Source organism: Crinia signifera, chromosome 8, assembly GCF_055691185.1.
Source record: "Crinia signifera chromosome 8, ASM5569118v1, whole genome shotgun sequence".
NCBI lineage: Eukaryota > Metazoa > Chordata > Amphibia > Anura > Myobatrachidae > Crinia > Crinia signifera.
The window spans coordinates 154,492,099-154,771,863 of NC_139224.1; the positions used below are offsets into that span (position 1 = coordinate 154,492,099).

Genomic DNA, 279,765 nt, shown 5'->3' on the forward strand with positions numbered 1-279,765 from the left:
GAGGAGAAAAGAGCTATGATACAGCGCTGGGTTTTTCTGAAAAGAATTTAATACAATGTCAAGTAGATATTTAATAAATTAAAAAATGAATAAAAGTATCACACATAATACAGTATATATGAGAATTCTCAAATGAATATAAAATAAATATTGTTAAAAAATGATGATTAAGATTTTTCCAGCTAGCATTTAGTATTTTGGAGAATTGTTTTTTGTGTCCAAATCAACACCAGTATATATTTACCATATGGTATGAATATCCTTGTTTGAAGCTAATTGGTGAAGTCCCGGAAAAATGCCCAGTAAAGGATTCCCAAATGTCACTAAAGTGATGGAATGAGGCCGTTCTTAAGGTATGGCAATACCTGGCTTGGTGGCTGCAGTGTGGCTCAATAGGGGATCCAAGATGGTGAAATGAAGACTGGTCCGGATTAAATTAAATGTGGATTTCCAAGGATTGGTGGCTGGAACTGGTGTGAGATGGGATACTCTCCAATACTAAACTGGAATCAGACTGCTGTTGGCTCAACGCGTTTCGGCGTGTTCACACGCCTTCATCACACGCCTAATGGTGGTTTTTACTATTTTTTTTTACATGGCATCTAGAAACCATGTAGCACATGCATTTGTATGGAAATAACATCCCAGTGTCTCTAAACTACATAAAATTGGGATTGTTCTAATTTAGGGACAGATGTATCCAGCTTCAAATAGTGATAAACAACCAACCAATCAGCTCCTTTCTGACGTTTTTCAAACCCAGCCTTTAGCATGTCAGTTAGGAGCTGATTGGCTGGCTGTTTATCACTCTCCATTTTATCACTTTTTGAAGTTTGATACATCTTTCCTTATGGAGAGTGGATTCCTGATTTGCGTTACAACTTACCGAAAGTCATCACCAATTTATCCTGTTTAAGGGTTGAGAACACCATTATCTCGAAGATTCTCAGGCGCCTATGTAATGATCACAAACTCACCAAGCTCACTACAAAGGGACAGTGCTTTTGGAACCACTCATTTATAGTTTTTGCCATGGTGTATAGGAATTGTACCATTAAACTTTTGTCCACAACCTCACCATAATAGCAGGCTGGCTGTTCCTCACCGAGTTTTAAGAACCTACACATCTGTTTCTGTTTCAGTTAATGACTGCCTTATAACCTACATATAAAAATCATGATCATTATCACCTGTCTGGTATTATTGGTTAATCATACACCTGACTATAATCCTCCAAAATCCTTGACTGTGCAAATGTACCTAGAAGAACTCATTTGATTTAGATTTCTCTTCTGTTCATTCACTTTGCATTTTGTCCATTGAAAACGTTTGCAGAGTATTGTATATATAAATATTACATGAACTGTGGTAGGGACAGCATCTTTTCACATCAAAGTAATGTGGAAGATCCATTCCAGGTTTTAGAGCTACAGCAGCAAGAAAATCTAATGTGATCCAACTTGGGCTGATTAAGTAGCACCTGTGGCTTCCTAACTAAAGTGTTTCAAGGACAGAGGTTCATTGCTCCGGATGGTGGAATATCTGCCCAGGTGATAGGCCGGGGGTGTAGGCTATGGGACGGACCACTGGAGCTTTCTGAAGAGTTTGTACTATGCTGTGACACCTGTATGCTGCAATGCTGTAACCATACCTGCTTATGCTTTGTACCTGGTATTCTGTGACCTGCTCCAAAGTAAAGACCAAGGCTTCATCTTGATCCGGTGTATGTGATTCCTTGTCACAGAACATTAAAGAATATTAATTCTCTATTTTGAGACCCTTTAATCCAAAGGAAATTGTGGTGCGGCAAAATAAAAATACACTAAAGCGGGACGCTGGGACGTTTTATAACTATCTGTAGCAATTTCAGTGACTTGCCTGTGACGACTTGTTTTGTCTGCATCCAGTGCACATAAATACACTAACTTCCTGGGAAGACGTGTTCTTGTACTGTAAGATTTCATGCTGATTCTATTTAATTTCCAAATACTGCTTTCCTGAGTAAATCTCCATTTCACATGACGATGAGAGAATACGCCCTGTATGGGGCCTGGCTCCGCACGTGGTGGCTGCACAGGACCTGTCATAGTTTGATAATTGTTTTGTGACTAATTGGAGGTGACGAATCTCCCCTCAGTTTGCCGCTCTGCTGTTCCGGGTTGCAGGCCTGCACAGTGGCGACATCTCAGACACTGTGTACATTTGCACATCATGTTCTGTGTGTTTCTGCCAAAACAGCCTGTTTGGGGAGGGTAAAGAAATACCTCAGACAGGTGTATTGCTTATCCTATGACTGACAGCAGTGACATAAACTTGTAATGTTTCTGGAGAGAGAGACAGAACTGGTTATATTAATGACTCACTGAAATAAGTGAGTGCCCACCTATTATAGACTAAGAGACTGACATTGAGATGGGCACGTGCCCATTTGAGTAGCAGAATATAAAAAATGCGGCAGACACTTACGCGCTTGCGAACTCGCTCTCATCTGTCACTCACGCATGTGGGCACAGTAATGGCAAGTTTGCAGAAATGCGAATCATAGCCGGTGCATATGGAGACATACACACGCCTATCAGCATCACTTTGCGGGTGCCTGAATACACACGATCACGACAACAGCCGATTCTGAAGCTGATATGGTGATTTTTTTTTTTTCATTTGTGGCCTTTTTTTTTTACGTTTTTTTCATCTTTCTTTTGTAAGTAAGGAAGAAAATGATGGGCCTTTGTCACAGCAGCGTGCAATCCGCAGGCACTGCTGAGGTTCAAGTCATTGAGCTATTTCTTTGCAACTGTGAATGCTCAAAAATTACAAAAAACTCCTGCAGCTCGTGTTTGCTCATAGGAAATGGCGGGAAGAGAGACTGGCTTCCTGGGCGGGAACTGGGAGGAGACCACTAGTGCAGATAGATAGATAGATAGATAGATAGATAGATAGATAGATAGTATTAAAACTGTGGCAAAGCAAAAATAAATTTAAATATTAAAATTGAGGTAAATTGAGGTAAATATTATATTCTACTGCATTGAGGTAAATGAGGTAATTTTTTTTTTATATTGTATTCACCAAATTGTGTTCACCTAAAGCTTCATCAAATCTCACCCAGTAATGTGGTGGTGAGGAAGACGGAGAATGCATTAGAATATATTCTTTGGCAGTGTCCTGCAAACCCACAGTGTAATCAGCTCCTTATACTCATAGGCACTGACCAAGCTATTTGTGACAACACCTCCCGTGACCAAGCTATTTGCGAAACGTACGTTGGGGTTACCGGATCACGTGGTGCACCGACGTGACCGGCTTCCAGCAGGCGAGAAAGACGCAGGAGCTACAGCGCATCCACACACAGACGGCTGGATCCATACTAATTACCAGGGTGCTCTACACACGCCGCTGAGGTAACCGCTGGACTTGCTCTCTGTATCATCCATACTAAATCCGCACTGTGTTTTCAGTCTGATGGCACCAGCTATCCTGACCATGGGGTGCCACTGACATTTCTGACATAACGCATTGTAGGACAGGACATAGCTTCCCAATTGTTCCTACTGCACAACTCCTTAATAGCACTATCATTACATAAACACTCCTGACTGGTAATATCCAGGGGCGGATTTAGGGAGGAGGGCGCCCCTAGGCACAACAATAATGTTTACTAAGTAGGACAGTTTATAGGGGCAGTATCTGCATGTCCTATCCATTTACACTCTATTTAAGATGGAATATAGTACAGTACAGTGGATATTTTGCAGTTATTGGTACATTTTGGGCTGACAGTACTATCACAGGCATCCAAGTGCCGCCCCCAAACATGTGCCGCCCCTAGGCCGGTGCCTCACGTGCCTAATGGGAAATTCGGCTCTGGTAATATGACAGTATAGACATCAACTTATACATTGCGACCTATGTATACTATTTTCTGATTTCTTGTAAATTACTGCCATCCATATTTACCTTCCAAACCTGCGTGGAGAGAAAAAGGTTCCCACATAGTACCAAGTGACCTATGATTTTACATAAACCAAAATTACCTATACATTGGTACAAAAACATAAATGAGGATCACTATCTGGGTACACTGAGGGAACATCATCTCCAAACATTACTTCATATATTTTTGCAAATAGCCTTTTAAGTTAACCATCTAAGCTGCTTGGATTCCATATATCTTTTTAATGCATATCTATTAAAAATTGTTCTTATATTCAGTATCAACCCATACACTATGGGTCTGTGATTGAAGAGTGCCCCCAAAAAGGGTTTTTCTTTTTCTCCCTTTACCTCTCTTGGTACCAGCAAATATTATTTGTTTAACCCAGGGGTGCACCACTGACAATCAATTCACCCGGCACACGATCCTCAAATCGGCAATGTGTGCCATATGATAAATATACCTCATATTGGAGGTTCATGTCAGTTGTCACAGACCTACACAATTAACTATTAACTATCACTAAGTGTTTTTTACCACCTACCAGTGCTCTCTCTCTCAAAAAAATCCACGTTCCCCCAATTCACCTTTGCTCAAAAACCCCTCACAGAATCGCAAGTGAAGTAATTAGCTCCACCTGTGGATCTTTTAAAATTGTCAGTCAGTAATGAGTGCACCTGTCGGGTGACCTGCAAAACTTGAACTGTGTGGGGTCCTGAGGACCGAGTTTGCGAACCACTGAATTTCAGCATAAACATCTTGTCTTATCGTCACAGGTAGGTAGAAACTGTGGAAAAGTGACCAAAGTGACGGGTGACCAAAGTGATGGGTGGAAAAGTGACCAAAGGATATTACTCTGAATTCAGCTTAGCTCAAAAAATGTACCCGTTTTCCTGTGATCTACAGCTTCATCAGAGGGTTGCCTGTAAAGGTTGCAATGTTGGATCCCAGCTTGCGACTATGGTTCCATTGCTAGGATCATAGGGAGTTTTTCAGACTTGATCGCTCGACTGCAAATGTGCCAGCCTGGCGATTATCAATAGGCAAGGGCGTAACTACCATAGGTGCAAGGGGTGCAGCTGCTATGGGGCCCAGAGTTGAAGGGGGCCCATTTTTAATGTCTAAGTAATATCTTTTACATACATTTATTACCATCAGTTGATAAATAGGGGGCCCTTACAAACTTTTGCTATGGGGCCTACAAATATCTAGTTACGCCTCTGTCAATAGGCCATTCTGCAATAAAATCCTGCTACTTTTTCATTGCTAACTGTACGCAAGTTGACCCAGGCTTTTTTAGGGAGGGTCTGTGACATCAGCTCCGCCACCGGACAGCCTGCCTCTATCGCAGCCACCGAGTAAGTCCTGGGCTACGCACAGGCTGCACACACTGGAAAAGTTGTGAATGGATTTGCATGCCAGGCAAGTGGTTAAGAAAAACATTGTTGGCTACAGGCCATGGGTAGTTTGGTGTAAGGGGCTCATTCTATGAACCAGCGCTGAAAGCCACACTTCTAAATGGACTTACAATTCCAGATCAATTAGATATTAGTCACTAAATTGACTGTAAACAGTGTGCACCATTGTCGGTGCATATTGATTGCCATTGTCAACACTTGTTGGACGCATCCCAAATATATTTTTTAGGAAGTGTACCTGGGAAAGCATCCGCTTGTAATTAAGGTGCAAGTACTTAAATATGAGCGTGTATGACTGTGATTTGCTCATGTTTGCCAACCCCTTTCCAGCCTTGTCCCCCCTGTGCAGGCGTAAGAGGGCTTGTGTAATTAATGCAATACCTACAGCTGTATGGTACACATGGTTAGTAAGCATGGACAGTACAGATAGAAATCGCTGTGCGTTCACTTTTAAGTGTCATGTTATTACTTAAGGTGTAATGAATATTAATTGTTAGTATATTAAATAATGACTTATACTTATAATTACAGATTAGGTTTAAAGAGACCTGCATGTGAATTACTGGGGGTTTAGCTTCCTATATCTGGGTGATATCGGTTTGTTTTGTCATATTGGAACAAAAGGTCATGCCTATCGTGCAGTGTGTATGTCAGGTAATGTCCAGTTGTCCTGCGGAGCTCACATATCTTCTGATTGGCCACACTGCACGGCCAATCAGAAGATATCATGTGTAATCTGGTGCAGTTAAATAATGGACAGAATAAGGTATAATTCTGTCGTCCAATGAATTTTAGTGTATACAGGAATTCTGGCTTGGTCCAGGATGAATAGAATTTGTTCTACCCATCGTCAGAATAGCCTGGCGTGCAGGCGTTCCAGGTGGTATGGTGGTATCCTGAATGTGACATTATTTTACAATACAGAATACTTCTCAGGGCACCACACAGTCAACTGTAGGTGTGATTCAGAGATGGGCATTGCTGCACCCCCTCTAGTGCCTGTTAGCAGAGTCACCTGGGCCATGCCAGTGTCAGCTGTCCCCTTGTGCAGTACCATGCACCGTAGAGTGGCAGCATTGAGATGCCCATACAGTCATGGATGCTGTTAAATGGATAATGCGCTCTGGGGTAGGGATGGGAATAGACAAGGATTCCTAAAATCAATAATAATAATGGGTAATGTCTATGCAGTTCCCCAAACCTGTAGGATGGGGGTGATGAATGCTGCGGTCTCTGCCTCCGGTATCCCTCTGTCCTAACACTGATGCATGTCCACCCTGTCACTTCCAATACAATAGATGTTCCCCACATCAGGTGGTAAGCAGACCAGTGTGAAGGATGCCTGTAGTAACTTACCCCAGGTTTTGGGAGCATCTGCGTCCTCCATTTCTGCTTGCTGTTATTCGCCCGGTCAGATCTCTAGGTGTGTAGTGCAAGCAGGTGGAGGTATGAGTATGGACAAAGGACTTTGTGACACTGTAGATAACTTTACAAAGTTTTATTGGCTCATGGTTAAAGGACACTGACCGTGCTAAAGGCCAAGCTAGCCTCCGTACAGCTGGAATGGTTAGTGGGTCAAAGTGGATGTGCCATACGCGTTTCGTCCTGTGCAGGACTTTTTCAATGGCAGTGTAGTACCTGGCTGCAAGTCTGTATGAAGGCAGCTGGCCGAGCCCAGGGTGATAGACACCCTGTGTGCGTATTGGGGCGGTGACCCAGAGATTTCTGGGAGTGCCCCAGAAAACGCAGGCGTTCACCGGCCTTTGGGTGGGAGGGCTGCTGATGTCATCAGCAACCACCTTCTCCCCATGGCCATTGCCCATACACTAGTAAGATTTATCTGCAGATCTGGCTGGTTGGAACAAAAACATGGTTATGGATTAGTGACAGTTTGTCAGTTTTCTAGCATTTCCAAGCAAACGCTCTCATCCATAACCATGTTTTTGTTCCAACCAGACAGATCTGAAGATAAATCTGCGTGTGTATGGCCACCTTAAGTCTAGACTTTCTCTGCGCTTGCAAGCAGGGGGGAAACCATTTGATGGTGGGTGATTTTCCCCCTGTGTGCATGGCTGTGTGCATGAATTCACAACCATGCACAGGGGCAGTGTTTACCTGCTTCCACTGACACACCCACAACACTCCCGTAACTTGCCCACATGGTGAATATCCTTTTACGCCCACTTCTGGCCACCACCCAAGAACGTCCATTGCGTGACTGCTCTATTTATGATACTAGTGATTCCAAAACATTTCACACATGCGCACGGGCAAACATTCCTTCACTGCGCCAACATCGGCATTGCGTTCAGTTAACGTCCCGAATCAGACCCTTTGTGTTGTACGCAGAGGCTCAGCAGCCGCAAGGTGTCTGACAGACGGCCTGGGAAAGCTGGAACCGTCTCCCCCTTTGAAACATGACAGGTCATTCATTGTGACATTATTACCTGCCATCCCCATTGTCCGGTCGTCCATTCTCATCCACAGGGAGCCCATTGTGCCTGCTCTGTGGGCCACCTCTATTTAGCCACTTATAGCAGTAAGAGGAGGGAAGCTATTGATGATCCCCAGCAGGTATAGAATCACAGGCCAGCCTTAGCCTTTGGCCTGCCTGGTCAGAGCATGCTAGGGAACAGCGGGGGGCTAAACACAGGGCCAGTGGGCTTCTCTGCAGGAGACATGGCCTTTATACTCTCCTCACCTGAGGATGGGACAGGTAGACCCGGCCACACCAAGCCCAAAACCTGTAATTTCTCTCCCATCCTGGGAGATTGACATTCCTGGCAATTTCACATTTGCTGCACTGGAATCCAATTTGGATACAATTTAATGGAGATTATTTATTGGGGGTATCGGTGTTGCCTGTCCGGATTCCGCGCACAACAAAGAATAATGAGACCATGAATCATTGTACAGAATGTTTCGTTTCTGCCTTTGAGAAAAGTCTTCCTAATATTTGGCTCATTATGCACAAATGATTGCGATGTGTTGTGTAACTGGTATCAGCCAGAGGGATATTTACTCCCTCCCTTGCAGGTGTGTGGAGCCCGGGGGGACGGAGAGAAGTGTCACTTATTCATTTACATTCTCTGGCTGGAAATAATTTCATTAGTTTCACTTGTTAAACACTTTAGATTTGCTCATTCCTATATGTGGGCTTCTAATTCTCTCTATATGAAAGTGGCCAATTTATAGAAGGGTGTGGTATGGTGCTCCGACAGGGGATATCCCGACGGTCAGTATCCCAATGTCGTAATCCCAACTGACGGTGCTCCGACAGGGGGGAAAGCCCAAAGTAGCCCCTTGTGGGCTCGCCACGGGTTCTATTCTCCCTCTATGGGGGTCATGGACCCCCACAAGGGAGAATAGCCCCTGTGAGTCGGGAATTCCCCTGTCGGCTATTTGCGAAGGCAGGAGAAATCATTCGATGGTCGGAACTATCGAATGGTTTCTCCTGCAGCTGAGGCATGCGAGGGGATGTGTTTTCGTTACACATCCCCTCGCATGTTACCGAGGGGAATCGGTGGCGGTGGGCAGTGTCTCTGGTGGGATGTTTGCAGCTTACCGGGCAAACCAGAAACAGGCCTTCTGAAGCTGACCACTAGAGGCCACTAGAGGGGCCAATTACTCCTTAACAGAAAGTGAAAGCAAAATGATCTGTTTCAAACTTGCTGACTATGGAGAGAGGGATCTGTGAAAACACAGATTGGAGGTAAGAGCAGTGGCAGAACTCTGGGAGGCAATGGAGTCATCTGCCGCCGGGCTCCGGCTCTCAAGGGGGGCACCTCTCCTCCCCTGCAAATTGAAATCCATTAATTGAAAGCCATTGAAATAGCATCTGTGACTGAGTTCTGAAATATATATGTGTTCTTTCTCTCTCCATATATAAATAGATATATATTTCATAAGATACATGTATGTGTGTGTGTGTATATATATATGGTTGTGTGTGTATGTGTGTGTGGATGTGTTCGGGGCACCAATATATATATCTTGCCTCCGGGCAACTGGGATGAACTTACGCTACTGGGTAGGAGCAGATAGGCCCTAACTAGTAATATTGAAATATTTCATTTGTAGGCAGTACTGATGTGTGTAGGAAACCGACCCATAATTTTATGAAACCCAGAGACAGTCTCATTGTCTATTTTACAATGTTCACTTGGATGTGCTTTGTCCAATATAGGGAAGGATATTAAAATGCACACATAAATCAAGTTAAAAAGATCACTATAATAACTGGGCACGGTAGATGGAACAGCTTTGATGACTCCCAACTGTCCCGATTTTTACTGGACCGCCCCGTTTTTATTTTTTCCGGTCCGTCCCGCCCCCCAGCTGTCGCAGTGTGTGTGGTGGGGGGGGGGGGGAGGGGGGATTTCTCCACTGCCACCAATGTTGGGAGGTATGCTGTATGCAGGTGGAAGATCACAAATCAAGCGCCTGTTAACTCTTCAGCTGCCAAATCCACAGAAAATAGTCCAATTTTTTATTTGGATTTTTAGTCCATTTATATTGTTTAAATAAAAATAAAAAGTTCCTGTTTTGGGATCTTTAAAGGAGACGTTTCAGTTTATTTGTGGATATATGAGACAATTGATACATTAGATAAAAGGTTATACCACCCTGTTATGGATATACACAAGTAATGAGACAATACCGCATAACATTGCGAGGATTTTGAATGTTTTACTTTGGACACTGGTATTAGAGCATCATTATTTTACTTCCTTTGATGACTTATTTAAGACATAAAGGAGGCTCAATAAATAGTTTAGTGGTAATTAAAACGGCTGAGTCCCTGGCTCCTTTGCTATTATTACCCCAGTGCTGTGTCTGTGTTCAGTTAAATGAGCAGTGGCCCAGGCTGCCGTATGGGCTAATGACAGGGGGATCCAAATTTCAAGGCCCTTATACACTTGTCCGACAGGTGAAAAGTAGCCAGCGCAGCATATTCCACTTTACAATTGGAGACAGTGATACAGCAAACTGGGTATTTACAGACAGTCAAAGGCATGAGGGCCCTGCTCGCAAGCTTACAATCTATAGGCAACTCGGCATTGATACACAAGGATAGATATTCTTTATTGCATTAATTCCACCAGAATGCAAAGGTTCCTGGTGTGCTGTAAGATATGGTGACCCAGCAGTTTGGCCCGGGGTCAGGAGGATGGAAAATGTGAAAAAGAAAGAGTGGATATGTATGAACTGTACAGTGGGGATTTGATTGGAAAGGATACACTAGGTATATGTTTATATATGTTATAGGTTAAGTGGCTGGATTTGGAAATCTGCCTGAAGAGGTGAGTTTTCAGGGAACGCTTTAAGGATTGGAGACTGGAGGAGAGTCTTATTGTGCGTGGGAGGGCATTCCACAGCACAAAGACCTGTAATTTTGCAGGACTTGTCCACTTTCCAGGGAACTTCTGGGAGGCCCTTAAAAATTGTACTCCTGGCCCCTAGATCCTCCTGCATCCCTCAGCTGACCACTTACCACCTTAGGGCCCCATGTACTATGCGATTTGAGCCCAATTTCAGACAATTCCAGCAGATTAGGAAGAGAAATTGGGTGAAATCGGCCCAAAAAACATGTGTATGACACATGATCCGACGCGGGGTCCCGTGCGCATCGGACCAGATTCTGAGGTCGGACATGCTGCACATTCGACCTCCGAATAGGGCCCCCTCTCGAGCAATCCCCCTGCATCTCCCACCAATGTGCCAAAAAAGGAATCAACCGCGCCTATAAACTGCATTTATGACAAATGCACAGAACAGGCATCTTCCTACTACTAACTGCAGTCTTATAAGTATCATACATGACAGAAGCACGAAGGATGCACCTTCCTACCACAAACTGCTGTCCTATGCGCATCTTACATGAATGACGTGTGCAAACTGCTGACCTATAAATGTCACACATGTGCCCTCATACACCTATCACACATACCGAGAACCCTGGGATTTTATTAGTGCATGGTAAAACTACCCGGGTGCGGCTTATGTCTGAAAGGATCCGTCGACACTCGACAGTCCCGAGTCTGTGCCCCTTCTATCTACTAGGGTTATTCCCAGGATTTATAACCTGAGTTAGCGCTCCAGCTCATGTCTGCAGTCAGAGAGGAAGACCAGCAACTTCCTGCCCGCTCTCTGCACCTCACCTGCCAACCCTCGCATTCCCCAGCACCACCTCGCGGGCACCAGTCACAAAGGGACTTTTGGATATCACTAATAGCTGCAGGTTTCAGTGGTGTTGGGTCCTGAGCTGTGCAGGGTGGATGGTTGTGTGATTGCTCTATGACTGTATATATGAGCAGACTGGCAGTCCTGTCTTGTAGATGTAGAATGACACGGCAGACCCAGCTAATGTCTGAAAGGGGTCTGAGGCTTAGCTTAAAAGGGGGTCTCAGAGCAATGACCCTGGGGTCCATTTACTATTAAATATTTGCATCTACTTCCCCCAAAACACCTAATTAGCCGCAAATATTAAGTAACCCCAAGTATCATGAAAGGACCGCAGCAGGAATCTCCGATCCACCACCAGCTGCTTACCCCGGGCATGGATCGTTGGGTTGACCCAAGAAAGGTCAACACCCCTTAGGTCGACACTGGAAGGTTGAAAGGCAGAAGGTCGACAGATACTGAAGGTCGACGCGGTTCTTAGTTTGATCGGCAGAAGGTCGACAATGCAGAAGGTCGAAACTTATTTTTTGATTTGTTTTTAAAGGCGTCTAGATCTAGACGTCTAGTTCTAGACACTGTCTAACAACCGCATCCCGCATCCCCCATAGGTTTCTATGGGGTATGCAATGCATGCCCGATGTATCAATTTCAGGCATCATAACAGTAGGTCACTGGACCTCCGCCATTCTGAGATTGTAGCCAGCTGGCATTGCGGTCAGCGAAGCAGACCGCAAGGACGGGCTACCCCTGTGTCTGCAGGGGTATTGCAATGCGATCCTGGGCGATAAATGCCCATTATTATTATTATTATCATATATATTATTTTCTTCCTTCATACTTAACCAAAATCCATAAATGAGGTGACATTTTAAAAATGAAGTCTCTGCTTCTGACGAATTGTATGTACATTATAATGTTTTTTAAAATTCGAAGTTAAAAAATGACTTTCCCTGGATCAGTGTTACTCGGCTACGCGAAATGCATGTCAAATTTTTCCACGGGCCAACTAGTTATAATTATTAATAACTGACCGTTAGACATTGTGGAGCACATTTTTTGTTGTCTGTAGAGACCCTGCACATTAGAGTCGGTGAACGTATGACTAACGTAATCTCGTTGAGCACTGAGCACAAAGTACTGAGTTCTGTGTACGAGCCCAGGCTGCACTCCTGATCACAGCGGCAGTAATTACACAGCACACACAGAGCAGATCTTTTTCACATAAGATTAGGCTCTGTGATGATACTGTGCAATAAGCCTGTTTTCTGCCTTCCTAACGAATCCTGTGCTTATTTTATTTCATTTTCATGCCTGTCATTGCACCCGGCAGGGGGTATGGAGCTACAGTTAGAGCTGTATGTGAAGATACCATTGGCAGCTGGGGGCTAAGGCTGGACAGTATAGTACCTGAGTTTCACCTGAGCACCTGCTCAGATCTCACAGCACACCTCCCAACAGGACCCATTCCAGGAGGGACAACATGATCTGTTCCTGGACTTCCTTGCCAGTAGCCTTTGCAGAGGTGGGAGTGCAGCACGGTTCTAATCTCAAACAGGGAGCCACATTCATTTCACTCTATCGGGGCATCAGCTGTAACTGAACGCTAGCCGTGCAAATTTGCGGCTGTGTGATCAGGTCTGAATTACCCCAATAATAACCACCTTACAACCTTTCGATATAGGAAAAGAGATACATATTTATTGAACATATACAAAAAATAAAATGTAAAGTGTCACAGTGCAACCTACGGGCTATTTCACACACTCCGGCTCCTGCCGGGCGGCGAAATCCCGCGCGGGCAGGAAGCCATGCCGTACACAGTAGGTTACAATGAAGGGGATGCCACAGCCCGGCAGCCGTCCCTTTCAGTGGTGGGATCTGGCTGCAACGGGGTGGCCGGGCTGTGGCCATCCCGTGTGAATGGACATATTTGTGTCCATTATTAACTGGTGTGTGCGGCACGGCTTCCTGGCCGCGTGGGGTTTCGCCGCCCGGCAGGAGCCGGAGCGTGTGAAATAGCCCTAAAGGTCCGTACACACGGGGAGATTTGGGGCTATTTTCTAAGCGATCTGACTAGATTGCTTAATAAGTAAGTTAGCCTGGATTGCTCCATGTGTACAGGGTATAGCGATGGCGATGCAAGGTCCCGCGCGTTGCCTTCACCCGCAGGGATAGACTTCAGCACTTCTCTAGGTTCCCTGCAACCGTTGCCCCGTGTGTACGGGGCTTAAGCTTTTGTGTCCCAAAGCAATGTCAGCGTCACCCCTTGCACCCTGTTGTTACACCCATGATTTCAGAACATTGGAAGGTGGGCACTAAGTAGTTAAGGTGCATACATACGGAATGATTTGAAGAACAATGGGTTCATTCCCGATCAATGGGAACGCCCAATCGTTCAAATCATTCCATGCATCGTTAAATGATGCGCGTACCCGCCGATGAACGTTAACGCAGGAAGATCATAGACCAATCTTTTGTGAAGTGTATCAAAACGTTCCGTGTGTACGCACGATGACCGATTTGATACACCCGTGAACAATGTCGGAACTCTTCAGGCATCGTTACGATTGTACGCACCTCTAGCAATCTGTGTTTCATGATCAGTCCTAAGAAATGTCTGTGTGTCGACCAACAAGCCGTAGAGCAGGCGGGCGTATGTTCTATGTTTTCTGTCTATTAAGGATTCCTCTCGGCAGAGACAGGGTTAAAGCACAGCGTTCTCAGTCCAGAGACGTCAATGTGCCTGGCAGTATAAAGCAGAAGGAAGAAGAGAGCAGGAACAATAAGTTTGAGGACAGGACACAATGAATGTGGCTTCCAATCAAACAACATGAGCGCATTGTGCAGACTGTATGTGGCCAATAGAATGGGAATAATGATGGAGGTTGGAGGTGTCATATCTCAGCTGCTTAAGTAGAGGATTCATTTTCTTCCGTCACTGATACAATGAATGGATGGGGAGCAGCTATTGCTGTGCGCTTGGATCCCTCCTTGTACTTTAGGATGAATGTCTGGGCTGCTGAAACCCAGCTAAGCTCAATGCTCTGGATTCTAGTGACAACAGTGATGTTACAGGATGAGCATTACTCACAGTGGTCCATGTGTATGGTCCTGTTATAGAGTGAGAATGTCTCCAGGTATCACTGCAGCGCAGCATCATTCTATGCACACATAGATGGATTTTGGTGCATTGACGAAACAGATTATATGATCCTTCTCCTGCGAAAAATGCCTCGGTACTTGTTTCCTAGCACGGCGCCCACGATATTCAGTCGTATGGCATCTTATGCATTGTATCGCATCGCATGCCATATACCCGCATGCAATGCGATTTTAAACTGTATAAGCACCCTAATGGGTCTTTTCAATGTTAAATGGCCCCCTATACGATTTTTAATTGTATAAGCACCCTAATGGGTGCTTACAATGTTAAATGCACCCCCACGCCACCCCCACTATCAACACCAACCCGAAGCGTGGCAAGCGCAGCGAGCCCGCGAGGGGCGGCGGTACGTGTCCTCCGACCTATTCATCCCCCCACTATCCACGTCGGCGTGGAGCTGATTTTATATAGTGTGGCGAGCGCACGCGTATTAATTTACATGTATTCCGTGTCCCCTCGCGGGGCTCGCTGAGCTCACCACACTATCTAAAATCAACTCCACGCCGACGGGGATATTGGGGGTGTGAAAAGGTCGGAGGACGCGTACCGCCGCCCCTCGCGGGCTCACTGTGCTTGCCACGCTTCGGGTTGGCGTTGATAGTGGGGCCATTTAACATTAAAAACACCCATTAGGGTGCTTATACAATTTTAAATCGTATACCATTGTATATGCCATACAATGGCATACAATGTGATGGTATACGATTTAAAATTGTATAACATCAGCTGCCATCGCGTAACATCGCATTGCATCGCATACCATTGGTATGCGATGCGATGGGCGCCGTGCTAGGAAACAAGTACCAATGCCTCCATAGACATAAAGCTGTATACACTATTGGCCTTATTCAGATCTGCTTGCTAGGCTGTGTATATTTGCATACCTCCCCCCGCTGACCGAATCCCCGCTCTAGCGTGTGAGGAGGAGAAATCATTTGACCGTTGCTCACCATCGGAAGGTGTGGAACGTCACGTGCACACATATGTAAGGTTGCTCTGAGGCAACTGAGGCAGCGTTAAGTGTGCATAACCCCTTTTTTTTTTCTTTTTCCAATTCTTGCAGCGGAAGTAAGCTGCACTTCAGTTTTTCATCATTTTAAAACAGCTTGATAAATAGGTCTCGCAGTTTCCAGAGAATCTGTTGCAGAATACATAGGTTGTCATTGTGCTGTTATGTTAGAGCTTCCCTCACATAAATTGCTTCTGCAGCTGCAGTAAATTAGTTTTAAAAAGTTGCAACTGTCGTTTCTGCGTATCCTTTTTTCTTTCTTTCTGCAGAGCCACCTGATTACTCCTTGCAGGGGTCTGTCTGTGTGGGGATTGTGGGTGATAGACGCTTTACACTTTTCCAACACTAGAGGGAGTAAATCAGCCAGGACATGTTAGATCACATTCTTGGCATGGTTGGTACGTTATTTTACATATGTCACTCGTATACTTAAAATATGTTATTCAATAAAACTATTTCTGCCCCGAGCTTATACGGCATTGATGGTAAAAGAGATTTCCTGTAAATGGCAGTAACCTGCTGCCAGGGCTGTTTCTATAGAAGTGCGAAGAAATAAAAAGGCCCCCCTCCCCCCATACATGTGGTAGTAAAGAAATTGGGTGTGGCTTAATATAAGGGGCATGGCCTAGCTATAATGGGTGTGGTCTAGCAGGAAAACAATTACCTCACACCTCACTTTTGCAAACTGCATGACCAGACATTGGTTACCGCAGGAATGGTCGTTGTCCTCCCACGCAATTCCTCGGTCCTCCCACAAATTTTTGTGTGGGTCCTCCCACGAAAAATGGACCCACGATCGGACGAAAAAGGCCCGTGAATTCGTCAAAAGGCGCAGATCAGAAGCAAATTTGCCGATCCAAGCGGTTTTTGCCTGTGCAGGATTTTTCCTCAAGGCGAATAATTGTCAAGGAGATTGAATAGGGCGGATTTAATTCGCCCTAAGAATGGGCAAAAAACTTTTTCTCCAAGCGAAATCAGGCACAGATTGAATACCCACACGGATGGCTACATGAAGATAACTGAGGTACTAAGTTAGACACCTGTGTTCAAGTATAACCATTTAAAAAACTAGACTGAGTACTGCAGAGCAAGTTCGCTTTACTTAGGACATGTCTCTGATCATCTCCCGTCTTCAGGCTTTGTGGAATAGGATCGTTTACCTACATCATTCGGAGACTACTGTTTCCACAAGATTATCAGAGAGAAATTAGGTTCTGAGAATGACATCTAACATACAGAACCACTCTGCATACAATCGGTGAAATAGAATGTGAATGAGTCCAATTTGAGAGGGATTCCCTGACCTACAACAATGTGTCAGAGGACAGGGAAAGACTCCAGCAGGTTTCTACGGTATTCCGATGAAACTTTAGAAGACTTTTCCTCTCACAACAAAACCCGACATAAAAGAGAGACTGAAGATTCTGTGTCCAACCTGACACAGAAAGTAAGAGCACGCGAGGAGAGAGCCAGCGACAGGGAAAACGACACTTACACCCCGACTCTCAGACCCAGACAAATTATTCTGCTCAAGGCCAGGTTTGTTTTCTGAGGTCAAAGTTTGGTTCTAACGAGTGACCTTCACCCTGATTGTATTAATTCCAAGAGAAAGGAGAAGACACCCGAGAGGGAAAAATGCTGGGGGTGGTCATCTATCAAGGTTCCAAGATTGACCCAGAGCCCTCGTGTATCAGTTGTCATAGACCCAACACATTATATTGTGTTTCTCCCCTCATGACACTGAGCGATGTCTCCAGTGTTCCCACAATTCTGACAATTTCTAGGAAGAAATGTGACGGAAAGAGGTAACACTTAACTCACATAGGGGCCTGTTTATCAAGAAGTATTTGCGGCTTTAGCCCCAGAAATACTTGTTTTGGTACCCCGATAATGTATGAAGGAGGGATCAGAGCAGATATCTCTGTCACAATCCCTCCCTTACCATTCAGCTGCATCCCTCATAGGTTTCTTCCCGATTTATCAATATGCAAAGCATTCCCGATATTGGTCCCAACTCATAAGGACTACAGATGGGGATGTAGTTCCGGCCATAGGCGCCGATTCTGTGGGTGCTCAAGGGCCTGAGCACCCACAAAAAACTATGAGCACCCACTGGTCTGCCACCTTCCAAGTCCCACTGCCAGGCCACATCCACCTGCCGATCCATGTCTGCTGAACCCACACCAACGAACCTGCCGCCTGGGACACGTGACTGGCATATGTGCACCAGCACACACAAGACGATGCCCGGCACCACCACAAAGCCGCCGCTCTGGCGAGCAAAACCCGCCTGGCAGATTGCAGTGTGCTCTCCTCGTACACACACTGCCCTCCACGTGCAGCATGTGTGCCCACAGTGGGAGGCAAGCACACCGCCATGTGCCATGTATACAGTGTGCAGCACTAGCCACCGCTCACCGTGTGCACATGGTGGCCCTGGACCGCTCAGGCCAGCACACTGCAGGCCCCTCCTCAAATTACAAACCCCCCCCTCACGAGGCCACACCTCTCTGAGCACCCCCTAGCAAAAACACGAATCGGCACCCCTGGTTCCGGCAGAGTATCTAAGGAACCCTCCGTTGAAAGTGGCCACTGTGCAGCGCGGTCTGGCTGACTACTAATGCGCAGCAGCGGCAGCACCCCCAACAGCCCTCACAGCACATCGCAGCACAGCACATACCATGTGATCACATATTGCAATGCGGTCCTGGTTGGTAAGAATACACCCAGATCGTATTGAATATGCTATCTATGCCGTTGGCATAAAGATCTGATTATATGTAGTTGATTGAGAATTGAAAAACTGCAACAAGTATTGCCCCATGTCTGTGTACGGTATGCGGTCGATGGATCTATGATGTCTATAAAGACACTTCTCTGGTGTTTTAGATCTGAGGCGTCCCTGTATGGGAAGAGGACGGGCAGCTGACAACCGGTGAAGTCAGCTGCCCGTCCTCGGCAACCGCATCACTGGCGCATTTCCATAGGAATGCCCAGCTATCCATGGCTGCCACCCCTCTGCCCACACCATACTTCCCAACACTCACGATTTCAGCGGAACAGTCCCGATTACCGGGTCCTGTCCCGCTGTCCCACCCGCGGCCGGAGGTGTCCCGCTGCGGGGGGGGCAGTTGGGAGCCCCCCCCCCAATTTAACAGAATAGACGCTGTGCGCATGCGCACAGCGTCTATTCCCGGCCGAAAACGGGGGCGCAGCTCATTTGCATAAGCCGCACCCCTCATTTTCATAAGCCACACCCCCTTTTTGGACGCTCGCAGCTACAAAGTTGGGAGGTATGCCACACTGCTAGGTGCGAACGGGCCGGCAAATAATCAATTTGCTGCGCTCGCTCGCACAAAGCGGCTGCACAAGAGCATAAAAGTTTATGTGCAGTTGCTAAACATTGCGAACGTGCAGGGGAGCGAAGCAATCAGAATCATGGCCATAATCAGCTCGTTATGTCCCCGGCTGCTATACAGTGTATACAGTGTATCACGTTTCCCACTTCCGGCAATCAGGGACTTTTGTCTAATGACACCAGGGTATTACACTTCCAATTCTATTGTTAGACATTTATTTATATGATAAAAATCATAGATTTAAGTATGTCTAATAATCCTTCACATCCAACATTCTAAGCCCCATTATCCATGTTTAGCTGATGTCATTAGTTAATCTACCATTCTCCCCTAATTAACTAACAGCGTCTCAATTAAAGACCTTTCAGCTAATTAAAATGAGTTAAGGAAAACCACTGAGAGAACAAACAGAGCGATCTGAGTGTTTGGGGCTGAGATAAAAGGGACTCAGCTCAGTCCTGAAACAATTACTGGAAAACATTTCTTTATGGCTACTTAGGGTAAGAAAGGTCTCCGAACCAGGCAGAGGAGCGTATCCAGTAATGTTGGGAAAGGTAAAGTTCTTCTGTGGGGTTTTATTGTGCGATGGGGTCATCTATAGAGTTCAGGAGCCCACACTGCTGTCCCCTATTAGAAATCTAGGTCTCGTGTCACCGTCATATCTGCTGGAATGTTCTCCAAAGTCACCTGTCCCAGTCATTGGATCCGCACCGGCTCACATCCATTGAAGGCGGATCGAGTTGCCGGCTTGCGCACACAAGACGCGAAGCCTACTGTCCCATGAGGCTTGGGTTATATAACCCCCCGATTTAATATCCTTAAATGACACAGACAAACAAAAGGCCAAGAGAGAGAAAACAGAAGCTCGGAGATGGGTTAGTTGAAGTTTAAACTAATTCACCCTCAGGGTGGAATTCAACCAGTTTAGAATATCTCTCACTTCAATATAGATCTTACTCTAGAATGAAAGAGGAGGAAACAGCGTGAGCAGCCACAGAGGATACATACGCACAGAGTGGAATAGTTTTGTAACAATAAATCACAAAAGCCGCGTTAGAATGATGGAAATCTGCGCACGGAAGAGGATAATGTTATTCTCCTGAAGCGACAATTCATGAGAAATAGATACAGAATACCCGCATATATTATTATGGAGCCCACACACACACCGACGTGCGTTGTGGGCTTAACTAGCACACATAGCATCGCATCGTATGCCTTGTGCATACGATGTGCATGCGATGCGATGCTGTGCTAGAAAAAGCTAGTACAAAAAGTATGTGCAGCACATACTTTTTGTACTGTACGATGGGGTGCCGCGGGAGCGCGCACCCCATCGTACAGCATCGCACCGCCCGCATCGGTGCGTGTGTGGGCTCCATAACTACTATTATTATTATCTTTACAGTGTGTACTTTATATAAAGAAAATTTCTTAAGGTGTGTACACATGGGCCCTTATTCAGATCTGATTGCAGTACAAATTTGTTCTCAAAATGGACAAAACCATGTGCACTGCAGGTGGGGCAGATGTAACATGTGCAGAGAGAGTTAGATTTGTGTGAGTTATTTTGTTTCTGTGCAGGGTAAATACCAGCTGCATTATTTTTACACTTCAATTTAGATTTCAGTTTCAACACACCCCACCCAAATTTAACTCTATCTGCACATGCCCCACCTGCAGTGCACATGGTATTGCCCATTTTGAGAACAAATTTGTACTGCGATCAGCTCTGAATAAGGGCCATAATCTGTTTGTGATACCTACCTCACGGGCCACGCATCAGTATCGCATGCAGGGTTAACATTGTGCAATTTTGTATAACTTACTATATGATTTTGAGAAGAGTGGGCTCAGCCATTTTCTAAGTGTCACTTTTCATTATAGCAGCAGGAGCCGGCGCCGGGAGAGACGGGACCGTGACGGCAGGCCAGGTACCGGCAGACAGCAGTGAATAACTATAGCCACGCAGACCCCCCGGTGCCCACACTTTCTCTGCGCCTCCCCGCCACCGCGGGTGCTGCGGAGCTATAGTTATGCCACTGATTCTGGAGATAATATATACATTACTCCCTAGAGTGGAACTTGGCAAAGCAGTCACCACAACTGTTTTTTGTTTCATTGTTGAAACAATGTTGCAGCTCTTTATCGCTTATATTCACCACAACCTGTAATATGTTCCTTATTTCTATGTTTGCTATGCAAAATGTAATGAGTGTTTCTTGGTAAGAGATCGTATTTTGAAAGGCAATCTCTTAAAAGTTAAAATTCCCCTCGCGGTTCCATCATTGATTCTGCCAGGAACCAGCTGAAGAAAATAGCGACTAGCGGAGAGCAAAAGGCATTATGTCCGTGATTTTCCTATAAACAAGCCTGTATGGTTTCACTCAGGATCATTTGTTGGTACCACCACTTTTAACGACACTGGTTGACCTACGAGCAGGCATAAGAACAACCATCACAGACATTGACCCCCACATGTGCATTGTGTCTACTTGCGTTACAAAAAGCTGAGTAAGAAATCAATGAAATTGGAAACATCCTTTTGTCTTGTCCTGTATATCTAGTATTACCAGATAGTGGCCTGAGATCAGGTTGGTGGCACTTAAACAGGCCCCGTGCTTGATATTATTCTGATTGGAATGGATAGGACCAGTATCGGACTCCATTCAGAACATCAGAGAACTAGGCCCGGTCGTCAGTGCTGTACAGATAAAGTGCTTCATTCAGGTTGGCTCGCTAAGCAGTATATTTTTCCTGCCTAACGAGCATGTAAACGCCGGACACCTGAATGCCCGCCCCCTGCCATGTGAGTCCCCGCATTTGCACTTACACATGCAGCCGCACAAGGGAAAAATCATGTGATGTCGTCTCTGAACTGACTTTTATCTGGCCCGGAGATGGCCAAAAAGGGGCGTTGACATCATGTGATGTCAGCCGCCCGCCCCAAGCAAGCATCGAACCGCATGCGTTCCCAGGAGAACGCCCAGAGGTTTCAGGGGATGCCCCAGCCTTCTCTCCGCCCCCTTCCCTCCCACTAATGTGGGAACGCCTGGCGAGCGGGATACTCTCCGAAGGGTCTGTAACATTGTTCACATTGGTCCCCGGGCCGAATTCGGCTTTTAGCAAGCAGACCTGAATCACCCCCATAAGTCCTACAGTTACGGAATGATTGTATTTTAGAAAGTGCGTAATGTCTGTCAGAAAGAAATAATAGCGGCCTAAGAACAAACAACTCCTCCTCTGTCTGACCCATTTGTATTTGGATATGGTTCTGATTGGGTGGTACAGATACCCAATGTCCTCGTGTCTCAGAGCATCGTTGGCCATGATTAATTTGGGAATTTACAGCTTTGTATGACCTGATTGGCTACTCAGTAGCTGGGAAAGGTCAATAATGAGGTCACCTGGTGATGAAAGCTTTGCTTAGCTCACAAGTCGGATCAATTTGTAAAAGTTCTTTATATTCATTAATGATACTTTATAGTTGCTGAGAGTTTGGGGAGAGCCTCAGACTAATGTCTCTTTCCCATGCAAGACAGCTCAGCAGGTCATTTACATGCAAAAGGGGCCAGTGTTGTCCAAACAGGTTCTGCTGATGTTCATTGTCATTTAGAAAAGCGGCTATTCTAGGGAGGTTTCAGGTGAGAACACTTTCTCCAGGTGAAGTCCGATGCTGGTGCTGATGTGAGACTGGCTCCTGACCCCTGCTAGGAAAGACAGGCCACTTTAGCACAGTTAATTACAGGCATTCTTCAAAGCAAGTGAGAGAGCCAGGTAAGTTTAATAGAGAACTGCTGGAAGGGAAGAGCCCGAAGCCTCACGTCACGTGCCACTTGTCATATCAGCATATCTGCATCTAGGGCTATAAAGGGGAATTCCCCGCAAAGAAATCGACGTCACCTATTGAAGTAGGTTACAGTCATACACACCGACTCGGCAAGCTGCGAAGCGCGCAGCTTATTGAGTCCCATGGTGCCCGCCTTGCTGCCCTGTCCAATCGCCTTCCCCCTTGCGCCCCCTCGAAAAAAACATCAACTCCCATGTGCCCGCTGCTGGAGAAATAATCCGATGGTCGGCGACCCATCGATTGATTTCTCAAGGGCTCCCAAATATAAGTCAGTGGAGACTGACCTATATTTGTGGGCCTAAGCCCGAAGACAGTGCGAGCAGCTGATGTCATGTGAACGCCCATCGCCGCAACCGCCCACATCGGTCCCCCGTGCGAACGAATGGACTAGAATCGGGCCCACAGTGTCTGGGTAAATAATATTTTATTTTATAGCTATAAAACATGAAAAGGATATTACACATATTCATTTTAAGAAAGGAAGTTTATGCACTCATTTGAAATCAGCGATACCCCTTTCCCGCTGCCGATATAAACCCTGGAGCGGCTCAGTATACAAGGGTTAACCTTGGTACAGTGGCCTGGGAATCCAACCCGGCTAGCTTGTAAGATTGATCCCAGGAAGGGCCCGGACCACGGTGCAGTGTGCATATATGTGACCCGGCACCTGTGTACAGCATAGGGAGAACCGGCACTAGGAGATTATCTAACCTCCAAATGCCGGGGCTGCACCTGTGCGCCATGACGTCACCGCTCCTGCAATAAGCCGGGTCCTGCTGCTGGTCTGAAAGCAGTTTGGATACATGTATTTTAATTTGAAAGGGTATTAGTTGGAAGGATCGGGCCAAGAAATTGGGTAAAAAGTGGCCAAATCACAGGTGTTTTACATGCTATTCGATGCACGGTCCTGTGCTCATCGGATTAGAGTTGGAGGTTGGACCTGCTGCACGTCCGACCTCCGACTCGGTTTCCCTCCCGGCAGCGGGGCATGTTTTTGCATGTGATACATCACATGACAAAGGACCGCATGCGATATATCGCAGCCAATCCTGCTCAGGGGGGATCGGCTGGCCATACAGTCGCAGCAGTGTATGGCTTTCCTAACACATAAATCTGGCCAATGAACGAGATTAAGATTGTGATCAGACATTATTCAGCTACCAGAACAAGTTCTGGGCAGTCAGCATCTAGCAGATAGGCAGCAGATCAATCTCTGTAATGAATAATGGGCTATCAGTTAATAGAGGAAGAAGTTCTGCTGCAAAATCATTGAACAGTTTCCAAATTGACCTATTTAACCCTTGGAGTGCCAACATCTCTGTGAGAGATGCGCGAAATATCCGCAAAAAAATAATAATGCCGGCGTCGCTCACATTTGTTATATAAATTCAAATAAAAAAATGTTGTGTAAAAAAAAAAAAAAAAAAGACGGTGAACATTACAGGACATTATGAATTCATGCCGTTATCCCCCTGCAGGTGCCAGCATCGTTATCGGAGGTCATTTGAAGGATTCATAGGGATAAATATACTAACGTTTTGAAAAAATTAAAATAGGTGCTGTTGCCCGTAGCAACCAGATTCTGTTTATCATTTCTCTGTTGCATCCTAAAAAATGATAGACAGAATCTGATTAGTTGCTAGGGGCAACATCAACTCTTGTAATCAACGGAATAAATGTCGCTAAACTATCAACTTCTTAGCTATAGAAGTCAGCTGACAGGGTCGACACTATGAACGTCCACATGCATTAGGTTGACCACTAAAGGTTGACAGGGCTTAGGTTGACACCTGAAATAGGTTGAAAGGGTCGGAAGGTCGATGCAAGCATTAGGTCGACAATGGGAAGGTTGAAAGGCAAAAGGTTGACATGAGTTTTTCAAATTTTTCGAGCCTTGTGCCGACAGGTGGTATTCCATACCCTACCATCCACTAGGGCTTGTGTCGACACTCCGATCCTGTCAACTTATTGCATGTGTCATCTTAAGCCATGTTGACCTTTAGTGATCGACCTAATTTGTTTGGATCTTCACAGTGTCGACAATATGACCCATACCGGCCGGCAGTGCCCCATACACACAATGGGGCAGATGTATTAAGCCTAGGGAAGAGATTAACTGGAGATAATGTGGAAGGAGATAAAGAACCAGCCAATCAGCTGTGTTTGAAATATGACAGTTGGGAGTTGATTGGCTGGTGCGTTATCTCCTTCCACTTTATCTCTTCTCCAGGCTTAATACATCTGCCCCAATGGACCTTATTCAGGTGTGTTCGCTGTGGCCACTAGTTCGCACAGAGACCGATGTTTGTTGTATGCGCATGCACATTTCCGCACATGTGTGTGGCCATGGTGAACAGATTGAACATCATTCGATGGTTGCAGACCATCGAATGATGGGGGCGGATACCACAAGGCTTCGAATGGATGTTACTGTATAGCCCTGCATGTGACTCTACCTTGCGAAGGGGCCACCATTCACTAGATAAGGATTGGTTGACTCACAAGGCTACGAATTTGCATCCGAACGGGTCATTCAGAATAACCCCCAATATTAGAGGCTGGTTTGGAAAAGTAGCAGATAACTGTTACCAGGGCCCTATCGCAGGGGGCCACCTTTTATTGTTAAATAGGACTAAAGGGCAGTTTGATCAATTTGCCTTTAATGTTTTCAAGACTTAAATTCGGTGGTTTAATATCACAGAGTCTCCGGCATTGTCTGATCTCTGTTACCGCAGGAAGAACACACGGACGTCCAACAGGCTCATCCCTAGCTACAGATTCCATGTAGGTGCCCATGATCATCGTCCATCAGGCAGCAGCCACTGCACTGATCACTATCAGGAAGACCAAAGAATTCCTCTGACATTGTCTTTCCTGGAATGTCGGCCCCTCATCAGCATGTACATAACCCAGGCCTTATCAGCGGAATAAATCTCTGTGAGTCTCCACCAAGGATTATATTGGGGGGGTTACAAAACATTATGACTTCATTATTTCAATTGAAGCTATTGTGTATTTTATTAACACTGAGCCCTTAGGAGCTAATTTGTGTTATTTCTTATTAAGGACAAGGTTTTTCCTTGGTATTTAGAGACTTATTGGGCAGGTTTGGGTGGTGATTTAGAGTTGGTCATAAAACGTGCACTTTGGGTATTTCCAGTTGGGGTCTGCATGGACACAGCTAGAGAAGGCCCATCCGGGGGTAACATGGTAGTTGGTTGCAAGGAACTTTCTTAGCACTTGTCTTGTGTAGGTGCGTTCTTTATGCTATGTGATACACCTTGCAGACCGCAAGTGCCGGGTCGCAATCGGGATCGGGACACAGGTCCGACCCGGGAGCAAACTGAACCTGGTCTGAAAGCTCCCACAGAGAACTGGCTTATTGCAGGGTCGTTGACATTACACGGGGGCAGGGCGGAGAGTTGGCTTGTCATCTGGGAGCGGCGGAGGAGGCAGCACTTTGTGATGCCTCCAAACACTGCTTTCTCCATAGACCCGGGTTGCTCAACCCGATTTACCCGTTCACACTGCACCTCGACCCAGTCAGAACCATGCTCAACCCTGGTTGTGTCCGTGATTGAAATGCTGGGTTGATCGACCTGGGAAATGGTGCTGTGGCGCTTTCAGACTGCATATCAAACCAGGTTAACACGGCAATAATCCGGATTGATTTGGGGCTTTACCAGTACAGCCAGACAATGGAGGCATTGGTACAGTGATCACTAGCAAAACAATGGAAGTCCGCAAACATCTCGATTGTCCTCAGCCATCGTTGATAGTGGATAGTGCATCAATTCAGAAGAATCGCCATTTGCATCATCACTGTTATTGTAATTGCCATTTGAATAAACAAGGACATATAATTGCCCGAAGCTCTCAGCTGCCTTATGAAGTGAGTTGGCAATGATACCCTGGTCTCTCACACCTTCTACTGCATCCTACTGTCTGTGTTATACAGCAGCCACAACTCTGTCACGTTTCCTAATCACGCATGTAAGGGACAGTTCTCCTGGTGCTGTAGATAAGCTGATACGTGCAGACAGCATTTCCAGCATAGGACAGCAGAAATAAGTAACAGACTGGGAATCGTTATTGTGAGAAGTGTTCACCTTCAATTGTGCCTGACAGCTTCTCTTATGTCATTGTACAAAGTTGTGTCCATCGCTATTCTGTTACCGATGAAGCTGCTGGTAGGTGCTCAATGGGATTTACATTACAATGGGCGGTACCTCACTCAGGTAGTCTCAACCCCAAACCTTCCAATTACTAATCTTTGTTACTATTGCAAGTTGCAGCAGATACTATAAAATGACAGCTTCACATGAGATAGTATATAGCAGGGGTGGTCAAGCCGGTTCTCAAGATCTACCAACATTTTCCATATCACCTAGCTGGTGCACAGCTGTAGTCATTACTAACTGACACATTCCCCAGATCACCTAGCTGGTCCACAGCTGTAGTCATTACTAACTGTCACATTCCCCAGATCACCTAGCTGGTGCACAGCTGTAGTCATTACCAACTGTCACATTCCCCAGATCACCTAGCTGGTGCACAGCTATAGTCATTACTAACTGTCACATTCCCCAGATCACCTAGCTGGTGTACATGTGTAGTCATTACTAACTGTCACATTTTCAAACCTGCTGCATTCATTCCTACTACAGATCCACAGGTGGCCTGAGAAACATGAACTGTTGGTAGATCTTGACAGGGTTGTAACATTGGGGGGGTCACCTTCCCATTGTCAACCTAATTCTTGTATCTACCTTCCGACCATAGCCATATCGACCTATGAGAGTATGAGAATGCAGCAACCCTACTACAGGCCTAGATCAGTGGCTTGCAGAAAGCGGATCAGAACAGTACACGGAGAGAGCCCACCTTTCCTGCATTAATGACAGAGGGCCAGATGTACTAAGCTTCAAAACTGGTAAAATGGAGAGTGATGATCCCACAGCCAATCAGCTCTTACCTGCCATGCCACAGGCTGTGTTTGAAATATGACAGGTAGGAGCTGATTGGTTGGTGGCTTATCACTCTCCATTTATCACTTTACAAGGCTTAGTACATCTCGCCCAGATTGTTTTCAGTTGCAAATTCCTCTGTTACTCTGAATGAAGCCCACAGAGGTTATTGTGTGATAATGTGCCATTAGAGAAAGGGTTAGAGCCTAGTTGTGAAAACTTACACCTGATTTACTTAAAGGTGCCAAGTGCTAATTACCAAAAATAAACCCTATTCATTCCAGCAGAAACTAATAGTAAGTCAAGCCTTCTAACACCCCTTTTCCACTGCCACTAAAACCTGGGTTATTGCAGTGATTACCTGGATCATTTATAGGGTTGATCCTGGGAAGGACCCGGATTAAAGGGCAGCGTAACCGAGTCCGTTTCGGATCCTGGTTAGAGCATCGAAAGTTCCACAGGAAGCTGTTTCCTGCATCCTGATCAGGGGATTGGGCTAATGATGTCAGGGGGTGGAGCTATGTGTCAGTTTGGAGCTATGTACCAAATTTTTGGTCAGACTCTGGACTTATAGAGGGTACCCATGGTGGGATTTCCACCATTTTCCTATTCAATTTTGCTTATAGAAGCAAAATCTATAGGAATCTCATAAAAAATAGAATGAACATCGAATGGTTTTTCCACATTCGATGCAGATTCGATCCCGATGCGCGCTCCCATGTAGTGTAAATCAAATAGAAAAATAGCCTTGGCAGGCAAGACTATATAGTGGAAATCTAATAGTAGATATAGACATTTAGTCAAATCTAGTGTGTACACTGCTGCATTAGATTCGATCACAATTTGATTCAAATCTCCTTTTTAGAATCTAGAATAGAATCTAAAACAAAATCATGCCCACTATAATGGTGTGCATCGATTTAATTTCTATTTGATTTTGATTCGATTTGCTCTCGATTTCCTCAATTTCACCCTCTTTCAATTTGGCCTTTGCTTTCATTCGATGTCACATTCGATATGCACTTTGCATTCAATATCGATTTCGATCTGCATTCAAGGCACAGAGTACACATTTGATTTAAGGTATGTACACACGCATCGATTTACTTTCGATTTCCCTATTCCACCCCCTTTCGATTTGACCTTTGCTTTCACATACAATTTCACATTTGATCTGCACCTTTGCATTCAATATCGATTTCGATATCGAATTCGATATTTCCTTGCCTACACAGTCTATTTTTCTTTTCGATATAGAGAAAACGGGAGTGCGCATCGAATCGAATGCGAATTGAAAGCGTCTTAAAACCATTAGATTTTAATTAGATTTTGCTTCTATAAGCAAAATCTAATCAAAAACCAGTCAAAAGCAAATCATGTGTGCACCCCTTTACTGGATCAAATTCGATATTTCCTGGCCTGTACAGTCTATTTTACTTTTAATCGAATAAAATGCGGATTTAAAGCGTCTTAAAACCAATCGATTTTGATTTGATTTTGATTGTTTTTTTCTTCTACTATAAGCTCAAATTGAAAACCTGTCAAAATTGGTAAAAAAATCTGTAAAAGACAAAAGTAAAAAAAAGTTAATTAAATAAAATCTTTCCAAAATAAGGGGTTTATTTATTAAGTTGGGGTTATAATATAGATTCATTGCCGCTGTTCTCCGCAGTTATAGAAAATCTGTTTTCACTGCAATTGATTGAAACAAACAAATAAACACATTCCCAGCTCCGTAGCGGTACTAGCGCTTGCCAGAGCCAGAATGGGAAGGCGCTTGAGCTGATATTACATGATGGAACAACATTGGCTTCCAGTTCCATTATTTTTTTTGTTGTTGCTTTTTTTTTGTGTTAAATACCTATATAAAAAGTTAACCATAGCAAAAAAAGATTAATGTAATGCCAGCACTAGGCATGGAATGGGTTAAACATCCCAGGCTGTGTGTGTGACCCTTGGGGAGCATGTGACTCGGGGATCCAATAAGGTGCTTGGGAATGGCAGAGTTAGCTGAATATTGGGTCAGGAAAGGGAGGAGTCTTCCTCTCTTTCCTGCTGAAATTTTCCCGCCCTCCCGTCCCTGTGATAATTGGTTTTAAATGGGGGGGTTTTCGGGGTGTTTTAATCGCGTTGGCCGATAGGCGGGAAAGAACGGCAGGTTAATAGTTTCTTAGCCTTCATTACCCGTTTATGCAACGTATATAGATTGTTTTCGGTGAACTCGCCTATTCATTGACTTAGGCCTTTCGCTCGATCTCCCGCTCGGGGGCAGCGAGACCACCTGGCTGGGTGGTAGTCAATGTAGTAGGTCGAGTGGATACCGCTTGGTAGGGTAGTTTGATTACGTATGCTGAGTTTGGGGGTGGAGTTTAGTTTAGTAGCCGTTCTTTCTTGGCCACCATTTATTTAAATTAGTTTAATCAAATCAAAAACTAGCTTAAATATTCAAATAATAAATCAGCTAACACTTTCTGCCAAACCTATGTCTCCGAGTCTTTATTTCAGGTTTTATGTTAAGATAAGTTAAGTTAAGGTTTAACATGCTAGAGGTACACACACATGAGGTGCTAGGATGTTTAAAGAAAAAAAATGAATTACTACAGTTTCAAAATAACAAACCAATGACATTTAATCTAAACAGCATTTTTTCGTGTGGCCCATTTCCAGGTGGCATTTCAATATTTTATAGTTCTAGGCTGAGCCTAGCTCATTTTATAATGGTAAGGCTACTTCTGTCATTATAAAACCAACGTTACCTCTTCTTCTGATCAATGTTTTGTAAACACCGACTAGGTCAGTATATAGGAAGAAGTAATTATCACAATTAACACTGAAACATACTGAACTGGATAATAGAAACTTGCTGAAGTGGTAAAAGTTTATTTTAAACAAATATGCCTTTTGTATAATGCCATATAAATCGAATCAGAAACAGATTTTTTGTTTTAATGAAACTGGCTTCATTAGGAATTAAACACTAAACATTGTTGTAGATTCTTTTTCTATTCTCATCTATGTATATTCTCTTTATTAAAGAACTTTGATCGATGTAATCCATTATTTATTGGAAAATATAATTACTATATTTATATTTTTCTTTCTATCTATCTATCTATCTATCTATATAATATTATTATATTTCTATATTATAATTCCTAAAAATAGTCTTTAAAAAAAGTATATACTTATTGTTGAGGGACAGTTGGGGCTGGGTAATGCTATACAATAAAAGGCTAACATTGCTCTTTGCCTCTATGGGGGAAATTCAAGTGCATTGTGTGCCAGCAGCCACTAGATGGCACCTTACAGAGCACAGGTCACATCACCACTGTTGGTATATGCGTTTCATTACTGACTGGCATTCCCATCTAAGTTACTGTGCGGAGTTTGTATATTCCCCCCTTGCTTGTGTGGGTTTACTCTGGGTACTCCGGTTTCCTGCCTAAATCCCCCAAAAATACTGGTAGGGAAACTGGCTACCAACAAATTAACCTTAGAATAAATGTGTGTACGTGTAGGGAAATTAGATTGTAAGCTCCACTGGGGCAGGGACTGATGTAAATGTTCAAATATTTTCTGTACATTGCTACAGAATATGTGTGTGTTATATAAATAACTGGTAATAATTTATCTAGATATATGACTAAATCCTCCTCACCTTTATGAACACTAGAGACCACTCGAGGGTGCCGGATGACTGCCCGACAGTCGGGATTCCGACCTCCAGTACTCCAACATCGGAATCCCCAATGTTTAAATGCCCGGCAGTTGGGATCCCGACTGACAGGGGCTGTTCTCCCTTATGGGGGTTCACGACCTCTATAAAGGGAGAACATAACCTGTGGCGAGCGAAGCGAGCCACCGAGCCCGCAGCAAGCCACCCTTTCGGAGTACCGGCAGTCGGGATTCTGATGTTGGGATACTGACCATCAGGATCCTGATGGTCAGACCGCCATATCGCACCCGCCACTCGACGGGCCAAATTACCCCTTAACAGAAATTGAAACCTAAATTATGTTTAAAACTTACTGGATTGGGAGAGAGGGAGCTGCAAAGTCATAGATTGAAGCAGATAGGAACTTATTTCGGTGGTCTTTTAACTAGTATTTAACACTTATTTAATATAACTAAACATGGCTTTCTAGAAAGATTCTGTTTGCGGTCAGTTACATTTTATGTATATCCATTATGTTTTTATTGTTACTAAATAACTTCCTATAATACCTGCATTTGTTCTAGTGCTATTTATGTTCCTATTAAGCTTCCAGCATATAACAATACAACAATGCGGTAAGTGCATTTATGTCACACTTTTATTTTTACTCTATGTTAATGTCACTTTAAATCGGTTTATTTGTTTGTAAACACAGAATTCCTGGCATGTCGGACTTTTTTGCGTTAGAGACCCATTTTACTGACCGCACTCAATGATTGATAAACATATAAATGAAAGGAGTTACATAGAGGATCTTCATGCAAAGCTTAATGTAAATATGCAATGTTTGGGTCATTAGCTTAAAAATGAAACGTGTGCTCACAGTTACCCCCAGGCTGTTGCCTGCATTACTAAGTATGTTTCTGTCTAAATACATTATGTTAAATACTTATACCAGCTCCCAGGAATCTCCCAGAGGGGGGCCTGCGACATAACCAAGTTAATGTACCTATAGATTTATAATCAAGCTTTGAAAGCTGGCATTGTGAGTGCAGGTTTGTGTGATGCTAACTGAATATGATCTTCTCTTTTTGGATAATCAAACAAAACAAAAAGTGCATTAGGCGCATCCACGGCTTGGTAGCATCTACATGACATTCATTCTGATGTTTGCATCCATCGAGCAAGCTTCTGTTCACCTGGAGACACAGCCTCTCTCCTTAAGACGTACAGGCTCATGGCTGCTGAATGGAAACCAATTATGTCAGCATTGTTTGTTTTCAATGAATAATCCCGGCTCTTCTCTCTGTCTCAGACGCGACTCCGCACAAGAAGAGAGGATTTCCAAGTGATTGGCGCTTTACTACTGGATGCACCATCCTTGGTCGGATAGATGTTACTGGGAAATACTCCTAATACTAATCCCAGGCGTTCTCCATAAAACTGTATCTTTGTGGTGCATTGTGAAATATTGATCATTTACCGTATATTAAAAACACAAGAGTCTTTTGGTTCCAGAGCGGAGTAGTTTCAAAAGTTATGCAATCTATAGAAGAAGTTGACATATCAATGGCAATTGATAACGGTTTCTGCCGCACATAAGTTTTTGTTTCATTAACTTTTTTTTTTTATATAAACATTTTTATTCAAGACTGAACAAATAATAACGGTACAAAAATCGTACACGTCCAAAAGAGCAGTTTCAAAAATGTACAATTAATCTGTCGCAATAATAGTGGAAAGAAGATCATACAATGTCCGATAAAGTATCTTCAAAAAATTCAATTGGTCTGTGATATTTATGGCGTGTGTGTACATTACAAAAATAAATAAAATTGAATAAATCTAGAATAGACATTTTAAGGCAAGGAAATTAAAATAACCCAGGGACGGGCATTGTCTGCATTACACAGAAATTATACCCTGGTAAATTAATTAGTGTGTCTCCCAATAGTAACCATGTCTCATACCACGGACGGTGTAATAGAAACATTACTGCTTCACAGCACTGAGGTCATGGGTTTGATTCCAAACATGGCCCTAACTGTGCTATTCTCCCAGTGCTTGCATGAGTTTCCTCCGGGTACTCCGGTTTCCTCCAATAATTTAAAAAATATACTGGTAGGTTATGTTATGATCCAGGGTGTGAACCCCACAACCGTGACCACTGTTTAGAATGGGTACGGCAAAACTCTACACTATCTCTATTGCGACTCCCTAGGGGCAACCTGATCCTGCAGTGCTAGGCTTTATCTATAACAGCCACGTTTGATGGAGCGAATTAGGTCTGCCCCAACTCCGGTAGCGCCAGGTCTTACGTGTTACAAGGATCTGGAATTCCCTAAGAGTATGCAAGAGGAGAACTAACTAAAATGGGTTTCCTACACAATGAGGAACTAAACATAAAGTGACCTCATTGGAAAACAGATTATACCACAACCTCTTCGCAAACAGAATACATTGCGACCTTGTCGCAAACAGACTAAATCCCGGTCTCATCGCAAACAGAATATACCGCGACCTTGTCGCAAACAGAATATACCATGACCTTGTCATAAACAGAATATATTGCAACCTCATCGCACACAAGATTGTGCTCAGGGGATATACTCTACAGTACACAAGTAATAAACACCACACCAAAATACTTAAACGCCACACAATACAACAATAACACCACACAATGAAAACGCGACTGCCCGTAAAATACAGGGAACTCACAGATCAACGAGAACGTAGGTAAATTAAGTCAAAAGCTGGTAGAAGAGCGATGAACCCTGGCGTTGGTGTGAAGATGATAAATCACTGGCATCTATCAGGCCTGACTGCCTTAGAAGGAAGTCCCTGACCAATGAGAAGGGGCCCCAGTGGACCATCCTCCACAGCCCTAATTGTCCAGCCAAAGGAACCTCCTGCTTCCGCTGCCGCATGCTGGATCCTGGGAACCCACCGCTGACCGTAGGTATAGTTCCCCGGATCCTAACAGGTTAATTGTCTCCCACAAAATTAACCCTAGAATGAATGTCTGTGCGAATACTTGTGGTAGGGAATATATATTGTAAGCTCCACTGGGGCAGGGACTGATGTGAATGTTCAAATATTCTCTGTAAAGCGCTGCGGAACATGTGTGCGCTATATAAATAACTGGTAATAAATAAATAATAATAAATACTATTGGGTGGAATGGAAACAGTTTTACTCACCCTACACATAATAGGGTTAATTCCGAAGGTAATAAGACTTATTTGCAGGAGGAACCCTTTATTATTTTACCCCTGAAATACCTGGTCTGTTATTGCCATCACAGTAGTTTAACCCTTTGAGTCCCAGCGTTGCTGTAAGAGATGTGTAAAATATCTGCTAAAAATGCAGCTAAATTGCATTATTTAGTCCCGTCCCCTCTGGTTACACCCGCGAATGCCGTTATTTTACAGGCAAAGTAAGAAGATGCTTGAGTCCGAACGTACTTGTCCTGTCTGGCCCGACTGGAGTGGTCCGGTATGTCCGGACTGGAAGGAAGGGGGCAAACATCAGCCGCTTCCTCCAGAAGGTACAGGTGCCGGAGCCGCTGCCTGTCATACAGCGTGACAGGCGAGGGAAGCGGCATCCGGGAAGTGGCGTGTATTCACCGGGACTTGGTAAGCTGCGAGCTTTACAGTTTACCGAGTCAACCAGAATGAGGGCCAATGTTTCAATCATAATGATATGTTGCCTGGTATATATATATTTTCATACAATCATAAATTCCTAAACTAAAATTTTTAGAACCTATAAAATCTTAAAACATGGACTGAAAAAACCCTAATTTTAGTTTTTAGATCCTACTAATCAGGAGCTTAGTAATTACTGACTGCCTGGTAATGTAAAACCAAGATGAAGCTTCTAACAGATGAACTATCCTGACTTGAAGCAGAAAAGCCACGCTTCAATAAAACCATAGACTTTTATAGCACAAGCAAACAGCAATGATCACCCACCCACCACAACAGAAGACCCTCTGATTACTGCATGCAGACCTATCACAATGCTATTTATTCCCAGCTTATGGCCGGGACATCCCAGGTGTGTTCAGCAGGCCTTAGGCCTTAGCTGGAACTGGCACTTACTTGGCCTGTTCAATTCAGTCTTATAATTAGGAGAGATAAGGGGAACAAATGAAAAGTGGCTTGTGAGAGAAAGGCTAAGCTTCTTTGTTCGCCGTGAAGACTCCGAATACTTAGCAAGATGGATGCGCGAGCGCGGCTGACATCAAATCAGCTGCACCAATGTGGCGGTGGTGGTGGTTAGGCACTAAGCAGGGAGGTATGGGTTCAGGCTGTAAGTGGGGCTAAAGGATTAAGGGTAGGCCCCTCTCATTAGCTCCACTGGTACGTCGAGGCATGGATAGCAAGTGTCTTCCGTGCAAGTGCGCCACTTTCACGCCGCAGCGTGCCACGCCAGGAGCCGCTAAGATGAGAGTGGCTCCATCGGTACACAGCTCTAATGCGGCACTTATATTGAAAATTGTACCGGCCTGGGGTGCTGATGCCACCCTGCTCCCCAGTGTGAGGAGCTTCAATTCCGCAGAGCCAGCAACAGTGGGCTGAGGGCAGCGTGACTGATTTATGGGGCCACACAGGCAGATATTAAAGATCCCATTGCACAAATCAGCGTATCTTGCGCTTGGGTGAAGTTCTCGGAGTATTGTGGTGACCTCATTGGTCAGCCAGACCAATGTGACCAAATTCACCTCATTTTAATTGGACAGATGAGTTTATGGGGGAAATTTAATAGGATGAGAGATTCAGAAGGTGAGAGATTTCTCACCAAATCTCTCACTTTCTGAATCTCTCATCCTATATTTATGGACCATTCGCTAATGGCCTGATTCAGACCTGTTTGCTAGGCATACGCATATTAACGCATGCCCAAATCCCAAACATAGGATGAATATGGTTAGCAGCGAGCGTGCCTGAATTGCCCCCTAAGTCATGTTGGGCCAAATTGAGCTGATATCTAACGGAGTGCGATCATGACTCACTGATTGACAGGATTAATAACCCATGAAAATGTTCTTACTTACCGACCCAAACCCCAAATCACCGATATGTTACTTAATTATTGATAGCGCAAATCACTGTTCACTTTGCTGCTGTGGGGGGGGGGATTGGGGAATCTGGGCGGGGGTGAATGTATTCTATTCTTTGCCAATATTTTATTTGACTTTTTTCTGCAGCAGAATAAAAGTGGTCCTAAGCAATCGCAAGCTGCGGGTTTGCAGGAACACCCCACGTTCACGTCAGTCACTTTGTGTCAGTACCCCCATAGTAGGTCCATCAGATCAGAGGCAGGAGTCTTCTGGCATGGGTAAAAACCGGACAAGAACCCAGAATGCCGGACTGGACACTACAAGCTCCGGAATGCAGAGTTTGAGGTCTGGCATTCCGGGGTCTTGTCCGGGTCCTGTTTTTACTTAGTCCCAGAGCCTTCAAAGCTCCATTTTTAAATTTACTGAGCAGAAGACATAAAAAAACCCACATGAATAAACATGGGAAAGAAACCCTAACGTATGTATTGCACACATAGAACCAGATAGGAAGAGATCACAGCCAGCAGTAACGGTTGTGATAAAGGTGGCATCTGCCGGGCCGGTTGGATGGGATAAGCACGAGTAGAAGTTCTGGTACGTACTGGGGTTTGTTTTGATGTACAGGAGCCAGCAAGCTGTGACTGGAGATGTCCCTGCAGCTCATCAGGCTGCTGAACGCGGTGATAAAAGCAGCATGTACTGCACTGATAGTGAGGGAGATGCAGACTCAGCACCCTTATCAGTTCCTATCCTGTCCTGTAACAGAATGCTGAATTGTGCCACTGTCTGAATGAACACACAGCATCCACAATAACTGTCCTTGTCATGGAGAGTTAACCTCTTCCTAGAGAGCAGGGTCCCCCTACCCCAAAATGCACAGCAACCAAAACAAACCTTGGTCATTCCGCCATTATGTCTTACTGCAGCGGCTGATGTTTGCTCTGTTTGGTATTTTCTGTCAGAATAAATTGAACACTTAGGGTGAATTTACTACAGTACATGGCGAGGGGCTAGAATAAGAAAATCCAATAAACTGTGGTATTGTCACTCCCTAGAGATCCTGATAGGTCAACACATACACAAGTTTTTAAATCCATTGCAAAAAAAAATAACTTTTTTCAAATTCGTGACAGTTAGGAATGCGTCTGATTGGTTGGAGCACCACATTTACCATACACAACGAGTTTTAAAGCTCATTGATAAATCAGCCCGTGTCTGATACCGGTATATTTATAGAGTAGATATTGGGCCAGATTCTCTAAGCTTAAAAAGTGATAAAATGGAGAGTGATAAACAGCCAGCCAATCAGCTCCTACCTGTCAGGCAGGAGCTGATTGGCTGGCTGTTTATCACTCTTCATTTTATCACTTTTGAAGCTTGCAGAATCTGGCCCATTGACTTAATGCATGACAGAGACTGTCAGAGCCCTGAAAGTAGTTTAGGGGTCATTTACTAACCTATAACATATACATGTGGAAAGTACCTGTGTGTGTGACAAGGAATCACATACATAGGCGAATCTAGAATTATGATAATGGATGATCCCAGATCCAGACACAACAGCAGGGGGACCTTTGCGCCGCGTAGCCGCGCAGCAAAAAGGGGGTGTGGCCTCGTGAGAAGGAGGCGTGGCATCACAAAAAGGGTGTGGTATTACACTTTAGACCATACACAGTAATGCCCATTGCACATTTTAGCAAACTCCGTAATACCCATTATACATAAAGCCACACGCCGTAATGCCAATTACACATAAGGCCACACACCATAATGCCCATTACACATTGTGCCACACATCATGATGCCCATTACATACTATATAACAAACCGTAATGTCCATTACATATTTGCCACATAAGTGCTGCTTACCTATGTGCTCATTGCTAGGGGGTTCTTGCTTGATGGCACCATAGTACCCATTACACATGATGCCACACACCATAGTACCCAGGGGCGGATTGGGGACCAAAAGTGGCCCTGGAAAATCTCAGGAAGCGGCCTCATGTGGGTGGCACCAAAACAAAATGGGCGGGGCCAGTACAGCAGTAGGCGGGGTTACTACATCAGTATGGCTGCCAAACTTGAAGCTGAATAATGCATGCTTTTCCAACTAGGCTTCATGGGGAAGGGGCGTGGCAACATAACAGTAACAATAACACCGTAATGCCCATTACACATTATGACACACAAGGTAATGCCACACAGTACTGCCTATTTCACATTATGACACACACCCCTGGACTGATACGGCACACTTAGCATCACCCCTGGACTAATACAGCACACTTGGCAGCACCCCATGAATTATATGGCAGACTTGCCTTATCCCAGGAATAATACGGCAAAGATGGTGGCACCCCTGACCTGATGATGATGACCTGGCACATATGGCGGAACCCGTGGACTGATACAGCACACATGTAATTATACAGCACACATGGGGACACTCCTGCAGTAAAAAGAAAAAAACTTTTATTATATTAATGAAAAATTGCAGCACCCCTAGATTGAAACGGCACACTTAGCAGCACCCCATGAATTATACAGCACACTTGGCTTACCCCTGGACTGATATGGCACACTTGGCAGCACCCCATGAATTATACGTCAGACTTGGCTCACCCCTGGAATTATACAACACACATGCAGGCACCCCTGGACTGATACGACACACTTAGCAGCACCCCATGAATTATACAACCAACTTGGCAGCAACCCATGAATTATATGACACACTTTGCTCACCCCAGGAATTATGCGTCACACATGCTAGCACTCCTGATCTGATAGAGCACACTTGGAATTATACGGCACAGATGGCGGCACCCCATGTCTGATAAGGCACACAAAGCAGCAGACATGGAATTATACGGCACACATGCAGGCACCCCAGGACTAATACGGGACACATGGGGGCACCCATGGAATTATATGTCACACATGTGGGTACCCCTGGACTGATACAGGACACGGCAGCACAGCTTGACTGATATGGGACACGTAACACCCCTTGCAGGTAATAAAAAAACACCTTTTTTATTTAAATATAAAAATGAGGGCAGCTCCATTGGACTCATACGGGACACTGGGCAGCACCCCTGGACTGATACGGGACACTGGGCAGCACAGCTGGACTGATATGGTAAACTGGGCAGCACAGCTGGACTGATATTGGACACTGGGCAGGACAGCTGGACTGATACCGGGCAGCCCTGCAGTAAAAATATATATATATTTTTTTTTTAGTTTGTTCCCCATTACAGTTACTTTGTCCCCCATAGTTTTACCCTCCTTGCAGACAGCACGGACACATCCGTTTTGTCTGACTTTCATATGCCGAATCAAGAATGGCGCTGCTGCCGGGACTTATACAGAGATCCGGATCTAGCGAGAATCCTGACTCCGGGTGATGACGTTTTGCCCGCGTGCCCAGATCCGAGGCAGGCGGTAAACTCTGAACGCCGCTCGGATCCCCAGCGTTCGTGCAGGCTCGGATCTGGGCTATCCGAGCCTGCACATCCCTACTTATATATAATGTCCACTGTTCCCCTTAGTAGTAGCACTAACTATACGTAACACCCACACCAGTTGCCAAAAGTCTTAGCGCTGACTATACATGCACCCACACCAGTTGCTGACAGTAATAGTGCTGCTTTTACCTAATGCCCACACCAGTTGCTGACAGTAGTAGCGCTGCCTATAAGTAATGTCCACACCAGTTGCTGACAGTAGTAGCGCTGCCTATACCTAATGCCCACACCAGTTGCCGACAGTAGTAGCGCTGCTTATACCAAATGTCCACACCAGTTGCTGACAGTAGTAGCGCTGCCTATACCTAATGCCCACACCAGTTGTTGACCGTAGTAGCGCTGCTTATACCTAATGCCCACACAAGTGAAAGAAGTATAGTAGCACTGCCTATACGTAATGCCGACAGTAGTAGCGCTGCCTATATGTTATGCCCACACCAGTTGCTAACAGTAGTAGCGCTGCCTATATGTTATGCCCACACCAGTTGCCGATAGAAGTAGTGATGCGTAACACCCACACCGAATGCATACAGTAGTAGCGCTTCTTATACCTAACTCCCACGCCAGTTGCAGACAGTAGTAGCGCTGACTATACGTAGTGCCCCCACACATGCTGCCGACAGTAGTAGTGCTGCATATACGTAGTGCCCACACCAGCTGCCGACAGTAGTAGTGCTGCCTATACGTAGTGCCCACACCAGTTGCCGACAGTAGTAGTGCTGCCTATATGTTATGCCCACAAAAGTTGATGACAGTAGTAGCGTCATTGTTGCTGCTGGTGCGCCAGATGCTCCAAAAAAGCAGGTGGCCCACCAGCATACATGGACATGCCAGCGTCTCGGACATTCGCATGTCCTTTGCCGGGAATGGGGCGGGCATTGGAGATGCACACATGTCAGAGTCCACAGCGCACCGAGGCGATTAGCACGGTGGGGACAGTTACAATGACAATGGCTCCTTCTGGACATAATGCCCACACCATTATGACAGTACACTCTCTCTCTCACAAACTTTTTTTTACCTTGTAATTTGTGTGGCAGGTAGCTCACCCTCTCCTTTCATCAGCCCTGCTGGTGTTCTCCCGTGTAGCTCCGCCCCCTCGTTGGTGTAGCCCCGCCCACTCGTGTCCCGTGTAGCTCCGCCCCCTGTCCAGTCTTTTCTCTGACTGTGACACTAATGTAGGTGAGGGGGGTTGGGAGGGCCTTGTGACTTGAGAGCTGGGAATTAGCTCGCAGCTCACTGCTCAGCCTCTGCCTCTGCTTGATGCTGCTGGCGTCGCTGCCTGTACTGTGACAGACAGCGGCAGCCACGGAGTGCAGCAGCAGCAGGGGGCAAGGCAAGGGGGTCCTGTGTGTCACGGGGGGAGGGGGGGCTCCTTTGATACTTTGCCCAATCCCCCTGTGGCATCCCCGCTGTCTTCCCAGCAGCAGCTCCACTACCTGATGAGCTGCTGCTGGTGTTCGTTCCGGCTGGCCTCCTCCTGCTCACGCTGTGCATATGCGTGAAGCAGGAAGAGGGGCAGTCACCTCACCTGCAGTACAGCTTTCGGCCTCAGGGGCGGCCGGCCTCCCGGGAAACCTCCCGGTGACTTCAATGGCCAATCCGCCCCTGATAGTACCCATTACACATGATGCCGTGCACAATAGTACCCATTACACATGATGCTGCACACCATAGTACCCATTACACATGATGCCACACACCATAGAACCCATTACACATGATACTGCACACCATAGTACCCATTACACATGATGCCGCACACCATAGTACCCATTACACATGATGCCGCACACCATAGTACCCATTACACATGATGCTACACACCATAGAACCCATTACACATGATGCCGCGCACCATAGTACCCATTACACATGATGCCGCGCACCATAGTACCCATTACACATGATGCTGCACACATAATGTCCCTTACACATGATGCTGCACACATAATGCCGCTTACACATGATGCTGCACACCGTAATGCCCCTTACACATTAAGCCACACATTATGCGTAATGCCCCCACATATCGCCACTTGTAGCATCCCTTAAGCAATGCCCCCAAAAGTGCCACTTACTGTAAATTTTTATATGAGCCTTCGCTGCTGCTGCAGGGAGAGATGGAGAGCGGTGCAGCTGCTTCCATGGGGAGAGGAGCAGAGCGCAGCGCAGAGAACGCTCCCACTCCCCTCCTGGTGTCCCCTCTAGCCGAGTGGACATTTTAAAATATTGTGCGCGCTGTTTTTTGTGCGTGACGTCGGGGGAGAAATCTGCCCTCAAAGAACATAAACATTCATGAAATAACATTTAAGAAAAAAAAAAAACGGTTTAACCTCAATATCCCTGGAACCAATTAACCCATATGGATCCAGCCTGGTATCAGATTGAAGGCCCAGCGATTTGGGTTAGACTGAGATCAACTTCGCGCTTCAGTGATGCCGAAGGGGGAACTGGCAGCCGTTGAACTGGGTGGGGGTCGGAATTAGCGGGTCCCATGTTATCCTATAGGGAAAATGTTCCAGCTTTGCCTGGCCGTATCTCCGGTTCCCAGGGGGCTAGAGACACGGGGCTGGGCTCGTTGGAAAGCCCCATCTCTCAGCTACAAAATGGGCTAATGGGTGGTCCTGTGCACCCCCGGACCACCCCCTAGATTCGCCTATGTTCACATACACTGAATATGATGAAGTCTTGGTCTTTATTTAGCAGCAGGTAAACAGCATACCAGGTAAACAGCACAGGCAAGGATGATTACAGCATTGCAGCATGCAGCATAATATAAACTCATCAGTATTTTCCAGTGGTCCCTACTGTAGCTCACACCCCCAGCCTATCACCTGGGTAGCTGTTCTACCATCAGGAGCAATGACCACTTGCCCTATAAATACAGGAAAATACAGGTGCTGCTAATCAGACCAACCCTGATGACATCAGTTTTCCTGCTGCTGCTGTAAAACCTGGACCGGATCCTCCACATTACCTTCATGTGGAAGTATTCTGTCCATGCCACAGTATAAAATTTCTGTCTAAATATAAAATATTACTCAGTAGAACCTCATGTATTTTTTGTGTTCTTGTGTGAGAGTAAGGGGACTACATGTGGCACATTTCTATACTTTGATCTATTAATACTTTTAGCAGGGATGGACAAAATGATCCTCGAGATCTACCAACAGTTCATGTTTTCCAAACCACCTGTGGATCTGTAGAATGTTTCAGTTAGGAATGAACTTGTTTGAAAATGTGACAGTTAGTAATGACGGCACTTGTGCACCAGCTGCTGCAGGGGTTGTCAGGAAAACATGAAAAGTTTGTAAATCTCAAGGTCCATGAGCCAATCCTGACTGAGATTTGTAATCACCACTTTTTCTTCACATATGCCCCTAAACTTTATTTGTGCTTCACATTCTGACTTACGTGCATCTATCGGCACAGCTCATCTGCAAGCTTTCTCCATACAAACCGGTGCGCTGGAATAAGCATGGCACGACTCAATATGGCCGCCGTGCTGACTTATGAGTTTTGAGTAGAGATGAGCTGTTAAGGGTTTTTACGGGCCTTCCCCTCAAAATCGGATCAATAAACGAGGGAAAACATTATCTTTCCGAGACAAAACGTCACCTTTCAAAAACATCTTTTCCAGAAATGTAATGTTTTTGACTCAAGTTCAATTCCAAGTTTGGCGGTAAAAAAAGAAAAAAAAAACAAGTTAAAACTGAACCTCTTATCTCTACTTAGAAGGAAAAACAAAACACAAATTCTGTTTTTGTGGCCCACTGTGTCCCTGTGTGATCCCGAAGAAAGAAGATGGCCTCCATCCCCCTGACAACAACTCTGTCGCCTGGGCCTCAGCTGGTTCCTTTCATGGATGTTGCTTGCTGTGAAGGAGCTCTTGCGTCCGGGGCTTTTGATTATATGTGATTTAAGTTCTATTTGTGCCCAACACAAATCCTTTATGTATTATATATGTTATTATTACCGGCGAGTGTTGGGATGCCAAGAAATGAAGCTTGTTTTCCCAATACTGATCCGTTTTATTGTGAAGACATTTCAAATGATCAGCAACTTGAGCAGCGGTTCAATACCGCAGCCTTTGTCGTCTTGTTTTCTTCATTAATAATGATTTTTAATAGAGATCTACTTGACCGACGCCCAGGTACCAATAACCCTCCTGGCTCCCAGTGTGCTGAGCCGCTAGTCTTTGTTCTTATACCTCGGCAATGTGAGCCGCAGCAAACTGTGGCTGCTGCGTCGGTGGGGAAGGATGCACATGCGCCCAGCTACAGATACTATTTATGTGCAGCTACTTCAGGGAACAATTACCTTGTACTTAACACGGCAGCCATCACTGCGCGGAGAGAGTAATTAATACACCGCCTGAGTGGTCCTTCAGGCAGTCATTTCACACCTGGGTCCTGTAAAGAAATGGATTTTCCAGCAAGTACAGTGTGCTGTGTCTAACCCTCTTCTTTTTATGGTTATATTTGGTAACTATGGGGGTGATTCTGATGAATGTTTTGCATATACCCTGTTGCAGGGTAGCGTACGGGGCCGAAAACATTTAACCCTGTCCGCAAATATAATTCAGTCTGACCTAGATTAGTGGCGACCGGGTCCGAGACCGGGGTACGTGGCTGATGTACTGTGACATTAGCCACGTGTCCCCGGAAGGCAGGTGTGCCCGCCTGTGTTCGCACAGGAACAGACTCCCAGCGTTTTCCTGGGCACACCCACCATTTTTGTGGCGCCAACCATTCACATGCAAACGCCCCCTGCTCACCTCCATTCCGCCCCCCCCCCCCCCCCCCCCCCCCGATTACAATCAGGCCCTATATGTAATGTGTAACTGCTTTTAAACTAGCAGGACACTCAATACTGTTATTCAAACATAATGAATAAAGAAATGATAATTAAAAAAAAATTGGTCCATGTTGGGTGCGTACTCAATTTTCTTTCAGTGATCATTTTTCCCGAGCCGCCACCTCAGGTACTCAAACTCGGTCCTCAGGACACAGGTCATGTTTTCCCGGTCACCTGTGGATTTTTAAAATATGTGCACGGCAGTGTCGTAAGTTCGTCCCAGTTGCCCGTAGGCAAGATAATTATTGGTGCCCCCCCTCTACCCACCTTATCTATATATGTATGTATGTATGCATGTGCGTATGTATGTATGTAAGTAAGGTATCTGCTTCTAGTGGAAAAGGTCACTGGTTCTATTACGTGGTGTGACCTCTATGCTCCTGCTAGGAGGAGGAGTCAGCCACAGAAGCGATATCGATGGCTTTTAAATAACTGATTCAAACTGGCAGGGAAGGGAGAGGTGCCCCCTTGGGAGCAGGAGCCCAGCGGCAGATGACTCCATTGTCTCCCAGAGTTACGCCTCTGGTGCACGGGAAGGATTGTTATACTACGTATAATGGACTTGCAGCGTTTATGCGTGACCATCGCTGAGTACAGGGAGAATGTGTTACTACATTCAGTTACGTGTGATTAGCATACACCATTGCAATAGTAATAAAGGGAATATTGCAGCTGTCCCAGAGATGGAAGAGCATCTGATAACACCGTCCCCTCATCCTTAGTACAAAGGGAAGAAACTCTTTGAAGGTCTGTGCTGACCAATCACAGCAGAGACGTTTGAGCAGTGAACACAATCAGCCCTATCTGAGCCAGATCCTTCTGTTCATCAGACTGATAACACAACTGATATGATATGCTAGTACCTGACGCTGCCCCACAGCCCTTCTCCCTCATTGTCCTGCTGCTGCAGCATAAACTACAGTGGAAGAGCGGACAGGTCCTCCAGGCTTATTTCTCCTGGGTCACTTAACATCTCCTGACGGGACACTGGTAATTAATGTGACTTCCCACCTGATGCATTGTCCATGCATCAGAGGCTATTTCATCATGTATGTAAAACCTGAGGTAGCCCTCAGTGACTCCGCCAGAGGGGCCGATAGCCAGGTGCGCCAATTTATTTGTACAGAAAGAGCCACTAGACTCACGGCGGGTCAGGCGGCACTGAGGTCCAGGAGAGAGGGGTTATCTCACGCTGCTATTCCCCTCTCTCCTGCAAGCCGGGAAAGGTGTCGCACGCATGTGTGTGCACATGCTCGACAAAGGTCATGCGCGTGTACAAATGCCAGGGCCGATTCGGTGGCCCAGGCTGCTACTGGCCCGGTGCACGGCATCTCTTCAGCGATCAACGCTGCTCTACACAATGCAGCGGTGACTCCCCCCAACTGGCCTTGTGCCCACAGAACATTGCCAGCCACAGGAAGGACAGCGCGACCAGCAGGACTGTCGGCTGTAATCAGGACAGTTGGGAAGTATGCTATAATTGATATGTGGCCCTATCATATATAGATGCTCTCAGCTCCTGGCTGTATCCTCCTGTGAGCTGTTTGCCAATGACTCGTACACTTTATCTCCAACAATGAATATGCTGATAGCAAACACGCGAACCATAAGACGGTAATAAGTAGCACTTCTACAATCTGTATTCATCTAATTGTTCGTGTTGCGATTTGTGGGCACAGCCACAGCCCAGCTCCTTGTATCTGTTGGCATTGGGCCGCCAACCGAAGTCAATGCCAAGTACCACTTATCTATCTCTACATTATCAGCAGAAGGAACTTTTCACCCGGTTCTGCCACCTACGTGATGTAATGAGCAATGCCGTGACACTGACAAATGTCTTACACTTTTCTGTAGCTGGCACGGATCACAAGTACTTGTGCAAACACTGCTTGGCACACAGCTCACACTTATATCTCCCAGCAGAGAGATAATGTATCTGGAGAAGAGATTACTACTAATGGGCAAATACCCCAGGGAGAGTCTGCTCCATACAGTCATGTCCAGCCTCCAGTGGTGGGCCCCAACTTACACCGGGCCCCTACCAGGGTGTGATTTCGAGAGCCCTACGTGTCAGGGGAAACAATAGCTTCACAGATGTAGTAAGCCTTAACAAATGATAAAGTGGAGGGTCATAAAGAGTGATAAAGTACTTACCAGTCAATCAGCTCCTAACTGACGCATTACAGGCTGGGGTTTAAAAATGGCAGTTGGGTGCTGATTGGCAGGTACTTTATCACCCTGCAATTTATCACTTGTTAAGGCTTACTACATGTAGCACATAGTACTTGCAATCAGGAAGACTGTGCTGTGTGACATTGTTACCCAGGGGTTGCAGTTCTATTCGGGGGTGAGTAACTCCTGAACTGCGGGTTCTCTGGCATAAAGCCCGAAAATTTAGTAAGGTTATAGGCGTCTTCTTATAAGATACCAGAATACTATATTTATATATATATATATATATATATATATGTGAGGTGGTGGAACGGGATGCGGTCATTTGGTCTACAGCATGATGGTCAACAGTCATTAGGTCAACACCATTAGGTCGACATGGGTCTAGGTTGACATGGTTCACGGTCGAAAGGTCATTAGTTTGACAGGTCGTTAGCTTGACAGGTCATTAGTTCTAGGTCAGCAGTCAAAAGGTTGACATGGGGTTTTTCACAGTTTTTTGAGCCGACATGTGCTGACAGGCGGTATTTCATGCCCTACCATCCACCAGAGCGTGGTGGGAGAATAAAATAGTGTGCACGAGCGTAGCGAGGCACCGTGCCCAAGGCATTGCGAGCGCACTTTAAACTGTGTCCATGACGACTGTGTTCACATTCAGGTAAAAAAAAACAGTGAAAAAACCCATGTCGATCTTTTGACTGTCGACCTAGACATTGTCGAAATAATGACCTGTCGAACTAACGACCTGTCTAACTAAAGACCTTTTGACCTTTTCCCATGTCGACCTAGACCCATGTCAACCTTTTCCCATGTCGACCATCATGCTGTAGACCAAATGATCCCAACCCGGTGGAACTACTTCCCCTGCCACCAACCACACCCCCCTCCCCCATTAGGGGTACCCCAGCCAGTGCCAGAGGTTTTGTGCTCTGTCTCCTATACTTTATAAAGGGCCTTATTCTAGTTCACTCTTTCTAACAAAATCCTTCTTAGATGGACAAAACCATGTGCACTGCAGGTGGGGCAGATGTTACTTGTGCAGAGAGAATTAGATGTGCGTGGGGTTTTACTTCAAAGTGAGATCTATTTTTCAGTGTAAAAATAAAGCAGCCAGTATTGACCCTGCACAGAAACAAAATAACTCACCCAAATCTAATTCTCTCTGCACATTTTACATTTGCCCCCCTGTAGTGCACATGGTTTTGTCCATCTAAGAAAGATTTTTGTCAGAAAGAGTGAACTAGAATAAGGCCCAAAGTGACAGTGGTCACACAATATTACCCTCAATTTACAGTAGCACAGTCTTATTCACATTACACCACATGAAGTGCCCTTAATGCCTATTACACCCATTACTCACTTTATGACACACAGCAGTGCCCCTTATTCACAATACGTCACTCAGTAGTACCTCTTATTCATGTTACGCTACAAAGTAGTACTCATGTAGTAGTAATACATGTGTGCAATACTAGTGTTGCTTATATACAATGCCCAAAGTAGTAGGGCCCCTTACATATAATGCCCACAGCAATAGTACTTTATGAAGGCTTTTGGGACAGTCTTTTCTGTTGGAATTACTGTGGTGGAGGTGAAACTATTTCCCCCTACCATTAGTGGTGGTGGAACTCAGTTCCACCCCATTCCCCTCAACATATTCCGCAGCGCTTTACAGAGAATATTTGACCATTCACATCAGTCCCTGCCCCAGTGGAGCTTACAATTAATTCTAGGGTCATTTTGTTGAGAGCCAATTTAACCTACCCGTATATTTTTGGAATGTGGGAGTAACCGGAGTACCCAGCGTAAACCCACGTAAGCACAGGGAGAATATTTATCTATATATCAATATATAGATATAGATAGATGGATAGATAGGCAAACAGATATATAGATATCTTTCTAGCATCTCCTCTACTTTCACTTTGAGGAATATATCCGCTAATTCCGGCACAGACAAGGCCAGATAGACATCTCCCTGCACAGATAATCACATCTAAACCTGTAATGCCATTGTAGACAAAAATGAGATTTTCTCAGAAACAGGAAACAATCTTTCGGTAAAACAACTGACTACTATTTATTTTTAATAGATAGGAAGGATTGTTGGAAATAAGTGTAATCATGTAGCTTTATCAATGATAATCTAAATTACCTACAGGATTAGAGGGTTTATAGTGATTAGTGAGGGAATAGCTGGGCTCTCTCAGTTAATTACAGCTACATTAGAACACAGGGAAACCCATAAACTTTAACCCCTTCATCGATGATAGCCACAGGTAGCAGAGGGCCCAATAATATAACAGCAGGCTGCGTGTAAGCTATATACTAATAAGGTCTTGATTCAGTTATATTCTCTGATGGTCGAGGCGATAAAATGCTGAGTTGAATTAACTACAATTATTTTAATTACACTTTTATTCCCGCCTTTCTTGCACTTAAAGATGCGTACACACTGGGCAATTATAATGATCGATATTGATAATTTTGGTCCTTCTGAGTGATCGCATTCATAATATCGCGCAGTGTGTATGTAATGCTCTAGGAACGTTGTGCACTCCTGTGACTCGTTAACAACCGGTGCCATCGTATGTACATCGTTAATGAGCGGGGTTGCCTATTTTCTGTCTGCCCTCTTCTTTAAGGCAGGGGGGTGGGGCCGCTGAAGGGAAGGGAAAGGGGTGGGGCGGAGCTACACAGAAATGTGACATTTTTGGGGTGTGGCCAGCATGATTGCCCCCTCATGACCATGCCCCCTGCCATGCAATGCCGGTATTTCAGGCATTGCACAGTGGTGGGAGGGGCTACAAGACACAATTTGTGTGATTTGGCCCACAGGCCACTCACAGAGGGGTATCATGGGAGATGGACATTAGCGGGAGGGTTGCACCCTTTTCTGGGGGGGAGGGGACCTGATTTCTGGGACCCTCCTGGTCATTTTGGGAGGGTAGGCAACGCTGTTAATAAGGCCCCATGTAAAACCCAACCTCATTCCCCCTGCAAGTATCGACATTGCTGCGCTCGCCATGCCATAAAACCCGACTTTATTCTCCCTCTATGCCCATGGGGATGGTAAAGTACGTAGAAGTCAGTTTTAAAATAATTACATGCTCATGTCAACCTCTTTTGATGTTGACCTTTTAACAATGTGGATCTTTTTCATGTGTCAACCTTTTGACTGTTGACCAAAAGCGTTCGACCTTTTGACTGTCAACCTAGGCCCTGTCGACTTAATGACCACATCCCCCTTCTTCATACATGTGTGGGATACTTAATATTTGCAGCTAATATACAATAATAGCCGCAAATGTACAATGATAAATCTGTTCTACTTCTACTGGTACAAAACTTTGATATTCTATTTCCTCCTCTCTATGAAGTTCCTTGAATGGAGTCGCTTTTGAATTGAATTCACAACCTACAGGTTTCTGATTGGTTCTCGAAGGTCACATGAGGTTGTAATGCTTAGTTCAGCCACATTTGTGCATGACAAAGGGCCTGCTTCAGATACCGAACCAGAATCGGTGCATGTGCATGCCGATGTTCCATATTTTGCTTCTCTGACATCGCTGCCTCTATGGCATCAGTCTCTCAGTGATTGGCAGTCTAATACAAAAATGGCGGCACGTTGCCACCATTGTTAGGGAGGGACTGTCCTGTGTGATGATAATTATATGTCCTGGTCCGCCCTGTGTACAGCCCCGTATCCAAAATGACCTTATTATGTAGATACACGGATGGATGTTTAACATACACAAAAAAAATTTTTGGTACTTATGTAATATCTGGGCTTCCGTTTTTCTTATGAGACCACGTCCCCTCGCGGGCTCGCTGCGCTCACCACGCTTCGGGCACGGTGGCTCGCTGCGCTCGCCACACTATATAAAATCAACTCCATGCGTAGTTGGATAGTAGAGGTATGAAAAAATAGGGTGCATTTAACATGGGAGTCCAGATAATACATAAGTACCAAATTTTTTTCTTTTTCTACATAATGGGACCTGTCCTACAAAGATGCATCTAATAAGTACAAAGAGGAAAAAAACATTATCTGTGGTGAAATCTGGTGATCAGTTCCTATCAGGTGCAAGACGGAAGGAGCGTGATAGTGATCTAGTTGTGAAAGTTGTGAGTAATCTGTAGTTGTGCACTTTTCACCCTCTCCGGAACATCTGTAGCTGACGAGAGAACATGTCCTGACCTTACATAATGAAGAGTTAACCTGGTACATAGCTATGGGGTATCCACCGGGTGTTAACCAGGTGACCAGAACAAGGCAACCTGGATGTAATCTGGATTTCTACAAACAGTTTGATGTCTCCAGGTAACACAGTGAGGGTCAGATGCACTAAGCTTCAAAAGTGATAAAATGGAGAGATATAAACATAACCAACCAATCAGCTCCTTTCTGACATTTTTCAAACACAGTCTGTGACATGACAGGCAGGAGCTGATTGGCTGGCTGTTGATCACTCTCCATTTTATCACTTTTGAGGCTTAGTGCATCTGGCCCTGACAGAGAGAATCATGGAACATATCTCAGCCCAATATCTCCATAATTAAATGTTCCAATTGATGGATTTTCACTCTCCTGACAATCGTGCATCAGGCACCACAATGGAAGTGACAGACGGGTACTGGTTAGTTACTTGCTGCTGGTATCAACTGGTCATTTTATGTTGCAGTAATGAATTGAGGTCCATGAACCTCCGTTGGTCATTGGCCAAACCCGAAACCCTTATGACCTCACAATGCACATAACGGATCTGATTCTCTGCTGCATGCAAGACTGATCGTAGCGGCATCTAGAGACTTCTGCATGTGTGCCGCAGCGATCGCACGCAACTTGTAGGTCCGAGCGATGGGGTGCATCTTGTGCATCTTTCCCCCAGTATGTAAGATAGGTATTAGTGGTTGGTAACTATTGGGTGTGTGTAAGAGAACCTTCTCCTGTTCATATCATCGGCTTGTAGCAAATTACACAATAGGCCTGATTCAGACCCGCCCCCTAGGCAGCGCCGCCTGCCACCTCGACGAACGCCCAACTCCAGCGCTTCTCGCATCCCCTCACTAGCATGAGAGGGGATGTGTACACGAACACAGCCCCCCGCATGCAGCCGAAGGGGACAGAAGTAATTTGATGGTTGCCGGTCATCGAATGATTTCTTTCCCGTTCGTAAAAAAAAGTCAATGAAAATCGACTTTTATTGCAGCCGGAGATGGCCGAGAAGGGGGCAGCCGCCCACCCCAAGCAGGCATCTGCCTGTCTGCGTCCCCGGGGGAACACCCAGCATTTTCATGGGGATGCCCATGGCCCTCACTTCATATTATGATACTCGCCGAAGGAAATTGCATTTGCGCATGTTCAACTTGGCGCCGCAGCGGTAGTACAGATTGCATGCTGCCGAGATGGCGCAGCAACTACTCGACTCTACTGAAGAAGCGGGCGGACTTGGAGGCGGAGACCAGGGCATCACGCAGGTAAGCATGTTATACATAAGGGCCTGATGCACTGCGTCAGTCCTTGTACACTACAGTACTGTAACACACACAGCCCGCACTGCACTGCGTCAGGTCCTTGTACACTACAGTACTGTAACACACACAACCCGCACTGCACTGTGTCAGGTCCTTGAACACTACAGTACTGTAACACACACAGCCCGCACTGCATTGCGTCAGGTCCTTGTACGCTACAGTACTGTAACACACACAGCCCGCACTGCACTGCGTCAGGCCCTTGTCCGCTACAGTACTGTAACACACACAGCCTGCACTGCACTGCGCCAGGTCCTTGTACACTACAGTACTGTAATGCACACACACAGCCTGCACTGCACTGCGTCAGGTCCTTGTACGCTACAGTACTGTAACACACACAGCCTGCACTGCACTGCGTCAGGTCCTTGTACACTACAGTACTGTAATGCACACAGCCCGCACTGCACCAGGTCCTTGTACACTACAGTACTGTAACGCGCACACACAGCCGGGCATGCATATAGAATCTACATATAGATTCTCTTTGCAATTAAATTAAATTCCTGGGGGGGTAATGGAGGGTTGTGCTGCCGAGATACAGCCGAGCATGCATATAGATTCATATGCATGCCCAGCTGCGGCTCGGCAGCGCGATCATCCATTACCCCCATGAATTAAATTTTTACCCAATTTGGGGTAATTTACCCCTGTTCTCTGACCACTGACATACAGTGACTGGTAACTCCTGTATATCACCTTTATACCTATACCTATAGCACTGTCCCGTATAGCTGCCACACTGCAATCGATTGTGACGCCTGTGTTCCGCAGCTTCTCTCCAGTTCTGAAAGCGCCCCTGGCTGATGAGATCAGTCATCCAGAGGTCGCATAATAACGGCCCATTGACTCTGTAGAGTTGAGACCCGAAACCACGGCAAGGAAAAAGCTATTTATACTGAATGCGGCTGCAGTGCTGCTTAGCATAGCGAATCCCAAATATTTGTTGAGCACTAATGAGTGGGGTCCATTTGTGTCATTTGTCATGGAGGGAATCTCCTGCATTACAAAGGCATATAGGACAGACAGACCGGGAGTAGGGGGGGTTCTGCTATTGTTATCGGGGGCACTTGTGCTGTCTGAAACCTGTTGTACCTGTGTCTGTTACTTACTTAAAGGCAAATACTGGTCCAGGCTGGTGTCTCCACTACGGCCAGGGGTGAACATAGACCTCTGGTCACAGGTCAAATCACAGCTATTCCTGGAACACTTTGTGAGGTTGGGAAATAATATTGTTATCTAAAGAGGATCCCTAATGGTCCCAAGGGCCGTCCTCTGCTAGTCCACTCTCACCACTACCCAAGTCACCGCTGTGCCTATAAACATATTAGTTTGCCTAGAAAATAATCCATGATGTGGATCACAAATCCTTAAAGTTTTCCATACAATTGGGATACAGCCAACTGTCCGTGAGCCTGTCAGTGGTCCTGCAGACAGCACATGTGTGGTGGCAATTGCCGTGGAGGATTCCCGGAGGAACTCCCTCACAGCTAACTATGGGGCTGATTCAGAACTGTTCATAAGGGGCCGAATTCATCCCTGTCCCCGATGGTGGGGCACTGCACATGTGCCTAGGCGCTAATCTGCAGCAAAATTTTAAGTCGCAAGGGCCTGATTGACAGGCAGGGGGCATTCCGGGGTGGGCACCTGGCGTTTCATGGGTGTGTCCACAAAAACGGTGGGCGTGCCCATAAAAACACTGGGCGGACCCCAGTGAAGACAGGCCTGCCCCTGCCTGACATCACATGACATCAGCGCTCGCTCACAGAAGTCCATTCATCTGACAAGTAAGTCCTGGATCACTTTCAGCTGCCAACAGAGGAAAAATCATTCAATGGCGAGCAACCATCAAATGATTTCTCCTCTGCGCGGGCTCATACGAGCGGATGTGGAAGTGTACACGTCCGCTTGCAGCATAGCGATGGGATCTGGCCCGCCGAGTGGGTGTGCGTTCGTTGGGGAGGCGTTAACCTGCTTGCTAGGTATGCGTAAATTCGGAGCAGGTCTGAATAAGGCCCTTTAAAGTATCAGAATTCTTGTGGAAACGTTATTGGTATAACTGGGAGGTGACTATAAATGAACACAAAAATGTGGGACTATTATGACAGTGTTAGACAATGACGTACAGCAGCAGGCAAAGGAGGCCATAGTAAGATGGAGAGACTGCACCTGTCATTGTTCTTATCTTACATCACATTAGTGCCCCTTACACCATATTATGCCCCACACAGTAATGCCCCTTACACCATATTATGCCCCACACAGTAATGCCCCTTACACCATATTATGCTCAACACAGTAATTCTCCTTGCACCATATTTATGCCACACACAGTTATTTCCTTTGCACCATATTATGCTGCACCATATTATGCTGCACACAGTAAAGCCCTTGGCCCTGACACCATATTATGCCCCAACAGTTATGCCATTTAACCATGCTATGCCCTACACAGTTATACTGCTTATTATTAATTATACTTCAATGCCACAGTACCTGCTTATTGTCAGGGGGCTTCTGCCGCTGCCGCCGGGATGCCTGCCTCCTCCTACCATTATTAAACTGCCCTCTCAAAATGGCCCTTGTCTCCTCTGAGCTGGTGGCCATTTTGGGAGGGATATTTTCAATAGTATTCCATACAGAATACCGGGGCAGATGTAATAAGGTGGGGACATTATCAAGTGGAAAGTGATAACGCAGATGCCACTAAGGGGTAGATTTATTAAGCTCGGTGAAGTGATAAAGTGTCTGGTTTTTATCACCGGCCAATCAGTTCCTACCTGTCATTTTTAAAACCAAACCTGTAACTTCACAGTTAGGAACTGATTGGCCGGTGATAAAAACCCAGACAGTTTATCACTTTACCGAGCTTAATAAATCCGCTCCTCAGTTCCTAACCCCTGAGGCTGGGTTTGAAAAATTACAGCAAGGAGCTGATTGGCTTGTGCATTATCACTTCCACTTTATCACTTCACCAGGCTTAATACATCTGCTCCAATACTTGCAGCACTGCTTATGGCCACGGGCGCCCTGTGCGATTGCATGACCTGTGTTGCCCTGCCCCCAAACATACATTTAAAGCCACCCACACAAGTCTCATGTTTCCATTTAATTTGTATTGACTTCCACAAATTGTGTTATCTTAATAGATTTAGAGCCCTATGTATTAATAATCGCAGGGATACCACAAAGAATTCCTTGTGCCGGTTCTAAACACCACTGAATGTGAAGACTGTTTCCTTATAGTGGGGCTGAGGTCTCTGAATCTGGCTGCAGTGAGATCACCTGTTTTACCGGAATATATGTTTGACGAGGCCTTATAGAGATTACGGGAGAGCCTTTATAATTGGAAGAGATTATTCCAGACATACTGCTGGTGACGGCGGGGGATCGTAGTCTAGAGGGATCAGAGAGGAGTCATGAAGTTCAAGGACATGTTTTGAAGAGGATAAAATATTCTGTGGGATTTGGACATTATTAGAGGGAAAAGAGGTGATGTTGCCCATATGAGCCAGTCAGATACTGTCTAACATTTTCTAGGGTGCAATAGAGAAATGATAGACAGAATCTCATTGGTTGTTATGGGTAACATCACTTTTCATTTTTAGAAGCTTTAGTAAATTTTGCCCGTGGTCTATATATTGGCCCTTATTCTGGTTGACTCACTCTTGCACGAATTCACACCATTGCGAGTTAACCAGAACACGCCCTGCAAATGGTGGTACGCCCGCCCCCCTTTGCACGCTGGGTTCGTTCACCCGGCATGCAAATGGATGTTTTACATAAACATCCATTCGCATGCCAGTGGGAGCCTCCCCCATCTTTTGATGGTCGACGAGCATTGAAAGATGGTGAAGGCGCATGCATATGTAAGGGTGGCCCAGACCACACGTACATATGCGTGTAGAAATCCAGAGAATTGGGCAGGCAGCTCACATCCGGTAATGTCAGCTGTCCGCCCCCCCCCCCGCACGTGCATCATAAATGCATTAGCATGTGTACGCCCAGCGGTTTCACGGAAACGCCCATGAAACGCTGGGTGTTCACATAAGCTAATGGGCCTGCCCGGCACCCCAAGCCCCTCTCCATCCCCCACTCGAAAGGCAGGGAGCGTGCACCCAGCAAACCAATTTTTCACCGAGTTCATACGTACCCACCATATACACATGTGCAGAAATGCTACTGCGTTATGCGTATACGCAAAACATCGGCCCCCTTGTGAATTCGCGCAAGAGCGACCAGAATAAGGGTCATTATGTTTGATATCTGGGTGCCATCTGTGACATAATGGAATATACAGCAGCATAGACCACAGTATAATTAGGGATATATAGACGTGAGAGTCCTTGTCAGCAGATTCTGAAATAATGGAGTCAGAAAGCCATATTATCAAAGAGCTAAGTGCCTGATTCAGATCTTTTCGTTAGGCTGCGTCTACTGAGCACTGTCTGATTTGTTGAGCACTTTCTTATTTTCTGAGCATTGTGTAGTCCGTTGAGTAATGGCTGATTTCCTGAGCACTGCCTGATCTGATGAGCAATGTTTGATTTTCTGAGCACTGTCTGATTTGCTGAGCGCTGTGTGATTTGCTGAGCACAGCCTGCCTGATTTGCTGAGTACTACCTAATTGCTGAGCACCGCCTTATTGGCTAAGCACTGTCTGACTGGCTGAACACTTTTTTGATTGGCTGAGTTTTGTCTGATTTGTTGAGTACTCTTTGATTTGCTGAGCCATGTCTGATTTGATGAGTACTCTTTGATTTGTTGAGCACTGTTTGATTTGTTGTGGTCTATAGGAGTGATTGATCTGCAGATAAGATGTTTCCTGAGACCTGGTGACTTTATTAAAGGTAGTCTTTTTGAGTAAAGGTTGACTCGATGATTATTGGTTGTTCTCTTGTGGACTAGTAGACTTGCTAAGGTTTGTTGACTCGCTGAGAACTGGTTGACTTGCTGACAAGTGATTGGTTTACTTGCTGAGAACTGGCTGCCTTGATGAAGACTGTCTGATCCATTGAGGGTCGGTCTTAATGAGGTCTTGTTGATTTCATGGGTATTGGTGATGATTGGTTGGTTATGGATACTGAAAGTTATAGTTCAGCACCCACTGGGAATTAAGCTGCCTTATTTATGACAGTTTGTGGTAAGTTCCATCTTCTGCTTAGCAAACCTTCCAAATCATGTAATAGCTGTTACAGAGAGATATTTGATGTCTTCCTGAAAACAGACTCATCTGTCAGATAACACGTAACTGTTCCGTTTGCCAAAATAAATGGGTCACAAAAGTATTTACTGCACATGTGGATGTGTCTGCTAAATAAACAACTACACCCAGCAGATTTTATGAAGAGCTAATCTCTTGGCACTCGCTTGGACTCCACCTGCTCCCGACTCTCATCCCCAGCACCTGGGATCATTTTGTGTGTGTGTGTGTGAGTGTAGCTAGTGATGTAGTTCAGGTGACACTGGGAGTCATGTGACTTTGTCCAACAACCAAATGATCACCCTTCTGCCAGTTCATCCCTGGCACTCGTAGATGAGTCCTAATATAGGTATGAATATGACTACTTGTACAATGGTTGTATATTTATTATAAATGGTAACAAAATGATTTCCTGATTGGTAGAATGTAGGTTTGCATTATGTACTGTTCCTCAAAGAAAACAAAGGTAGCGCTGTATCAGTATTTGAATTTTAAGACAATTTAATATGCATCTCAAGTTAAAACATGCAGGAAATATACATAAAAAAACTAAAATTATAATAAAATCAATAAATGGGACAAGGAGTGTATGTACATATGAGTTGCTCGTTCCTAGAATGCTCAGTACATCACACGTAATTAGGCCCCCATGTGAGGATGGGATTGTTCCTTAATAGTTCCGGTTGGTGGTAAAACCACTGAAGGATTTTGGATCTGTAGCTCCAACTGGAGCAAGCTTGGACCTCACAATGATGCAGGAGTTGAAAGCACCGGTCTGTATTTGGAGTTCTGGGTGGTATCCAGTGAGCAGGCAGACCAAAGTTGATAGTCGTTGGTGTGAAGGAGCTGGTTTGAGCAATGAATAAGGTTTGGTCCTCTGTGTGTCCCAATATATCACTGACGCGTTTCGTTGTACTAGGACAACTTTTTCAACACCTTGACGCAACAAAATTCCTGACCTCTATGTAGTATCAGTTTGAGCGCAGTAGTCGCAATCTGAGTGACAGGAAGCTGCCGCTTCTGGCTGAAAACCTGCCGCAATTTATGGTGTGTTTGGAAATATGCAGACATGCCCAGGCATTTTTAAGGATGGTCTGTAACAGCAATGACCGCTTCCACCCTATGTCAGTCACAGGTTAAAGAAAGCCTTGGAATTACTGACATTTGCACAGATGGGTAAAACGATGATTCAGAAGTTGCATATGGATTTGCGAATGGATTGTGTTTAGCGATTTTTTGCATTGCTCTCGCAATTTAGCAAGCGGCATCTTCTCTATCTGTCTGTTGCTGATAAGCGGCCAACTCTGAATGATGCCCTATATAGTGATCACCAGATTAAAACTCTGCCGCATACACTGGTCCCCAGAATGAGGGTGTATTATATTAGTATAGTATATTAGTGTATTATATACACTACCTGTCATAAGAATGGAGCTCAGCCTTATACACCGGTCACCAGAATGAAGGTCTGTTGGCCAGTATATAAGGGAGCAAAAAAAATTATTGTTTTTAGTCATTGTATTCAGCTCCTGCCCAGTGCCAGATTAAGGTCTAAATGGGCCTGGAGCTGAAAATTATCAAGGGCCTATTATGCGCAATAATAGGGGTCGTGGCCAGCACCTAATAATGTGGGGGGCATGACCATTGTTTAGGTCAGGGGTGGCCAAACCTGTCCTCAAGATCTACCAACTGTGCATGTTTTCCAGGCAACCTGTGGATCTATAGTAGGAATGAATAAAGCAGGTTTGAAAATGTGACCGTTAGTATTGACTACAGCTGTGCACCAGCTAGGTGATCTGGAAAACATGGACCGTTGGTAGATCTCGAGGACCGGTTTGGCCACTCCTGGTTTAGGTGGTCTGCTCATGGGTGTGTTTCTATTTGTGTAAATACTTTCAACTAATTATATCCTACCTCCAAGTCTGTCTGTTGTTACCCAGTTTGTCTTATCACTGTCTACTATTGTAAAGCGCAACGGAATCTGCTGCGCTATATAAGAAACTGTAAATAAATAAATAAATAAATATGCCTGGAAAAAGCAGGGGGCTGGCATTGGAAAAATGCAGGGAGATGTATTGGCGGGTGCCCTCCAAAGGTGCACCTGCAGGATGCCGATGTCCTAAGATACTTGCGGGGTGAGGCGGCACTCCAGTTATAAAAAAAATACTGAAAGCCAAAACTTGGTAGACAACAATTCAGCACCTTTTATGTGGTCACCTAAGTTTACCACACCATATACCCCTTATATTTATTTATTTATTTACAGATTCTTATATAGCGCAGCAGATTCCGTTGCGCTTTCCAATAGTAAATAGTGATAAAACAAACTGGGTAACAACCAGGGCCGGACTGGGACCAGAAATTGGCCCTGGCATTTTCAGCACACAGACCCACCCAAAGTAGGCGGGACCCTTGCGTGGCTTCGCCGCGCAGCAAAAAGGGGTGTGGCCTCATATAAAGGAGCCATTGGACATTGTGGAACACACCGTAATGCCCATTACACATTGACGCACACTGTATTGCCCATTACATATTATTTATAACACACACCGTAATGCCCATTACACATACACATATATATATATATATACATATATACATAAACACACATATACATACACACACACACACACACACACATATATATATATATATATATATATATACATATATACATACATACATACATACACACACACACAGTTCCCCCCACCACCGCAGCGGGCTCAGGAGTCAGGACGGCTGCAGTGCATCATAATGACGGGGGCGCACATCATAATGATGTGGGACGGCACCGCATGATGACGGGGGGTGGCGCCGCATCATGACGGGCAGCAGTGGGGCGGGGGCGGCGCGGCTGCAGAAATTTCTAAGAACCTCTAAGTTCTAAGAACTATCTGCACAAAATCGGCCCACAAGGCCATCAGCCCTTCTGGCATTTGCCAGAAGAGCCAGATGGCCAGTCCGGCCCTGGTAACAACAGACAGACTTGGAGGTAGGAGAGCCCTGCTGCAAGCTTACAAGCTCAAATCATGCAACACAATAGTAACCCTTATACCAGTGTTTTTCAACCAGCGTGCAGTGGCACACTAGCGTGCCTTGAGCTGTTCTCAAGTGTGCCCCCACATCTAGAGATGCCCAAACCCATTTACAGCCACCACCAGTTCAAATGTTATTTACTGGTCTCCAGTGGCGTAAGTTCGTCCCAGTTGCCCGGAGGCAAGATAAATATTGGAGCCCCCACAACACACACATACACACCACCTTATATAAATATATGTATGTATGTATGTTATGGATATTATGTTTAGAATAAAGAGAGTGTGGCATCTATGGTCCTGCTAGGAGGAGGAGACAGCCACAGAAGTGATATAAATGGTTTTCAATTAACTGGTTAAAACTCACAGTGGAGGAGAGGTGCCCCCTTGGGAGCAGGAGCCCGGCGGCAGATGACTCCATTGCCTCCCAGAGTTCTGCCTCTGCTGGTCTCTTCTTTTCATGTAAAGGGCCAATGTATTTTATTTTTGTTACCTGTGGGGATCAGTGTGATTGTTTTTAATGTGGGGGCCAATAGTTTTTTTTTTTTCCTGTGGTGGCCAATGTGTTTTGCACTGTGGGGATCTCATGGTGTGCTTTGGCAATTTTAAAGTCCTATTTAGTGTGCCACAAGGTAAAAAGGTTGAAAATCACTGCCTTATACTGTACTTGCCTCTTACACATTATGCCACATGAAATGAGCAAAAATTCACACCGACTGAGCAAACATTCACACTATGGCACACGGATTGAGTCAAAATGCACATTATGCCACATGGATTGAGTCAAAATTCACATTTTGCCACATGGATTGAGCCAAAATACACACTATACCAAACAGATTGAGCATAAACAGGGGCATTGCGCACCAAAGGCACGCAAAAAAAATTACACCATAATGCCCATACATATTAAGCCACACACCATAATGTCCATTACGTATTATGCCAAACACCATAATGCCTATTAAAAATGATGCTACATAAGTGCAGCTTACCTATATTCTTATTGCCAGGGGTTCCATGCTCATTGCCAGGGGTTCCATGCTCATTGCCATGTGGGATTGCATGCTCATTGCCAAGGGGGAATACATGCTTGCGGTAACTGGGGGACAGCCCCCGCCGGGCAGAAATGACAGCCATTGACAGCTGGGCAGAGAACAGGGGGCTGACCAGCTGTATTCAAAGCAATGCAGGTCCCGGCTATTTGAAATAATATCCCTTTCACATGAGAAAATGCAGGGACTTACCCGGGCTGGCCCCTTTTACACCAGCCTAGTCCCCACATTTTCTGGTATGAGGAGGAGAGAAAACTACCCCCCCCCCCCCCTTTTTTTAAACAACCAGCTATATCTTCGGAACCAACTGACCCATTTACATGTCGGCTTCGAATAATTTTCAAATGATTTTGGTCCTGTGAAACTGGGCCTTTTGGTTCCAGAGAAATCTGTCCTCAAACTACATGAACAGCTTTGAAATTACATTTCAGAAATGAAAAAATCGGTTTACCCCCAATATCTCTACAACCAATGAACCCATTTGGACCAGCCTTGGTATCAGATTGAAGGCCCAGCGATTTGGGTTAGACTGAGATCAACCTCCAGCTTCTGTGATGCCATTGGAACTGGGTGGGGGTCGGAATTAGCAGGTCCCGTGTTATCCTATGGGGAAAACGTTCCAGCTTTGCCTGGCGGTATGACCGGTTCCCGGGGGGCTAGCGACGCAGGGCCAGGCTCGTTGGAAAGCCCTGGCCCTCAGCTACAAAATGGTCCTATTTGAAGAGTGGGCCTGGAGCTGTAGCTCCATCAGGCCCATTGTTAATCCAGCCCTGCTCCTGCCTGACATTTTTCAAACACTGTCTGTGACATGGCAGGTAGGAGCTCATTGGCTGGCTGTTTATCACTCTCCATTTTGAAGCTTAGTGCATCAAACCTAAAATCTTCAGATACAAATCTTAGGTTGATAATGTAGACTGACTTTTTCATGTCTTCAATATTTCCAGACCTGGCCGTATCTGAACACTGACGCCGGAAACATACCTAGTACAGAACATACCCACTCAGCAACACAATGGTTAATGATAAATAAAGGAACATTACACCTGCTTGCTCATAAAGAGCCTAAGCCTATAATCCAGCCACCTACACCGGCATTACTAGACAAGCCTCACCCACAACAGCAGTAGAGCAAACCAAGAAAAAGTTTATGGACATGTCAAAAGTTTGACACTTATTTGGCGAGTTTCCTGTTATGACAAGCTCCCTGTCTGTAAGACGCATTAGCGATAAAACCCAGGATTTTAACTTTGTCTTTATCTGCTCTGTTCTGGGTCTACAAACAACTTCCTCTAAAACACAGATAAACCATCTAAAATTGCTATATATTAAAGGGATTTCTTTTCTCCCCAATAATAGACTTATTCTAAAGAAGTGACAGACACAAATTATCATTAAATGATCATTCCCATTATATCGGACCTTTCCTCTGTGACGGCTATCCATTAATGCTATTCCAGTTGTACTCCGGAAACCTTTTATTTTGTATTGAGTTGCCTTTGATCCAGTATATGGGAATTGTACAATGATGGGCTTCGCTTCTACACTCTCTCCCTTTATTGGCCGGCAGCGGCCCTGGTGATGTCACTCAAGTCTGCTGTATGTAATTGGGGAAAAGACAATCCTATATATATAGAATAGTCTGGACTATTCCAATAGTAAATTTTGAGATTAAAGGCCCATACACTCTGGGCGACTTTGAGCTGAAAGCCGGTCAAAACACCAAGTTTAAGCGGCTTTCAGCTGAAAGCCGCCCAGTGTGTATGCCCCAGCGATGAGCAGTGATGCGCGCCCCTGCGTATCTCCAGGAAAGCCGCTCATCTGCTGGTATTAACAGCAGATGAGCAGCTATGAGGATGGCTTTCCATAGTGCTGCTCTAGGCAAAGCCGTCCACTCTCCACTGACGGCGCAGGGCAGGGGGAAAGTCGCTCAGTGTCTATCCACTGAGCGAATTTACCCCAAGCGATGATAGGGATCATCGCTGTCCATACACGCTGGGCATAGTCGCCCAGTGTGTATGGACTTTGAGAAGAGAAAAATTCAAAGAGATTTGCGTGTTTGGATTTAATTGATTCTTAACACCAAATTAGCCCAAGTTCAAATTTATCTGAATATTTTTTATTGGCTGTCCAAAACACGTGACAGCCGACTAGCCAATAAGATTTTGTTTTAAGATCCAGTTACACCTCTGTGTATGAGAAGGGTTTAGGTGCTTTTTAAAGTAATGGGATGAAACAGGTACCAAACAGGGGGTAAATTTACTAAAGCCCATATCAACCAATCAGATTTTGTCTATCATCTTCTAGGATGCAATGATAGACACTATGATTGGTTGCTATGGGCAACATCACCTCTTTTCCTTTTTAGAAGCTTTACTAAATTTACTCCCGGCTCCCAGTGCTGGTGGTGTGCATTGTGGGATGGGCTGCGTATAGCAAGTAACGCTCCTGTAAACGCCGCGTCCAGCAGGTCAGTGGTTTTCAACCTCGGTCCTCAAGTACCCCAATGTTTCCCGGATTCCAGGTCAGCGAGCAGGTACATGGGTGCATTCATTACTCACTGGCACATTTTAAAAGATCCACAGAGGTGACGCTAATTATTTCACTTGTAATTCGGGGAGGAGACCTGGAAAACATGCACTGTTACGGGTACTTGGAAACCGAGTTTGGGAACCACTGCTCTACGCAGAACAACCTCCCCTATCTCGACGCAAAGGTAAACGCAAAGGATATGTAGATGTTCTACAAATACAAATGGTGCATTCATTGTGAATCTTGACAAATTAAGCCATGAGATCAAGAGATGTATATGAAGATGTCTACAAGAATTATACACTAGACAAAATATGGCATCTGTGTTGTAACTAAATGTGATGAAATCCCCAATTATTGCACGGGAAATCTGCCAGAGATAGCAGAGATCATTGTACAGACCAGAAATGTTCTCCGGGTCATCCAGAGATCACTTCAACCCTATGGACATTGCTAAATAGAAGTCAGTGAAAACTGACTTTTATTTTTCCTGCACCTGGACGAAGATAGGGCAGGTGGATGACATCCAGCATTGGGCATTCCCATGGGCGAGCCCCATTACCACCACCTGCCGCCCACTGCCCTCCCTCCCCGCAACGAACTGCCTGCCGATTGGGTAACTTGCCAAGGCCATTCCTTGCTGGGGTCTGCACATGCGGAACTGGGCCGAATTCACCCCGTTCTAAATGAATCTGAATTAGGCCCTATATGTAGACGTAGAAGGGTGACTCTTATGAGTAACATATTTCTATGATGGCGTTGCCTGAGCAGGGTACATCATATACCAAATGAAAGCCTTTGGTTAATCAATTTACAGAATTATATCGCCATTGTAGTTGGTTGCTTTTGTTTCCGAGTAATGTGGAAAAATGTTTCCCAGCCAATAACATTGCATCACCATTTTGACGGGTTTGATACGAAATCCCGGCGGTCAGAATCCCGGCGTTCAAAATCCCGACGCCTGAATCCCGACCAACAAAATCCTGACAAGGGGGGGACGTGGATCGCCCCCCCTTGCGGGCTCGCTGCGCTCGTTACGCTACGCTCGGCACACTAATTTTTTCTCCCTCTGTGGGTGTCGTGGACACCCACAGAGGGAGAAAGTGTCGGGATTTCAGCGGTTGGGATTCTGGCATTGGGATTTTGAACCCTGGGATTCCGACCGCGGGGATTATAACTGCATCCCATTGTGACAGTTGTAGTTGAACTCTCTCAGAGCATGTTACATCTGCCCCACCTGCAAGACGCATGGTTTTGTCCATTAAAGAAGGAGTTTGCTTTTGCAAACCAATCTGAATCAAATCCTCCCAAGTCACTTTGGTTTGGCAGAAGTTTGTGATTGCACCAATCACAGTTGCCCATCCTAAGCTAGAACCCATGAGGGTCTGGGGGATGTTTATAGCCAACTGCAGGAAAAGGATCTGCACAAGGACAGGAGGAGTGCAATCACCAGTCATTGCTGTAATTAGATTGTCAGTATAATGCTTCACCTTATGAAGTATTTGTGTCCTTTGCCAATTTTCCTTTTTGTAGGTTATATCGTATATAAAATAATGTCTACACATAGGAATGTGTATTAAATACTCTGCATGTGCAGACACTATTTCATTTTGGGGTGTATCTCATTATTCCTATATATATGAATTTTACTATTATCAGGAACTGGCAGGAACATAGACAGGCTCTAAGGCCTTTGATGAGAGCAGCCGGGAAAACTACTAAATAAAAAATAACATTAGCTCAAATCCCGATCCTGTAGCCCATTTAGGAGAGAAATCTGGGTCCGGAGCGGCCGGTTCTCTTTAAACATGTCAACCAGATTCTAGTTCAGACTCCTAATCGCTGCTCATCATTATCATCTTGAGTAGTGGTATTTTCATGGGCAATCACTGAATAGTCTTCCAGTGTCTGTGACAAGTGCCAACTAGGCTTGTTGCAACCTGCGGGCTGAGCCTTTCATCTGGATCGAGTACGTTGGAGGGTGCCAACAATTTGTGGTGTGAGATCAAAAGGCTTACGAGATGGCAGTCATGAAAAACAAGTACTCTGGGTCCTCCCACGTGTGTGTCGGAGCGCGTGTGTCACCTCTCCGATCTGAGCCTTCATTGGCTCCTGGATGGGAGAGGTCCCTGTCAGGCTGGGAGCCTTCGGTGCTGTCTATCACAAGGAGAAAGCAGAACCACAGCACGTGCTCCGCGCAGAGCGATTGAGTTGAGTGCTCTGATGCCTCGGGGACCAGTTATAGCTAAGCTTGTCTGTAGGGGCATCCAATATAAAAGTGTCACCTGTATCGTGAGTCAGGGGGGCCACACCCAGCAGGCAAGAGGTGGTCAGAGATCCGCGCCCTGTTTTTTCATCCTAGCAATAAGAAATGAAAACAGTGCGCTGATTTATGAGACGATCCTCACTCACCTTCCTGTCAAAATGAAAGAACCATAAGACGTATTAAAAACAGACTTAAAGCGCTGTGATGTAAAAAGGGGTGAATCAGATGCTTTGGAATCTTAATTTGTTATGAAGATGATGTAACAGAAAGGTACAAAATGAACTCGTTCTACTGGGTCTGTGGCTTGGTATGTTATTGCAGAGCTTGTAACTTCCATTGTCTTATATCCCTCCTCATCTGTACCATTATTTGTGTGTGTGGTTTATATTTAATAGAAGAGTGAGATCGTTTGCTTGTAAACCCATAGAACACGGCGCATGTGTAATGCCAGGTTCTTGGTCAGTGATCTGTTCTAAGGGCCTAATTCACATGGCTACGCAGCTGCCCTTTGACGGGCTGCAGACTTGCTAATCACTGCATGTGAAGCCGCCGTCTGCACAGGAATATGGATACCCACCGAAGCCTTAGCAACTGCGTACATATACGCAACATCGACGCAATAATGAGGAACACGGATACATCTACTGAGTTTATGGTCATGCAGACTGGCCGTGGTAGTAGCGATGCTGGTGCCATGTTGTTTCCATACATGATCGCAGCTGAAGGCAAGTACACGTCCTAAAAACAGCCGCGATGCGCCAGCAGATTTGCCGTCACTCCTTGGTAACTCCCCCAAACTGTTCCATCATGTCAATCACTTTGCAGTAAAAAATCTCACTGAACGCAGCATCGCAACGGTACCTTGGCACGGGCGCAGTGCAATTGCAGAGCATGCGCCGTCTGCTGATAATAGTAATTAAGTTTAATTTATATAGAGCACTTTCACCAACAGGACTCAAGGCGCTTTACAGACATTATAACAATGCACATAATACAAAGGATGTTGGTAGTACAGTAACAGACAAAGAAACCCTGGAGCCCACAGTAAGCATAATGCAGGAGTGGTGCAGCATTTTGGATAATAACTTCCATGGGTTCTGTACCCCACCCTGACAAAGTACCAGGTGCGGCAGCCATTTTAGACGCTCTGCGTAGGATTACCCTGGGTGGAATAGATTACCCATAAAATAAATGTATACTCAGGTCCATGTATTTTTCATCCCAACCACAAGTGCACCAGATGAGGCAGCCATGGTGGGCGCACTACGAAGGTTACACTGTGCGATCCATACAAGGGTCCAATGTATTTATTGGAAAGCAAATACTTGTGTAGTAGTATGATAAACCCTGCACAGAAACATCCACGTGACCCACATCCTGCCAGCAGAGATACCATCTGAGGCAACATCTGTGCACTGCATAGGTCAGTGATGGCAGGGTGAGCAATCTGCGGAGGTACACATTACAGGAATAGCACATGGTGGGGTAGCTAGTTGTACATCGAATATCGACATTGCGTACAGACATGAATTAGGCCAATGATGGATAGGTGTAATATTATCTCCATTCACATATTGGTTTATAGGTCTGGAATGATTCATACTTTATTATAACTGAGAAATGCTCCAGGATCCGGTGAGGCGTGTGCAGTGCCGAATTTCCCATTAGGCACATGCCTAGGGATGGCACATGTTTGGGGGGGGGGCACTTGGATGCTTGTGATAGTACTGTCAGCATGAAATGTACCACTTCCCACTACCGATACTACCATTAACACTGTACTGTACTATATTCTATCTTGAATAGAGTGTAAATGGATGGGACATGCAGATACTGCTCCTGTAAACTGTCCTACTTAGTAAATATGTATACATGATAGAAAAGGTGATAGTTAGTGGATTTTTAATTATTCTATTAAATTGGCTATTTTCAGATGGGGGCTTATAACTAATCAATAAAAATAATACATATAGGCTGGGGGGGGGGGGGCTGTTATTGTTGTGCCTATGGGTGCCCTCACCCCTAAATCCGCCCCTGGGCGAGTGTTATATGTTACAGCAATAGACATACAATTCTGCAGTGAGTTTGGACATAAACTAATTAGACCAGTTCCTCCAATGGTGATCTGCAGTGTAAAGGTGGCCATACATCTACAATACATACTGTAGCACTATGTTTTCATTCATGATTCATGCTCCGAATTATCCATCATATTTCCACCTTATAGTAATGCCCCTTACACATTATACCACACACCGTAATGCCCAGTACATATTATGCCACACACTGTAATGCCCATTACACATTATTCCACATACCATAATGCCCATTATACCACACACCGTAATGCCCACCCCTCATTTATTGCAGATGCCCAAGCAGCACCCCACCCCTCATTCATTAACAACTCCCCCCCTCCTAAAAAAAAAACACCCCTCAGAATTCCACCCATAAATATAAATACGTTGTCAGCGCAGGCGGGTTCTGTGTTCCCGGCTGTGACCGTGGTGGACCAGTGGAGGGCGCTGGAGAGCCAAAGGCAGAAGGTTTGATGTAGGACATACACGGGGAGATCAGGGCACAGCGAACCAGAGAGTTGACGGAGACCAGGAACAGGGGCGCGGAGTCTAACCTGCCAGCGGTATTCACCAGGGAGCCCCGCAAGGAACTTTGGACTTAGCTGCGTCTGACAGGCAGGTCGCGGCCCCCTGCCCTGGTCCTCTGGACGCAGGCAAGGGAGATGATACTGGAGGTAATAATGAAGAAGGGGCAATCTGGAAACTGCGGAGGATTGCACAGGATGTCGACAACTGAGGTAGACTGTGGTGCCGACAATGGTGCCGACGGCTGGTGGACGGCTCAGGTATATGCTGAAGCAATAGGACGTAGGTGGTAAAGTCTCTATAGAGCACAGCAGCTGAATGTCGACGCTGGTGTCGACGGAGCCAGTCGCTAGTTCAGGACAAGATGGAGAATGTCGCTGAAAGGCTTGGTAGCCAATGGTGGTAATGGCGAGGCACCTGTACTCGACTGCAGAGGTGGAAAGGCAGGAGTCTTCTGGAGATGGATAACCCAGGTAGGTATAGCGGGTGCAGATAACGCTGGAGAGAAACACAGGGGAGCCTGGAGATCTCGGAGTCTTGGGAACTTCTCTGTCACAAGAGAATACTGAGAGCAGGTAAGCAATTGTTCAAGACAAGGAAGGAAGGCCGCAGGCCGGCTTTATCCCCCTTGCTTGTCTGTGATTGGCTGCCAGCTGCAGCACCAATCAATGCTGGAAAAAGGAGCACACACCTTGATCCAGGTACAGGTGTGTGGGTCAGAGGTGACGTGGATGCGCAGCAGGGATTGGTCTGGGGAATCAGCTGACCTGAGAGTGTCATGGCGGCACCCATGCTGCCCGGGAACGGCGTGCGCTTGGCAGGGAACTATGGCAACGAGCCGTGGGGACACAGGGGACATCGCGCCACACATCAGAGACCATGCGGATGACAGGCCTCTCACGCAGCACGGACCATCGAGATGGTAAGGAGCGATGTTTCCGATGGTGGGATCTGCGGTTTGTGACATACGTGACATCACTGCATCCTATTACCAGTCAGCCATTGCGGAGGGGGGGGAGGTCACAAAAACACAGATTTATCTCCTATGCAGCGGTGCACAGCAGGTCAGCTCCCACTTCCAGCCATTCTCATCTGCTTGCTTTCCCTCTCCCGACCTGCAGGGTAGACACTGTTTCTACTTAAGGGAAAACCTGGGAAAGCAGGGCAGTGGGCATCTGAGGTGTGGGTTGGGGACCAGTGGATGGGCAGCGGGGACCGGTGAGTGGGCATCGGCGGGCAGCACACATCGGAGACCAGCAGGAGTCATCAGGGGCCAGCAGGTGGACTGCGGGGATTGGTGGGTGGGTAGGGGGGCTTGTCGACCAGTGGACATCAGCAGGCAGCCGGACACGGCTGCACAATGGCCGGCCTCCCCTTCCCGGGTCGTTACCTGGGGTTTACCTGCTAAAAACCATGCTTGATTCCCGGGATTTTTACCTTGTACGCGTTTCCACTGACAAAAATCCCGTAATAGTACTCGGTATAACACTACTCCCTCTAACAGTAATAGCACTCGGTATAACACTATTCCCTCTAACAGTAATAGTACTCGGTATAACACTACTCCTTCTAACAGTAATAGTACTCAGTATAACACTACTCCCTCTAACAGTAATAGCACTCGGTATAACACTACTCCCTCTAACAGTAATAGCACTCGGTATAACACTATTCCCTCTAAAAGTAATAGTACTCCCATTATAGGTATCCCCACGCTTTCTCTATTTGGAAGGGTGCAGACACTCAGATCTCAACCCTGCTCCACTCATTTGGTAGCTGGAGAGTTTCAACAGCGCCAAAATCCTCATCCCCACAGGGGCTAATTTGCATGGGTAAAACTAATGTTTGCAATGTGAATACAACGTGTGTAAATGAGCCTGGCAATAGAAACCTTTGTCTCTAACGCCACCATACCCATTCATGTTATTACTAGTGTTGATTTGCATTTGCAGTATTGCTTTTACAGCACCTCTTGTCCTATTCAATGCGATTGCTGCACTTGATGTGTGTTTTGAACACTTATGCCAGTGAGTTACTAAGGGGGTGATTCTGTTCACCACACTCCCCTGCGTGTTCGCACAGGGAAGCGATGGTGAGCTGCTTATTCACCATCCTGTTCGTACCAAGCAGTGCGGGACAGGGGTGTGGGGCTGCACCCATGGGAATTCCCAGTGTATAATGGGCATCCCCATGACAACGCTGGGTTTTGCCATGTAAATTCACCCGCAACGCAATGTCAGCTGCCCGCTTCCCGTACAGGGCGCCCGCCAGGGGCGTAGCTAAGGGTTCATGGGCCCTGGTGCGAAAGGTCAGCTTGGGGCCCCCCTACATACAACAAAATTGCGCACGCACACACACACACACACACACACACACACACATTAAGTGAAAGTCACAAATAAATGAAGAATTGCTGTGTTGTGGGAGCATTATACTGTCTCTCAGCCATGAGTACTGCTTGTATATATATGCACACACAATATGAATACTTGAAAAAAAAAATTATATATATATATAATTAATGATCAGGCAGGTCAGGCCAGGGGACGGGTAATCTTTTTTAAAACTCACGTTTTGTGCAGTGCCAGTGACTGAACTCTGCAAATGCTGCTGCTTGGCCTGAAGAGGTGATCCCACAGGACGATCTGTGTGCAGCCCTCCCACGGACATCTTGATTATTGGCAATGCTGCTGCTGCTGCAGCAGCAGCAAGTGGCAGATAAGGCATGTGGGGTGGCCACACAGTCGCACCTGTGAATGCGGTAGTAGTGGTCCAAGGTGGACAGACATCCAACCTCACCACCCGCACTTCCGCCAGTCCCGGCCTCAGATGTCAGTCAGGACAGCAGGAGGAGCCGGGAGCGCAGCACCGCAGCTCGGATCAGTAGAGATCCGATCTGTGCCATCTCAGACCTGCCGCTCCCTGCAGACTCGCTCCCCCAAGCCTGCGGACCCATTATTCCACCACCCCCACCCTGCGCGCGCCGTCGGGGGGGGTGGCCACATTCCGGGAGCAGCAGCAGCATCAGGCTCTGACCGCTGTATTGTATTGTGAGTGACAGCGGCGGCCATAATTGGGGGGATCAGCGGCATGCGTGCAATCGTGTGGGGGTGCCATTAGGAGGTGCCTGTGCACCTCTGGCACCCCCCGTGTGCACGCCTATGGTGGCGGGGGTTACAGTGGCGGGGGTTGGGCCCCCCTGGCTCAGGGGCCCGGTCGCAGGTGCGACCGCTGCGACCCCTGTAGCTACGCCACTGGCGCCCGCAGATGTAAGACACCAGAGAGGTGTCTTATATCAGCGAGTCTGCAAAATCATTTGCTGGTCGGCGATTTTGGGGCCACCGCTGATGTTGACCTTGTCCATACGCTATTGACATATTATCGTTGACCTAGGCACTATTGACCTATCGTCCGGATATCAGGCTTCTTAGGACTATGAGAATTGACTGAATTGCAATGGATACGTCCTTGTACGCAGCCGCTGGGAATTGTGAAGTCGCCAGTTAGTGTCTCAATATACAACAGGTCTTGCATATTTTTGTACAGCTGCTTCGAATGCATCTTTTGCTCCTCTCAGAGAATAACGCTGGGCTGTGGTATAATGGCGCCACACCACACTTCATGCTCATTAATAAGATGGAGAATTATATAACGCAGTGTTTTAGTCACCCCTAAAACCCAATGACCTAGTTGACCACCTTGGGTTGCATAGTGTCCTGGCACAGAGACATTCGAAGTGACTGTATACTGATGGGTGTGGCATTGCAGTAGGTGTGTGGTTATGCCTTTCCTACACTCCAGGGTCCCTACGGAGGCACCAATCCTCCTATAGGCTCTTCTGGCCGAGGGTACATACCCTAATAGTGTTTCCTTTGCTTTGAAGATCAAAATATTATTTGACAGTTGCTGACAGGAAATACAAAGGGGCCCATTTACTATTAAATATTTGCGGCTAATTCTCCGAAAACAACCCTTTACGGGAGTTAGCCACAAATATTAAGTACCCTCGCATGAATCATGGAGGCACCTAAGCAGGGATCGCAGTTCCCTCCTGCCTTGCCGTAAGTTGCATCCTGCATAGATGTCTATGGGGGATGCAATGCTGTCCGATGTATCAATATTGGACAGCATCGCAGTCCCCATTCTGAGATGGCAGTAGCCCACTGGCTGGTAAATGGACCTTATTCTGGTTGATATGCAGAGCTGCAAAGTTGGGCCTATGGGGAAAACACCCCCATCGATGGTCGCCAACCATTGAAGGATGTGGAAGGAACACGCTAAACTAAGACACTCTGACGTGTCTTAGCTTAGCGTGTATTCCTAAGGGGAAAATGGCGGGCAGCTGACATCCGGTGATGTCAGCCGCCCGCCCACGTCACTGGGTGATTACCATGGGAACGCCTAACGTTTTTATGGGAATGACAATAAAACGCTGTGTGTTCCCATGGGTGCAGCTACCCGCCACCTCCCCATTCCCACTCTGTTTGCCATGGCTGCTAGCACATGTACAGAAATGCGCATGCGCAGGTAAAAAAAACACCATGTTCGCATGCGAGTGTACAGACCGGAATAACCCCCAATGTTCGCTTAGACTGCATTCTATATGCGATCCTATATTAAACGGGCCCCATAGCCAGATAAAAACATAAAGCAATAGGAATATACACAGGGTTGGTGATTTACACAGATACTTGCACATTGCGGCAAACAAACAAAGAAAGGTATTTATACAATAACAACTATAGCATAATAAAGATATTAATGTGTATCATGAAAGAAAGGACAAATAACCAGCTTCAGAGTTCACAGGACGGATCCTTGTTATAGACGGCATTGAAGTCTAATTTTTTTTCTTTTTGTAACATCACATGAACTTAATCTTCAAATACCTGCAGGCAGAAAGTCCTATTAATTATCAGGAATATAAAAGGGGACGTGTGTTTGTCATTTTTTGTTACACACCTTTGAAGTTTGATGAACTCATGAACCTCTCAAATGCTCCTTTCATTTACTGTTAATTGCAAGGTCTGTACAAGCGGAGATACTTATCCGATGTGTTTGTTACATTGTAATATGATGGTGTGGGGGCGAGATGAGGCTCTGATACTTCAGTGTCCCTATTACTGACACAATGTGACAAGTCACCATTAGCCGGAACAGAGCGAAGATGCGGTCCATGAGAACCGGTTGTGAGCAGTAACTGCCCCATGTTCTCTAGGAGGATTACTAATAGGTGTTTATATAGTAACACTGAGTGTACACGAGTTTGTGTCATAAACCAATACCCAGGTTCTTATCCCTTGTTGGCTGGTGCCCAGACTCACTATGAGAGGTTTATTTATACCCCTTTTACACCATTGTAAAAACCCAGGGCGGACCCGGGTCAACGTCGGTGTAAAAGGGGTAGCTGAAAAAAAAGCCAGGTCCATTTCCCCGCGAATCCTACTCTGGTCAGGACTTCTCTTGCGGTCTCCCCATGAGGGAGAATATGTCGGAATTGTGGCGGCCAGTATGACGGCGCCTGTATTTCAACCGCCGGGATCTTGACCGCATCCCTTGCACAGTGATACCTAGAAAATAAATCAACCAAATTATCAATATTATTAGTAGTATTATTATTACTACCAGAAATATAGTATATCAGAGATCGTCATTGGACATGCAGTAATGTTGCCCATTATTTTTTTCAATGACGCTATAAATTGTTTATGAACAGGCATCCGGTGAAGAGCTTTGGGAGAACACTGAGATGCAGGAGGCTGGGACTAGCAGGACCTTGTGTTTGTCCTCACCGTGCACATTTTCAGCACCACTAACCCCCCCTCCTCCCTGCAATGACTATATCAGGGCAGTGCCCAAAGGATGAATATAGATGAGCGACTATATATCAGTGACAGATTAATAGACTTATTTGTGCACAACGTTTAGCTATTTACCATCCTGTTTTGCAACTTAATAATTTACATTACAGAGAGTTGGGGGGAGAGAGGGAATGAGAGAGTGAGAGCGTGTTACAGCATGTGGGCAACTGCACCTAAAGGAAAGTAACTGTGTATACTGTCATGCACGCTGCAGCGCTCTGATACAATCATTGCACATGTACTGAGACACTATGACCACCAGCAGGCTGCATTGCACCAGACACTGTGATCATCAGCAGGCTGCATTGCACCAGACACTATGACCACCAGCAGGCTGCATTGCACCAGACACTGTGATCATCAGCAGGCTGCATTGCACCAGACACTGTGACCACCAGCAGGCTGCATTGCACCAGATACTATGATTATCAGCAGGCTGCATTGCACCAGATACTCCAGGGTTGCCTAAAATTGGGTCCCCCTCCCGGCCCCCCGGAAAGGGGGGCAACCCTCCCGCATTGCTGTCCACATCCATTGCTTCCGTGGCTCTGCCCCCAAACCGCCCCCTTTTGCCTCCCATAGATGGCCACGCCCCCTACTTCACAGAGCTGGCTGCCCTCTCCTGGAGAGGGCAGCCTAAAAGTCGGCAACTATGAGATACTCTCTGCAATTTGCATTGCACCAGACACTATTGCTACCAGCAGGTTGCGTTGCACCAGACACTATTGCTACCAGCAGGTTGCGTTGCACCAGATGCTACCCTATGCTCCTCTCGTCACCCACACCCCTATAAATAAATTGGAGTAAGTAAATGCGACTAATTAAAGTTCATGCAGGAACAGCTGGCACATGACATGGAGATAGCACAGGGTGACCCTCTCACGTGGATCCACAGCTAGCAGACTTTATTTGGGTAAGAGAATTGTGGGTTTGTCTCTCTGACTAATGTCATTTTCTCCATAAGAAATTAAACATTGCTTCCTTCCCAATCTGGTCCAGTCACTTTCTAATCATAGAGCCTGGAAAAGTTACTCCCTTGGAGAGGTGCCCAGCAGTTCTGGAGATGGGATCTTCTGGTGTCACGTGTTGGGAGACCTTAGAGGATGCATCTAAAATATGACCTACTACACCCTCTCCAAACTCAGCACCCCCACATATACCTAGTCCTATGTGCCCAGCCACTGGCAGAGCATGGGGTGAGAGGCCACTGACACACCTTCACCTGTTACTCAAAATCTCAAAACATCAAGATGCACAACAACACATATGTGTACACATCAGTTGTATATGTTGTTACACTATTATTGGCACTATTATTTATGATACAAATCAGACTGCATGATAGCACATTGCACAAATGCTCAACTCAGATACAGGCTGCCGCATCCACAGTGGCGGGCTAGGCCGGGGGGGCAGTGTGCCATGTGCCCCTCGGGCCTCTGTATTGCTGATTTTTATCAACAGGGGCTACTTGGGCGGGGGCTAAGCGGGTGGCCGGGCCAGGCCCAGGCAGCATGTGCGGTTGTACATGGAATGGTTGCTGACGTGCTGTGTCAGCATCCATTCCGCCCGGGGACTGGTCTCCTCCAGTAGCCATAGCAATAGGCAGTCAGCCAATCATAAGGCTGCCTGTTACTGCTCTGCGACTCGGAGTCAGACTGAATGCAATTCCTGTCTGCTCTGAGGCTGAGCGCGAGGAGGAGCGGAGGAGCTGCCAGGTAAGTTAATTTAAGGGGAGGGGGTGCCGCTGACTGAAATATCCTAATATAAAGGGGTCTGGGAGCCACAGAATCACATTAAAATATAACAAGGGGGGGTGTGCAAAAATTTGAGGGGGCACAAAAATCAAATAAAAATTTAACGGGTCAAAAAGATTAAGGAAAAATATAAAAGGGGCACAAAATAATAAAAAATATAATATAATGGGCAAAAAAAATCAAATACAAATATAACAGTTTAGGGGCGGAACCATTGCCGGTGCAGCCCAAGGAGTTCATGGGGCCTGAAGCCGCTGCTGTCTGCACCGCTTTCTGCCATTGCAGTCATTTCCGTTTATAAATAAAGTACAATAAGGATGCGCTGTTACTTATGGGCCGGTGCCCTGGACTTGCCCACCAGCCAGCCCCTGAGCACCCGGTAACACACTTACCATGCACTACAGTGGTAAAGGCTGGTCTTGGTTTCGGCACAGTGTTTTATATATTGTATTCCGCTAAGAGCAGAGATAGGACTTGTGCAGGGGGAGCAATGACAGACTAGACTGGATTTGAGGGTGGTTTCAGACTACGCTATCTGTGGGGCAGACTACAAAAACCTTGTGCTAATTGTTAGCGGTTACTATGGGCCTGATTCAGAATTGCCAGCTGTGCTGCAAGTGTTTGGAGCCCAGCAAGCAGGTAACCGCCTCCACCTGCCCTGCTAAATCCTGCCTTACAAAGGGATTTGCAGGGCTGCGAACGGATGTGTACAGGAACACATCTGTTTGCCTGCGGCCATGCCCTTACTGTAGGCAAGCTATGGTTGCATGCACCATCCCTCCCCTGTTATGCTTCGCCAGTCATAAGGAGGTGCAAGTGCTTTGTCCCATATACAGTACATTCAATCTCTTTGCAATTCCCACTGTGCAAGCGGATGTAAGTTCCTCTCTGCATCAGTCTCTTGTGTACAGGACACTGATGCGGAGATGAACTGATCATACACCCATTTATATTGCTCCTTTTATGAGGGTTATTACTGCAATAAATGACTACACAGAAGTCTGTAGGAACAAAACTCTATCGAAGTCATAATATATATACAGTACACGGGGTGAGACAGACTCTGCTTACTACACTTCTAATGCTGGGTACATAGCTGACTGACAGATCGGCCAGTCCTAGCCACACAAGGTGGTCCCTCTCAGCTCTGGGCCCATAGCAGCCGCACCCCCTGCACCTATGGTAGCTACAACCCTGTATTTAAGACATGTAAGTGTGACAGGGAAGGTGGCCCCTCTCAGCTCTGGGCCCCATAGCAGCTGCACTCCCTGCACCTATGGTAGCTATGCCCTTGTATATAACACATGTAACTGTGACAGGGAAGGTGTCCCTCTCAGCTCTGGACCCATAGCAGCCGCACCCCCTGCACCTATGGTAGCTACACCCTGTATATAACACATGTAACGGTGACAGGGAAGGTGGCCCCTCTCAGCTCTGGGCCCCATAGAAGCTGCACTCCCTGCACCTATGGTGGCTACACCCCTGTATATAACACATGTAACTGTAACAGGGATGGTGGCACATCTCAGCTCTGGGCCCCATAGCAACTGAACTCCCTGCACCTATGGTAGCTACACCCTTGTATATAACACCTGTAACTGTGACAGGGAAGGTGGCCCCTCTCAGCTCTGGCTCCATAGCAGCTGCACCCCCTGCAACTATGGTAGCTACACCCCTGTATATAACACCTGTAACTGTGATAGGGAAGGTGGCCCCTCTCAGCTCTGGGCCCCATAGCAGCTGCACCCCCTGCACCTATGGTAGCTATACCCCTGTATATAACACATATAACTGTGACAGGGAAGGTGTCCCCCCTGATCTTTGGGCCCCATAGCAGCTGCACCCCCTGCACCTATGGTAGTTACTGTTCACCCTGTATATAACATATGTAACTGTGACAAGGAAGGTGGCCCCTGAGCTCTGGGCGTGGCCAGCGCTGTCGCGCCCTTGCGTCCATGCCCCCTGCCATGCAATGCTGGTATTTCATGGATTGCACGATGAGGGTGGGGCTACAATGACGCAATATGCATCATTTGGTCCCACCGACTCCCGCCGACAGGAAGGGGGGAGGGTCGCAGGAGAAGACCAGCATTCCGGGAGGCTGGCCGGGAGTGGGACCTGATTTCCTGGAATCCTGCAACCCTGGTATAGAAACGTGTTTCCTCATTGCAGAGATCCAAGCTAGTGGCAAACGCAGGATTTTTAGAGGGGGGTTCCAAATGTAATCCAAGATCTCCCACTCTGCAGCACATTGCGTTAAGTACAAGAGTCTGCGAGAGTGGTAACAGCACTGAAAATTGATCTTTTTGTACACTGGATAATGTATGGAATACAGTAGTAATATTAAATAGTACAGATGGTCTATAGTATAGTCTGTTTTAAACATTTAAATAAGATAAGATAAAAGGGGCAGACTAGATGGACCAAGTGGTTCTTATCTGCCGTCACATTCTATGTTTCTATACGTGGTCAGGAAAAGTTTAAACATAAATAAATACACAAACGTAATAGAACAGTACTGCACTTTCTAAGCTCACAATCTCCCACTTCATGGTAAGGCTCCTGTCTCTTCCTCCTGGCAGCTGCTCTCTGGTCCAGTGCGATGTTTGAGGGCTCAGATCCACACATACAGTAAATGTGGTAGAAGAAGCTGGTACACTGGGCATGTGCAGCAGCTCTGCTCTCACTGCATGATGTGGTGGCAGCTCTACTGATCATATTATATACCAGTGCTATTGCTGTTATAATTTAAAGCACTTGCCAAGAGGAGGGGGTTTCTGGGCAACCCGAAACCCCCTCTGCGTTTGCCTATGCAAGCTGGTGACTTATTCTTCTTGTGTAATGCAACATTAGTATGTGACGTTCCATTATTCCACAGGAAGCTAGGGCATTGCATCCGCCAGCTCGCTGCGACTCTGAAATCTGGGACATATTCTCACTTCCCTCAAACTGGAAGCAGCTGGAAGCAGATACCTTACACAGTAAAACTCATATTATTATCTTTTCATTATGTTCCATTCGGTAATCAGTTACGTCTCCTCTGTCAGATGCCATAACTGCTAATATTAAAAGCTGGTCTCACACTCCGACAAAATCCTGGACAACATCGCAGACACTTCTATGGTTGCAAATGGCCCTTCAGTGTTTTGTGGGGGGGCTTTATAATCATACTACCCCAGTCAAAAGGTCCGCATTATAGATAGTGGCAGTGATGCCCCCTCCAGTTATTATTCCTGTATAATGTGTTTGTTGTGAAAACACAGAGGCATGAAGCTGTTATTAGACCTGGTCTGGATCCATCTCTTGGTCACGTGTCACATCCAGGATCTCTCCCGGCCGTTCTCCTGAGTCTACATTTACTCCCTCAGGTCCTAGAAAGGACGTGAGTCACTCAGGGTTTGACCTGTAATGAAGGTGGAGTGTCATTGTGTTAATTGTTATAATTACTTTTCTCTGAACTTTCTATTTCTTGGTCAGTTAAACTGGAAATCAAAGTGTGTCTGACACAGGTGTCGCAGTCATATCTGCACCACGAGCTGGTTCAGGAAAACAGTGAAGTAACTGTGCTCCTGGACAAAGTATGCTCAAATGCAAGGGCTGCAAATACATTTCGTATTTTTGCATGCAGGGTAAATACTGGCTGCTTTTGCATGTAGCTCACAAGCTGAGTGGACAATCTCTCTCATCTGCTGCACTACATGGTTTTACTGAGGTGCAAAGTTACTAATTGTTTCACTTTGTGCCCAGCTCAGAATCAGCCTATTACTGGGTAATATTGGCAGCAGCCAATCACATTTGGTAATTTGTCAAGTGCAGCTTAATACATAAAAATGTCAATCCTGGGGTCAGTGGGATCCTGGGATTTTGGGCTATTTTTATCCCGGGATTGGAGGATATTGAAATGTCCATGTGCATTTTCTCCCTTTCTGCCAGGCAGTGCTGAGCACCAGCAGCACTCGTCTCAGGGGCTTTGTGGATAACATGCTGTGTGTCTGCGCAGCAGGATTTTAAAGGCAACGTACCGGCCTGCCCTCTCAGCTGAGTCTGCCAGTCCCTGCACGCCCTGTACGACAGTCCCTGCACTTTCTGTCCGACGGTCCTGCGTGCCCATTCCCCCGGCCCCCGCAAGCCCGCTCTGCCCGTCCCCACACTCTCTGTCTGCCTGTCCCCGCATGCCCACCCCGCCGATCCCCACATGGCTGCTCCGCTGTTAGGACGCCAATCCTGGGATTGGTAGTTTTTCAATTTTGAATCCTGGGTTTAAAAAATATCCCGGGATTGGTCTCCCTACCCACACACTAGTGCGATTTGGGCACTTTTCATCCTATTCCGATGGCTTTGTCCGATAAATCAGATGAAAAGTGTAAAATCACAAATAACCTCCGATTCCTATCTGATGTGCATCAGATCGGAGATGGAGATCACAAGGGCTGCAATAAGGATTTGTCAGAACTCATGCAATATATTGTATGCAATCCTGCTTTCTGGGAGCCCTGCGGCTCTCCGGAAGGCAGTTGGCGGGGTATCACATGCGAGGGAGGCATGTGATATCTTGTATAATTGTATGGGCACCTTAAGTCGTTTAACATTTTCCGAGAAAATCTCGGAGTTCTGCCAAATATATTGCAAGCTCTTCAGGTCAGGGAATTGGTACCGGTCATGTCTTTAGTCTCGGGGGAAAGTGTTGTACTCACTGTTTACAGGACACATTCTCTATGGTGTTTTGCAAATAAAAAGTGAAGCTTAGAATAATTAGTGTATGTTCTCTCCTGTAATTAAATCCTGGATTCATGCACGCAACATACCAAGATGCATCCTGCTCAAAACATAGGTATCTGCACCAGGTGCATGTCGGGAATACATGTCTGTATCCTTAGGTACAGGGCCGGCACCACCACTAGGCAGCCTTAGGCATTTGCCTAGGGTGCCGGCCACTGGAGGGCGGCACTTGGGAGCCCCCCTCATGGAGCAAGTTGACAGGTAGTGCCGCAGCGGTGCCCGCACCATCCCCACCCACCCGTGGAGCCAGGTTAGCACAGCGGCGCCCGCAAACCCCCGTGGAGCTTGGTGAGTTAGAAACGCCCACACCATCCCCACACCCCGCCCCTCATGGAGGGACTCGGCAGCAGCGGCCGCATTCCCTCCCTTTCCCCTTCCTCGGTTGTAAATTCTCCCACTTGCGTGTGTGTGAGGGGAGGTGGAGCGAGCGACCCGCCGCAACCCCCCCCCCTGTCATGAGCGACTCAGCGGCCGCATCTCACCACCCCCCCCAGGAACAGGTGAGCGGCGGGAGGGGAACAGGTGAGCGGCGGGGGGAAGGGGTATGCAGGCGCTCCCCCCCCCTCCCCCTGCCTGGGGCGCTGCTGTACCTGGCACCGGGCCTGCTTAGGTAAAGACACGACAGTGACTGATTCAACATAGCCAGGACATTGATGATTTAAGAACTATTAGCTAGAGAAATGTCAATCCTTAATCAGCCAACTAGAAATTGGTGCACTTGATAGTCATCAGTTTTGCGTGTTGTGGCCCCAGTGCACGTCATCCTGCAAGAGATACAGTGCTGTGCATATGTTTTAGGCAGTTGTGGAAAAAGAATGCTTTAAATAAAAGAATAGTTTATTTTTTATAAATTACCAAATGAATGAACAGAAGAAAAATCTAAAATAAATGAATATTTGGTGTGACCACCTTTTGCCTTCAAAACAAACATAAATTATTTTAGGCAAACTTGGGCAAAATCAGGGATTTTGTCGGATTATATCAAGTGTAGGATTAACCAGTCACACCAAACTGGTGATAATGATCATAACTTTCATATGTTGGTTGAAACACAATCATTAACTGGCACAGAAACAGCTGTGTAAAGGTGCCCATACACGTTACAATTATTGTATACAATATTGTATACAATATCGCATCTCATCCGATCTCGGTTTTGCGATGACATCAGATGAGATGAGATCTAGTACAAAAAGTATGTGCAGCACATACTTTTTGTACTAGATCTCATCTCATCTGATGTCATCGCAAAACCAAGATCGGATGAGATGCGATATTGTATACAATATTGTATACAATAATTGTAACGTGTATGGGCACCTTTAGAAGAGTAAAATTGGGTGAGGAACAACCATACTCTGCTACAAAAGGTGAAGACATTTTCATGTCAAGGTTATGGAAGACATTTTCATGTCACAGGACATATACCATGAAAATACTGAGCACAGTAACAAGACACAAGGTAATTATACTGCATCAGCAAGGTCTCTCCCAGGCAAAAATTTATCTCCCAGGCAAAGATTTCAAAGCAGACTGAGGTTTCGATATGTGCTGCTCTTTTAAATAGCACAGAGAAATGGGCACAGTTGAGGACTGTAAATGCAGTGGTTGGCCAAGAAAACTGAGCATCAGATAAAAGGAACACCTTGCGTACTTCACTTTGAAATTGTAAAATGTCCAGCAGTGCCATCAGCTCAAATTGGCAGATACCACTTTTATTTTTTAAAGCATTCTTAAGGGGTGTACTCATGGTGCAATTGCCTTGCTATTCGATCCCGATTTGATTTGGATCAAAACACATTCGATTTGGACTGTATAGTACAGATCTGTACTATATAGACTTGCCTGTAGTTTATTTTTCTATTTGATTTCAAATGCGTTCGATTTCTGTTTGATTTTGATTCGATTTTGCTTATATAAGAAAAATCAAATAGAAAAATAGAACACATCGGACCATGTTCACTGGGGCATAACTTTGCAGAATTTGTCCACACCGGCCTAAAACTGTTGCACTGTACTATACATCTCCAAAAAGATGTATCTAGGAATGTATCCAGGACTGATAATGTTGCAATTGCAAGAATAGCCTTTGATGTATTTAGCCTCTCCAGGCTTAAGGGATTCCAAATATTCAGTGTGTAGGGATGCAATGCATATAGGCCCTTATTCTGGTTCACTCGCAAAGGCAAATTCCTTCTTAATTGGACAAAACCATGTGCACTGCAGGGGGGCAGATGTAACGTGTGCAGAGAGAGAGAGTTTAGATTCAGGTGGGTTATTTTGTTTCTGTGCAGGGAAAATACTGACTGCTTTATTTTTACACTGCAATATAGATCTCACTTTGAAGTAAAACCCCACCTGCAGTGCACATGGTTTTGTCCATTTGACAAGGAATTTGCCTTTGCGAGTGAACCAGAATAAGGGCCATAGATCAATATGATTACGCAACTTGCATGAGCGTGCGCAGTATGCTTTTGTGTATTGCATGCAAAGCAAATGGATGAGGGTCCGTTTGTAAATGAGCCCCAAACTTTTTTTCCTACATTTCAGATGCAGCCATGTATAAGGTATAGATATCTTTTACTGTCGCTCCTTATCTAGAACCTTAAGTATAGGCTGGGTTAATAAGCACCAACTCCAGTCTGAGTTCTGGGCACAGTGCGCCAGCTGTTCCACATAAAATACACAAAATAAAGAGAGCGCACTGTGTTGATCTTTTGTTATTAGATTTTTTACTTAATTATTATTTTTAATATAATAGGTACACCTTAAAATACACAATTATGCATACGTGCATATACACAATAAAAATTATACACTTTAAAATAGAAAATGCATTCCGACTAGCACCAAAGAATGGCCCAAGTTCATAATCAATTGCCAACTTAGTATAGAGCTTCCAAATGGATATAATGAATGTCACTTCCAATTGAAGTTATTATGATGTATCCAATTCAATTTAGGAAACAAGGTTTGTATGAAGTTATATTACCGGCTGATGATGACGGTAGCAGCAGTCCAGTAGCTGCGTGTCCGCTTCCACCGGTGTTGCTCCGATGGACTGGGAGCCGGTACCGGGAGCAGACACTCCTGAAGCAGGTGAGAACTGGTCTGCTGACAACCAGCGTGGCCCCGATGTTGTGGGAGCCGACGCTGGGAGCTGACACAGTTATAGATGTTATACCTCTCCCGGAGTAAGCAGCTGATGGCGGGTGACGCTTGGTCCACTCGTTACCAGCGTTGCCCCGAGATGGAAGGGGCCGGCGCTGGGAGTTGACACAGGTGTAGACGCCCTGGTTTCTGCGATGGAGATTGCACCTGTAGTGGTGCTGGGACACCGCCAAGATCAGGTCGGGTGAAGTTCAGTCGGCTGGATGCTGGGCAACAGTAGGTTGGTAGCCTTGGCTATCTCTGATGGTGGTAGTCGGAAGGATTTAAAAGGGTTCCCATTTGGGCAACCCTTTTTCTGTTCCACATAAAAGCAGTTCTTTTACAACAAAGTTACCGTATTGGGTGAAACTGCTGAGAGCTGATGTCATTATTAATCCCTATTGTCCCAGATTCTGGTCCCTGCAGCTCCTCCCTGGCAGTGCCCCCAACCAGAGATAATATTTAGTTGATGTTGACAGCTCCAGTAGGAAAACATGTTGCTTAATACCAGCTGAAGTCGTCAATTAAACCAGTTATTGCTGCTTGGTTAGATCTCACCCACGCACTAATGAATACTTGTAAAGGATTAGCGCTGCCTGCGCCAAGGATTCTCTGTTATCTGCCCTGATCGCTGCTGCCTGGTGCCAGCTGCAGATTACATGACAGAGAGATGCTTTAACATGTCTGCAAGTCTGTCATGTGAATTACATGTGGTAACATCTCCTTCACGCTATGGCCAGCAGCAACTTACACTAGGATTACAGGTGGTAACAGACCCCCTACAACATTACAGGGAGACCTACTGGGGTGTCCCAAACCAGTGGGGTGAGCATGGGAACCTTATACCTCGTTTCTACATACTTCTTCCCTGAGTGCATGGCTGTCCTGTAGACCCACTAACAGTGATCCGAAACTCCTGTGGCTCCAGCATATTAGGGTTGGCCATCGACCATCGATGATTTGAAATAATAGATGGTTTATGGCCGATGTTGAATACTTTTGCCCATCGATGTGCAATAACCAGATGGTTTCCCTACATTGATGGCACAGGAGAACCGATGTTTCTTTTTTTTCTTTCTTTCAGTACTTGTGTATTATCACGGCGCCCCCGATTTCCATCGCAGGTCATTGTACAACCAAAAATCGTGTCGCACGGCATGCGATATGATCTCATGCGATGCGACCGATTTTAAATCGCACATGCACCCAGATGCCTAATTCCTATGTTAAATGCCCACCAGACCCGATTTTAGATTGTACACCCAACCTGATGGGTAATGACTATGTTAATTGCCCCCCATTGTTAACGCCACCCCACCATCAACGCCAACCCGAAGCGTGGCGAGCGCAGCGAGCCCGCGAGGGGTGGCGGTACGCGTCCTCTGACCTTTTCATACCCCTACTATTCACGTTGGCGTGGAGTTGATTCTATATAGTGTGGCGAGCGCAGCGAGCCTCCGAGCCCAAAGTGTGGCGAGCGCAGCGAGCCCCTGGAGGGGACACGTAATACTTGTGAAGTTTTGCGCGGACGCTCGCCACGCTTCGGGCTCAGTGGCTTGCTGCGCTCGCCACACTATATACATTCAACTCCACGCCGACGTGGATAGTGGGGGTATGAAAAGGTCGGAGGACGCGTACCGCCGCCCCTCACGGGCTCGCTGCGCTCGCCACGCTTCGGGTTGGCGTTGATAGTGGGGTGGCGTTAACAATGGGGGGTCATTTAACATCCTTATTACTAGAGACAGGATTATATGCATTTGCATATTTGCATACTTTGCCCATTCTCACTGGTTATTGCATATTTTACCTAAAATCTAGTGATGGTGCATATTTTAGGCCCCGCCCCTTTCCCACCCGCGAGTTGCAGCACTGCTTTGCCCTGCTGCTGCTGGCCAGGTAGTGGTAGAGTGTGCAGGCTGGGGCAATAGTGGGGAACCTTGGATGTACGCTATGTCTGATCCATGTAAGCTGCCAATCCATGTTGATAAAAGTCAGTCAGGGCGGATGCCATTACGAAGCTCCTGAAACACAGTGAGTATGTGGCGCAGGGAGAAAGCCTTCCACTGCGCTGCCCTCACATGCTATGCTGACATTTGATCCATCGGCGCTGGAGATGAGGGTCCGTGCAGTTGATGCAAGAAGAACTTTGGACGCTGCAGTATGCTGTAGCAGCCAGCATACTGACATATGCAGATGCTGTGGGCCTATTTTTGAGGTTTATTTGCAACTAACTGTATGCTGATTTTTAAATAAATAAGTTAAAAATTACTTTTTTATTATTTAATGTAGCATATTTTAACACTTTTCATGCATATTTTAAGTATTTTTCATGCAGATTTGCATGCATATTTCAAGCTTTTTTTGTTGCATATAATCCTGTCTCTACTTATTGGGCCTTATTCTAGTTCACTCTTTCTGACAAAATCCTTCTTAGATGGACAAAACCATGTGCACTGCAGGTGGGGCAGATGTAACTTGTGCAGAGAGAATTAGATTTGGGTGGGGTTTTTTCTTCAAAGTGAGATCTATATTGCAGTGTAGAAATAAAGCAGTCAGTATTTTCCCTGTACAGAAACAAAATAACTCACCCAAATCTAATTCTATGTGCACGTTACATCTACCCCCCCCCCCCTGCAGTGCACATAGTTTTGTCCATTTGAGAAGGAATTTTCCTCTAAGAGTGAACTAGAATAAGGGCCGTTACCCATCAGGGTGGGGATACAATTAAAAATCGGGTCTGGCTGGGCATTTAACATTAAAATCGCGTCGCATCGCATGCCATTATAATGGCATGCGATGTGACGCAATATTAAAATTGTACACTCTGCCCGGGAAAAGCCTCAAATCGGTCCCATCGCATGCCATCGCACGATGGGCGCCGTGATAATACACAAGTACCTTTTTTTCTCCAAAGGTGCCAGGACATGGAGCATAGCTCCACCCTCCGACAACCCTGCAGCCCCGCCCCCATGTTCTGATTGCCCCACGGGCCATTCAGTCAACAATAATGGATGTCCATCAATAGCTAAAACTAACAATGGTTATCCATCACATAGTTTATGACTATTGATCGCGACTGCACCGATGGTCACCCCTACATCATATTAGTATGTACATGATGTGGGGAATTTGGTATGGGGAAATTGGTAAATAATGCCGGTATAGTAGGGATATATTGCTGATAAAATGGGGATATATACGGCTAGTATAGTGGGGATAGATTGCCGATAAAATGGAGATATACTGCCGGGATAGTGGGATGTATTTTGAGTATGATTTTTATAAGCACAAATCATTACAATAACACAATATAATGCGCACGTGAACATGCATAAACTACTGCAGATAATATTGCTAGGGAGTCCTGTCATCCAGCGTTCCTTGTGCATTATAAGGAATAAAGAAGTCACCATGGAGATTAGAGTTTTGCAAAAACAGCAAACAAAAAATAATAATTATATGAATCACATTAGGGGTGCGTGCATTGTCCTATACGGAATGTTAGTATTAAGAATATGCAGCAATGGAGGGGGCGTGGCCTGGCAGCCATAGCGATAGAACGTGTGTTCTGAGAGCTCCGTCCTGCACAAAGTTTAGAACCAGCTCCCTTCCCTGATCCCCTTCCCTCAGCATCCACCTCGACCTACCTACCCTCTGCAGAACTCCTGGAAGCCGGTTGCGGAGCCGGGGAGGGCCTCCTGCCTTCCTGCGGGTTGCGGCCTGGTGATCCACGTAAAGCCGGGACCTCGATTTCGGAGCGGGCGGCGGAGGTGAGCTGACGCGCACCGCCCGATCCATCCAGCGGCGGGTGAAGCGGCGGCGAGGAGAGGACTGATCTGCAAGCCGGCTAGAGGACCCGAGGACTGCAGGGGCGGCGCGGGAGAGAAGACGGGACCCCGCTACTTACTAGGAGCCGCGGCCGCCATTGCTACAGACGCGCCGGAGACCCGTCACGTGGAGAGGTAAGGCGCTGCTGGAGAAGTGCAGCGACCCCTCTCCCTAGCCCTGGGGCGTTGATCGGCCGCGTCCCCACCACAACATAGCCCAGCATAACCGGGCGGAGGGGCGACTCAGCCCCAAAAGGGACCCCTACAGCCAACACTCCTCCTGCTCCCTCCTCCAGCACAGAGCAGTCCTACTGCCAGAGCGGGCCACAGAACCTCTCCCTTAGCCACCTGAAAGCAGAAGAGGGACTCCACATCCAACAGTGTTCCCCCCTAGCTGGTGACCCACTGTCCATTCCTTAGCATAGAAACTGAACACTCATCCAACCGGGGCCTGACCTATAAAATAGTGAGTAGGGTGAAACCCATCCCTCACTTCCACTTTCAACGTGCAAAACTCCGGCCCAATAATAAGCCACAGGTCCAGCGATCAATAGGGTCTGGGAACTGCCCCCCGCCATTCAGTCCTGTCCAGCAGCCCTACTAGCTGGGGTGTATGAGAGGCGCTTTTACTTGGGGGAGCGCCTCTTTCCATCTACCCCACATCGCCTCTTAAAACTGAGCTGTAGCTCTCAGTCCGGGACATACATTCATAAAACACTGCTGTGCTCCGCTACGGAGACAAGGACATCGCTGGCATATTAAATATCTGGATTGGAGAGGTCTGCGGATTCCTTGAACCTACTCTACTGTATTTAGCCACCACCGCAAATATGTAATTGCCAGGCCACATGACTTTCTGACGACAGTCCGCTCCCACCACTGTCATTAATGCCCTAAAGGTTAACTTCATGAGAGTATATCGCTAACTACCCGCTCACTACATCATCAAAGATATCTGCCTGCACTATTTTCAGATAAGACGCCCACCTTACATCATGCCTCCCAAAAAACACAAGGCTGCTGGGCCTGTCTCCCAGGTCTCCTTCTTCAAACCCTCCCCCCAACGCCCCACTGGCCCTAGTGCAACAGCTACCAGCCCCGCACCTTCGCCTCTGGTGGCCCCCTCGCCTCCCACAGCAGAGCCTCCCACATCTCAACTCACCTCACCCCACTCCTGCCCTGGCGACTCGGAGGCCTTAACAGTTGGAACCTTAAGACTCTTGTTTCATCAATTTAAAGACGAGGTTACCTCTGAATTTCGCACTATGCTCCAAACATGTCAACGTTCCGTCGAAGAACTTGGAGAACGTACAGATCACTTAGAAATAAAAATGGGGGAGATAGTGGGCTCCCACAACTCCTTAATCGATTCTCACGACACTCTAGAGGGTGAGGTGGCGGCTTTGAGAGAAAAGGTCGCGGATCTTGAGGATCGCTCGCGTAGGAATAACCTCAAATTGAGAGGGATTCCAGAAACAGTTTCCAACAGCAGCCTACATGACTACACCATGGATATCTTTAAAAGACTGCTCCCTTCTGTCTCGTCTCACGACCTGCTCCTAGACCGTATCCATAGGCTACCGAGGCCGAGATCAGCTCCGGAGGGAGCCCCAAGGGACGTTCTAATGAGAGTCCATTTCTATCACGTCAAAGAAGCGCTACTAAAGGCAGCCAGACCTTCCTCAGATACTGCAGAAGCCTTGGGATCGTTACAACTATTTGGAGATCTCTCCCAAAGTACCCTTACTATGAGGCGCTCTTTTCAACCTATTACCTCAGCTCTCCGCAAGGCAGCCATCCCATACAGGTGGGGTTTCCCCACCAAAATCCTGATCTCCAGAGAGGGCTCTACCATCATCATCTCTAATGTGGAGGATGGCATGAAGTTGCTGGCAAAGTGGAACCTCCCGGAACACTCAGACGTCCCTTCTCCAACCCGCCGACTCCAGCCGGACTGGTCGGGGGTCGAGAAGCAAAATTAATGTACTAGGCCTTCGGTCCAATTTGCCATGTAAACGTTTCTTTTTTCTAATCCAGGGACTCAGGTCGACACTATTTGACCATGGAACCTCCTCTCAGGGCTTCATAAGATTATCGGTATCTATACGGGGATTGTTGATAGACATAGAGTGCTGGGAGGAACCCAATGCTTAGACCTAGCTCCTTTCTCTTTCTTCTCAAACTCCGCTTATTTGTAGATCCTGTTCCCTGGGATTTGTGCGGGTAGTTATATCGTTAGTTCCTACTGTTACCTATAACTTAGCTGTTAGTTAGCTCGGTGGGGGCGGGGTAAGTGACTGTTACCCCCCCACGCCTTATGTGTGAGGCAGTGCGCCTTTGGTGCCTCACTTGGGCTCCCCTTGGAGTCTCCTTACTTTTTTTGTTACTGTTTGACTTCCCTGTTTATATGTGCCCCATTGTGTCTCCCTCCCCTGTCCTGTCTGTTTCCTCTTGCTCCCAAACACCTATAAAGTATAACATAAAGATGCTAGAGTTAACAAAAATGTACATTGTTAGAGCACTTTTTACTTTCCACGATGGTTAGGATTATCTCACTAAATGTTAAAGGCCTGAATTCCCCTCAAAAGAGGAAATTAGCCCTTTCTTTCTTTCATAAAAAAAAAGCGAGTATAGTAGCCATCCAAGAAACCCATTTTATGAAGTCTGCTCCCCCCCGCTTCTTCAATGGGCACTTCCCATGTTGTTATATGGCGAATGGCCCGAATAAGAAGGCTGGAGTAGCGGTCCTTATCTCAAACACCTGCCCCTTTACTTTGGAATCTCAGGTTTCCGATCCAGAGGGTCGGTACCTTATATTGGTTGGGTCCCTCGATGGTAAAATGGTCACCCTAGTGTCATGTTATGCCCCCAACACAAGGCAATTGCAATTCTGTAAGAAGGTCTGTGCTGCAGTACAGCGATGTGCGAAGGGAGCTATTATGATGCTGGGGGACTTTAACTTAGTTGTTGACCCCATAGCCGACAAGTCCAACCCGACTAAAGCTTCCCTTCACTGCCCCCCAACACGAGCTGCTAAGAATCCTACTGGCTTTCGTAATATACTAGGTGAATTCGATCTCTATGACGCTTGGCGCACCAAACACCCGAGAGATAGAGACTACACTTTCTATTCCCATGTACATTCCTCCTACTCCAGAATTGACTTAGTTTTAACAGACAAATGGACACTATCGTCCATCTCCAAAATTGAAATTTTGCCCATGTCCTGGTCCGATCACTCCCCAATCCTTGTAGTCTGGGATGTCAGCGCCTGGAGCACCACACCAGGTCCATGGAGGATGGGTAAATATATACTTTCCCAGCCAGAGGTTCTTAAATCCATCCGACAAGCCATCACATCTTACCTTGACAGTAACTCCCCTGAAGACACCAATATTTTTAACCACTGGTGTTCACTTAAGGCAGTTACACGAGGAGCTATCATTCAAGCAGCTGCCAGACTCAAGAGAGCAAACAAAAAAGATATGGAGTTAGCTGAACAGGAAATGACTAGATTGGAGGAAGCTCACAAAGCAGACCCCCCTAACAAAACCCTTCTTAGACAGCTACGGTTGATGAGGGATAAAGTGAACTCGTTCTATCTCCAAGAGGTGCAACGTAACCTATCTCGCTTGAACCAGAGATTTTATGTCTTTGGCAACAAGGCAGGTAGGCTACTGGCCCGCAAATTGAGAGGGCGCCGGGCGAAGGCCCGAATTCATCATATCTCCACCCCAGGGGGGGCCGCTGTTTCGGACCCAGGTGAGATAGCTAACGCATTTGCAGAATACTATGCACAGCTGTACAATTTACACTCTGATATGGAAACTCCCCAACCGCTTGAGGCTGACATCCAAGCCTTCCTAAATAAATTGAATCTACCTAAATTAGATCATGAGACATGCCTGGCTTTAGACTCCCCTTGGACCCTCGTGGAGATAGAAAGGGTTATTGACGATTTACCCCGAGACAAGGCCCCGGGACCGGATGGGTACCCGTCTAACTTCTATAAAAGTTATAAACTAGAATTAGCCCCAGTTCTACTAAAAGTCTTTAATGAAGCTTCTTCCTCCCGCTCATTCCCCAAGGAAATGTTAGAAGCGCAAATTGTGGCAATCCCTAAACCAGGCAAATCGCCAACATCAGTATTAAACTACCGCCCAATAGCGCTTTTAAACGTTGATGTTAAAATGTATGCCAAATTGGTAGCAAATCGCCTTTGCCCCCTTCTCCCCTCCCTTATAAACCCAGATCAGGTGGGTTTTGTACCAGGTAGGCAAGCCCCTGACAATACCCGCAGAGTCTTCAACATAATGGAATACTGCGATTTTCACAAAACTCCTTTATTAATCCTGTCGTTAGACGCAGAAAAAGCCTTTGACAGGCTACACTGGGGTTATCTCAAATCTGTGCTGCTCTCATTTGGCTTCCAGGGTAGATTTTTAGACTCTATTATGGCCCTATACTCGACCCCGTCAGCAAAGATATTTGTTAATGGAACCCTCTCTTCTAGTTTTAACATCACAAATGGAACTAGGCAAGGATGCCCTCTTTCGCCCCTCATCTTTGCACTGGCTATAGAACCTCTGGCTGAGACCATTAGAAATGACCAAGAGGTGGAGGGACCAGAAATTGGAAACACACCTCACAAAATTAGTTTATTCGCCGATGACATATTGTTATGCATATTAAATCCTACCTCCTCTCTCCCCAAACTACACAATATCCTTGACAGATATGCTAAAATATCGTATTATAAACTTAATACAACTAAAACGGAAGCCCTTCCTCTTAACATCCCCCTGACGACATTGGCCCCCCTTAAAGATTCCTACAAATATGCTTGGCAGTCGCGAGCTATTAAATACCTAGGAGTCCATCTGTCAAGAGATGCTGACCTCATTGATTGTAACTTTGCCCCTCTATTAAGCTCACTTGAGAAACTCACGCAGGACTGGCTTCTCCACGAAATATCCTGGCTGGGGCGTATAGCAGCAGCTAAGATGATGTTATTACCCAAACTAATGTATCTATTCCGCGCTATCCCCAGATCCATCCCCAGACACCTCTCCCTCAGAATCAATAGGTTATTCTCTCGATATATATGGAAAGGAGCCAGACCACGTATAGCCAGACACACCCTAGTGCTACCAAAAGAGTCGGGCGGGGTCGCGTACCCTGACTTGGATAGCTACCACTCTGCTTGCATTCTTAGCCAGGCTCGCGACTGGTTCGCCGACACAAACCCCAAGCCATGGGTTCTCATAGAAAGACACTTCCTGGAGAGACACGAGCTATCCAAGCTTTTTCTCCTCCCTAAGAAGGCGGTTCCCACCTGGACAGGCCCAGGCGCTGCGATCAGGACCACCTTGGGCGTTTGGCATGCGGTGACGGCAACAGACCCAGATGTTTCCCTACCGGCCCCTTGCCTCCCTATCAAATCATTGGCTAGCCTCATCCCTGACCTCAGTCTGGGCGCATGGGTGGAGGGAGGAATTGCGTGCTTGAAAGATATCTTGAGTGCGGGTTCCCTCCTATCTTTCCACCAGCTCCAGACTCAGTTTCACATAGCTAAACAAGACTTCTTTAAATATCTTCAGATTCGCCACTGGCTATCTATCCATTTGGGGAAACGACAGCCACGTTGGCCAGCCGCAATGACTATCCGACTGTCCTCTAACAACCACAGAGGAGGCATTTCTCGATGGTACCAATATATTGTTTTACTGGGTAAGAAGGAAAAATTTGTGTCTCAAACTAGCTGGGAGCGTGATTTGTCTCGGGTCATTCCGGATTCTGAGTGGGAATCGATATTCAAGTCCTGCTTTGGGTTGTCTAGATGTTTGCACCACTGCGAAATGTTTTACAAGCTATGTCACAGGGCATATTTTACTCCGCGGCGGCTCCACGCCATTTGGCCATCGACATCTAACCTCTGCTGGAGGAACTGTGGATGTGTTGGCTCTTTACTGCATATTTTTTGGGAATGTCCGTTCCTGGGGCCGCTGTGGGGTGAGGTATTCTCCCTAATCAAGGAAGTCCTAGGAATGTCTGTCCCGCAGGAACCTACGGTGGCCCTACTCCATAGCATCCCATTCCCGTTGCTTAGCTGTGATAAATATATATTGGGCCACATTCTAATTGCCACTAAGGCGGCCATAGGCCGTCTTTGGAAATCCCCTTCTGTGCCTAACATCCAACTTATTATCAACAACGTACATAAACACTATATTTTTGAGACGGCTGGTAGTAAATATTCCCCTTCGCCTTCCTCAATACAGATCAAATGGTTTAAGTGGGGAGAGTTTCGGGAGAGAGGAGGTCAGCCCCTCGACCACACTGAACCTGTTGACTTATTAGTCCTCCACTCACCCGAAATGAATGAGTGATTCCCCTGATTTCTTAGAGTCTATGTTGTTATTACTTAAAGACCAGCTACCAAACACCTCTTTCTTTGTGTTCCCCCGTCCTGTGTCTTCTCCCCCCATGTGTCTGTCTTTACCCATTTCTTACCGTTTATTTTCAGTATTAATAAATTTGGGACATTCCGCTGGGATATTAATCTAAAACTGGACAAGCTACGACTGAGTTAGTCCGAAGCACCTCTCCGTGAGTGGAGAAAATTCCTTTTTTGTTCTTCTTTCTCTAATTTTTATTCTTTTTTCTAGTATGTGTCCTGTTATATCGTTAGTAATACTTATCGGATATGCTTGTATAATGACATGTTCATGTGTATCCCAGCTTGTCCTACTAATAAAAATCTAATGTTTAAAAAAAAAAGAATATGCAGCAATGGTGTTAATTAATAAAGTCTCCCCAATCTGCTGCCAGATCTACACATATTTGTTGCAGGAAATTAATTACACCTTTAGGAATACCCATGATATTTCTGCTCCAGATGTACAGTATTACCCCTGTACAACATTCTTTGTGCCCATATAATGTCATCCAAAATTGTTTTATATGTTTCATTGTAGAGTATACTGCACTAACAAAAGCTCCATGTATTACATTGGTAAAACAACAATAAATTTTTTGGGGGGGGGCTTTTTTTTAATAACTATTTTCCGATTCTCTCGATCGAAAAATTGCCTTTGTGTCTTTTTTTTAAACTTTGCTTTTGTCCCTTTTACAATGATCATTACATATTACAGTTTTTGAATATATAAGAAGTGCATTTAAGGGGTAGATGTATAAAGCAGTGATAAGGGAGGAGAAAATAGCCAAAGGAGAAGTGGCCCATGGCAACCAATCAGCACTGAAGTACCATCTAGAATTTGCATAATATAAAATCATACAGAGCAGCTGATTGGTTGCCATGGGTTACTTCTCCTCTGGCTTACTTCTCCTTCCTTACCACTGCTTCATACATCTACCCCTTAGTAAGTAAGGGAGGGGCCAAACGCGCGGAGGGGGGGGGGGGGATCAAGATGAATATTTTCATCAAAAGTTGTTTGTTGTCATTTTTTTTTTATAAAAGTAATTCAAAGTCATAACAAAAGTTTGTTTTATTTTTACATACAATAACCATGAAAATAGGGACATTTTCTTAAAATCCATCATTTCACTCTTATAACGACAAAAGCAAACTTTTTCGGGTAAACCCTGTTTTCTTCCTACACATACTGTATTAACTAATAAACAACAGCCAATGTTACAATCATATAATTGTCCTTTCCCATTATATACAATACCATCCCACTCAGTTATGGAGCTCAGCATGGACGCACCCAGCAACAGTAAATAAATAATCATATTATAATATGCAAATGAAGGAGTGTTGGTGGGTGACCACATTAGGGACTTGAATGAATAAAATCAATACAAAATAAAATCTGGAACAAATAATCTAGAGTCACAGGTTTGGGAATAAAATACTTGTTATAAAATAAACCTCAGGTCTGTCACGTTTTGTGTTCCGCATTATTTTTAGAGTTACTCTCTGGGATTTTAGTGTTGCAACAATAGATATCCGCAATGAAACGAGTTGTTGTATTGTACAGTGTGTGATTTGTAGCATGATTCAATTGTTACATGAAATTATAATCTATGTGTCATTTACTTGTTGCAGAACATCTCGTGTGAGTGCGTTTCACTATTGTCTCTGCTGCTTGTGCCGGCTTGTACTAATTGTTCCCCGGTCATGGCGAGATCACTTTAAATTGCAATTAAAATATTATCATTCAAAATACGACCAAAAATATATAAGCAAAAACACCCTCGGTGAACTCCCATATTCCCATAATCCTTTTGTTCAATTCAATAGCATTAATGCCTCTAATGTGTATCTTAGTGTGGGTGACCGGCTGACAATGACAGGTGTATTATTTAAGGGGGTAATTGGAATAAATGGATTATTAAATAAATATTATAAATGGATTATTACAAAATGACGTTGTTATTTTATAGGTACAAATATGGGGGCAGCAATGCTGTTTCTGTACAAATGTGTGTATATATATATATATATATATATATATATATATATATATATATATATAAACAAAGGATGGATCCGGCACAGCAGGGCTTAAAAGTAGCCAAAGAGTTGTTGATGTGCCCCGGTGCCAACAATAGGGACATTTCAGCCCCTTGTAGATACTTTTAGGAAGAAAGGGCACTCAGGGTCTTTTGCAGGGTGAAAAACAGGGACTGTTTATTCAGTCATAAGAACGTCCGTTCCTATGACTGAATAAACAGTCCCTGTTTTTCACCCTGCAAAAGACCCTGAGTGCCCTTTCTTCCTAACAGTATATATATATATATATATATATATATATATATATATACAGGTCGGGTATCCCGTATCCGGGCATCCCGTATCCGAATTATTCCAAAAACCGTGTTTTTTTGGAATAATTAAAAAAAAAATTGGTTCCCCCCCCCCCCTAACCCTCTTTTAATACTTACCAAGTCCTCCGGCGTCCACGGCAGGCCTTCGGCATCCTCTCCGGCGTCTCCAGCGGTCCCAGGAGTGCTTTGCGCGAGTGCGCGCGCCGGTGACGTCACCGGCGCGCCTGGGAACTTACGCAAAGCACTCCTGGGACCGCTGGAGACGGTGCTGGTGGCCTGCCGTGGACGCCGGAGGACTCCATGGACGCCGAGGGACCATCGGGGACCCACCAGGGGCAGGTAAGTATGGCTAAAAAAAAATTATTCAAAAAACCGGAATATTCCCTTATCCGGAATGCTCGTGGTCCCGAGCATTTCGGATAAGGGATACTCAACCTGTGTATATATATATATATATATATATATATATATAAGGTTTCCTTGTGGAGACCTGATTGCAGGGCAAATTTGTTCTCAAAATGGGCAAGATCATGCTGCACTGCAGCTGGGGCAGATGTAACATGTGCAGAGAGAGGTAAGGTGCCCATACACTTATTCGATTTCACCCGATGCCGACGCAGAGTATAGCCCCATACACAGTCACATAATGGATCCTATTTTTGTTTAATCGCTCCCCTGCATGTACGGCTATTTTAGTGACTGCGAATGCGCATAGTTATGTATGTACATGTGCAGCCGCTGTGTGCGAACGGCCGGGCGCTCGCACCTCAACAGTGGGGGTGTGGGGATGCGCCCTGTGTTACCATGAAAACGCGGGTGCGGGGGCAGGCAGCTTACGTCAGCGGATGTCAGCTGCCCGCCCGCTTCCCGCACAGGGTAGATCAGAGACAGCACGGAGGTGTCTCAGATCTGCGAGCGCTGGAGAAATCATTTGATGGTTGCATAAACACCCATTTGCATGCCTGCAGGGGATCGCAACAGGCAAAGGGGGGGGGGGGGGGGGTGAACGGCCGTCCGGGCGGTGTCTAACTATTTACATTAACTTTTGCATAATCTAAATTCTCATTTCTAAATTCTGTTTTCACGGGATAAAAATGGATTTATTTGTTAACATAAAAAAAAAACATTATGACAAATAAAAAAACAGCAATTTTAAAGCTTTATTAACTTAAAACAACAACAACAATGAATTAAATAAGATACATGTAAATTAATCCTGGTGTAATCAGTTATCTCCAAAGGTCTCAAAATAACTAATTGCTTGGAGCCCACATGTGCAATATTAGGCGATTTCATTGATTTTAAAATAAATACATATATCTATACATCGTGAAGGTCAAAGTGCATTGAGAGCAAATCTGATAATGTTTATTGAAAGCAACAGTAAGCGGAAGGAATAAAACATGTCAAAACCTACATACTAACTAGGGCCCTTATTCTGATCTCGGCGGTACGGCCCGCGTGCGGCCGTACCGCCGATGTTTTCACTCTGCACATGCGCAGAGGTCACTCTGCGCATGTGCAGGGGAAATCGCCGCACAAAAAATGTATACGCCGCAAAGGGGGCGTATAGGGGCGTGAGGGGCTTAATAGCCTCATTACCCTATGCATACGCCCAGCGTTTCATGGGCGTTCCCATGCAAACGCGGGGCGTATGCATGGTAATGAGGCTATGACGCCAGTGATGGGGGCGGAAAGCTGACATCGCCGGATGTCAGCTCTCCGCCCCCATACAAGCTTTCACACGGACGATTGTCCGTGTGGTCTAAGCTTGCGTGAGCTGGTGGAGCGTGCGGCCCTGCCTTCGATGGTCGCCGACCATCGAATGCAGGGGGCAGCTCCCACCATGGTGGAGGCGTACGCCCCACCATTTTCATGCGGATCGCCAGCCGTCCGCGTACGGACGGCCGTGGCGATCCGTATTGTAGGCGGGGATTGGTTTGTGCGGCCGGAGCAACGTATGCGGCTCCGGCCGCACAGATCAGAATAAGGGCCTAGATGATAAATGATTTTCGTGCATAGAGCAAAATGTACTAAGAATACGTCTATGTCTCAGTCTTATTCGTATTTTATATACGACTGAATACAAATATTCCGGAGGTGTCTTATTTTTGAGATTCATATTTTTCGATATCATATGGAGTCGTATTTTTTTACAACTTGTACTAGAGTACACCTACTATACACATGTTAAAAGTCTTATTTTGTGAAATACACCTGCAAATTAAGGTGTATTTTTTTGGAGTAGTAGAATACTCCTAGTATACGTCCGTATTTTGAAATACGACCTGATAGTAAATTTAAAAATGACATTGGAGTAATGTAAAATTCAAGGTGTATTCTTGTGATGGCGTATTAATTCCTATTTTTGTAAAAATACAAATACGACAGGTTGTTATGGTCGTAAAATACAAAATACTAGTGTTATTTCACATTAGTAAATTACAAAAATACAAATATGTACTGAATACGAATACGCCAATTCCTACCGTATTTTGCTTAGAAAATTTTCCCCCTAGTGTCTAGCGCGTATGCACTATATCATTAACTAAGCGTGCTGTAATTACTACTTCCACCATGGACCGATTGTCCATGGACATTACTGGGAAGCTCCTCGGTAGGACAGCGAAAAGGCAAAAAGGTGGCCACGCCCCCCTCCTGTCTCCCACACAAACAACATTTGGCGGTTCACAGAGCACATTACCTGACTCAATCTAAGGGCCCCCATACACTAGCCGATTTTGGTCAGATTTCAGCCAGATCAGTCGGATCTGGCCGAAATCGGACCAAAATCGGCTAGTTTTGATGTCCCCTCAGATCCGATGCGCGGTCCCGTGCGCATCGGATCTGCGTCGGGTGGTCGGACCTGCTGCACGTCCGACCACCCGACTTGGGACCTAGTGGGGCGGCGCGGCGGTAGAGGGAGCAGGGGGGGCTGGGGACGCTGCGGGGGACACGTCTGTGTCCCCCGCTGCTGGGGACGCTGCGGGGGACAGCGTCTGTGCGGCGAGAAGGTAGAGGGAGCAGGGGGGGCTGGAGACGCTGCGGGGGACACAGGCTGCATAGAGCCGGGCAGGGGGAGCCGGCCGGGAGCTGTCAGTAATGAATAAAAAAAAAAAGCCCATACAATGAATGGGCGGCCTGTGATTGGCTGAGCGCTCTCTCAGCCAGTCAGCAATTGACTGAGAGAGCGCTCAGCAGCCAATCACAGGCTGCCCATTCATTGTATGGGGTTTTTTTTTTTTATTCATTACTGACAGCTCCCGGCCGGCTCCCCCTGCCCGGCTCTATGCAGCCTGTGTCCCCCGCAGCGTCTCCAGCCCCCCCTGCTCCCTCTACCTTCTCGCCGCACAGACGTGTCCCCCGCAGCGTCCCCAGCCCCCCTGCTCCCACCAGCTCCCACCTCTTAGCCCCCCCCCCCCCCCTGCTCCCCGGGTTTTTTACATGTGATAAATCGAGACGATTTATCACATGTAAAAAATGGCACATCAAGTGCCAATCTAATCAAGCTCCCCCGGGGAGCAGCCGGGGAAGCTCAGGGGGAAGTCGGGGGCGACTTGTCCTAAGGACAAGTCGCCCTAGTGTATGGGGGCCTTAAGGAAGGAACCCATCTATATCTATTGTGACATATGTTAAAAGAGTAGGAGGTATCTGGGGGTGTAAGTGGGGGTGGGAATATTTGTAATATTCAGAGGCTTATGGTAATGAGTTGTTTGTCTGCTTGATGTAGGTTTGGGGTCTGTGGTCAGTCACAGTGGGGGAGGTGGGGTATTATTTCAATTGTGGAGGTTGAGATTTTTCAAAGCAGCATAAAAGGTCTGGGGGCCACTAAACTGACAAGCATAGAGATACTAGTGCCTTGCACACAGGTGTAGTGATGTATTAATCCCTCCTTTTGTATTGGTTCCACCTACATTTGATTTGGTGTCGCCCACATGAGGCTATTTCTATAACATTTTGGACGGCCACTTTTAGTTTCCAATCCGCCCCTAGCTTTCACCAAATACTGAATCAAAGCTGTCACGGGACGGCGTATCGGATTGGATGTCATACACATGTGATTTGGGCCGATTTCAGCAGATTTCTCGTCCCGATCCGTCATAATCGGGTGAAATCGGGCCAAAATCACATAGTGTATAGCCTTGAGATTTGGGTGGGGTACATTCAAACTGAAATCTAGATTGCAGTGTAAGAATAAAGCAGCCAGTATTTACCCTGCACAGAAACAAAATAATTCCCTCAAATCTAACTCTCTCTGCACATGTTACATCTGCCCCACCTGCAGTGCACATGGTTTTGTCCACCTGCAAAAAAACATCTGGTTCACCCCCATCGATGGCAAAAGTATTCAACCATCATCGATCGTTGATGGCCATCCCTAGCTATGAGTTTACAAAGGATCGGTGAATTTGCAGATTGTGTTTCGTCCTGCAACCAATGCATGCGACTGGAGTGTTGAGTGTAATGAGCAGCCTCCTCTCTATAGTTTCCATCTGCTTGTGTGTCATTGTCTGTAATCTCCTAGATTCATAGAGCTACAGAATATGCCTAATGCTATATCAATGAATGATAGTAGAGAATAGTATTGTGATGGCTGTGAGTCAATTTAGGGAGAACTCGCTTTGACAGACACCGACTGTCAGACTGTTTTGTTCTCCAGCTGAAGAGTTGTCACTTAGGGGTGTAGGACCAAGTCCTCCACCACGTCCGCGTCATTCCTTCCCATCTCCAGCCCACGTACCGTGAGTTAGGAGAGCGGTATTAGCCTTTCAGGTGCTAACAAAACATGACTAATAGATTTGTCTGACACCGGCAGAAGAGGAATAGGGTGCAGTTTGTCAAAGCAAATGTTTCTTTCTATTAATACTCGGAGAGGGATAGAAGGAATCCCGGCTCAGACCTGCACGCAGCACCTGTAGATAGCTCCATCCCAGTCCATAGCAACCAAACACAGGCAAACAACTCCTTATCACAGTCCTGCTCTGCCTGACGCTGTCATGGTCTGCGCAGGTTCAGAACAGGAAGCGAGCTGAGAAGTGTGTTAGGGGTGATGCATTGTATGGAGTGACTGTGCATTCCTCCATATCTGCTGCTGTGATTAATACCTGTACCTAGAATCCGGAGAATCGCTTCCAGCTGCTCCCAGTGTGATCTGTAAGTAATGGGAATTACGTCAAACGCACTTGGCACATAGTTGTATTTACATAGGCTGCGGTTCATGTAATGGTTGCGATTATTGCCTCACAGCATCAAAGTCTTGGGTTTTATTCAGTGGCCCTAACAATGTGGAGTTTGTATGTTTTCTAACATGTTTTGTGTCGTTTGTTCCGTGCACTCCGGTTTCCTTCCACAATCCAAAAACATACCGTTAGACTCCACTGAGGCAGAGACTGATGTAAATGGCCCAATATTCTCTCTAAAGCTGATAGATTGTAAGCTTGCAGCAGGGCCCTCCAACCTCTATGTCTGTCTGTTTTACCCAGTTTGTTCTTTCAGTGTTGTCATCAGTTGTAAGCGCAACGGAATCTGCTGCGCTATATAAGAAACTCTAAATAAAGAAATAAAGCGATGCGGAACACATGTGCACTAAATAAATAACTGGTAATAAATAAAACGATCACATCCCTGGAGAGGTAGAGATGCGTCAATGCGGAGGTTGTGCACCAAAAATTCAGGCTCCTTCATCCGTCACCGATCCCAGGTGCTGCAGTGCGGCATTATTTATTCTGCACCAGTTCCTGACAATGAGGAGGAGCCAGCATGGCAAGGACTAGTCTCCAGGGGCAGCCCAGCATTTCTGGGAATGCTAGGCACGCCCCCCAGAGTGATGCAATAGGGATTTCCTGTGAGACCACACCCCTTTATGATAGGCCACACACCTTTTTTTTCAGGTGCGGGGAAATAGGATGTGAGCACCGGGTGTTACCACAAATATTGCCGCCCCTGGTAGCAATAATGGGCTGATTTATCACTAATAGCATCTTAGCTCTATAAACATAATGACTTATTGGTGCATGTATCAGGAATCACATGCAACAATACGGGCACTGATCACTGGGTTTGAACAGAGTACAAGCAGCCATCACATCAATTTAATATATAGGTCCCTAAAATTGTGTCCACAAAGACAACATGGTTTTATTGCCCTACCATGTCTTACAGAAAGCATACTATATAATGACCCTACTCCCTGGACCCACCCATTTGAGTGAAGAAGAATATCATGCAGCATACCCTGCTATAATAACTCTTGGACAGTGTCTAATTGGCATCTTATAATGAGAAACCTGATGGAAGATAAAGAAGCGCCACCGTATGCTAAGGTCTCTCCCTACATGTACCCGTTGCCTGTGGCAACCCCTTCTACTTCCTCCATGCTATATGAGAGATCCTCGAGGTTAGCGAGGTGCTCACCACTTGCGTTTGTCACGGCTGTCTGAGCTAATTGCGAGCATTACACAGCATCTCTGTGTAATAACATTAATTATTGTGTTGCATAAAGCTTGCAGTCCCTCAGTCAGTTATACAATAGCATGACTAATGTATGCGTGTATTTGATCAAATATTTAATAATAAAAAAGAGAGTATGTTTGATATGTTGTAACAAATCAGGCATGTGAGCTGGCACCACACAGTCGGGTTCCGGTGCTCTGATTTCTTTAAAGCCCCATAGACCTGCATTGGGTATAATCTTACCATACCGAGGGGGGGTCTGGACACAGACGCATGTCCCCGGATTATCAATCGGTCCTCGAGCCCTAGTACAATATGGCCCTTATATGGTTCACTCGCAAAGGCCAATTACTTCTCAAATGGACATGTGCAATGCAGGTGGGGCAGATGTAAGAGCTAGATTTGGGTGGGGTTTTACGTCAAAGTGATATCTATGTTACAGTGTAAAAATAAAACAGTCAGTATTTTCCCTGCACAGAAACAAAATAACTCACCCAAATCTAACTATCTCGGCACACGTTACATCTGCCCCCCCCTGCAGTGCACATGGTTTTGTCCATTTGAGAAGGAATTTGTTATTGCGAGTGAACCAGAATAAGTGCCATGGTAACTGCTAGCAGCTTCTAATTGGCTGATTGCATCTGGACTCCACCCACCACATATAAGTCATCAGTGAAGCGGTATTATATGGACTTGTGACCATCTATTCAAATTACTTAATAGATTTTTGAAAGAGATTAGAACAGATGTTCTGTTTTTTTTTACAAATAGGAAATATAAAAATGTGAAATTAAATTGTAGGTTTCTTTTAGTTATTCATCTGTTGGTACCTTTCGTGCAAATTTACTTTATACAGCCCCATATTGTCCCCCCTCTCCCGGCACCGGGGCGCCACCACCCCGACTCGCCTGGGGTGCTCCGGTGCCTTGCACCGGCCCTGCAGTCGCACAGGACTAGTGTATAAAGAAGAGGACCTCCATGTATTATATATTCTCAATTAGATATAGGTTGGCGGTGTACTACCAATGGACATCAAAGGATACACGAAGGTCAAGAGAAAAAGTATGTCCTTATGGTGGTGCACCAATCATTAATAAAATGTTACTTTTATTAAGCATCAGATAAATTTGTGAAATATAAAACACAAAACATATAAGTGAAAAAAAAACAAGACAAGTTTTTAAAAAATAAGGTGGCGGGCAGAAAACACACTGGGATTCACTTTAATGTTATAATACAGGTGTGTGACACTACGGGTAGGCTGGTATGAATAAATCTGAAATTTGAGTTCAATATGCAGTGTTTTCACTGTGATATACGTTGGTGTCTTTTGCGTACATTCTAGTTTCAATCCTACATGCACATATAGTGTATCTCTCCCTCTGTGGGGTTTGCAATGTGGATATTGGGTGAATAGACACTGAAAACACAATGAGACACTCGCAGTGTCTGAGACTGAAGAGATCAGGCTAGGAGTATTGCCTGTGACTGTCAGTCCGTCATTATTGCCGAAATAACGTGCACTGTATTTGGCAGTCAAAAGAAAATATATAATACCACCGGCTGCCTAACAGTCACCAGTGCCGGACTTGCGTGCACTGTGCTGGGCAGTCTGGGTGCAAACGTGAAGCCGTTCTGAGTCACACTTGCGGCTGCCACTCAGTCACCAGTGCCGGGATAGCGTGCACCGTGCTAGACACTGAGGCGGGGATTACACTGCACCAAATGATTCCTGCTGCCCTGATAAGGGCTATGCAGTCACTAAGCCGGTGTGCACATATACAAATTTTCACATTATGAAAAATATCGAAATATCCTGTGCGAATTCTGTCCACACATCGCTAGCCGGCAAGCGCTTCGCAAATCAGCTTCCTCAGGGCCCTGCTGTCAGTCTGGAGGTTGGGTAGGGGCCACATACAGCCTCCGCTGCTGCCTGCTGTACTATGCAGACAGCAGCAGAGACAGGGAGGAGGTGAATGGATGCCTGTGTACAGCATCCATTTACCTCATGAATGGAGGCTGGGGTCGCATGGAGAATGGGGGCAGCCCAGCAGCTTTCCCGGGTGCTGGGCTTGCCCCAGTGTGTCGGGGGTCCCGTCTGGTAGATTTCCCAGAGCTTGGAGATTATGTCATCTCCAAGCACCAGTTAGGGGCCCTCCTTTGCTGGCATCACCTACCTGGCATTATGCCGGTGGGGATGCGATGTAAAAGCAGACAACTGCCAGGTCGCATCTGGGTTGGAGCCAAGTCCAAAAACCTGGATGCGATCTATCATCTTTGGTGTAAAAGGGGTATTAGTGACACCGTCCTGCACCATGGTGGGATCACCCTCTTCCCTAGTGATTATGAACTGCGCTGTGTCTCCAGTGTGCCATAAGCTGATCTGCATGTGGGGAACATTGAGTATTACGTGCCAGGCAGTGTGTACCACAGGCTGATGTGCAGAACTGGAAAGCTGCCATTCACCACTGGGGGAGAGAAGTTTATTCCCAGCTAAGAGCTGGAAGTTTCAGTGGTTCACGTGTCAGTGCAGGTGAGGGACCCTATCACCCCGGGGCTCAGCCTTAGTCACCCCACCACCAGCCTCCTTCTCTGAGTGTTCTCTGCATTGGAGACGTGGAGCTGTTCTAACAGGCCATAAAATAAACCTCACTCAGAGAGCCAAGATGTGAATGATCATTGCTGATTGCACTGTGGTGTCACCGGTATACCTGAGTTTCACCCTCCCAACCAACAATACAAAGTATATCACCGACAACCGTCATGTAACTTTGCTTTAAGAATAAGTCTGACATCGCTGAATGAAACAAATATTTAGAAATGATTTTGACAACTTAAATCCACTGTGCTGCATTTTATATGATATACAGGTTGAGTATCCCTTATCCAAAATGCTTGGGACCAGAAGAATCTTGGATAACAGATTATTCCGTATTTTGGAATATTTTTATATTTGAATGAGGTATCTTGCATTTATGTTGTATAAACACATCAACCACATGAAATACACAGACATATATTTTATTTGTGCATGAATCAAGGTTTTAAACCATGAAACAAAGTTTGTGTACTATCTCAGATACTGACTGTGAATGCCAAGCAATCATGTCCTTGCACATATTTAGTGCCAGTTACATGTTATTTCCCCAATAGTGGCAGTTACAGATGTAGCCAGCAAAAAAAAAAAAAACATTTCGGAGACTCTGGTTTTCGGAATAATTTGTCTAACGGATATTTGGATAAGGGATGCTCAACCTGTACTGCGTACCCATATAGAAACCTATGGGGGATGCGCCACTGTGATAAATAAGGAATTCTTCTCAAAATCGCTTGATGACAGTGGGACGTTTGCACAGGCAGATAGATATTGGTATAATCAGACAACTGGATGCCCAGCGTAGTACTGATTGGAATAGGAGTACGTAAAGATGGTCAGTGATGGGCACAATATGACTTGATTTAAATGAACATATATCACCACCTATTGAATTTTTCGTAAATCAGTTGGGACACAGAATTTGGGTGGGATGTTCTAACATCCACCCTACATTGCCCCCCTCTGTCGTGTACCGCATTCTTACTAATCGCATATGCTCTAACACAGGGGTCCTCAAACTATTTTGCTCTGGGACCCCATCAGACAATAACAATAATTACAGGACCCCAGCAAGTTACTGCAGAAGGGCATCACGTCACATGTGTGGTCAGCAGACAGCACATACATGGCAGCATTGTGGAGGCACAAAATGATGGGAGGAGCCTGAAGTAACAGACAATTCAACAAAATTTTCAGACTCCTTGAATCACTGACTGATGTCAGAAAAGTCATCAGCCTGATTGTCAATATCATGGAGTTGCAACCCCATGCTGACAAGGTCGCGACCCATTTTGGGGTCAGGACCCACAGTTTGAGAACCGCTGCTCTAACATATGTGATTAGTAACACAGCGGACAGCTCTTGCAGTAAGAGCTGTCCCTTGCGATGCTGCTCCAGCGCTGGACTTCCAGGTCTGAGACCCGGGTGTCCAGTTTGCGCATGTGCAAAGCGCCTGGGCTGGCCGCAGGGCATGCTGGGAGGGATCCGTGACGGATCCCTCACACAATGCTGCGGTAAGAAGCCCATAGACAGTGCTGACCCGGCGGAGGTGGCATTCGAGCATATGGAAATGCGGTAACAGCCCAGATAAAGGGTTTTGTGCTGCATTTCTGTTTTAGAGCATCTCTCGCTTGGGGCCCAGTATAAACAGAAGGGCCCAAAGTACTTTAATCCATTGGGAAGGGGATGGGGGGAATTTTAGGGGTAAGCGAAGGTCTATGAGGTCTTAATCTGTGACTTTTAATTATGAGTATTTCAGCGGGAATCAGCAGGACCACAACGTATCAGATGCTGCAATGTTGGAAGCGGGGACGGGTGAGGAGAGGTCATTACACAGCCGAGGTCTCCTCCGATGCATAAAGGAGAATGAGCAGCCCCAGTTATGTCAGAGCGACGACTGCGTGACAGAGACACCTCGTCCTACAGGTTACAGCGCCCAGTCACACAGCAGGATTTCCTCACACGCAGATTATCACTGTGCTTAATGCACTGCGCTTAGTCAGAGCCTCTCGTAATGCTGAGGCTATTGGATATAAATGGTATTTTTACTGTAGTGGGCTGACGCTCTAGTCCTTATGTTTAGGCTGCCAATAAATATTTTCTTTTAAAGCTGGTCTTGTTCTTCAATAAACTACTCTTGTAAACTGATACATAGGGAATTGCTCATGCTGTTTCCCAGGGGAATGTAATGAATATACAACATTACACAAAGGAAAGATTAGGACATGTCATTCTTGGGACTTCACTTCTAGTCTCTACTCCATGTCTGGACCAGGTTACTGAACACGGGTCGCAAGCCATGTCAAAGTCTGGACCTGGGTTAGTGGCAGGTCTTCCATCTGCTGGCATTTGGAGATTACATTATCTGCAAGTGAGGTGTCTCTCCGGTGTCACAGCCTTGCAAATAGAGCAGCGGAATGGGTGCGGCGGTTCTTTTTTCTAGCCGGCATTTGGCTGGAGACATCTTGCAGGGGGAGGTCAAAGGCATGCGTCTGCCACTCGGTGGGACTGCCAGGGTTTTCTCTGCCGGCTCACAGAGATGAACACCCCCATATTGTTCAGGTCACCAATCAGATGCCTCTCTTGCTCAACTGACTGCTGTAGCCAATGGCTGAGTCCCCTTAGGTATTTAAGGTGTGACAAGGAATCACATACACCGGTTAAAGATGAAGTCTGGTTCTTTATCTCAGCAGGTAGACAGCATTACTTAGATAACAGATTGGTATTTCTTAAGTTACAGCATGGCAGTTCTCACAATAAGGGTACTTCCAGAGAATCCCTAACATAGTCCCTGTACCCCCGCAAACCTATTGCCCAGGCACTAAATGCCATTGGGAATACCAGCTTTCTGAATACACATGTAACAGGAAGCCTCAGGTGCTGCTAATCAGCCAGTGATTCCCAATACATCATAGTAAAACCCAGGTTGGATCTCAGGGTTCACATCGTCTTTGTCACCTAGTTTGTGATTCGCTGGTACTCCCGGTTCCAAGTACTCTAGCATTTCTACCAGTATATAACGCCTCCTGTTGATTCTATTTACTATCCCTTAGTCTACTATCTTCTGTATTTTAGCTGGTAATGGGGTGACCCAGGCAGGGAGCCCCAACCAGTTTGTCAGATGTTTCAAAATCTAAACCTCCTTGCGGGGTTCTCTGGGGATGGGGAAGAACGCTGGTGAGTTAGGCTCTGCTCCCTTGTTCCGGGGTCTCTATCAACCAGTTCACTATATGAAAAGACAGAATATCTGGCCAGCAACATTCCATACCACCATCTCTAAAGCTACTTCTATTCCAGAACCAGAGGCGGATCCTCAACTCTCCACTAGTGTGACACCTGGGTCGGAAGACCCTGGTCATCCGTTTACACTACAACCCTACCTAGGCCCATCCCAGGTAAGTGGAACCATGTTATTTTTCATGGCTTCCACTGAGCCATGACCTGGGTAGCCCCAGTGAATGGAAAAGGGGCAAAACTCTCTTATTTGTGTAGCCAGGAGCTGGAACACTCACAGTATGTGCACAGAAGCTCAGGCCCAGACTAAGAAGATCCTTAGGATCTTATATAATATGTGGTTGTAACCTTCCCTAGCAGACTGTACCGTTACAGATAAGGATGAACAGGGACCTGGTTGGGAGAATGGGACTGGATATGTGTCGTGTGAGATGTTCACTTCACAGTGATTTCCTTATCTCCTGTCCCCGGTGACTCCAGTGATATTGAAATCTGCTGAGTATTTCCCTGTATTTCCTACTACTCAGACCAGAACTATTCCAGGTAACACTGGCTGCTTCCTTCCCTAAAAGACTGCAAGAATCACCTCAGGGGTTACATGCTGATGGTGATACACATCTTACTCAATCAAGATGAAATTCCAGCTCCTAACATTAGCAGGAAGCCATGGAGAAGATACAAAGAGAACTATTAATATTATCCTTTGTATGACACCACAAGGGATCCGCAGCGCCCAGTTACAGAGTACATACACAAATAAGCAAAACAGGACGTAAGGGGTGTTCACACTGTGCGATTTTGCTGGCAATTATATCCCGATTTGATTGACATCAAATCAGGATTTAAACGACTGGCCATCAAGGCGCATTCTATCTGGAATATATAGTTCAGATCTAGTCCTGCCTGCACAGTCTAGTTTTCTATTTGATGTCGATGTACCAGGGTTAAAAATCGGTATCAAAACGGCATCGAATGCGGCTGAAAACCATTCAATGTCCATTCGATTTCGATTATATAAGCAAAATTGAATATAAAAATACACCGAATCGAACCGTGTGCATGTGGTATGCCAGTTGACTACAACAGAAGACAAGTACACAGTACATAAACATAGCTGCATCAGCAGGCGGCACTGACATAAGTATCAGGGTGGCAGAACACCATGAGATTTGGTGTCATCGAAGGTGGTTTAAGAGGAGGAGCCCATGAGGAAAGAGGGCCCTGTGCGTGACAATTTACATTCTAAAGGGGAGGGGCAGACAAACAGGGGTGACTCGGATGGGGTAGACATGGAACCGAGAGCATGGAACAGAGGTTGGCTGGGTTTGGTGAAGAAGCGGGTCTTGAGAGCCCATTTTAAATTCTTGGGAGGTGGAGAGTCTGAGGGAGATAATTCCAGAGAAAGGGAATTCCAGAGAAAGGATCAGCACATGAAAAGTCTTGGAGGCAGGAGTGGTAGGAAGTAATCAGTTGGCAGAAGAGGTGGCATGCGTTGGCGGAGCGGAAAGGATGGATGGGAGTGTAAAGGAAGATGAGATCAGAGATTTAAATGGGAGAGGAGTGAGTCTGGATCCTGAAAGTGAAGGGAAGCCAGTGCAGGGCTTGTAGGAGAGGGGAGGTGGATGTAGTGCGTTTGGTGAGGAAGATGAGCCATGCTGCAGATTATCTAAATGACAAAATAGCTAGAGAAATGCAAATTCATTATATTTGTCATGGATAATATGTATGTTATATGTTCCTGTACTAAAGCCTTACACTGATTACATAATTTATTATCATATAAAATTAGCCAGATTGAGACAGAGTTGAGTATTTCACGTTCAATCTGTATTTGTCATAATGGAAAAGAGGCGGAAACATTGTGGATGGATTTAAAGGAACTGAAGCTGAACAAAAATATTTTGATATGCCGTGGAAAATAAACTATTGTTTTACATAACCATGAATCTCAGAGAAGCGCTGGTTAACCAGAAAATGAGTCAGAAGTTGCTTGCTACATGCTTCTGTGTGCTGACAGATTTCTGTAGCCATAAATATTCGCTCACTTTAATGAATAAACAGCTCGGTGAGCTGGTATATACTATATGTTTGAGAACAGTCAAACTATATTTTAACTATATATTCCTGTTTATATACAGTACAGGATGAGGGCCCATTTTTTTTAAGGTGGCAATCATATACATGGCAAAATCCACCTGATTTTCAATGTAAATAATTGCCGCTTTAAATAAAAATGGGAAATCTCTTTTCTGATTCTTCTCACACCCTATTACATTTGGCCTTGAGTCTTCAATATCCAAAATTCTAAAATACGGAATATTCCGCAATACAGAATTCTTTGAGCATGACTGAGACAGTAACACCGTTGTTTTCTGATGGCTCAATGTACACATATGTGCTGAGTGATCTGAGCACTGTAGATTGCTCATCAAGATTGCTCAGCACACAGTGCTGCACAGAACACAGCGCTGCACAGCGATGTGTGCTGTGCAGCACTGTGTGCTGAGCGATCTGTCAGTGCCAGTGTTCTCTGGTGAACACTGGCCCTGACCGCCGATCTCACTAGATTTATACTGCATGCAGGATATTAATTGCTGGGTGATAGTGCCACACGGAACCGCACATCTCTATTGCTATGGCCCCTACACACGGAGCGATGGAGGGGCATTTTCTAAGCGATCTGAATAGATCTAAATGGGATGAAATAGGCCCGTGTGTAGGCCCCATTAGATTTTATTCATTTATTTTTTATTTTTTTAACCTATTTTATACAAAGCTACATTTTTAGATTGAATGTATTCACCATTTACCTTCTTCTGAGCATATACTAAGGTGATAACTATGTATATGGCAACTATTTTCAGCTATAGAGTAGTAACCTGTAGAAAACTGGGGTCCCTTCCTGGGGGGCTGCAGGCTTAAAATGTATTACTGAACATGAACGAAATCTCCACTATTTATTATTGTTACTTATTATAGTGAGTGCAGGGCCCCTGTGACTTCTAATTAAACAATGTGGTCACAAGCCGTGTTGAACCCCAAATCTAGGAATGGTGAGTACTGTGGATTAATGCTATATATATTCTTCTTGCTGAGCCAGACAAGTGAACACGTATCCAGGTGACCAATTGTATGGGCGATCTACTTGAATACCTTGCATATATTACCCTAAAACAACTCTTACTATCAGTGGCGGGGCCATTTCGGGCCAGTTGTCAACTGATTGAGACAGTAGCATAGGCTGGGTCTCTTTCGGCTTAGAGGAAAGAATCACAAACTTTCCACCGTGTTTGTAATTTTACTACAACGTTATTCTATAAAGCTGATTCCCCTGAGGAAGCCCCTTGTTGGGTGAAACGCGTCGGGTGAAAACAGCATGTTTTGTCTTAAAATACATTTGATTAAGAGAATAACACCAAGTTATGGACTTTGTTTAATATATTATGGACTGAAGTTGAAAAGTGCGCCATTCCCCTCAGCCAATAGGGGTATTGTGGAAACAGGCTGCAAACTAATAATCTTTCAGAATTTAGCGCAAACAAGAAGGGGTTTGGTTGATGGTTTGGTTGTTTGGTATATATATTGGTTGTGCAATTAGAATTACTTGAACTTTATCCTTCTCTTGTTCTAAGCTTGGCAGATCTTCCAACAGACCCAGGAGGTGGCTGCCTAGTGTTATCTGAAGTTCTCATCTAAATCCATCCAGCGGCAGGCTCTGAACATGTATACTAGTTACAAGCCTGTCAAAAATGTAAAATTCCCAAACTGATTAAAGTTATATTATTCACAATAAACTGGTTTCCTTCTGAAATGTTATCATGGATATTCATATATTTTTAAAGTTTGATCAATAATCGTGAATCGTATTTTGAACAAAGATTTCCTATGTACTGTAAGCACAAATTAGGGATTGTGTAGTCACGATTTAAATGTGCAGGTATCTCAGTATGTTTGCATAATAATAACTACACATGCTTATTATATATACAGTGTATATATATATATATATATATATATATATATATATATATCTACACATGCAGAATATTGGGCCTTATTCTAGTTCACTCTTTCTGACAAAATCCTTTTAAGATGGACAAAACCATGTGCACTGCAGGTGGGGCAGATGTTACTTGTGCAGAGAGAATTAGATTTGGGTGTAAAAATAAAGCAGCCAGTATTTACCCTGCACAGAAACAAAATAACTCACCCAAATCGAATTCTCTCTGCACCTGCCCCCCTACAGTGCATATGGTTTTGTCCAGCTAAGAAGGATTTTGTCAGAGAGTGAACTAGAATAAGGCCCATTATCACCCTGGAAAACGGTGGATAGTTTTAGTTGGTTTTAACCCTTTGAGTGCCAACATCTCTGTGAGAGATGTACAAAATATCCACAAAAAATTGCCGGCGTCGCTCACGTTTGTTATATAAATTCAAATAAAAAATGTTGTATAAAAAAAGATTATATTTCCTATATATAAGGTGAACATTACAGGTCATTATGATGGATAAAAATGTTAGCTCCGCAATTATCACACCTATTTTGACAAATTCACTTTTCATTCAAATGGTTAAATGGATGATAAGAGAACCAGATTTATTGCATACAATTCCACAGGACGCAGCCGTTTCTCTGCATGTAATACAGTGGAAAATAAAGGAACTCGGAGCGGTATGAGGGTGACTGAATCTCTGGATACGTTTCAGGTAAATCACTTAATTTGACTAAATCCGGTTTCTGACTCACAGGTAATAACAGCTGAAACCATTCTGACAATTCCTTACTCAGCTGATTACAAGTTTTACCTGAAAGAAATGAGTGGGGGATCTGGGGTGACCGCTGCAACACTGCAACTCCGGGGGGCAAACAATGTCCTATGGTCACACGTATTAAACATTATATAGAAACAGTGGCGGCTCCTGCCTTAAGATTTAAGGGGGGCTGCACTTTCCTGGGTACTGCCCGTTACAAACAGTCATTAATTATTTTCATTTTATTAGTTTGATTTGCGCTGTACCAGTGTTTGTATGCATGTACTATAAATACATAATGTACTCATATGCGCACAAGCACAGGTACAGAGCAAAATACACACTTTTAATAACTCACTGAAGTCTGGGCATGCTCACTGCAGAGAATTGCTTCTGGGCTGCACAGGCAGCAGCCCATGGAAGCACTGTAGCTCTGGCGATTTGCACAGAATGGCTTCCTGTTGGAAGCTATTGCTGTCATCACTCCATGTACTGGCAGCCCAAGTGGGGGAGGAGTTTCCAGCTCTGTGTATGATGAGCAGTAGCAGCTTCCAATAGGAATCTACTAAATGCTGAACTCCTCCCCACAGGGTTGGGCTGTTGCTGTGTCTGCCCTGCTGCTTCATGGAGTCTGGTGAGAGGAGGTTACCAGCATGTCAGAGACACAGACAGCCAGCACCAGAGCTTCAGAGGTAGGGGGGTTTTGCACGCGGGGGGAAGCACCAGAGCTCTGGTGCTGCCTGTCTGTGTCTCTGGTGTTGTGATTTTAACTGGAGAGGCTGCAGTCCTGCAGCCCTATAGCAGGAGCCGCCACTGTATAGAAACATTGCAGACACCTTAAACTGAGGTGAACCGCAGACAGACCTTGTGCCAGATATGGCACCATAAATGACCTCAGCGTAATTGTCCAGCTGCCATATTTGCAACCATTTTGGCCACATAAATGTCAAGTAAGAATTATTTTATCCAGCAGCTTGGAATGGTTGATTATTATTATTATTATTAATATCCTTTGTTTATTTGGCACCACAAGGGATCCACAATGCCTACAAACTATCTAAACAGAAAACAGTGCAAACATAACCAGAAAATAGTGCATAAGTCTAATTGCACAAAACACTGCAGAACCGGGTCCAAGATCTGTGAACATGGTAAATTATGCATCAAAATACCAATAAAAGTAATGCCGGCTGAGGCCAATGGTTTAAGGTCGCTGTTGGTAAAGCGGAGCAGATTATGGCATAGATCAGGGAAGCCAGAGTACCAAAGACCAGAGCCCAAAAGAGCTTACAATCTATATTATCACAGTACCTATTATTGTACTTATTTTTATAGTGCCATAATAACATTTCTGGGTACTCTTTACCTAGCACGGCGCCCACGATTTTGATCGTGGGCATCGCAGGTAAAAAAATCGCGGGCATCGCGGCCATTGAATGCACTAAAAATCGGGTGCGACGCGACCGACGCGATGCCCGCGATTTCCCATAGGGAACAATGTTAAATTTCTCAATTGACCCGATTTTACTGTTCAATGCCTCAATTGACACGATTTTTCCATAGGAAACAATGTTAAATGGCCCACAGAGGCCAAATAGGCACCCTGAAGTGTGAAATGGCCCCCACAATTGTTAACGCCACCCCACGATCAACGTGAACCCGAAGCGTGGCGAGCGCAGCGAGCCCGCGAGGGGCGTCGGTACGCGTCCTACGACCTTTTCATACCCCCACTATCCACGTCGGCGTGGAGTTGAGAATAGAATAGTGTGGCGAGCGCAGCGAGCCCCCGAGCCCGAAGTGTGGCGAGCGCAGCGAGCCCCGCGAGGGGACGCGGATACCTTCACAGGTAAACGCGTCCCTTCGCGGGCTTCACAGGTATCCTCGTCCCCTCGCGGGGCTCGCTGCGCTCGACACGCTTCGGGCTCGGTGGCTCGCTGCGCTCGCCACACTATTCTATTCTCAACTCCACGCCGACGTGGATAGTGGGGGTATGAAAAGGTCGTAGGACGCGTACCGCCGCCGCTCGCCACGCTTCGGGTTCACGTTGATCGTGGGGTGGCATTAACAATTGTGGGGGCCATTTCACACTTCAGGGTGGCTATTTGGCCTCTGTGGGCCATTTAACATTGATTCCTATGGAAAAATCGTGTCAATTGAGTTATTGAACAGAAAAATCGGGTCAATTGAGAAATTTAACATTGGTCCCTATGGGAAATCGCGGGCATCGCGTCGGTCGCGTCGCACCCGATTTTTTAGTGCATTCAATGCCCGCGATGACCGCGATGGGTGCCGTGCTAGGTAAAGAGTACCCATTTCTGCTTTTACTACTCACGTTCCAGTTGCAATAACCTGGTTTAATGAACCTGGTTTCATTTAGGGGCCCATAATTTAATCATGTGATGCGACCGTTCAGACATAGGGGTTTAGTTGCTACGATGGAGTTCTATTTCAGATGGGATGTTGTTATGGGCAACCCATCTGATTCTATCTATTATCTTCTAGAAGGTGCCAAATAAATAAAATAAATAAAGTGGATTCTGATTGATCACCCATACGCTTTTTGCCGGACATCCCAGTTTTCAGTTTCTTGCGGTGGGGGGGGGGGGGGGGGGGGGTGTGTGTAGAGTGCCCCCTGTCACCCATGAATAGATACTGTGCACATGCGTACAAGGTCTATTCTGCAGCCTGAGGGGCAAAAATGGGGGGGAGGGCTTCACGGGAATAGGTCACGCCCCTGTGCCGCTATGTAGGTGTACACATCCCCTTATCCCCTTGCATGCTGGCGACAGGATTCGGGTGCCGGGCGGGGGCATTCGGTCGGGTGGCGGGCAGTGTTTACCTGTTAAACCTGTAAAAAAAAAAACTCATGTCAACCTTTTTCCAAAGTCGACCTCTTTAATGTCAACATTTTGCTCATGTTGACCTTTTTGACCATGTCAACATAATACATGTTGACCTTTATGAGTTGATGCCATTTCATCTGTTGACCAATAGTGGTCGACCTTTTGGCTGTGGACCTAGGCACTGTTGAACAAACGATCCACATCGCCACATCAGGCTGCTGATCATGGCAGATCCATAATCCACCTAGGGTAGTGGCAGCTGTATCAAGAGACAATCTGGTTATTGGTGAGTGTTTGGCTCTCCAAGATGGAAAAGCACTGTCTCATGATAGTGTAAATGGGCGTCTCAGTTAACATTAAATCGGTCGCTGCACTGGAATAAGACCTGGCTACTGCAAAGACACAGCTGCATTTGAACGATGGCTACAAGATGTTGGATAATCATTGCTCATGGATTTGGGGCAGTGGCTCCAGTAACAGAAGTCTTGAGTAAGGCTTTCAACTTCAGTTACATGGTTACACTGATTCCATTACACTGATTTGGGAAGATCATAGAACGCAAGGCTTTCTTCGTTAAATTCCTTCCTTGGCATGCTGCTATTGAACCCGTCAGCGCTTTTATTTCTTGACATTAATCTTTAGGATAGTCTTTAACTTCTCAGTCCAGTGAAACAACGGTGGGGTCTCTGGCTGCAGGACACTCTAGAAAAGTGAACATGAGACCTTCTGCTTTGTCAGCATTAATGGGCATTCATTGGGCAGTGGAACCAGTCTGCAGATTCAGCCAAGCAGTGATTCACCTGGACTCAGATTAGATATTAAAATTAGATCAGCAATGTCACTACAGGTTCTTCCTGTGATTCTTCAGACATTGATGGAAGTGCCTTTTAAAACCATGTGGTCTATCTCTTGGCATGAAATTTCTCCTGTGAAGACTTTCTTGCTGGCCAGAAGAGTGGGTGAACTTCAAGTGAAAGAATCCTACTTGTCCCCCAAATAGGAAAGAGAGCTACTTAAGCTGGTTTCACATTGCAAAAACCTGCTTTCAACCCGCTTTTGCAAACGTGTCTTAAAACTGGTCAAAAGCCAGTTAAACCCCTTTCATATTGCATGTTGTAAAGGTATATTGCAGTTTCAATACTGTTTTTGTACCTTCAGATTCAACCCGTTTCACCCATAGAAAGCCATACAATGTCATTTTAAATGTTTTTTTCCTGCTTGTGGGAGAGGATCAAGTGTGGTTATCATTTGTAGCAAATACCGTTTCTGAGCTGTTCAGACTACAGGAAAAACGGCTCAGAAACATGTAGGATCCTGCTTTTAACACATTTCAAAATACCAGTATTTTGTAACCAGTAAATTGATTGTGGAGCTTTCGTATTGCAGCTGGTACCGTTTTAAAGCAGTTAAAAATCGGCAATATGCCGTGTTAAAACTGAAATGTGAAAGGGGCTCTAGGCAGGAGATGTTGCACCAAGGACTGGTCTTGCATAAGAATCAGGGCCTCATCCTACCATTTTATTTATTATATTTATTTATTAACAGTTTCTTATATAGCGCAGCATATTCCGTTGCGCTTTACAAAAGGAGACAGTGATACAACAAACAGGGTATTTACAGACAGTCAAAAGGTAGGAGGGCCCTGCTCGCAAGCTTACAATCTATAGGGAAATAGGCATTGATACATAAGGATAGATACTGTATTCTTTATTGCATCAATTCAACCAGAATGCAAGGTTCTGTGACTGGTTCTGGAATTTGATAAGCGTGCCTGAAGAGATGAGTTTTCAGGGAACGCTTATAGGTTTGGAGACTGAAGGAGAGTCTTATTGTGCTTGGGAGGGCATTCCACAGAGTGGGTGCAGACTGAAGAAAGTCCTGCAATCGGGAATGGGAGCGAGTAATGAGTGTGGATGAGAGACGCAGATCTTGGGAGGAGCATAGAGGTCCGATTGGGAGATATTTTGAGATAAGAGAAGATATGTATGTTGGTGTAGTTTGGTTTATGGCTTTGTGTATAAGTAAAAGAATTTTGGGTACTTGTGTATTACCATGCAAATATAGGATGCGATTTTACGGCCGATTTTTCGCTTTTTCCGTCCGATTTGCATGCTGTTCCATCATTGCACACCTTGCACACCCCCGATTTCCTTCGTAGTGCATCGCATGTAAAGTGAATACATGTAAAGTAATCCGCGTCCGCTCGCCACGCTTTGGGCTCGGTGGTTTGCTGCGCTCGCCACACTATCTAAAATCAACTCCACGCCGACGTGGATAGTGGGGGTATGAAAAGGTCGGAGGACGCGTACCGCCGCCCCTTACGGGCTCGCTGCGCTCGTCACGCTTCGGATTGGCGTTGATAGTGGGGGTGGCGTTGACAATGGGGGTGCATTTAACATTGTGATTCGCATCGCATGCCACTTGCTGGCATGCAATGCTATGCGATATTTAATTGTACAATCAGGGGCATTTTCCTAAAAAACGCATCGCATACCATCGCATAGTACCTGGGGGTGTGCAAGGATGGAATAGCATGCAAATCGGCAGGAAATGGCTGAAGGTACTTGTGTATTATCACGGCGCCCATCGCATCGCAGACCATAAGGCATGCGATGGTATGCGATGCGATGTTCCGCGATGTCCCCCGATGTTATACAATTTTAAAATTGTATGGCATTGTATATGGCATACAATGCCATACAATGCGATGCAATGCGATTATAAATTGTATAAGCACCCTAATGGGGGCTTACAATGTTAAATGGACCCCCATGCCACCCCCACTATGAACGTGAACCCGAAGCATGGCGAACGTGAACCCAAAGCGTGGCGAGCGCAGCGAGCCCGCGAGGGGCGGCGTGGAGTTGATTTTATATAGTGTGGCGAGCGCAGCGAGCCACCAAGCCCCAAGCGTTGCGAGGGGAAGCGGAATACATGTAAAGTAATATGCGTCCCCTCGCCATGCTTCGGGCTCGGTGGCTCGCTGCGCTCGCCACACTATATAAAATCAACTCCACGCCGACGTGGATAGTGGGGGTATGAAAAGGTTGGAGGACGCGTACCGCCACCCCTCGCGGGCTCGCAGCGCTCGCCACACTTTGGGTTCATGTTCATACTGGGGGTGGCGGGTGGTGCATTAAACATTGTGAGCACCCATTAGGGTGCTTAAAAACACCCATTAGGGAGCTTATACAATTTAAAATCGTATAGGGGGCTTAAATCGCATCGCATCGCTGTGCATGGCATGCGATGCGATGAAAAATCATGTTCCGATATGCGATTGGCACCATAATAATACACAAGTACCTGGCCGAAAATCTGCAAAAAATCGGCCGAGAAATCGGATGCGATATCGTATACGATTTACATTACATCGGGCGCCCTGATAATACACAAGTATCGAATTTTGTATTGAATACGGTAGAATACAGGTAACAAATGAAGTGACTGACAGAGTAGCTTTGCAGACGATGAATGTCTGGCTAGGAAGATTAGCCTCGCAGCTACATTCATGATGGACTGTAGTGGTGGGAGTCTGTATTGGGGAGGCTATTGCAATAATCAATGCGTGAGATAATGAGGGCATGGATTAGAGTTTTTGCAGTGTCTTGTGTAAGGTAAGGACAAATTTTGAATATGTTTTTTAGGTGCATGTGGCATGATTTTGAGACAGATTGAATGTGGGGTACAAAGGAAAGTTCAGAATCAAGGATTAACACCTAGGCAGCGAGCTTGAGAGGTAGGAGTGATTGTCATATTTTCAACAGCAATAGAGATATCAGGTTGGTACGGTAACTACTATTTATTGGTGGAATTAATTCGGTTTTTGAAATATTAAGTTTGAGGTGGCGAGATGACATCCAGCATGAAACTATACAAATTGGGACAGGTCTGGGGAGGATAGGTAGAGCTGAGTATCATCCATACACAGATGATACTGAAATCCAAAAAGCTGATTAGTTTGCCAAGAGATGAGGTAAAGATTGAGAAAAGCAGAGGACCTAAAACTGAACCCTGAGGTACTCCAACTGAAAGAGGTAGCGAAGAGGAGGTAGAATAAGAGAAACAAACACTAAAGGAGCGGTTAGATAGGTAGGATGAGAACCAAGAGAGGGCTGTGTCTTTAAGACCTAGGGATTGTAGTGTGTGTGGTCAACATTGTCAACAGTACAGAGAGATCTAGAAGAATTAGTAGTGAATAGTGGCCTTTAGACTTTGCAGTGACCAGATCATTCACAACTTTAGTCAGTGCTGTCTCTGTGGAGTGTTGGGCGCGACAGTCTAACTGAAGTGGGTCCAGTAAGTTGTCCGAGTTAAGAAAGTGTGTGAGGCAAGTGTAGGCAAGTCTTTCAAGTAGTTTGGAGATGCATGGAAGTTGAGAGATGGGGCGGTAGTTTGAGAGAGAGCTTGGGTCAGAATTCTGTTTTTTTTCAGAATCGGAGTAATAACTGTGTGTTTGAACAATGAAGAAAAGACACCAGTAGAGAAAGAGAGGTTACAGATTTTAGTTACGATTGGGATGAGCGCAGGAGACAGAGATTTACCTATTTGTGAGGGTATAGGGTCAAGAGACGAGGTAGTAGGGAGGTTGAGAAAAGTGCAGATACTTCATCTTCATTGGTGGGATCAAATAAAGTAAATACGTCAGAGGGCTCAGGTATGGAATTGAGCAGATCACCAACTGACTTGGAGCATATCATCTCTGATCTTGTCAATCTTATCCCTGATGTAGGAAGAACATCTTGTGCATGGATAGTGGCTGGTGGCTTGGGAAGGGGAGGGTTGAGAAGGGATTTAAATGTATTAAAAAGACGTTTTGGGTTAGAAGCTTGAGCAGAAATGAGAGTTTGGAAATATGTTTGTTTGGCAGTTTCCAGGGCATAACTATAGGACTGGTAGATAGTCTTATATGTAAAGAAATCCATTTGACTGTGAGATTTACCCTTTTAAATAAACCCTTTTAATATAACCCAACAGCCCAGACTTCAACAGCCTATTGTTTCCAAATTTTAAGATCCCAAAATAACATACCTGACATCTTGGAAATGGACAGGTGCCTCAACTTTTATCTTAAAACTAGATAAAAGCCTGTCAAAATGATGACTTCTGCAATTTACTTTCACTTTGAGCTGTGACAGATTTTCTATCACTTTGAGCTGTCCTAGTTTTTAAGCACACAAACTCTCTACCCCACCCCCAGAGCTCTCTCAGCCAATCAGTGGCTGTCCATTCATTTGAACAGGTTTTTTTTTTTTGTCCCCTCAACCTGGAGCGCCCTGAGAATTATATGTGTTCAACTGTATGCGATTTATTGCATGTAAAAAATAGATTATTAAGTGTCAGATCGTATCTGAGCCCTTCTGGGGGAGGAGCGCAAGGGAAATTGGTTCCAACTTGTCCTTAGTTGGTCAAGTTGGCCATATATTTGTCAATATTTTGACTAATGGTTTTGAAAGTAAATGTTTGCATAAATCGTGTTACATTACTTTGTGTCCCACTCATGTTTTAAAAATGTTTTTTTTGTAGGTTTCAAAGATGGCCACCATCATGCTTAAATTCAAGAAAGTAGTCAATTGAAATTTAGATTTAATTTTAATTAATTTGGATCAAAAAGATCAATGTGATACGGGAAGAGCAAAGTATTATTCCTTATACTTGCTCCATTGGAATGAGAAACTAATGGTGCATACACACTGTACAATTTTTTTGGACCAATTTGGTTGAAAGACATTTCCATTGAACCCAGTGTCCTGGACGAAAGATGTTGACGAAAGATATTGACGACAGACGAAAGATCTAGATACAGTTTATAGGCTCTTTTTGAAAGCTATCCAAATTGAGCTGCATGCACAGTTGACGAACCATCTTGATGAACAGCTGGTGGGTATGCGCATCATCATTCGTCGTTCGTCTGTCGTCAATATCTTTCAACAACATCTGGGTTCAATGGAAATGTCTTTCAACCAAATTGGTCAAAAAAAATGTACAGTGTGTATGCACCTTAAGCCAATTTGACTGCAGCCTTGTTCTTGCTTGGAAAAGAAAATTCCACTGAATCTCAACTTTAGGTTTATATTATGGCCTCACACGGCCGACCCAACCCAAAACAGGTGTGAAAATTGCCACACAAATATTTGTATTCATCATAATGACCTGTAATTTTTACCTTATGTAGATAATATAATCTATTTTTAACACCATTTTTTTATTTGAATTTATATAACAAATGTGAGCGGAGCTGGCATTTTTTAGTGGATATTTTGCCCATCTCTTATAGAGATGTTGGCACTGAAAGGGTTAAGATCTGGACACTTCGCAGGTTAATAAATTATTTACAAAACCCATCTTGGGAGTGAGAACTGGTCTTATTTAAGGCAACTTCTGCTTAAAAGCAGTTTAATTGAGAGCAAGTAACATAAATTATTCTCAGAAGCAAATATACACATTAATTAAAGGTAATTATACTGAACACATTTTAATAAGCTGTCCTCATTAATATCTCGGCTGGTGGGTGTGGCTTTCAGATTCTCATATCCATGTGGGTAAGCAAGGCGGGGGGGGGGGGGGGGGGTTAATTAACCCTTTGTAAGGTTAGTGCTATTGTTTTCAAACACACGGAAATATTTTCCTTATGCCAGCAGCGAGGTGTAATGGAACTAAAGCCACTGAATCAAACATGGAAGGAAAAAATCGCAAACCCTGTTTTGCAGGACAGGCCCATTGTCACATGCTTGGGGGGGGGGGGGGGGGGAAGGGGGGTAGTTCGCTTATTTATTTTTCCATGCAATGAAAGCTAATTGTTTTAAGTGCTCCCCCTGGAACTTACACCTGACCCCTCACGTCCCTCTGTGCTGTTTCCACAGTTTCAGAGCTTTTTATACTTTCCCATCGCTGAGATTTCCGACTCTCCCCCTCTGCTCACAGAAGTGACTTGGTCACGGCTCAGAGGTCGCAGCATTGAATTAGGGATGGGCATCGGTGCAGTTGCCATCGATGGTTGCCATCGATGGTGATTCTGCAACCAGCCATCGATAGTATTAAACTATTTGATGGTAACCATCGATAGTTTTAGCTACCGTCATCTATTATTTTTGACTGAATGGCCCGTGGGCCTATCAGAACTCGGGGGCGGGGCTTTGGGGTGTTGGGGGGCGGAGCTATGCTCAGTGTCCCGGCACCTTGAAGAAAACAAAAAGAAATATCGGTTCTCTTTTGCCATCGATGTAGGGAAACCATCTGGTTCTCCCACATCGATGGCAAAAGTATTCAACATCGGGCTTAAACCATCGATGATTTAAAATCATCGATGGTCGATGGCCATCCCTATATTGAATTTGCTACTAGCACAAAACAGCAATTGTTACCCAAATTTTTACTTTCACTTTGAGCTGTGACAGTTTTTAGCCCACAAACTCTCCACCCAACACCCAGTCCCTATCTGCTCCTTCCTCCAATCTCTGTCATTACAGCTCCCTATCTCTATATCCATCAAGTTTGAATTGGATCAGTGTCCCTGCAAAAATTCCTTTCACTTTCCGTTATGACATCCTTTGCACACACAAAGGAGGAATTTGGTCCGTCGAGCAGCCTCTAGTTGTGTCAGTGGCGGTATTTACCTCATAGGAGTGAGGAGTAGTTATATACAGTATATATAATTCTATACATTTTAAACAGGGTCAGCATGAAGGGATGGGGCAAGAACAAGAATGGCCCAACAAGCAGTGTCCTTATTGACATATATAGATTTGCGTTTTGCTCTTATTACCCCGACACAGACACACACACACACGCACGCATGCATATACACACATACCATCGCCACCGTATCATCTATACACATCAGAAATGGAAAATCACTAGTGCGAAAAGCTATATTTCCTTGTGAATTGTAACCCGATATACTGCTGAGATTACCTTAGGACAGGGCCCGTACGTCTACCATAGATAAAGTATGATTATATGTTTCTGACTGTTACATAAGTGCCAATAGCTATAGTAGCATCTACATTACAGTCTGTGACCTGACATTTCTGTCAAATGGAACAGAAAGAGGGATGTTTAGGAGGCCTCACAGGAGCCCTGAGCTGATTGTTAGCTCTTTAGAACAGCACCTTCTCTTTCCTGTGTTTTTCATCCTTTAATAGAATTTTATGCACCTGCTCGATCACCTATGGATAATTATTCATATATTCACAGGCAGAACAAGGCCGCACAGAAGAGGACCCAGCTGAGGGTTTCCGACATGGATTAGGTAAATATACAGCTAGTGAATATCTATGAGTAGAAAGAACCCACTGGATAATATATAAAGGGTACAGCACCATCTATTAGCACAGGGATTGTGTTCTGCAATTGCAAGAATTGACTCACTGATGATCGTGGGCTGGATGCACTAATCAAAAAATGTGGTAAAAACCCAGTTTTCGCGGTTTTTACACCATTTTTATATGCAGTAAAGCCCCACTGCTGGTGCCTCACCGCGGGGGGGGGGGGGGGGGGGGCTACACCAGCTCTAGCTGGCGTAACCCCATAGAAGCCTATAGGCTTCCTTTCGCGTTCCCCACCGCCCTGCGTGATCTGGGCTGCCGCCCTCCGCCTCTGTCCGGGCAGCATCCTGCTGTGCGGCCCGAACCAGTGACCTCCTCCTCCCTGCACTTTTTCTGGTCGCAGGGAAGAGCCGCCAGGGAGACCCGCTCACACATCGCCAGGCACAACGCAAAGGGCAGCTCTTAATGTAAGACCTATCCTTTTCGATAATAATCGTATATGTTAGTGCCTATGCGATTATTATCTATGCGTCAGCCGGCGATGTGCACCGGAGAGGGGCTGCGGATGTTACTGCATCCCGCCCTGTGTTTCTTATAAATTACCCTTGTCAATATAAAATGACCACAGCAAGGGTCGTACAGACAGAGGTGTTACTATAATGGGTGCAGTAGGTGGGTGAACATGTGTCCGTGGGTCCACCCAGGGGCACCAACAGGTTGTGAAAACAAATAAATGAGAGGGAGAGAGAGGACAGGCTGCCGCTGCAGCTGTCTTTCTCTCCCCAGCTCAGCACACGGCACTGATCAGCTTGAGCTGAGCTGGGGAGAGAGGCTGTGCTGCGGCAGCAGCCTGTCATCTCTCATTGACTGCCTGGCTCCATACAACGGGGGAGGAAGACCCAGGCCCCTCCAGCAGATCCGGGCAAAAAGTACCCGCTCCCCTCCTCTAACACCACTGGGTCCACCGCACACTGCACCCATGGTTTTTTTAATCCCCTTTCTGGAGTGCAACAAACACGTGCTGTTAGAACGCCTGCTGCGCAGTCGCAATTTTGGGTACTTGTTTCCTAGCACGGCGCCACCGATTTTGATTGTATCCATCGGGTCGGAAAATTTGCGTAGATCGCATTGCATGCTAACCAAATCGCATGCGATGCGATCAACGCGATTGGCCCGATTTTTACATTGGAATCAATGTAAAATGGTCCCTGAGACCCGATTTTACATTGATTTCAATGTAAAAAGCCCCCAAACCCCCCATTTTAATACCAAACCCCCCCTCATGTTTGAAATGCCCCCCCCCCCATTGTTAACGCCACCCTGCTATTGACACCAACCCGAAGTGTGGCGAGCGCAGCGAGCCCCACGAGGGGACACGCATAACTTCACAGGTATACGCGTCCCCTCGCGGGGCGCGCTGCGCTCGCCACGCTTCGGGCTCGGTGGCTCGCTGCGCTCACCAAACTTTAGATAATCAACTCCACGCCGACGTGGATAGTAGGGGTATGAAAAGGTCGGAGGACGCGTACCACCGCCCCTCGAGTGCTCGCTGCGCTCGACACGCTTCGGGTTGGCGTCAATAGCGGGGTGGCGTTATTAATGACGGGGGCATTAAACATACATTACAACTATGTTCAATGTGAAATGGGCCATATTGGCCCATTTCACATTGTCACCTATGTAAAATCGCGTTGATCGCATCGCGGGCCATTATAATGGCCCGCGACCGACGCGATCAACCCGATTTTCACTTTAAAAATAATTTAACATTAAAGTCTATGGAAAAATCGCGTGATCACGATTTTCTCTTTCACCGGCAAATTAGCTGGTGATTGACAGAAAATCGGGTCCATCGCGTTGATTGTATGCCTTAAGTACCTTAAAGTTAAGGCATACAATCAACGAGATGGGCGCCGTGCTAGGAAACAAGTACCCAATTTTGTCTCCAAAACATAGCAGGCGACATGTTTCCTGAGACCAGCGCCATTCGGACCGAGAGTTCATCGAAATAATGTCTGTATATATATATATATATATATATATATATATATATATATATATATATATATATATATATATATATATATATATATATATATATATATATGTGATGTTTATGTTTTATGTGTGAGTAACTGTGCATTGCAGTTAATGCTATTAAACCTTCACACAGGCTTGGCTGTAATTAATGATATGCACTTTTCTAATCACTAATAGGCACAATCACTGCTTTGTATTATATATTAGAAAAAAAAACAACACAAAAAAAATAAAAACAGATAAAAAAAATAAAAATATTTCTCATTTTCTTTATTTGTATTGGTTTTCTGTATGTAATGAATTGCTGATCGCAAAACCTGTTATGTATATTTCTGAATATAAATGATCAAAGGCACAAAGGCCCAGCGCTTTATCCCACATATCTGTCTGATCTTGCACAATCCTACAGATCATATATGACTATGAAACAATGACAGCATGCCACACGTTACACGTGATCCAACCAGCATCTAGCTAATAACACTAATACAAGGCTAGGAAAACTCCAGTTACAACTAACGCACAACACAGGCGGACCCATTCACACCAACACACAACTTGCTTTCTTCCCGGCTCCCTGTCTATGGGCCAGATGCACTAAGCATCAAAAGTGATAAAAGGGAGAGTGATAAACAGCCAACCAATCAGCTCCTGCCTGACATTTTTCAAACACAGTCTGTGACATGGCAGGTAGGAGCTGATTGGTTGGTTGTTGATCAGTCTCCATTTTATCACTTTTGAAGCTTAGTGCATCTGGCCCTTTGTGAGAAAGGGTATCAATAAGGGATTCATTATCCTGGATTGGATTTGAGAATTGTGTGCGTCAATCTTTTGCTGTCAACCGAGTGACTGTCGACTTAGACATTGTCTGTGAGCAATACCACACCCGCACAGTGAGCCCATGCAATTATTGTGGGGCCCTATTAACATAGGTGGATGGGATCTACCAACCAGGATCACATTGCAATATGCGATGCTATCGGCATGATGTATGTTCCTGCAGTCCAGCCGGACAGTGGCATAACTAATGCCCCTGATTATACTATGGGCGATGTGGCCGCGAACGGAGCAGCAGGGATCGGAGATTCCCGCTGCAGTCCCTCCTATATACATTCGGGAGATGGGCCCCAAATTATGCTGCAGGCATGTATGAGATAAAGTAGAGGCAAACATGGAGACTGTGCATGAGTACGGCCCGTAGTAGGCATGCGCGAGGGCATCCTGCCATAAAATCCTGCTACCTTTTTTATGGCAAGGTGACTGACAGGAAGCCGGCGTTTGTGGGTGGTAACTGTCCGTTTCCTGGGAGTGATAGGGAAAACGTAGGCGTGCCCGGATGTTTTATGGGAAGTCATGTGACTTCAGCTCCGGCCCCGATCAGCCTGTTTCTATCGCATCCGCTGAGTAAGTCCTGGGCTAAGCACAGACTGCACACACTGGGAAAATCATTTACGGGGATCGGCTTGCATTGGGGGGATTTCACTCTGGCAGGGCTCTGGAAATTAGCACCCCAATGATTGGATCTGAATTAGGCCCCTTGTACCCAACTGGGACTCACGGAGTACACGTTGTGCAGATTTTAGGGATATCTGTACGTAAGGTGAAACTAATCACTGATTACAAAGCTGACAGCGAGAAATTCTTAACAAGCAGACTGACTGACCAATGTAAAAGGCTTTATCTCCCAGTTACCCCCCTGCTGGGTGCGAGACCTACAGAAGTCTCTGGCTGTAATGTAATGCCTGGGGGCCCACAACACATTTACATAATGATCTCATAACAAGGCAGCAGTGAATAGGCTAAGCAGGGGCTTTTGTAAGGACCCCCGTCTGCAGCCGACAGCGGCACCAGCTCAGGTTAATGTCAGCCAATAAAATGTAAAATCCAAATACTCATTATAGGATGATGATAGTATTGTGCTGGGGGCTCATTATTCACCATTATACATAGAGCTTTATGCCCAGCCAACTGCAGGAGTAATATACAATCAGCAGGACAAATGGACACAGAGGGACTGATCAGTTTATGGGATGAGAATAGCGGATGATAATGTCCTTCACAAATATACCAGTCCACACTCTGAGCCGCCCAATTAACATCCATTGTGTGTAACTAGATCTGAGTCCGGCAGAACGGCAGAGGTGCAGAATATACGCATTCGAGCGAACAGGTCTGAATGAGGCCCTTTACGGGCAATCTAGGGAGAAGGGTTAACTATTAGAAGTGCATTGTCTGGGTCCATTTATAAATAGGCCCAGATAATGTCCATGCGTAATAAAAGCAATGCACTGTAGAGAATACACCATCGTTCTGTGTATTTATTTACCACTATTACATATATATATATATATATATATATATATATATATATATATATATATATATAGGGATTTGTGTGGTCCGGCACTCCAAATTAAAGGCAATTGCTGGCGCTGGTGCCCTCACTGACGCGGGGGTCCGCTTGTAGTATATGGTATCCTAGGTGCGGCACTCAGCTGTAAATTCATCCACTCAGGGAGGCAGTTGTAGACAACGTTTCAGTTATTTATTAACTGTTTTCAAGTCCAAATACAAAAAGTGACTGTGCTTAACATGTATTTATACTCACAACCCAGGAGATGTGTTGCGTGATACCGCGTGCCAGGGGGAGGTCCGCTCGTCCGTTCTGCCGCGGCCAGTGTGGATGACGTCACCCCGCCGGGCGTCAGGGCTCACGCTGCATGGCGTATCTGCTGTCATGGTTACAGCAGACGCTATGTGTCACATCTCCTTCGATTCACCATAGAAAAAACGCTACAAATATATAGACAGAAATACAAGCATAGTAAATGAAGACATCATGTCGACATGAGTAATAGATATACAAAGATCAAGTTAAAAAGAAAAAATAAAGAATAACAAATGGGAAACATGGTATCTATTAATGAAAGCACCCATAAGCGATGCCCTCATTTAGCCCCTTGGGGGCCACCACATCTAATCTAGCTATCCACCGACTTTCTAATTGTAATAGCTTAAGACCCCTATCGCCTCCCCTAATAGATGGGGGGACGGTGTCAATCATTCTGTACCGTAAGGTATTCAGGGGGTGCTGGTGGGTAGCGAAATGGCGAGCTACTGGTTGCTCGCTGGATCCTTTTTCAATGGCCAACCGAATGGCCGATCGGTGTGCCGTCATGCGGTCCTTGAACCTGCATTCGGTCTTACCGATATATACAAGTCCACAAGGACAAAGAATCTGATACACGACATAGGTGGAAGTACAGTTGAAACGATGTCGTATCTTAAATTTATATCCTGAATGGGGATGATTGAATGAGTCCCCAGCCAATAAAAATTGGCATGGGACACATCCACATCGGAAATTACCACATCGATCCGGATGCAGAAAGGACTTAGTAACTTTGGGATTTCTTAGTTTGGCTATGTCGGTCTTTACAAGCCAAGACCGTAGATTTTTACCTCTGGAGAAGCAAGGCATGCGACACAGTTACTAAGTCCTTTCTGCATCCGGATCGATGTGGTAATTTCCGATGTGGATGTGTCCCATGCCAATTTTTATTGGCTGGGGACTCATTCAATCATCCCCATTCAGGATATAAATTTAAGATACGACATCGTTTCAACTGTACTTCCACCTATGTCGTGTATCAGATTCTTTGTCCTTGTGGACTTGTATATATCGGTAAGACCGAATGCAGGTTCAAGGACCGCATGACGGCACACCGATCGGCCATTCGGTTGGCCATTGAAAAAGGATCCAGCGAGCAACCAGTAGCTCGCCATTTCGCTACCCACCAGCACCCCCTGAATACCTTACGGTACAGAATGATTGACACCGTCCCCCCATCTATTAGGGGAGGCGATAGGGGTCTTAAGCTATTACAATTAGAAAGTCGGTGGATAGCTAGATTAGATGTGGTGGCCCCCAAGGGGCTAAATGAGGGCATCGCTTATGGGTGCTTTCATTAATAGATACCATGTTTCCCATTTGTTATTCTTTATTTTTTCTTTTTAACTTGATCTTTGTATATCTATTACTCATGTCGACATGATGTCTTCATTTACTATGCTTGTATTTCTGTCTATATATTTGTAGCGTTTTTTTTATGGTGAATCGAAGGAGATGTGACACATAGCGTCTGCTGTAACCATGACAGCAGATACGCCATGCAGCGTGAGCCCTGACGCCCGGCGGGGTGACGTCATCCACACTGGCCACGGCAGAACGGACGAGCGGACCTCCCCCTGGCACGCGGTATCACGCAACACATCTCCTGGGTTGTGAGTATAAATACATGTTAAGCACAGTCACTTTTTGTATTTGGACTTGAAAACAGTTAATAAATAACTGAAACGTTGTCTACAACTGCCTCCCTGAGTGGATGAATTTACAGCTGAGTGCCGCACCTAGGATACCATATATATATATATATATATATATATATATAATGTATAATTGAAGTGCACAGTCTGGAAGCTCCTACCCTCCAACTGTACCTCTTTGGCCGGTACAGTACAGTTGTTACGGCCTGCACCGTCCAAAAAGGGCTTTGTTCCGGGTTTCTGGGTCGCCAACTGTCCATTGAAAGTATAAGGAAGTGGGTGTGGTCACACCTTCTCTACCCGTGGCCATGCCCCCTTTTCAAATTTGTACTGATTTCTGCCCTTCAGATGTTGGAGGGTATGTTAACTGACCAAGTTTCCACCCGTCTGGGAGGCACAGGTATTGGAATTGGGTGGTTAGGAAGACGGAGTTCCCCATGCCCTGGTCACTGGCATAAAATGTACTGTGCCAAGCAGCAGAATAAGCAGAGGGTAACTGTAGTGGTTAGGACGAGTGCATTCTCCCATGCTGGGGAAGATTATAAAAGTAGCAGGAGTTCCTGATAAAATCTACCCCCTACCACGCAGCCTTTGGTAAAAGTATTCCTGCCCCCTGCCCAATAGAACCAGCGGAAGAAAGTAAAAAAAGTTACAGCAGAAGTCTCCTAGCCCACTGTCCATCTCTTGGTTGGTATTTCCATCCTAAGCTTTTTGGGGCCTACTTCAGAGGCTCCAAGACTATTGCAGCATATGTGCAGTGTGGCCTAGATGTAAGAGCAGGCTGCTAATAATTGCTCAACTGTGAAAAAACTGGGTTTGCGTACCTCTGTAAGGCCCATTTACCAATGAGCGCACCTGGGCACAATATTAGCATCCTGAGTGTGGTGTCAGGGCTTTGTTACCGCCATACACAGGTGACATTTCTGGTGGAAGGTTCCTGGGGAATCCTGCTGGAACTATATCCCATAGGCTACAATGGGCTACCGCTAGCTGAAGATGCTAGCAATTCCCGATACTTAATATTTGCTGGTAGTACCCAAAAACATGTGTTTCCGGGGACATAGCCGCAAAGTTTGATAAATGGTATTTTTTGGTTCTGTGGACTGTGTACCCATTATTAGTAGACATCCGCACAGGGAATTATAATAGATCTGTAGGACAGAAATGTACTGCAATTATAGGCTGTATTGTGGTGCGTCTTTGTGTATCTGCAAGCACCTGCAGGCAAAACTTGAATACTGTATATCTCTCTTTGGGCCAAATGTACCAGCCAACCAGTTCCTAACTGTCATGTTACATGCTGTGTTTGAAAAATTGCAGTTAGGAGCTGACTGGTTGGAGGTTTATCACTGTCCGTTTTATCCCTTTTCCTGGCTTAGTACATCTCGCACTCTATACTGTATTTGAGAATCATTTGTTGTCCCTGAGTGAACACAAATCCATTGAGGATTATGGGATAGGGGTAAATGGGTGGATGTGATTATGTCAGAGAGACAGGCAGCAAGATGATCACTAGATCTCGAGTGGGTTTAGGCAGATAGAACGTCTCTGTTCCTGAAGCTTATTCGTACAGAAGCTCATTAATATAAGCCAAATGCTATATTATATTCTGGGGTTTGAGTTCCTTGAAGGGAAAGATCCAGGTGATATTCAGGTAAATGCACAGATGAACTGGTTATATATTGTGATCTTGCACAATGGTCACCATTCTATCCAGGTAGATTTAGATTCAGTTTAAAACTTGTTTATGGATTAACTGCGCAGTATGGACAATTATCAGACAATAAATGGAATTTGAAAACGCAGAATACGGAGACCAAAATTTATATAAAGATCAGTTTTTCCCTGTAGTAATAGAGTAGGGACAGTCAAGTACAGTTTTACTGGTAGGCGGAGATACAGAGCTGAAAGCAATCCACGTGGCAGGTGTATCTTGTATGTTTCGCCCCGCCCCCGATTTAAGCATGTGCAAGTTGGACAATGCAGAGTCAGTGACGGACTGTGGCAGAGGAAGCCACTGGGGAATGCCGTGGCAGGGGCCCAAGCTTAATGGGTATGGCCAGCCATCAAAGAGAGACTTGGTCAACCAATAGAGAAGACATTCAAAGAGCAGGGCCCCCTTATAAATGAACAGTGGTTTGTCAGGACCACCTACTTTAATTGGCAGGGGGCTAATGTTGGTGTTTTTTCCATAGAAACAAATCAAGCACCCAAGTTCATCCGTGATGCCTTCCTCCCAAGATACTGACCCTGATGCTGGGCGTACAACAGAATGATTTTGGCTCAATTCCCCCGTATGACTGATTGGATGTAAAAAGTCCAGAATCAATCCAGTACGGTTTCGATCCGATGCGTGTCCCCGCCGGTCATACAGTGGCACCAAGAGCCACCGGTGATTGACAGCTCATGTGCCCACCCATTTGAAATGTGGAGAACATGCCGCCCAATCCGTCTGTAGATATATCTGCAGATCGATTGTCCTACAACCAGAATGCATCGCACAGAAGACTTCTTCTCGCTAACGTTCCTGTTTCTTTATCTGTATTTCCATCTCTATGTCTCTGCAGACAGTGACCAGGGAGTCAGGAATGCTAATAAACAGAACAGTTGCAAATTCAAAAATCTCGATATATTGTGAGAATCTTAAGCTGGGTACACATATGTACAATTTCCTTTTTCTTGCGACCGTTCGATCGACCGAATACACGTTCGGCCGTCCAAAACATACGACCGTTCTGCGCGTACACATATGTACAATTTTACTTGCGACGTCCGATGTACTCCCGTCCAAACAATCGCAAGAAGAAGTATATGAGAGACCCTGTAACCCTTTGCCTGCTGTTTTAACTAATGTGTGTTTAATGCCTCACTGTTCAACACTTTAGACGCATCACTTTAAGACATTAATCAATGTTGAAGTTTTAATAGTGTGTTATGGTGCCCTGAAAAGAGCTTCCAGCCCACTCTATTAAAACTTCAACATTGATTAATGTCTTAAAGTGATGCTTCTAAAGTGTTGGGCAGTGAGGCATTATACACACATTAGTTAAAACAGCAGGCAAAGGGTTACAGGGTCTCTCATAATGCAGCATACCACCGTGCTTTGTCAAACTGTCAAGCATATCGAGATCGAACGTGCGTACACACTTCACTTTTGTTCCGATATGGAGCCGTCCTGTCGGATGAAATATTAAGCAGCAAAGAACCTTCGACCGACCGACCGTGGACGGCCAAGAGCGTTTTTGGCCGTTTATCGGTCGCACAGCAGCAATTGGGACAGCGTACACACCTATACAATCGAACGGCCGTTTGCCCCCAGATTGGAAGAACGGCCCGACGATTGTATATATGTGTACCCAGCTTTACGTGTACGAATTATAGGAACCCCCCATATTTCCATATTGCAGGGCAGCAAAGTGTGTGCATCGTCCTAGCAGCCTCCAGTCAGGGTACCAAAGCCATATATACAGTGTAAGAAAACTTTATATAAACTTAAAGCCATAATCATCAAAAATATAACAAATAAAGGCATGAAATATCTCACTTTGCATGTAATGAGTCTTTAGTTTCACCTTTTAAGTTTAATTATTGAAATAAATGAACTTTTGCAGGATATTCTCATTTTTTGAGTTTCGCCTGTAATCCAGCATAATTTCACATTGCTAATTAAGATATATGTTTTTTTTTTATTGTGGTACAAATGTATATACTCGCACAAATGTCAGAACGAGAGGCGTGGTACTGTGCCATTGTCCATACATGTGCAATACGATTAGATACTGGGAATTATCACATCGTTCACTTAGTGTATAAACAAAGTAATTGGCAGGTTATCAACTCCAAGCGAGAGAACTCTAAAAAGGAAATAACTGTGACAATCAGGGACTGCTGGAAAGTCGCATTTAACAAATAATCCTGATCACACATATATATATATATATCATTTAGCAGTGGTCAGATTGCTGTGTGGGGATTACAAGCTCTTTAATTGCCTTTGCATTGTTGGAATGAATAATGTGTTTTAGTGAAACATTATAGAACTCTATAAACTGGCAGTTGGGTGTGTAGAACAGTGTTCTTGTATCAGTTCACACTAAAACAACTGCATGATACTTGGTGCAAAAAATGGTACAGGTGTGTTGTCATATCATAAGAAGCACATATAACACCATCATTAAAGGTTCCTTCCATTAGAACACTGGATCAGACCCCAGTTCCACAGTTCGCTTGCAAGTGTACAAGTGAATGAACTGTCTATGGACCTAATTAACGATGCAGTAATATGATGTGTAAATAGACGTCACCTGACGTCGTCTGAAGGTGCTGCAGCAGATCATTTGCATGAACCTTGGACATCTGAGCAACTCTCATTGGCTTTTTCAGCCTGGCCACATATTCTATATACTGCGTGCAATTCTCACTGTCCACTTGTGGTCTTAATGAATTACATTTTTATTAAACGCCTAGAGTACAAGCAGTGGTGCCGAGCAGGAAGGGGGCGGGTACCCGGGCCCGAGTCTGATGGAAGGGCCCAGGACCAGGGCTATTTTTCAGTAGGCTCCAGCAGGAACTGAGACCCTTATTCTAGTTTACTCTTTCTGACATATTTCTTAGATGGACAAAACTATGTGCACTGCAGGGGGGAAGATTTAAAATTTGCAGAATTAGATTTGGGTGAGTTTTGTTTCTGTGCAGGGTAAATACTGGCTGCTTTATTTTTACACTGCAATATAGATCTCACTTTGAAGTAAAACCCCACCCAAATCTAATTCTCTCTGCCTAAGTAACATCTGTTCCACCTGCAGTGCACATGGTTTTTTCCATCTAAGAAATATTTTGTCAGAAAGAGTGAACTAGAATAAGGGCCTCAGTTCCTGCTGGAGCCTGCTGAAAAATAGCCCTGCCCAGGACCCCTTCTTTTCGCAGAGAGCCGGGCAGTGCAGAGAGAGAACTAGCCGCCGCTGCAGCACAGCCTCTCTCCCCAGCATAGCACATGTTGCTCAGTGATGTGTGCTGAGCTGGGGAGAGAGGCAGCTGCAGCATGTCCTCCCTCACGGAGCACCTGCACCCTAGTTTAGACACCCGCACATCTGGTTTTTTTTTTTAACAGGAGTATAGCCATTCCCCTTCCATTGGCCACACCCCTAATGTACCGGGAACTGTCAGCGCGCCTGACAATAGGTGAACAGTAAGAATTGCACCTAGTATATAGAAGTCCTCCTCATATGTTGCACTCATATACATTGTCATTGGCAGCTATGTTATAATCCTTCATTGTTGCTTGAGTAGTATTTCAGTTAATTAACTGTGGATCTACCAGTGGGGCCATAAGCCTAAATGAGTCTTGGCATGCCTTTCAGAAGGAGAAAGTGAGTGTATATAGTGTATACAGCAAAGACCATGCATTCTGCTTGGGAAACAAATAGTACAGTACAAAGTAGATCTGCAGTAACAGTCACAAACATTAATAACGATAAAATTCATTCCATGTGCTACATTGTTGCCTTGGGAGCGGACATTGCCTATTCGGCAAGCAGCAGCAGGTTATAGAGCGGAAGATGGAAGGATCCCAGCAGTCTCGGGAACCACTGGTTGAGCTGCTTTCTCTGAGTCAGCCAGTGAGACACTTCCAAGGAATGCTTGGTGCTGCCTGACAGAGAACTGGTATCGCTTTGAAGAACAAGCGACTCCACCCTGGAGAACTTAATCAGGCTCAACAGAAACTCAGATTTGCATGGTAACTTTTCCAGCTTTCCCTCAGCCTTCATCACTTGTCTCCCGAAGGGATATGTGAGCGCTGGGGTTGGCCGCTCTTACGTGGTAAAGCCAAATATTCTCATCATTTTTATTTTTTTAACTATCTGCCACAACTTTGACTTGAAGATGACAAATTTGAGTCTGTGCTTTAATTTCTTGCACAATCATCAGTTTCTGTTAATAAACACGACATGAGAAGCAGAAATCCTGGAGTTGGCTCCTCTCCTAAAATATATGATTTCATAAATGATCGGACACAGACAGTAAATAGATCAACGAGATTTTATAGACGTCAGTACATTGCAAGTCAACCATGTGCAGTGATTTACTGCAGACACCCTTCTTGGCAAACTGTCCACAACTTCCTGGACAACAGCCGGTGGTAGGTTATACCATTCCGCATTAAAGTACAGAGACCAACGGTGACACTAGGGAAGGTCAAGTCACACCCGTTGCAACCTAGAAGTTCTCCATGGGGTTAAGATCTGGACAGTACATTCTGGTTACTGAATTTTCTGTATGCCAGTCCAGCCTCAACCTGGAAACAGGACAGGTGGTATTGTCACCCTGGTAGTTTCCGTAGAACTACAACAATGTAGTATAGAGATGGCCTTGATAGCTCTGTGCTCCACAGAGCTATCAAGACCATCTCTATACTTCTCAGAGGTAATGTGACCATGCATCACAATGAATGCATCACAATGAATGGACCTCACTATGAAGAATTTTTGTTGAAACCGACACATGGCCATTTGGAACTTCTTTGCTATGAAATCTATAAGATGACCCCTGTTCTTTCGCAGCTCCCTGTTTAGCACTCTCTGTTCCCTGTGTTGCAGTTGCGGTTGCCCGGGGTCTTCCAGGGCGTGGTGCATTCCTGCAATGACCGTTCTTCTAACACACATTAATGACAAAAGACCCAGTGGATTTAGGGGCATTCATAACATCTGCAATACTTCTCACACTCATACCTCTGATCAAGCAGCTTACGATGATCCCCTTTATAAACTGGGTATAAACACATTTATAGAACACTGCAAGAAAATGGATTTGGATTCATATCCTCTTAATGGGCCTTATTCTAGTTCACTCTTTCTGACAAAATCCTTCTTAGATGTACAAAACCATGTGCACTGCAGGGGGGCAGATGTAACTTGTGCAGAGAGAATTAGATTTGGGTAGTTATTTTGTTTCTGTGCAGGGTAAATACTGACTGCTTTATTTTTACACTGCAATATAGATCTCACTTTGAAGTAAAACCCCACCCAAATCTAATTCTCTCTGCACAAGTTACATCTGCCCCACCCACAGTGCACATGGTTTTGTCCATCTAAGAAGGATTTTGTCAGAAAGAGTGAACTAGAATAACCCCCAATACCACATTCATGCACTTAACTTCAGAGCTCTTTGTTAATCAGTTACAATACCCTTTATTAAATAATACAGTTTAATATCCTGCCTGATTTCTGTAAATGATAGATTGCCACTTTAAAAAATACATCTGAGTTCGGCCAGCATACCGCCGACAAAACCTGGAGAGGGGCAGTTAGGAGACCCTGGGGTTCAAAGAGGTGGAAGCTACAAGTTAAAGTAATTCAAACAGATAATAAATAACAGCGCCCCCTACCCTGCTGCACTATGGGCCTTATACTAGTTCACTCTTTCTGACAAAATCCTTCTTAGATGAACAAAACCATGTGCACTGCAGGTGGGGTAGATGTTACTTGTGCAGAGAGAATTAGATTTGGGTGGGGTTCTACTTCAAAGTGAGATCTATATTGCAATGTAAAAATAAAGCAGCCAGTATTTACCCTGCACAGAAACAAAAGAACTCACCCAAATCTAATTCTCTCTGCACAAGTTACATCTGCCCCCCTGCAGTGCACATGGTTTTGTCCATCTAAGAAGGAATTTGTCAGAAAGAGTGAACTAGAATAAGGCCCTATGTGCAGTGGCACTTTCTGCACCACCCTAATTATGGCCCTATCTGCAGGCGCACACCATTTCATGCGCACGGGGGTGTCCAAATGGGATACGGTCATTGGGTCACCAGCATGTTTGTCGTCAGTCATTAGGTCGACATGAGTCTAGGTTGACATGCAGGAAGGTCGACATAAGTCTAGGTCGATATGGGTTAGGTCGACAGGGTCATTAGGTCGACAAGGGTTAGGTCGACAGTCATAAGGTCGAAATGGGGTTTTTCACTTTTTTTTGAGCCGACATGTGCCGACAGGCGGTAGTTCATGCCCTACCATCCAAAATAGTGTGCCGGGCATAGCTAGGCACTGTGCCCGAAGCATGGCGAATGCAGAGAGACATGCGAGGGGACGCGGTGCTACGTTTCAGTGTCCATGTTGACGTGTCAACATTCAGGATAAAAAAATTGTGAAAAACCCCATGTTGAATTTTGGACTGTTTACCTAACCCATGTCAACCTAATGACCCTGTCGACCTTCCTGCATGTCGACCTAATGGTATCGACCAGCATTGTGTTGACCTAATGATCCATATCCGTCCAAACAGTTTTGTCCAAAAAGGATAGATAGATAGATAGATAGATAGATAGATAGATAGATAGATAGATAGATAGTGTTTTAAAAATGTTCTCTGAAGTGCTGCATAAGGTTTGTGGTACAGACATAAAGATAACTAATAATAATTCTGCACACTGCTGGTTTATATGTTGCCAACAAGCAGATGAACTAGAAATAGGAGCATACATGTATTTGACTATGAACATTGGCTCTAGGCATGCACTTCCCCTCCTTGTATATGGCTATAAACAAAATAATGTACAAATAAAAAGTAAAAATATATATATATATTAAACAAACAAATCAATGATAATGTTCTTACAAGAATGGGTTTTACTATGGTAGCTTCACAGCACAACTTTAGTACAGTTCCATGATTTGCATTCTCTTCCCCAGAATCTCTTCATCTTCTCAAAGTGCCACATTATTAATCGAAGTTGGAGTGATAAACCCCTCACACTACAGTAGCAGTAAGTGCAGTCTTATTTTAAAGAGTATGAGTGCTGCTTGGACCCTGTAAACTGAGCACTGGGTGAAGCTGCATTTCAGTACTTCATAATAAAACTGGCTTATTCCCAGTTGTCGCTGATGTCATCTCCAGGCGCTACTATGTCAGCCAATCACCTCCTTTCATGCATGATCCAGGTCATTGTAACCCGGGTAATACCTTTCAGAACACAGGTGACCCGGAAATAACCCTGATACAGAGCAGGGTCGAGCTGCAGCCCCCAGCAAAAACCCGAGTCAAATGTCTTTGGGGCCCACTTACTATAAGATCGCATATTCAATGCAATCTGGGTGGGATCTAGCACCCAGGGTTGAATTGCATATGTGATCCTGTTGGCAGTAGCTCCAGGATCCGATGCGTTTCTGCCCCATATTGGTACATCGGGCAGCATCGCACCCCCATAGTTTCCTGCGGGACAGGAGAGATCGCAGCATGGATCAGAGATTCCTGCTGCGGTCCCTCCTAGATACATTCGGGGGATACTTAATATTTGTGGCTTACCCCCAGAAATGGGTGTTTTCGGGGAATTAGCCTCAAATATTCAATAGTGTATGAGCACCTACACATGAAAGGGGTATAACCGGCTGCGTTTCACAAGGCAACATCTCCACTTTGAAGGAGTATATTTACTAAAAAAGCGGGTTTGTATAGAAGTGCCCATAGCAACCAGATTGTAGCTATTATCTTCTAAAAGGTGCTAGATAAATGCCAAGGAAAATCTTATTAGTTGCTATGGGCAACATCTCCACACCCCTAAATGTCTATGTGACATCATCACAGCATTGCTTCATTCATAATGCATTGAATGGTGCAGCCCTGGAGACTGTGTATTACATAATTAGCGTTATCTGCGGGAGTGCCAGCGTGTGGCGATCACTCAGCGTCTGCTGCATCCGTCACCTGTGAATGGAATCATTCTGAACCGATTGTGGAAGGCGTATGATAGCCGGCTGAGAACGGTGACTGGTCTCTATAGATAATACGTGCAGCTAAAGCAATGCACCTGATTGGCCGAATGCAGAGATTATTTACCACGCTGCATGTTATTGAGCGCGCACCAGTGAGGGTCTGCACAGCACTCACATTACTATCAGCATACGGTCCCTAGAACGACCACAGGAAGGTCTACATGCATTAGGTGGACCACTGAAGGTCGACATGCCTTAAGTCGACACACAAAAATGTTGACATGGCTTTAGGTCGACAGCGTCATTAGGTCGACACAATCATTTGGTCGACATTGGGGATGTCGGCAGTCAAAATGTTGATGTGGCTGTCTTTTTTTTTTTTGAGCCGACATGTGCCGACAGGCGGTATTTCATGCCCTACTGTCCACTAGCGTGGAGGGAGAATATAATAGTATGGGTGTAGCGAGCCATGCAAGCGGACGCAGTGCACCGATAGATACGGTGTCCATGTCGACTGTGTCAACATTCAGGCCCAAAAAAGTGAAAATCCCATGTCGACCTTTATACTGTCCACCTTCCCAATGTCGACCTTATGACCCTATCGACCTAAATCCATGTTGACCTTTTGAGTTTGTCGACCTTCCTGTGGTCGGCCAAATGAACCACACCCTTACTATCGTACTGCACTTATGACTGTAGCAGCAGATTTGGGTTATAAAATGTGTCATTTGCACCAAGGTAGGTGCTGGCGCTAGTATCCACCGAAGCTTGCGGATGAGGGGCAAGCGCACCACAAGATGTGAGCCACTCTGCCTACAGGCAAATACAACAGGCAATTGGTCGACATTGAAAAGCAAAAAAAGCGACATGGCAAAAACTCATGTCGACCTTTTCGTGTGTCTACGTTTTCATGTCAACCTTTTGCCATTTACCGTGAACCTAGACACTATCAATCATTTGCTCACCCTAGGGTTACCACCTAGTCCCTTTAATTCCGGACACATATTAATTACACAGGTTCTGTGGCTGGCTGACTTCAAGACTCCACTTCACCTGATTTTAAACTGCCACAGAACCTGTGTAATTAACATGTGTCCGGAATTAAAGGGACTAGGTGGTAACCCTAGCTCACCCCCCCTGTAGTACATAGGATGCAACGTGCAGGGCTATCCGGTTATATTGCTGAATTGATGTAACATCAGTTGTCAGGACTGTAATCACATGCATGATAATCATTCACTCGTTATTATGTGTAATCAGATAAGGGTGGAAGGGTGCAGTACAGCCGCTCTGACTTGTGCCACATGTAGTGTAAGACCAGGCTAATAATCCACAAGGTGAAAGCACATCTAGCTCATTGGTTCTCCCCTCTAGTCCATAAGGACCCCCAGTGGCTCATATAATCAGTAGCTCTATCTGTGGAAGCAGGTGGGGTAATTACTAACTCAGCAGACTCGATCTGCTCACCTGCGTCTGATTAATGACAGACAGAGCGTGTGACCTGCAGAAAGTCTTTGAGGACTAGAGTTGAGATCTCCTGGTCTAGGGAAAGGATCATCATATTCCCACTATATCAGAAGGCAGTAACCCACAGTGGTAGCAACCAAGGACCAGAGCGGATCCTTCCACTCAGAGCCATGTCTGGGGCACAGTGATGTGGGCATCTTCGGGCTGGGAAAACAGGTAAGTCTGGGCTTGTGTTTTACGAGGATACTCTGCATTATCATCAAGTTATATGCAAATAGCTGATGAAGACATTCTCTGCTGGGGTGCTGGTGCTTTTCCTCTCTATACGCATCTTAATAGCAGTCGACGAGGACATCCCAACATGAGAAGACAGGGACTATTAAATGCTGATATATCTGTATCTGATGCACCTGAGGTAATCAGCCTCTCCCAGATACATGCACTATAGATGCCTAAAGGTGCATACACACTGTACAATTTACTTTTTTTTTTTTGACCAATTTTGATAATTTTGGCCCTTCTGAATGATATTGGTCAAAATATCTTTCAGTGTGTATGCGACAAATCATGATGCCCATACCTGCCAGTTGTTCATTAAGGTTGTTCGTCAACTGTGCATGCAGCTCAAGTTAGATATCTTTAAAAAAAAAAAAGCCTATAGCCCAGGTAGCCAACTCCAGTCCTCGAGAGCTACCAACAGTTAATGTTTTCCAGATCTCCTCACGCCACCTGTGGATCTTTTAAAATGGTGTTAGTGAGCAATGAGTGCACCTGTGTAGCAGCTAGGCTGTCTGGAAAATGTGAACTGTTGGTAGCTCTTGAGGACTGGAGTTGGCTACCACTGCTATAGACTGTAGATAGATCTTTCGTCCAGGACACTGGGTTCAAGGGAAATTGGTCATCAATGTCTTTCAATCTAAATTGATCAAGACAAATTGTACAGTGTGTATGCACCTTAAGCATCTGTGCAGCAATTGGTTGATTTGCAGTATTTTTATATCGGATGTTGCCACATTGAGGAATGTAGTCAACAAAGACTTTGGATTTTTATTTCCGACGTGAAACGACCCCAGATTGCTTTATTACCCACTCTGAGTTCTCTATAGTAAGTTGCGTTGATGGTAGAACAGGCCATATACGGGAACCCCAGGCTGCAGGGATGGAATGATTACAGGCATAATAAGTGGGTGTATGGCTACTCCACCTTTCCTTGTTCCTCTCCTCAGGCCCTACAGTCAAGGCCATGGTTTATGGATACCCAGATAATAGCTGCACTCAGCCTGACTCAGCGGAGAAGTGTGTTGGTCAGCTTGGAGAAGAGCAGGTAAGGTACAGACCATTGTCTAATGAGCGTTATGATGGGACAGCGGACTATTCTTCTCCCCCCTGCAGGCAGCACCATGTCCACTATCCATACAATGATCATCAGTGCTAATTTACACAGCTAGAAGAAGACAGCCTGGACATCTGAGGGAGACATTAGTGGTAGGATAACATACACTATATACAAAGACATCGATGTATTGTCAGTGCTGAAACATTGTCCTCTCTATAGTACCCCCCTTTCACATGGCAAATGCCAGGTCGCAACTGGGTTTGGACACTGGTCCTTCAACCACAGCGGCCCGGCAATAAGCTGTGACACTTTGGAGCTTGACCAGGGTTAGTTATGTGACGTGAATGGGGTATAACAGTTAGAACAATCATGTGGCAAAGTTATGTTACTATGAGTTACCATCGTTAGGATGTTTTGGATCATGTGCCCTGCTTAGGGCAAGGCTGCCCCTTATGCTGGGTCCTTCCCGGCATTAGGATTGCAAAATCTTGATACGATTCCAAAAACATTCAATAGTGATAATCTAAGGTGGGGACCTGTATTAGTCCCCAGGTCAATTATTTAGTTCAACAATTTAATTATGTCTTTTATTTATTTATTTATTTACAATTATTAATCTTGGCACTGAGGTTTTTTATAGATGCTACATGGTGGTGGTAAAAACCCTAATTTCACCTGGTAAAACCAGCATGGTCTCTTTTTAGAGAAAGCTTAGTTTCTTTAAAGTCTATGTGTTAGATTTGCTAAGGCAGGCATGTCCAAACTGTGGCCCTCCAGCTGTTGTGAAACTACACATCTCAGCATACTTTGCCATAGTTTTAGCATTCCCTATGAGTGAAACTGTGGCAAGGCATGATGGGACCTGTAGTTTCACAACAGCTGTAGGGCCACAGTTTGGACATGCCTGTGCTAAGGCCATTAAAACAACCAACAACCAAGTGAGTTGTTTCCGGGTGCCTAATGGGGTCCCGCCAGTCATTTACCTGATCATCGGGATCCCGACTGTTAAAACACCGACCCCCCCCCATAGAGGGAGAATAGAATAGGTAGCGAGCCACTGTGGCCGTGGCGAGCGCAGCGAGCCCGCAAGCGGCTTTGTTACGCTTGCCATGCAGTCTGAGTCCGGCCAGTTGGGATAATGACTGTCAGCATCCCGACTGTTGGAACCCTATAACACACCCGTTGCAGTGGCGTAACTATAAGGCCGCAGCCCCCCCCCCCCCGCGCGGTGGCGGGGAGGCGCCGGGGGTCTGCGGGCGCTATTTTTTCTCCGCCAGCTCCCCACTTGCTTGTGGGTGCAGCGGGGAGCTGGCAGGGGGGTCCGTGCGGCGCGGAGGTACCTGCATTCAGGGAGAGCCTGGAGGTCCCTGCGCCTGCGGAGCTGAGTATGATGTTGCCGCCGCCGGGGTCCCTGCAGTGAAGTGGAAATAACGCGCTACGGAGATAGCGCGTTATTTCCACTTCACTGCAGGGACCCCGGCAACATCATACTCAGCGCCGCAGGGACCTTCAGGCTCTCCCTGAATACAGGTACCTCTGCGCCGCACGGACCCCCCTGCCAGCTCCCCAGGGGGGTCTTTTAACGGGGGGCAGCGGCAAAATTGTCTGGGGGGGGGGCGAAATTGTCCCGGCGGGGGGGGAGCAAAAGTTTTCGTTACGCCGCTGACCCCTTGTTTTCTGTTGCAACCACTCAAATTCTGCCATGTGCAAAGAATTCATATCTAATTTGTCTTTGTATGAATATTTGTGGAAAAAGAAAAGTGAAATATTATCCACACACAGGTATATATGTATGTGTGTAGTGCACACAGTGGCAGAGTAAAGGTTAAGTCTGCCCGCCCGGCCTGCGCCGTGTACGGTAGCCTGCCTGCTGTGTGGTGTGGTGAGGCTGATGTTGATTTTGGCACCGTGACTGGGACACACCTGTTGTTTAAACTACTCAGTGAGAGATTCGGCATAAAAAATGTCTATTTATTGTTTGCAGTAGAAGAAACATACATAGAAAGTAACACGAAACAAGACCCACAGTAATTCAATATATAAACATCCGCTGCGAATATGCTACATGTAACAGTTCTGGAAAAGCAGAGGCATGCGCTAGTCCACGGAGGTGTTTCATACATAACCCAGTTCTGGAGAACTATAGGTATGTGCTGGTCCTGGGAGGTTGCCTATACTATACGTGCTCCAGTGCTGGCACATTATGTTACAGGTGTGCATTGTCCATGGGGATAGGGTGCAGTAGTGGGCCCAGGAGAAAATAAATATAAGTAGGGGCCCACGTCTGTGGGTGATGGGGATAGACAGAGGGTGACTATAAGAGGCAGAGTGTGACAGGAAAAAAGTGGGTGACGGGGGAGCAGTGGGACCCTTAGTCCTAAGGGGCCTGGTGCACGTCACCTATGGAAGTTCAAAATCTGATAGGAGGGATCCTACATATCCAAGTCCTTTAACCCTAGAAGTGCCAGAACTGATCCTCGTGAATTGGTGTGGACCCATTCAAGTAGCAGGTTCTGTAACACATGAAAGGGTTTCTTTTACATGTCCCAGGCCTGGACCATGTTCCCTGGATAACAGCACTGCTCAAACATCCCTTCGTACGGCACTGGTTATACCAGGGGTTCCCAAACATTTTTGAATCACGGCACTCTAGAGCAGTGGTGGGGAGCCTCAGGCCCGGGGCGGTGTGCGGCCCCCGTAGCCGGTCTGAGTGGCCCTTCTACCCACCCGGCAGCTTTGCCGGGAGTCAAGTACAGGGGACTTCTTGCGAGAGGTCGGTAGTTCTTGGGAGATTCCAGAAAAACATGAAAAACTTTTGAAGGAAATATGGAAGTGCGCTATAAACTAAATTGGTATGGAATATGCAATGGCTACAGTACTGTATATACAGCACGGTTTTCCCATAATCCAGAGGTTCCCAAACGCGGTCCTCAAGGCACCCCAACGGTCCAGGTTTTAGGTATATCCATGGCTCAGCACAGATGGTTAAATCAGGCTGACTGAGTTACTAATCAAGTCACCTGTGGCCAGGCATGGATATACTTAATACCTGGACCGTTAGAGTGCCTTGAGGACCGTGTTTGGGAACCTCTGCCATAATCCCATTAGTCCTGGTTTTAATGAAATCCATGCATAAATCCAGATGGTAAAAGCAAATTGAAGTACTAAGTCACCTGTGTTTAAGTAATGCCACACATCAGACCAGCTTTCCTCCATCATCCCGCTAGTTGGTTGAATGGAATAAAACCCTAGAACTGGATAGGAGCAAATGTAATTTGTAATTAAGTCATTTGTTTCCCAAATCGGAAATTGGACAACAACTGTCACTCAGACAATGTACTGTAGTTGGACCTATTTGATTTAAACAATTTCACTGAATGTTTTTCTCCATTCTCCTAAATTTGTGAGCAAATTGCTTATTGGCATTTGCCCCCTACAGTACCAGTCCAACCAACTAGTTGGATGTTTGTGCAACACAGCCGATGCCCGATACATTTAAAGATTGAGCTGTGCATTGTTCCGTGTGTACGGGCAATCTGCTTATTGGCCGTACAGCCGCTAGTGATTGACAGCTCAATGGGCGGGTGCAGCAAAGTGCGCTCACCCACTTTTGACGTCAATCACGTTGGATTGGGCAGTGTGTATTGAGAACACGCTCCCTGAGCAGTCTGTAGATATCTCTACCAGTGTGTACGCAGCTTAAAACGTCTCATTAATGTCTGTTGTGCCCAATAAACAGGATACAGCCCATATCCTGACTGTTGGGATGCTAGAAGTCAAAATACCCATGCTGGCATTGAGGTTATGCCGACTCCAAAATCCAAGGGACTTTAAGTTATTTACGGTGGGGGCTAAGCTGCAAGAGGAAGGTAAGTATAGTTCAGGTATAAGACCCCTGTTAATATGCCAGCATAGGTATTTTGACCACCTGCCTTCATCTGTATGTACCCCAATATATACTGTTCTGGTGCTGTCAGCTCACTGATTACAGAAGGGGGGGGGGGGTGTATGACCTAGATGAGGGGATTCCCTGGCTCGGGCTGCAATGCGTCCACCCTCTCTTGTTGCCCTGTAAGTCACCTGCCCCCTAATCTGATGGAATGTTGAAGCCAGCCGGGTCTTCCCTTAAGAGCAGGTCCCAGTCTCGCTGCCAGAGAACCAAGTCTTGCATTCTCTGCTTATTCCACATCTGCTAATCTCTATTTTCCTGTAGCAGTGAAAGTTGGAGGAAATGAGAAAAAAACCCAGATTGTGTTAGCGAGATAGAGGAAGAAACGCTACATGTCCAAAGCTTTATTTTATGGATTTCAGTTTTTTTTTTTTTGCTAACTTGTTCAGGAAACTTACCCCATCTCCTCTTCCCGTTTGGCTGAGCTACTTGCTCATTCCGGATCTGGATTTGCGTAGGCAGTGTTAAAAATAGTCAAGGTATATAAAGAGGCGAGGAGAAGCCCCACAGACCATAGGAGCGCAGAAGAGCCTCCGATAAGGCCACAAAATCATTCAACCTTGCAGTCTAAACACAGACCAGAAACCGGGTTACCGCAGATGGCACCTAGATATAATTATTATACTGTATGGAGAAAACAGGGACTCTCACGTGACCCTCTTCTCAAACACCACTTATATCACCTACAATGTGGTCTTTACAATGGCTTTCTATACTGATCAGCAAGAACTATCCTAGCCTATGTCCGACCAGTCCAGTCACTTAACACTGGCCCTTATTCAGATCTGATCGCAGAACAAATTTGTTCTCAAAATGGGCAAAACAATGTGCACTGCAGGTGGGGTGTGTTGAAACTGAAATCTAAATCGCAGTGTAAAAAAATAATTCAGACAGTATTTACCCTGCACAGAAACAAAACAATTCACACAAATCTAACCCTCTCTATACATGTTACATCTGCCCCACCTGCAGTGCACATGGTTTTGCCCATTTTGAGAACAAACTAGTACTGCGATCAGATCTGAATAAGGTCCACTGGGTATAATATCACTGTATTTCAAGTGGCAGCGAGCGATCTGCAGCTTTTCTGCTCTTGTGCTCCTAGCGCACTCTGGTCTGTAACTGAGATACAGACCAGAGTGTGCTAGAAGCAACAGTAGAGAGCGAACCTTCCCCTGGAGGAAAGAGGAACTGTGCAGGTTGTGACTGGTGTAGGGCGCTAGAATGAACGCGAAGGAAGTGAACACTGGGAGATGATGACCTACAAGGTATCTACCGTTATTGGTAGGCAGGCAATAGGTGGACACATGAAAAAGGTTGAAATTGGCAGAAGGTCGACACAAGCAAAAGGCTGAAAGTACAATACAGGAGAAAGTCGATGTGAGGTTTTTCACAATTTTTTTTTTTTTTTTTTAACCAACTTGTTCTTACTTCATGACCCAAGTGATCATAGAAGAAGAATATAATAGTGTGCCGAGCACAGCAAGGCACCGTGCCCGAAGCATGGCGAGTGTAGCAGTACACTAATATGCACCATATCAACACAGACACTTGAAAAACTTGTAGACTTTTCCTGTGTCAACCTAAACTCTGTGTTGACCTAATAATCCACACCTGAAAAAAATGGCTAACCAAATAGAAGCAAACTGAATTTGCAACATGATGGAAGTTCTCAAATCCTGGAGACTGTGTTAAATTCTCCGCGTACACCAATTTTTGACCTGATTTAATCGGATCAGGCTGATCTATCGGATGAAAATCAAATGTACGCTCCTGTGCACATCGGATCGGAGCTTATGGCTCGTGTTTGGCGCATATGATATGTCGGATCCGGTGCATTAGTGACACATCGCTGATGTTTTTTAGCACCCGCGATGTATCACATCCGATCCAAATGTGTGCGCCAGCTGCCTATAACCTGCAGCGCGTGGAACCGCCCTCAGACAAGTTGAACCTGTGTATGGGCACCTTTTAAAGCAGGGTATCGCACAATATACAGTATTATTCCTGTTCAGATTAGAACTCTACATTGTACAGTGTAAGCGTTGATTCATCATTCCCAACTGTCGTTCTCCGAATTGCCGACTTCATGTGCTGCACATTCAATGCGACAATTCCTGCACCAGCGCAGTGTATTTCACCTGCAGCATGTGACAATACATTGTGTCGTCATAGAGCAGATCAGTGTGTGCGGCGGTGCAATGCGTTACATTGAGTCGCTGTGTTACACTGTTGTATATTGTGCCTCCAGTTTACAACTGCAATTCTAACGGGGAAAATTCTGTACAAAGTGGAACTCCGCTCCATAAGATGCTTATTTATTAACTGTATTTTGTGTAAAATCCTTGGAAAATAGATCATTCCTGCAAAAAGTTATATCCCCAAATGTGTGAAGAAAAAGCAGCCAGAATCAGTTTCTATGGGGGCACGTTTCAAAAACCTGGCTCCAATAGCTACAATTCTCTTTAGATGGCAATAGCCATTGTTGTACAGTGCAGAGCCATACACAAGCATAAACAGTGCAAGCCAAACCGGAGGAACAAAGACTTCCAGTCCAAGACCTTGGTCACTGTACCCACAGAGGCAGCGCTGCCTTTGGCATAGTTGCCTAACCTCCAATATCCCTATAGATTGTAAGATTGCAGCAGGGCCCTCTAACCCCCAAATCTGTCTGTCACCCAGTTTGTTTTATCACTGTCTACTATTGTAAAGCGCAACGGAATCTGCTGCGCTATATAAGAAACTGTAAATAAATACCCTCCTACATTCTGCAGGAGACTCCCTGAAATAGCAGCAATCTCCCTCTCTCCCTCATTAGTTTAGCAATCTCCCTCATGTCACCTATCCCACATTACACTGTAACATTTTTTGGGGGGGAAAAAGGAATTAGAGAGCGATATTTACATTGCAGTATAGTATCTCTTACTAACTGCTTTGGGGCTCATCTACATTTGGATATAAGTAATTTTAAAAGATTCCGCTCAGATGTAGCCGTACACTTCTAGGTGCCACAATCTCTCCATATATGGAACTAGACACGCCCTTTGGAAGGAGCATGACACGCCCCCTCAATGTGGCGCTGTGCAAAATTCTACTACCAACTATATTATTCACCTGAATTTCATGGAAAATAACAACCTCGCTATGTTAAAATGAAAAGAAGTAAAAAAAACATTAAAGCAGATGATTCCACTACAACAGAGATGGGGAACCTTCGGCCCTCCAGCTGTTGTTGAACTGCTATTTGGCCATACTAAAACTGTTGCAGGGCATGCTGGGATGTGTAGTTCAACAACAGCTGGAGGGCCGAAGGTTCCTCACCCCTGCACTACAACGTCATTTGTGTAGCTGGTCACATAGGAAATAACGTGCAAACTCTGTTCTTAAAATTGAATGAATATAATTGTTCTCCGAACTTCACCATCGAAGCTGAATACGGAAAGCCTGGGAGTGGGAATATTATTGTGGAATAAATCTGTAAAGTGAACAAGCAGGTTGGTTTACTGAGCTGCCATCTGCAGAATATGTATTTATCTGGTATATAAACAGGTTTCTACCGGAGAGACACAATGTGACCTATATCCCCTGCTTCTGGATGCATTAGTGAGAAGCACTAAACAAAATAATAATGCCATAATGCACACGCCCTAGAATAATGTCTAAATACCCGTCTGCACAAATATGGCAGGGTACAAAACTCATATCACTTTTTTTTAAATTCCACTAAATTCATGGCGAAGCTCAACAATTCATATGTGCTGTTCTTTCTGAAATCTAGCCGTCCCCTTAGACTTGGATGAAGCAGGTGATGGACCCACCTTAAGACTTCATCCAGAAGCAGAACTGCCTTTGGTGCAGCAGGTGCATCGTATTGGGGCCCACTGCTGCGACCCATATTGGCATATTGTGGACTTGGGGGGGGCCCAAACTATATTTTTGCACCGGGTCGAACTACTCACAAGTTCCGCCACTGCCCTCTCCACATTTCTGCACTTATATACAATAAATGACTCCCATGGGAAAAAACGTGAATAAAATCTGATTTTCCTTTTTTTTTTTTTCTTCAGTATATTCCCATTTTCTGTTGCTATGATGAGAATGCTGGTGGTTCTCCTGACTGTGGATTAGGAGCCCATTTCTAATTACATCCTTGTGGCAATACCTACACTGACATATTCCTGCAATGTGAGAAGGAGGGATCCAGCCGATATCTGCTGCAGTCCCACTAATGCCTCCAACAGCCGCATGTCTCTCTTCCCCCCCCCCCCCCCCCCCCCCCCCCCAAAAAAAACAATGCAAGCCCGTACTTCCCACATCGCAGGATTCCTGTGCCGGGCACTTGAGATGATTGCAATCTGTAATGCGCTAATATCGTTGTATTTCTAATGTGATAAATGGGGTCCAGAGTCCGTGCTAATAATTGAAGGGCCCATTTATCATTGATCACATTTGTGATGTAATCTGGGTATGCAGCATGCAATCACATTGGGTAAATGTATGACCCAGCACCGATGCAAACCCTGCAATGTGATAGGTCGCTGTGATGTGTTACAGAGCCGGATGTCGGAAAGGGTTTACAGGTACAGGTGTCGGTGTCCATAATCTGTATTCCCAGGTACAGGGGGTGCCGGTACTGTCCATAATCTGTATACCCAGGTACAGGGGGTGCTGGCAGTGGCGTAGCTACATATGTGGCAGACCCTGCGGCACCTTGGGAGAGCGGGGTCTAGGTGGGCACCGCTGGCTGAACTGACAGGCAGCAGTGAGCACTGAGCTGGTTCCGCCCTGCACATATCTAATGAGCGTGGACCCAGTGCGCTCATTACATATGCAGAGACTGGGACCCGCTCATTAAATATGCACTGTGCTAGGTCCCCGCTCATTAGATATGCACGGAGCAGGACCAGCTCAGTGCTCACTGCTGCCTGGGTCGCCTGTCCGCTCAGCCAACGGTGCCCGTAGTCCATCACCTCGCCCCTTCTGGGGGGGCTGGAATTTATTTTGGCGGGGGGGGGGGGGGAGAACTGTCCATAATCTGTATACCCAGCTACTGTACATAGACCCAGGTACAGGGGGTGCTGTCAGTGTACATAATCTATATACCCAGCCACTGCATGTATACCCTGGGCATAGCTATCATACAGATCAGTCATTACGTAGGGATAATGCCCTCCCTGTTGTATAGTGACCAGCAGCCTCCTGTGCTGTACAGGTCACACAGCTGCGGGGGGGACCTCTGATATTTAGTAACTCATATAATACACATTACACTAAATATGAGATAAGAGCGCAGTTCTGGGAATGAGACATCGCTGCCTGGATAAGTCTTATCTGCTCCGACAGTCTGCACTCTGTGTAGAGACATCTCCTGTGTCACCCGCTCCCTGCAGCTAGTAATGATGCCACCTTCCACAGGGGACGGTTACCCAGATCCCTGCTGCTTGTTGGGGGGGATGATTCTTCGTACAAGGGAGGAGGCTTATATAAAGACTAATGCTGGGTACACGCAACGATTTGGCCTCAATTCCGTCAATTTTGATGCAATTTTGACAGATTGTATATAAATTGGGCATGTTTTAGATCCGATTCCGATCAGATCCGCGCCCCTGCTGGTCTTTTGGTCGTTTTGGAGATCCTATGGTGCAGTCAGGATTTGTTTAAGATACCTTCAACTGGGTACAGATTGTGTATGCCGAATGGGGATACGGTCATTGGGTCACCAGGATCGTTAGGTTGAAAGTCAAAAGATCGACATGTGGTATTTCACGTGTTTTTTTTTTAGAGCCGACATGTGCCGACAGGCGGTATTTCATGCCCTACCATCCACTAGGGTGAGGTGGGAGAATAAAAAATAGCATGGCGAGCACACGCGGTGCTACGTTTCAGTGTCCATGTCGACATTCGGGATAAAAAAATGTGAAAAACCCCATGTCGACCTTCCTGCATGTTGACCTAGACTCATGTCGACCTAATGACTGACGACCAACATGCTGGTGACCTAACGATCCTCACCCTGCAGATTGTGTGCAGATCATCTGCTCCAACAGATCGTGCGAACATCATACGATCTGCTCCCAATCATAATAGTTCTGGTGTGTACCCTACATTAGCTAAAAAGAGCTAAGTGTGTGTGTGTGTGTGTGTGTGTGTCCATTAATAATTATTCATATGTCAGCAAAGCCTGTAGTGCTAGTGTGTAGCAATGTTGCAGTGTGTTACATAGCAGTACTACAAGGACCCAGGCATGTGCAGATGTTATTACAGGGTAATGAGATGTGACAGCAGCCTGAGGCTGTGGGTGGGGTTACAATATGTATAAAGACAAAGTAAGCAGCCAATCCGGTGGCACTACTCATGCATATCAATAGAGCTGGCAGCCAATTGTCACAAGTCCTGCACCATAACAGGCAGCCCTCACCTCAGAGTCAGATTAGTTGTTTGAGAAAGTTTGTGGATCTACCTGGAGGATCCAGCTGCCCCCCTGTGCCCCAGTCACCCACCCGCCTGGAGTGCCCTCTCCAAGGATGACTTTGGCATACCCCAGCCTTCAGCCAGTGGAGGACAAGCTCGGAGCAGCCACGGTGAGTCCCCTGTTACTTGCTGGGAAGATTACAGCTTGTTACATGTGTGTCAGTTACAGTACATTGTATCCAGCGGTGATCCCAGAGATGTCTTGGGATGGAGTCAGCACCTCCAGGGAATGTGTTACAGTGTATCGGAGTCCGTATATAACAATTATCAGAGTTGGGTCATTGTTACACAATGTATCAGTCAGTATATAACATATATCAGAGTTGGATCGGTTTGTTACAATTTTTAGGAGTCAGTATATAGCATGTATCAGAGTTGGGTCAGTGTGTTACAATGTATTAGGAGTCAGTGTATATATATATATATATAAAATGCATAAGAGTTGGGTCAGAGAGTTACAATGTATTATGTGTCCGTATGTATATATGTATGTATATATATATATGTGTATATATATATATATATATATATATATATATATATATATATATATATATATATATATATATATATATATATATATATATATATATATATATATATATATATATGTGTATATATATATATATATATATATATATATATATATATATATATATATATATATTTATATTTATAATCTCAGAGTTGGGTCATTGTGTAACAATGTATTAGGAGTCAGTATATAACATGTATCAGAGTTGGGACATTGTGTAACAATGTATTAGGAGTCCGTATATATAATGCAGGCATGTCCAAACTATGGCCCTCCAGCTGTTGTGAAACTACAAGTCCCATCAAGCCTTGCCACAGTTTTGCTATTAGGGAATGCTAAAACGATGGCAAGGCATGCTGGGATGTGTAGTTTCACAACAGCTGGAGGACCACAGTTTGGACATGCCTAATATAATGTATCAGAGTTGGGTCAGTGTGTTGCAATTTATAAATGCAAACTCCTTAGTAAAGTTACATTGTAGCCTCCAGATCCCGGGCTGTGTCCTGCTATAGAGGTCCCGGGAATGTGTGTCTCAGGCTGGGGAGGAAGAACCTCCTGAGCGGGCTGTGATCTGTTTGTACAGCGGCCGCACTGTTTGTTATAGGACTATTGGGAGATGAACTCGTTCTACAGGTTCTCAGTAATAATAATGCGGAGACGCAGCGACCTGTGCTGGACACTGTGCAACTGTTTCATCTGCAGCCTTTATAATTCCTCGTTTGTGTGAATATATATATATATATATGTCTATACATATACTGTATATATATGTCTATACATATACTGTATATATATGTCTATACATATACTGTATAGCTTTCTATTAAGTAGTCTATTTATACATAAGTTTATTTTACTACTTGTGTTTTCTAAAATGCAGGTGTATAACCCTTGCGCCCTATTGGCTGACCGTGCTAGATACAGATGTTCCTGTTCTGACCTCTCTCTCTCCCTCCCCAGGACCTGAGCATGGAGGACATGGGCTACATTATGATCGACTCCTGCAGCATCAAGAAGGAGGAGGATGATCTGGGAAAGTTTGTGGACTTGGATTTTATTTTGGCCCACACCACCAGCAGCAGCCAGAGTGGGGGCGGCTCGGGTCATGGGGGCACTTACCCCCTGCCAGAGACCCCCGAGAGTTGCAGCACCACCTATGACAGTGATGGCTCGTACCCTGCCAGCAGGAAATACAGGGCGGGCAGCTTTATTGGGAGCCCCCAGCACAGCTATGTGGCAGAGCTGCTCACCCCAGATGTGCCCTGCATGGATGCCCCCCCAGAGTACGGACTGAAGCCCCTGCACAGCCGCAATTACACCGAGCTGCGGGTCACCGGCCTGGACGCCCCCCTGCACTTATCCGTGGAGCAGATCCAGCAGCTGGGGAACAACATCAAGAAGGAGAGACCCGATCAAGCCTGCATGCTGGGCACCCCGTCCCCCGGTTCCCCCGACTGCATGGGCCCCATGATGGAGCACAAGGCCAGTATAATGCACATGCAGGGCCAGCTAGGGGGCCACATGTATGTCCAGCACAGGCTCAGCCCCACACAGGAGATGCCCCTTAGTGACTGTCACGTTATGCAGGACATTCATGGCCTGCCCATCATGCCCATGGGCCAACAGCACTACCAGCTGGCCCAGTCTTACCCCCCGCACTTTGCCGGCCAGGCAGCTGCACAGTTCCATGGACAATTTGGGGTTTACAGGGAGCACATGAAGGTCCACCCGGCCATGCACGGCATGATTGTCACCCCCCCATCCTCCCCATTGCTGGAGTTCTACCCGGCCATGAACGCCCCCGACGACTGCAAACCCAAGAGGGGCCGGAGGTCCTGGGCCCGCAAGAGAACCGCCACCCACAACTGCGAGTACCCTGGATGTGGCAAAACCTACACCAAGAGCTCCCACCTGAAGGCGCATATGCGAACACATACAGGTAAGCGCAGTGGCATGCCAGGATTTCTAGATGTGCCTGTAGATCACCTCTCCCCTCTACCATGACTCCATCCACCCCATGTAACTAATATGCTCTTGTCTCTTCCCCCAGGTGAGAAGCCATATCACTGTAACTGGGAGGGCTGCGGCTGGAAATTCGCCAGATCGGACGAACTCACTCGCCATTTCCGCAAACACACCGGCCACAGACCGTTCCAGTGCCAGCTGTGCGAGAGGGCTTTCTCCAGGTCCGACCACCTGGCCCTGCACATGAAGCGACACATGTGACCCCTCACAAAGAGACTGCTGCCTATACACAGAGAGGACTCTTATTTTCTTACAGGGGGTGTATATAGGGGCTGTACAGTTCGCTATTTAAAGAGGCACCTGCTCAGCAGATGACAAAGAAAGTCTATAAATTTATATAATTTAAAAGTCGGCAGGGGATCGCTTCATTCCCTGCGTATTGTACAATATTTGTAATTTAGCTTCTTGCGTTTTTGTAAGGTAAATTGAAGTTTTACTTTCTTCGCTGATCTGGAAGTTTCAGCCACTTTTTATGCTCTTAATTATACTTAAAGAGTCTAGAAAGCCGGGGGTGGGAACTGGGGCCCCGAAGTGTTGTGGGTTATTTGTATTTGATGAAAGTATTCTGAAAGCACTGCTCTAACCCTAATGTGCAATTACTGTCAGTCTAATGAGCTGAGCATACGGGGCGCTACAGGTTGCGGAACAGTGCCACCTACTGGACGCATGTGTGCACTGCATAGAACTTACTTTTTAAACATTCCTCCTGTACATCTCATTAACGCGGACACTTTGCATAGTCGGTGATTTTTTTTTTTTTGTTTTTTTTTTTTTATGTATATTATATTTTTTTTAGTTCATTCATTTTTATATCAGCTATCCTTGCTCTTTTCCCTGTGGAAGGGAAACCAGGTACCGTTGGCACTGCCTCATTGCATTTTGTAAATAATTGTACAATAAAACCATGTTTGACATTTATTTCTCGGCTGTTAATTTGGAAAATGAAACTCCTCATTCAATGGATGTTTTAAATGGGGATTAGATCAATTAAATTTCATACCCTTTTTGTTGCAGCTTCCATTTAACGACAGATTATATTAGAAATTGTATTAATGTGTCTGTTTTTTATATATATTAATCTGTGTCAACACTGATTATCTATTGGAAGTGTTTATGGTCATGGAACTGTTTAGAGGCTTGTATAAAATACATTTTGTTTTAACCCTTTGAGTGCCATCATCTGAGATGTACCAAACATCTGCAAAAAATGCCAGCGTCGCTCACATTTGTTATATAAATTAAAATTAAAAATGTCAAAAAAAGATTATATTTCCTATATTAGGTAAACCTTACAGGTCGTTATAATGAATAAAAATCTTTGCCTGGCAATTTTCACCCCTGTTTTGACAAATTCACTTGGCACTCAAAGGGTTCAATTAGAATATTCAACACTTATTTTTCTTCCCAGCCATAAATCCACTGTCTCGGAACAAAATTTTAAAATCCTCCAATCTAAAAATTGTGGTACTTTTTTAATTACCCTGCAACTGCCATAGGGTGTGACTGAGTTATGAGAGAGAAGTTGTACTCACCACTCTGCTTACTGGCTGCCGGGGATTCTGGGCTGCCGCATGTGATGGTATTGCCTTAGTCCAGGCTACGATTATTATATTCTGTACAGGTTTCCCCGCCTGATTGTGTCTGTTTCGTCATTAGCATTTCTCACACATCTGGGTATCGGATTCCGTTTTATAGGCATACTAATGAAGAAGAAAAAATATATCTATAATATGCGCATAAAACGTGGCTATCTGCATTGCTAGAAGCACGATTCTACTCTGCGGCCACAGTATCCATAGCAAACCCATGTACTTATTGTGGTATGTAAGACACTTATACCGGTTTCAGACCGCAAATGCAGGCTCGCATCGGGACTTTGAAACGGTTCAGTCCAGGTGCATGCCGGTTCGCTGACGTCATGTGGGGGTGTGGCTGATCATCATTGGGGGTGGGGGAAGAGGCAGTGCTTATAGCTGGTTCTGCTCCAAGTGTTGCCTCCTCCATAGTGCACAGCAACATGGCAACAAACCTGTAAGAACCCTTCTCCTTATCCGTTTCGGATTGCCGTGTTGCTACCGGTTAGCTGTAACTGGTAACCCTTTCACATCGCACCAATTACCGGGTGAAACCGGCATGAACCTGGTAATTAGGTGCAAAGTGAAAGGGGTATCAAATCTCCTAAAGAAGCAAATTAGCTGCAACTAATCATCCTGCAACACTAGGAAATACCATCTGGAAAGAAATCTCTTCAAGCTCCATAAGGAACCGACATCACACAAGTTAAATAAACGTACATCATACCTGTTCCATAACCGTGACCAAAGCGAGTTTTACAACGATTATTATATATGTCCTTTCCCCATCAGGATCACTTTCCATACACTGATCATTATTCTACCTCCGTGTCGTCTCAGGTGCTACTCATTCATGAGATCCTACTGGTCATTATCTTGTATCCCAATTTTAGAGGCAGATTTAAAGTATTATACTCTTGTATCGCTCCTTACTCCTCTTAACCCTTTGAGTGCCAATGTTGCTGTGCGAGATCCCCAAAATATCCATTACAAAATGCCAGCACCGGTTACAGCGACTGTTAGTTTTTTGGGTGCAATATTTAACTAAACTTCAATTGATTGACTTGTCTGTATTTGTATTTCTTTATACTAAGAGAACAGTCGCTGTGAGTGATGCCGGCATTAGTGGATACTGACAGCTGCTGACCCATCCTCATGTTGCCAGGCCCAAACCATAATTCTGTGCATCCTAGGGCTTGGTAAATCTGACCTTGAACATCAGCAATATGGAAAGATCTACCGCAGTCTCTTCATACATTTGGGGGATCTCTTAATATTTGCAGTTATGCCTCGAAAACGGGTGTTTTATGGTGGATATGTGGCAAATATTGAATAATAGTTCCCATAATGAGGAACCTCCTATCCGATTATTATGCATTCAAAGAGGAAGTAGATGGGCAGGAGGTGCACAGAGGGGAGAGACAGCGGGCATTGAGCTGTGGGTTAGGATGAGAGCTGGAAGAAACGGGTCTCCAGTGCTTTGATAATGTGAATGTGATTGAGGTGCGCAGTAGGGAGGAGCTTCTTCTAGAAGTCCATGCTTGGTTCCTTGGAGGATTATACCTGCAGGACTCTGTTTTGTTCTCTTTAGGAATATTATTGGGGATATTTATCAACTAGTAAGCCCGCTCGAAGCTAATGCTTCGAAAGCTAGTCTGTTACCTTGAACAAACATGCCCAAACACCTCTATGTTGGTGCATGTGTGAGAGAAAGAGATGTAGTTTCACTCCCTGCCACAGATGGCAGTATTTCCTAGACACACGGACGGACACTAGAGATATACTGTATAGATAGATGATCATCTGCTATTGCATCAATAAGAAACTCTATACCATCTTACTGCATCAAAACTCGCAGGCAGGGACTGAAGCCCATCTCTAAAATATGGTCAGAGTAAAGTAGGGATGGCCATCTACCATCGATGATTCAAATTCATTGGTTTTTTTTTTCTAATGGTCGATGTTGAATACTTTTGCCATCGATGGGGGAGGACCAGAAGGTTTCCCTCCATCGATGATGGCACAGTAAAAAAACAATGTTTTTTTTTTTTTTCAACGTGACTGGACACTGAGAATAGCCTGTCCCTGACAACCCTGAAGCCCCGTCCCCACATTCTGATTGGCCCATGGGCCAGTTAGTCCAAAAAAATTAATGATCATCAATCGGTAAAACTATCAATGGTCACTTGTGACATAGTTTGTTACTGTCGATGGCTGGTTGCAATATCACCATCGATGGTGATTAAACTGATGGCCATCCCTAGAGTGAAGTAGAGTAACTGCATTATTTCCCTTCTCTATCGGACTCCCTGAGCGCTACTGCGTATGCACAGGCTACTGACCACACCTACCATGGCAGTTACCAGGATGGCGTTCGCTGTAGGGGACATATAACATTGCCCATGTCCTGCAATGTTTTGTATATCACTTATTTTATTGTTCGTACTGTTTCTTTGCGCTCATTGAGGTAGTACATGGAACTGTGGTACCTAGCACAGCTTCGCCAGTGCTCCCGTCATTTCTTTTATTGAACAAGAAAGCTAACACTGCTGCCAATCCAGGCTGGCGCCACCTGCTGGAGCTGCCACCCCGAGCAGGGTCTCCACTTCCCCAGAAACCTCTGGAACTATGATAATTGGGCCCCTTGGATGGTTAGAAAAGGCTCTGTACCTCTTTGTGACTCCGGGGGCCGGATTCACTAAGATTCAAAAGTGATAAAATGGAGAGTGATAAACAGCCAGCCAATCAGCTCCTACCTGCCATGCCACAGACTGTGTTTGAAAAATGTCAGACAGGAGCTGATTGGCTGGGGGTTTATCACTCTCCATTTTATCACTTTTGAAGCTTAGTGCATCTGGCCCCGCAAGAGAGCGAAATCCTTAAGGTCCCCATACATTAGTGCGAGGTATCTCTGATGGAACAACTACAACCCGCCCACGCAGCATAACACTAAAGCAAAGCCTGGGAGTGGGAATATCATTGTGGAATAAATCTGTAAAGTGAACGAGCAGGTTGGTTTACTGAGCTGCCATCTGCGGAATATGTATTTACCTGGTACATAAACAGGTTGATACTGGAGAGACACAATGTGACCTATATCCCCTGCTCCTGGTGGCATTAGTGAGAGACACTGAACACAATAATGATGCCATAACGCACACAACCTGGAATAGGAGTTTTCTAGTTGCAGGAAAAAAATGTTCTAATTTATCTTTTTTTTTTTCAACATCACAATACAATGAACTCCTGCAGATATACTCCAGTCCACCATATATGCTATACGGGTATTTTAAGAGTGGAGTAGGTCGGTGTGCAGCCTCCTCTGGCCAGACCCCCCTCCTCTTTGCCAGGAGCAATAGTGTCTGAGCACTAGAGCAAGTCTCTGGGAAAATGGTGCAGCAGCCATTTTTGTGGCAATTTTCACATCGACCCAGCAACATTGCGGAGTCTGGGCACTAGACCACTCAGACTCCACTGGAAAGATGGCCGCGTGCCCTTTTTCTGGCAATTTGAACAACTGTCCTGCTGCCGCTGAAAAATGGGTGCAGTGTGCCCCCCCCATTTTCTAAGTGGTTTTACTGAGCATTTACTTGAATATCTATCCATCTATGCCTCTGGGGTATACATTCGATATACACAATCAGATGAAATCGCCAAGCGTTTGGCAATTTCATCTGTCACATTTAACGAATTGTTTGGGGTAAGAGCCAGAGGACACCCTAATTTACTGTACAATAAATAGATAAGATATATTCAACTTAATTTGGGGAGGTAGAGCATACCATCAGAAACTTTAAATTGGACTTTTCATTACAATATGATATTAAAAGGTCTTCATTAACAATATTATTATTATTACTATTATAAGTACTGTAATGTGTTGTATATTGATTAAATCGGATTTAGATTTACCTCAGTGCGCTCTCTCTGTTGATGGCCATTTTGCAGTTTCATGTTCCCGTTATTATTGTGAGCAGCATAATGTTTAGACTACTTTAGAGCATATTGGGTTTATTGATTATCTCTCTATATATTTGGGTTGCGCCTCATTTATGTTAGATATTCTTAATGATTATTAATACGGCCATCATTGGTGAGTATTAGGACTGCACAGCCCACCATTGTTATTCACTCCAGCGAGAGGTGATAGAAACTGCTAATGTCATGCATTCAGGTCTGTATGCACCAACACAGGGACTGTTTGCAGAATGGTTTTATTGTCCCAAGTCTCTGGTGATCTATAGAAGAAACAAAGATTTGTTGTGTGTACATAAACGTGCAGTAGTGAAGTGTGAAGTGTGTGAGGTGGAGCTGGCACATTACTCGCTATTTGCTGCATATGTATATTGTGTTTATTTCTACATCAGGGGATCTGGGAATGTTGTGTGACCTGAGGAATCTGCAATGCAGCAGTAATTATCCTGTCCAGAGATGACTTTATCTAGTAACGGAGCATTTGTATCAGTAAAAAAGGGCAAAATGATTGATTATACTGTATATATCTATAACTTTGACCGTTATTCAATATATTGAAAATTCTAATGTGAAACCCTGCAGTGCCATGTTTTCTGTGCCAAAGTTATTAAGAAGCATAGAAGGGAATGTGTGTGTGTGTACAGATGGAATCGGTACATCTGTCAGAATGAACTTAGGTCGACCCCACTAGGTCGACTGGCAGGAAGGTCGACCTGACTTAAGGTCAACATGGGCCAAGGTCGACATGACTTAAGGTCGAATTTGCATAAAGGTCGACATGAGGAAGGTCGACTGGTCATAAGGTCGACATGGGTTTTTCTCTGGTTTTTTTTATCCGAATGTCGACATGGACACAGTTGGCAATGAGAATCGGACCCTCGCTTCGCTCGCAATGCTTCGGGCACGGTGGCTCGCTTCGCTCGCCACAGCTTTAATAACCTCCTCCACGCCCTAGTGGATGGTAGGGCATGAAATACCGCCTGTCGGCACATGACGGCTCAAAAAACAGTGAAAAACCCCATGTCGACCTTATGACCAGTCGACCTTCCTCATGTCGACCTTTATGCAAATTCGACCTTAAGTCATGTCGACCTTGGCCCATGTCGACCTTAAGTCAGGTCGACCTTCCTGCCAGTCGACCTAGTGGGGTCGACCTAATGACTGTAGACCTAAGTTCATTCTAATAGATGACCGCATCCTGTACAGATGGAGCGCCACCCAGCCAGCCTGAGGAATCCCCAGATCTCCAGAGCTGGCATATAGGCTGCTCCTCCGACCAGCGACCATTAGGGGACTGAACACAACAATCGCTGGCAATATGGTCGCTCAGCGACTATATTGCCAGCGATTTTATGCCCGTGTGTGCGCACCTAGAGACACGCGTCTCCATCTGCATGGCGGCGGGGAGCGGTTTCCCTGCCCGCCTCCACTTCAGGGAGATGGGAGCTGGGGCAGCTGGGGAGCTGCTGAGGGCGGCGGAGGGCTCCGAAAGAACGGGTCACATGTTTGTGAGAAGCTCGACAATGAAGACTTTCACGTTTTTTTTTGGTCCCAAATTCTGACATAGTTCGTCATGGACACCACATCAGTGTACCGCGTCCGCTCACTGCGCTCGCCAGGCTTTGGGCACACTATTATATTCTCCCTCCGTGCCCATATTAGGTCGACATGGCTAAAGTCGACAGGGTTGGAACGTCAACACAAGCATTAGGTTGACAATGGGAGGTTGACAGTCAAAAGGTCGACATGAAGTTTTCATGTTTTTTTTGTCTCGACTGTCTACATGGACACCATCAGAGTGTCCTGTGTCCCGTCGCAGGGATTTCTGCTTGGTGCACGGCGCCTCGTTACGCTCAGCACACTATTTATTCTCCCGCCTGCCTGTACAAGTCGGCTCAGGAAAACGTGCTCATGTCAACCTTTTGAATGTTGACCTTCCCAGTGTCGAACTAATGCTTGTGTTGACCATACGGCCCTGTCTACCTTAGCTATGTCAAACTATTTCATGTGTCAACGAAGCCCTGTCAACCTCCAGTGCTGTATAGGTCACACAGCTGTGTGGGGGGGGGGGGGGGGGGGCTGTGCTAGGTCCCCGCTCATTAGATATGCACAGAGCGGGACCAGCTCAGTGCTCACTGCTGCCTAGGTCGCCTGTCCGCTCAGCCAACAGTGCCCGTAGTCCATCACCTCGCCCCTTCTGGGGGGGCTGGAATTTATTTTGGCAGGGGGGGAGAAAAATATCTAGCTACGCCACTGGGTGCTGGTACTGTCCATAATCTGTATACCCAGCTACTGTACATAGACCCAGGTACAGGGGGTGCTGTCAGTGTACATAATCTGTATACTCAGACACTGTATGTATACCCTGGGCATAGCTATCATACAGATCAGTCATTACGTAGGGATAATGCCATCCCTGTTGTATAGTGACCAGCAGCCTCCTGTGCTGTACAGGTCACACCGCTGCGGGGGGGGGGGGGGGGGGGACCTCTGATATTTAGTAACTCATATAATACACATTACACTAAATATGAGATAAGAGCGCAGTTCTGGGAATGAGACATCGCTGCCTGGATAAGTCTTATCTGCTCCGACAGTCTGCACTCTGTGCAGAGACATCTCCTGTGTCACCCGCTCCCTGCAGCTAGTAATGATGCCACCTTCTACGGGGGGCGGTTACCCAGATCCCGCTGCTTGTTAGGGGATGATTCATATATATTTATATATATTCTATAGATTGTAAGCTTGCAGCAGGGCCCTCCTACCTCCATGTCTGTCTGTTTTATCACTGTCTACTATTGTAAAGCGCAACTGAATCTTCTGCGCTATATAAGAAACTGTAAATAAATAAAAAAAATAATGTATCATTTTATTAATACAGTAGTTCCCAGGAGGACCATTGTACCCAAAACTTCAGGTCACTATTCCATGACAAGTATTCATGTCAGCAGAGCCTGTAGTGCTAGTGTGTAGCAATGTTGCAGTGTGTTACATAGCAGTACTACAAGGACCCAGGCATGTGCAGATGTTATTACAGTGTAATGAGGTGTGACAGCAGCCTGAGGCGGTGGGCGGGGTTACCATATGTATAAAGCAAAAGTAGGCAGCCAATCCGGTGGCACTACTCATGCATATCAATAGAGCTGGCAGCCAATTGTCCCAAGTCCTGCACCATAACAGGCAGCCCTCACCTCAGAGTCAGATTAGTTGTTTGAAAAAGTTTGTGGATTTACCTGGAGGACACAGCTGGAACCTGCGCTCCAGTCGCCTTCTCCAAGGATGACTTTGGCGTTCCCCAGCCTGCAGCCAGTGGAAGACAAGCTTGGTGCAGTCACGGTGAGTCCCCTGTTGTGTATCAGTATAGAACATGTATCAGAGTTGGGTCAGTGTGTAACAATGTAGCAGTCAGAATATTTATTTATTTACAGTTTCTTATATAGCGCAGCAGATTCCGTTGCACTTTACAATAGTAGACAGTGATAAAACAAACTGGGTAACAACAGACAGACTTGGAGGTAGGAGGGCCCTGCTGCAAGCTTACAATCTATAGAATATAGCATGTATCAGAGTTGAGTCAGTGTTACAGTGTTTTTAGAGTGTGTGTAACATAAGAGTTCAGTTTGGTCAGTGTGTAACAATGTATCAGAGCTGGGTTAGTGTTACAATGCATTAAAGTTGGGTCAGTGTGTAATGTATCAGAGTCAGTATATAACATGTATCAAAGCTGGGTCAGTGGTAGATAGTTACATAGTAGATAAGGCTGAATAAAGACTTGCGTCCATCGAGTTCAACCTATGTTTTAATAGCTTCTCGCTTGTAAAAGACAGAATATGATTCTTATTAGTACCCTCGGATGTTTTTATCCAATAAATGATTGTCCAACCTTATTTTGAACGTATTTATTGTATCTGCCAACACCACTTCTTCAGGGAGAGCGTTCCACTGGTACATTGTGTCAGTCTGTATATAACATGTATCAGAGTTGGGTCAGTGTTACATTGTATCAGAGTCAGTATATACTGTAACATGCATTAGAGTCAGTGTATAACATGTATCAGAGTTGGGTCAGTGTTACATTGTATCAGAGTCAGTATATACTGTAACATGTATCAAAGTCAGTGTATAACATATATCAGAGCTGGGTCAGTGGTACATTGTGTCAGAGTCTGTATATAACATGTATCAGAGTTGGGTCAGTGGTACATTGTATCAGAGTCATTGTATAACATGTATCAGAGCTGGGTCAGTGGTACATTGTATCAGTCAGTATATAACATGTATCAGAGTTGGGTCAGTTACATTGTATCAGAGTCAGTATATAACATGTATCAGAGTTGGGTCAGTTACATTGTATCAGAGTCAGTATATAACATGTATCAGAGTTGGGTCAGTTACATTGTATCAGAGTCAGTACTGTATATAACATGTATCAGAGTTGGGGCAAACTCCTTAGTAAATGGTTACATTGTAGCCCCCAGATCCCGGGCTGTGTCCTGCTATAGAGGTCCCGGGAATGTGTGTCTCAGGCCGGGGAGGAAGAACCTCCTGAGCGGGCTGTGATCTGTTTGTACAGCGGCCGCACTGTTTGTTATAGGACTATTGGGAGATTAACTCGTTCTACAGGTTCTCAGTAATAATAACGCGGAGACGCAGCGACCTGTGCTGGACACTGTGCAACTGTTCTGCAGCCTTTATAATTCCCAGTTCATATATATAGAGAGAGAGAGAGAGAGAGAGAGAGAGAGAGAGAGAGAGAGAGAGAGAGCTGTCTATCTTTATATTATATAGTCTATTTATACATAAGTTTATTTTACTTCTTGTGTTTTCTAAAATGCAGGTGTAAAACCCTTGCACCCTATTGGCTGACCGTGCTAGATACAGATGTTCCTGTTCTGACCTCTCTCTCTCTCTCCCCCCCAGGACCTGAGCATGGAGGACATGGGCTACATTATGATCGACTCCTGCAGCATCAAGAAGGAGGAGGATGATCTGGGAAAGTTTGTGGACTTGGATTTTATTTTGGCCCACACCACCAGCAGCAGCCAGAGTGGGGGCGGCTCGGGTCATGGGGGCACGTACCCCCTGCCAGAGACCCCCGAGAGTTGCAGCACCACCTATGACAGTGATGGCTCGTACCCTGCCAGCAGGAAATACAGGGCGGGCAGCTTTATTGGGAGCCCCCAGCACAGCTATGTGGCAGAGCTGCTCACCCCAGATGTGCCCTGCATGGATGCCCCCCCAGAGTACGGACTGAAGCCCCTGCACAGCCGCAATTACACCGAGCTGCGGGTCACCGGCCTGGACGCCCCCCTGCACTTATCCATGGAGCAGATCCAGCAGCTGGGGAACAACATCAAGAAGGAGAGACCCGATCAAGCCTGCATGCTGGGCACCCCGTCCCCCGGTTCCCCCGACTGCATGGGCCCCATGATGGAGCACAAGGCCAGTATAATGCACATGCAGGGCCAGCTAGGGGGCCACATGTATGTCCAGCACAGGCTCAGCCCCACACAGGAGATGCCCCTTAGTGACTGTCACGTTATGCAGGACATTCATGGCCTTCCCATCATGCCCATGGGCCAACAGCACTACCAGCTGGCCCAGTCTTACCCCCCGCACTTTGCCGGCCAGGCAGCTGCACAGTTCCATGGACAGTTTGGGGTGTACAGGGAGCACATGAAGGTCCACCCGGCCATGCACGGCATGATTGTCACCCCCCCATCCTCCCCATTGCTGGAGTTCTACCCGGCCATGAACGCCCCCGACGACTGCAAACCCAAGAGGGGCCGGAGGTCCTGGGCCCGCAAGAGAACCGCCACCCACAACTGCGAGTACCCTGGATGTGGCAAAACCTACACCAAGAGCTCCCACCTGAAGGCGCATATGCGCACACATACAGGTAAGCGCAGTGGCATGCCAGGATTTCTAGATGTGCCTGTAGATCACCTCTCTCCTCTACCATGACTCCATCCACCCCATGTAACTAATATGCTCTTGTCTCTTCCTCCAGGTGAGAAGCCATATCACTGTAACTGGGAGGGCTGCGGCTGGAAATTCGCCAGATCGGACGAACTCACTCGCCATTTCCGCAAACACACCGGCCACAGACCGTTCCAGTGCCAGCTGTGCGAGAGGGCTTTCTCCAGGTCCGACCACCTGGCCCTGCACATGAAGCGACACATGTGACCCCTCACAGAGAGACTGCTGCCTATACACAGAGAGGACTCTTATTTTCTTACAGGGGGTGTATATAGGGGCTGTACAGTTCGCTATTTAAAGAGGCACCTGCTCAGCAGATGACAAAGAAAGTCTATAAATTTATATAATTTAAAAGTCGTCAGGGGATCGCTCCATTCCCTGCGTTTTGTACAATATTTGTAATTTAGCTTCTTGCGTTTTTGTAAGGTAAATTGAAGTTTTACTTTCTTCGCTGATCTGGAAGTTTCAGACACTTTTTATGCTCTTAATTATACTTAAAGAGTGTAGAAAGCCGGGGGTGGGAACTGGGGCCCAGAAGTGTTGTGGGTTATTTGTATTTGATGAAAGTATTCTGAAAGCACTGCTCTAACCCTACTGTGCAATTACTGTCAGTCTAATGAGCTGAGCATACGGGGCGCTACAGGTTGAGGAACAGTGCCACCTACTGGACGCATGTGTGCACTGCATAGAACTTACATCTCATTAACGTGGACACTTTGCATAGTCGGTGATTTTTGTAAATACATTTTTTGTACAATACTTGTTTTATTGTTTCGTAAACTATTTTTGCTCTTTTCCACATGGAAGGGAACCTGGTACCATTGGCACTGCCTAATAATTCATTTTGTAAATAATTGTCCAATAAAACCAATTTTGTCACTATTTCTTTTTTAGTCTTTTCAGTGGTCACACAATGATAATGGTATATATAATGCTGACTAAATGGTATAAATGTATTTTTAAATGTATGAATGTGTGGGTGGGTTTGGGTGTGTGTGTGGGGGGGGGGTTATTACTGTTAGCAATGCATACAAGTTTTCTTCATTACCCACAGTGTGAAGCTGGTTTATTTAATTACATTCTACCCCCGCAAACTTCACAGCCTATGGACACCCCCAAATTTGATAGCCCAGCCCTGGCCCAATAAGGCTGATACATTTCTCTGCCCACAGTATAAAATCACATTGTCACTGTCACAGCATACAGTCACATGGTCACTGGCACAGCATACAGTCACATGGTCACTGGCACAGCATACAGTCACTGACACAGCATACAGTGACATAGTCACTGACACAGCATAGTGACATAGTCACTGACATAGCATACAGTCACTGACACAGCATACAGTCACATAGTCACTGACACAGCATACAGTCACATAGTCACTGACACAGCATACAGTCACATAGTCACTGACACAGCATACAGTCACATAGTCACTGACACAGCATACAGTCACATAGTCACTGGCACAGCATACAGTCACATAGTCACTGGCACAGCATACAGTCATGTGGTCACTGACACAGCATACAGTCACATTGTCACTGGTACAGCATACAGTCACATAGTCACTGTTACAGCATACAGTCACATAGCCACTGACACAGCATACAGTCACATAGTCACTGACACAGCATACAGTCACATAGTCACTGACACAGCATACAGTAACATAGTCACTGGTACAGCATACAGTAACATAGTCACTGACACAGCATACAGTAACATAGTCACTGGTACAGCATACAGTCACCTAGTCACTGACACAGCATACAGTAACATAGTCACTGGTACAGCATACAGTCACCTAGTCACTGACACAGCATACAGTCACATAGTCACTGGTACAGCATACAGTCACATAGTCACTGACACAGCATACAGTCACATAGTCACTGACACAGCATACAGTCACATAGTCACTGACACAGCATACAGTCACATAGTCACTGGTACAGCATACAGTAACATAGTCACTGGTACAGCATACAGTCACATAGTCACTGACACAGCATACAGTCACCTAGTCACTGACACAGCATACAGTCACCTAGTCACTGGTACAGCATACAGTCACCTAGTCACTGACACAGCATACAGTAACATAGTCACTGGTACAGCATACAGTCACCTAGTCACTGACACAGCATACAGTCACATAGTCACTGGTACAGCATACAGTCACATAGTCACTGACACAGCATATAGTCACTGACACAGCATACAGTCACATAGTCACTGGTACAGCATACAGTAACATAGTCACTGGTACAGCATACAGTAACATAGTCACTGACACAGCATACAGTCACATAGTCACTGGTACAGCATACAGTAACATAGTCACTGGTACAGCATACAGTAACATAGTCACTGACACAGCATACAGTCACATAGTCACTGGCACAGCATACAGTCACATAGTCACTGGTACAGCATACAGTAACATAGTCACTGGTACAGCATACAGTAACATAGTCACTGGTACAGCATACAGTAACATAGTCACTGGTACAGCATACAGTAACATAGTCACTGGCACAGCATACAGTCACATAGTCACTGACACAGCATACAGTCACATAGTCACTGGCACAGCATACAGTCACATAGTCACTGACACAGCATACAGTCACATAGTCACTGGTACAGCATACAGTCACATAGTCACTGGTACAGCATACAGTAACATAGTCACTGGTACAGCATACAGTAACATAGTCACTGGTACAGCATACAGTAACATAGTCACTGGCACAGCATACAGTCATGTGGTCACTGACACAGCATACAGTCACATAGTCACTGACACAGCATACAGTCACATAGTCACTGGCACAGCATACAGTCACATAGTCACTGGTACAGCATACAGTAACATAGTCACTGGTACAGCATACAGTAACATAGTCACTGGTACAGCATACAGTAACATAGTCACTGGTACAGCATACAGTAACATAGTCACTGGTACAGCATACAGTAACATAGTCACTGGTACAGCATACAGTAACATAGTCACTGACGGGATGCGGTCATTTGGTCTACTGCATTATGGTCGACAGTCATTAGGTCGAATCCATTAGGTCGACATGCTAAAAGGTCGACATGACTCTAGGTCGACATGGGAAAAGGTCGACATGATTCTAGTTCGAAAGGTCATTAGTTCGACAAGGTCATTAGTTCGACATTGTCTATGTCGACATTCACAAGGTCGACATAGAGTTTTTCACTGTTTTTTGAGCCAACATGTGCCGACAGGCGGTATTTCATGCCCTACCATCCACTAGGGCGTGGTGGGAGAATAAAATAGTGTGCCGAGCGTAGCGAGGCACCGTGCCCGACGCATCGCGAGCGCAGCGAGCGATGCGAGGGGATGCAGTGCACTTTAAACTGTGTCCATGTCGACTGTGTTGACATTCAGGTAAAAAAACAGTGAAAAACCCCATGTCGACCTTGTGAATGTCGACATATACAATGTCGAACTAATGACCTTGTCGAACTAATGACCTGTCGAACTAATGACCTTTCGACCTAGAATCATGTCGACATTTTCCCATGTCGACATAGAGTCATGTCGACCTTTTAGCATGTCGACCTAATGGATTCGACCTAATGACTTTCGACCATAATGCAATAGACCAAATGATCCCAACCCTCACTGACACAGCATACAGTCACATAGTCACTGGTACAGCATACAGTAACATAGTCACTGGTACAGCATACAGTAACATAGTCACTGACACAGCATACAGTCACATAGTCACTGGCACAGCATACAGTCACCTAGTCACTGACACATACATATATAAGATTGCAAAAGGTCTATAGACTGGTCTGTAGCGCATCCAGCAGCCACAAAGTTATAATTCCAAAGGTCCCTCACAAAACCTTCACCAACACTGTATACGAATAAAAAGTGGAATACAACTCGGGCGCTTGGAATCTTGGATCACATAAAAGTGAAAAAAAGAGAGCAAATAATAGCGAAGTACGTTATCACGGGATGCAGTGTAAATCCCGGCGTTCAGAATCCCGACGCTGGAATCCCAATCGCCGAAATCCCAACACTTTCTCCCTCCGGGGGTGTCCACGACACCCCCGGAGGGAGAATAAATTAGTGTGCCGAGCGTCGGGATTTCGGCGATCGGGATTCCAGCGTCGGGATTCTGAACGCCGGGATCCCGACCGCCGGGATTTAATACTGAATCCGTTATCACAGTGCACTCATTTAATATAACAAGCCAGCGTTCTCTCGTGTGCGGGGATAGAGGAACTTCATATGTGATGTTATTGTGGATATCCTATGTATTTTATGTATTGTTATATTAAATGAGTTCACTGTGATAACGTACTTCACTATTATTTGCTCTCATTTTTTCACTTTTATGTGAGCATCTCGGAGAGATCTGGGTGGATCCAAGATTCCAAGCGCCCAATAAGTTGTATTCCACTTTTTATTTGTACATAAATGTATATACCCGGGACTTTATTCTATATATACACTACTACTACTACTACTGAATGCGAAGTAAACACCATTTGCTCCAGCGTCTGAGGGCTACTATGTATAGTAAGTGGTCGACATGGTCAAAAGGTTGACATGGAAATGGTTGACACAGGAAAGGGTCAGCATGAGTTTTTCATGTTTTTTGTTGTCTGTCAACATATGTGGATATGGACACTGGGCCTCGCTTCACTCCCCACCATTCTCCCTTTGTGCCCACTGGGATGGTGAAGTATGATGTCAGGTTAAAGAAAAAAATCAAAAACTCATGTCAATCATTTACATGTTGACATTTTGCTGGGGTCAACCTTTTGTCCATGTCGACCTAAAGCATGTTGTCTTTTTCATGTGTCCACTTATTGTGTGTCTACCAATAGTGGTTGCATACCTCCCAACTTTTGACCTGAAGAAATAGGGACACTCGAGCGCCCGAAAAGGGGGTGGGGCGTATGCAAATGAGGGCGCAGTTTATGCTAATTAGCCGCTACCTCATTTTCATACGAGAATAGACGCTGTGCGCATGCGCACAGCGTCTATTCTACTAGATTGGTGGGTCTCCCAACTGCCACCCCCCGCAGCGGGACAATGCCTGCCGCGGGTGGGACAGCGGGACAGGACCCGAAAATCGGGACTGTCCCTCTAAAATCGGGACAGTTGGGAGGTATGTGGTTGACCTATTGAGTGTCATCCCCATTTTCTGATTGGCCAGTCATTAAAAAAAAACGGATGACCATTGATAGGTAAAACCATTGATGATCATCCATCACCTGGCTTGCGCCATAGATGATCTCTGTTTGTTTTTATTAAATCCAATAATTTTTGTTAAGATTTTGCAAATAAACATAAAACAATAAAAAAATATAAAAATACATGCACCCCATCCATTCAAATGGGTAGCTAGAGCGTAATTAGGAAACTGCATGGCCGTCAGGAGCAGAACATAGATATATGGTTGTACAAAGATGAGCAGGGATTATATATAACATGAACAGAGGATATCTCTATGCAACAGTTGTGATTCTACCGTGCCCAAAGGCGCCATTCGGGCACAATCACACAGAGGCCATGAAGAATGGCCAAAGGAAAACACTAAATAATCCCAAACCCTGTATAACCTACCCCCCAATTTAGGCATACCTGTAGCCCATATGCCCATATATCACTAACCCCCTTAAACTACATTAACTAATACTATATCCTACCCAAACCCACCCATATCAAACCCCCCCCCCCCCCCCAAACCCACCCCCACAAGAAAGGGCATAGAACTAATGACCTAAGCTGGGTGAACCCCAGCTCTCCCACATCAGACAAATATAGAAAACCTTCTGGCTATAATATCAGGCAACTAGCATGTAGGATTAAACAATAGTGAACATAACCTGGTATCGGAGAGCCTACAGCTTAAAAGAGAGCAGCAACCCCCCTCCCCCCCCCCCCCCCCAAAACATGTAGCAAAGAGGATATAGAATTATGATGCAATAAAATATAGAACAGGGTATGAGAGGCATTTCCAACAGCAATTTTGACATAAATCCTGGATCACTAGTCCGGCCAGGCCTCAAAGTCCAAGGGCAGTATTCAATGTGATTATTCTCCGTGCATGGCAAGCGTTTTTTTTCGCTCGCCATGCACTCGCCGTGTTTTTGCGGAGATTCTCCATGTTTGGGGATTCTCCGTGACGACACTTTATACACTATTCAATGTGACTGATACTCGCCGCCCCTCGCGGCGAGTATCAGCCAATCCGACGTATGAGGTGACGCCGCAGGGAGCCCGAGGACGGTGACAGGCAGGGAGATGGAAGTCTCCCTGCCTGCCCCAGAAAGTATGTGGGGGGGAGGAGGGCTCCCTGGGACCCAGGCAGCACAGGCTGCCCCCCCCCCCCCCGGGAGAGCCAACAGGGGGCCGGGTATTCACTGCACCCAATCCTGCATATGTAATGATCGGGTGCAGTGAATATATGAATATCTAATGAGCGGCTCGGCTCCCGGCCCCCTGCTGGCTGCTCTGTGTAAAAAAAAAATATATATATATTTTTTTTGTTAAATATATATTCATGTGCTATAAGCACATGAATAAAAATAGCATGCCCTTTCACAGATTAAAATTCTTGATTTTTTTGACACCAAAATTAAAACAAAAAACCTTTTATTGTAAAAGTTCATATTCCACTTCTCCATGAAAAGATGGAGAATTGCTACACGGAGAGACACGGCGAAAATCACTTAGAAAGACGGCGAGAAGTGCACGTTGAATAGGGTTGCTCGCTTTTTGAGAGCAAAAGTCTCCGTCCAACGCGAGAAACTCGCCATAAAACACGGAGAATTTTTCTCATTGACTACTGCCCCAAGAATCGGTCATAGCCGATATCATTTGGAGATAGAGAAAACGTCCAGGACAGTTATTCCAACAGTGCACCAAACACATATCCTGCATCTGGAGCAAATCAAGGGTGTAGGGATGAACCACAACATTGGTGAGGCAGTCAGGTGTAAGAAGGTTAGGATCCCCCGGTTTGAACAGGACCATAGAAAAGTCCAGGGCATTAGCAGATAGGGCAGCCACAGGTACTCCATAAACATCAAGCATAAGCTTAGCCCCCTCAGCTCCACTGCTCATACATGGCAGCATTGTGGAGGCACAAAATGATGGGAGGAGTCTGAGGTAACAGACAATTCAACAGATTTTGAATCACTGACTGAGATTAGAATTGTCATCAGCCTAATGGTCAGCAACATGGAATCCCGACCCCATGCTGAGAAGGTCTGGACCCACTTTGGGGTCAGGACCCACAGTTTGAGGACCGCTGCTCTAGCCAATCACAGCCCTCTATTTGATCCCATGCTGACACGTCAAACTACCATCAACTTTGTATTTTGAAATCCTCTCACAGTTACTATTTGAATATTTTGCGTGGAAATCTAGCACATACTAGAGCAGTTTTAACACATCTACTTGTCCATCTGACCTGTGGGCATTTGGCAGTGCCCTCCATCCCTCAAGCAGTACCTCCGTGGAAGGTTATTATTCATGCCACTATAGATATGCGTCACTACTAATCATTACAGGCTTTTCTAGTTTTACTGGTGAGCTCATAAACCAGTGGGGCTGATCTCACTCAAGATCATGGATTTTATATAATACAATAGCTGCAGCACATTGCGTGTTACAGGGATCTTACAGCTCATTTTTAGGATGGGGCTAGTTGAAACACTGACGCTAGATTTATATTTTGTGCTAAGGTTATTGAGCTTAAATTAGGTAAACATTTAGGATTTATATATTTATACCATTTAATCAAACTTTAAAATAATTAGCAAATATTGGAACATTTTTACAAGTGCTATAAGGGATTGTGGTTATTTAAAGTACAGTATCATTCGCATCCCATTGTAATGCTTCTGTGGATTTCAATTTGGAAACAGCATTGATGATTGTAGTGTGAATAGAGCCTTATGGTTGAAATCCCACACTTAGGAGTACCATCTCCAAGCAGCCTGTGCAGTTTTGCAATCATCTGCAACAAAGTTTTATCAAATTCAAAAACAGTTATTACAGTCTACCATGCTAGGCTGGATTGAAAAGTACTGCCTCCTTCTCTATACGTTTTTTATTTGTGAATGCATTTGAACCCTTTTTGTGGTACATGATAACTCCGTTTATCCTCTGTGTAATGCACTATTCACTTTTTAACGCAGTCCCCATCCTTTTCCACGCATGTGCGCCAACGCTGGACGAGTCGGGCAAACCCATTGGAGAAGAAGCTGGTGGTTGATGTCGACACCAGGTCAGAACGGCAGCTTTCACCTCGTCGTCAGAGATGAAGTGTTGATCCTTAAGGTGCTCTTTCATCTTTGGGAAGAGGTGAAAGTCGGAGGGCGCAAGGTCGGGCTGTACGACGGGTGTGGCAGAACCTCATTGAACTGCAGGTGCTGCAACCCTCTTTCCAAACCCTCTATGTCGGTTTGTTTCTACCCAGTTTGTTTAATCATTGTTGTTTCCAATTGTAAAGTGCAACAGAATATGCTGCGCTATATAAGAAACTGTAACTAAATATATATATATTTCTTTTTTATGAACCGTTTCTTATATAGCGCAGCATATTCTGCAGCGCTTACAGAGAATATTTGAGCATTCACATCAGTCCCTGCCCCAGTGGAGCTTACAATCTATATTCCCTACCACATGTACATGCACACACAGACATTCTATGGTTAATTTGTCTACCAGTATATTTTTGGATTGTGGGAGTAAACCAGAGTACCCGGAGGAAACCCACGCAAGTATGGGGAGAATATACAAACTCCGCACAGTTAGAGCCATGGTGAGGATCGAACCCATGACCTCAGTGCTGTCAGAATCAGACTCACTTTATTGCCAAGTATATCAATGTACAGCATACATAATACACAAGGAATTTGTTTCCGATAACCACTGCTCCCACACAGTGTACATACATAAACAGACCAATACAAAACAGGATCATCAAATACAGATATTTAGATATATAGTAATGTGCACAAGTTAATTACACAAAGTAAGATTACTTTACAAAATTGAAGTGTTAATAGTTAACTTTTTTTATCATCAATTAACAAAATACAAAGTAAGTAAACTGAAGAAATCACAATCAAATCCATATTTGGTGTGACCACCCTTCAAATCATCACTTCTTCTAGGTTAACGTGCACAGGATTATAGTCAGGTGTATGATTAACCAATCATACCAAACAATAATGATCATCATTCTCAAATGTAGGTTGAAACACATTCACTAACTGAAACAGAAGCTAAGTGGCTTAAAACTAAGCGAGGAACAGTCAAACTCCACTACAAAGGTGAGGTTGCGGAAACCAGTTTCATGTCACAACTTATACACCATGGCTAAACTGAGCACAGCAACAAGACACTATGGTGGAAATTTACTAAGATGGGAGTTATATTTTACATGGGTGGCCAAATGCAATCGGGTGAGAGTTTCAGAAATTGAGAGATTTTGGGAGAGTTTTTCCCATTTTTTTTTAAAGCAGCAATCAATTGGATGGCAAAATCAACATGGTTTTGCAGTGTAAATGATAGCTGCTTTAAAAAAATGGGAAAACTCTCCCAAAATCTCCCACCTTCTGAAAGTCTCACCCTATTACATTGGGCAACTAATCTGATACCATCTATTATCTTCTAGAAGGTGCTAAATAAAGGTGCTATGGTTGCCCATAGCAACATTTAATGTGAAATATAACTCCCATCTTAGTAAATTTCCACCTATGTAGTGCATACTGCATCAGCAAGGTCTCTCCCAGGCAATATGCACAGTACTGGATAGATAGATAGAATGCTAGATCTATATCTGTCTATCCTGATATTAGTCTCATAGATATCATGTTTCTAGCACTGTGGAATTCTTGCCATGTTGCCCTGTTCCTGCAGTAACCCGGTGGGCATACAGTATCTGGAGAAGAGCCAGATCTATCTGGAGAGACAAGATGCTTCTCTATTTCTGTATGTTTTATGTATTGTTAGCTTGGCAGTCTTGGACGGCTTTTCTTCCTCTGAGGGGAGGGCGGGGACCTTAGAAGTCAAAAAAAGGAATAACAAACAAGCATAAAACAAACTAATCCGATGAGTCAGGTAATTAGTCCATTGAAGAGGCAGCATATTTATATTCTTATTGCTTTCTGCTTTTATGGACATCCGGATCCTGGGCACAGGTTGGGATGAGAGCTGCTCTCTGATTGGCCCAGGTGCCTGGACAGGACTGGATCCACCTGTCAGGCAGCACAGTGCACACCTTCCCAGTGTCTTTGATTGACATAAATATTCCTGGCCCTGTTTGCTAAAAAGATGAAATACAGTCTGCTCAGGACGTTCTATTCCTCTGCACCTGAGGTCAGGGTTGTGAATTTTATTTTTTATTTTTTTTATTTAAGAAGCTGAACAAATTAGCCTTAAAAAACCTGTGTCATAAAAACAAATACTGGCTGCTTTATTTTGACATTGCAATATAGATCTCACTTTGAAGTAAAACCCCACCCAAATCTAATTATCTCTGCCCAAGTTACATCTGCCCCACCTGCAGTGCACATGGTTTTGCCCATCTAAGAAGGATTTTGTCAGAAAGAATGAACCAAAATAAGGCCCTTTATGAGTTAATATTAGCAAAAAAAACTAACAAATAAATGAGAGTTTAAAGAGAGGGTTATTAACATTCAGTTTGTCCACAAACACAGTCAGATTGGATAGTGGTATCGCTTCTCGGCCTTTTGGCTAAGATCAAGTGTAGTATCTGTTCTTATCAGTGGGTATGGACTGGCCTCTGGCAGAGAATAGAGAAAGGCTGGACAGAGTAGCTGCTCTGATGGGCGGAGGGTGTGGGACCCCTCTTTTTTGCCTGGGAGTGGTGAAAAGTCTGGCTGAGTACCTTCACCTCTGCCAGTGGTAGGAGGTGTTGTTTCCGTAAACCCACTGGTGAGAGGGGGGGAGAAACACTGGGCCTAGTAGTTTGACTCTCTTGATGGGGTTCGTAGCCCCCGAAGGATGAGACAGCGAAAGGCTCAGTCTAGTATCCATTCCCAAGGAGCGGAGAAAGGCTGGGACTGAGTAGATGGCTCCTGTTCCAGAGGTTCGTAGCCTCTGATGGGGAGACTGCGAAAGGCCCAGCTTAGTACCTTAACCTTGGGATCGGAGAAACACTGAGACTGAGTAGATTGCTCTTCCAAGGGGGTCGCAGCCCCTAAGGGAGTCAGTCGAAAAGCCTAGTGGAGTACCCATTCCCATGCCAGGGGCTGGAAAGTGCCCTACGATGGGAGCAGAGAAACACTTGGTCGGACGCTGATCGGTCGGCTGTCTAGGGCCCGAGGCTGCACTGTGCCCCCGGAGAAACTCGGGGGTGCTAAACCTGCACGGGTGATCCCAAAAATCACCTTGCACAAGTATGCACTAGCACTGCGCACTTCCCCTTAGGTTAGGCTGCACGTCCTTACCTCGTCCTTTTGGATGGGGTAGGACTATTTTTCACACCCCCACCCCGGCCTTCTGGCTGGGGTCCTCTTTATTATTTATTTATTTTTCCTCTCTTCACGTTCGTGCACTTTTACACGTTTTCTGTTTTCTGTAGTGTGTCGCGTTTTTTTTCGTAGTGTGGTCGACCCTTTCGGGCCTTCCATTTCCCCAATGTGCCGAAGCTCTCGCCTTTTGGGGAGAGCTTCGAGCCCCCCCGAGGACGACCCCCAGCCACAAGGCGGAGGGAAGTCTACTGAGGGTCTCTCCAAACCTTCGGGTGCGGAGGACCCACCGTCCTAACCCTTCCGGCGGTTGAGGAATGAGGGTATCTCTAAGCTTCGGCGAAAAGGACCCACCGTTCCCAATTTTCCCCTCTTCGGCCTTATGGTTGAGAGGGGTTAGGGGAAAAACGGGGCCCGTCTCCTTCGGGAGATGGCTCACTTCGAACGCACGGCCCCCTTTGCACGTGTTTAGGCACAGCACTGGTGGTAGGGAGCACACCTCGGGCTCCTGAGTTTTTTTTTTATTTTAAACTCAGTGGTCTGGCTCTGTTAACATGATCGCAACACATTGGAGAACAATGTGTGTAACACATGTAAAGGTCCATACACAATGGCTTTCTTCCTGCCCGGCACCGACGGAGGGGGGGAGGAAGGCGTTGCATAGTGGAGCGCTATGCAAAGCCATCCTGAAAGCCGCTCATCAGCTGGTATAACCAGCAGATGAACGGCTTTCCCGGCGATGTTGCAGGGGAGCGCAGCAGAGCTCACCGCTCATCGCTGGGGCATACACACTGGGTGGCTTTGAGCTGAAAGCCACTCAAACCTGCTGTTTTGAGCGACTTTCATCTCAAAGTCACCCAGTGTGTATGGGCCTTTACTGTGTCAAAGAAGGTGGGTCCCTCTCAACTCTGGGTCCCATAGCAGCCCAAAAAGGGGGCATGGCCTCACTGGATGATGGGCCCTCAGACGACACCCGTGTTTTCTGCCCTCCTGCAGCGCTGAATAGACACTATGCGCATGAACACAGAGTTTATTGCCTTCAGGCTGGGGAGACTCCCAACTGCACCCCCTGCCGCTGACACTGGCAGCCCCAGGTGGGACGTAGGGACGTCCTCAAAACTAGGATGTTCCCACGGAAAGCGTGACAGTTGGGAGGTATGCCTATGGTAGCTACACCCGTGTGTATAACACATGTAACTGTGACAGGGAAGGTGGCCCCTCCCAGCTCTGGGCCCCATAGCAGCTGCACTCCCTGCACCTATGGTAGCTACACCCCTGTATATAACACATGTAACTGTGACAGGGAAGGTGGCCCTTCTCAGCTCTGGGCCCCATAGCAGCTACACTCCCTACACATATGGTAGCTACACCCTGTATATAACACATGTAACTGTGACAGGGAAGGTGGCCCCCTCTCAGCTCTGGGCCCCATAGCAGCTGCACTCCCTGCACCTATGGTAGCTACACCCCTGTATATAACACATGTAACTGTGACAGGGAAGGTGGCCCCTCTCAGCTCTGGGCCCCATAGCAGCTGCACTCCCTGCACCTATGGTAGCTACACCCCTGTATATAACACATGTAACTGTGACAGGGAAGGTGGCCCCTCTCATCTCTGGCTCCATAGTAGCTGCACCCCCTGCACCTATGGTAGTTACACTCTTGTATACAACACATGTAACTGTGACAGGGAAGGTGGCCCCTCTCAGCTCTGGGCCCCATAGCAGCTGCACTCCCTGCACCTATGGTAGCTACACACTTGCATTAAACCAGTAAGCAAATATTAAGTTTAATTCTAATGTAGTCAAAACTGACATAGTTATCATTGTGACCGAGTAGGACTTGCAGAATATGGGGTATCTAGTCAGTCTAGAACAGTCTGAAAACCACAGATTAGACAGTCATGCATTTAGTAAAAGTTGCAAGAGGGCACACTAAATAAATGTTAATGGAAGGTGGAAGATCTTTAAATGCAAGAATTAATATCTAAATAAGCAGCCGTCATTCAGGCATTTATATTTATAGGCAGTAAGTCTGTGTAAGAGTGCTGTGACTTTCACTTCCAATACGGTGCGTGGCAGTGACAGTGCCCTGGGATCCACGCGTGCCACTCTCTCCAGATCTCGCTGAACATTACTATGAACGTGCAGGGAGCGGCTTGCAAGACCGTGCTCCACCTAAGACCAATGTAACAAACAAAAAGCCTATAATTGAAACAAGAAAGCCTAATAAACATATTGCATCGCTCTAATAGAACTGTCACTTCCTGCCTTAAATCACTAGAGGAATCACTGCTCCCTTGTAAAGCTGAGATGTTAACTGTAATAATCACCTTATTGTACTTGCAAAGCTCGTCCTGTGTCATCGTCATACCTGCAATAAGCCCCCGAGTCCCCGCACTGCAATGGATAGTGACCTCTGTAATGATCCTGGAAATATTCATTCAGGTGGCTGCAAAGTTTCCCAGAAGCATCAGACTTGGCGCAAAACTAGTGGTTCACTGCAATTCATACATTCACAGTGAATGTTGTTTCTGTATTTACAGTAATCACCTTAAATAAATATCATATGGAGAAAGCATGATTGGACATAGATTGCATCTTAGGTGCTGGTGCTAAATAGTAATTCAGCCACTTAGAAATATACATCACCAGTGGTGCATCCAGGAGGGGGGTTCAGATATTAAATATATGGGCCTAGGCTTTTGGGAAGGGTCCGGGTCTGCACCCCCAACCCCCTCCAACCTCATACTCTATATAGTAATTCAAACACTTAGAAATATACATTAACAGTGGCACATACGGGGGGGGGGGGGAGTGGATACTCAATACCTGGGCCCAGGCTTTTGGGAAGGGCCCGGTTCTGCGCCCCCACTCCCACCCCCCTTAAACCTGCCAGCCTCTATAGAATAATTCAGCCACTTAGAAAGGGTTGGGATCGATTGGTCTACAGCAAGTTGGCCGACAAGAATTAAGGTTGACATGGTTCTAGGTCAACATGGGTCAAGGTCAACATGGGTTTAGGTCGACAGGTCAATAGGTTGACACAAGCAATAGGTTGACAGTGTCTAGGTCGACAGTGAAAAGGTCAACATGGGGTTTTTCACTGTTTTTTACCTGAATGTCCACACAGTTTCCAGTGCACCCCATCCCCTCGAAATGCTTTGGGCACGGTGCCTCGCTGCGCTCGCACACTATTTCATTCTCCTACAACACCCTAGTGGATGGTAGGGCATGAAATACCGCCTGTCGGCACATGTCGGCTCAAAAAAACAGTGAAAAACCCCATGTCGACCTTTTGACTGTCCACCTAATGCTTGTGTCGACCTAATGACCTGCCGACCTAAACCTATGTCGACCTAGACCAATGTCAACCTTGACCCATGTCGACATAACGGTGTCGACCCAATGCTTGTCGACCAACTTGCTGTAGACCCAATGACCGTATCCCCTTAGAAATATACATCACCAGTGACGCATACAGGGTGGGTCTAGGCTTGTTGGAGGGGCTTAGGTCCTCTCAGGTCGTCACCACTCCGTGGCGCATAAATAGTAAGGTTTTCTCTGTATTTTTTAAAAGGGGGCACAGTCACATCTCTGTGGTTAGGCCACAACTAAGCTAAGCCCCCCCTTTCCCACTTTACTGCAGCCCAGACAAACTCCCTACAGCCCTGTACAACACTGTGGCGCGTATGCTACACATTCATTCTCAGCAGATGAGTTGTTTGCAGTTTTGCAGATTTTCAGGAAATTCTGCACAATTGGGACATAGAGCTTCTTGCAGGAAACCGTTTCTAGTAAAACAGAACAGATTGTACAGACTCGAGCAGGGTGGACGTGATTGTGTTTTTCTGAACAGACAGGCAGCATGCCCGGCTGACAGTCATTTCTCAGTTGCCTAATACCTCAAGTATAAGTCGACCCGTATATAAGCCGAGGCACCTAATTTTACAACAAAAAACTGGGAAAACTTATTGACTCAAGTTGGACCCTCACTTGAGTATAAGCCGAAGGGGGCTTTTTCAGCATAAAAAAATGTTCTGAAAAAGTAGGCTTATACTCGAGTATATATGGTAACTTGAAAAAATATTTATAGAAGTTTAGGTATTATTATTGTTATCATTATTACAAAGTGTATTTAGAAAGACCAGAAAAACAGCACCCACATTCTCCCCAAAACCAATCCAACAAGGAAGCTGTTCTGGGCAGCTTTTTAGGTAAAGGTTTTGTGCATGGGAATGGGGTAGCAGCTTCGCCTATCTGCCAATGTGACAATGATCAATGGGGCTGAGCATCAGGAGCCAAGGCACACTGACTCCACAAGTGTGCAGTGCATTACTGGGAGTTGACTAATGCCCCTTTCAGACCGCTAAAAAAACGTTATTTTGCCGATTTTTAACAGTTTCGAAACGGTAATGTGTTTTTTGGAAACGGTAAAAAAGCAGAGTCCTACCCATTTCAGACCCATTTTTTTTGGTGTCAAAACGGATCTGAAATGGGATCCCCCCCTCCCCCCTGGGCAGCGAAGGGAGGGGAATAATCGCGCTGGGGGTCCCTACAGTGTATGTTATATCAGTGGCGGGGTCCCTGCAGCTACTAGTTCCCATACACTGCAGGGACCCCGCCACTGATATAACATACACTGTAGGGACCCCCTGTGCTGCGCTGCCCAGGTAGGATATGTGCTATGGGGATGGAGGACCCCCGGGCAGCCTCTCTCCCCCCTCGCCCCCCCCCCCCTGTCCATACCGTGCTGTTTTGTGGGAGGACCCCCGGGCAGCCTCTCTCCCCCCTCGCCCCCCCCCCCCCCCCGGGACAGAGACGGAGTTCTGTAGATAGCCGGCTCCTGTCCTGCTCCCAGGCTCAGGGGGGGGGGGTGCTGCGGGTCCTCCCGCAAAACTGATTAATTGATTGGGGGGGCAGGACTCGTGCGGCGTCCTGCACCGTCCTGCACTGGAGAAGGACACCCAGCGAGTGCGCGGCGGCTGGGAGCAGCAGTGACAGCGGGACTCCGGTCCCAACACGCCACTACCCAGCCCATCATGGCAACCATCTACAACAATGCTGTCATCGTGGCAACCGCAGAGCAGCCTAAACAAGTGACATAATTTATTGGGGGGGGGGGATGAATTAAGGTACTTGTTTCCTAGCACGGCCACACCGATTTGCATCGGGGTGATCGTGTTGGAAAATCGCGTCGGTTGCATCGCATGCAACCAAATCGCATGCGATGCGACCGACGCTATCGACCCGATTTTTACATTGAATCAAAAGTGAATAGGGTCCCTGGGACCCTATTTTACATTGGATTCAATGTAAACTATTCCCCAGACCCCCAATTTTACCCCCTCAAGCCACCCCACGATTGACGCCAACCCGAAGCGTGGCGAGCGCAGCGGTGCGCGTCCTCCGACCTTTTCATACCCCTACTATCCACGTCGGCGTGGAGTTGAGAATATAAAGTGTGGCGAGCGCAGCGAGCCACCGAGCCCGAAGCGTGGACGCGTATAACTTCACAGGTATACGCGTCCGCTCGCCACGCTTCGGGCTCGGTGGCTCGTTGCGCTCGCCACACTTTATATTCTCAACTCCACGCCGACGTGGATAGTAGGGGTATGAAAAGGTCGGAGGACGCGCACCGCCGCCCCTCGTGGGCTTTGCTGCGCTCGCCACGCTTCGGGTTGGCGTCAATCGTGGGGTGACGATGGGGCCATATACAATGTGAAATGGGTCATATTGGCCCATTTCACATTGTTTCCTATGTGAGATGAACTTAATCAAGTCCATCTCATCTTGTGCCATTATAATGGCACAAGACCGACGCGATGCTCCCGATTTCAATGTTAAAAATATTTTAACATTGAAGCCTATGGCAAAATCGCGGGCATCGCGTCGGTCGCGTCGGGGGCCATGTTAATGCACGCGACCGACGCGATGCCCCCGATTTTGCCTTTGCCGGCAAAATGGACCTGATTTCAAAGGAAATCGGGTCCATCGCGGGCATCGTGTACCGTGGCCGTGCTAGGAAACAAGTACCTGAATTAATTTTTAAAGAGGACACCCCCCCAATAAATTATGTCACTTGTTTAGGCTGCTCTGCGGTTGCCACGATGACATCATTGTTGTAGCTGAGCAGGACTGAATGTGAGCCGTTTTCACATCGCTTTCACACCGCAAACCTGCTTTAGACCAGGTATTTAGATGCGGTGTGAAAGGGGGTAAACTTCCTCTGACCCATTTTAAAAACATTTTAAATACCTGGTCTAAAGCAGGTTTTGCGGTCTGAAAGCATGAGACTTTTTGGGTCCAGGGAATGGCAGCCCGGTATTGTCAGTGCTGCCACTAGGCACTTACCACCCAGCTCCGGGTCCCGGGTCCCTACCCCTTTCCGCTGTGCTGCCTGTGCTCAGAGTTCTGAACAAAGCCCTACTCCCAGAGCGCAGGCTTCTTTGCCTTCAGACGCCTGTGGCCAATTAAAATGCGGCACCAGCTGGTGAGCCAAATAGGGCTTGGGCACCGTTAGCCAATCAGAGCGGCTGCCGGTACGTGAGTTCTGATTGGCTGCGGGCGTCCAGGGGTGTCGAAGTCTGTTCAGAGCACTGAACGCAGGCATCTGGAGGCCAGTCCTGGGTTGAGATTTTGGCCTGGAATTCGCCTCCCCAGTTGGCCGCATACAATGTGGTGTTAGACTTGGTTCGGTGTTGTCTGCGGCCAACAGAATTTATCATTCATATCTTAAACCTGCAGAATTGTCCTATTTTTGGAGGATATTGCTTCTCTCCAGTCCTTTGTCACAGAGGTGTCATGTGTCTCCAGATTTATCAAAGAAACTTCAATTCTTTGAACTGCGCAGAGATTCTTTTAATCTGTGTTAATCTGCAACTTTGATGTGAGCCAGACACGGAATAGACGTGTGCCGGCTGTATTCCGTGTTGGTGCAAGTTCGCACATTTAGCAGAACGTGGTTTCTGGTCCGTTGGGGGAACGGCTGCTATCTGGTCCCTTTGCTATCTAGGGAACACTAGGGGTAGATTTTGTTTATTTTATTTGTTAATATATGGATTTCTTAATTGATGTTGAGCTTCCAGGGTTTAAACACACATTTACTAACAGATTTTTTTTTATATTCATTTTTAAATGTTAGTAAATGTGTGTTCTAGCTCTGGAAGCCCAACATACGGTAATTGAAAATCGATTTAAATCAATGAAAACGCTATTTTAAAAAAATCATCCAAAGTCGATCTTTAGTAAATAGTGTATACACTCGACTCTCTGGCCAGTGTGATTTAATGTTTCTATAATTAGAAAAATAAATCGCAAAATAAACTCAACAATTAAAACTGGAGACTAATCGTAAGCAATTAGTAACCTAAAAGCACCCGTCAACCACAAATCCACTGACAGCCAATAAGGGACCTTTAAAATTTGAAGATGTGGAAAACACCCAATTTTTCGCGTCCTTACAGCCTCCAGCACACAGCTCCGACGTTCAGATAAACATGATCACAAAACAACTAACTATAATACAAAAACCACACTGACAAAGCTTCACAATAGTACACCAGCTGGACACTAATATGCAATTAAATTGGACATATGAGGTGTGCCTATTAAATAACCAAATAAATCATACTGCGTCAGGTAAAAGAGAGTAGGGGGGGGACAGTGACCTTGGACAATCCCAAAACGGTTTTGCAAGTCTCACGCAGATAGTTTGCGGTCACTCGGCCTTCTGAGAAGTTTTTTCCTTCCCATGCGTTGTACAGTTTAAAAGTAGCGCAATGTGATATCTTATAATTCCTACCAAATCTGTCCATATGCTAAACAAGGCTGGCAGGCAGATCGTCACATGCATGTGTTTGTGTGAGTGGCACATTTAAGGGCCCATTTATAATTCAATATTTGTGGATAATTCCCCAAAACACCCATTTTAGTGGGTTAGCTGCAAACATTAAGTGCAGTTGGCATGTATTACAGAGGGACCGCAGCAGATATCAGAGATCCTTCCTTTCCCGCTTGCAGCCGCATCCCCCATAGGTTTCTAGGAGGGATATGATGCTGTCCTATTTACCATATACTTGCTTGCACACCTACTGTCATCTCAGAATGGTTGGAGTGGCTGCACTTCGCACGACTGAGCAGTTAGCAGGGACGGGCTCCGAAACCCTGCATTGACCTTATTCTGCTTGACACCCAAGGCTGCAAATTTCACAGCCTTGTGAGTCCACCAAATGCCGCCTGCACGCCCCCCCCCCCCCCATGCCGCGATCCCCCGCAGGCATGCAAAGGTCCTGTGTCCTGAGCTGTGGTGTTTGTGCTGCTCTGTGTTGGCGTGTTATTATGGTAAAATGAAGCAGTGACATACGGTGCATCCGGTGCCACTAGAAATTCTGGGTCTGTGTGGGAAGGTGACGCAATCCCAGAACAGGTGATTAATGACAGTAGCTAAAGATTATTAATGAGAGGAGATGCTTGTTTGAACTTGTCCTAAATAGGCCATCCACCATTTAATAACATCTCTCCAGAGACCTTCCAGGCTGAGACTGCAGAACCTACAAGAAGGGGACAGCCTGCTGCAGGGAAGTAACTGACCGTTATTAGGTCAATAGACCGACAACAACATATGCTCAATATGCACAATGTGGACATAGTCAAATGGTTGAGTTGAGTTTTTTTTTTAATTGTATTTGGACATTGACATACTTTACCATACATGTGAACTATGATACGTAATGTGTGCCGGGCGCAGCGGTAGTGGAACAAGGCCCCTGGCTCAAAGAACGGTGAGAGAAGTGGAAGACGAGATGAAACTACAAATTAATATAAAAAAAAGAAAACTGTGCACTGCTCATAAGGGCTTATATGATAAAGGGGGAGGGGCAAACAGGCAGAGGTGACACAGAGGGGGTAGACAGTAAGGGAGGAACAGAGGGTTAGGGTGAGAGCTGGCTGAGCTTGGTGAAGAAATGGGTCTTGAAAGCTGTTTGAAGTTTTGTAGAGAGGTGGCATCTAAATGAGAGAGATAGGGAATTCCAGAGGTAGGGAGCAGCATGTGAAAAGTCTTGGATGTAGGAGTTGGAGGGAGTAATCAGTTGGCAGGAGAGGTGGCATGCCTTACCAGAGCAAAGAGGAGTGTAACGGGTGATGAGATCAGAGATGTAAGTGGTGAGAGGAGCGGGTAAGGACTTTCTAAGTGATTGTGGGAAGCTGGAATTAGATTCTGAAAGGGAAGCCAGTGTAGGGCTTGCAGGAGAGGGGAGGTAGATGTAGTGCGTTTGGTGAGAAAGATGAGTCTGGCTGCAGCATTGAGGAGAGATTGGAATGGAGATAGACATTTGTAGAGGAAGTTACAGTAGCCAAGTCTGGAGATGACCAGGAAGTGGATTAAGGGTCTTGGTAGCATCCTGGGTGCCGGACTGCAGAAACCACTGCTAGTTGCATCACTACGTGGGTGCTGGAGAGTCAAAAGAGCATATGCTGAGCTCTGATTGGAGGAGTTCATCACATGAACCTCTGACTCCTGGAAATCAGCAGCAGCAGCCTTGTGGGAGTGACACACAGAGGCTGTGACTGATGCTCTCCCAGCTGCTGCCTGATTTTGGACTACAGTGTGACCATAACAGTGTGATATAATATGTGACTATTACAGTGTGATATAGGGGGTGAACTAGAATAACCCCCATAATGTGTGACCATTAGAGTGTGGTATAATGTGTGCCATTACAGTGTGGTATAATGTACAGCCATAACAGTGTAGTATAATATGTGGCATAATGTGTGGGCATTGTGTTTGGCATAATATGTTTACACTGATGAGTGGTATAATCTGGGCTCTGCAGTGTGGTATAATATGTAGGCACTGCAGTGTGGCATTATGTGTGTGCAGTGTAGTATAATGTTTGGGCAGTAATAACCCATAGAAAACAATTTCTAAACTGCACTAGAACAAATTTGAAGAAAAAAGTTATTTTAAAACAAAACTGTTCTTAAAATAGTTTGTTAGGAAACTTATCACTGCTACTACCATGGCATAATGTGTATAAGAGACACTACTGTGTGGTGTAATGTGAATAACAGACATTACTGGACAATCAAGCTATCTGACCAAAGCAATGTGCCTGCAGTTAACCCCCAACAGACACACACACACACACACACATACATACATACACACACACACACACACACACACTGCAACCTCCTCCCCATTGACCTATCCTGCAACCACCTCTCATGTGCGGCCATGACAGATCTATCATGGCATCATCACTTGAGACTCTGTGTGTGCCCATGCTGGTGCCACTGTCCTGCTCTTTGCCTCCCTGCCTGCTATGGCAGCCATCAAAGAGCTGGAGGACCATCCATGCCTGTAGTGCCGGGGGGGGGGGAGGAAAAAGTGTACTGGACCCCAATATATCTTTTTTTTTTTTGGCCCTAGGGAGGAGACAAGGGTTAGTCTAATAAAGAGATGATAATCAGCTCTGTCTTGTTATGTTAAGTTTGAGAAAGCGCTGGGACATCAAAGAAGATGTAGCGGAGAGACAGTTGAAGACATGAGTGAGGAGATTGGGGGGGGGGGGGGACGACAGCCTGGAACAGGTACATTTGAGTATCATCAGCACTTGGATGATATTGGAAGTCAGAACAGCTAATAAGTTCCCCTAAAGAGGGCCTATAGAGAGAGGAGAAGAGGTCCAAGAACAGACCCTGGGGAAGTGGGTGGTGGGAGTCATGAGAGGAGACAGAGAAGGAACAGTCAGAGAGGTAGGAGGACATCCAGGAGTGCAGAATCACGCAGGCCAAGGGATTGAAGGACTTGCAGAAGGAGAGGGTGGTCCACATTGTCAAAAGCAGCAGAGAGGCCAAGAAAACTAAGTAGTGGCCCTTAGATTTGGTAGTACGCAGATCGTTGCAGACTTTCGGGAGGGCAGTTTCAGTGGACTGAAGAAGACAGAAACCTTTTGGTTGTCGACCTAATGACTGTTGGCCTAGACAATGAGGAGCCTTTATACCATAGCCTAGTATGGGACACGTGATATGGCCCCGATGGCACATTTGCCAGTGATACAGTACAACATGTTGGAGAATGGTGCAATGAAATGCAATTAGTTACATACATTGTTCCCAGTCCTTGTATGGTGACAAATGTGATATAAGCTTTATTTATCCACCCACTTTATTACTAAAATAATGCAGAAACCGCAGAACTTAAAGGAAAGTCTAATGAAGGAGACATCAGAGATATCATTAGTGCTGAATGCCGCAGTTCCCCCAGTAGGGACTTAGGTCTTACACCTATTACCAACCCCAGCATGTCTCAGCATGTATAAATGGGCACATGGAGTATTATATAATCATGGCTTGGTGGTAAGTGTAGAGAGTAGGTCTGCATAGAATTCCACTTCCCTGCAAAATAAGGTTGATTTCATTTATTATAGGAATAATTTCAACTTCACCCACAATGACATTACATATTATCTTTGGGTGGCATCTGCACCCTCTCTCTCTCTCTGGTCTCTGTCTCTCTCACTCTCTCTGTCTGCACTTCCCCTCTCTCTCTCCCTAGGCTCACTGTACTATTACGCTATACTGGCAATTGCCAAGTTAGGACTATTAACTTAATAGTGAACATTTTAAAATAGGTCAGGGGGGGGGGGGGGGTATGTGTTGCCTAAGGGCAGCCCGACACTTAGATCCTGCACTGCGGGTGGTCCCTTCATGCTCTAATCTGAAACTGGTTTGGTTTGTGTTTTACCTATCTCCATGCTTTGATAAATCTCCCCCCATGTTTGATCTCTGATTGTGTCTGTTAAGTATACCTGTCACTGTGGTCGCCGATTCAGGTCATTCCTGTACTGTGTCTCATCTGTTGAATAAAGAGCTTGCAGTGGCAAACACAGGATTTTTAGGGCTCCCACAGTGGGGATCCTGACGTCGGGATCCCGACTGCCAGGGCTCTGACACGGGGGCGAGCGCAAAGATGCCCGTTGCGGGCTCACTGCGCTCGCCACACTGTGGGCCCGGTGGCTCATTACGCTCGCCACAGGTTATATACTCCCTATATGGGGGTCTTGGACCCCCACAAGGGAGAATAGCCCCTGTGTGTCGGGATCCCCCTGTCGGAGCACCAGCAGTCGGGATCCCGATGTCGGGATACTGACTGTCGGGATCCCTACTGTCGGACCGTCATCCGGAACCCATTTTTAGATGGGGGTTTCCAAATGTAACCTATAATCTCCCACTCTGCAGGGCATTGGAGTAAGTACGGGAGCGGTAACAGCCCCGAAAATGTGGATTCTTATACACTGGATACTGGATAATGGAATACAGTATTAATATTTAACGGTACAGATGGTCTAAAGTATAGGCTGTTTCAAACATTTAAATAAGATAAGTGGTCAGGAAAAGGTTAAACATATCACAATAAATAAATACAGAAACATAATAGAGCCAGAACTGCCTTTTCTAACCTCACAATCTCCCACTTCATGGTAAGGCTCCTGTCTCTTCCTCCTGACAGCTGCTCTCTGGTCCATTGCAATGTTTGAGGGGGTTTTCGGACAACCAGAACCCCCCCCCCCCCCCCCCTGCGTTTACTGTGGCCTTATTCTGGTTGGCTCAGTAAGCAGTGTAGATCACAGCTTAGCGAGCGTCAGAGAGGCCGCTCCCCCCCCCCTATGCCACCGTTTACCCGCTGCAGGAGAAATCATTTGATGGTCACGGACCATTGAATGATTTCTCCTGCCTTTGCAACTGAAAGTCAGTCTGAACTGTCTTTTATTTGCACGTGCCTGGCCGAAGACGGGGGTGGTCAGCTGACATCCTGTGACATCAGCTGCCCATGCTACCAACTGGTGTGGATCAGGAATGAAATGAAAGCAAAAATGCCATTATAATCATTGTAATCATTGTAATCATGCCCGCTCATAGCCTTATCTACAATATGTGTGTCTTTACATATTATGTTAATGCGCCATTTACCTGTGCACTGCTATCAGACTCGATGTCAAATATGTAATATCGGCGTCCTCCAGGTTCTACCACTCTAGGAGTTGTGGCCATTGCGTCTGCCTGAATTACCCCAATAGCGTTATATTACCAACCCAAGGGCTCACATAAACGAAATTAAGAATTCTCAGACATGTTTTAATCCAACAGATTCTTATGATAACACAACAAAAACTCAATAACATGTATTATACATGTAATAAAAGGATCAACAAATCCTGTGTGTACGGCTTCAAAGCCACTTCTCCGGGTGACATTGGCTGTTAGATGTGACTGAAGTACGGATATTATCAGGTAGTAAAGCAGCATTTATGAAGCAGAATTCCCATTATGAGCCTCTGGAATTACTAACTGTGCTACTAATGTATCACTGAGTCACATCCGCACTCTTTGAATTAAGGTGATGAAGGGGTGACGGATGGAAATGAGATCTTGTCCCTTTAATGTTGGCTGCAATGTTTTCTATGATCACAAACTTTTATTATTAACTTTTAATAGAATGTATTATTCCAGACAATAGTGATAAAGACAGGAACAAAGTTTATTAAGAATCAGGTTATGATTATTAAAACGTTTATTTGAAAGTGCTTTAACCCATTGAGTGCCATCAACGCTGTGAGAGATGCGCATAACATCTGCTAAAATTGCCGGCGTCGCTCAAATTTGTTAAATAAATTTAAATAAAAAATAATGTGTAAAAAAAGATGATATTTCCTATATAAAGGTAACATTACAAGTCATTATGATGGATAAAAATGTTTGCTTGGCAATTTTCACACCTATTTTGACAAATGCACTTGGGGTTAAAAATGGAATCCAACATTTTTCAACCAAACCTATTAATCGCAGTGGCCCTTACTCAGATCTGAACGCAGTACAAATTTGTTTGGAAAATGGGCAAAACCATGTGGGGCAGATTTAACATGTGCAGAGAGAGTTAGATTTGGGTGGGGTGTGTTGAAACTGAAATCTAAATTGCAGTGTAAAAATAATGCAGCCAGTATTTACCCTACACAGAAACAAAATAACTCACACAAATCTAACTTTATACATGTTACATCTGCCCCACCTGCAATGCACATGGTTTTGCCCATTTTGCAAACAAATTTGTACTGCGATCAGATCTGAATAAGGGCCAGTCTGTGAATTTATAGGTCCTGTTAAAAAGTTCTAATTTTTAAATCATTAGTATCGATATACCAGCATACAGGGTCTTGGCAGTCAGAATGCCCACAGTGGAATCTCAAACTGATAATGTTAAGCATTCTAATAACCCTAACCCACCCCTCTGCAGCTTAACCCTAACCCACCTTTCCAACAGGTTACTGCTAACACCCCCCCCCCCACACACACACACACACACACTGCAGGTTAACCCCAATCCTTCCACCCATTGGCTATTGGCCATGTTATCAAATGAGGTGGCCCATATGCAGGGCATTATGCCACCCCCAACAAAACTACACTGGTGAATGTGCAGAAGATAGCAATGACTCAATGACCAATGTGGCATAAAATGAAGTGAACTTACTACAGTGTGGCATAATATGAACTGAGGCACTTTAATGTGACACAATATGAAGTGAAGTTACTATAGTGCATAATATGAACAGGGGACACTGTAGTGTGACATAATATGAAGTGTATGCACTATAGTTTGGCATAATATGAACAGGGGACACTGTAGTGTGACATAATATGGAGTGGATGCACTATAGTTTGGCATAATATGAACTAAGGCACTGTAATATGGCACATTATGAAGTGCAGTTACTATAGTGCATAATATGAACAGGGGGCACTGTAGTGTGACATAATATGAAGTGGATGCACTATAGTTTGGCATAATATGAACAGGGGACTCTGTAGTGTGACATAATATGGAGTGGATGCACTATAGTTTGGCATAATATGAACTAAGGCACTGTAACATGGCACATTATGAAGTGCAGTTACTATAGTGCATAATATGAACAGGGGGCACTGTAGTGTGACATAATATGAACTGGGGACACAGCGTCATAATATGAACTGGTGATACTGGGTTGCATAACAAGGGCACTACTATGGGTCAAAAAATGAACTAGGGCTCTGTTATGGGTCAGAAAATTAGCAACTGTAGCAGAGAGGTGTCTCTCTAGAACAGGCATGTCAAACTCAAAATGTCTTGTGTGGGGGGACGAAAGAAAAAAAAAAGAGTCCTATATACAATTTTCAAAATGTTATTAGAAAAACTATATTATATTATATATCAGTGTCTATTAAGCCTTCAAATTTACATTCTGACACAGAGGGCAGTACACAATGATGCCGATTCGCCATGTTCTACGGCGAATGTGTGCTATTTTCGTGCTCTAAGGTGAATCTTTTAACTGAAAAAGTGATTCACCCGATTCAACATGCCCTATTCGCCGACGGCAAACAGTGAATGACGGACAATTTGCCGTCTGATAGTCGCCTTAATTCGCTGTGGTTTTTCAATGGGTTTTTCAATGTGATTCGCCGTAAGTGTATTCAAGGATTTTTGCCGCGTGTCACCGTGTAGCAATCGCCATCTTTTTATGGAGAACTGAACTGTGATCTTTTAAAATAAAGTTGTTTTTTTTCTATTATTTGGTGTAAAAAAATCAGTACTTTTTTTCTGTAAAGGGGCATGCAATTTTTTCATGTGCTTACTGCACATGAATATATATTTAATAAAAAAAAACCATTAGATATTCATATATTCACTGTTCCTGCTCATTACATATTCCCGAGCGGGAGCAGTGCAGCGGCTCCCTACCCCAGTCCCCTGCCAGCTCTCCTGGGGGGCAGCTTCTGCTGCCTGTGTCCTCAGGAGCCCTGTTTCTGCCCCACAGTGTCCGGCGCAGGCAGGGAGGCTTCTATCTCCCTGCCTGCCGCCGTCCCCCTGCAGCATTCGCCGCAGGGGTTAAAATTCGCCGTCAGGGGCAGTGAGCCCCTGCGGCATTGACTAAGGTGACAGGGAGGGCTGGCAGCAAATGCTCCAGCCCTCCGGAACGAGGCGACTGTGCAGCGAATCCTGTTTAGAATTCGCTGCACAGTCGCTGTGTTCCGGAGGGCTGGAGCATTATTCACATTGAATACTGCTCAGAGAATAAGCTGAAATTCACATTCTGACACAGAGAATAAGCTGAAATTCACATTCTGACACAGAGAATAAGCCAAAATTCACATTTTGACACAGACAATAAGTTGAAATTCACATTCTGACACAGGGAATAACTAAAAATTCACATTCGAATGCTGTGTACACACGGGGTAATATGATTGCTGGGGATATATTGCTAGCAATATATCCCCAGCAATCATATTGCTCAGTGTCTCCTTTTCATCAGCGATGAAAAGGAGACACTGCTACGGGGCGGAGGGGGAGCGCAGCAGCAGCAGACGCTGCTGCTGTCACTTTGATGGGAGGAGGGAGGGAGCAGCGGCGCTGACCTCCCGGCACAGCGATCGCCGGGGAAAGCCACTGGTCACAGGAGCATGCTCCTGCGACCAGCGACCATTAGGCAGTGCACACGGGAGCGCTCAGCGACCATATTCCCAGCGATTTCACATGAAATTGCACCCGTGTGTACTCACCTTTACACAGAGAATAGGCCAAAATTCACATTGTGAAACAGGGAATGAGTAAAAATTCATATTCTGACACAGAGAATAAGATGAAATTCACATTGTGACACAGAATAATATTCAAGCCCCACCAGCCGCCCTTGAAGCCCATTACCAGCAGCATTTTCGCAGGTACAAGCACTGTGGGCCACAAGTTTGACATGCCTGCTCTAGAACCATTGCTCTGGGCCCTTCAAAATTTTGTTATGGGGCCCACAAAGTTCTGGCCCCTGGTAGTAGGTTGTGTTTCCATCTTTCTTAAAAGTTTATAAATTTATCTTTAAAAAAAAAGTTGAAAGAGAAACAGAACGAAATATGTCCCTTTAAAGGGAACGCTGAACTGAATAATCACAATGCTATACATAGTGGAGGACACACCAGTGTATGCTAATAATAATTAATAATCCCATGTGCACTCAATAGCCTGGGGGAAATTATAGCCTTGCACAACCTGACACTTGTAATTAACAGCACTGGTACAGTATAGGCAGTAATAGCACCCATTATCCATTAACTGCTGGAGTTGCACAATGGGAATTATTTCACAGCAGAACAATAAGAGAAACAATATCATGTAACAATCTGGTGAGCTCAGAATTAAGGTGCGTACACACGGTTCGATTCCGTTTTTATATTCGATTTCAATTAGATATGAACTATTCGGCCTGCTCTGAAGATTGTTCTACTCCTTTTGATTTCCACTATTTTCTATTTGATTTTCCATTCAATGTGCATTCGATTTGCTATTAGATGAACAGTGGCTTCAGGCAGGTTCCTCCCAACAGCCGTGATCCAGGCCCATTTACGTTTTGCCCGACAGCAAATCAGCAGGCGGGATTCAATATCCCGCCTGCCGATCAGGCGAACAGTGGGCGCATCCACATAAACGGCCGTGGATGGTCGATCTGCGGCCAGGATCGCGACAATCCATGGCTGTTATCGGCAGAACGGGCGCAACAGCTACTGAAGACAGCTCGGTCTGTCGTGATCCCTATTCAATGCTGTCAGTAAAGACAGCATTGCATATGGAACAGCCGCTATTTCCCCCCGGCGGAGCATTGAATACCCCCCAAAATCTAACTGGTTGCCATTGGCAACCTCCCCATATTTCACTTTTACAAGCTTTGGTAAACTTACCCCTATATTTTAACCCATTGGGAAACACATTGATTGCAGCATTTAGCTTGTGCTAATACATGGGGGGTACTTATTACCTGGGCCCAATGGAGGGTCCTGTGTCCCGCTCCCCCCTCCCGCGTTGCAGGGAGCCGGGCAGTCAATGACAGAGGACAGGCTGCTCTCCCCCAGCTCAGCACACGCTGGTCAGTGCTGTGTGCGCAGCTGGGGAGAGAGCCAGCTGCTGCAGCAGCAGCCTGTCCTCTCTCTCTTTCTGTGCTTGCGGGATCCCTCCCACCAACCTGTTCTGCCCGCTGCCCACACAAACTAATAGTTTTTTCACAGTGGCATGTCCATGGCTCTCCAGTAACCAGTGGCCACACACCCTTCATGTTACTGGGGACCGGCCGTCCTTTTGGTGCCTTTCTTACTCATACTATATGTCAGTGTAGAACAAAGTAGCCCAGTATTGCAGTCATTCTTGTCTACATGCTGAAGCAGTTGGTATTTTATCTGCATGCAAAACATAAATGCATTTGCATCCCCTGCATTGCAAAGTGGTTTGTCCCAGAGGCAAATTGCCCCTTTTTTGTGGTTCTTCCTATGGGAATCAGGCCCTAGGGTAGCGATGTTCCTCATACATGAAACAGTCATAAATTATCAACAGAAACTGCTCCAACAATTTTGTTTGTTCCTATGTTGCAAACAGGTTAAACTAATAAAATATTATTACCTGAGATGCCAGATAAACGATGCTGGCAACGCACAGCTATAATTAGTCGCTAGATTGTTATTTATTGGTATCGTCCTCCTCTGTATCCATGGTTGCTGCAGTCTTCTCTGTGCAGATCACGGTGGGCATATGCCTATGGGTATGAGGGTCATCAGTCAAAAATGACGCAGAATATGTCACTATTCTATAAAATGTACTGTAGAGCATTTATATAACCAGCAGAGGTCACTGTTCTTATTGCCGTCTATAGCATGAAATCTTCAGGATAAAGTGAAAAAAGTCCTGATTCAGACCTATTGCGTATATTTGCTGAACAGCGAGAAGGTAACCAGTGTCCCACCGAACACACAACACCCCCCCCCCCTCCCCCACTCGCATGCGGACGCACAAAGGAAAAATCATTCGATGGTCGCTGACCATCAAATGATTTTTCCACCCTTTGGGACATCACCAAGCAAGACTGAAATGCCCCGTTTGAGTCATTTGGGAAGATTCAATGGGATTTATTTACAAAGATGGGAGTTCTGTTGAAGATGGGATGTTGCTATGGGCAAACAATCAGAATCTTCTTCTCATTCATTTAGCACCTTCTAGAAGATAAAATACAGAATCTGATTGGCTGCTGATAGCAACATCCCATCTTAGTAAATAAATCCTAATGAGGGACCACTTGTAATAAAATACGGCTCCACACAGTAGTAAAGTAGTAGTAAAACCGTCTGCTGTAGGGGGCGGCCATTTTGTGATGGACATTTTGTCATAGGGAGCCAGGAGGAGCGCTGGTCTGCTAGTAGATCTGCGGCTAGCAGATCTGTGATGGCCGGGACAGGTACTATAAGACAGGGGGGGAGGACGCACAGCTAAAATAGGGGGGGGGCGCCGATAGTTTCCGGTGGGGGGGGGGGCGCAAAAATTGGCACTATGCCACTGAGCCACACCCACTGCCAGTGAGTCAGTTTGGAATGGCGGTTGCTGGCAGTTGTTGTGCCTCCTCTATTTTAATATTTAACTGTCATGCAGCCGCCCCTTTGGAGCCACCTCTAATTATATCAATTACCAAGCAGTACATTATGACAAGTTGTCAGACAATAGGTTGACACCAGGGGGTGTATGTAATAGGGTGCATGTTTTACAGAGGTGCGAGACACCGCCTGATCCCGGATGTTTTTTTAAGCTGCAATAATTTACAATGCAACACTAGCCTCGGTATATTACATATACATCCATATGGTCGACAGGTACAAAATGTCAATATGATAATGGTCAACAACACACGTTGGACACATTTTGTTTCAAGTTTCCAAACATTTGCTTAATTTACTATACATGTAAACATTGACCGGAAATAGTAACATGTGGTTCATGCATCCACATGTGTACTGATGTCACAGAACATGAAATATACCAGATTTGGCCATAAATAAACATAACAGTTGCACATTTTTATGTAGACCATTCTCATTCGTAAGCCCCGTACACATGGTGAGCTATTGGCTAATGGAAAATGATGACTAAAGGTGGCCATACACACACAGATTTATCTGCAGATCTGTCTGGTTGGAACAAAAACATGGTTTCTTTCTCTGATATGGTCCTGGTGACACAGCTCAACATTGGGATGTAGGAGGGTCCGTAGGAACCAGGCACCTATCCTAAAGCTTTTGGAGGGTAGGCTCCTCCCTTCTTCATCCTAAACTCTTCAGTTCAATCTTACAAAGCCACTGGAATACATTAACTCAGTACAAACGCCTGCACATATTATATGCACAATTCCAAAGATAACTTTTCAACCATTTATAACATGAAACATCATGAACACTGGCATACTTACTGAGCGTAAGGGAGGGATCGCTGTGTCACCAGGACCATATCAGAGAAAGGGATTCGAACGGTAAGTTCTTACAAAAATTCCTTTTTATCTTTCAATGGTCCTGGTGACACAGCTCAACATTGGGACGTTCCAGAGCCGGTCCATTGGGTGGGTACGCTCAGGTCTGCAGCTCTCAACACTGCTCGCCCAAATGATGCGTCCTCTGACGCGAACTCATGGAACCTATAAAATTTGGCAAAAGTGTGAACAGATGACCAAGTGGCGGCCCTGCAAACTTGCTCAGCCGTGGCCCCATGTCGAACCGCCCAAGAGGTGGCGACCGACCTGGTGGTATGCGCATTAATCCTGGCCGGCACAGGCCTACCAACCTTAGTATATGCAAAGGCAATGACGGACCGCAACCACCTAGCAATGGTCTGCTTAGAAGCAGGCCAACCCATCTTGTGCACATCATACAAGACCAGCAAAGTGTCAGTCTTCCTGACACCCTTCACCCTGTCCACATAAATGCGCAAGGCGCGCACAACGTCCAAATTTCTCAATTTGTCCCTTTTCCTTGAACCCTCTGAGGGTTGGAACACAGGCAGAACTATCTCCTGATTCAGATGAAAAGCAGAGACTACTTTTGGCAAAAATTGGGGTACTGTTCGAAGAACAGCCCTGTCATCATGAAATATCAGGAAAGGAGACTTGCATGACAATGCTCCCAACTCCGATACGTAAGGAACTTAAGGTCAGCCGACCTCAACTGCTGAAAAGGCGCCTTTTGAAGACACTCAAGAACCAGCGATAAATCCCATAGAGCCACTGGTTGCTTGTAGGAAGGTTTCAATCGAGAAACCCCTTGTAGGAAAGTTTGCACCTCCGGTAGCAATGCTATCCATTTTTGGAAATATATCGACAAGGCCGTTATCTGTACCTTGAGTGACTGAAGGCTTAACCCAGATGAGAAACCATCCTGCAAAAACTCCAGCAATTTTGACAGTCGAAATCGCGATGTATGCGACTTCTGCCTTTCACACCACCTAATATAGGTCTTCTTAGCTGAAGACACTGACTTCCTAGCTTTCACCATGGTGTTAACCACAGCCTCCGAGAAACCCATGTTCTTCAAGATGGCGGTTTCAATTGCCAAGCCGTCAAATTTAGCCGAGCTGAATCCATGTGTAAGAACGGCCTTTGGCTTACCAGATCTGACCTCAGAGGTAGATGCCATGAGTCAACAGACAATTTCTGAAGCCTCGAGTACCAGGACCTCCTTGGCCAATCTGGGGCCACTAGAATCACTGGAATTCCTTGGGACTGGACTCTTTTCAATACTCTCGCCAGCATTGGAAACGGCGGGAAGGCATAAAGCAGATTCTCCGCCCAGGGAATAGTCATTGCATCCACTGCTTTGGCCCGTGGATCTCTCGTCCTGGCATAGAACCTGGGCACCTGATGATTGAACCTTGATGCCATCAGGTCCACAACCGGAGTTCCCCACTTCAGTGTAATCTGATGAAATACCTGTGGGTTCAGGCTCCATTCCCCTTCTAGCAGTTCCTCCCTGCTCAGGAAATCGGCCTCGATATTCTCCACCCCTGGGATGAATATCGCTGACAACGCCGGAACATTCTGTTCCGCCCACAAGAAGATCCGGGAAACCTCCCACATGGCCAGCTTGCTGCGTGTGCCTCCCTGATGATTCAGGTATGCCACAGCCGTGGCGTTGTCGGTCTGAATCCTCAACGGAAGACCCTGCAATCTTTATCCTGCCAGAGATATTACCTTCCACACAGCTCGCAGTTCCAGGATATTGATCGGCAAAGCAGACTCCTCCAGGGTCCATAAGCCCTGAAGGCGCAGGTCCAGAACCACTGCCCCCCCAGCCCCTGAGACTGGCGTCAGTAGTGACTACCAGCCAGTCCCAGGACTGCAGGGACCGACCCCACTGCAGGGAATCCACCTCCATCCACCATTGCAGGGAAGACCGTGTCTCCGGAGACAGCACAATGTGCTTTGACTTCATGGACAGATTATTTCCTGACCAAGACGTCAGGATGTCCCACTGAAACACTCGAGAGTGGAACCTGGCAAACTGTAGCGTCTCAAAAGTCGCCACCATTTTCCCCAGCAGTTTGAGACACCTCCAAACCGATGGACTCTGAGGCCCCAGGATCTCCCGAACCAAGGTGGCCTTTGTCTCTGGCAGAAATACCCAATGTAGATGGGTATCCAGGACAACCCCCAGCAAATGAATTCTCTGTGATGGCACAAGCTGAGACTTTTGTAAGTTTAAAAGCCAACCGTGAGTCTGCAAAAAACTGATGGCTTCTGCCAAGTGACTGCAACCTCTCCGCCGACTCTGCTTTGAACAGCAGGTCATCCAAATACGGAATCACCGTGATTCCCTTCAGGCGGAGAGCAGCCGCCATTACAGACATAATTTTGGTGAATACCCTTGGCGCTGTGGCCAGACCAAAGGGTAACGCCTGGAATTGCAAATGCAGGTCTCCTATTGCAAACCTCAAGAGAGTCTGATGTTCCGGGTGGATAGGAACGTGAAGATATGCGTCCTGGACATCCATGGACGCCAAAAATTCTCCCTGGTCCAGGCTTAGCAGCACAGACCGTAGAGATTCCATCTTGAAATGGTCTACCCACAGATGGAGATTCAAAGACTTTAGATTTAAGATTGGTCTGAACGACCCATCTGGCTTGGGCACCAAAAACAGAGTGGAATAAAAACCTTTCTTCCACTCCGCTCGAGGGACCGGGATCACCACACCTTTCTCTACGAGAGATTGAGCCGCCCCCAGAAGAGCAGCACGGAGCCGAGTCTCCTTTGGCAGTGGTGTAGGAATGAATCTTCTCGGAGGAAGACCTTTGAAGGGAATCCTGTAACCCTGGGATATAATGTCCAACACGGCCCAACAATGCCCAAGTGTCCTTGAACCATCTCAGACGCCCCCCCACCTTGACCACCGTTGGGATATTTCCCAGGTAGTCATGCTGAGGGCTTGTCCTCACCTTTGGTGCTCGGTTTCTTATGAAAGGAACTGAACTTTGACTTTGGGGCCTTGCCCCTGGAGGACTGAAACTTTCCCCTAAAAGAATGTCCTCGAAAGGACGCACCCCCTCTAGGGGAGGGCCGAAAGTACGGCCTAAAAGCAGAAAACCTTGAGGCCTGCTTAGCTGCAGGAGCCGGCAGGAAGGTACTTTTGCCTCCCGTGGCCTGCTTAATAATCTCTTCCAGTTCTGAACCAAACAACAGCTTTCCTTGAAAAGCTAAAGCCTCTAAGGCCTTTTTAGATTCATTATCCGCCTCCCAGGCTTTAAGCCAAAGCACTCTCCTGGCATTGACGGACACTGTGGAAACTCTGGAAGCCATTTTGAGAGCTTCCTCCTCAGTCTCAAGCACATACTCCGGAGCTGCTTTAAGCTTCTCAGCAAGCAGTAACACACCTGGATCAGCATGCAAAATTGTACACAGGTCATTGGCCCACGCAATCATGGCCTTAGAGACCCAGGCTGATGCTATAAGAGGGCGTCAAGTGTAGCCCACCCCTTCAAATATTGCCTTGAGGTTACCTTCCAGCTTCTTGTCTACGGGGTCCTTAAAGGCTGCCCCCCCCCCCCCCCCCCTGGACAGGTAAAACCGTGGCTTTAGAAAGCCGTGCCACAGAAGCGTCTACCACCGGAACTTTTTTCCAGAGGTCTGCATGAGCCTCAGGCATGGGGTATAAACTTAAAAATCTCTTAGGCATCTGCAGCCTTTTATCAGGCGTTTTCCAAGCCCCTTCCAATAAATCCTGTAAACCTTCATCCGCAGGGAAGGTAACAGTTTCCTTACGCTGCCATTTAAATACACCTTTTGCAGGAGTTTTATCCTCCACAGACAAATTCAAAGCCTGTTTAACAGCAGTAATCAAATCCTCCACCCCTGAATCCTCAGAGTCATCACCCTGATCCCAGGGGATTTCTGTGTACTCTCCCTCCTCTTCAGCAACAAGCAATGGCACTGAATAAGACCTTTTAGGGGTCCCCACAGTATCACCATCAAATTTGTCTAACAAATCATTAAACCTGCTGATCCCCTTAGCAGTATCCTGCATGACCTGTAAGAAACCAGGATCTGCTTGGGTCAGAGGCAAGGAGCCAGAGGACTGCTGAGACAATGACATAGGTCTAGGGGAAGCTACCAACACATCACTCTGCCTGTCCAGCAATTGCACTAAGGCATTAACCAACCTGCCCAGGGCACTGGCCCACGCAGGATCTGATTGCTCTACCCACTGGGGTTCACTGCCCATGAGTCTCACAGCAGCGCAAGTAATACACAAGCCCCCCTTGGCCATCTGCTCAGGGACAAATTTCAGTGTACAAACACTGCAAGCGCTCAATGCATTAAGGGCTCCCTCCCCCAAAGCCACAGACTGTTGCTCAGACATGATGTAAAATTAACACAGTCACAGCGCAAAATGTACAGGCGTTTTATACAGAGCCAATGTACTACAGTCACTTATCTGTCTGAAGCGTTCACAGTGGGGAAAACGATGCCCAGGAAATCCAATCACTCTGCCAGGATCTGTCAGCCAGCTCAGCTCCGCTGCAAGCGTTCCGAATGGCGCCAAAACAGAGTGAGGGAAGAGACCAAGTCCCTGCTGCTGCGGGGTCCGTGGCTTTTTGCGCCAACCACCCCCAGACAGCCGCTCCCACTGCAGGATCTCCAAGTTCCAATGTCTCCCCCTCTGCTGGGGACCACTTGGAACATGCCTGTAACACACTGCTGTCCTCTCACATAGGAGCTCAGTGTGTAAGCTCCGCAGAAAATGGCCGCCGCCATCATGGAGCGCCTGTCCCCCATGATCCCCACCTAGCTTAATAGAAGCTGTAAGCGCTCTACAGGGAGACCAGACAGTGTCTCCCCCGTGCACAGTGAGCTGACAGGACGCGCTTCTGTCAGCTCCTGCTGCGCTGTCAGTGTGAGGAGTCAGTGAGAATCCTCACACTGTGCCTACCTAGCTAGTGTAAAAGTTAATAAAATAAAAAACTCCTAACTAACTCTAATCCTTCGGCTGCTCCAGCAGCCCTTTAGAATAGCACCAACTCCAGTGGGCACCTAACACGAACTGAGGAGTCTGGGATGCAGAAGGGAGGAGCCTACCCTCCAAAAGCTTTAGGATAGGTGCCTGGCTCCTACGGACCCTCCTACATCCCAATGTTGAGCTGTGTCACCAGGACCATTGAAAGAGAAATCTTACTAGTGTATGGGCACCTTACGCAATTTTTAGAGAGATTTTGACTAGATGTACTGGAGATTTTGACTAAGTAATGACAGTCTATGATTCTAGTCAAAATTGCCTTGTCTGCACAAGCCAGGGCCGGATTAACAGTGGGAGGGATGGAGCTGCAGTTCCAGGCCTCCCATTAAAAATAGACCCACAGGACACTGACAGCTTTGACAGGAAAAAACACTTTTACCTGTCACAGACTGCCAGCCCTGCCCTGTCTCCCATGCCCCCCTCCTCCTGCTCCAGTCCAGCACTCTCACCTTAGACTGGTTTCACTGCAGAGAACCGTGCAGGCAGTGTGGTGGCCGCCCCTCCCTCAGCTCTCTCTTCCTCTCAGGGGTCCTGAACCTGGCCTGCCACTCACAGTCACAAACTCCGCCTACAGACCTCACGAGGAGCAGCAGCAGCTGCTGCAGGAAGCCAGGTCTTGTAATAATGTATTCTATGATGGCTACTTGTATATAATGTAGTGTGTGTGTGTACTGAGACTGTGTGTGTGTGTATATGTGATGCATGTGTATGTACTGTATGTGTGTGGTGTGGTGTGTTTGTACTGTATGTGTGTATACTATGTACTGTACTGTGTATATTGAATGTGTGTTCATATTTGGTGGTGGTGTGTGTATGTGTGTATATATGTTATGTTGTTGTGGGTGTACTGTGTGTGTGTGTGTATAATGTGTATATGTGGTGTGTGCATGTACTGTATGTGTGTAGTGTGTGCTGTTTGTGTACTGTATATGTGGTGGTGAGTGTAGTTTGTGTATATGTGGGGGGTGCATTTGCAGTGGTGTAACAATAGAGGGTGCAGGGGATGCAGCTGCTATGGGGCCCAGGCAGCTTGGGGGGGGGGGGGGGGGGGCATAGCAGTCAATGCCCTGCACCCTTTTGATTTTCTTTTCCAGTTTTTCTTTACAGTCCAGTGTGGACTACAGTCACTGCGGGAGCAGGAAACCCAGTGCCGAACCAGGGGGGACATGGCACCGCATCACAGGAGTTCGGATGTCGCACCATGTAAGACACGATGCTGCACCAGAGGTGACCTGGCGTCACACAAAAAACACGCTACTGCCTGCACTGCGCAAGAGCAAATCCAGTGCTGCATGAGAGGAGACCCAGCACTGCACAGAAGAGCTGCTGCCTAGGAGAACACCACTGTGCTGACTAGGGTGGCCAATCCCGGGATCGTCGGGATCCCGGGATTTGGCCCCTAAAACGGCTGGATTTCAATCCCGAGATTTCGGGATTAGACTGCGCATGCACAGTCTAATGCCAGGCAGTGTCTGAGCTGGTGCTCAGACGCTGCCCAGCTTCTCCATCCTGGGTAGTGCGGCTCTGCGCAGCGTGACGATGTCAGAGATCACGCTGCACAGGCCACACAACAGCAGCCTCATCTTGTGCGCACCGCGCTGACCTTACCTGTAAGTAAATATTCGGGGCGGGTTTTTGTATTAGGAAGCCAATCCCGGGATTGGGCATTTTTCAATCCCGAATTCCGGGATTGTATATAGGGTAAATAGCATTAGAAACTTCACAAATAAAATAGAAACCACTTTTTTAGTACAGTAGCACAATGAGAATGACTGCGCACAGAACAGAGCAGCTTTTTTTGCCAAGATAAGCTGTCCTGAAGGAAAGTGGAAGAACAGGCTAGGGATGACCATCGGTGCAGTCACCATCGATGGCGATACTGCAACCAGCCATTGACAGTAATAAACTTTGTGATGGATAACCATCGATAGTTTTACCTTTTGATGATCATCCATTTTCTTTGATTGCTTGGCCTGTGGGCGAATTGTAATGTGGGGGCGAGGCTTCACGGGTGTCAGGGGCGGAGCTTTTCTCTGTGTCCCGATATGTGCCACTGCTCCGCCCACCCTCACGATGACATCAGCGACCTGGCTTATTGCTGGGTCGCTGTGGGAGCTTCACCTCACATATGCCGGAACGGACCCGTATTCAAATCCCGGATGCGACCCGTCATTTGCAATGTGAAATGGGCTTCACTATACCGCTGAGAGCACACGACTTTGGCCATAGAGGTATCGAGTCTCCCCGTGCCACATCTACTGGGCATTGATAAATGACTGTGGGGTCTAACCTTTGAAAAAAAGATAAAGTGGGCAGAGATACAGTTCCAGCCAATCAGCACCTAACTGCCATATTACAGGCTGTGTTTGAATAATGACAGTTATGAGCTTGGTTGGTACTTTAAGGGGCAAATTTACTAACATTGTAGTTTTATTTCACATCGGTTGTTGCTATGGGCAACCAATAAAAATTAAAATCTACTGCTTGTTTATTTAGCACCGTCCTAGAACATAATAGATAGTATCTGTTTAGTTGCCTATAGCAACATCCCATCTGAAATAGAATACCTATCTCAGTATATTTCTCCTTCCACTGTCTGCACCTCCAAGGCTTACTACATAGACCCCCTGTATGTTATTGTCCTTCTCTGTCTGTGCTGCGCTGCGTAATATGGTGGCGCTACTATGTAATATGGTGGCGCTACACAAATAACTGATACTAAAAATAAATAACTGTTATCATTTGTAAACATATAGATTTCTGTCCACATGACTGTGCCAAGCTATATTTACAATATGCAGAACTCTTGTATATAATACACATAGTGGATATTTACACTGCACACAATAATTAATTATCACGTCCCCGCAGTGCTCTCACTTTCCTCTACTATTTACAACCACTTTCCCATGTTCCGGTGTCACTCACACCCAGTTACTGTACACAGCGTCCTCCAGCTGTGTGCACCCAGTTGTGGTTTAGTAATCCTGCGATTATCAGCTGTTAAATAGCAACAGTGTTTGTTCTGCTGTTCAGTAACCAATGGGGTGGAAGAGACTTGGAGCTAAATCAATTTCTCCAGAGCCTGTGTATGAATGTAGCCAAAGATATACAGTAACAGGTGTATAAGAGGTGAATCCAAGTAGTCGGTAATTCTGCACACTGCCCGATTCCATCAGAAGGGCTTAACCTGGGTGCTAAGCCTCAAAGGGAGAACCCGTACATGACGCATTTCATGTGGAATACATTAGCAAATGTCTCTTTTTCTCAGCATTTAGGACTTTTTGCTACTGATAAATGTCTATAATGGGTGGTGTTTCTATAATGGGTGCAGTGCAGCGGTGGCTCCTACCTTTCTGTAGTGGGGATGCTGACGCTGGCAGCATCGCCGAGTCCGCTCCTTGTAGAATGCAATGACAGGAGCGGGGACCCGGCACATGCGCAGTATCAGCAATGGTACTACACAAGAGCATATCACCGGCTTGTATGGGTTGCATTGGCTGCAGCCCATAGAAGCTGGCTAGGGCTGCATGTCGAGGCAAAGAGCGACTTCCTACAGGAAGCAAACTCTCTGCTTATCGCAGCCCGGACTGGCAGTCCCAGAGGGAGGGAACACTGCAGATGACTGCTAGGTCGGACTTCCAATAGGAAGTCACTGCCAGTCACAGAGAGCCAGTGCAGTCTCACGGAATTCATCTGGCTTTAGTAGGGATGAGTAAGGTGGCGGATTTTACTGGGGGAGGGGGGCTGCATAGGTAAAAACCACCACCGACCATGCGCAAACATCGACCATTGGGAAAGGGGGCGAATTCGGTCTGAATCAGCCCCTTAATACGCTCCTTAGTAGATCTAACACTCCTTTTTATCCTAGACTGTTTAATGATAAAATAGGGATCAATCAAGCCCTTACAATACAATTACTATGGGCAGTATGTATAATTGTTGGATCCCAACTTTCTCCCGTACGTACGTACATTATCAGCTCGGCACAGTGTCAGTCAGGTGAACACTGCCGGTTATAGCATTGGGAATTTCCACAGTGATCCTGTAATCTTTCCTGTTGAAATCTTCCATTGCCTGACGCCGTATTACACTGCACAGCTGGCTGCCGGGCCTGTGATGCCAGCGCTGTAATGGAATAACGACCAGTTTCTGCAGAGTAACCTCTGGTCCTGCGAGCGGGAGGTTTCCTGCCACCTGCTCGTCCCTAGTGGTGGCTCTCAGGGACAGAGAGTCACTGTGGTTCCCAGCATTGCCTCTCACTACAGGGCAGGCCAGGAGCCAGGGGGCCATGGTACTGTAGACTGGAGACAATAAGGATCTGATCCGTCAGCAGAGAGAGAGGCTGAGAAATGACTTCCTATATCAGACAGGTTACTGGCACCTGCTTACTGCTGGGAGAGATGCTCTGCAGGATAGGAAGCGATATGTAACCACTGCTGTTTGTACCCGCTCTGGATGTCCCAAGGTTTCTTCTGTTCTCCATGTGTTAAATTGCCCAGTAGCTGCCTTTATTGCTGGAGGTTACTGTTCCCATATATCCCGATGTGGGTATGGGTCATTATGTCGACAGTGTCTAGGTCGACAGTCAAAATGTCGACCACTATTGGTCGACATTCAAAAAGATCGACACATTGAAAAGGTCAACATGCATTTTGTTGTCAACATTAAAACGGTCGACACGAGCAAAAGGTCGATATGAGTTTTTCACTTTTTTGGGGGTGCCTATGTTGACACCCTTTAAGTATACCACTTCCTCTCACATGGCTCATTGCTCTTGCTATGCTTTAGACCCCAAGGAAAGCAAAAGATCCCGAGATTAAAAATACAGACAGTCAAAATATTGACAAGCAGACGGTCAAAATACCGACATGTTCAAAATGATCGACATTCAACATGGCAACAATGCCGACTCGGTTGAAATGTCGACATATAAATGTTGTTGTTTTTTGTGTGTGTGTCTATGTCCACATAGGATGACATGGACACTGTACCAATTTACATTGTCGACATGATCAAATGTCAACATGGTGAAGGGATATGGTACACTTATACAGTGTCCATGCTGACCTATGTGGACATAAACACACAAGAAAAACTTATAATTTTATGTCAGCATTTTGACTGTGTCGGCACTTTGGCCGTGTCGGCGTAATGAATGTCAATCATTTTGACCATGTCAGTATTTTGACTATTTGAAAATGCTTGTCAGTATTTTGACCGTCGGCAGTTTGAATCTCGGGAACTCATACCGAACCCCCTCATTCGTTAGGATAAGGACTATATGTAATGCACTTTATAGATGGTGTTGGCAGAGACTGGGACTGAGAGGTGAATGTTGTGGTTTCTGCAAAGTGTTTGGGAATCTCTGAGGCGCTGGCGCTGCCAACATCTACTATGTACAGTGCAGATACTTTAATCAGAACAGTTCCAGATTAGTTCTGCACTTATCTCCCAATATTTGATGTTCTGACTTGGACAATGTTTGCCCACATGGTGCCAGGAAAGGCTCCACCGATTCCTTACAAGGCTGCTTGTGTGAAGGAGAAGTCCGGACACCTCAGCTGTGGTCAGCGGAGTAAAATCACAGCCTTCGGGTCAGACTCGTCTTTCTTGTCCGAGAGGTGAGCAGGCCCAATGCTCTTACCCAGCCATGGCACACTGGGACCACCATGGATCTCGTATGTTCCTATATCAGTGTGGCAGGTGCGTCTCTAGTGAGAAGGACGTTTATTCTGATATTACACTTAGTGGAAGAGGTCAGATTAAATACAGATGGAGCGGGTCCCATCTTTGGCCGGCGCTCGCCAGATCCGTTGCACTGGCGAGCGCCGGCGATAGAGACTGGGACGCGCATGCGTCTCACACGCACGCGTGTCCCAGTTTCCTGTCGGCGGGGGGACGGGAACCCTGTCCGTCTCTGCTTCGGGGTTGGGGGGGGGTGCGGCAAGGCGGCGGGGACCCGGGGCGACCGTCGGCGAGGCGGCGGGGACCCGAGGGGAGCCCCGTTGTAAGGGGACGTGCGTGCGTCCCCTCCGGCGGCTGGCTGGGGATGGCGTCTGGCGAATCTTCCACCATGCCTTGCAAAGCTCGATCTGTAGACTGTATAACAACAGTGCCCCCAAGTGGCCAGATTATTATGAAATATGGGTGAATCTGAGCACTAGAGTGATTTTCAAACAGAAAATAGAGACACTAAGGTGACATTTAATAGGATGCGCTTTTTTTTTGCGATTTTTAGGCAAAATGGTGTTATCTCACTTTTTGCAGAAATCGCGTACTTAATAGGGTGCGCTAAGTCCGGTAATTCGCACATTTTGTGCAATAACTCGCACTTTCTCACTTGCCGGTTTCAATTCACATTTTTATCGCATCCAAATGTTTTCCCATACAAAAGTATACAAATCGCTTATTTAATAGATTGCGCAAATAGAATTCGCATTTCAAAAGTGTCTAAAAATCGCCACTGGTGCAGACCAGGTCCTGATGGGCAAATTGACCCAAAAGCAACTTTGGTCAAGTGCAGAAATGGTTAATTTTCTCACAGGTGTCCTCATTTTTCATCATAAACTCCCCTACATCTACCCCAACATCATTAAGGACACCTGTGAGGGTTTCAGAGATGGAGATTGTGCAGTGGTGTGGAGTTGGCTCTTTGCGGTTTTGACCGTTTGGAGGAGCTGCGCAGGAGGAGGGAGGAAGCTGCGCGCCAATTCCAGGTACTCCGAGTACTGCGTGCTTCGCGTAGGTATCGTGCTAGGCTGTACCTGGACTCCCTCTCTGATCAACAGGTTGTGGGGATGTTTAGGCTGAACCGCAATAACCTTTTGAACTTATATGAGCAGGTGAGAGATGATTTGGACCCTTATGGGGGTGCCAACTATGCAGTGTCTGGGCTGCAGAAATTAATGTGTGCCCTCTCCTACTTGGCCACAGGCTCCACTCAGTCTGTGACCTCATGGTCATTGGGGGTCTCACAGCCACGGTGCTCATGGTTCAGCCGAGTAAACTTATGTAAACAGGGAAATCTCTCCTGAAATCTCTCACTTTGTGATTCTCACACCATATTACATTTGGCCCTATATTTGCACATCATCTGGAATGTCCAGTGTGCTGGTTAGTTAGTTAGAAACATCTACTTATTTATCCCCAGCAGGCAGAATAACGTTATCACCAACAAATTGATAGATCATATTGCGTTATTCTGCTATTTTGTTACAATAAAAATACTGGAGCAACATTTGGACGCCATCTGCAAACACCCCAACATTATGTACACCTGCATAACAGCATTCTACCTTTTTTCACAATTTTATTGCAGTGCACACAAAGCATACATCCTATCCTTGGATTTGGGCAAATACAGGGCAGGCGCTGACGTTATGTGATGTCAAGCGTGCGCACCATGCAAGCTTCGACACACCTGCATTCTCATGGGGTATAATATGTGTGTACTACAGTCTTCCATATATTAATGCCAAAATGGGACTTTACTCACTCTTAAGCAAACTCCATTCCTGCCAATAGTTCCCATTTAATATTATTGTTGAACAATTAAAGACACCAACATGTGCTGCGTGCTGAGTGTGTACAAGGTATAGTAATGAGCCTGATAACGGGGTACAGTGTAACCACCTGATAACACCTCACCCTCTGCAAACGTTTGTTTTCTGAATCCACTCATAATTAGTTGCAGCTCTCAGTCATATTAGGTGACATTGCCAGAGATTAGTCACACTCTAATCCACCTGCACAGCAGCCTGCCCAGCCCCAAACTCTGCACCAGAGAACCCACACAGCAGCCTGCCCAGCCCACTGCTAGCCCCAAACTCTGCACCAGATAACCCGCACAGCAGCCTGCCCAGCCCATTGCTAGCCCCAAACTCTGCACCAGAGAACCCGCACAGCAGCCTGCCCAGCCCATTGCTAGTCCCAAACTCTGCACCAGAGAACCCGCACAGCAGCCTGCCCAGCCCATTGCTAGTCCCAAACTCTGCACCAGAGAACCCGCACAGCAGCCTGCCCAGCCCACTGCTAGCCCCAAACTCTGCACCAGAGAACCCGCACAGCAGTCTGCCCAGCCCACTGCTAGCCCCGTGCTCTGCACAAGAGAACCTGTACAGCAGCCTGCCCAGCCCACTGCTTGCCCCATACTCTGCACTAGAGAACCCGCACAGCAGCCTGCCCAGCCCACTGCTAGCCCCAAACTCTGCACCAGAGAACCCGCACAGCAGCCTGCCCAGCCCACTGCTAGCCCCAAACTCTGCACCAGAGAACTCGCACAGCAGCCTGCCCAGCCCACTGCTAGCCCCGTACTCTGCACCAGAGAACCTGCACGGCAGCCTGCCCAGCCCACTGCTAGCCCCAAACTCTGCACCAGAGAACCTGCACAGCAGCTTGCCCAGCCCACAGCTAGTCCCAAACTCTGCACCACAGAACCTGCCCAGCCTACTGCTAGCCCCAAACTCTGCACCCGAGAACCCGCACAGCAGCCTGCCCAGCCCACTGCTAGCCCCATACTCTGCACCAGAGAACCTGCCCAGCCCACTGCTAGCCCCAAACTCTGCCCCCGAGAACCCGCACAGCAGCCAGCCCAGCCCACTGCTAGCCCCATACTCTGCACCAGGGAACCTGCCCAGCCCACTGCTAGCCCCAAACTCTGCCCCCGAGAACCCGCACAGCAGCCAGCCCACTGCTAGCCCCATACTCCGCACCAGAGAACCCGCACAGCAGCCTGCCCATCCCACTGCTAGCCCCATACTCTGCACCAGAGAACCCGCACAGTAGCCTGCCCAGCCCACTGCTAGCCCCATACTCTGCACCAAAGAACCTGCACAGCAGCCTGCCCAGCCCCATACTCTGCACCCGAGAACCTGCACAGCAGCCTACCCAGCCCACTGCTAGCCCCAAACTCTGCACCAGAGAACCCGCACAGCAGCCTGCCCAGCCCACTGCTAGCCCCGTACTCTGCACCAGAGAACCTGCACAGCAGCCTGGCTAGCTCCATACTCCGCACCAGAGAACCTGTACAGCAGCCTGCCCAGCTCACAGCTAGCCCCATACTCTGCACCAGAGAACCTGCAGAGCGGCCTGCCCAGCCCGCTGCTAGCCCCAAACTCTGCACTAGAGAACCTGCACGGCAGCCTGCCCAGACCACTGCTAGCCCCATAATCTGCACCAGGGAACCCGCACAGCAGCCTGCCCAGCCCACTGCTAGCCCCATAATCTGCACCAGGGAACCTGCACAGCACCTGGCACGCCTCCTGCTGCTAATGAAAAATGGCCCTCACAAAATGTCCGCCCCCTTACAGCAGACAGTTTTTGAGGATGCTAGAGTAGGCGACTTCCTCTAGCATCCTTAAAAACGGTCTGCTGTTAGGGGCAACATTTTGGTATGGGGCATTTTTCATTAGCAGCAGGAGGAGTGCCAGGACCGCAGACAAGCAGATCTGCAGGACCCGGCCACAGACCCAGCATCGGCAGAAAATGGAGGGGTGAATGATGGTTGGGGGGGTCTTTGCTGGGGGGACACTGCTAACATTTTCTGGTGGAGGGGGGGGGGGGTGCATATTATGTTGTTTTTCTAGTTACGCCACTGTGATATGCACTGATAGATCTGATGATTATCATTTCTCTGTATCATCGGAATTCATTAAAAGATTCATACAGGGACAAGTGCTCTACCTAGAGCCCATCCCAGCAAATGTTTTAAAGTGAGAGAATCACTATTACAATCATGTTACTTCCTGCCTAGGGGGCCAGTTGCACCACTAAGCATGCACGGTCATCACTCCACGGGGCCCATTTAGCATTCAATTTTTGTGGCTTACGAGTGTTTTCTGGGGTTAGCTGCAAATATTAAGTATCCCTTAAATGTAAGTAGATGGAGCCACAACAGGGATCTCTGATAGCCCTACATGCAGCTGCATCCCCCATAAGGTTATATGGGGGATGTATTATTGCCCAATTTACCAATATCAACCTACCGCCATCTTAGAATGGGCTACTCGCTGCAAAGCCAGCCAGGCAGTAGCCACTGTACATAGGTGCAGCGGTCAGCGCAGACCCCCCCCCCCCCCCCCCAGCACCCGGCAGAGCAGATTGCACAGATGGGTTCCTTGTGTTTACTGAATGCTGCCTTTGGGATTGTATATAGCAATGCAATCCTGGGTGGGAAGATCCCGTCCAGATTGCATTTGAATATGAGATCCATAAGAAAGGTGCCCCAGATACGAGCAAAAGACCACTGCCAGGGAGGGATCTTACAGATCCCTCTCCGGGTAAATTGTGGGAAAGTCGCATGTAGGTGACAGAGTCTAGCGCTATTCCAGAGCTTAATAAGTCTCACAAAGAGCAACCACTGTATAAACCTAAGCAATAACAATGAGGGGTACCACAAGGGGCATTTAAATCTGAACGCGCCTATGAGTAGTGGTACCACTGCTGTGAGTCTTTCACTGCGCAGCACTATCTTTCTGTCACTGGAAAGATGGCACCACAGAGAAGGGGGGACCCACTTGGAGGCCTAAGGTAAGTATAAAGTATACTTACCTTAGGCCTTCAAGTGGGTGCAGGGAATGGCCTACAGGGCATCTATTATACCTGCATCCACTATAACTATACCTACTGCTGTCCTGGCTCAGATTCATCCAGGGGAGACTTGAATTTTGTGGACATCGCCCGAAACGGGTGTGTTTTCAGGCGTATCCTGCAAATGTCTTTTGATAAATAGGTCCCATAGAGTTAGAGGTGTTGCAGTCTTGCATTTATACTAGAGATGTGCGGCAGCCACTTTTTCGGGTTTTGGTTTTGGATCTGGATCTCCCTTCGTGTTTTGGATCTGGATTGGTTTTGGCAAAACCACCCTTGTGGGTTTTGGTTTTGGATCTGGATTTTTATGAAAAAATGCTAAAAATGGCTAAAATAACAGAATTTGGGCCTGTTTTTGCCCCTAAAGTATTATTGACCTCAATAACATTAGTTTCCACTCATTTCTAGTCAATTTTGATCACTTCACAGCTTCCAAAATTGTTTTCATTTACTGTAGTTGGGCCAAAAGGGTATACCGAGGTAGCTGGATGACTAAGCTAAGCGACAGCAGTGGGCATCACATACATGTGGACCTTACACTTCCAACCTGGCAGAGCGGCACTGCAGGGGCAGACAGGGTGGCAGTTTAATAAACTATCCCAAAAAAAGAGAAATGCTCCAAAGAGCAAATACAAAGAGGTATCGGCCTTGTCATGACTGGTGGTAGAAGCTTCAGCACTTCTATCAGGTTGCTGATCTCCCACTATTTCCTCCTCCATCATCCTCCAAAAATGTGTTTTTATTTTATTTATTACTTTTACTTATTTTTCTTACTTTACACTGGACACAGCCCGTCACCCTGGACACAGCCCCTGGACAATGGACACAGCCTCTGGATACAGCTCTTGTACACTGGACACAGCCCGTCACCCTGGACACAGCCCCTGGACAATGGACACAGCCTCTGGACACAGCTCTTGTACACTGGACACAGCCCCTGGACAATGGACACAGCCGTCACACTGGACACAGCCTCTGGACACAGCTCCTGTACACTGGACATAGCCTTCACACTGGACACTGCCACTGGACACAGCCCGTCACCCTGGACACAGCCCCTGGACAATGGACACAACCCGTTACCCTGGACACAGCCCCTGGACAATGGACACAGCCCGTTACCCTGGACACAGCCCCTGGACACGGCCCCTGGACAATGGACACAGCCTCTGGACACCACCCCGGGACACAGTTCCTGTACACTGGACACAGCCGTCACACTGGACACAGCCCCTGGACACTGGACACAACCCCTGTACACAGCCCCTGTACACTGGACACAGCCCCTGTACACTGGACACAGCCCCTGTCACACTGGACACTGGATATATGTAGTCACACTGGATATATGTCGTCACACTGGACACTGGATATATGTCATCACACTGGACACAGGATATATGTCGTCACACTGGATATATGTCGTCACACTGGACACTGGATATATGTCGTCACACTGGACAATGGATATATGTCACGCTAGACACAGGATATATAAGGTTGGACAAGCATTTATTGGATAAAAATATCCAGGGGTACTAATAAGAACCATATTCTGTCTTTTACAAGGGATAAGCTATTAAAACGTAGGTTGAACTAGATGGACGCAAGTCTTTATTCAGCCTTATCTACTATGTAACTATGTAACTATATATGCCGGCACACATTACATGTCACATTGGACACTGGATATATGTTGTGACACTGGACACAGGATATATGTCGTCACACTGGACACAGGATATGTCGTCACACAGGACACAGGATATATGTCGTGAGTGACTCGTGACACTGGACAATGGATAAGATATAGGCCGTCACACTGGCCACAGCCCCTTGTATTAATGCTGCCCCTGTACACAGTGTACTACTCAGCAGCACTGCAGCCCCTGCGAGTGAGCACTGCAGCACTGAGTTAGTTAGTTAGTTAAATCACAAAAAACACAGGGTTCAGGGCTAAATAAATCACAACACAGGGCTTAGGGCTAAATAAATCACAACAGGGCACGGGCCACAGGACAGCCCCTGGACAGTGGACACTGCAGCCCCTGCGTGTGAGCACTGCAGCACCTAGTTAGTTAAATCACACTACAGGGCTCAGGCCTATAAACAGTCACTGACTCTCAAGTCTACAACACAGGGCAGTGAGGGCACAGGGCAGGTCACGGAGCACATGGCATGGAGCACAGCACAGGGCAGTGAGGGCACAGGTCAGGTCACGGAGCACATGGCACAGAGCACAGCACGGAGCACATGGAGCTTCCCAACCACCCTCTTCCCTCTCCAAGATTGGAGTGAAGATGGCGGGGCGCGCGTGCGTCTTTTATAAGATCCCACTCCCGCGAGAATCCGACAGCGCGATGATGACGTTCGGCCTCGTTATTGGTCCGGAATTCAGGCGGGACCTCCCGAGCCGGCTCGGATCTGACTCGGATACCCGATATTTGGATCTGTCGGATCTCGGGGATCCGGACCCGCTCATCTCTTATTTATACTGATGTAGAATATGCTATTGGGCATCTGTGGGTTCTAAGTCTCCATTATCTTCGCTAGGGTATAAGTGGTAAGATGACAAGTCAAAGGTTTCATGCAGCTGGCCCTCTTCCCACTTCCCAGGCTGTACCCCAACCACACAGATCTTTCTACTCCTTTGTCAAACACGGGAAAGAGCCAAATAAAACAATGATATAGAGATAACATGAGCCGGTTATGTAAGACGGATTGCTGGTGGCCTTACTCCTAATATATCAGTGAGATCAGGGGACGTGCAGGATTGTCACTCAAACTCTCCATTTCTCTGTATAATAAAGAGTTTAGCCAAATTTCCAAAGTGAATGCAAACAGAATCCTGAAGCCACCAAAAGTGTCCCGGTGAATAGAATTCTGTTTCCTTTGTTCCGCCATCATTCAGGCGGCGGGGAGCGAGCCTGTCACAGGATAAGTCAGCTTGTGTTACTCACTCCGAGTCTTGTTCAGTGACATGAGAGCCGTTGTGTTCTCTCCCGGGAATACGCAGAATGTGTCAGTTGCACGCTGCACGCTGCCGAGTGTGAGAATTAGGTCACAGTGGGCTCTATGTATGGGACATGCTGGAGGCCAGGGAAATATTCTGTTTATACTGGTGGCCATCAAGATCAGGTTAGCTGGAAATATAATATTTCCTATTCCTAACAAAAGTGTGGGGAGGACGTCTCCGTTTACAGACAGTAATATCTTGCAGAGGATGGTCGGAAAACTAAAAATAGCTCATCCCTCTCTGACTTGGATCATATATTATTATATAGATGGCGATTTATCAATATTCTTAAAGTTCTCCCATTAAGCGGAGAACCTGCGTGCGGCCACCCAGCAGAGAAATAATTCCATGGTCGCTCACCATCAAATGATTTCTGGGGCCTTCGGTCTGAAAAGTAAGCCAATACTTAATTTTCAGATGGCCGCTGCACTCCAAAATTGGTCATGTGACCAGCCGCCCGCCCCACGCAGGCATCGACAGGCCTGCCCTCTCAGGGGAACGCCCATAAAATGCTGAGCGTTTGGCAGCTCCTGCCCTCTGCCCGCTGCTTGAACTACACATCCCAGCATGCCCTGCTACTGTTTTGCTATTTAGCCATGCTAAACCTGTTGCAGTGCATGCTGGGATATGTAGTTTAACAACAGCTGGAGGGCCATAGCAACCAATCAGATTCTACCAATTAATTTAGCACCTTCTAGAAGATCATATATTGAATCTGACAGGTTGCTATGGGCTAAAAGAGAGGGTTGGTGAGGGAAGCCTGCACTAGGTGGGGTTAAATAATGTTGATGTGATTTAAGGGTATGGATAGTGGATTGGGGATATAACTGACTAGAATTAGAGGATAGCTTCTAAAGTTAACATTACAAACAAGCCTCTGCCACTGGCCTTGGTTTGATTTATGTAATGGTCAGTGGTGCACCCCCGAGTTTATTATAAGTTTAACAAGAAAAACAAAAAGGAAAAGAAACTCGGGTGGTTTCTTTTCCTTTTTGTTTTTCAGGTTGCTATGGGCAACATCCCATTTCCAATAGAGCTACCATCTTAGTAAATACACGACTTAGTATTTGGGACTTTTTGGTCACTAGTGAATCACCGTAACGTCTACATTACATCTAAGCGATAATTCCAGATTCTGCGCCATTTCACCTAAACATGCTCAGAAACCTTGTCAGGTTTATTTAATAACAAATCCTATCCACGTAAGTATAATACACTGCAGGTGTTTCATAGTGTACTGTAAGTGCCAATTGTACCTGTGATTCCTCTCACCATTGAGCGGCTCATTCACGTCCATTGTGCGTAAACAGTAGGACGCTGATCGCTTCTGACATAGAACATCCTGCGAGCGCGGCGTGACTGTCCTGGGAAGTAATGAGACTGACATGAGCAGGTAATTAAATGAGAAGCTCTGATGGGGAAAAGAATTTAACTCCTAAATCAATGACTGTCGCAGCAGCCGAAAACAACAAATCGGAATCAAAATGGGAGAGAAGATGGTCCGACCGGATATACCATCAGTCCCACCACTGTGCCATCTGTAGCCCATGTAGCTGCCTATTATTTGAAGTTAGGAAAGCAGGAGAGCGGCATGGGCACCGCTCAGTGATGGCGTGAAAGGAGGCTCTGTCAATGCCCTGCTAGCAAAGCATTTCTGGGGCTCCGGGTTGCCCCAATTCCCTATCTTTTATAAACACCTATCAACTTCATCTGCTTGCAAACAGCTGACAACCTGTTTGCAAGCAGATGAAGTTGATAGCCCCCTAGAATCAGGATGTTTGGGGGCCTGTGCTCAAGGGATGCAGTCGTTAGGTCGACACTATGAAGGTCAATATACATTATGTCGACCACTACAAGTTGACAGGGCTTAATGAAATAGGTCGACATGGCTAAGGTCAACACAAGCATTAGATCGACAATGGGAAGGTCAACATGAGTTTTTCACATTTTTTTAGCCGACACGTGTGCCAGCAGACGGGATTTCATACCCTACCATCCACTGGGGCATGGAGAGAGAATATAATAGTGTGCTGAGCGCAGCAAGTCACTGTGCCCGAAGCATGGCGAGCACAACAAGCCGTGCGAGCCGGCCATCGAATGATGTGGAAGGTACACGCAAAACTATGACACTCGCAGGTGTGTGAGCTTAGCCGTGTGTATTACTAAGGGGAAAATGGCGAGCAGCTCACATCCGGTGATGTCAGCTGCCCACCCCAGACACCCACATCACTGGGCGTTCCCATGGGCGCGATTACCTACCACCGACCCCCACCCACAGTTGCGAGCACCCGGCGAACACTCTGTTCACCATGACACACATGCACAGATGAACAACATTGCACTCGCCTGCGAGCATATGAACCAGAATAACTCCCTTTGTGTAGTCCATGGTCCTACGCCACCAAGTTACTGATTCACAGAGCCAGAAGTGGGGCTCTCAGGCACTGGTGCCTACTGGGAAATTACTCTACGCACTGATGGGCTGGTCCTACAAACATGCATACAAAGTACAGCAAATATGATTATGCATGGAAGTAGTTACATGCACCTATGCAAGTTTGTAAATTATTCAATATTAATATATAACTCAAGCTGTGTGTTACCAAAAACACATTAAATATTTGGCATCAATTAATTGATTGGCAGCTTGGTAGACATCTTTGCAGAAATAGACTGTCTGGATTGCTTGATTGAAACTCAAGTGTGGACCAGTGATGTCACAGCAGCACATCTCCCAACTTCTTGAATATAGGAAGCGGGGCTCCGAAAAGGGACCGTGGCATAGGCAAATGAGGGGCGTGCCATATGTGTATCGCTGAAAAGACGTCTATTCCTTCAGGCTGGGGGGACTCCCAACTAAAAAACCCCCAGCCCCGAGCGGGGGGGGGGCGGGACCATCCCCAAAAACAGGACGGTCCTGCGAAAAATGGGACTGTTGGGAGGTATGCAGCAGCTCAAATGACTGCAGTCTATGCTTTAAACGGGTGTGGTATAGGGTACCGACAGTCGGGATCCCAACTGCCCGGACTCAGACAGCATGGTGAGCGCAACAAAGCCCCTTGCGGGCTCGCTGCACTCGCCACGTTGCGGTCACGGTGGCTCGCTACGCTTGCCACCTATTCTATTCTCCCTCTATAGGGGTCATGGACCCCCAGGAGGGAGAATAGCGGGTGGCCGTCGGGCACCCGTCTGTCGGAGTTTTGACAGTCGGGATCCGGACATCAGCTAAATGACTGTCGGATCCCGACTGTCAGGACCGCGTCCGGCACCCGCTTTAAACAGGAAGGGACTATGGCCCTGATTCTGACGTCATGTGATGTCAGCCGCCTGCCCCCGGAACACCTCCTCCCACCCGCAATCCCATGGGAAAGCCCTGGCATTTTCATAGGGAAGCCCATGAAACACTGGGCTTTCTCATAGGTGCGATCCGGGCCCCGACGCTCCATGCCCCACGCCCGCACTTCTCTTATCTTTAGTCCGCCGAGAGTGCCTGCGCATACGCGGAAAAAATCCATTGATCCACCGTTCGAACTCAGAAGCAGAATGACCTTCTATGGGCGGAGCTTCAGCTGGAGTGTAATATATTGGGTGGGGTTGGGTCAATGTATTGTAGGGGATGGTATGAATTTCGAGGAGTTGAGTTGTGGGGCACAAGGGCACCGACAGCTGTGCCTAGCCCAGGTAATGGGAGGGGGTGTGGCCAATGCAGGGAGGTGTGGCCAGACCCCCTCCTCAGGAAATATTAGCAATATTAGTAGTACTAGTAGATGGGTGGGCATGATCAACTCCCCCCCCACCACCACCACACACGCACACACATCTTCCTCCACTTTGCACCCGACCACAACAAACAGACTGAAGGGAAAGTGGCAGCACACAGCACATCCCTATCTGTACTGTCTGACTGGTATCGGTAAGGGAATGCTTGTATAAGGTCTGGCAGGCTGGTACCTGCATCTTTCAGCCACTCCTTATAACCCCCAGCGACATGCTGCCTGGAGAGGGACAACTGGTTCAGGAAATGTCTCTCTGGAACGTTTTCTCTCCAGTTGCCAGGTGACCCAGTTTGCAGATATGTGTAATTACAGAGCTGTGTTACACAGGCCCCAGGTCCACTGAATGCACCCTCTGCCATTATACTCTGCTGGATCCATCAGATGTCTCTGTGATCCCCACCACTGTATAATGGTATCAATATGACTCAAACCAAGTAAACTTTAACCCAATTAAAAAGTGCAATAGTGCCATAAGCACTGTATATGACCGGCATCACTAAGGAGTCCTTTCTTAATCACTAATTAAAAGCCTGTCAAAATGACGGCTTCTGCAGTGTACTCTCACTTTGAGCTGTGACAGTTTTTACTTTCACTTTGAGCTGTGACAGTTTTTAGCCCACAAACTCTCCACCCCACCAACCTATCTGCTTCTACTGTATCTCCAATCTCTGTCTCCACAGCTCCCCTCCTTCCATATCCAGCAAGTTTGAAACAGATCAGTGTCCCTGCAGAAATTGTTTTCATTTTCTGTTTCATTTATCTCATTTATCACGTAAAGGAGTAAATTGGTCCGTTGAGTGGCCTCTAGTGGTCAGTGGCGGTACTTAAGCTCATAAAGGTGAGGAGTATTTAGCCATATATATATATATATATGTGTGTACAGAATGAATTGTGTACTGTCATTTTTTACATTGCCAAAACTGCAGCCATGTCCCCTGGCGACACCCATATACACGTGCCTTATGTGTCTAGAACACTACTGGTAACACACCTATAGACATTTTGGGTGACATTCTATGGGCTGAGAGAAAAGCGCATATATTTTTCGCACTCCACATCGCCGCTCTTCGCACTTTCAGAAATCGCATTTTTTAGTCATAATTCGCATATTTAATGGGATGCGCATTAGAGGCTAAAAAGTGCGATGTAGTGCGATTTGCGGCGAATTGATGTGAAATTATGTCACTAAAAAGTGCGATTTCTTCCGCCGGTCATGTGCGAATTTTAGACCAACCGGAGTGCGATTTACAAGACTGTCTCTACATGCCAAATAACCCCCTAACCTATTGGCCCACCTAGGTCCACTCCATTATGCATCACACCACATGGCATTGGCGCCATTTCACTCTTTGATAGGAAGTAAGGAGCATGGAGAGGAGCAGTGGCAGTGTGAGAAGAGGAAGAGGTGTTGGTGGCAGAGTGAGGAGTGGCAGAGGGATCAGTGGCAGTGTGACCAGAGGAAGAGAGGCCAGTGGCAGAGGGAGCAGTGGCAGCAGCCAGGCAAGAGGAGCCAGTGGGAGAGGCAGCAGAGGACTGGTGAGGTCGACCTCCATTACAGGGAGTGGCAGCCACCATGGCCACTGCAAGGGCAGCCCCAGACCAGGCCCTGGCGGACCAGGCCCAGCAGGAGGAGGTGGAGGATCCGCTGGCATCCCCATCCTGTAGCCAGGACCTTGCCCATACCCCACAGCAGCTGCAGGGGGGCCACATGTCCAAGATAGAGGAAGATGGCGGTGAGGAAGACACTGGCATGGAGGAGGATTTTGACATGCATGTGGGAGACATAGAGGATGAGGAGGAGGGTGAAGCTGGCCGCACCAAAAGTGGGAGAAAGGTCCGATTCAGTTATGAGGAGAATGTGGCGCTTGTCCGGGCCATCATACCCCCTGTATGACCGCTTACTGGGGAAAACCCAGCACAAGACCACCTCACATCATAAACGTGGTATGTGGAAGGACATCACCCAGGCGGTCAACGCTGTCAGTCACCGCAAGAGGCTAATCAAAAACGTTAAAAAGCGGTTTAACGACATCAAGCAGCAGCTGAAAAAGAAAATGGCCATGGAGATGGAGGAGGCCACCAAGACTGGCGGAGGAAGCCCCACCACAATATCCTACACATCATATGAGGTGAAGCTCCAAAGAATTATCCCCCCTGAGGTCCTGCCTGGGATGCACATTGCGGATACCGATAGGCCGGCAAGCCCACCCCGAGCTGGTAAGTGTCACCACATACAATATGAAACATACATGCCAATGTATTTAAACTGCAATGTTATTTTGTATTGTTATACTAATTAATGTGGTGCTGTGGAACTACATAGCCCAGCAAGGTCTGTCAATGGCAATAGTTTACACCTACTTTAAAAATGATCAGAATGCTGGGCCTTGTAGTTCCACAACTTCACATCTATTGTTCCACACTGTAACATTTTTTCTAGCAGCTTCATATGTATGTGGCCCAAAAACATTGGTGTACTAGTGGTTTAGCAGTCACGCCTACATACCACAGATTTGCCAACAGTTGTAATGTGTCAAGCAGTGTTTTAATTTTTTTTGGCTGACTACAGGTGCAAAACATCAATGTAAAAATATGAATAGTAAATAATATAGCCCTAAACCAAAGGTAAATGTGTCCATTATTGTAATTTATTTGATGATTTTGCACAAAAGCATCTCCATTGCTCGGTACATAAAGTCTGCCGATCTTTCCTTTCACAGATTGTCCGTCCCGAAGTGTTCAAGCATCCAAGAAAAGAAGCTTCGATGGTGCCGCATCTGTGGAAGCAGGTAAATGTTCAAACCACAGGCCATTACACATACAGTACACACACCCATGTCACATCAAATAATAAATCACATTTCAGTCATCTCCAGCTGCTACATTGCAACGGACATGAATGTAATGTGGCCTAGCCATGTCAATGAAGATTATTGTCAATGTTTCATGCAGGATCAGGGTCCATTTGTAAGTACATAGTACCCCTAGGTATGGGCGTCTACCATCTCAGACCCTTTCCAAAACAGTACTGACGACAGAAAGGACAATATATGCATCTGCACTTACCTCTTCCTCTGTATCCACAGGTACTGTACAACTAGGACAGGGGTGTCAAACTCCAATTCATTGGGGGCCGCATCAGCAGTTTGGTCACCCTCAAAGGGCCGGTTGTAATCGTAGGTCCCCCTGTATAATTATAATGCCATGACACCACAGGCTGCTCCCCCTGTATAATAAAATGAATGCCATGACACTACAGGCTGCTCCCCCTGTATAATAACAATGCCATGACACCACAGACTGCTCCCCCTGTATAATATAATAAAAGTAATGCCATGACACATAAATGATTATACAGGAGGAGCAGCCTGTGGTGTCATGGCATTATTATTATACACGGGGACACCTCAGGAAACAGAAGATATATATTATTTTTTTTATTGTGAGTGTGATCCTCATCCTCACTTACTGTTTCTCCGTCTGTCCTGCAGCTGCTGTGGCTACCAGCTTTTCTTCACTGCTTGCTGCGGCCACACTGTCCCCGACTCCCGGTCCAGCTTCCCTGCCTGCTCCTACTTCTCTACAGACGCATGGGCGGGCGGCGTCATCGTCATGATATCCCCACCCAGTGTCTGTCACTGCCGGGCATCAGAGGGAACAGGCGGCCGGGCCCTCCTCCACGTAGCCGTGGAGGCCGGCGGCCATGTTTCTGTAGCCGCATACATATGTGCCTACAGGAACATGGCCGCCGACAGTGGAGGAACAGGTAAGGCGGACGTGGACGCGGCCCGCAGCACTCCTGTTTTAGACACACTGCCCCTGCGTGCTATCTCCTCACGCGGGCCACATGACGAGGTCTGGCAGGCCGGATTTGCAGGGTGGTAAAGCAGCAAACCAGATGACCGGTCCAAACACCGGAATCTACTTTTCAACACTCCAAACGTACGCTCCACCACATTGCGGGTTGCAATATGGGCTTCATTATACCGGTGCTGTGCAGGGCCATCGGGGGTGCGCAAAGGTGTCATGAGCCAGGAAAGACACCCATATCCTGAGTCACCTAAACCAAAGAAAGGAAGTTATTGCCTTATATGGTAAGGTATGTGCAGTGGGCAAATAGTATTTACTTGGACAAGAGTAGTAGGCTGGTGAAAATTGAAACACACACACACACATTTCAGCAGGTACAAATACGAATAGAGAGGGTAATATGTAAAAATGTACCTACCAAGTAGCAAGCCCTCCGGCATTTGTTGTTGGGTAAATCGGTTCCAGAGGCCGGAGTGTCTCAGAATATAGGCGTCATGGCAGTTCCCAGGGAAGCCTGCAACTACACTTAGGATTTTGAGATGAGCATCACATACAACCTGCACGTTCAGGGATTGACAGACGTGGCCCCGCACGTGCGGTGCCCTAATCCCAATGTGTGTGCAGTCTATAGCTCCCAGCACCTGAGGGACTGCTGAGAGTCTATAGAAAGCAACCTTGTGGTCCTGCCACTCTGACTCTGAACTGGGGAACCTGATGTATGTCCGCCACAACTTCTTTAAAGCAAGTAACACTTGAGTAAAATGCTTTGAGAAAGCGGCTTGTGATACCCCCAAGGACCATGAGGTCACGGACTGAGCATCTACCACTATCTGTATGTATGTTGTTAGAGACAGAAGGGAGCCCATATTAGGAGGAGATGTGGGTCCTGATATGCCACATGGAGTAGTCTGGGGTTGCTCCAAGGTAGGTAGCTCTTAGTTTGGATATATCAAGTAAGGAGCCATTATCATGTGGCTCCTTGCTGGTTAATCGTAGACCCAATTTAGGGTAACGGTGGTGTGGGGTGCGGTGCTCCTGGACTGGATGGGCTGGGTGGCTTTAGTGCGGCATGCCCTTACATTCTATTAACACTTTTCCCCAGTGCCGGCGCCACCACTAGGCAGCTCTAGGCATTTGCCTAGGGCGCCGGCCACTGGAGGGCAGTACTGAGCCGCCGAGGAGAGTATGGTACCTCTCCTCGGCGGCTCAGTACCGCAGAGGTACCATAGAAAACACACCCCTGTACACTGGGGGTGCGGGCGCCCGCCGCAGTATCGCCCGCGCCGGCCGCAGTATCGCCCGCACCCCCGAGCCCCCCCCCCACGGAGCGCGTGTAGGGATGACGCGGGAGCCGGGCAACATGAAGGCTGAAGCAGGAAGTCACGTCTGGGGAACGCAGCAGAGGTACCCGGCGGGAGAGGAGGATGTCCGCAGGTAGCGGTGAGGCGTGTACGGCGGTTGGCGGGATGTGGAGGCTGGGTCAGCGGGCATCAGGCACCCGACACCCCCCCAAACCCAGCCTCCGCAGTATCGTGTGCCGCGTGTAGTGCGCGTTGAGCTGAACCCCCCCCCCCCCCCCAGAGGGCAGAGGGGGAAAGGGGGGGGGCGGGTGTCGGAGGGGGATTGCCTGGGGCGCAGAGAGGGTTTGCACCGGCCCTGCTTTTCCCTCACTAACACTATCTCTCTCTCCTATTTTAATTACATTTATCTCTCTCTTTATATATAGCTTCGGCTTCTTATCACTAATTATTAACACTTAGTATATCACTGGCATGCCGCACTGGGCTTCCCAGCTTATGATGGTTTTTGGGGTGCCGCACCCTGCACCTAGATATAGCGCTAGGGACCCCCAATATACAGAGAAGCCTTGACGCGGCTTGGGGGCATAGCATACACCTGCGCAGGTATATGTAACCAATATCTCTGAATTCTATGTTCTAGATTGGTTACTAACATTACTCAGTGTGCTGAGGGAAAAAATGTCTTGTTTTACTTACCCAGTATTAACCCCTCCCTCATGCACCTGGGTAATGTTACTGAACTAATTGAGCATCTACCACTATCTCTAGATACCCCCAAGGACCATGAGGTCACGGACTGAGTGGAGCCAGGGGCCAAATAGTAGAGGGTACACATTAATTTCTGCAGCCCAGACACTGCATAGTTGCCCCCCCCCCCACCCCCCCGAAAGGGTCCAAATCATCTCTCATCTGCTCATATAAGTTCAACAAGTTATTGCGGTTTAGCCTAAACATCCCCACAACCTGTTGATCCGAGAGGGAGTCCAGGTACAGCCTAGCACGATACATACGTGGGGTACGCACTATTTGGGGTGGTACCTGGTTCTGGTGCGCAGCTTCCTCCCTCCTGCCCAGCTCCTCCAAATGGGCCAAATCCAAAATGAGCAACTCAAATCCACTCTGCACAATCTCCATGTCTCAAACCCTCACAGGTGTCCTTAATGATGTGGGGGTATATGTAGGAGTGTTTGTGAGTGAAATTAAGGACACCTGTGATGACATTAACCATGTGTGCACTTGACCAAATTGAGTTCTGGGCCAAATCGCCCAACAGAACCTGGTCTGAAAAAATGGCGATTATTAGACACCTTAAAAGTGCGATTTGCGAAATCCCATTCCATTAAATAAGCGAATTGTATACTTTTCTATTGGAAAACATCTGGATGCGATAAAAATGCGAATTTTTACCGCACTTTCAGTACGCATGACTTATCGCACAAAATATGCGATTTAGGGACCTTTTCGCATCAGATTAAATATGCGATTTCACGGAAAAATGCGAATTAGCCGTTTTTTGGAGTAAAATTCGCCAAAAAACACAACTCTCATTCCATAGAATGTGACCCTTTATCTAATGGAATACATATACTACCAATTACTATATAAATTATGTCCATTCATATAATAAGAAATCTGATGCTGGGCCCAAATTCTGTTAATATTTATAAAGTTCTGATGTCATTACTTATAGTTGGTGAGTTGTGATGTCATCACGTCAGTATTGTATTTTCAGAAACTATGGGGTAGATCTAAGAAGCGTCGATGAGGGGAATATACATCTGAAGGGCATAAACTGGTACACATTCCGAAAGGGGCGTGGTCATGGATAAAGGGGGCAGGGTCATGCCCCCTTTCCGAATGTGTACTAAGCATTTTTTTTCCCATATATGTATTTAACTTAACATCATGCAATATGAAAATACCAGCAATGCTCAGCATATATGTGTTCCTTTTTAGCCTTGTATTTTATACTTAGCGCCAGGCACATCCATGATAAAGTTCCACAGCTGCCACAGCACTGCTGCTCCATGGTATCCAGAAACCTCAAATGCACATGTGCCGCCTCCTGTTTGCCTTTACAGACATGGCACGCCCATGAGTGCTGGGGGATCCGCAATGCACACTGGGAACAGGTGCAGAAGAGGTACAAATTAAGCCTGGATTACAGATTCTCTACCCACCGGGCACCCGATCGTCAAGCCAAGAAGGAGGATTCAGGAGCCGCCAAAAAAAAGAACATTCGGTACACTTTTATTTAGCCGGTACAGACAGTGGCGTAACTATAGCACCGCAGCCCCCGCCACCGCGGGGGGGGGGGGCGCTGTGCATATGGGGGCGCCGGGGGCTGCGGTGCTATAGTTACACCTCCCCCCAATCCCCCGCAGGCTTACCTATTTCGCTGGTCCCGGCGGCTCCGTTCTTCTGCTGAGGACCACCACAAAATGGCCGCCCCCATATATCACACAGTTCTCTGAAACTGTCTGCTGTATGGGGGCGGCCATTTTGTGGTGGTCCTCAGCAGAAGAACGGAGCCGCCGGGACCAGCGTGAAAGGTAAGGCTGCGGGGGATTGGGGGGGTTTGAATGGGCGGCGGGGGGCGCCCAGTAGCGCACGCAGGGGGGTTTCCGAGTACCCAGAAACCCCCCTAGGAGTCTAAGGGACGTAGTCTGAAAGCTGAGAGTCCCCTCTTTCCATGGGTATAAGAATTTTTAAAATCGGACCTTGGGAACCAGAGATATCTGTCTTCAAAGCAGTGGTCCCCATCCAAGCCTGTTAATTGCTCTTCCCAGTCAGATATTTCAGGTTTTGTCTAACGAAGAGTTTTTCTGAGGGTATATTCCAAAAGCTGGGACTCTCCCCCTTTGGGAGACACTAGTAACTTGTCTCTACTGTTCCCAGAACCAGAGATATCAGCCTTCCAGCAGCTGGTTACTACTCCAGCTCCACACACCTGGTATGTAGTATTATATTCTCGTGGGCAGATTGCTCTGCCTCCTGAACTCTGATCCCCTAGTCCCCAATACCATTTGGGTGGGATTCTCTAGTTTTTAATTCCATTAAAATCTAAGAAATCTATTTCCGGGAACTGGAGATATCTGCAGTCAAGCAAGCTGTCCTCCCACCAGAAAATTATGAATAATAAGCCCACTCCACTATACACCCCTCCTCTGCATATTAAACATCCTCTACCACCCTGGAAGTTATGTATCAGGGCCCCTTCATTCAGCCCAATGCCTCCTTATCCCACCATCTGTGCAGTAAAGGGGTAATTAGTGGAAATTACTGATCCAGGCCTTACATGTTGAGCGGTTGATATAATACCCCCTACCACCCGCGGGACATCAAAACATATACTGGGTCACCTAAGTGTCCATCTCCGTACTTTGCTCTGCCCCTCTGGAAACCCCCTTCTGAAAATCCTGCGTTTGCCCCTGGCGCCCCCACCCTAACGGCCGGGGGGGGGGGGTTCCCAAAACGTAGCTACGCCGCTGGGTACAGACCATTAAAAAATTGGACTGTACTGCCTAAATTGGTACAGTTGGAGGTAACATCAACCAATCAACAATTCCCAACTGTCATATTTCAAACAGCTGATTGGCTGGTGTGTTATCTCCTTCCACTTTATCTCCAGTTTATCTCTTGGCCAGGCTTAATACATCTGCCCCAATAAGCTATATGGTCTAAACACTGTTTGGTGACCTACAATATCCTCATAATTTGCCATTGGGAGTATATTATGTCGTATATACTATGGGCATGGCCGCCGAGAGGGGGGGGGGGAGGGTACATTTTACCTGGGCCCGGGCCTATCAGGGGGCCCGGGGCCCGAGAACACATAAAAAACATTTTTTTTTTTTTTATCTCCAAGTGGTGCGGGTTCCTTGTAGCGGGAGTCGGGACTTGGAGCGTGGGCGGCGGTACATCAAAGGAGAGGCCGCGGTGAGCGGGGGGCTTCTTACTATCACACACTGCACTGTGTGTTGTGTGTTGTACAGGCAGCGGCATTCCACCGCTGCGGAGCTTCCGTGCAGAGAGACTCTCGCGAGATGATGTCATCATCTCGCAGGTCTCCTGCCTGGATCTGCAGACTGCAGCAGCTGGGACCGGATGCTGCAGCCTGCTTGTGGGAGAGAGTCTGACAACAACAGGAAGGGGAAGGTGCAGTGTGGAGCCGGAGGAGCTCAGAGGCTGAGCTCACTGAACAAGTGCTGAGTCTGACACAGAAAACACCCTGTGCACCCAGTCTAAAAACAAGTAGTAAGTACACTTGTCTCCTCTCCTCTGCCTGGCTTAATTTCTATGATGTATTTGTATATATATATATAAATATATATATATATATATATAGATTATATATATAATCTATATATATATATATATATAGATTATATATATATATAGATTATATATATTGATTATATATATAATCTATATATATATATATAATCTATATATATATATATATATATATATATATAATCTATATATATTATATAATATATATACATATATATATATATACACACATCTCTGTGGCATATGTATAATGGGCATCTCTGTGTGGCATATGTATAATAACTGTTACGGAGCGGGGCATATGTATAATGGGCATCACGGTGTGGGGATATGTATAATGGGCATCACGGTGTGGGGCATATGTATAATGGGCATCATGGTGTGGGGCATATGTATAATGAGCATCACGGTGTGGGGCATATGTATAATGGGCATCACGGTGTGGGGCATATGTATAATGGGCATCACGGTGTGGGGATATGTATAATGGGCATCACGGTGTGGGGCATATGTATAATGGGCATCACGGTGTGGGGCATATGTATAATGAGCATCACGGTGTGGGGCATATGTATAATGGGCATCACGGTGTGGGGCATATGTATAATGGGCATCACGGTGTGGGGCATATGTATAATGGACATCACGGTGTGGGGCATATTATAATGGGCATCACGGTGTGGGGCATATGTATAATGGGCATCACGGTGTGGGGCATATGTATAATGGGCATCACGGTGTGGGGCATATGTATAATGGACATCACGGTGTGTGGCATATGTATAATGGGCATCACGGTGTGGGGCATATGTATAATGGGCATCACGGTGTGGGGCATATGTATAATGGGCATCACGGTGTGGGGCATATGTATAATGGGCATCACGGTGTGGGGCATATGTATAATGGACATCACGGTGTGGGGCATATGTATAATGGGCATCACGGTGTGGGGAATATGTATAATGGGCATCACGGTGTGGGGAATATGTATAATGGGCATCACGGTGTGGGGCATATGTATAATGGGCATCACGGTATGGGGCGTATGTATAATGGGCATCACGGTGTGGGGCGTATGTATAATGGACATCACGGTGTGTGTGGCATATGTATAATGGGCATCACGGTGTGGGGCATATGTATAATGGGCATATGTATAATGGACATCACGGTGTGGGGCATATGTATAATGGGCATCACGGTGTGGGGCATATGTATAATGGACATCACGGTGTTACCATATAGGCATATAGATATTGTTATATACCATCATTAATGTAATGTGATTTTAACCATAGTATATATTATGTATGTGTATATAAAAATAGGAATAGCTTAATAATTAGGATATCAGAGTTTAATGTTTAGACATCGTAGTATAGCTTTTTGTTTTACTAAATAATATGAAGGACCACTTTGCAACATATCAAATGCAACTGAATTTATTTAGGAGACAAAATGTCTAAGGCATGCTAATTAGCAGATATAGATGTGTTGATTCCCCCAGTTACATAATACTTATTAACCAAGTATAAACAAAGTAATGTACTTCACACCCCAGGATGCAAATAACAGAACAATAAGACAAACGGGTATTTAAGGATATACTATTTAGCACAGGCTATATAGGTTTAGCAAATACAAACTAGCTATTGTCTTGTTATACTGCGGGACAGGATACAACCGTTTAAACTGGGGTACTTCAAAGGAAGACTAGATTTTATGACACCTTGAGTCTTGGGAACCAACATTATCCCATGGGAACAGGCAATTTCAATCAGTGAATTGGTGATATAAGGAAAGAGACAGATAGAGTAGAGACTGACACACTGACACACATACAGGCACACATGGACAGTCAGTAAGAAACCCATTCAGTGAGTCAGGAGGAGAGATGTGAGACACGAGGAGAAGCGAGAGGAACCAAGGAATGGGCTGGAGTGAGAGTCTGACAGTAAACATGGTAGTTATGAATGTTCGTTTATGGGTATAAGTATGTCATTTATGTCAGTATTGTAGCAGTCTAGGACTGTCGATTGTTTTAATGTCATTTTATGTAATATAAGCAAGGAGGCGTATATAAATATATATATAATAGCGTATACATCAATTACTGTGTTAATGTATTCTGTAATGGTTTGTTTTGCCTGTAAATAAATATCAGACTTTCTGAGCTAAAATTACAAGTCTTGAACTCTCATATTTGGGGAATCAAATTATGACAAGTACTCTGCATATTGTATTGTAAAGTCTATTAGAATATAATTGCAGACGTCAAATATATATGTTATTATATCAATACCAGATATAATAAATATATTTTATATAATATTTCAATCTCAATAACCATTTTTGGGATAAGAGAGATATATGATTCCCTAAACTCAACAATGGCGACCACGAAGGGACTTGTACATTTTGGTATCTGATTGTATGATTATGATATTTATAAGGAGTAGCAGATGCGTGAAGCTGGCTACCTAACCTACAGAATCACAGTGAGGATGTATCTAGGAAAACGTAATACTATTGTGTATTTTTATCTTGCATTGTTTGTAGACCTAGAATAACGTATTGGTAGAACAGAACTGATATTCCATTGTTACAATTATCTGGAAGTGCACGCTTAGATATTGATATATGGCATCATTCAGCAATATTTTTAACTAATACTATATTTACTAGGCTCAGCACAAGGGCTGGTTAGCCTGCTGACACATTGCAAGATCACAGTGGGGTATGTTACTAAATAGGCACATGATAATTGTAAGGCCTACAATAAAATAGAATGGAAATGAGCATTTCCAAATAAATGATAATAAGTACCAGATATTAGAGTTAACTTTGAGAATCCGGACACTCTCATTGGGAGGATATCTTGTGTACAAAATATAAATATAGCATTGCAAAACGTGTGCAATGCTGAATTTACATAAAGTTACAGTAGCATTCAGGAAAATGCCCAAAACTGTTACTTTAGGAGCTAAAGAGAAATCAGGTTCACGCTTTAAGAGCGCATGCCTGAAAATGAACGCAAAAATGCATTCATTGTTAAAGTCCCTTAAAGGGAAGAAAACCAAACAGGAAAATATAGGAACAAACGCAAGAAGCCTGGCAGTTTGTAATCAAACTGGCAAGATCTCTTGTGAAGACATAATAGAAACACCCAACACTACACAGAGAAATAGTGTTGCTGTATGTGAGACCCTGTACACAGGGTCTACAGAAGTCAGGAATGACTTTATCAGACAAGAACTTGAAATGGAGAATGAAAAATATATGTTGCAGGATTGCATCAATGTACAGCCTACAGAGGCTGTTATTGTCACATACACCATAAACAAACAAGCCTCTCTGATAGAGGAAGGAGACAACACTGTGCAAGATGTATCCATCATCAAAAGGCACATTAACACAAAGAAGGGAATAGCAAAAGGAGATGATCCCTATAATGATTTTAGCCAGTGGGAAGATCAGTGTAACGTCAGTGTAACTTATGTGGAGAGGTGTTCTACTGAGCACACTCTCAGAGTTCCCATTGTGATGGAAGAATTTGTTACTAAAGGAAACCTGTCAATAGCCTTAGGCCCAGACAGCAGCAGTATAGTGCACACAGGGGAGGAGCAGTTCTCCATGATGCAAACTCCCATGGTAACCAAAGTTGTTACACATGCAACCCCTAAAATCATGTGTCCACCTAAAAATGCATTTAAAGGGAAGATCTATGAAATGAATTTGAGCATGCATGTTTACATACATAGCTCCCACACCTTTGTAACCTCCACACAGCAGTTAAGACCAACTAGTAGTGGAGCAAATGTTTGCAGTCTCTCAGAGAGACCAAATGCAGATCAATCTGAAAACACCACACCAAGGTTCAGCAATGATACAAAGTGTCACCAGGATGAATATGTTTTTGTACCCTGGAAACCTAACAATTTTGTTATAGATCTGGACAGGCAGAAAGCCCTCCTGAAACCTGCAAAAGGTATCCGGCACGGATTAACAAGTTTCTCTCCCCACAAGAATATTTTCCAGGGCTGGCAAAATTCTCCAAGGCTGAAGAGTCACACTGAACAGCAAGCACTGCAGATGGAGAAGTGCTGGATTCAGACCACTTCAGGGAGTGCAAACACAAGTCAGACGGTGGTATCACTTATTTTACTTTTAAAACATAATGTAGCCATTGTTTGCTTTGAGAGGATCTCACATGTTAAACCAGCCCAGTTTTCCAAGTTAAATTTGCCCAGCATCATATATGCAGCAGAGTTTGTGCTGTCAATGACACACAAAACTACAGAAAGTAAAGACTGCCACGGACCAGCAACCATTGCTAGTTATTAAGTCCTTAAAAACCATAGTTATGGAAAGTCTGCATCTGGCAGCATAGAGGAGAGAAATGGCACAGACCAGAAAACATGGCCAGCAATGTTGGACCAGTAGATAGCACAAAAGATATAGCAGCATTGTCACACCAGTTTGTAAAGAGCAATAATAGTTACTGTATTTCTTTTTGTTTCAATTTTAGGTTACAAATTCTACACAGCAGCAACAAAGCTCCAATTCACACCAAAGAACAAGTTCTACTAACCCTTTTATTGCTGCAATTATGCAAACAGCCAGTCTCCTGCACAGTCAGTATCTGCGGCCTAAGGAGGGTCCAAAAACTGTCACATGGACAAAAATCAAAGGACTTTTGTTTTTATTAGTTTCTTTTTTCTTTCTTCAGTCCTTCAGAGAAGGAAAAGTTTTAACTACAGCAACTATTATTTGTTTTCTGGACACATGGACAAAATCCCCTTTTCTCTTCTTCAGGAGAAGTTCATTAACCCCCTCACTACAGCAATCATTGTTTGTGTGTTTGTCAGGACACATGCTCACACCTCTTACAGTGTGAATCTCACCCCTGCAAGCATGCAGAATCCTTTTGTACATACATTTTTAATCGCCAATCAACCCACGCATATGATCTTCATTTGTTTTATGTCATTGTATATACCTTGTAAATATTTTTTCTTCTTCTTCATATGAGTATATGCTGATTATATATATACACGCTTCCTTCTTAAAAAGCTTCAAACTCATTTAAATATCAGACAAAGAATGGTATGCCTTACATCAAATTGGGAAAGAGAAACGTTTTGTTAGTTGTTGAGATGGACCATTCTCTTAATACAGACTTAACCAAGTCTAAGAGAATGAATAATAGCATAGATAGAATATTGTAGTTATTGTATATGCACATGGCTGCATATCACACAACACTGGAAGGAATCAGATATAGTCAAACCCATTCTTAACAGATATCTAATATTTGTTTGAAGCAAAATCATAATCATTTGTTGTATTGATAGGATGTTTTCATAGGTATGTCAAATCAAAATATTATCGTTAGTTATTGGATTTAGTTGGTGTATGGTTATTTTAGTTTAAGATAACATAGCATATAGGAAAGTAGGTAAGAGATCAGAGACTGAATGGTAAATTGTTATTCAGTGAGGAAATTTAGTATAGACGGAGTGGATCCTTTAGAATCTACCCCAGACATTTACCTGCCAATGCCTGAAGATAAAGGTTCTTATCAACAAGTAAAGCAAAAATACTTGGTTAAAGTTTCAACTGCTGTATTCAATGTCACAAACTGTTTTGTTCAACACAACGAGGTTAGGGTTAAAGAGAGACATGGACACTTATCATGATTGCAGCGCGATAATCTTAAAGGACGCACAAGGACACTTGTCACGATCACAGCGATAATCTTAAAGGACGCACAAAGCGAGCTTGCTAAGGACTGTTCAAAACTGTGGTGAAGAAATTTATCAAGACCACAGCACTCCAAGGGCCACACATTCCCTTTATACACGTAAATCAACATTGCAAGCAAGTCAACAGTGTCTATGAAGAATTCTACTTCTACGTCCACCATACTGCAAATGTAAAGTGTCTCCAAGAACTGCAACCCACACAGGTGACAGCCCTCAGCCAGGAAATCACTGTAAACAACAGTACAAGGAAAGTGTCCTCATACATCGACCAAACAACATCTACAAGGCAAGCTGTGGCGTGGCATATAACTGTCTGTAGCAATGAAAATATTTTCCTCATGAATACTGAATATAAATAACCTCTGTCCCTGGTCAAATTTAGTTATTATAGGGTAAACTAGGTTAATTAAGTAAGGATATTTCATTCCAATGGTGAATTTATGTTTAGGATAGTTTGAAAAAGAATGTTTAGAAATATATATGAAGCAAGTATGGTAATTTACTGTGTGACCAATCAAAATAATTTCTTATGGTCACAAGCGGGGGACTGTTACCATATAGGCATATAGATATTGTTTTATACCATCATTAATGTAATGTGATTTTAACCATAGTATATATTATGTATGTGTATATAAAAATAGGAATAGCTTAATAATTAGGATATCAGAGTTTAATGTTTAGACATCGTAGTATAGCTTTTTGTTTTACTAAATAATATGAAGGACCACTTTGCAACATATCAAATGCAACTGAATTTATTTAGGAGACAAAATGTCTAAGGCATGCTAATTAGCAGATATAGATGTGTTGATTCCCCCAGTTACATAATACTTATTAACCAAGTATAAACAAAGTAATGTACTTCACACCCCAGGATGCAAATAACAGAACAATAAGACAAACGGGTATTTAAGGATATACTATTTAGCACAGGCTATATAGGTTTAGCAAATACAAACTAGCTATTGTCTTGTTATACTGCGGGACAGGATACAACCGTTTAAACTGGGGTACTTCAAAGGAAGACTAGATTTTATGACACCTTGAGTCTTGGGAACCAACATTATCCCATGGGAACAGGCAATTTCAATCAGTGAATTGGTGATATAAGGAAAGAGACAGATAGAGTAGAGACTGACACACTGACACACATACAGGCACACATGGACAGTCAGTAAGAAACCCATTCAGTGAGTCAGGAGGAGAGATGTGAGACACGAGGAGAAGCGAGAGGAACCAAGGAATGGGCTGGAGTGAGAGTCTGACAGTAAACATGGTAGTTATGAATGTTCGTTTATGGGTATAAGTATGTCATTTATGTCAGTATTGTAGCAGTCTAGGACTGTCGATTGTTTTAATGTCATTTTATGTAATATAAGCAAGGAGGCGTATATAAATATATATATAATAGCGTATACATCAATTACTGTGTTAATGTATTCTGTAATGGTTTGTTTTGCCTGTAAATAAATATCAGACTTTCTGAGCTAAAATTACAAGTCTTGAACTCTCATATTTGGGGAATCAAATTATGACAAGTACTCTGCATATTGTATTGTAAAGTCTATTAGAATATAATTGCAGACGTCAAATATATATGTTATTATATCAATACCAGATATAATAAATATATTTTATATAATATTTCAATCTCAATAACCATTATTGGGATAAGAGAGATATATGATTCCCTAAACTCAACAACGGTGTGTGGCATATGTATAATGGGCATCACGGTGTGGGGCATATGTATAATGGGCATATGTATAATGGACATCACGGTGTGGGGCATATGTATAATGGGCATCACGGTGTGGGGCATATGTATAATGGGCATCACGGTGTGGGGCATATGTATAATGGGCTTGACGGTGTGGGGCATATGTATGACGGGCATCTCTGTGAGTGGCAAATGTATAACGGGCATCTCTGTGAGTGGCATATGTATAATAAGCGTTACAGTGTGGGGCATATGTATAATAAGCATTACAGTGTGGGGCATATGTATAATAAGCGTTACAGTGTGGGGCATATGTATAATAAGGGTTACAGTGTGGGGCATATGTATAATAAGGGTTACAGTGTGGGGCATATGTATAATAAGTGTGACAGAGTGAGGAATTATGTTTTTCTTCTTTTTTTAATGTAATGCCCCGCCCCTTTTGTAGCTCCTCCCACATCTCATCCGCCCACTTTCTGCCCCCGCTGTTTCACCCCCCCCCCCCTTCCCCCATGGGGGCCCTGGGAAGTTGTTATACCGGGGACCAGGATTTCTCTTGGCAGCCCTGACTATGGGTAATGGTAATAGTGTCGACTGTATGAATGTCGACATACATTAGGTGGACTACTGATGATCGACAGGGCTTAGGTCGACACCTGAAATAGTTCGACATGGCTAAGGTCAACATGGATGTAAGTCGACACAAGCATTAGGTCAACAATGGGAAGGTCGACGGTCAATAGATCGACATGAGTTCTTTCAAAAAAAATCTGCATATCGACATAGTCGACACGGGCATCGTCTAAATGTACTGCGTCCCCTCGCATGGCTCGATGCGCTCGGCACACTATGATATTCTCCCTCCACGCCCTAGTGGATGGTAGGGTTTGAAATACCGCCTGTCGGCATATGTCGGCTAATAAAAAAAGTGTAAAACCCAATGTCGACCTTCAAATTCAGTAATTGATCCATCTGGATTTACTTTTGATCTATGGCTGCAACACGGGGAAAAAAAAGCCATTTTTATTAGACCATGACAATATTAAACGGAACCCAACTTTCTCCATTGTATATCTGGCCGACATGGATAGTGGGGGTATGAGCGTATTAACTATAGTGGGCGCCCAACTAACATATAAGTACCTATATCTGCACCTAAACTGAGTTTAAGCAAAGCCACCGTCACCCTAGTCCCTTGTCGACCGAATGCTTGTGTCAACCTTTTGACTTTTGACCTTAGCCATGTTTATGTGTCCACCTTCAGTGGTCAATCTACTGTATGTCACCCTCCATAGGTTCAGCCTAGTCCCATATATTACAGTCTTTAGCTGTTATTACAGTTGCTAAATCAGAGGCTACAAGATTGCCAGAGACGGAGATCAGCTATGGAAAAGTATAAGTGTCGTAATAGAAATATAAATCAAAATATTTTCTAGTGAACTTAACTCGAAAGTTCAAATGTCATTAATTGCATAGAGCATATAAATTGATGGAGGATAACGCATTGTCTGACGTGCGTGTGACAAAGTGTTTACACGCTGTAAGCAAGGTTACCGAAAGTACAACTTTATGTTATTATTGATTGATTTAACATTTTATTGAGGTTCTAACTAGGGTGGCCAATACCAGGATCGGCGGGATCCCGGGATTTGGCCCCTAAAACGCCAGGATTTCAACCCCGGGATTTGAGTTTCCAATCCCGGGATTTCGGGATTAGACTGCGCATGCGCAGTCTAATGCCGTGCAGCGTCTGAGCTTGTGCTCAGACGCTGCCCGGCTTCTCCCGTCCCGGGCAGTGCGGCTCTGCGCAGCGTGATGACGTCAGAGGTCACGCTGCGCAGGCCACACAGCTGCCGCCTCATCATTCTCTGCGCACCACGCTGACCTCCAGCCGCCTCCATGAGACCGCCCACCCAGGCTGCCAGTGCCTGCATTCGGACCCCATACCATTGCCCGACACCCACCCAGGCTGCATCCTCCCAGCTCCATCGCCCGCCCGGCCGCACTGCACCTGTAAGTAAATATGCGGGTGAAAAGGTGGAGGTCACTGTGTGACCAGAGAGAAGGGTGAACAACAAGGTTTTTGGGGCACACTTTGACAAATGGTAATGTGTGAATTTTAAAAAATATGACGATTATATAGTATAATTATTGCACAAGGGTGATAGTTAGGAGCAGATCGACAGAAAATGGCAGAAAGACAAAACTTATATAATTACAAGTCCAAGTATGTCAGCGGGGTTATCCAGAGCTGAATGCTGCAGGTTTAGTTGAAGCTAAGTCTATCTACTGAGATCAGCTATTAGAATGAGCGCCGGCATGACGGACCGATACCACGCCGCCTGAACCTGTGATGACAGGGGCGATGCGTGGTCTCCAGGTCCCGTTTAGCCGGCGGCGTTACCTGCAGAGGGATCAGGTGAGGTTGACGGGAGACATAGGAGAAATAGGAGAAGGTGAAGAGGGGGAGGCACCCAACCTGCCGTGTTAATGATGAGACAACCTCACCTTATTAATTACTAAACTGTCAAGTAATTATTCCACGCTTCTTAGTATTGACACAACAATTATATTAATTAAGTAATTTTATGTTTCTTCACATTAAACCAATTCGATAAAGTTAATGTCTTGCAACTATTTATCTTCCCCATGCATTTAATCCCAAACAATTTTCACTAGTTTTTTATGCTAATTATTCCTTTTAGTATCATTAACCAGCTATAATAATTATTCCCCCACATGTTTGTGGAGGAATTACCTCCTACCGGTTAGCCTTTTTTGCTGTATCTGTCCCCTTGTGTCTAACCCCCTTTTTTTGTCATTATATTTTTTCATAATCATGCGCTGCACGAGTTATCCAGCATTATTTATTTAGACAATACAGTATTCTTTATCTCCACCTAATGTATCTAAATTTGGCCATTATAGCATTGTTGTAATTATATTCCACCCAGGTGCAAACTCTCAATTAGCACTGAGAATCTACACGGCTACTTCAGCTTGGTGATTGGTTGGTAATTATGCCAATCACCCTCAAGAGCGGACCATTGGTTCAGCTTTTCTTAAATAGACAGGCCCAGGGGAATCACAGGTACGTGTCACTTGTGAACAAGCCCTAGGCGAAACACGTGTGAAGTGCACGCCCCTGACGCGTCACCCCTGCTATCCCCGGATCAGCTGTTCAATCAGCTGCACACCAGCTCACAGAGCAGCAGACCGCTGCGTCTCAGCGGCAATTACCATCCAGTATCAGAAGACTACGTGATCCCTCTGCAGGTAACACCGCCAGCTAAACGGGACCTGGAGACCACGCATCGCCCCTGTCATCACAGGTTCAGGCGGCGTGGTATCGGTCCGTCGTGCCGGCGCTCATTCTAATAGCTGATCTCAGTAGATAGACTTAGCTTCAACTAAACCTGCAGCATTCAGCTCTGGATAACCCCGCTGACATACTTGGACTTGTAATTATATAAGTTTTGTCTTTCTGCCATACTCTGTCGATCTGCTCCTAACTATCACCCTTGAGCAATAATTATACTATATAATCGTCATATTTTTTAAAATTCACACATTACCATTTGTCAAAGTGTGCCCCAAAAACCTTGTTGTTCACCCTTCTCTCTGGTCACACAGTGACCTCCACCTTTTCAGTTGCAACGCTGAACCCCCCCTTTTTGGGAGCACCACCAACCACAGACCACCTCAGGATTTACCAATGGTGGTAATTATGTTGGTCTAATCTATTAATTCTGGTACGTGAATACCAACCCATCTTCATTTTCCAGTGCCACTCCCGACCCATATTGTACCTAAATATGCGGGTGGCCAGGGCGGGTTTTTGTATTAGGGAGCCAATCCCGGGATCAGATGCATTGCACATGAGCAAGGGGAAATAGTGACTGGCAATGTGTATGGATCGTAAAAAAAGGTAGTGCGGCCTGAGCTTGACTGACAGCATTGGGCCTATGACGTCAGCGCTGGTCTTGATCAGCCTGTCTCAGGCTCAGGTTAGTGGCAGCCTAAGACCTACGCAGACTCGCACAGACGGCAAAGTCTCTTTGATGCTCCAGGATTGGTGTATGGATCTGCTCGTGCGTAGCGATCTGCGATGCATACGCAATTCATTCGCAATTTTCGCATGGGCATTTTCAATTTCTGCATGGTTATCTACTCGCAGTCAACGGCAATCTCTCTAATTAGTGATCTAAGCTGAATTAGGCCCATTGTTTTACTTAATTTATTGGTTTACTTGATATTTTTTGTAAATGTTTGATTAAAATTCCCCAAAACAACTAATTGAAATTATTTCTTTTTTTTCCCCTCGAAAACATGTTTGTTTATTTTTTTTTCCACACCCTGGTAATAAGTGCAATATTGAATGCTGATCTGATTATTAGTGGACGTTTCAGTAATAAAGATGACAGTTGGGCACTCTTTGGTTTGTGAGTGAGGTCATTGTCTCACTGCACTTACGAGCACCAGCTATACAGAACTGGAGAACTATAGGGCAGATGTATTAAGCCTGGGAAAGTGATAACGCACCAGCCAATGAGCTGTGTTTGAAAAATGACAGATAGGAGTTGATTGGTTGCTGCGTTATTACCTTCCACTTTATCACCACGTTGTCACTTCACCCGGCTTAATATATCTGCTCCTAAATCACCAAGCTCCACAGCAAACCCGGCGCGTTTGTCCATCCTACTGTGGCCCCAGATTTTCTATATATATAGTAGTATATAGAGGGGTGTCAACAGAAATGAAGACAGACCACACTTGCCGACATTCGGGTCAAAGTGTAACTATGGCGCACGTGAATATGAAACCACATCGCCACCCGTGCCACCCATCCCACGCTCATCGCCAGGCAAATACACTGGTTTTTGCCACTTAAAGTCCGTTAGGGCAGCAAAACAATGAAATGCTCACACATTTCTTTGTGCCACCTCAGAAGGTTGTAAGGAGAAGTGTCCCCCCAGCATCCCTTGTCCATGAACAGAGCCACAATTGAATTGCTCCTTCTGGCTCCATCTAGTGCAGGCATGTCCAACGTTGGCCCTCCAGATGTTGTGAAACTACACATCCCAGCATGCTTTGCAATAGTTTTAGCAATCTCTAATAGCAAAACTGTGGCAAAGCATGCTGGGATGTGTAGTTTCACAACATCTGGAGGGCCAACGTTGGACATGCCTGATCTAGTGGCAGCCACTTGGAAAAACACATGAATTGCCAGCAGGGGGAAAATCATTGGATGTGAGTGATTTCCCCCGGTGTGCACTGCTGCGGGAGGAGGGAGCTCAGATGGGCGGCATTTATCTGCTCGCTGGGCTCCAAATGCTTGCAACGCAGCGAGCGGGTCTGTATGGAGGTGTTCCAGCTATCGGGCAATCAGCTCTATCTCTGTCCCTGTCGGCTGTATTCAAAATTGTATTATACCCTTTTCCTGATTGGTTGGTTGATCTTGGCTGAAGCTGGGTACACACTAGAAGATATCAATTGATCTGAAGATATATCTCTGGACGGATCATGCAACGTATTTTCTGTACACACTGGCTGAAGTCACAACTGGGCGTCGTACTTACATGCATCCGCCCACTTGAGCTGTCAATCAGCGCTGGCTACTAGTGCGGGTGTAGGGGCAGTCTGCAATGTGCTAATATATCTTCAGATATATATCGGCCACTGGCTGTGTTGCAGAGCCGGCGCAATATGTCTGTGAAGGACGTAGTTCACCAACATATCGCTGGTACACCCTGGCCGAAACATTGTAATGGGTCAAATATGTCCCCTTTTCAGTGTTCCTGAATCACCCCCCGATGTATCTTGATTACAGTTTTACATCACAAATCCTGAAATGTCAGGAAGGTTATGCAGACTTTTTAGTTCCAATATAAAAATGGACTTAGGGCAGGGTTGGACTGGCCAACAGGAGTACAAGGAACACCCCCAGTTAGAAAGGAGGGTTAGGTTTAAGGGGAGCAATGACGTAAGTTCGTCCCAGTTTCCCGGGAGCAAGATAAATATTGGCACCCCAAAATAGCTTAATCAGTAAGGTGTCTGTCTCCAGTAAGTCAGGTCATGGGTTCTAATACAAGGTGTGACACTTGCAAAAATGATTTTAGGAGGAAGAGTCAGCCACAGAAGCGATATCAATTAACTGATTCAAACTGGCAGTGGTGGAGAGGTGCCCCCTTGGGATCAGGAGCCCGGTGGCAGATGACTCCATTGCCTCCCAGAGTTATGTCTCGGCTGGGGGGGAAGGTTGGGATTCTGGCATCGACATCCCGACCGCTGGTCATCCGTACGCAGTTACAATACAAATAAATGATAATAGGTTTCTCTGACTGCGGCCAAATAAGAATCGGCGCACCCTTACTGCCTTGTAAATGATGGCAGCTGACACTGATATGTGCAGTAAATTCCTTGGCTACTGAACGTACAGTAGCAGGTTTATCTGATCTCCTTTATAGCCCTGCCATGCAGCTACTATACACTGTGCATGCCAAGGGCAGCTACTGGCAGGTTGGCAGAAAATTAATGAAGATGTTGCACTAGGGAAGACCATCGCCAACGCATAGTCCCAGCAAGTTAGAGCACATCGGAGCTGGCACTGATGCTGGCAGTTGGCACCAGTCTTTTACATTTGCCTGGAAGGTATTTTTTAAAATATCTGTAATAAATATTCTAATCATTTTAATAATAGAGCATTAGGGAATGATTCAGCTGAGCCGAACTCTGGTCTGTCCTGTTACAGAAGCATCCCACAATCATTTCATTTAGACCTGCTCGCTGGGCTGAGAGTGTTTGCAGTCCAGCGAGCAGGTAGCCGCCGCCCCACCGAACGTACCCCGTACATTCCGCGCTATCTCTGGTGCACTCAGTGTTATATATTCTACGTGTAGCCCTATCTCTGGTGAAATCAGTGTTATATATTCTACATGCAGCTCTATCTCTGGTGCAGTCAGTGTTATATATTCTACATGCAGCTCTATCTCTGGTGCACTCAGTGTGATATATACTACATGCAGCTCTATCTCTGGTGCAATCAGTGTTATATATACTACATGCAGCTCTATCTCTGGTACAATCAGTGTAATATATTCTACATGCAGCTCTATCTCTGGTGCAATCAGTGTAATAATTTCTACATGCAGCTCTATCTCTGGTACAATCAGTGTTATATATTTTACATGCAGCTCTATCTCTGGTGCAGTCAGTGTTATATATACTACATGCAGCTCTATCTCTGGTGCAATCAGTGTAATATATTCTACATGCAGCCCTATCTCTGGTGAAATCAGTGTTATATATTCTACATGCAGCTCTATCTCTGGTGCAGTCAGTGTTATATATTCTACATGCAGCTCTATCTCTGGTACAATCAGTGTAATAATTTCTACATGCAGCTCTATCTCTGGTGCAGTCAGTGTTATATATTCTACATGCAGCTCTATCTCTGGTACAATCAGTGTAATAATTTCTACATGCAGCTCTATCTCTGGTGCACTCATCGATATATATCCTACATGCAGCTCTATCTCTGGTGCACTCAGTGTTATATATTCTACATGCAGCTCTATCTCTGGTGAAATCAGTGTTATATATTCTACATGCAGCTCTATCTCTGGTGCCATCAGGGTTATACATTCTACATGCTGCTCTATCTCTGGTGCAATCAGTGTTGTATATTCTACATGTAGCTCTATCTCTGGTGAAGTCAGTGTTATATATTCTACATGCAGCTCTATCTCTGGTGTACTCAGTGTTGTATATTCTACATGCAGCTCTATCTCTGGTGCAATCCATGTTATATATTCTACATGCAGCTCTATTTCTGGTGCAATCAATGTTATACATTCTACATGCAGCTCTGTCTCTGGTGCAATCCGTGTTATATATTCTACATGCAGCTCTATCTCTGGTGCAATCCATGTTATATATTCTACATGCAGCTCTATCTCTGGTGCAATCAGTGTAATATATTCTACATGCAGCTCTATCTCTGGTGCAGTCAGTGTTATATATACTACATGCAGCTCTATCTCTGGCGCAATCAGTGTAATGTAAATTTGATGCAGGCATTGTTATCTATTGGGCAGAGACTGTTGCCAGCAATGTAGAGAGTGTTTTCTCTGGTGCGCAGTAGCATAGATGCAGCAACAAACTACCTGGACCCACCGCATCCCAGAACACAGCACCATGTGCTGATTTATTGAGAGAGAGGCTGTGGCTGCCTGCTTCCTGACTGGTAATAGGGGGGCGGGGTTTGAGGGGGAAGAGTTTTCTAAGTGACCCCAAACACTACCATTCAAAAGTTTGGGGTGACTTATAAATTTCCTAATTTTCGAAAGAAGATAACTTTTTGGTCAATGAAGATAACAAAATTAATCAGAAATAGACTTGATATATTGTTAATGTGGTAAATGACTAGTTGCAAACGTCTGTTTTTTAAAAGAATATTTACAGTACATAGGTGTATAGGGGCCCATTTCTAGCAACTATCACTGCAGTGTTTGAATGGTTCATTGTATTTGTTAATAGCATTAGAAGACTAATGGATGATTAGAAAACCCTTGGGCAATTATGTTAGCACAGCTAAAAACAGGTTTGCTCATTAGAGAAGTTATAAAACTGGCCATCCTTGGAGATAGTTGAGCATACCTCCAAATAACTATTTAGGGAAGAAGCAGGCAGCTGGTATTCTGTCTGTAATGGAGTGGCCAGTAGTCTCACCAGATCTCACATGGAATAGCTTTAATTTCGAAGAACAAGAATAGACTGTCAAGTTTCAAATGAAAGTACACTTTTTCTGGCCATTTTGAGAGTATAATCGAACCCACAAATTTGATGCTCCAGTTCCCGAACTAGCTTAAAGGAAGGCCAGTTTTATAGCTTCTATAATGGGCAAACCCATTTTCAGCTTTGCTAACATAATTGCACAAGGGTTTTAAAGGGTTTTTCAAGTCAGCCATTAGTCTTCTAATATAATTAGCAAACACAATATACCATTAGAACACTGGAGTGATGGTTGCTGGAAATGGGCCTCTGTACACCTACGTAGACATTCCTTTAAAAACCAGACAATTGCAGTTAGTATAGTCATCTACCACACTAACAATGTAAATAAGGTATTTCTGATTAATTGTATATTATCTCTATTGCAAAGAAACTGTGCTTTTATTTAATAAAATAAGGAATTGTTTAACTGACCCCAAACTTTTGACCCGTACTATAATGGAGACTCCCTGAAATAGCAATCTCCCTCTCTCCCTCGTTAGTCTAGCAATCTCCCTCATTTCACTTAGCCCACATTACACTGTTACATCATAGTTACTTCCCCTCCTGCATTCTGCAGGAGACTCCCTGACATAGCAGCAATCTCCCTCTCTCCCTCATTAGTCTAGCAATCTCCCTCATTTCACCTAGCCCACATTACACTGTGACATTTTTTGGGGGGAAAGGAATGAGAGATAGATACATTTACATTGAATCATCAGCACCATTTCCCAGCACTTTACCAAGTACAGTAGCTCTTACCAACTGCTTTGGGACTCATCTACATTTGGATATAAGTCATTTTAAAAGCTTCGGTACTTGTTTCCTAGCACGGCCACACCGATTCTAATCGGGGGCATCGTAGGTAAAAAATCTGATCGGTCGCATCGCATGCGTGCTAAAAAATCGCATGCGATGGTCCCGACGCGATGCCCCCGATTTCCCATAGGGAACAATGTTAAATGGCTCAATTTACCCAAATCAACAGGGAACAATGTTAAATGGTCCAGAAACCCCCAAAAACACCCCAGAACAGTGAAATGGCCCCCCAAAATTAGTTAACGCCACCCCACGATCAACGTGAACCCGAAGCGTGGCGAGCGCAGCGAGCCCGCGAGGGGCGGCGGTACGCGTCCTCCGACCTTTTCATACCCCCACTATCCACGTCGGCGTGGAGTTGAGAATAGAATAGTGTGGCGAGCGCAGCGAGCCACCGAGCCCGAAGCGTGGCGAGCGCAGCGAGCCCGGCGAGGGATACCTTCACAGTTATACGCGTCCCCTCGCGGGCTTCACAGGTGTCCGTGGCGACGCGGACACCTGTGAAGCCTGCCAGGGGACGCGTTTACCTGTGAAGGTATCCGCGTCCCCTCGCGGGGCTCGCTGCGCTCGCCATGCTTCGGGCTCGGTTGCTCGCTGCTCTCGCCACACTATTCTATTCTCAACTCCACGCCGACATGGATAGTGGGGGTATGAAAAGGTCGGAGGACGCGTACCGCCGCCCCTCGCGGGCTCGCTGCGCTCGCCACGCTTCGGGTTCACGTTGATCGTGGGGTGGCGTTAACTAATTTTGGGGGGCCATTTCACTGTTCTGGGGTGTTTTGGGGGGATTCTGGACCATTTAACATTGTTCCCTGTTGATTTGGGTAAATTGAGCCATTTAACATTGTTCCCTATGGGAAATCGGGGCCATCGCGTCGGGACCATTTAATGCTTATTTAGCCGCATGCAACGCGATCGACGCGATTTTTTTACTTTTCAATGCATTTCAATGGGAAATCGGGTCCATCGCGTCGGGGGCCATCGCATACCACTATTAAGGGCACAAGATCAATGCGATTGTGGCCGTGCTAGGAAACAAGTACCAAAGCTTCCTCTCGGATGTAGCAGTACACACCCACGCTTCTAGCTGCCACGTTCACAATCTCTTTTCACAATCTCTCCATATATGGAACTAGACACACCCTTTAAGTGGAGCATGACACGCCCCATCAATGGGGCGCTGTGCAAAATTCTGCTACCAACTATAATCTCTCTGAAACTAGTTTTCAAAAGTAGGCAAGTATGCTGTATTTAAGAAGGCAATGTTGTGACATTAGATGGCCAGGCTAAGTAATACTCCTATCCTTTATTTATACATATTACGCAGCGCTGTACTTTGAGGGGATCACGGTACAAATAAATAGCATACAATGACATGAAACAGAAGGTAAAGATAGATAAGTCCTTGTGTAAAACATTAATCCAAGTGCACTGAGTGGGATAAAACGATGTCATTGTTTCTATATTTACAGTGCACTTCCCAGAGTGGTATTACTTTAGTGCACAATCTGCCATTGTCATCTGCCCGCTCTCACTCCCACTGTTTGTGCTTTAGTTTCCTTGCATTGTAGTTCTGCTAATTACAGCACAGTCCATGTAACACGCATGGTCTACTCATACATCTTCCCATGTCGCAGCAACCACCCATGTTCATGTCTCATTCCTGTACACATCCAGCAGAACACCACTGCCCCCTAGAGGACCGTGGACACATTTCTTCTCACTCTCTTGGCGAGATGTAATAGAGTGCATTTTTTTTAGACAAAGTCCGAATTCGCATAGGATTTAGTGCGATTTTTAGTACAGAAATTGCGATTTTTAGACATGTGCGTTTTTAGTAATGATAATGTGCCATTTTTTATAAATGGAATGTTCTTGGTGTGTGTGTTTTTATTTTGACATTCTCTTTACATTTGAACTAAGTCTAATGCATACCTCCCAACAGTCCCGGTTTTAGCGGGACAGTCCCGATTATCAGGGCCTGTCCCGCTGTCTCACTCGCGGCCGGCAGTGTCCCGTGGTGAGGGGGGGCTGTTGGGAGTCCCCCCTGTCGGCTGCTAAGCAGCGGGGAATAAACGCTGTGCGCATGCGCACAGCGTCTATTCCCGCAGCCAGGGGGCTGGGGGCATGGCTAGAGGCTTACAGAGCCTCTGGGCCATGCCCCCATAGCGTCAAAATAGGTGTGTGGCCTCACGGGAGAGCCGCGAGTATAGGTCACGCCCCCGAAATTAGGCCACGCCCCCGAAATTTCGTCGCGCCTGCGGCGCGCAACATCTACGTCTCGCCTCCAGCTCCATCAAAGTTGGGAGGTATGCTAATGGGACCCATTAACCACTTGAGTGGTATGCCCGGGAATTTTCCGGGCTCAGCTGCGCTGCCGCAGTGGGCTGTCCCGGAAAATTTAGGGGTATACCACTATGCAGTAGGTGCACGCCAGTGTTGCACCACCTCTAGAGCAGCCCCCCCGTCACCCCCCTCCTGTCACCACCCCCCCCCCCCAACCCCCCGCTCCGGTGATCGTAAGCCGGAGCTCCACTGCTGCTTCCCCAGCCGCCATTCGTTGGGCTGGGAAAGCGGCAGGGGATGTTTGGGTGGGGCGGCTCGGGAGTACTCATGAGTTCAGGCGCCTGAGTCCTCCCGAGCCGCCGCAAACATCCCCAAGCCTGCCGCCTGTGGTTCAGCCAATCAGCGTGAGGCGAGTTTTCAAACCCAGCAGTGCTTCCCGCGCCGCCGCCTGGCTGCCGGATAGCGCGCATCACTGCAGGGACCCCGCCGCCAGATCACACAGTGCTGCAGGACCCCCCCCCCCCCGTAGGCACCGGGGTGCCCCACCCCCCCTCGCCTGGGGCGCTCCGGTGCCTTGCACCAGCCCTGCTTGCATAAAATGTGTCCCCCGGCTGTGGCATGACACCGCTGGCTAATGGAGCCCGGTGGGAGCCCGGTGCTGGTTCCAAAATACGGGGAACCCCTAGTTTTTTTGTCCCCCATATTATTGGAATCAGGACCGGTCCAAAAGCCTGGTTCTGGATTCTTAAATACAGGGGACCCCTACACATTTTGTCCCCTATGATTTTGAAACCAGGACCGGCTTAATGAGTCTGGCGCTGGTTTGGCTCAGGAGGGGGATCCCACACTGTTTTTTTTCCCCTCACTTTAACACTTTTTACAAAACCATGCACGGATCTCACTGATCTGCGCATGGTTCTGTCAAATTCGCCAGCCTGAACCTGGTCTATTTTTTTTTTGTGATTTTTGGTAACGTTTACCAAAATTTGCACCCTATTACATTTGTGAATTCTATACTTTATGGGAAAACATCTGGATTCGAATTGTAATGGGAGATTTTTTTTCACATGCCAAAAAGTGCATTTTTTACCGCTGAATGTGCACATTTTACCACAATTCGCACCCTGTAACATGTGCAATTTTTGGAAAATTCGGACGTTTTCGCCGAAAAATCGCACATGCCTAAAAAATCGCACCTTTTCTGTGTCTGGCTATGGTATAAAGGGCTGACAGTGTAAAGTTTGACAGCATCTAGGTCGACATGAAAATCGCTGACACATGAAAGGTCGACGTTTTTTTAAATGTTTCTTTGGTGTCAATTTGTAGATCTCAGCATGTGGCCCCAAATTTAGTGTACGTGTACTGCTAGACTAATATGACTATGTATAACAATGCAAAGCACTGACTAGCTGAGAGCCAATAATAATCATTTGTGAATTCAAATACTCCAGGGATTTTACACGTATGTTGTAGAGTCACCTGTTGGAGTGATGTGACTAATCACTTTGGAACAATACCAGTAGTGTTAAGCATGTGCTCCCAAGGGGAACTCTGGTAGAGTTCTTATTAATAAGTGAAATTAGCACCGTAAGAAGGAGCAAATGTGTCCTGTGAGTACATGGATGGCACTCATGGCATCATTACTAACTGTTTATGGTATAGAACACAGGTCTTCAACCTGTTGCCCTCCAGATGTTGTGGAACTACATGTCCCAGCATGCCCTGAAGTTTTTTGGCATGCTCTTATAGGAAAAAATGTGGCAATGCATGTTGGAACATGTAGTTTCACAACATCTAGAGGGCCACAGGTTGATGACCCATGGTATAGAAGATCGGTAATGTCTAGATTGGCAATGACTTGGAGGACCACAGATGCCAACCTTAGTTATTTTTTATTCAGGTACTTATATGTTACTTGGGTGCCCACTAAGCTATTTGCTTAGTGGGCTATTCTGCGTAATGAAATCGCATCGCATGTTCAGTTTTAGTGTCACACTATGCGTGCGATGCGATATTACTAATGAATTTATTCACTGCTATTTTTCACAGTCTTATCGCATCGCATTGTACCTCACAATGCGATGCGTGATGGCATTACCTGTAGTGCCAATTGTAGGTTCACCCCCATACTATCCACACCACCCCATACCCATCCCCCCCCCCCCACTATCCACACCACCCCATAGTGTTGCAAGTGCAGCGTTGCCCCATTATCCACACCACCCCGAAGCGTGGTGAGGGGTGGCAGAAGCGTCCTCCCGACCTTTTCATACCCCCACTATCCACGTCGGCATGGAGTTGACTTTATATAGCGTGGGGAGCCACCGAGCCCGAAACGCGGCGAACATACCGAGCCCCGCATGTAAACTCGCCACACTATATAAAATCAACTCCACGCCGACATGGATAGTGGGGGTGTGAAAAGGTCAGGAGGACGCTTTCCGCTGCCCCTCGCGGGGCTCGCTGCGCTCGTCACGCTTCGGGGTGGCGTGGATAGTGGAGTGGTTTTAGGAACACATTCACAGCAGCCATACAACACATCTGAGACAGTAATGTGGACACATGTTAACGTCAAACTGTAAATTTAGTGAGAAATGATTAAGATAATGATTAAAGAACAATATTAAAGATAATGATACATCAAGAACAGTAAAGATTACATAATAATTAATGACAACAATATAATGAACAAGATAATGAAAAAGATGAAGAAAAAAGTACAGGCACTAAGTGGGCACTGCAGTACCCTTTGGCAGGAGGCTCGGTGCATACAAAATGCGCTCAAAAGAATTGTTTGCTGCCACACTTCTCCTCCACATGAAATCCTGCAGGTAACTGTTCAAATGCTGCCTTGCAGTGCCTCTGTGCTTTTTGTTCCTCCACTTGGCGGCCCCCACATCCGTTCAATATTCTGGGTGTGTACCCCAGAATCAGGGTCCACAAAATTATATTTGTGGTTTACCCTGCAGTGTTCATACCCGGCCTCTTCTAATTCCTCCGTCTTATAGGCCCTCCAGCAGTCACTGTAAATGATCGATCCGGGGGCAACATGCGCTGTAATGGCAGCCATAAGTGTTGTGGCGTCTCTCCGGTCGACGGCTGTGAGGAAGCAGGCCCCCGTCTCCCTGCAGATGCCACCGAACACCCACTGCTGTGGCAACATCCTCCCCACAGCATATTTACGTTTTGAGAACAGGGTCTCATCGACCTCCACAAGTCCTGGTCCTCCGATTTGTGTCTGGGGCTGGGAAAGCAGATCATAGGTGCAAGCCTCCCTCATCAGGGCATTATACTGCACCGTCGTGCTAATGCACATCCCCAACTCCCTTTCGCAGTAGGTGACACTGGTGAGTTCCTGTGCCCAGGAGTAAATAAAGTGTATGCACTTCACGAAGGGCAGTCGGCAACCAGGGTAGCAAAGGCCTGCTGGCACTGCCAGCTTTCGGTGACAGGCCTTGATATGGCACCGCCACGGACCTTCTCTCACTGACAGCTTCATCGGATGGCCATTTACGCACGTTTGCGTCACCGGCAGCAAATTTTTGCGTGGTAAAAATGACAACGCCTCCTACTCTGATGTCGGCAGAGTGAATAGTGACATCTGCTGACCTGATGCCATGCTGCTGTGGGCAGTAGTCGCTGAAACACTGGTAGAACTCTGGGTAGAATCTATCACTGACACTGTTTTACCTCAGAGTGAGGGACCAGGAGGACTAAAGGCCCCCATACACTAGCCGATTTTCGTCAGATTTAGGCCAGATCAGTCGGATCTGGCCGAAATCGGACCAAAATCGGCTAGTTTTGATGTCCCCTCAGATCCGATGCGCGGTCCCGTGCGCATCGGATCTGCGTCGGGTGGTCGGACCTGCTGCACGTCCGACCACCCGACTTGGGACCTAGTGGGGTGGTGCGGCGGTGGAGGGAGCAGGGGGGGCTGGGGACGCTGCGAGGGACACAGGCGGCATAGAGCCGGGCGGGGGGAGCCGGGAGCTGTCAGCAGTCAGCACTGAATAAAAAAAAAAAAAGCCCATACAATGAATGGGTGGCCTGTGATTGGCTGAGCGCTCTCTCAGCCTGTCAGCAATTGGCTGAGAGAGCGCTCAGCCAATCACAGGCTGCCCATTCATTGTATACAGTAGGCTTTTTTTCTAGCACTGACAGCTCCCGGCTCCCTCTGCCCGGCTCTATGCCGCCTGTGTCCCCCGCAGCGTCTGTGTCCCCCGCAGCGTCTGTGTCCCCGCAGCGTCCCCAGCCCCCCTGCTCCCACCAGCAGCCCCCCCCCCCTGCTCCCCGGGTTTTTTACATGTGATAAATCGAGACGATTTATCACATGTAAAAAATGGCACATCAAGTGCCAATCTAATCAAGCTCCCCCAGGGAGCAGCCGGGAAGCTCAGGGGGAAGTCGGGGGCGACTTGTCTTAAGGACAAGTCGCCCTAGTGTATGGGGGCCTTTACACAACTTCTGACTGACTACACTGTTTATTTAGCTTAAGTGTATTCAGAAACCATAGTTACGGTAATTTATAGCCATACATCACTACTATATGCATTTAAAGCACTGGAATGGCATCGCATCGCACGGCACTAAAACGGGACATGTGATGCGATTTACTTCCGCAAGCGTACCTAGCTAAATTGGGCGCCCAACTAACATATAAGTACCTTTATTTATTTATTAACAGTTTCTTATATAGCGCACACATATTCCGCAGCGCTTTACAGAGAATATTTGAACATTCACATCAGTCCCTGTCCCAGTGGAGCTTACAATCTATATTCCCTAACACAACCTTCTGTCTGTACAGCTAGTCATTGTCAATCTAGACATCAATCTATCGACCAGATATGTGCTAATTGACCTAGGTTCCTTCCATTGCACCTGCTCAATATCTGCTGCTGGGAAGGGGGGGTCTTACAGGTGCTCCAAGCAGCAATGGGCTTCCACAGCACTAGTGGAGAAAACACAGCTTTCCCCCTGCACAGCGCAAAAGCCATCAGCCAAAAGGGGTGGCAGCATGTAGCCTAGGGCGGGTACAGCTGGTCCCACCCCCGGGCTGTTCATTCTATTCTGGAGTAGGCGGAGCAATAGGAAGCTGCATGCTCTGCACATGATACAGTCACGATCCATACGCATACACAGTAATTGTCCAGCCTGAGAATTCACAGCCCAGTGATTGGGTCTGAATGATTCCCAATAGCAGTGGTAAATAATATGATTACTACAGTTGTTGCCACATCATGTGGAGTATTTCAAGGGACAGAGCTACTGTCCAGTGGTAGCAGCTTCTTTTACCAAGTTCGCTGTGTGTGTGGATCTGAGTCTTCAATCAGATGCACTGGACCAAAGAGCAGCTGCCAGGAAGTAGAGACAGGAGCCTTACCATGAGGTGGGAGGATGTGTGCTTAAAAAGTGCAGTACTTGTTCTATTATGTTTATGTGTTTATTTTTTTGTGCCATGTTAACCTTTTCTTAACCACTTATTTATATTATATATATATATTATTTGATAGACCATCTATAGTGTTAAATATTAATACTGTTCTGTATTCCATGCAGAATACAGTGTATAAAGAGGCAAATGTTCAGGGTCATTACTAGGTCCTTCTACCGCTCCCCAGACTCAAGCACTTGCTCCAAACTTGTGAGCTGCATTTGGAACTGTTCAAGGTGGAAATGTTGGGTGAAAACACCGAAGATGGTTATTTAGAGGGAAATCAGTTTATTGTTCTTATAGACGGAAGTTAGAACATGCCACTACTCCAAGATCTTATCGATGTTTCTGCCGAAACAGATTGAACTGGGTTTCTGTTTACTTCATGGCAGTTGTTTCCGTGGGATGAGGCCGATGGTCCACTTGAAATACGTTGACAGGTGAATCGAATCCAGCGATCAGATAATTAGTGCTCTTTAACAAAGGTGTCGGGTATTCTCACTGTAGGTGAGAAACGGACATTCCCCATCTACATTGAGAATACACGATACCTTAATTAAAAAGCACTTAGGGGTAGATGTAAGAAGCAGTGATAATGGAGAAGAAGTGATAAAGTACCAGGCACTTTTATCACTTCTCCCTTATCACTGCTTCATACATCTACCCTTCAGTATCTGATTAGTTCTATACGTCAACATCTTGATGGTGAATGTTTCCACTTGCACGGCTTAGTAAATGAGCCCTTGATGGTGATTAATCTCTGGCATTGGAGGATGTTATGAGTGGCAAACTGATTTAGTTGAGAGCGATTTTGCTGCGGATCCACTCCAGATAATATTGAGTGGATGTGTACACCCCAGGTCTTCTAGCTCTTCCGCAACCTGTTCCCCAGCTCGTTATCCCGAGCACAGAGAAGTACTTGGTGCTGGGATCCCGGCACATTAGGGGTCCACCGCTGTCACCCTAGATGGAATAGGAAATATACCGATCAATAGAAATACCAGCTAACTTGGGGCCTTATTCTGATCTGAGCTCAGTACAAATTTGTTCTTAAAATGGGCAAAACCATGTGCACTGCAGGTGGGGCAGATGTAACACGTATAGAGAGAGTTAGGTTTGTGTGAGTTATTTTGTTTCTGTGCAGGGTAAATACTGGCTGCATTTTTTTTACACTGCAATTTAGATTTCAGTTTCAGCACACCCCACCCAAATTTAATTCTCTTTGCACAGGTTACATCTGCTCCACCTGCAGTGCACATGGTTTTGCCCATTTTAAGAACAAATTTGTACTGAGCTCAGATCAGAATAAGGCCCTTTGTCATTTGTCCTGGATGGAACACTCAGACCTATCAGCAGGAAGCACAGGGCTATCACACAGAGGCAATAGGACTTGTCCTTAACAATGGTAGGGGCTGTCTAATGGATTCTGTATATAATCACAGTGTGTTATTTATTATCATCTACACCGTTTATTTGTGAGCAGCAGATGCCATATGATGGTGCAACTTTTATTGTGAGGGACGCCACATTAGCATATTTTCACTGATCCGATGCATGTGGAAAATTAGGGTTCTAGCGTAATTTTAGCCAAATTGTGCTATACAGAATACTGTTCTTTCTGTACATTCGCTGCCTAGCCTCGCTAGGTACCAACACCCCCCCCCCCCCCCCCCTCAGCCTTCGCAGTCTAAACATATTAAACCTATCTTGCTCCATATTAATTGTATATTTTTGTTACCTGGCAGCTGTCAATTCCTCCGCGCTCATAGCCTCCACAGATGTTGTGAAGCCCCACGGCACCGTTGTACCAGTTGCGGCTGTTGCAGACCTTGTTGGCGATAACCATGACGCGCGCCTCCTGCAGGATGTCTGACGGGTCAGTGTCTACAAGAGAAAATAATCTGCGTTATATCCTGTGACTGTAATCTACAATCTACGTTGTCATTAAAGAACCGCTGCAGCTAAAATAAATGTGATCTAAGAGCTTCTGTAATATTCTGGTTGGTTGCTATGGGCAACATCCTATCTTCAATAGAACTCCCGTCTCAGTAACTGTACCCTGTAGTGTGCAGTGGATAAGTAGTACTGGAGAACATGTGCTGCAATAGAACTCCCGTCTCAGTAACTGTACCCTGTAGTGTGCAGTGGATAAGTAGTACTGGAGAACATGTGCTGCAATAGAACTCCCGTCTCAGTAACTGTACCCTGTAGTGTGCAGTGGATAAGTAGTACTGGAGAACATGTGCTGCAATAGAACTCCCGTCTCAGTAACTGTACCCTGTAGTGTGCAGTGGATAAGTAGTACTGGAGAACATGTGCTGCAATAGAACTCCCGTCTCAGTAACTGTACCCTGTAGTGTGCAGTGGATAAGTAGTACTGGAGAACATGTGCTGCAATAGAACTCCCGTCTCAGTAACTGTACCCTGTAGTGTGCAGTGGATAAGTAGTACTGGAGAACATGTGCTGCAATAGAACTCCCGTCTCAGTAACTGTACCCTGTAGTGTGCAGTGGATAAGTAGTACTGGAGAACATGTGCTGCAATAGAACTCCCGTCTCAGTAACTGTACCCTGTAGTGTGCAGTGGATAAGTAGTACTGGAGAACATGTGCTGCAATAGAACTCCCGTCTCAGTAACTGTACCCTGTAGTGTGCAGTGGATAAGTAGTACTGGAGAACATGTGCTGCAATAGAACTCCCGTCTCAGTAACTGTACCCTGTAGTGTGCAGTGGATAAGTAGTACTGGAGAACATGTGCTGCAATAGAACTCCCGTCTCAGTAACTGTACCCTGTAGTGTGCAGTGGATAAGTAGTACTGGAGAACATGTGCTGCAATAGAACTCCCGTCTCAGTAACTGTACCCTGTAGTGTGCAGTGGATAAGTAGTACTGGAGAACATGTGCTGCAATAGAACTCCCGTCTCAGTAACTGTACCCTGTAGTGTGCAGTGGATAAGTAGTACTGGAGAACATGTGCTGCAATAGAACTCCCGTCTCAGTAACTGTACCCTGTAGTGTGCAGTGGATAAATAGTACTGGAGAACATGTGCTGCAATAGAACTCCCGTCTCAGTAACTGTACCCTGTAGTGTGCAGCGGATAAGTAGCATACCTCCCAACTGTCACGATTCCGTCGGGACAGTCCCGATTTTCGGGTCCTGTCCCGACGTCCCACCCGCGGCAGGCATTGTCCCGCTGCGGGGGGGTGGCAGTTGGGAGACCCCCCAATGTAGTAGAATAGACGCTGTGCGCATGCGCACAGCGTCTATTCTCGTATGAAAATGAGGTCGCGGCTAATTAGCATAAGCCGCGCCCTCATTTGCATACGCCACGCCCCCTTTTCGGACGCTGGCGCGGCTTCGCCGCGCGAGTGTCCCTATTTCTTCACATGAAAAGTTGGGAGGTATGAAGTAGTACTGGAGAACATGTGCTGCAATAGAACTCCCGTCTCAGTAACTGTACCCTGTAGTGTGCAGTGGATAAGTAGTACTGGAGAACATGTGCTGCAATAGAACTCCCGTCTCAGTAACTGTACCCTGTAGTGTGCAGTGGATAAGTAGTACTGGAGAACATGTGCTGCAATAGAACATTCCGGCTTACCTTTCTCCGTTAGGACTCCCCAACCAGCGATGAAACACTCGCTCATAGTTGAGGAGTCTCTGGATTTCATAGGCAGACATGATGGTCTAACAAATCCATTGAATGTTATGGGACTGTTTACTTTCAGCAGGGCGATGTCATTGCTCATGGTGTCTGCGGAGTATTGTTCATGGATGATCTTGGATGTTATCTGCCGAATCTGTACATTTGGGCCCAGGAGGGATAGTTGATGGGCTCCAAACAGCATCCTCATACTGGTGATATCACTGAAATGCCAAGAATAAAGGTATTAGATGCAATAAAGGATCAGACAGCCAGCTACAGAACCAATGAAACTATGACTATACAGCAAACCAATGGCGTAAGTTTATCCCAGTTGCCCGGAGGCACCGAGCCAATGGGACTGCCTTACTGTGGGTGACTGGCAGGTCGGACTTCCAATAGGAAGTCACTGCCGGTCACAGTAAAGCCAGTGCAGTCTCACAGACTGCACCTGGCTTCACTGAGGCGGAGCAGGGTGGCAGATTTTACCTGGGTGAGCTGCAGTCCTACAGCCAAAGGTAGAAACCGCCACTGCACATGTCCATGGTATTTTAAATCTCAGACCCGTGGTTATTAGGGGACCTGCCCCTTTGGGTTGTACAAGTGTTTGCAGCATTCGCAAATATCTGACCCCCACCCCCTTTGATGCCCAGGACTGAATGCAGCAGGCAGCAGAGCCCCACTAAGGGAAAGGAACAGTGTGGATAGCGTTAGGGGTTACCTGGGAACGCAGTTATTACTAAAGTCCAGAAATGCCTCACATAATCCAATCAGATAACATTGCAATAGTTATACGCAGCTCTCACCCCAGGTATATTGTACCTCACTAGTATAGACAGGGCCGGCCTTAGGCATAGGCAAACTAGGCAATTTCCTAGGGCATTTGGAATGCCTAGGGGCATCAGCAGCTTCTACTGATTAAAATGATATGCAGCATGCCTATATTCTGTGTGTGAGTGAGGCTGTATCTGCATATGAAATAGTATAATCATGGACATCACTGTAACATAGCATTCCGTATTCAGGTACAGCCACAGTCGCACACAGAATATAGGCATGCTGCATATTATTTTAATCATCGGAAGCTCCTTGTGTGTCCTGGTCACATAACAATGCAAATAAGACGGATTTTCAGCAAAAAAGGCACCCAACGTTAGCAGAACTGGCCAGGAGCTGCATGGCCTATTGAGGCAAGATGTATGAGGAAACATCTGTATCCAAGCAGAGGCAGAGGTCACATTGTTAGCGGCTGTGCGATAATAATGTGCGACATATGTGTAACAGGCATTATGTGTGTCATGTGTATAAGGGCATTAATAATGTGCAACATATGTGTAAGGGGCATTATGTGTGATATTATGTGTATGAAGGGCATTAATAAAGGTTGGCATAATGTGTAAGGGGCATTATGGTTATAAGGACATTAATAATGTGTGTCATGTGTAAGGGGCATTACTGTGTGGTATTATCAGGGGTGCCAAGAGAAAGGGGTAGGGGGTACAAATTACCCAGGCCAAAGTCTGATGGGAGGGCTCAGTGGGGGCCCCGGGCCCCCTCCCCTTAAGTGACAGCAGCAGCTGAAGCTCTCTTCCTCTGCCCAGCACACACTGCTTTGTGCTGGGTTGCAGTGTGGCCATGGAGGTGGTTAAAAGCAATATTTCTCAGGATTTTTTTCTAAGGGTATAATGTGAATAATGTGAGGAGTAATGTACATAAGGTAAAGTGGTACTACTGTGTGATGTAACGTGAATAAGGGACACCATCACATGATATAATGTGAATAAAGTTGCACTACTGTGTGGCATAATTTGAATTGGGGGTAAAATTGTGTGGCCATGCCCCTTCCCAGCAAGAACACACCCCTGTTTGGGCTGCGCACCAAATGTGTGCACTGTTTCTATTTAAAATATTGTGGGTAGGAGCACCAAAATGATGACTGCTATGATGAGGGTTGATGGTGCTGGGAAAGTGGAGCAGGGTCAGAGGCGGAACTAGTGGCGGTGCTAGGGGGCACCAGCCAAAATCTTGCCTAGGGCGTAATTTAGGCTAGGGTCGGCTCTGAGTATAGAAAATAAGATGTTACTTACTATCCTTTGTTGTTAAAGCAGTGGGCAGCTGTTATAACCCACTGCGTATTTAGGATGGAACCTCCGCAGAAATGTCTGAAATTGCTGAAGGTTTTACGTCTTTGGCGATTTCCACAGGCTACAGGGGAAAAGAATATTGGGTAAGATTTCCAAAAGAAATGCACTTTTCAACATTTTTAGGTCAAATTTACATTTTGCGTATTCAATTCAAGTGATGATTTTTCAACTAGTTATTAAAATCTAGTATGGTCAAAAAACACGTGGATGGATGAATTACTCGCCAATCCAGGTACTTTTGTCGAAGTTGTGGACATTTTCGACTGTTTTTAGTCATGACTAAAATCTGTGCAAAAACAGCCACAATTAAATACTATTGTCCGTATTTTTTTCAGCTAGCTAAAAAGAAAAATAGCCTTAATTGAATACCCCAAGACAGTATAGCACAAGTACATGGTATATAAACTTGCGCATCAGGGTGGCATAAATAAGAGGCTTATTCATTATCGCTTAACCTGAACCCTTTGAATGTGAAATGAATTTGTCAAAATAAGTGTGAAAATTACCAAGTAAACATTTTTATTCATCATAATTACTTTTATTTTTTTCCTTTATATAGGAAATATAATCTTTTTTCACAACATTTTTTATTTGAATTTATATAACAAATGTAATCAACCCTGGCATTTTTAGCAGATATTTTGCACATCTCTCACAGAGATCTTGGCACTCAAATGGGTTAACATATAAATAAATGAATGGCTTCCCTGACAGCACTATAGATAGCATACATTATTTCTCCAGCTTAGACATACTCACCAATTGGTGTAGGTGCACCGGCAAGATTGTTTAAATGTACCAAAAACAGAACAAAGATGAGGTGTCCAATCATTGTGACTGTTCTCTGTCCTAGATCGCTGGTTCGGACTGCAGCAAGTGCATGACATCACATAGAACTGTCACTGAGAGCATTGTGGCATCATACATGGGGCATCTCAGCTCCTGATTGGCTGATGGGCAGCCAATCACACACTTCAGGGGGAGGAGCGAAGAATGTAAACAAACATTCTCTGCTCCTTCCAGTCTGCTTAGTACTCGAATTGCTGGTTTATTATTTAAACTTTCCCGGGGATGCTACATGGAACCAAGAGAACCGATGTTCGCCGGAGGCCTTGGTAAGTATAATTTCCTTCCTGGACAAGTGGACCGACCTGCGGTGGACCATTAGGTGAGTATATTGTATGAGTGATTGTAGTGTGAAATAAAATTATACTTTAATGGTGTCTCTGTGTTTTGTTTTTTAAACTTTTTGCATTGTTGTAGAACTACAAGACCAGTAGGTAGGGTGGACAATTGTAGACACCTGAAGAGGGGTTACCTTATGGATGCGGTGAGGGCCGTACTTCCTCGATCTCACGGGTTCTAGTCTGGAGTCTTCTCGCGAGGCAGGATGGTGACACAGAGTAGACAACAACCGTCTTAGTTTGACCTTTTATTACAATATGGCCACGGCAAAACGTCAACCTTACTTTTGACGAAACGGGGATTTCACAACATCACAATGCGGTAAATACAATATGCCATCCGCGGTGCATAAACAACATTAATACACTCGGTAATGCTTAAACAATAACAATGTATCATCAACCGACTATGGGATCACTCAGCACCTGGCCGATCGCTGTGACTCGGGGAGTCGGCACTAACCTCCGCTAAACTGCGAGCGGGTACACTATTTACGTTTGAATACGGCGGTAGTGCCAAATGCGAGTGAACCTTATACTGTACTGTATATTCACAATTTATGTCAACAAATCACCATCAAATGAATACACGAGCTAACCTGAGTACCCGGGTACACTTTACACCACTAAGACCGGTCAGTCCAGATGAGGGGCCTATGCATAGGACTTAACGGAATGGGTTACTGTTCCTGGGTATCCTATAAGGGGATGCAATTTGGTTCATGAACCACTGGGTGGCAGGATTGTCCTAAGCAAAGTCCACTACCGTAGCAATCCCGGGAGCCGCTATGGGGAATGGGTAAGGGCGGTGAAGGGGAGGTCTTGGGAAAGCCTTGGGGGGTCCTGACTCCGGCTGGGATCAAAGAGTCTTCGCCCGGGCTGTGCACCCTCCAGGGACTGCTATTGCGGGCGCCGAGGCGTTGCCGCAATCAGCTACACAGGGCGACTGGTTGGATCAGGTGCTGGGCCGGCAACTTAACTGGGTGTGCTAGTCGGGGGAACAGCGAGCAATAGTGTACCTGTAGCTGTTGCAGGTGCTGGTTCCAACCAGTCTCGGCCTCCGGTCGTCACGGGTACCCAGGTTCTGCTGTCTGCTGTGCCTTCACTGCTGGGCTCTCACTGCTGCAGGGGACCACTGGTCTGAGGCTGCTCGGCAGGGGTGCTGTGATGGTGCTGCTGGACAGGACCTTCCTCTTTGGTGCTGTTATGCGGGACTATTGAAGTACATTTATTTATATATGCAAAGTCTATCTAATTTATTTATTTCGCACGCAACCAAATAATTAAATGTCCAGATTTATAACCAATGAATATTATTTATGAATGTAAACTGATGAAACTGTATCATGGATTACAAAATATAACAATACAGGTATTTATACATAATAACGATAATCAGACCAGCATCCTTAAATAAAGCTAACCTCAGTGTTACATACTGTGTATGCGAATACAGCGCGGAAGGGGGCGGGGCTATGAAGCATCCATTTTAGAATAACTACCTTTCGGCCATCTTAGCTAGAACACATGTTAGTCTGCCACATGGCATTCCTCCATCTTAGCACACAAAGGAAACCTTAGCAAAAGACTATTAACTTGCACATCCATCACACACATTAAACCTATTGCACACACACTTAATATATATTTTAATCTGTCTATGCACTTCCGCACAGAACACCCAAATAGTACCACACAATCCAAGGACCAATCACATCACAATCACATCACAAGCTATTACCCACACACCATCCGAGCATCATGCTATCAACATTTGTTACATATAAATTGGATTTATCCGATAGTTTATCTAGATATTCTATCTGGATATTACACAAAGCGTTCACACTGCTTCAATAGAAACCACTCAGGGCTAATCCATTCCTGGGGCGCAGACACACACACTTCCATTGCAAAGAATCCAGACAATAGGGACTACCCTCACAGCACATGTTTCTCAAAGTCACATCCGATTATCTAGATAATCTAGCCGGACAACACACTCCAAAAGCTTTCAGCCCCACACCCACACATGGACACACAGTGGACTCCCTGTAGGCCGGAGCCTGCAGCACACGTCCACACATTCTGCCCACACAGTCTCAGCATTCCACCATGCCCAAACCAGTACAATCACTACAGCTTATCCTTACACAAACCAATCTATACAATCTACCAACTGCTGCCTACTACATAGCCACTGTGAACCACAATACAATCCATGAACTACAGGCTAGCTAAATCATTCACACAGATCACCTTCAACTACAGACAGAAGCTTTCTTTGTCCAAACCATCGGTAAACATACGCTGGGCCTATGCACATGTGTTTATCTGAAGACAACTAAAAATGGAAGTTAACTATTCCTATACTCTATAACATAAACCATATTACGTAACCGCAGGGTCCTAGTACACAATTCAGTTAGATGATACATAATACTTATCACATCCAAATCCATATGTTATGGAAGGAGCCTCCCGGTGAAGCCAGACCCATGCTCTCTGTGTCTAGATCGATCAGCAAGTGACTGTTTGTTCCTATCTTGCTTTTTCAAGAGAGCTCTCGGGGGAGGGGAGAATCTATTCACTCAACAGGTTTCACTTGCCTTTGTTTACAGTATCCTATGACTGGCTTAGCTAGTCTCTTTGGAAATGTTAATGACTTCATCTCTAATGCTGGTTTAAGAATATGCTACTACTAACAATATCCACTGTAATATTTCTCTGCAATGTGATATGGAATTCTAATAACTGTCATCTGACAGATATTATAATTTCGCACCTCTAGAGTCCAAACATGACATTTATGTTAATCTAAAAATATGTAAATTAAATATTCGATCTTTTCCTTACTTATGAGATATGAATAATATTTATCTCAGACTATATTAATTTAGTGGGCATGATTATAATTATAATTATGGAAATTAGGTGCTGGGGAAAATTAGACATTGACAGTCGCCCATTTGACAGATTATAATAACTGTCACATTAATAATGCATAATTTTCCGCATTAATTTTCATAATTCACAAAATTTCAATATTTTTCATAAAAATATTTTTCATTGATAAAAAAGATTTTTAAAGGGTGGAACTTATGTGTATGTGTATAAAGAAGGGGATGTATCATTTTTGCGCAATGGCTTAATCCGAGATTAATAATAAATGGGGGAGTGCATTTACTTAACGCCGGCATATCCAGACTATGACCTCACAATAGTTGTAGGGCCACAGCCCAGACACACACGACTGAATGATACATTTGGGGAGTGTATGTGTAGTCTATGTGGGTGTAGTGTTCCTGCATAGGTGTTGTGTAACCTTCCGCAGGGTGTACAGGGTTGTACAACCTTCATATGTCCTACAAAGGATGCTGGGTAAACATGGATGAACAACATAACAAAAAAACAATTTTACAGAGTATTATAAAGATTTCCTGAAAGAGTGGAGAACAGTCATTTCTCCTAGGGCAGTAGGGGATTAAAAACCTGAATAGGGTCTCAGGATAAAAACCTTCTACGCCTTTTGGGTCATTCCTAGTGTCTCTTGACATTAAACTAAGGGCCAAAGAAAAAAAAAAAAGTCTCTAGTGGGTCTTCTGCTCATCACGACGTGGGGTCGTCTAGGGGTCATCATTCTCTTGGTCGGCTTGTGTAGTTCGTCGGCTCTTGGGGCTTTCTAGCTGGGTTCCTGTCTAGTCATCTGTCGGTATCCAAGTCGTCATCTCGAGGACCATCATCTGTCTACTGCTGGGCTCTTCTCCTTCTCCATTGCATCTGTAGGAAAAAGAAGTATCAATATTTTTGCATTTCTACCTATTTTCCCTACCATTCTTGGCTTCTTGTATTCCATCCGATCCACTTGTAGACTTCCGATAGTTCTGTCGTCGACTTGTTTCCCTGCAGAGACATAAACAGAAAGAACTTCCCAAACGTTAAAAATATCCCGCCTCCCACATCAGTGAAGCTTCTACACTCTAGAGTGCTATAGTTTAACCCTTGCCTTACTGTCTTTTGACACTAGGTGGCGCTCTAATTTATTTAAGGGTATTTCTACCCTGTACTACCAAACCTCTTTCAATTTAACCTCTATACCACTCCATATATTACAAATACAGTTGTCTGAGCCAAATAATCTGTGTTCTTCTTCGGAAAAATGTGACTAGAGGAAATCTGAGATATTCAGAATATTCAATCTCTCATTTTCCTCTTCTCCGTCTAATCACTAGGGACTATCAGTTACTTGACATCTGGACCTAACACTATCAATATCTTGAGATTTTTAAATCTCATTTAAAAACACTGTAATATATATCTCGTTGTCTAGGGGATGAAACTTTTTCAATGTTAGGTCCATACGCTCTCCATGCAATTAGGAGCAATAGGGGTTTCCAAATCCAATGCGTCACATTTGACCGGGTCCAATCACAGCTCTTTCCGGCTCACTAAACAACACAAAGAAAAACAAATCGTTAGACACCTTACACGACACATGTCTGATTCGGCGAACCATCAAAACAAACAATGACAATCAAACAAACAAAAGAGAGTACGTATAAACTATCCATTAACTTCCATTTCTCCTTACCTGATTCCTAAGAACCTGGACTGACAATTACACCACATACAAGTCACCACTAGGTGGCTATTAACCTTTTAACCACTTCCCTATGCCTATGTGTTCACATACATATGTGTCATGGGAACTATATGTCATGTAATGAACAAGCATGTTTCAAAAACAAATTTCCTTACACGTCGTTACCCTGGTACCAAGGGCGGATCGTATGCAGTACTCCTTTGAATATAACATGTTATCTTGTTCTCTACCTTTCCTCGTGTTCTATACCTGTATGTCTTACCATCTTCTAAACCTTCATGTGTTTGCTGTAATATTGTGTTCTACGTTTAAATCTTTAATCTACTTGCTAAAAGGGGAGAAAGAAAATTTAGGAGTCTTGCTGGTTACCGTTCTTCTTGTGCGACATCTCTGCTTCTCTATACCTACAGCAGTTATTAACCTGGGGATGTAATTAATTTCAAATACAATTTGGCCTTCTCAATTTATCTTGTTACCTTAATACTTATTACCTGAGTCAGTGTGAAACCAGTATACCTACTTCTCCAGCTGTCAATTTGGCGTCAACTGTACCTTCTCTTACCACTTGGGAAAAACAAACAGCATCCTCTCTGGCTGTTTGACTCCGCCTTACATTTGACTTCTCTCGTCTCGGAGATGACAGCTGTCTTGAATATTGCGTCAACACTTACTAATCCTTAACAAGGAGTTGACACAGGGTATAGGTTAGTCAGTTTCACAATTACATCAGACACTTTAAAATAACTGGTCCCATTATATATGAATGGGGGGTATTGCTATTCTGCATTAACAGTCTAATTGCATCTTTGTCATCACTTTTCCTATTGCCATTTTTCTATACCACAGTTTTAAACAAACACTATGCCTCCTCTTACCTCGCGTTTGATGAGAGCAGACATTATTTTCAATTCTTATTGTGTAATTCATCCGGTTCGAAGCTGCCAGTACCTGGAAATTCTACTATTTATATACTTCATCTTGTGGTGAGTTACTGCATTACTCACCTGTATGTCTACCTGACATTTCCTTTGAACTCAGCGGTAATTCTTGGGTCCGCTCGGTTCTTCCCTAAATATCACAGTATCCCTGTGTAGCCCGTATGGGCACAGCTAGCAGAAACCGGTGGGCCGTTTATCAGTGAGTCACTCCCAATTCACTCCTTCTCCACAAAATGGCACTATTCCGCACCTAAGCGTGAAGCCCACTATGCGAGGTAAAGTACTCAATCACCAAGTCTTTCAACTAGTAGCGAACTATTAGCCAACTTGCAAGGCGCGGCCAGATTTTTCCAGGACACAACAAAACTTATTTTTCCTGTATCCCCAAAAACTGGAGGAGCTCAGCGGAATTCGAAGTTCCGATTTTCGCTCCTATACCCTTCCGGTAGACCAAAATAGGTAGGTCTACGGAAGGGGCAGTAAAAATGGGTACGTCGACTCGTACGTCATCGCGTATCCCCCGTGTGTCCTATTTCAACACACAATCCTTAGCGCTAAGGGCAATCCTTTCACCTTCCAGGAATTTCTACATCTGGGTACCATTCACTTTAACATTACTACCTATATTTCTGTACAGAAAATATTCCTAGGTTGACAGCTCTTTTACTGGATGTCACACGAGTGTTCCCTTGACTATCAATGGGAATTTAATCAATACTATTTGAATTTCTTGAATTTTGAACAATAATAAAAGAAATCCTGTTTGTAACTCAACAGGAGTCTTACTCAATTTCACTTAATTAATTATCACTACCCATCCTTGGGCATTCACCTGTACAGCGTACCTAGGCACTCACATGCGCCCGCACATGTGTCCGTCACGCAAACAGTGTCTTACTGAGCGGCAGAAGTTGACACCCATGTGTCCGAGTCCCGCCTTCTTTTGCATACTTCGCAACATATTTGCCTCCTTATATAGGCACTTCACTTCTACTTAACTTAACTATTCAAGAAATCCCAATAGCACACTCTTTCTATAACATTTTGTGGTTTGCAAGGATATGGCACTATGAATTTAACACCTCTTACAATACTGTAGATATCTCATATTCACATGGGAAAACAAATGCAATTTTACTCTTAACAGGTACAAACTCCACACAGTACAATACCTCTTACCAGTTTTTCCATGCACTTATGCATTTGGGGTAACAGATCATAACAGGAGAAAAAAACTTTTGTTTCTATTGTGAACTATTTAAACTGCAGTCTCTGGTGGGAGAGAAAGCAACTGAATGAACCATTCCTATTCAAATTTTGCCTTTCTAAGTGGAGTTGCTTTGTCTAAGTTTCCAGGTTAAGAATCTATTGTCTCAACACCTTAATTTACATCTAAATACCCTCTGGCTGTCCCTTTTAAAAGTTAAGAATCTTTTTCTTTGCTGTATTATATGCTTAGGAAAAAAATCTGTCTTTTAGCCTGAAATAAAAAAAGAAAAATGTTATATATCATAACTTGATAACAATTACTTTCAGTTTCAAATGTAACACTTTAGAGTAACATTCAAATTTCATACTGCTTGGAATTTGTTGATTTTTAACTATACTTGATTTTTCTCTCAACTGGTATTTTATCTCTCTCTGCTTTTATCTTTCTAAAGTTAAAATACTTATGACTCAATCCTATCAATTATGGGAATGAAAGTTTACCATTCTCATTACCATATGTTGAAAGGTATACTAAAAATAAAATAAATTTATTTAGTAGAAAATAGCATTCTTACCCAGAATTCTTTGCAACATACAATTATACATATGGCTTTCTCAGGTTGAGATGGTCTGCAGTAAAATACCTGCAATTTATGGCTATACATTATTCCCTTATAATCCGCTTCTGCTGCAATTATAAAAAAAAAAATGTGCATTTATTTTAAATTTGCACTGCTTATAAAACAATTCAAATTAAAAACAACAATTCAACCTGAAACAGCCCTTGCCAATCATATCTGACTATTATTTAAAAGATAAACATCAAAAGGAGATACCATCACATGAGAAAAACAAATTATTAAAACATATATATACTTTAGAATTGCATCTTGATATTTAAATATAAATAAATGTTTTTCCTTTTGTCCCAAAGTCCAAAATTAGTATCTTACAGATTATGCATATGCAGGCCTGGACTATCAGCATTAGAAAAGCCCAAAACAAAACCGAAAAATTTAAAATAATTATTTCTATTCTATATGTGATCCCTCCCTTGCTGATCGGCTCAAATCTGCATAATATTGCATATCTTTAAGTATATAATATCCCACGACGAGCACGCATCTATTGAAGTACATTTATTTATATATGCAAAGTCTATCTAATTTATTTATTTCGCACGCAACCAAATAATTAAATGTCCAGATTTATAACCAATGAATATTATTTATGAATGTAAACTGATGAAACTGTATCATGGATTACAAAATATAACAATACAGGTATTTATACATAATAACGATAATCAGACCAGCATCCTTAAATAAAGCTAACCTCAGTGTTACATACTGTGTATGCGAATACAGCGCGGAAGGGGGCGGGGCTATGAAGCATCCATTTTAGAATAACTACCTTTCGGCCATCTTAGCTAGAACACATGTTAGTCTGCCACATGGCATTCCTCCATCTTAGCACACAAAGGAAACCTTAGCAAAAGACTATTAACTTGCACATCCATCACACACATTAAACCTATTGCACACACACTTAATATATATTTTAATCTGTCTATGCACTTCCGCACAGAACACCCAAATAGTACCACACAATCCAAGGACCAATCACATCACAATCACATCACAAGCTATTACCCACACACCATCCGAGCATCATGCTATCAACATTTGTTACATATAAATTGGATTTATCCGATAGTTTATCTAGATATTCTATCTGGATATTACACAAAGCGTTCACACTGCTTCAATAGAAACCACTCAGGGCTAATCCATTCCTGGGGCGCAGACACACACACTTCCATTGCAAAGAATCCAGACAATAGGGACTACCCTCACAGCACATGTTTCTCAAAGTCACATCCGATTATCTAGATAATCTAGCCGGACAACACACTCCAAAAGCTTTCAGCCCCACACCCACACATGGACACACAGTGGACTCCCTGTAGGCCGGAGCCTGCAGCACACGTCCACACATTCTGCCCACACAGTCTCAGCATTCCACCATGCCCAAACCAGTACAATCACTACAGCTTATCCTTACACAAACCAATCTATACAATCTACCAACTGCTGCCTACTACATAGCCACTGTGAACCACAATACAATCCATGAACTACAGGCTAGCTAAATCATTCACACAGATCACCTTCAACTACAGACAGAAGCTTTCTTTGTCCAAACCATCGGTAAACATACGCTGGGCCTATGCACATGTGTTTATCTGAAGACAACTAAAAATGGAAGTTAACTATTCCTATACTCTATAACATAAACCATATTACGTAACCGCAGGGTCCTAGTACACAATTCAGTTAGATGATACATAATACTTATCACATCCAAATCCATATGTTATGGAAGGAGCCTCCCGGTGAAGCCAGACCCATGCTCTCTGTGTCTAGATCGATCAGCAAGTGACTGTTTGTTCCTATCTTGCTTTTTCAAGAGAGCTCTCGGGGGAGGGGAGAATCTATTCACTCAACAGGTTTCACTTGCCTTTGTTTACAGTATCCTATGACTGGCTTAGCTAGTCTCTTTGGAAATGTTAATGACTTCATCTCTAATGCTGGTTTAAGAATATGCTACTACTAACAATATCCACTGTAATATTTCTCTGCAATGTGATATGGAATTCTAATAACTGTCATCTGACAGATATTATAATTTCGCACCTCTAGAGTCCAAACATGACATTTATGTTAATCTAAAAATATGTAAATTAAATATTCGATCTTTTCCTTACTTATGAGATATGAATAATATTTATCTCAGACTATATTAATTTAGTGGGCATGATTATAATTATAATTATGGAAATTAGGTGCTGGGGAAAATTAGACATTGACAGTACCTTCTGTCCCAGGTGCTGCTGTGCGGGACCTTCTGTCCCAGGTGCTGCCTGGCGGGACCTTCTGTCCCAGGTGCTGCTGGGTGGGACCTTTTCTGCAGGGCTGCCACGATGCCCGCATTCTTCCTCCCCTCCTGCCGCACTCTAAGGGTCGGCGGGGGTCACGGGCACACTGTCCCCTTCTCTCTGGCGGGTAGACGCTGCTGCCATGCGTCTCCCCGTCCAGAGGTCGGCGGGGGTCACCGGCGCTCTGCTGTTGCTGCCCGGCGGGTGAACGCTGCTGGAGCGCGTCACCCGTCTCTAGAGGTCGGCGGGGGTCACCGCTGCGGCCGTCCCGCGTGCTCCGGTGCCTGCTTCAGAGGGCTCTAGCGCGCCTCCACTCCCTGCTTCGCCCGGCACACGCTGCTGGCTACTCCTGCTGCACGCTGTCCCCCTCGTCACTCGTCCTCTTCCTCCTTCCTCCTACTCGCCCCCTTCCCCTTCCGGGCCTCCTCCAATAGCCAGGCTCACTGGCCTGTCCATCATTGGCCATCCAGCTCCCTGGGAAATTAACCTATGTAGGGCTAGGGCGCACTGCACGGGGCTACCATTAACCCCTGTTAACCTGGGGCTTACATCCGCCCATACTTTTTCGTGGTCGTGTCCTCACGCCACATTACCGAAGAAACACGTCCGACTCATTCAAAGTTCAGAATAAGTAAGCCTCTTCCAGTCCACTTTTACTCAGTAGGACGAGCAACTTGTCAACAGTTATAACCGTGTCATCATAAATGAACAATCTACATATATATATATAATAACATCAGAGCAGCATGAGATTACTACAGTTTGGAGCTTATTCTCGATACCGGGCTGGTAGCGTACCTATAGTACTTCGGGAGGACCTCCTCACCGGTAACGTTGGCGCTTCTTCTGGCGCTGGGGTCACGTAGTCCTCTACAGGCTCTGTGGTCAGTATAGCCGGGATGGACGGTCTGCTCCACCCTTCGTTCAACAACAGTTCCCGCGGGCCCCTGGGCATGCTCCCGGTGGCGACGGCAGGGCCCCCCGTCTTTTGAGGATATGACTTAGGCTGGTTGCGATGTACCCAGTGCAGTCGAGTCCCGCCCGGTTCTCCGCTTTGGTGGACTTCGATTGCTGCCGTCGGGCTCTTGGTGACCACGTAGGGCTCGGCCTCCCACTCATGGTGAAATCTACGCCGTGGACGTCTGTTAACGACAGGGGTGAGGTGATTCCACTCCTCTTCAGCGGGCGGCTTCTCTCCTCTATTGGCGGGGACAAGGTTCACTCCTGAGAGTAGATGCCGTGAAACTGGGCTGAGGGAAATCTGTGCCTCCATCTGTCCACTTTGGCACCAACGGGCACGCCTGCGGAAAGGACGCCTGTCGGGGCCCGGCCGGTTTCTTCTCGCTGGCACCCCGCCTGGACCAGTCACGTTCACCGCTTTGGCACCCTTTTTCTCCTCCACCACCTCGAACTCCACCGTCTCGCCTTCTCTGAGACTGCACAGAAGTCTCCGCGAGTGGCTCTTCCCTAGGGCTGTCCGATGGACAAAAACGTCATCCCTTGTGTCGTTCCGGTTGATGAAACCATATCCCCTTCGGATGTTAAACCACTTGACCGTCCCTTGGGCACGCGGGGCCAGCACTCTCTTCTCCACTTGGCTCCCCTGGACGCAGATTAGGTGCTGTTGGATGATCTCCCCAGCCTGGTCTTGGTTCACTTGCTCTTGCTTTAATGCCGCGATCAGCTCTTCAGGGCAATTTCTTAGTATGTTCATCCCTAGGATGATGGGGGCAACCCTTCCTTCCCCACAGGTGATCACTAAATACCCCTGTTTGGGTAAGTGTGTTCGTCCGATCTTCAGGTCGGCTTCCCAGTACCCGTTGCAGTTGACCTCTCGGCCGTTGGCAGCGACCACTTTTACTTCCGTGGGGGGCTGTCTAAATGGTACCTCTTTTCCCCAATACTTTTGGAGAATGGGTAACTGTATCATTGATACTTGTGACCCGGTGTCGATCGTGGCCACTGTCTCTATCCCGTTGATCGCCACTTTGATCCTCGGGCATCGTCCTACGTATTGGGCCCACCATTCCTCCGGGTCTGCGTCTACTCCCGGTGTTCTCCCCGAGGTTCGGCCCTCTCCCTCGGGGCATTGCAGTTTAAATGGTCGGACGAGGGGCAGTTTCTCTCGACGCGCCCGGCCTCCTGACAGTGTCGACAGATGGGCCGGCCTTGATGGTCGAATTGGTCCGAGGCTCGCCTACTATCTTCTCGTGGTGGGTCCCATCGATTCCGGTTCGACTGCTGTCCTTCTGTCTTCCATCTGGCCTCCCCGCGGTTAGACGCGGTTTGCTGTGTCAGCTGGCGTATGTCTCGCTCCATTGCAGCCATCACGAGGGTCAGGTCTTCCACCTGGCGCTGGAGGGATTGGTCTGAATTTCCCGCTGGCGGTTGGCAACTCTGGATGGTCCGGTCTTTTAATCGGCCGACTTGTTCAGAGCTCGTGGCCACAGATCCTCGATCCCCCGCCATCTCCGGATATTCTGCTTCGGGGTCAGCGTGATTCCCGATGGTCAGGATGGCGGTGTTCTTAAAGTCGGCAAAGGACTTTCCCGGCATCTGCATCTTTAGGATTCGTAGCTGGGTCTTGATGATGGGGTTCGACGCTCCCTCCACGAACTGGAGAGTGAGAGCCTCGTCACTGTTACGAACCTCATCTTTGTCGGCCGCTTGGATGAGCTTCAGGGCCTTCTGTAGGCTAAGGGCGAAGTCCCGGAGGGTTTCGCCTGGTCGCTGTTTCCGACCGTAGAGTTGCATCTTCAACTCTGGGAGGGTGGCGGTCTCGAAGATCGTGGCCAGCCGGTTCAAGATCTGTTCGGTGTCTGTCTTTTGGTCGTCCGCCCACGATTCGACCTCGCTGAGGGCGGAGCCCGTGAGTTGGCCGATGAGGATCTGTACCCTCTGCTCTTCTCTCGGGGTGTAGAGTTGGGCCATGGACTTCATCTGGTTCTTGAAGGCCGTGAATGTGGCGCCCTTGTTGGGGTCCCCACTGTATGTCAGCATCCATGGGGCCCCGAAGTAGTAGGGTAGTGTAATGGGAGCGTGAGGTGCCGTTGCGGGTGCAGGTATTACCACTGGGGCGGCCACCTGTTGATCGCCGCTGGGGGCCACGACGGGTGGTTGTCCACCTCCGACCTGTACTGCGTCCATCCTGGTATCGGATTATACTCCGCGTTGACTAGATCCTGTTCGTGACGCCAGAAGATTGTAGACACCTGAAGAGGGGTTACCTTATGGATGCGGTGAGGGCCGTACTTCCTCGATCTCACGGGTTCTAGTCTGGAGTCTTCTCGCGAGGCAGGATGGTGACACAGAGTAGACAACAACCGTCTTAGTTTGACCTTTTATTACAATATGGCCACGGCAAAACGTCAACCTTACTTTTGACGAAACGGGGATTTCACAACATCACAATGCGGTAAATACAATATGCCATCCGCGGTGCATAAACAACATTAATACACTCGGTAATGCTTAAACAATAACAATGTATCATCAACCGACTATGGGATCACTCAGCACCTGGCCGATCGCTGTGACTCGGGGAGTCGGCACTAACCTCCGCTAAACTGCGAGCGGGTACACTATTTACGTTTGAATACGGCGGTAGTGCCAAATGCGAGTGAACCTTATACTGTACTGTATATTCACAATTTATGTCAACAAATCACCATCAAATGAATACACGAGCTAACCTGAGTACCCGGGTACACTTTACACCACTAAGACCGGTCAGTCCAGATGAGGGGCCTATGCATAGGACTTAACGGAATGGGTTACTGTTCCTGGGTATCCTATAAGGGGATGCAATTTGGTTCATGAACCACTGGGTGGCAGGATTGTCCTAAGCAAAGTCCACTACCGTAGCAATCCCGGGAGCCGCTATGGGGAATGGGTAAGGGCGGTGAAGGGGAGGTCTTGGGAAAGCCTTGGGGGGTCCTGACTCCGGCTGGGATCAAAGAGTCTTCGCCCGGGCTGTGCACCCTCCAGGGACTGCTATTGCGGGCGCCGAGGCGTTGCCGCAATCAGCTACACAGGGCGACTGGTTGGATCAGGTGCTGGGCCGGCAACTTAACTGGGTGTGCTAGTCGGGGGAACAGCGAGCAATAGTGTACCTGTAGCTGTTGCAGGTGCTGGTTCCAACCAGTCTCGGCCTCCGGTCGTCACGGGTACCCAGGTTCTGCTGTCTGCTGTGCCTTCACTGCTGGGCTCTCACTGCTGCAGGGGACCACTGGTCTGAGGCTGCTCGGCAGGGGTGCTGTGATGGTGCTGCTGGACAGGACCTTCCTCTTTGGTGCTGTTATGCGGGACCTTCTGTCCCAGGTGCTGCTGTGCGGGACCTTCTGTCCCAGGTGCTGCCTGGCGGGACCTTCTGTCCCAGGTGCTGCTGGGTGGGACCTTTTCTGCAGGGCTGCCACGATGCCCGCATTCTTCCTCCCCTCCTGCCGCACTCTAAGGGTCGGCGGGGGTCACGGGCACACTGTCCCCTTCTCTCTGGCGGGTAGACGCTGCTGCCATGCGTCTCCCCGTCCAGAGGTCGGCGGGGGTCACCGGCGCTCTGCTGTTGCTGCCCGGCGGGTGAACGCTGCTGGAGCGCGTCACCCGTCTCTAGAGGTCGGCGGGGGTCACCGCTGCGGCCGTCCCGCGTGCTCCGGTGCCTGCTTCAGAGGGCTCTAGCGCGCCTCCACTCCCTGCTTCGCCCGGCACACGCTGCTGGCTACTCCTGCTGCACGCTGTCCCCCTCGTCACTCGTCCTCTTCCTCCTTCCTCCTACTCGCCCCCTTCCCCTTCCGGGCCTCCTCCAATAGCCAGGCTCACTGGCCTGTCCATCATTGGCCATCCAGCTCCCTGGGAAATTAACCTATGTAGGGCTAGGGCGCACTGCACGGGGCTACCATTAACCCATGTTAACCTGGGGCTTACACAATCCCAGGATCAGGATCCCAGGATCTGGTCCCTAAAACAACGGGATTTGGGATTAGACCCTGGCAGTGCAGCTCTGCACGGCGTGTCGACATCATAGATCACGCTGTGCAGCCCATACAGCCGCCTCGTTCTGGGTGCGCTGCCATCTCGCTTTCAAGAAGAGCCCAGTCGCTTATCCTGGCTGCATTCAATTGCCCGGCACCATTCGCCTGGCTCCATCGAACTCCCAACCCCCCCCCCCCCCCCAACCCGCCCCAGCTCATGTAAGTAAATATGCTTGTCGGCCCAGGCGGGTTTTTGTATTAGGGAAGCCAGTCCCGGGAATCCCGGGATAGGGGTTTTTTCAATCCCAAATTCCAGGATTGAAAAAAATGCCAGTGGGCCCTTTAACGCCCCGCATGCTGGGACTTTTGTTACTCCGAGTCCCTGCATGTAACTTGTAGTTCTGCAACCATGCACAATAGTTTGGATCTATTTTTCTTACACTTAAACAATCAGCCCAATGTCCACCGCCCCGGTGCATCGGAGAAAGCTCTGGGCTTCAGCAAAGGCAGGGTTAATTCTGGTGAGGG

General features: G+C 45.8%; 3 protein-coding genes, 1 long non-coding RNA gene and 1 pseudogene across 7 annotated transcripts; 3 read left to right on the forward strand and 2 right to left on the reverse strand.

Moving 5' to 3' along the window:
- Window positions 1-74,407: 74,407 nt before the first annotated feature.
- LOC146026636 (uncharacterized) lies at window positions 74,408-206,527 on the reverse strand. 2 transcript variants are annotated; one of them, XR_014454508.1, is made up of 4 exons: window positions 206,473-206,527; window positions 199,106-199,238; window positions 159,101-159,268; window positions 74,408-74,970 (listed from the first exon to the last, which is right to left on the reverse strand). It is a non-coding gene; the product is annotated as an uncharacterized LOC146026636 (long non-coding RNA). The 2 variants fall into 2 exon arrangements; XR_014454509.1 differs by lacking the exon at window positions 74,408-74,970 and adding an exon at window positions 137,354-138,060.
- On the forward strand, window positions 143,230-158,486 carry LOC146026635 (uncharacterized). 3 transcript variants are annotated; one of them, XM_083157456.1, is made up of 4 exons: window positions 143,230-143,468; window positions 144,479-144,576; window positions 156,504-157,482; window positions 157,594-158,486. In XM_083157456.1, exons 2-4 carry the CDS (start codon window positions 144,496-144,498, stop codon window positions 157,767-157,769), a joined length of 1,236 nt encoding a protein of 411 aa, XP_083013582.1. In that variant the 5' UTR covers window positions 143,230-143,468; window positions 144,479-144,495; the 3' UTR covers window positions 157,770-158,486. The 3 variants fall into 3 exon arrangements, with proteins under 3 accessions (XP_083013582.1, XP_083013584.1, XP_083013583.1); XM_083157458.1 differs by lacking the exon at window positions 144,479-144,576; XM_083157457.1 differs by lacking the exons at window positions 143,230-143,468; window positions 144,479-144,576 and adding an exon at window positions 154,875-155,118.
- LOC146026634 (uncharacterized) lies at window positions 166,243-169,949 on the forward strand. Its single transcript, XM_083157455.1, has 3 exons — window positions 166,243-166,453; window positions 168,038-169,016; window positions 169,128-169,949. The coding sequence occupies exons 1-3, from the start codon at window positions 166,397-166,399 to the stop codon at window positions 169,301-169,303; spliced, it is 1,212 nt and encodes a 403-aa protein (XP_083013581.1). The 5' UTR covers window positions 166,243-166,396; the 3' UTR covers window positions 169,304-169,949.
- On the forward strand, window positions 179,860-179,995 carry LOC146029953 (U2 spliceosomal RNA; annotated as a pseudogene).
- Window positions 206,528-256,802: 50,275 nt separating the features above from the next.
- Window positions 256,803-264,601, reverse strand: LOC146026637 (acrosin-like). The gene is made up of 5 exons (XM_083157459.1): window positions 264,158-264,601; window positions 263,342-263,459; window positions 261,213-261,478; window positions 259,353-259,498; window positions 256,803-258,577 (listed from the first exon to the last, which is right to left on the reverse strand). Exons 1-5 carry the CDS (start codon window positions 264,228-264,230, stop codon window positions 258,410-258,412), a joined length of 771 nt encoding a protein of 256 aa, XP_083013585.1. The 5' UTR covers window positions 264,231-264,601; the 3' UTR covers window positions 256,803-258,409.
- Between the last annotated feature and the right edge of the window lie 15,164 nt (window positions 264,602-279,765).

Coding starts and splice junctions, on each gene's coding strand:
- LOC146026637 (XM_083157459.1), bottom strand. CDS start 264,230: ATGATTGGACACCTCATCTTTGTTCTGTTTTTGGTACATTTAAACAAT. Junction 261,479..263,341: donor TGCTTTAACAACAAAGGATA/GTAAGTAACATC, acceptor TTGGCATTTCAG/TGATATCACCAGTATGAGGA. Junction 258,578..259,352: donor GAGGAATTGACAGCTGCCAG/GTAACAAAAATA, acceptor TATTCCATCTAG/GGTGACAGCGGTGGACCCCT.
- LOC146026634 (XM_083157455.1), top strand. CDS start 166,397: ATGACTTTGGCGTTCCCCAGCCTGCAGCCAGTGGAAGACAAGCTTGGT. Junction 166,454..168,037: donor ACAAGCTTGGTGCAGTCACG/GTGAGTCCCCTG, acceptor TCTCCCCCCCAG/GACCTGAGCATGGAGGACAT. Junction 169,017..169,127: donor GCATATGCGCACACATACAG/GTAAGCGCAGTG, acceptor CTCTTCCTCCAG/GTGAGAAGCCATATCACTGT.
- LOC146026635 (XM_083157456.1), top strand. CDS start 144,496: ATGGTTTATGGATACCCAGATAATAGCTGCACTCAGCCTGACTCAGCG. Junction 144,577..156,503: donor GTCAGCTTGGAGAAGAGCAG/GTAAGGTACAGA, acceptor CTCCCTCCCCAG/GACCTGAGCATGGAGGACAT. Junction 157,483..157,593: donor GCATATGCGAACACATACAG/GTAAGCGCAGTG, acceptor CTCTTCCCCCAG/GTGAGAAGCCATATCACTGT.